General features: G+C 37.1%; 3 protein-coding genes across 11 annotated transcripts; 1 reads left to right on the top strand and 2 right to left on the bottom strand.

The window, feature by feature from the left end:
* Positions 1 to 8113: 8113 nt before the first annotated feature.
* On the top strand, positions 8114 to 66589 carry STAU1 (staufen double-stranded RNA binding protein 1). Of its 8 annotated transcripts, none has more exons than XM_027851279.1 (16): positions 8114 to 8221; positions 21760 to 21830; positions 28956 to 29238; positions 30921 to 31045; positions 33828 to 34032; positions 36574 to 36712; positions 38058 to 38223; positions 49091 to 49189; positions 51901 to 52131; positions 57376 to 57519; positions 58553 to 58699; positions 60610 to 60685; positions 61563 to 61882; positions 63355 to 63477; positions 64498 to 64583; positions 64893 to 66589. In XM_027851279.1, exons 3-16 carry the CDS (start codon positions 29040 to 29042, stop codon positions 64906 to 64908), a joined length of 2076 nt encoding a protein of 691 aa, XP_027707080.1. In that variant the 5' UTR covers positions 8114 to 8221; positions 21760 to 21830; positions 28956 to 29039; the 3' UTR covers positions 64909 to 66589. The 8 variants fall into 8 exon arrangements, with proteins under 8 accessions (XP_027707080.1, XP_027707087.1, XP_027707093.1 ...); XM_027851286.1 differs by having other exon boundaries at positions 51919 to 52131; XM_027851292.1 differs by having other exon boundaries at positions 33828 to 33984.
* A 10118-nt stretch (positions 66590 to 76707) lies between these two features.
* Positions 76708 to 139329, bottom strand: CSE1L (chromosome segregation 1 like). The gene is made up of 25 exons (XM_027851335.1): positions 139216 to 139329; positions 118883 to 118978; positions 116270 to 116412; positions 110318 to 110419; positions 110082 to 110227; positions 106718 to 106808; positions 106035 to 106142; positions 104923 to 105015; positions 102514 to 102681; positions 102284 to 102413; positions 100876 to 100941; positions 96893 to 97095; positions 95909 to 95993; positions 93937 to 93998; positions 92797 to 92933; positions 92272 to 92375; positions 90300 to 90397; positions 87969 to 88119; positions 87609 to 87817; positions 85881 to 85978; positions 85689 to 85774; positions 83526 to 83607; positions 80752 to 80898; positions 79749 to 79977; positions 76708 to 78407 (listed from the first exon to the last, which is right to left on the bottom strand). Exons 2-25 carry the CDS (start codon positions 118965 to 118967, stop codon positions 78318 to 78320), a joined length of 2913 nt encoding a protein of 970 aa, XP_027707136.1. The 5' UTR covers positions 118968 to 118978; positions 139216 to 139329; the 3' UTR covers positions 76708 to 78317.
* A 36225-nt stretch (positions 139330 to 175554) lies between these two features.
* ARFGEF2 (ADP ribosylation factor guanine nucleotide exchange factor 2) lies at positions 175555 to 284489 on the bottom strand. Of its 2 annotated transcripts, none has more exons than XM_027851359.1 (39): positions 284307 to 284489; positions 258696 to 258726; positions 257927 to 258050; positions 252695 to 252841; positions 250527 to 250706; positions 249047 to 249281; positions 239094 to 239174; positions 238340 to 238485; positions 235574 to 235704; positions 234787 to 235021; positions 234479 to 234578; positions 229561 to 229700; positions 227313 to 227421; positions 226815 to 227013; positions 224551 to 224662; positions 223811 to 224016; positions 222427 to 222511; positions 222162 to 222333; positions 220785 to 220936; positions 212551 to 212679; positions 211067 to 211225; positions 208948 to 209095; positions 207424 to 207523; positions 205162 to 205202; positions 204897 to 205066; positions 198087 to 198238; positions 196757 to 196929; positions 193712 to 193872; positions 190601 to 190731; positions 190356 to 190485; positions 189095 to 189230; positions 187335 to 187473; positions 187179 to 187233; positions 185875 to 185989; positions 184835 to 184965; positions 183385 to 183553; positions 182228 to 182366; positions 179884 to 180001; positions 175555 to 179402 (listed from the first exon to the last, which is right to left on the bottom strand). In XM_027851359.1, the coding sequence occupies exons 1-39, from the start codon at positions 284425 to 284427 to the stop codon at positions 179232 to 179234; spliced, it is 5373 nt and encodes a 1790-aa protein (XP_027707160.1). In that variant the 5' UTR covers positions 284428 to 284489; the 3' UTR covers positions 175555 to 179231. The 2 variants fall into 2 exon arrangements, with proteins under 2 accessions (XP_027707160.1, XP_027707149.1); XM_027851348.1 differs by having other exon boundaries at positions 238340 to 238488.
* Between the last annotated feature and the right edge of the window lie 3869 nt (positions 284490 to 288358).

Genomic DNA, 288358 nt, shown 5'->3' on the forward strand with positions numbered 1-288358 from the left:
TATATATATATATATATACACATAGATACATGTAATTTTTTCCCTCCAACTACCCTAATACTGACAAAGGTCTCATGAGTTACAGATATCATCTTTCCATGCAGGAATGTAAACGTTTCAACCTTAATAAGTCTCTTATGATTTCTCTTTCCTGTTTACCTCTTCATGTTCCACTTGAGTCTTATATTTGAAAGTCAATTTTCTATTCAGCTCTGGTCTTTTCATCAAGAATGCTTGAAAGTCCTCTATTTCATTGAATGACCATTTTTTACCCTGAAGGATTATACTCAGTTTTGCTGGGTAGGTGATTCTTGGTTGTAATCCTATCTCCTTTGCCTTCTGGAATATTATATTCCATGCCCTGCGATCCTTTAATGTAGAAGCTGCTAAATATTGTGTTATCCTGATTGTGTTTCCACAATACTTGAATTGTTTTTTTCTGGCTGCCTGCAATATTTTCTCCTTGACCTGGGAACTCTGGAATTTGGCTACAATATTCCTAGGAGTTTTCCTTGGAGATCTCTTTCAGGAGGAGACCGGTGGATTCTTTCAATTTCTATTTTGCCCTCTGGTTCTAAAATATCAGGACAGTTTTCCTTGATCATTTCTTGAAAGATAATGTCTAGGCTCTTTTTTTGATCATGGCTTTCAGATAGTTGAATAATTTTTAAATTCTCTCTCCTGGACCTATTTTCCAGGTTAGTTGTTTTTCCAATGAGATATTTCACATTGTTTTCTAATTTTTCATTCTTTGGGATTTCCTTTGTAGTGTCTTAATTTCCCATAAAGTCACTAGCTTCCAATTGCTCTATTCTAATTTTTAAGGAAGTATTTTCTTCAGTAAGCTTTTGGACTTCCTTTTCCATTTGACCAATTTTGCTTATTAGGACATTCTTCTCCTCATTGGCTTTTTGGACCTCTTTTGCCATTTGGGTTAGGCTATTTTTTAAGGTGTTATTTTCTTCAGTATTTTTTGGGGTCTCCTTTAGCATCACTCTCAGTTTTTCCTCTACTTCTCTTACTTGCTTCTCAAAATCCTTTTGGAGCTCTTCCATGGCCTGGGACAAATTCATATTTTTCTTGGAGGCTTTGGATGTAGGAGCTTTGGCTTCATTGTCTTCTTCTTGTATGTTTTGATCTTCTTTGTCACCAAAGTAAGATAATATAGTCTGACTCCTTTTGCGCTGCTTACTCATGATCCCAGCCAATTACTTGAGTTATAAACTCTTTGTTAAGGTAGGGGTCTGTTTCCAATGTGGAGAATGTACTGTCCCAAGCTTCAGGGGTTTTGTATAGCTGTTTTCAGAGATACTTCTAGGGACCTGTAAATTTTCAGTTGTTCCAAGGTGCAATGATCAAGTGCGAGATGTTTACTCCTTTCCTGGCCTGTGCTGTGGTCTATGAGTGACCACAAGCACTCTTTTCTGTCTTGGAACCATGAGGAGGATTTACTCTCCACTGCCACTAGAAGCTCCACCACACCAGCACTCCTCCTCGCCCTAGGACCACCACCTAGAACTGTGACCCAGATCCAAGCATGGGCAAAGCAAGAGAATCTTGCACCAGCAGAGAGACACCTGCAATCCCCCTCTGATCAGCCACTCAATTCCCCCTCAGTCTGTGGGCCAGAAGCTCAGGAGGCAGTAGCTCCCCGGGGCTGAGCTTGGGGAGTGGCGCTGGGACCGAGCTCCTCTCTCACGGCAGGCACAGACTTTTGCCACTGACCTTTTAAGTTGCATTTGGCGTTTGTGGGTTGAGAAGTTTGGAAACTGCCACAGCTGCCCCTCAATTCAGTCCTCTGAGGCCTGCTCCAGGTTCACTGAAGCCTGCGCGCCCACGCTGAACTGTGCTCCTCTCCCAGGCCCGCACAATATACCTTTCTGATCAACCATCCAGGTTATCTTGGGCTGGAAATTTGTTTCACTCTTTTTGTGGGTTCGGCTGCTTTAGAATTTGTTTAGAGCCATTTTTTACAGGTATTTGGAGGGGTTTGGGGGAGAGCTCAAGCAAGTCACTGCTTTTACTCCGCCTCCTAAACTTTCTTAAAATTTTTAGCTTTGTTGAAAAACTGAAAAAATTAATCCCAGTACTAATGAATTTGAATAAAATGTTGTTTTAATAATTTAGAGGGTGATGATACAGGCATGTGTGACATGTGACTACAAGACAGATTTATTTTTAATTATATTAAAACATTTACCTGGAATTGAGTATTGTCCTATTGAGTAATCACCATGAGAATCAGCACTTTTACTTCAATAATTTTGCCACTGTACAAAAACTTTTAGAATTCATCTTTGGGATTTTCCTTCAAATTTTACATTCTTTTAAATATCTTCAAAGGTAATCACCTTTAAAAAACCTTTTATTTTAAATTGTTAACTTAGTAACTCCAAACAAAAACAGATATTCAAATAGAATGTTCTATTCTCCTATCTGTCTGATCATTCTGTCTCCTTTGTTAGATCTTCATCCATGTCCTGCCCTGTTCTGTTAGTACACCCCAGGCCTCTGTCCTGGACCCTCTTCTTTTCTTTCTCTCTGTTAGTGATCTAATCAACCCCCCTGGGTTCAGTTATCATTTCTGCAGATGACTTGTAAATCTACATATCCAACTGTCATCTTTCTCCTTAGCCGCATTTCCACATTACCAACAATCTGTTGGACATCTCCGCCTGGCTATCTCAGAGCCATTTCAACTTTACATGTCTAAAACAGAACTTACTGTCTTCCCCCCAAAACCCTTTTCCTAACTTCCCTATTTCTGTTGAGGGCAATCCTCCTTCCTGTCACCCAGGTTCATAACTTCCTAATCATCTTCAATTCTGCCCTCTAACTTACCTCTATAAACAATCAAATTACCAAGTCTTGTCAATTCTACTTCCACTCACATATTCTCTCCACTCACATGACCACCAATCTAGTTTCCAGCACTAAACATCTCTCTGCTTCTAACTGTTCTCCCTGCCTCCAGTCTAGTCTCTCTCTAGTGTCTCCTCCTTATAGTTGCCAAAATAATGTTTCCAAAGCATAGGTCTTACTAGGTCACTTTTCCTTGAGCAGAAAGTTTCATGGGTTCCCTAATGCCTCTGGGATAAAATGCAAATTCTTTTGTTTGGCATTTAAAACCTTTCACAATCTGGCTTCAATCTTTCTAGACATCCCTATTACTTTCCTCTCCTCATTTTCCACCAGCTACATTGTTTTTAGACTTATTTGGACTTCATCATGCAGTAAAGCCCCAGGAATCTCATACATAATTGGGAAATCTCATTATCTTGCAAAATCAAATTAGCCTTGGTATTCACATCTCATCAGTGCCCTCTGTCCCTCTGATTGGACCCTCTGATTGGAGGATGGAGCTATAAACTCCAAAAACATACTTTTAAAGGAGGACTCAGGTATAAATATTTTTGTACATGTGGGTCCTTTTCCCATTTTTATGATCTCTTCAGGATACAGACCTAGAAATGGTATTGTTGAGTCAAAGGGTATGCACAGTTTTATAGCCCTTTGGGCATAGTTCCAAATTGCTCTCCAGAATGGTTGGATCAGTTCGCAACTCCACCAACGATGCATTAGTGTTCCAATTTTCCCACATCTTCTCCAACATTTATTACTGTCCTGTTTTGTCATGTTAGCCAATCTGATAGGTGTGATGTGGTACCTCAGAGTTGTTTTAATTTTCATTTCTCTAATCAAGAGTGATTTAGATTTTCATATGACTAAAGATAGCTTTCATTTCTTCATCTGAAAACTGCCTGTTTGTATTCTTTGACCATTTATCAATTGGGGAATGACTTATATTCTTATCAATTTGACTCTTCTCTATGTATTCTAGAAATGAGGTCTTTATCAGAGACATTGGCTGTAAAAATTGTTTCTCAGCTTTCTGCTTCCTTTCTAATCTGGTTGCATTGGCTTTGTTTGTGCAAAAAATTTTCAATTTAATGTAATCAAAATTATCCATTTTGCATTTCATAATGTTCTCTATCTCATTTGGTCACAAATTCTTCCCTTCTTCATAGATCTGACAGGTAAACTATTCCTTATACTCCTAGTTTGCTTATAGTATCAGCCTTCATATCTAAATCATGTACCCATTTTGACTTTATCTTGGTATAGGGTAAAAGATGTTGGCCTATGCCTAGTTTCTGCCATACTATTTTCCAGTTTTCCCAGCAGTTTTTGTTAAATAGTGATGTCTTATTGCAGAAGCTGGAGATTTTGGATTTATCATACAGTAGATTATTATAGTCATTGACTATTGTGGTTTGCATACCTCTTCCACTGATCCACCACTCTATTTCTTAGCCAGTACCAAGTAGCTTTGATGAACTGTGCTTTATAATACAATTTAAGATTTAGTATGGCTAGGCTACCTTCCCATGCATTTCTTTTCATTAATTCCCTTGATATTCTGGACCTTTCGTTCTTCCAGATGAATTTTGTTATTATTCTTTCTAGCTCTATAAAATAATTTTTGGTAGTTTGATTGGTATGGCACTGAATAAGTAAATTAATTTAGGTAGAATTGTTACTCTTATTATATTAGCTTGGCTTACCCATGAACAACTGATATTTTTCCAATTATTTAGATCTGACTTTATTTGTGTAAATACATCATTAGATTATCCCATTTTCTTTTTTGAATTGTTGATATCTTGTTTTTATGTCACCTTCATTTTCAAATATATCCCTCACCTCTGCCATCTCCAAAGAGCTATCCCTTCTAACAAAGAATAAGACAGAAAAAAAAAAGCATTGCAACAAAACTAAACAACACATTGTCCAAGAGTTGCCAAAGTGATTTTCCTAAAATGTAAGTCTGACCATGTTACTCTTTCTTGTTTGGTTGTGTTGACTTTTTGTGATCCCATTTGGGATTTTCTTGACAAATACACTGGAGTGGTTTGCCATTTCCTGCTCCAACTCATTTTACACATAAGGAACTGAGATTAAAAATGGTTAAGTGACTTGCCCAGGGTCACACATCTAGCAAGTGTCTGAGTTTAGATTTGAACTCAGATCTTCTTTATTCCAGGTGTAGCACTCTATTTTTGCCACCTAACTGCCCAACCATGTTACTCTACTTCTTCGTAAAAGTCCAGTGGCTTCCTATTGCTTCTAAGATGAAATAGAATACTTTCGCATTTAAAGCACTTCACAATCTGGCCCCTATTATTTTTCAGGCTTATTATACATTTACTCCATTTCATAAACTCTATGGTCCAACTAAACTGGCCTTCTTACTACTCCCTACACACAAAACTTCAACACTAGTCTGTCTCATTGTACCTGCTCTCCCCATGCTCAGAAAGCTCACTTTCCTCACACCTTACAATCTTTCCCTGCATCTTAGAATTCTTAAAATCCTTTAAGACACAGGATCTCTCCAGCTTTTGGTGTCTTCTCCCTCTCCCCACAATTACCTTTATCTATTTATATATTTACTTCTTGTCTTTCCTCCCCTCTCCCAGACAAGGTTTTTGAGGGCAAGGACTGCTTCACTTTTTCTTTTGTATTCTGACCACATGATACCTAGAATACAATGTTTATTGATTGACTCACAATATATGAATTGTTCCATATCCATAATTCCCCACCTCTGCAAAGAAGTGAAAGAAGTGCATTTTTTCATCTTTTCTTCTGGCCTAGGCTTGGTCATTATGTTTAGTTTTAAATTTTGGGATTTTTTTTTTGTTCTTTCTATTTACATTATTGTAGTCATTGTATACATGATTTTCCTGGTACTATTTACTTCATTTTGCATCAGTTCATATATGTCTTTTCATGCTTATCTATTATTATTAAATATTAATAAATATATATTAGTAATATAATACAATTAATAATTAATGACATATTAATTGCTTGTGTTAAATCATCATAATATTTATGTTACATAATATTCTATTACATTCAGTTTCCCAAACGATAAGCATCTACTTTGCTTCCAATTCTTAGCTATTGCAAAAAAGTGTTGCCATGGATATTTTGATGTATATAGGACCTTTCTTTCTATATTTAATTTCTTTGGGGTATATGCCTAGCAGTGGAATCTCTAACATTTTAGACATGTTCATTGCAGAATTCCAAATTATGCTTTAATAGCAATATACAAAACAAAATATAGTTTAAGTCCTACAAATCACCACATAGCTTATGTACCAAATGTTTCTTTTTATACATAAAAGGTTTTTTATGGGGTGGGAGACAAGGGAAAGACTGTGTGTTTTTGACACAACTGAAGTTTGAAAACCCTGAAATCAAATAAACAAAACATGAACAGAAAATTGTGTCATTCCTGAGGCACCAGAAATTACCCTGGGTTCTCAATGAAACATCAAAGTAGAACTTTTATTAATCTGAGCGTCAGCCAGGTCAGCTAATTCCAAGTAGGATCTACATCATTGAATCTGAACATTACTTGACTGTTTCCTGTTGACATCCAATTTAAATGTAATTAACATGAATTTACTGAGGACCTACCATAGCAGTGCCACCTTCTGTGTGAGGCCTTTCCTGGTCCCCCAGATGCTTTCCCCTCAAGATTACCTTGAATCTGTTTTGTATGTTTTATACACATAAAATGTACAGTTTAGTATACATGTTCATATTGTCTCCAGGTTAAAATGTAAGCTCCTTGAGGGAAGAGATTTGTTTGTTTGTTTGTTTTTTTTTCTGGTGAGGGCAACTGGGGCTAAGTGACCTGCCCAGAGCCACACAGCTAATGAGTGTTATGTGTCTGAGGTCAATTCTGAACTCAGGTCCTCCTAACTCCAGAGCCAGTGCTCTATCCACTGCGCCACCTAGCTGTCCCGAAGAGACTTGTTTTGATGTTTTTGTATCCCTAGCACCTAGTATACTGCCTAGTACATAATAGGTACTTAATAAACACTTGTTGATTGATTGCTGTGATGATAAATGATAAATCATATTCTTTACACTAAAAAATGGATTTTAATGAATACGATTCTTAGCACATGAAAATGAGGTAGGCTAGTCATGTATTTAGAGTGAGGGAATAACCCAAGTGTTGCACTAGAGTTATGAAATATAAAAATCATGTACAGAAGAAACGTCTATAGTACAATGGATAGATTCTTTAGAGAGAAATTATGGGAAGACCTGCCTAAGAATCACGTGGAAGAATACGAATGCAGATAATGTATTTTATCTTTCTTTAAAAAATTACAAATGAGAGTATATGAAAAAAGATAAGTGTAAATAGAAAGGTGATGTTATGGAGCTTAGAAATACCAAGGTTGGAGAATAATAATTTCAAGGGGGTGCTCCTAGAAAACCTTGGTTAAAAACAGTGTAAGTTAAGGTTGGAATAAACCACAGAGCATATTTATTTATAGCTTGCCTTTTCTTGGCGACCTGGAGGATTCTGGATATAAAGCTATCTATGTTAACTCCTGCTTCTCTATTTGGAGATAAAAGGAAGGAGGAAGGGAGGGAAGAAAGAAGGAAGAGAGGAAGAGAAGGAAGGAGGGAAAGAATGCAGGTGAGGAAACAAAGACAATGTAAATAGGCCCTTTGGGGTTCTAAAGGCTACCAGGGTTACCTTGGGCGGGGGGTGAGAGTGTGTGCCACTGAAGCCCATGAGAAGGATGGTGCGTGTTTTCTGAAGTCTAAATGAATAATACAAACCTGTTCCAGGACAGCCTACCAGAAGTAAACCCAGCCTATGCTTTTAAAAGGGTGCTACTTCCTGCCCGCTGTCCCTGAATTTGGGCCTAAGCCTCATATGGGAACTACAACTCCCATCAGTCTAGCGCAAAAAGGGATAGGCTGGGATAGCCCCCAGCAAAGAGCCACACCTCAGCTTGCAAGCGAAAGACAATTTTGATTCCCAACGTGGAGGGTAATGGGGAGAGTTTCATGCAGTGCCTGCCGGGAATTGTAGTCTCCGTAGCTGGAGCTGCGCTGAACCTGCCGGGAATTGTAGTTTCTGAGATGGGGGGAGGGGACTTGGGAAGGAGGGGGTCGGGCCCTGTCCCTCCTCCCGTCACTTCCTGCCTGGCTGCGGGAGCCCGAGCGGCTCATTCTCTCTAGTGTTTGCCCTGTGGCCGCAGCGTCTGGCTCGGCTCCCCCCTCCCTCCCTCCCCGATCCCCGGCGCCCGCCCCCCCACAGGCCATTCCGCCTCCCCTCCCCTCCTCACAACCACCGCCTAACCGATCCTTCGGCGGGGGACGAGTCCCGGGAACCCAGGTGAGGCGCTTCGGCCCAGCCCGTTGCAGCTTGGGGGAAGGGCCTGGGATGGCGGGTGGGTGAGGGAGAGGCGGAGGGGACGGGAGACCGCTCCCCTGAGCCACCCCGGCCTAGCTGGCCTGAGGAGGCGAGGCACCTCGCCGCTCCCAGCGTGCCTCGGCGGACAGGGCTGGGGACACTAGGCCGCTGAGCGAGTCAGCCTCCCTCCCTGGCCTGAGTGGGGAGGGGCTGCAGCCACCCCCTCCCCCAAGACAGGCCTCAGTCCCTCCGCCCTCCCCGGGGCGGGGATCAGGCCTATTCTGGGAGAAGAGCCCTCAGCCTTTTCCTCCCGTCCCAGCCCCTCGCCTCCCCTCTCGGGGCACGGGGTCTCGGGAGGCGCAGGTTCCTCCGCCTCCCCTTCTCCATCCTTGGTCTGTTTCTGCCTGGTGCCCCTCCCCACCTTTTCCTCAGAGGAATGGGGTTTGCTGCAGCCCCCACCTTGCTGGGGACCGGTGTCTTCTCCTCCCAGCAGTCCCCTTCCTCTCCCTGCACCTTCTCGGCCTGAGGGACGCGCAACAGCCTTTTTAACCTGTTCTTTGCCACGGAGGGGAAGATCAGGCCCTTTAAGGCAGGAGCCAAGAGTAAGCTCCTCTCTTCACGATTTTGCACACACACCCCCAAACCCAGTTCGTTTTTTGTTTTTTTTTTAGCCCAGTTCTAAGGCTGGAGTATTTATCTCTGAACTCAGATGCCTAAAGGAATTTATTCTGACTCTTTTCTCTACTCCCTCTGTCTGCCAGATTGTCCATGGAATGTTCGTTGAATTAAATTGTTGAAGCTCCAGCAGTTTTTTATTGTTCGATGTCCCGATATTCATTATCCTAAGGGAGAAGATAGACTTTTGTTTTTGTTTTTGTTTTTGTTTTTTTTAATCCCCCGAGCTTTTCTATACCAAATATGCCTTTCGTATTAGGGATGAAGTTATGTATGGTTCTGGTTTTTTGGAAGGAAAGAAACAATAGTGATATCAAAGTTCCTTAGCTGCAGCCCTCATACACCTGTGCATTTGGAGGGGAAATACATTTTTCTGCAGGCAGTTGTATTGAGGAAAAGAGTATTTCAGTTGATACTGATCCATAACAGCTGATACAGATGTGAGAGATTCATCATCCTTTCGGTGTGAAGTATGTGGAACTAGCTGATTCATTTATCATTTGGGGTTACAACTGTGTGAGAGAAAGGTAGTATTGCCATCTCATATTTAGTAAATAGGTGTATTCAGTAGTTTATTTCTGCCCTTGTCCTTACTGCAAATTTAGACGTTTTCTACTATAATATAGTTCAAACTTCCATTATCATACCTTTTTGCCAGCTCTTCTGCCCCCATTTACTGATCCCTATTATAAATCTGTGCACTTACCCATGTTGCAATATTAGTCGTGTATGTAAGAGAATCTCTTCTATAAGGCCAAATGTGTATGGCAGCCTAGTCATCTATGGTTTTTTTTGGCAGTGGGAAAAGTTTTAAGGTCTCAGGGACTTCTTTGTTCTTTTCCCTTATGCTGTCAAATTGTCTTAGTTGTGAGTATGCAGGGAAAAGCTAATTTTAAGTTGCTTGGGTTATCTTTAGGTAATCAAAATGAGATAAATTATATTAAGAGTTATTGATGTAAAAGTTAAAGTAGTTGATTACAGAGAGTAATTTTAATGGTGACAGGTGAGATTTTAGTGTGGCAGGTTGGTTTGTGCATGCTAAGTTTATTTTTAATTCAGAAGTTAGATATACTGGTATATCTTGTACTAAGCAAACTGGGTTATGAAAACCCTGATTTGCAAAAAAAGATTAGGAGATACTTGTTTGTTCTATAAAAAAGATTCTTTTATATTGTTTTAAATTATTTAAATAGTTTCCCTTAATTAGAAATATTTGATTTACACATGGTCTTCTACATCTTTTGCTTAATTTTATGAAGTACACACATTGGACACTTGCCTATTATAGTTTGATACACTTATAAGTTCTTATTGTCCACTTTAGTGTATTTTAAAGTAGCTGTAAGTTTCCTAAATGTTTAAACTATGAATCAAACAGATTACCTGTTGCCTTTTGTAAAGTGCAGTGCCACTACAAACTACAGTATTTTAAAATTGATTTAGAATTTAGCTAATTTTTCCCAAGCTGTTATTCTCTCTCAAATTACTTATTTTTCTAATGAATATATTAAGTTATCTTTCACTTAGCAATTTACAAATGGTAACTATTTTATTATGTGGAGTAGAAATTATTGTAATATACATTTTTATGGCTAAAATGGAGGTTTTGGTGAATTAGATGTGGAGCAGTATTAGATCAGTTTTTTCTTAGATTGTAAGCTATATTATTTGTATATTATTTGCATATGAAACAGCAGTTTTTCTCTCTGTAATACTAATTTTTAAAAATATCAAATTGTTGGATTTTCTTCCTGGTCTAATGGACATTTGTTAAAACATCTTTAATGGAAAATAACTTTTTGTGTCAAAGTTAAGCTATGGTTAATAAGTTATGTGATGAAAACTTTGAAAGGTTCTTTACGGTGGTTGTGCAAATATGCTGATGTAATTTTAGGTTAAGAATTAAGTAAAGAATATTCTGATTAGAAACTTTAAATTCTATTGTGGAGGATTTTTTTTTTAAAAGCCTTATCACCCACTATACTTTTTAATAGTAAATTTAGTAATTTTGAAACCTTACTTTTAGTAGACATGTAACAGGCAAATACTGTCCTCTGTAATTTTATTTTTGTTGTTGTTGTTGTTGTTGTTTTTGTTTGTTTTTAGGCAATTGGGGTTAAGTGAGTTGCCCAGGGTCACACAGCTACTAAGTGACAAGTGTTTGGTCTGAGGTCAGATTTGAACTCAGGTCCTCCTGACTTCAGGGCTGGTGCTCTATCCACTGTGCTACCTACCTGCCCCTAAATCAACTTTTCTTTTCTTTTTTTTTTCTTTAGGCAATTGGGGTTAAGTGAGTTGCCCAGGGTCACACAGCTAATAAGTGTCAAGTGTTTGGTCTGAGGCCGGATTTGAACTCAGGTCTTCCTGACTTCAGGGCCGGTGCTCTATCCACTGCGCCACCTAGCTGCCCCTGTCCTCTGTAATTTTAAAAGATATTTCTGTCATTTAGGGAAGTTGTTAACAAGAATATTTAATTTATGTCAGTTACTAGAATTATTAAATGTACAGCTGTAAACATTGCTTTCAAAATTTTTCTGTTGTATATATGTAGTGTTAGTATTCCAGTTGTCTGTCCTTAGAGGCAGTGGAAATTTTGTTTTGTTTTAGTTACCAATACATGGCAAATGAGAAAGACTGTAGTTTTTGAACTCCCACTTAGTACTCTAGAAAAGGAATAGGTTATATTTTATTTTGAAAAAATGCTTCAAGCTTTCTGGTATTTTTCAGTATTTATCAGTATCAGTATTTTATTATTTATTGTTGCTGTCATAAACATATTCCCTTCTGAATCAATTTTGGCCCCTTTCAGGACAGAGCCAGAAAAAGCACATTTGTATATAGATGTCAAGTTATGGAACGAACAAAAACTTGTAGTACTGTTTTGGAGGCAGGATTCCACTTCTAAAGTGTCATGCAACCAGTAATGGAAAATTAAAAGATGAGCCTCTGCAACCAGGACATAGTCACAGTAGGCCAAAAATACTTAATAGATTGAAGCACAAAGTAAGTGGAACTAGTAGATTTTTGCCCATTTCCTCTTCTCCTATATTCTTTGATATGATCAAGAATATTTCCTTATGTGGAACCAAACCCAGTAGCACTAATTCAACTTTTTTTTTTTTTTTTTTTTTTGGCAATTGGGGTAAGTGACTTGCTCAGGGTCATACAGCTAGTAAGTGTCAAGTGTTTGGTCTGAGGCCGGATTTGAACTCAGGTCCTCCTGACTTCAGGGCTGGTGCTCTATCCACTGTGCCACCTAGCTGCCCCTAATTCAACTTTTGAATTTTGCAAAGAATTACTGCTTTTACTAAGTATGCAGTGTGACTTAATGGATATTTCAACAACAAATCTGACAGGAGTCAATGCCAATGTTCTTGTGTGAATCCCTAAACTGGATCATGTTATATAGTATTTGATGTCATGCTTAGAATCTAGTAGAATGATAAAGTATTGCTTAATCTAGACATTATAAATCCTTCTGTCACATTAAATATAGGAATTACTTTAACTGGTTAAGATATCTAAATGAGTTTGGGTGGTGACTGTAATGTTGGTCACTGAAATTGCTATAATATTTTACTGTAATTTTTGGTTTATACCAGACCTACCAGAGGTTGTTTTAGAGATTTCTCACCTCCCCCTCCCCCAGTAGAATGTAAACATTGAGGGGCCCAGACTTTTTTTTTTTGTCAGTCTGTTTATATCACCTAGCATGGTGCTATTATTACAAATAATAGTCAACTTTTAAAAAAAATTATAGAATAGATATTTAATATATTTCTTGAGTTGAGTTTCTTGGTGACAGGAGCCTTTGAAAATAGTTTTCTATTCTTAATTTTCTCCTGACCTCTTTAAGTAAATCTTTTATTATGGTTCAGGTCATAGCACTGGGGCAGTTCTAAAAAACATGAAATTGCAAACTAAAATTTCAACTCTCTAAGAAGATGTGCTAGTTACTAAAATTAATTTTCAACTAAGATGGATTTATATGGTCTTAGGGATATGTTGAGAGACAAGTTTGATTAGTTATAGAAATAGAAGAATAAGAATGAAGTGTTTTTTTATACCAAGATTAATATTGACTGTTACTTTTGACAAATTGCTTAATGAACATCTATAAATATCTGTTGAATTGAATCCCATCTAATCAAGCTACCTTTAAGAAAGGATATTAAAGAAGCTTGGTTAGTTAGTACTGACCATATCCTTTGTACTCGTAATCATAATAGCATGTGAGACAGGGTAGAGTGGCCATTTTTTATCCTTATTTTACAGATGAGGAATTTGAAATTGAGACTCAGAGAGGTTAAGCTGAGGGTGCTTCTCGTGCTAGTGACTGAGCCAGGGATTGAACCTAGGTTTCCTGAGGCTAACACATTAGTTCTAGCTTTCTCTTGTACTCTGTTGCCAGTGAAATGTGTAGTTGAATAATAAGTTTATTCTAAAGATACAATTTAGACCAGCAAACCATATTTTCAAGAAAACATTGTATGTAAGATTATTTGTTAATGTTATTGTGTACCAGAGGTTGCAAAGATGTCTCATATGGTCAATTTTATTGAATGCTGTGAGCCAAAAACCCCACCACTACCAAAGCAAAACTTACTGCAAGTAGTTTAATTCACTTTGTATATATTAAAGTTCCAACACAACTTAGTAAGATTGGTGATATCCCATCTTTGATTGTATAGATAATATAACTGTAGATCTACAAAATCCCTGGAGACTATATCTACTCTTATTATGAACCAGTACAGTTAGTTTTTTTGTTTCTTTAATGGTTTTGTTCAGAATGCTTGTACAAGATTTAATTCCTAAAAACTGGGATAAATAGAGGAAAGTATTTATTTTTAATTAGTCTTAATTGTCACTTTGTAACTCAAATGTAATGCAAAATTTGTTTAATCAAGTCACTAATTTTATAGATGCAGTAAGTGTGAATTTGTAGGTTTCTTAATAATACAAATTAAACCATGTTGTTTTAACCCTGTATCACTTATCCAAGGGGTTTTAATTCACTGAGCCAGATTATAGAGATTTAAAAATTTATTAGACTAATACAGTTTGTATTTGTTTTTAACACATGATTGGAGATTACTGATGAACTTAGGTCTCTTTCTAGGATCTCTGGCTACAGGTATAGGAGTGATGTCAATTGTGTACTCTGGTTGAGGGCATCATACTTTCCTTGTTTGCATGTTTTTCTATTGTACTTTAATGTAGACTGATATATGGGTCTTTAAAAAATAAATAAAAATATTAAGGTTCAATAAATTTTCATTTTGCTTTAAAATTATTTCATGAGGATCATTTGATAAAGAAAAGAAGATAGCACTGACTTTTTAATTAGGGAGCCTGAGTTAGTATTAGTGTCTTCGTCTGTGTCATGTTGTAGTGTATAGAGAACTGACCGTAAAGCCAGGAAGACTTAGTTCAAGTCCCATCTCTGATACATACCTATTTTATGATTGGGCAAGGTTAGTCTCAGTGTTCTAGGCAATTTTTTCAACACCTCAGAGGTATTGAAAGTGCATTGGTAGAGGATATTTCTTCACCTTGGAGTGCCCAGTGAATTTACAAGTTCAGTCCCTGTTCCAACTCCTTTATCTGTACAGTTAGAGAGTCGAGGACCCTTCCAACTCAAAGACTTTAAAATAGGATTTTTTAAGGTCAAACCACATCATTACCTAAATATGGTTCTCCACTTCTGTAGAATCATAGAATCTTATTGTTGGAAGGTCCTTCAGAAATCATCAGGTAGTCCAAGTCATCTCTGAACAAGAACACCTCTACAACAGAAGTGTCAAATTCCCAGGGCATGTAATGGCCAGCAAAACTCCTGAATGTTGCCTGAACCGTAACAAAATAAATAAACATGGAATACAATGTGGATAATGTCAATTTGTGGTTTTCTAAGTCAACATATAGCCTGCAGAGATCCCAGGGATCTCTTTCTGTTTGAGTTTAACACCACTACTCTGCTGTCCCTAACAAGTGGCTATCCCACTCTCTACTTGAGGAAGCCCATTCACCTTTGGAATAGCTTTAAGTGCTAGAAAATTTTTCTTTAGATAATACTTGTCCTACTGTAATCACTACCCATGAGGAAGTCCTTGCTCTGTCTTCTGGAGTGAAGGAGAACAAGTACAATCCCTCTTCAACCAGAAAGCTAAGCAAATACTGTTTCCCATTTCCCCTCATGTTTTCTCTTAGTTGTCTGTATTCTGCTAGTCTAGTATGGTACCAAGAATTAAATACAATACTCTAGCTGTGGTCTGAGCAAGGCAGAATGCAGTGGGACTATTATAACCTCTTTCATTCTGGGCATTTTGCCTCTATTCATACAGCCTAAGATGTCATTAGGTTTTTTTTGGTTGCCATGTCATAAAGTTGACTTGTTGACCTTGCAGTAAATTTAAACCTCCAGGTCTTTTCCAGCATAAATTGTCTAGCCATGTCTCCCATTCTGTACTTGATATTTTGAACCTGAATGTAAGGCTTTACATTTAACTATATTATATATCAATGGTTCTTTCCATTGTTCTATCTTGTTGGGATCTTTTTATGCTCAAAAACATCTGACATGTTAGTTCTCCTTCCTAGCTTCATGTCAACTACTGTAGATTAAATAAGTTTGCTATCAGTGCTTTCATGGTTGATTTTCCTTGTTTTTTTTTTCTTTTCTCAGCAGAATTTATTTTTAATGAGACAGGAGGCATTTTGTTTATCTTTTCATTGATTGATTCAAATATTTTAGAATGTGCTGATAAATATTATCACCCTGTTTGTGTGTGTGTGTGTGTGTGTGTGTGTGTGTGTGTGTGTGTGTGTTTTGTTTGTTTGTTTTTTTAATTTTTATTTTTGGAGGAAATTGGAGTTAAGTGATTTCCTCAAGGTCACATAGCTAGTAAATGTCTGAGCCTGGATTTGAACTTAGGTCCTCCTGACCCCAGGGCGGTTGCTCTATTCACTGCACAACTTAGCTGCCCCCCTCTGGATTTTTTTTTAATATATAATATCTCCCCGCAATTACATGTTAAAACAATTTCTTAACATTTTAAGTTTTGAGTTCCTAATTCTATCCCTCTTTCCCTTCCACCCTTTTGTGAGATGGTAAGCAATTAGATATAGGTTATACATGTGCAATCATGAAAACATTTTCATGTTAGTAATTTTATACAGGAAGACTCCTTAAAAAAAAAGAGAGAGAATGAAAGAAAGTGAAAAATAGCATGCTTCAGTCTGTATTCGACAATCACTTCTTTATCTGGAGTTGGATAGTATTCTTCATCATTTACTCTTTTGGGATTGTCTTGGAGCATTGTGTCGCTGAGAATAACTAAGCCATTCACAGTTCTTCATTGTACAATTTGCTATTACTGTGTACAATGTTTTCCTGGTTCTGCTCTTTTCACTTTGCATCAGTTCATGTAAGTCTTTCCAGGTTTGTCTGAGAGCATCCTGCTTCTTTCTTATAGGCACATATGGGTATTCCATCACAATCATATACCACAATTTATTTAGCTATTCTCCAATTGATTGGCGTCCCTTCGATTTCCAGTTCTTAGCCACTGCAAAAAAAGAGCTGCTATAAATATTTTTGTACATGCAGGTCCTTTTTTTTTTCTTTTTTTTGTTTTTTGGATTTCTTTGTGATCGAGACTTGGTAGTAGAATTGCTGGGTCAGAAGGTAATGCACAGTTTTATAGCCCTTTTGACATAATTCCAAATTGCTCTCCATAATGGTTGGATCAGTTCATAACTCCAAGAACAGTGCATTAGTGTCCCAGTTTTTCCATATCCCCTCCAATATTTGTCATTTTCCTTTGATGTCATATTAGACTGATGGATGTGAGGTGGTACCTTGGAGTTGTTTTAATTTTTATTTCTCTATAATCAATAGTGATTTAGAACATTTTTTCTTATGACTATAGATAGCTTTGATTTCTTCACCTAAAAACTGCTTATTCATATCCTTTAACTGTTTATCAGTTGGGGAATGAATTGTATTCTATTAAATTTAACTCAGTTCTCTATATATTTGAGATTCTCTATATATCAGAGAAACTTGCTGTTAAATTTTTTTCCCCAGTTTTCTGCTTTCGTTCTAATCTTGGCTGCATTGGTTTTATTTGTGCAAACCCTTTTTAATTTAATGTAATCAAAAATTAATCCATTTTACATCCTGTAATGCTTTCTGTCTCTTGTTTGGTCATAAATTCTTCCCTTATCCTTATATCTGACAGGTAAACTATTCCATGCTTCTCTAATTTCCCTATGTTTTAAACTTTCTCCTCTTTAAGATTTGTAAGACATATAAAAGGGGAGAAATTAATATGTTAATAGTACTTTTGTTTGTGGTAGTATTTATTATTTCAGCTCAAATGCCATCTCTTCCCAGAAGCATAGCTTTATGCTCTCTCCTAACTTTCTTAACACTTTGTGTCTCTTTTAATCCACTTCCACATTGCACCTTGAGTTATAATTAATTTATGTGCCTTCCATTTCTCACCTACTAGACTGTAAGCCTCATAAAGGCAAGAACCATGTTCTTGTCCTATTTGGGTCCTTACAGTAGAGTCATAGAGTCATGCTTAGAATAGATGCTTAGTGTTTTAATGACTTAACTTTTGTTAGTAAGTCCCATTAAAGTGAACTTACAAACTACATTTTTTAAAATATATTTTTTTCATTGAACAAAAACCTATTTTTCTCCCTCATCTTTTCCTCTTTGAAAAAGAAAAGAAAAACAAAATTCTTGTAACAAATATACACAGTCAACCAAAATAAATTTCTTCATTGGCTGTGTCCAATAAGAAATATGTCTTAATCTGCACCCTGAGCCTTTCATCTCTGTTGGGAGATAAATAGTATTAAACTGTAATTCTGTGTTCCTTCTAAGAAAAAGTAAAATTTCTAGTTCCAGGTCTTGGCTCATAATTAGCTGTACAGTGTTTGATAATAATTGCCCTTTATCCTTCCTATTCATTCTTTTATGTTCTCTAATTTTTTTTCCCTTTTATCTTTATGGTACTTTGTGCCATTCCTTTATGGTCTGATGAAATGAGATATTGATAGGATATTTTGGTTGAGTATTTAGGTGCCTCTGAATCAGTCCTTTCTAATTTGATATGAAAGTATTCAAGAAAGAGGCTTACTCCAAATGAGTAGTCAGTTTATAATAATATTTGACCAAATGGATTAAACATATTTAGATTTTTAGTTTCAGTGAGATTGCATATGCATATGAGAGTTCATGCTGTCTGTACTTCTGGGGTAACCTGTATGGTCTATAATGCCATAAGTATAGCTCATTAATATCAGAAAGGATGTTGAAAGTTTTAGTTTTCTAAATGGAATAGATTAATGCTGTTTAGGTTGTCTCTATGTTTTCTCCCCATCATGGAGTTAGCGTTATGATTTAACAGGTTTTATCTGTCCTTATGCTTATAAATTAAAATCACCTATCCTGTGAATTTTCTATCTTATATATACAGTATAGTCATATGCCATTGCTATTATGATTCTATTTGGAATGGCTTTTCACTCTAAAAAATTACTTGTGTGTATGATAAAATCTTATTATCTGCTGGCTTATGCTGTGTACTCTACTCTACAGTTGAGGTAACTTGCTCTGATTCCATCTTTGAACTTCTATGACCTTTTCCTATATGTCATTTGCATGCCGTTGGGCAAATAAGTTACCTTTCAATTAGTACCTCAGGCCTCTGGTGCCCTCAGGGATGAATTCACCTTTCTAAAATAGTTGAGTTTCCTGCATAGTTGAGAATCAGCACTTTTAAGGGCCCACATTTCTTTTTAAAATGTTACATGTATTTCAAAGAAATTCTTCAAAAATCTGTTATTTTTAGATCCTTTCTTCCCCAAAGGGCACATCAACCCTAACTTAGTATCTTTTTTAATGACACAGTCATCATTTTGAAATTCAATTATTGTGATACCTTCTAGGCTTATTGAGTTGTTTAGGGCTAGTTGCTCCTATATTAAATAAAATGGTCTCTGAATTCTTCTGTCTGCCCTTTGTAGTTTTTCTTAACCCTCGTTATCCACTATCTTTTCTCATTGGTCATCATGCCTATCTTTAGCACTGATCTGCTGTTTCTGCTCAGCGGTTTTTGGAATACAAATAACTAAACTAGCTAGAACTGTGTATAAAATAAAGCTAGACCCTGAGTCAGGGCTTGAGGGACCGTTTTCTGAGTAAAATTTATGAATTTGTGATAGCAGTGTTGGCTGTTCAGAGGTTTGTTTTGTTTCCTTCCTGGTTTTCAGCTGATTTCCTAGCAGTAAGATGTAACAGTACTCTGTCAAAGAACAGTATAGTTGGAAAACCTTCATTAAAAATATTCATCCCTGAGTTACCCTGGGAAAATCTGGGGAGTTGTCTGATCAATCTGATGAATTTATAGGGAGGTGAAACTTAATTGTATTTTCCTGTGGAGGATATGGATTTGCCCCATGGCACCTCCTGGAGAACATCTCAGTGATTGATAACTAATTGGTTGGCTCACATTCCTCTAGGTTAGACATTGTGGACTTCATTTGTGCTGGTTTATAAAAGGAGTCCTTATGCTAGGAGCAGGATTAGACCAGGATCCTGAGGGATTTCTGTACCACTGTTTCCTATCCATTAATGGCTGCCTTGAGACAAGACCCATGGGAGCCATGTGGTCAGTTGCCCCAGAGATGATTCCCTCTTAGCCCGACAGACAGCAGCAGTTGGGCAATGGTTGAGTGTTGAGTGTGAGCCTTGGAGAGTTAGTTGCAGAGGAACCTATGCTGTCAACTATGTAGCAGCTATGGAAAGAGGAACCGTATAGTTGAAGTAATCGGAGTTCCTCACCCCAGTTTATGGGGGAGTGTTGAGAGTCCATGCTAAGAAGTCATTTTTTTTTTTGCAAGGCAATTGGGGTTAAGTGACTTGCCCAGGGTCACATAGGTAGTAAGTGTCAAGTATCTGATCTGACATCAGATTTGAACTCAGGTCCTCCTGACTCCAGGGCCAGTGCTCTATTCATTGCGCCATGTAGCTGCCCCAAGAAGTAATTTTTTTAACAGCCTCAAGTTTGAGAGTTCCTGAATCCAGCCTTGTATCAGAGAATGGAAGTTTCTAAGGGTTCCTAGACACTACCCAGTCAATACCAGACTCTAACCTTCTAACAAAAGGATAATTTCCTAAGCAGCTCTTGCCTTAGGGATTGCCTTACCAACTAACCCACTTTCAAGAGTCTTAAAGTCTGACCTATCAAGAAAAGGGGATTTTGTGGGCAAAGGTACTCTTTTGAAGAGAGAAAGCCCCCAAAGCTAGAAGAGCAGCGAAGGGCTAAATACCTTAATTTGAGAGAGCAAGGAACCTGGACTTTGCGCTTTTTTATTGCCATGAAATATTCAGATGGTATTTGGTTGATTTGACGGGGAGAGATTGCTACCTGTCTACTAGCCAGCCCCAAACTTACTTCCCTTCTGGAGGAATCTAGGTCCCCACAGCAGTGCTGTAAGATTTTATCCTTAAGTACATATCTCTGTAGAGTTAAATTGGGACTTATAGAATGTCTTTCTAGCATCTCCAATTTTGTTTCCCTTTCTAAATGTTGTAAGAAAATTTTGATTTTATTGGGAATATTTTTCCTATAGCATAATGAAGTCCAAATCTCTGGGCAGAGCTTTGAGTTAGAAAGACTTTAGGAATCTATGGAAAGTAGGAGTGTGTTGATTATGAACTATGTGCTCTGACCCTTTTATGTATTTTACTGTATTGTTTATAGGCTATTGAGTCTTTTTTAAAAATTTCTTTTATGGTGGAATAAAGGATGTCTGGGATCAGAATAGGCTTATGTATCCAAAACTGAAGGGAGACCCAGATATGAGCTTAGTCAGAGATTTACCCAGAGTAGACTTTGAGTGGGGACACAATCCCAAATGTTATTATGTTATTATGGAGAAGGAGGACTCTCAAGATTGAACCCAGTCTTTGTAAAGAGTCTGAGGCACTGAACCATTGGTTATACTAAAATCAATAAATTGGATAGATACTTCATTTTCTCTACTATCAGGACAAGAGAGAAATAAAAATATTAGGAATTATATTAATAGAAGTTATAAATAATATAATAATGGTCTCACTGTAAGAAATTCTTTTAGATGTTAAGTACACTCATTTAAGGTGAATGGGGAGACTACCTACATAGAAATCCATATCTGAAAATTTGAGAATTCATATTCTATGATGTCATCTCATCTGAGATACTGGCTTAGATTCACTTTTGGTAATCTGTTATATTTAATCCCCTCCCCCCCCCAAAAAAAAACCTTTGAGGGCATTTTATAGAACATTTACACAAGTAGTTTGGGGTACATTTTTATCTAATAATTACATTTGCATTTAGACAAGTAGAAAGTACTTTTGTAAAATGAAAACATTTGTATATATTTTTTAAAATTATCTATGTTTGAAAATTAGGATTTTATGGTTGTGTGGTATATGATGTCTAGTTGTTTTTTTTTTTATAAATGTGTTTTTCATTTAGAATTAATTCTCAGTTTTCCTAAACACCTTTTGTTGGAAAGAGTTGAGAATTAAAAAGTTAGGTTATCTCCTAATATCTGTAGAATTTGCATTTCCTTTCAGAGAATACTACACAAAATTTCCAGGTAATTGGGCCTTTTGGAGAGCCTTTTTGCAGAGTTCTGCACTGAGAAATATATTTTCAGAAAATTTCCCTATTTGTTTTTTGCCTCTACTTTTGGGTCTAGCAGTATTTTCCTGCTCTTAATGGGGGAAAACATACTCAAGAAAATTATTCATGTTATGTCTTTCTTGCCAGGCATCTCTAACTCATAACATCACCGAACTGAAATCAAAACTACATTGGCCCTGGAGCGCCCTCTTTTCAAGGTACCAGAAATTTACATTCACTCTGTAATCCTATTCTTCATTGAAGGGATCACTCATTTTTCTGGTGTGTGGTAAGCAGATATCTTAATTCTAGTGGTGTTTTGTAATATTATAAAAGTGGAACGAATCATATGCAGTTATTTTTGTCTGAGTTAATGTCTTAAAATTTAATTAAAAATTAATTGCAGGAAAAATTGATGACTAGAATATAAGAACCTTTAGCTAGTAGTTCCACATACTTTTAACATAAAGACATGAAAATTTGACCACAGATATTGCAATTAAACACAGCTTGTTTAGCATATCTATTGGTCAAATTTGATTTAAGGATTTGGGGAGTTTTTCTACTTGAGACTCTGATTTCACCCGTGAAGCTTGTTTTTCAAAACTTTAGAACAGTGTTGAATTTGTCTTGAGATATGATTGTAAATCAACTCTCATTTATCACTGGTAGCTTCTGATCATCCAAGCAAAAAAGAAAAAAGAAAAGAATTTTGCAAGAATTTGCATGACTTTTAAAAATACTTCATTTATATCATATCTCTTTTCTGTGGACCCTAAAGCTCTTTACATGCTTTGATTAACAGGAATGCTTTGTAAAAGCTTTTTTTTTTTAAGCACTTTCCTTCCAAGTGCTAAAAGTTCTTTCTCTTTTGCCTAACTAAATTTCACAATTTAGTTTCCCTGTGACGTAAGTAGGGGACAAATACCCTCCTTGAGGATGAGGAAATACTAATAGTTCACATTACTATAGAACTCCATAGATTTCAAAGTGCTTTTCTCACAAGTGATTTGAGTAGTACTCATGTTTTACTCATTTTACAAAAGAAGAGATAGAGGATCCAAGAGGTAAAGTGACTTGCTCAGGGTCACATGCCTAATAAGTAACAGAGTTGAGACTCAGATTTGGGTCTTCTAATGATTAGGTCCAGGTCTCTTTCAACTACATCATGCTGCCTTTCCCAGAAAACTGAGACAGATTGGTTAGGGAAGTTGCACAGAGCTCCAAGAAAATGGATTGGGTGGAGGGAGGGAGTGAATTATATATGTAAAATTTATGCTTTGGATTTGTCTAATACCTTTCTTCAAAGAATTTAGAGTGCTTTTACATTATCATAGCCTGCTACTCATATTTTAATTTACTAGGCTGCAGTAAACAATTCAAGCCCTTTGAAACTCTTATCATAATATTATTTGTGGCTATTTGGCAGCTGAAGGGAAACTGAGGCACAGAAAAGTTAATTGCCAAGAGTTATTGAAGTAGAGCTGACAGAAAGATCCACATTCCTGAAGATTAGTCTTGTTTTTCTGATTCAGCTTTGATTGGTAACTACTTTGCACTAGGACTGGTTTCTTATAAACAGGATCCCAGTACTTGCCCATGTTGAAGAATATTGTGGCTAAGGCAATAATGTTTCTGAGTAGGTGTCCTATGTCCTGAAGTTTCTTTTCTGTGGGGGCAAAATGGCTAACAAGTGTTACATTGATACAGTCTCTTCTTAGGCAGTAATATACTATGTATGCAGTGTGCTACTTTAGTGTCTCAAGCAAATCATGAATATTGTGTAGTGAAAGCGTATACATCACTTGGTTAAAACATTTGTTGCAGGATGGACAATTTCTTTAAGTGTTACTTTCTAAAGAGTTGAATTGGAAAAAGGTGAAAAGGAGAAACCTGAAAAAAAATTATTAGAAAATAAAGTATTCAGACTTTTAGGCAAAAGAGGTATGTTTTCTTTAAATTTAGTGCAAAGTATGATATAGGTTGTTTTATAGATTGGCCCAAGTAAAATAAATCATGCTTTAAAGTGGTGATGGACTTATGTTGTTGTTAATAGATTACCCAATGATAACTAATCTAGAAAAGATAAAATTCTATATCAAATACTTGCCATTAAATTAGTTTTACATGAGAGCACATTTAGTCTGTTGGGCCTGATATAAAAGTCTTAAACAGTGTGGATGACTTCCAATCGTTATTTTTGTTAATGTTTTCCTGTAAGTGATTACTTCTTTAGTGCTCTGCTTTTTCTGTGTGTTTCATCATATGTTTGAATTACTAAGTATGTGCTGGTGTTTGTAGCAAGCATCTCCCAGATAATGCAACTTTATCTTTAAGGGGAACAAATTTCTGGTTGAAGAGTGTTTAAGTAGGTATACTTTGTTTTTCAACTTTGGTATGTAACCCTGCTGCTAGACATTCTTTCCTTGACACTACAACTTTCATAGCAGATGCCTCAGGAAGTCACTATATAAGGTGGATCATGGTGGAATTGTTTTTGTTTTTTTTTCCATTGCTGCTGTTCTATCCATAAAGGCTAGGCTAATGTTTGGGGCTTATCATTGTTTCCATGTCTGGTAAATATAGAAATGGAAGATACTACTGATTTCCAGTAATCTGGAAAAGGGTTTCTCATAAAATACCCAAATCTTTATTACACCTAGAAAGAAATCCCAGAATGTGGACAGAATAGAGTAGTTAGGAAGTTAAGTTTCCCTTTTATAAATTGCCACAGAATTTATTGAAGCTGTTTTGAATCTATTCAACCAGTATTGACCATGGACATAACTATGAGTTCAATACTCTTGGGTACTGTGAAGGCTACATTTTAAGGGAAATGTAACAAAATCTGTTGGGAGTGTTTTGGATGGAAAGGGGAACCTTTAAGGTTTGTAACACTATAAAAATCTCATTTGAGCTGAACAGTAGCCCTTGGAGGTAGATGCTATTATTATCTCCATTTTATAGATGAGGAAATTGAGGCTGAGAGGTTAAGTACCTTGTCCAGGGTCACACAGCTATTAAGTATCTGAGGTCACATTTGAACTCAGGTCTTCCTGACTCCAAGTACAGTGTTCTATCCACTGAGCCACCCACCTGGTAGAATGAAAATGGGAAATACAGGATAGGGTTCTTTCTATATGCTGGGGAAGATTTTAACTTAATTTTTTTTATTGTTGTCAGAGGTAGTTTTGAGTGAATGGAATCTCCCAAAACCTAGGGAGAAAAAAAATGTATGCATCTGAGCAATCACTACTGTAATAGACTTTGTGGGATGGAAGAAACAGAAGTCATCTATTCTAACCACCCTGTGCAGGAGTCAGTCTCTGCTGTATTTATGACAGGTGGTTGTCCAGATTCTTTTTGAAAGTTGCTAGCGATAGCTAAAAAACAGCTTCTCAACAGTCCGTTCCATTTTTATACATATCAAATTATTACCAAGTTTGTGCTTATATTGAGCCAAAATGTGCCTTTCAAAAACTTCCAACTGTTCATAGGATATTGCTCTCTTCTTCAGACTAATAGGTAATGTTTATTTAGTGTTTAAGGCTTTAGTTGTTCCATATGTAACCTGTGTAACTTGTCTTTAAAAGTAAGGTACTTATTCTGAGTAATGTTTACACCATATCGATTCTTCCAAAGTAAAGCAAGAACAATATGTGTTTCTTGTAGGTCACAAGATGGATAACATTGTTAGTGTTCTACAGTGGAAATGATCTTTGATGCTTTTTATCTTTGTGTGTCTAATATGTTCCTGGGTTAGATTTTTTTCTTCTTCACACTTGGCTTCCCCATGCATACCACTATCTCCATAAAATGGCAGAGCATTTAAGAAGAGTAGAACTTGCTAAATTGTTGTGGCTGAGTCAGAAGGGTAGCTTGACATAAGTTGTGATTGCTTTTCTTTTGAAGCGGAGTCTGGAAAAATATCAGTTATTTTGTAAAGGACACTACGGTGGTATTGTTGATGAGTCACAATTAACCATTTTTACAAGTGACTTTGTGTTAGTCTTTTATGTCGATATAATTTTAAAAATTAGATATTTTGCCCATGTCTGTAGACATATTCCTTTACTACAAAGATCGAAACTGCTTTGACACTTGAAGGTGAATGAAGCATTGTATTTGTGTGGACATGGCTAAAGATACTTCTACAATCTCTTGAGAAAAGTCTGCCTAACTTCTGTGTTCACAGTTATTCAGTACATGTTGTTCATAATGTCAGCAAAATACGTTTGGTTCTTAATTGATGTAGTGTTCTTTAGGCATCTAGCATATCTCTATTCAGAAGTACATTCTATTTTTTGTTCTAAAATAAAGTTTTTGTGAACTCCTGAACTTTGACTTTTTCTCCTTTCAACTAAAAACACTTGTAAAATTGAAGAAGCCAACCATTGTGATTTTTTTTTTAAGAAAATTCTGTGAAACTGAATTTAATGTTAGTTGGGAAACCTTGACTTACAAGCATTTTCAGGGAGAAGTACATCCCCTTTTATCAGTACAAAGATTGTACGTAACATATAGAACTTTGAAATAACATTAGTCTTCTTTTCCTCAGCCATTGGATGACTAAAGGTGTCCAAATAGGAAGAAATCAAAAGGATATTGTAGTATTATAGGTTTGATAAGTTTTTTTTAAATTTTTAATTAGAATGAAGTGTTCAGAGCATGTTAAAGGTTTTTACATTTATATGTTTACGTAAAAAGTTTAGAATCTTGCGGTTGCCAACTCTTCATTTTACTCTAGTCTCTCTAGGACTTGTTAAACTGTCAGAAAATCTTAGGCTATGTATGCATGTCTGTTGAGTCATTTTGATGGTTGAAAAATCATATGTTGTGAGGTAGCATGAGTCTTAAAAACTGATAGGGGCGAAAATCTAAAGTTTGCATGAGAAGTTTTAAGTTTCAGAACTATATAAATTTATGCTTGAATAATAAATTTAAAATTTCATAATACATCTGGAGTCTACTTATTAGCAAATTTGCATGGAATCAAAGAGCAATAGTAGATACCCTTTATTTGTTCTTCATTTGAAGATGTTGCTAAGTGTGTATGTCAGGGGAAGGTTTCCACTCAAATCCATGAAAATTTTCATGGATCTGATTGTGTTTTAGACTATTTGGTAGCCTTTTATGGATGAGAAGGAAATACTCTTTTCTGGAATTTATCAATTAAATTACTATGAGTTTCCTTATGAGGAGTAGTACTTTTATGTTTGAAACTAGTTAGGGTAGGAATGAATCCTATTGAGAGAGTGAGGAAAAGCTTTTGGGTTTCATTTTCAGACTTTGAAAGACCTAGATATATTAAATTGCTAACAAATAAAGTTAAACTCAGCAGGTTTTGTATCTTTCATTTTAGTCCTGTTGAGGATTTCAGATTTTCCAAGGTTACCTTCTATTATGAAGTTCCCACTTTGGAAAGAACAACTTAGCTTCAGAGCAGTTTAGGTTTAAAAATTCTAGTCAACTATTAAAATGTTCGTTGTCCTTCCCCAACCCTTAGTGGGGTTTTCATATGTATGGAAGTGCTTTGTTAGTGGTAGGTTGGCTTTGATCAACATTAGCTAAAATGGTTATCTTCAGTCCAAGTTAATTCAGAGATTCAGTCTTTGGGCCACTGACAGTGGTAGTTCAATTGTTAATAACATGCAGGTAGATTCTGGAGCAGATAACTTTGCCTTCATTTTATTTTAAGCATGTGTTCTGCATGTGGTGCTAAGGACTCATTCCATCTATGAAGTTCATTTTTATTTCCAAAGAAAAATACTCTTAACAGGTTTTCTTGAGAAAATGAAAGTTTTGTTTTGGCAGGTAAAGAGAAAAAACATCTTTAGAACTCAAGGCCAACGTTTGAAACCATTACGACGACAGTCTTTAACAGAGATTGTTGTTCATATCTGTGACCTAAGGGGCTGTGTTATGATTTCATGTGTGTCTATAAGTAAACAAGATCCTTCTTATTAGAACGTTCAGTAAGGTCATGTTTACACTTTTTATTGTAATTCATTTCAACAGAGATATCCTTAATTTTTCAGTCTTGGATGACTGTAAGATACAATGAGTTGGAAATACACAGGTGTTTGTGAATTGCATAGTATTTGTCTTGCTACTTGCTTCCTGTCTTTAATCAAGGAAACAGAATAAAGATTCTTGACATTTTTATAAAGTTAGTACATAATTTTATTCCTCACTGTAGAACTATTCAATTAATTTGCTAATAGCAATTTTCTATTTAAGTTCCATACCCCAGATGTCCAGATTTGTTCCTTAGCAATCTATGAGCTGAACTGTCTGAACTGTTTGCCATATCTTTAGGAGTGTGTGTGTGTGTGTGTGTGTGTGTGTGTATGACTGCTAGTTATTGTAAGGCCTTTTGAGTGTTTAGAATATTTTCATTATTTAGCTGAAAGGCCACAAAAAATGAGCAGCATTGCCCGTGTATTTTTTTTTAATGAATGAATTCTAATTTGATCAGAAGTAACATAACATTTTCAAAGTACTCTTTCCTCATCAGATGAAGATCTCTTCAATTCTAAACCACCCAAATAACAGCCAAACTCCAAAACCTTATATCTATTCCTATTCTTCTCTTCTCCAGCACCACTTCTGCTTTTGATAACATTCCTTTTGAATAATCTGTTCCAGTCTATTTCTCATGTTATTCATTGAAATGTGCATAACACACTTTGCTTGCAGTAAATAAAGCAAACTAATCTTAAGAGAACATGCTTATGAGCTCAGATTGTTGAGACTTGTTCTGGCATCATCAAGGAAAAGAAACAACTTAAGCTTAGACTTGCTATGTGTCCTCTGTCAACTTACAGTGGTGAAGGGTTCATATCTGAGCACAAGATTCTTAGAATTGAAAGTGTTGATACCCCTGTTAATAGCTGTGACAACTCAATTTGCTCTCAGCTTCTTACAAATCTTAAGAATAGTAATTTCAGTAATTAAAATTTGCATTGTGAGGGTTTAGGAGGTATGTGGACAGTTTACAATTCTCAAATATGCACCAATGCAAATTACTGTACTCCACTGAGTCTAATAGTAAAATGAGCAAAGATGAAATCTGTCATTGAGGAACATGTGGGCATTGAAAATCTTTTATTTTTCAACTGTGAGAAGGCTGCAAATACAGGCAGCTTACTGTATATCAAGTAGGAACAAAACATCAGCCAATTAAAATGTTTAAACACTTTTTTAATGAAGTAGCCCAGTCACAGGCTAAAATTGGGCTATTTTCCTTGTTGGGTAGGTAACACCAATTTTATCTGGATATCGGCAATTACATATCTCCTCTATAATTTATCTTTTTATTTTCTTTTCCTTACAACTTTTAGGTAGAACTTTAGACTTCATAGCACTGAATTAACCTGCACTGAAAGCTGTTTACCTGCAGTTGTTCACTTTTGTTGAAAGTGAACATGTCTCAAGTTCAAGTTCAGAACCCATCAGCTGCTCTCTCAGGGAGCCAAATACTGAACAAGAACCAGTCTACTATCTCACAGCCTTTGATGAGTATTCCTTCTACTACTAGCTCTCTGCCCTCTGAAAATGCAGGTAGACCTATTCAAAACTCTGCTTTACCCTCTGCATCTATTACATCCACCAGTGCAGCTGCAGGTAAGCATATGAATCCAAGTGTCTTCTATTTCAACTGTTTTCTTAGTCTGTTTTATGACCTGATAAGTAGTTTGAAGATATAGAGAGCAGTAGCAAAAGTTACTTCAAGAAGCCACCTCCTGTCTTTTATTCTTGAAGTAAAATACTGGCCAGACATTAGGTTGTCAGACCCTTTTTAAAAGGAAAGATTTCAAAATTGTTTAAAAAAAAAAAAAAGGAACCAATGTCACCAGAAACTGTCCATTATAAAAGGTTGGTTACCCAGAAGTATTTGACAGTAGAGTTTTAGAGATTCATTATTGGATAGAAAATCTTGTCTGCTTTAACAAACAAAAAACCAAAAAACCAAAATTTTTCCTGGAATTGACAGTTCTTTTGTGTGAGCAGAACCCTTTTATGTTTTTGGGAGAAATTATCCCAGACTAAGGGGTCTGTGGCACTTTATGGAAAAAATAAGAGACATCTCACAGCATTTGTGCATTTTGATTATAGACAAGCAAGTTTAAGTGCAGAGGGTAGGTACTGAGATAGGCATTTCAGAGATGAGAGTGCAGAGCCAGCAGAATGTGAGGAAAGTGGCCAAGAAAAAAATTTAAAAAGAATTCCCAGAGCCCTCAACTCTGTGTTCTAGGAAAGCAAAAAATCTGCTGAAGATTCCCATGTAATGGTAAGGTAACACTTGAAATATTAAAACTTAAAAAAACCCCCAACACTACAGTTAGATATTTGGGCAACAAATCTAACAAACTAGGTATCTCTAGGTAGCGCTATACCAGAGCCAGTTTACCATGACAGAAGCCCCTTGAAATACGTCTCTTAGATCCTGCATCTCTCCTCACATTTCCTCCTTCCTCTCTCTATTCCTTTACTTTATCAGTCTATTCTCTGAGTGTTCCCTTAATTTCCTTCTCCCTCTCTCATCTGCATGGCTTCTTCCGTGTTAGCTCTAGCCTTCCTTGAGCTAGCTCACCAGATATTATTATTCTTGACTTTGTCACATTCCCCAAATGATTCAGTTCCCACCAAATTTTGCCATGTAAGAGGGTCTTAAAAAGAAAAGACAAAGGATTTCATGCCTTTGGCATCTTTTGCTTTCTCTTCTGACATATTCTTGTGCCTGAATCTTGTTAACTTCATAAACTCCTCAAGCCCTGGCTGTGTCACTTAATATAATTATCAGCATTAGTTACTAAATCTGTTAGTAGCAGCCTCTAGGGGAAGAAACCAGGAGGTGCCCCTAGAATGATAACTTTCCGGAAAATGGCAAGCACAGTGCCAATTTAGGGATGGCACTGGCATGTTGCTTATGATGAAACAGAGAATAGGTGATGCACTAAACCGTGAGTCTTTGCTAAAAAGACTTCCTTATTCTTCCATTGTTTGGTTACAACAGCTGATCCTATGTCTTGCTTGCTGCGTGCTTTAGTTATTCTACTAAAACTCCTATTCTCTCTCCTTTGAAGATACATCTTCTAGATTAACTATCTTTAACTGGTTCAGAAAAGACAACAGAGGTCTCTTCAGTAGCCACATATCTCCTACTGTAGGGCTTTTGGTTTTACATTGCTTCATCTGTAAATACTCAGAACTTCAATTTGCTTTCCCTTGATTTTCATATCCCTGGGAAAGCATCATTCTTACATACCAGCAGTTGACTTCAATGCTCTTACATTATTTTTCAGTTCCTTCTAACATGGCAAACCCCAAAGAGAAAACCCCAATGTGTCTTGTGAATGAGTTAGCCCGTTTCAACAAGATTCAGCCTGAGTATAAGCTTTTGAGTGAGCAAGGTCCAGCTCACTCTAAGGTAAATATTGTCCATACTGCTTGTGCATTTATAACCACCAGGAATGTTTAATCTTACTGTTGTAAGTGGTGCAAGAGTATTTTCAAGCTGTTAAGAGGGTGTCAGTGACACTGAAGTAATAAAGCAGTTTCTTAGATGGGTTTTTGACAAGTTTCTTTCTTTTTCATCCTTGCAGAGTTGGGCCAAAGGAATTGTATACTTGATTTAGGGATTGGAACCATTTGGCTTTTCGAAAGTTTCAATTAATAAACTTTTTGTGGTTAGAATTCTGAGAACCCATAATTCTTTTTTGTCTAAGGGCAATCAATGTTTCCAGTGTGGATTATCCAGGCCCTTGGTCTCTCCTCCTCTTGCTACTACTGTGCCTGCCTTTTGGTCATGTCATTTCTCATTAGCACTTGTACCATAGGCAGGGAAGGGAGAGGAGGTGATGAAGAAAACAGTTTTGTTTAACAGGTGACACCTCTCATAAAAGGTTTGAAGAAGAATGGTGAAACTAGTTGGCAAAATCAGTATTTTCGATTATCTGTGGATTTTAGGTATCCATGTCATCCCTATTTCCACAAATAATGGAGAGTTGACTATCTTTTGGAATTTTAATCATTTGTTATAACTGTCTACCAGTATTTTAATCTTTTAAACTTGGCTCAAAATTTGTATAAATTGTGTGGGCTTGAGACTTATGCACGTCTAGGTATTTCCCCGTTTCTGTGGCCTTAGCATTTTAACATTTGGAGAGAATGAACAAGAGGATAAAGAATTGAGACACTGGTTTTCTGCTATTAGTTTTTTCAACAAAGTTGAAATAATTTAGGGCAAGTTATTTAACCTCTCTGTGCCTCATTTCCTTGACATATAGAACCTCAAATAAAGCATTATATTATTGAAATTCGGCGTTTTTCTTGGTATTTGTCAACAACAGGTCTAAGGAATTTCACATTTAAGCAAAATGGAAATTTACACTTCCTACAAAGTCAGTTACAACACTACATTTGGGCATGATTTTATTTTTTTAATCTTCATATTTGAAAGGCAGCTAGCTTATATAACTAATGTCTCTCCTACAGGATTTTTCTTTGCAGACTTTAACTTTGGGATTCCCTTTATTAACTACTTTGCTTATTTTGGGCAGGGTGGTGGGGAGGAGAGATACTATGTATGTTGTCAAAAGACAGGGGTCCATTGTTAATGGGCAGAAATTTTTTGGGACATTTTTGGTTCAGAGATATAAGACACATGATTCTTTGCACACCCAGTTTTTCAGGTCTGCTCTAACAGTTTGGTGTTTTGCCTTTGCCCTTAATAGGGCCAATGAGTTTTAGGTACTTTTAACTCTATCAAAAGCGAGATTTAAACTTCAGTTCACTACCAGCACTAGCTATGAAATACCACAAGGATGAGACTATCTCTATAATAACACAACAGAATCCAACAGAATGGAAGCAGCGCTGGATGGGGAAGTCCTGGAGAGAGATGATTGTTAATGAAATTAACTTTTCTTTTTAGTCCTTACCCCTTCAATGCCTTTCCATGCAAGGATCACCAAAATGACCCTGGAATTTCATAGCTGTTGCAGATTGCTGCTATTTGCCTTTCCAGGCCAGCCTGGATTATGAGTATATGCTGTTGGCACTTAAATGATTATTAACCTCAGGAACTGCAGCAAATATATAGGAGACACCTGATGTTTCAAGGGGGGTGAAGGATTCTTTAATTTTTTTCCCCTGGTAGTGGAAGCTCTGCACTGAGGGAATCCTGAAGTTAAGACCTGCAAGAAAAATCAACAATGAAGGCAAGTTGCCCCCACCCCCTTAGGCCTACCAGTTTTTATGTTTTCAACACAATAGAACTGGCATTGCCCCTTAAAGTTAGTTTTAGGCAAGAGGGTTTGTTGTTTTGTTTTGTTTTGTTTTTCTGTAGTTGTGGGATGAAAAAAATCAGGAAATATTTTTCATTGTTGTTGCTAAATTCTAAAGTATATATGAAGAGTTTTTGAACATGATGTAAAATTTAGTGATGAGATTAATAACATCATCTTATTTGAAAGAGTAGGTATGCATGATGGGGTCAGTTTTGCGCTTAAAAAAGTAGGAAGGAAGCTTGCTACCATCATGGCATGCAGAGGATACGATGAGCTGTTTCAGCACCTACTCTTGATTAAAGTTGTCATAGTCTTAAGAGAGAACTTTGCTCATGGTGCATCTGATTTTTGTGAAAATCCAAACTACAGTTTTGCTGTTTTTTATTTTTTAATTTTTTGTTTTTGTTTTTGTTTTATGCTGAGTCTTTAAGGAAAGTGTTAGGCAAAATTTATAATTTGTTCCCAGATTGGCTCAAAACCTGGTCCTGATGGGATTTTATTTTCAGGCCAACATCAGCAGGCATTAGAGCATCAAAACAAACATTTTCTTATTTGTTTGAGACAACTGTGTCTAAATAAAATTAAGAAATTCTGTGCTGTGACAGGTGCTTAGAAGAACTTATTCATAAGATTGATGTCTTCTAAATTATCAGAGTCTAGGATTTAAACCCATGAGAGACTATTTTAAAAATTTTCCCCCACCCTTTACTTTCATTCAGCTTTCAAGAGCATAGTTCTTTTTCCATGGCATGTTGTACTCTTTTAGCCACTGATTTTTTTTTCCTATAAAATAAATGGGTTGGGGGAGAAGGATACATGGAAAAATTTATGGTTCTTTTGGCCATGGCAGTAAAGTCCAGGTGATATATTCAAAATTATATCAGACATCAAGGATTGAGAACTCACCATTTTCATGTGTAGGTGTTTACGGTGCAGCTGACACTTGGAGACCAGCACTGGGAAGCTGAAGGAACTAGTATTAAAAAAGCCCAACACTCAGCTGCTGCCAAAGCTTTGGAAGGAACAAAATTTCCTAAACCAACAGCCCGTCCTATTCGTAGCGAAGGAAGGAATCCAGGTATTATGCGTGGGCCAAGACAGGTTCCTTTCAAAAGTGTGTCTAGAGGTACCCATTTAGTATGTATATGAATATTGCTTAACTAATGATCTTGAAAGCACAGATTATGCCCTATCAATGGCAAACTTCTCATTTAGGAAACCTTCATCTTAATCTAGAGACCTCTTATACAGTACATGAGTATACTAGCATAAGTAGTAGTAGTAATGCATAAAACCTTGAGTTCATCAAATAAATTTTCTCTTTGCATATAGAAACAAATTCAAGGAAGCTTGTCAGTGTTACTTTTTACTTTGAATCCTGCACTCTTAATACTAATTGGTTCTTTATATCACAGTATGTTCTAATGGGTTTGATATAACTAAAATTACCTAGTTTTTTTCCTACAAGCAAGACTTGCATGAACCAGAAAATAATTAATTGGGACCTCAGAAAAGGGAGGAGAGGGTGGTAGTTGAATTTAAAATTTAGTATAAAATTTGGATTTGTGTTTGAAATTGGCATGACCTCTTGCAGTCAGCAGTCCCATGATTTTCATTCTTATTCTCAGAATATTTGATGAAGGTGCATTTTGGATTTGAATCTTTTTCTTTTTAAAAAAATGAATGTTTGTCATTGATGGTGTTTTTCTGTGGCTGATGTAAAATAGCTATTCTTAAATGTGATTTAGACACTCATTTTTTTAATGTCTAAAGTTTATTTTCTTTGACAACTACTCAGAAGTTTATAAACTTGGAAAATGAAAAAAATTCTTTTTGAATTTTAATATTTTTAAACAATTACATGTAAAAACAATTTTAACCTTTGTTTTTTATAATTTTACAAATTTTACAATTTTTTACAATTTTTAGTTTCAAATTCTCTCCCACTGTTCCTCCCTTCTTCTCCTGTCATTGAGAAGGCAAGCAATTTGATAAAGGTTATACCTGTGTAGTTATGCAAAACATTTTCATATTAGTCATGTAAAAGAAAACACAGACCAAAAAAACAAGAAAAATAAAGAAAGCAAAATAACAGTACTCTTCTATCTGCATGCAGATTCCATCGGTTCTTTCTCTGGAGGTGGATAGCATTTTTCTTCATAGGTCAGAATTGTCTTGGATCTTTGTACAGCTGGGATTAGCTAAATCATTCACAGTTGGTCATTGTACAATATTGCTGTTCCTGTGTACAGTGTTCTCCTGGTTTTGTTCACTTTACTTTGCATCAGTTCATGTGAGTCTTTCCAGGTTTTTCAGAAAGCATCCTATTTGTATTTCTTATAGCACAATAGTATTCCATTACAATCATATACCACAACTTGTTCAGCGATTCCCCAGTTGATGGGCATCCTTTCAATTTCCAATTCTTTGCCACCACAAAAAAGGCTTCTATAAATATTTTTGTATATATAGGTTCTTTTCCTTTTTTTTTCTAATCTCTTTTGGATACAGACCTAGTAGTGGTGTTTCTTGGTCAAAGCATATATGCACATTTTTATAGCCCTTTGAGCATAGTTCCAAATTACTCTTCAGAATCATTGGATCAGTTTACAACTCCACCAACAGTGTATTAGTTTCCCAGTTTTCCCACATCCCCTCCAATATTTGTCATTTGGAAAAGGAAATATTTTTGGAAAAAGAATAGTGTATATTTCTAAAGATAATAATTCTTATGTTGACTAAAATTATACTTCTGTGGTATAAAAAAAGTGGTTAGAACTTCTTTCTCTGAAAAGTAATACTGTAAGTCAAATACCATTATAAATAGCACAAGATGAAAATCTCTATATAACAAACATGCTTCCAAGGCCCAGATGACTCCATTAATTCAAATAATATCAGCTACAATAGAATTCTTAAAACAATTTAGACAGAGTTTGGTAGTTATAAAAATGAATTTAATCTTAGGCTTCGCTAATAAACGTCTGGTATCAGAACAAGAGCAGTGAAAGTCTTACTGTACTAAGTGCTACTCAGACCCACATCTTGAATAACGTGTTCTTTTTTAGATGCAACATTTTAAGAGGAATCTGGACAAACTGGAATGTGTTCAGGGGAGGGTGACCAGGATGGTGAGGGGGCCTTGAAACTGCTCTGTGAAGACTGATTTAAGATACATGTGTGTGATGTTTAGCATTAAGGCAAGAGAATTTGAAAGAATCTAATGACTCTCCTAAAATCTTTGATTTGAAAGACTAAACTTATGTTGCTTGGTTCCAGAGGGAAGAATGATGAATAGAAATAGAGATTTTAGGTTATTATGAGGAAAAATCCTAAGATACTGTGATACTTTGATAATGTGATTTGACTTGCAGTAGAACTTAAGCTTCCAATATCTAGCCCTGTATATCTGTCATTAATTTGTGAAATTGGTAAGCAATGTACATTAAATTGCTAACATACTAATAAAGTTTTCTGACAATTAACTCCCTATGTGTGGAGAAATCACAGTATAATTATTCTGTTTCCTGACTTGGGTGACCATGGTAGAAGTACTTGTACCTTATATCAGGAATCTAATTAGCCTATAGCATGCCATTCTTGATGACTTAATAAACTGAAGTTTTCTAATGTTGAGAAAAATAATTCTTGGTGTTTTGTATTACAGACAGTGTAACCCCAACAGTGGAACTAAATGCACTTTGCATGAAACTTGGGAAAAAACCAATGTACAAGCCTGTTGATCCCTACACAAGAATGCAGTCCACCTATAACTATAATATGAGAGGAGGTGCCTATCCCCCACGGTATGTTTCTTTAGATAAGGCATTTTTGCTGTATCTTTGAAAATAAAAATAAACCTTTAGATAAGACAGTATTGCTTTGGCCCTTCCCAGGCTTGCCCTATGTTGAAATTCATTTTCTGCATGTTTTTGAAACTGTTGTCTTGACATTCTTACAAAAGCTGGCTTTGGAAAGAGCATGTGTGCCTTAAGTAGTGTGTGTAGAGCTCACCTCCATTGTGTCTGACTTTCATGACCATAAGTCACATTTGAAGACTGTTTCAATGAACACCAAAAGCTCTTTAGCATTTACTAAATCCTTAATTGTTGCTTATTACTCACATTCTGATTTCTAAATGGTATGCTCAGGGTGCAGGGAGTAAATCTAAGTGTTAATTCAACATGAAAATGATTGATTTTAAAAACTTCCAATTGTCAATGAAAAGCAGTATTATTTTCTACTTGACTGGGTCAGCACCATTAAGTTTAAGCAGCAGCCAATAACTCATTCACCCTTCAGGCTAGGCCAGTTTAGAAGATGATTCCTAGAACTAAGTCATCTAGTAATGAATCGAGAATTACGGAGACCAGACTACCCTTTTAAAAACTGTGTTCCAAAAAAATTACGACTTATACTTACCATTTCCAAAGCATTTCACATTAATTCTCACAGCATCATACTAGGTAGGTATAATTACTCTTAGCCCCATTTTTTAATTATACCATATGGCTTCAAAGCATAGCCTTATACAGTGGTTCTGGAGTCAGAAGATTTGGTTCAAATCCAGTTTCTGGTGCTTACTACCTGTATGACCTTGGCAAGTGACATTTATCTCCCTGGGCCTCAGTTTCCTCCATCTGTTTACAAAACAAAAACAGAGAAGGAGGGAGTTGGACTACATAGCCTCTGCGATCCGTTCTATCTCCAGCTCTGTGATCCTATGATCCTGAGAATAAAGACAGATGTAGGACCTGTAAGGGCCAGGTCAGTGGGAGAGATCAAGGGAGCGTGTATCTTTGGTTTTTGTCTCAGGTAACCAGATCCTAAAACATTGAGGAGTGGTCAACAGAAATCAGCCTGTTAAATTGTTTTAGAATAAATAATTAGCTAAATTCCGAAACACTTTAGACTTGAGTTCCTTACTGTTCATACTGCCTAGTGGTTCTGCCTCACCTTAAACTTCTAAGAGTCTTTTATTATATCCATGTAAGATCCTTACTAGTAATTTAACTGGTTGGTGACCCTCGAGAAACTATGAAGAATGAAGTATTTTGAATTTCATTTTCTTAGAAATGGGTCAAAGAAATCTCAGCAATGTAACTCTCCTTCCCCCCTCTTCCCATATTTCCTGATTGTTTTTTTCTTTAGGTACTTTTACCCATTTCCTGTCCCACCTTTACTTTATCAAGTTGAACTTTCCATTGGAGGACAACAGTTTAATGGGAAGGGACGAACAAGACAGGCAGCAAAACATGATGCAGCTGCAAAGGCACTGAAAATCTTGCAGAATGAGCCCCTGCCTGAGAAACCAGAGGTAAGGATCTCATTATCATTTTTTCTGTTTATCTTTCCTCATCTGCTTCCCTGTTATGCATTTGCCTTCTGAAAAATGCTAGTGGTTTCCTAGTACTGATGGAAAACTTTGAAATTCTGGCCCCTTGCTTCCTTCATACCATTTCTAGTATTTTTATGGAAGATCTCTAACCTTAAGGCATAATCTTTGCTGTGTGTCACAGTAGAGTTGTGAATGGCTCTTAGGTAGTAAAGGTTGTTTTTACCTTTTAGATCCTCTTGTGAATTCGTGCTATTACATTTATTTAAAGTAAAAACAAAACAAAAATATTTTTAGATGTTTCTTTCTTTGGGGGGGGGTGAGGCAACTGGGGTTAAGTGACTTGCCCAGGGTCACACAGCTAGTAAGTGTCAAGTGTCTGAGGTCACATTTGAACTCGGATCCTCCTGACTCCAAGGCCAGTGCTCTATCCACTATACCACCTAGCTGCCCCTTTTTTAGATGTTTCTAAGGCTGACATTTAGTCTAAGAAAAAATTTTCTCTGTTTTTACTGCTTTTGTTCTCTCTGTGTGTTTTGTTTCTTACTACATGAGAGTATAACACTTATGAAATAAACATCTCTGTGCTGTCGTGGGCTCAGGTTCAATGGGGCTGCTGCTGATGTATTTTGGCACATGCAACTTAGGAGGCAGTTTACCTCAGTCAGTAGGATAACAGGGTTAAGGTGTCAATGAGACCAAAGTATGCTTTTAATGTAAAATATCTGAGCAATTCTGGCATTCTGCCTAAAGAAGTAGGAGAAGAAAGACATTATTCCTCAGAGTTCATGGTACTAAAGTAGGCAGTAGGCTCACATCACACTTAAAAAGACCATACCCAGATTTTTATTGTACACAATAACAGCCACATTGTGTGATGACTAATATTGATAAACATAACCCTTCCCAGCAATACAAGGATCTAAGACATCTCCAGAGGCCTCATGGTGGAAAATGCCATCCACATCCAAACAAAGAACTATGGAAGTTGAATTGCCATTTTTTTTCTCTTCTGTTGAGTTTTGTTTCCTGTTTCTGATGGCTCCTCCTATTGGTTTTAATTTTTACTTACAACATCACTAATGTGAAAATATGTTTAATAGGAATGTAAATGTATAGCCTATATCAAATTGTGCACCGTCTTGGGGAGGGTGGTGGGGAGGAAGGGGGAGAAAAATTTTAAACTCAAAAGCATATGGAAGTGATTATTGATAAATTAAAATAAATTAATAAAAAAAAGAAAATGTAAAAAAAAATAAAATAAAAAAAGAAATAGACATTTTTTAGCCTGTTTTGAATAGTGTTAGGAAGTGATTTAAGTAAAATTCAGCAATGTAAAATACAATCAGTATTTTGGGGCAGGTGTGTTAGGGCTTCTTGTGGTATCTGTCATAGTGTTGTTGAAAAAGGAGCAAAAACATTTTAGTACATTTGTATCACTTAAATCTGATGAAATAACCTTGATGAAAGTAAGCCCATCGAACTAAAACATCTTAAAGATTAATGTGCAAATACTTCTCTTAGTTACAATTTTATTGGCTGATTTATAGCTTATGAAATATACACCATGAGTGTATTTTAAACTGATTTATGCCCTTAAGAGCTTTATGGATTGAATCATAATGGCATAAAGGCTTATGCTTGTACAGTTAGTAGGTATGACTTTTCATGAAGGGAGCATTTTTAATGGAGTGTTAATGAAAATAATTGTTCCAGAGTGTACCCAAGGTTCTCTATAGGGTTATATTAAGCAGTTGAATAAAGTTAAAGAAAAGGTCCCTTCAGAAAGGGATAAATTCCACTTGTATATATTATTGCTACATAGACTTTCAAAGTTAGGCTATTTTACATGATAAAAACTTGACATAATACAGTTAGTTTGTAAGGGGCAAGTGGATATACTATTACCAACATCAGCATTATAAAGAACTTTTACAACATTTAATTTTTTTTTTGTTTTATTGGTGTTTTTGTTTTTACATCATAATCCTTTCCAAATATATCCTCTACCTTTCCTTGTAACAAAGATAACATCAACTGGAAAACAGTTTTGTGGGAATTAAATTTAGACCAACATCTTTTATCACATGCCACAGTATTTTCAAAATGGATATGTGACCAGAATATAAAAGGTAATGTCATCTAAAAAATTAGAAGAGAAAAAGATAAGATAACTTTTCATAGCTATGACTAAGAAGAGTTCTTGACTAAACAAGGGTTAGGATCCATTACAAAAGATAAAATATATAATTTCTATACCATGAAATTAAAAATTTTTACATGAAGAAAACCAGTGGAAGTAGAATAAAGAGGGAATCTATTGATGAGGGGAAAAAATCTTTGCATCTTATGATGTCTGAAAAGGATCTACTATTCAAGATAAATGCACATATATGAAGAACAAGAGTCATTCTTCAATGGATAGGAACAAACTATAATGAATTTGACCCCACAGAAGAGATAGGAGGAGGCACTTCCACTCTTCTTTGCAGAAGCAGGGGACTATAGGTGTGGAACACTGCATATATCAAACTTTTTCAATATGTTAGTTTTGCTGAACTGTTTTTTTTTTCCCTTTTTTATTTTTTGTTATAAGGAAGGGCTCTCAGGGTAAAGTAGGGGAGGAGGAAATTAGGAAATGTAATGATGTAAAAACAATTTATTAATAATTTTTTTAAAAAATAAATGTCCATACCCTTTGACCCAGAGAACTCATAACTCAGAGGTTAAAGATAGAACAAAAGCCCTGTATGAACCAAAATATAAATACAACATGGCAGCTAGGTGTTTAAGTGGATAAAGCACTTAGCTGGGAGTCAGGAAGACCTGTGTTCAAATCTGGCCTCAGATCCTTTACCAACTGTGTGACCTTGGATAAGTCACTTAACCGCTGTAAGTCAGAGTTTCCTCATCAGTAAAATGGTGATAATAATACTGTCTACCTTCCAGAGTTGTGGTTAGGATAAAATAATATAATATTTGTAAAGTGCTTAGCACAGTGCCTAGCACATAGTAAGTTTTATATAAATGCTTATCATCCTCATCACCATATTTGTGGTACCACTTATTGTGTTAGTAAAAAAAAAAAAATGGAAACCAAGTAGATGTTCATTAAATGGTTAAACAGATTGTGGTATACAATTACGGTGGAGTGTTACTGTACCCTAAAGAAACAATGAATATGAAGACTACAGACAAAAGAGAAGACTTCTAGAATTGATGCCAAATGAAGTAAGCAAAATTGAGAAAACAACATATGCAATGATTACAACAGTGTAAATAGAGAGAACAAATAAAACCTCTCTCTAAAAAGTGCAATTATAATGACCAATTTTGACCTCAAAGAAGAGATTAAAAAATCTTATCTCCTCCTCTTTTCAGAGACTATAGGAGAAGAACATTGTGTATACTGGCAGTCTTCTTTTTTTAAACACTCAATTTTTATTTTTTTCTTACATATAAACACAGATTTTAAACATTTGTTTATTAAAATTTTGTGTTCCAAATTCTCTCCTTGCCTGCCTCTCTCTTCCCTAAGAAGACAAGCAGTTTGATATGTATTACACATGTGCAGTCATATAAAACATTTACATATTACCTACATTGCAAAAGAAAATGCAGACAAAAAAAAACAAAAACAGGAATAAAGACAGTAAAAAAAAGTGTGCTTCAATCTGCATTCAGACTTCATCAATTCTTTCCCTGAAGATAGATAACATTTTTCATCATAAGTCCTTCAGAATTGTTTTGGATCATTGTATTGCTGAAAATAGCTGTCATTCACAATTGATCATCTTACAAGATTGCCATTACTGTGTACAGTGTTCTCCTGGTTCTGCTCATTTCACTTTGCATCAATTTGTATAAGGCTTCCTAGGTTTTTCTGAAAGCATCCTGCTCATCATTTCTTACAGCATAATCAAGTATTCCATCATAATCATGCCACCACTTGTTCAGCCATTCCCTAGTTGATGGGCATCCCCTCAATTTCCAATTACTTGCCACCACAAAAAGAGCTTCTATAAAAATTTTTGTACATGTAGGTTGTTTTCCCTTTTTTTTTTTAATCTCTTTGGGATATAGACCTAGTTTAGTGGTATTGCTGGGTATATATGCACATTTTTATAGCCTTTTGGGCATAGTTCCAAATTGTTCTCCAGAATGGTTGGAACAGTTCACAACTCTGCCAACAGCGCATTCATTAGTGTCCCAGTTTTTCCACATCCCCTCCAACATTTGTCATTTTCCATTTCTGTCATATTAGCCAATCTGATAGGTGTGAGGTGGTAATCAAAGTTGTTTTAATTGCATTTCTCTAATCAATAGTGATTTAGAACATTTTTATATGACTCTAGTTACCTTTGATTTCTTCATCTGAAAACTCCCTGTTTACATATCCTTTGACCATTTATCAATTGGGGAATGACCCATTCTTATAAATTTAGCTCAGTTCTCTATATTTTGAGAAATGAAGCCTTTGTCAGAAAAATTTGCTGTAAACATTTTCCCCCATTTTCCTGTTTCCCTTCTAATCTGGGCTGCATTGGTTTTGTTTGTGCAAAAAATTTATTAATTTGATGTAATCAAAATTATCCATTTTATATCTTGTTATGAACCTCTTGTCTGGTCATGAATTCTTCCCTTATCCATAAATCTAACAGATAAAATATTTCTTGCTCCTTGATTTGCTTATGATACTCACCTTTTATGTCTAAATAATGTACCTTTTTGACCTTATCTTGGTATATGGTTTGAGATGTTGATCTGTACCTAGTTTCTGCCAAATCGTTCACAAATACTGACAATCTTAGTTGACATGTTGATTAGTTTTGCTAAACTAGACTTGGGGGAAGGGATGTATTTGAAGATGAAGAAACATAAAAATAAAAAAATATCAATAAGAAATTTTTTTAAACAGTTCAGCAAAACCAAATGTCATGTCAGCTGTTGCAAAGCCAACATTCTTTCACTTATTGTCCCCTCACTTCTCCAAGTGATGAAGTTAAGGTATACATTCTCAATCCTTCCTGGGTTAGGCTTGATCATTTTAATATATTCTGTTTTCACCTGACTGTCCTCTACATTTATATTGTTGTAGATATGATTGTAGTTTTCTTGGTTATGATTATTTCACTTTGTATTAGTTAACAAATCTTCCCATGTTTCTCTGAATTCTTCACATTTGTCATTTCTCATGGCACATTAATATCCCATGATATTCATATACAACATCTTGTTTAGCTATTCCTCAATCAGTGGTATCCAGTATTTTGCCAGTTCTTTACTACCACAAAAAACACTCTTAATGGATATTTTGTTATATGTGGGAATTTTCTTTATGTTTTTTATTTCTTTGTGATATATGTCTAGCTGTAGGATCTCTGAGTCAAAGTATATTGACATTTTCAGTCACTTTTTTTTTTGTTTTGACATAATTCCAAATAGCTTTCTACAATGAACAAGGATCATTGCTCCATACTATATTAGCATGCTGGTTTTCCAAAGCTCCTCCAGTATAAACTGTTTATAGCTATTGCTATCCTTGCCAGTTTTCTAAGTGTAAGGTGAAACCTGAGAGTTGTTTTATTTTTCACTTTTATTAGTGACTTGAAGGAATATTATATATGGTTTGTAATTTGTATGGTTTCATGTATCTTTTAATTTGTTAAGTCTCAAATTTATGTTATGTCACTGATATCCAGTTTTATTAAGTCAACTGATCCATTCATTCAGAGAAACAAGAAACAGAGCTTTTTTTTATATGTTATTAATTTTTTTTTTTTTAGGTGGGGGGAGGTCCAGGTTTGTATTTTCATTGATATAGATGAAAGTAGCTCCTGGTGAGGGAACTCCTTTAACCAATACAGATCAGCCACTTCTGTGAATTCCACAAGTGCTAGAGAGTTGCTTAGGACACTGAGAAATTAAGTGACATGCCCCGGGCCACACGAACCAGTTTGTGTCAGAGGCAGGACTTGAATCCAGATTATCCTGACTCTGAGACCAGCTCTAAGTCCACTGCCTTACTGCCTCTTAGTAATTATGGAAGTTAACACTTTTCTTCTCTGTTCACTTTACAAACTTAATCTGTATCAAGGGATCACTTTAACTACCACTGTGACACATCCATTCACCTATATGGAGGAATGACTCAGCTATTTAACAGCCCTAGGGAACACTGACAAATGGTTTAGAACAGAAAGTGGAGCTAAATCCTGAGAACTTAGGTAGGTAGACTGTAGTTGACTTTTGGTCAAGGCCAAGAGTATTCACTTCCCGTTGTTTTCATATATTGTCAATAGAATTGTAATAATTGCCAGTGGCTATAGGCTTGGCTTTTCTTCTGTTAGTCAGACAACCTACTGTTGAATCATTATCCTTGCCTAAGATAGATTTTTTTTTTTTGACTAGGCAGTGGGGTTAAGTGACTTGCCCAGGGTCACACAGCTAGTAAGTGTTATGTGTCTGAGGCCGGATTTGAACTCAGGTCCTCCTGAATCCAGGGCCAGTGCTGTACCCACTGCGCCACCTGGCTGCCCCCTCTAAGATAAATTTTTGATGTGGGAAGATGATGTAATCAGGTATAAAAGCATAAAACAGAAAACTTTAGCCATGAATCAGTCTTTAATGGGGTCGTGGAGCATAGGATCATATATTTAGAGCTTGAAAGGGTCTTAGAAATCATTTAGTTCAGCCCCCTGAATTTATAGATGAAGAAACAGAATAACCGATTAAATGCAGGTTATATAGATGCTAAGTAGTAGAACTGGGATCTAAGCCCATTTTCTCTTTTCTCTAAATCCAGCATTTTTTCTACTTTACTACGCTGAATCCCCTTAGGGATTCTGGAGTCCAACAGCATTATTTTGGAGTTGCAGGAAGTAAGGTTCAGAAATTAAGTGATTTGCCAGGGCCACACAGGTAATTCAAGGCATAGGACTAACCATGGGCTTCCTGACTATATTATGTCATAGGGTGGGATGTGCAGCACGCTTAACACTTCACCATGCTGTTTCTCATGTCTTCTACCCCAGTGCTTTCTCCACTATTCCCATATTTCCGCAGAATCCTTGGCTTTAGTTGAAGCATGATTACTTCTTTTTTCAAAAAATACATTTTATTGATGCCTTTTGTCTTTATATTATAGTCATTTCCCATCCAAACTGAGCTCTCCCTTTTGACAAAGAAAACAATTAAGATAAAACATCCAACATGCATGTTGTGTCTGACAGTATATGAAATATTGGGTCCTAATATTCCCACCTCCTCTCTGCCATAAAGGAGAAGGTATAATTCATTATTTCTTCTCCAGGACCTTCATTTTTTTTTCCCATTACTCACAGTTCATCTTTTAATGATCTTTTCCTTCACATTATAATATTTGATGTTCTTTTGCTTCTGCTTACTTTGCACTGCATCATTTTGTGTGAATCACTTCCCACATTTCTCATATTTGTCATTTCTTACTGCATAAAATGTTGCATTTTATTCATTTTTCAGCCATTCTTCAATAGAAAGATATTGCTACCACCAAGAGTGCTGCCATGAATAATTTGCTATATAGTAGATCTTGTTTCCATCTCCAACTTCCTTGAAGTATATGTCCAGTAGTAGGATTCTAGCTAGACCAAGTGGAATGGACAGTTTAGTTACTTTTCTTGAAATACAGTGTAGTTGGACCACCTTATAACTTAATCAGCAGTACATCATTGTGCCTAAGACAGGATTGCATCTTCAAAATGATAATTGCCATCGTGTTCTTAGAGGGCTGTTATCCTGAGATTGTTAATGTGCTATCCTTAGCTAGTCAGCACTCTTCCTTGAAGAGGGGAATAGTCTACGCTAAAGGTCAACACTGCTGACATAAGTAACTCTTTCAGATGCCCATGATATACCATCTTCTTGCTGAAGTGGGCCAGTCAGAATAGTATTTAGTTATAGATGAACTATGATGAGACTAAAGTTTCATTAGATAAGTGTTAAAGACTGATCCTAACATTCAAAGCTATCTATAATCTGCTTCTGTTCCACCTTTTCAGCCTTTTCTCATGCTAATTTCCATCACTTAGCCCCACCTTCCAGCTAAACTGGATTATTCTCTGCCCCCTATTTTCATCCTTTCCTCTTTAATTCTCTTATCTTTGTTCACTCTAACTTCCATTCCTAGAAACACAGCTACTACCACCTCCCTTAAAAGGCCAGGATTCTACATCCTTCATGAAATCTTCCCTGACCTCTCTCTATCCTATCACCCCAGATAAAAAACAGTCTCTCCTTAAAATTTCTTATTATACTTTATCAGCCTTTCTTTTGTAGCCTTTCATACTCTTTCTCTCATCATAGTTGTTTCTCTGTGTATGTGTGTATATCAGAGCTAAGCACAGTGCCTGGCCCCTAAGAGGTGCTTAGCAAATGCTAGTTAACTTGACTTCCACACCTAAGATTATGAACTCTTTTGAGTGCAGGGTTTCTGTCGTGTCTGTATTTTTAAGTTCCCATAACCTAGCACTGATTCTTCCAAGTAGTAGATAATAATGTTGAGTTGAATTGAGTTAATTTGTTGAATTAAGGATAAAACTAGGAATTCATTAGGCCTTTCTCATCTATCTGAATCATTTGGTGTGTCTAGAGCTGGAATGGAGCTCAGAAGTCATCTAGTACAGGGCTTCTTAAACTTTTTCCACTTGTGACCCCTTCATCACTTCTTAAACTGTGGGTCACGACCCCAAATGGGGGACCCACAGTTTAAGAAGTGCTAGTACAACTACCTCATTGTATAGATGAAGAAACTGAGGCCCAGAGAAGCTAAATGGCTTATGTAAGGTCACATGGCAAGTTATGTTGGTGCAGGGAGCAGAGATTCAAACGAAGGTCCTTTGACTCCAAATCCAATTCTTTTTTAATTCGGATTGACTTTTTAAAGAGTACTATGCAGTGTAACTTCATTATGGTTTCTCTAAAGCCCAGGTAAGAATTAAAAAATTATTTCTTCTAGATATTAAAATAATCTTGCTACTAATGCTCCCCCCCTCCCCCCCAGCTCCTTTAGGAAGCTTTGACTCTAGTTCATCTTCCTCTGATTTAAAAAAAAAAAAGTTCACCCTGTACAGATTCTTTCTCCTAAGAGTTTACAGTAACAACAAAAATAGAAGTATGTGTTTAAGTTAATACACTACCAGAAATACCATACGATATAATTTTGACTAGGCCAAAAGTACAATGAAATCAGATGTGAATGAGAATGCTAGGAGCAAAGAGAGGGAAATTAGTTGGTTAATAACATTTATATGTCCACTCAGAACATAATTAGAGGCATGATTATTGTCTCAGCAACATTAAGGTGAGGTTTTTCACTTAGAATTTCATTTTTTTCATTTAGCTGTAGCCTTACAATTGCTGCTTTTGTCTTTTTCAGGGTAAGATAGACCTTATCCACTTGAATTCTAATCCTAGTTCTGCTACTAGTTTGTTTGCTGTTGGCAATGTGTTTAACTTCTCTGGCCTTTAATTGTCTCATTGTCCACCTGATGGACACAATGAAATGTATAGTATATATACAGTATTGAGCAGCCTGTGCCAGACTTCCATGTGATCCTATGGTCCTGTCCACATTTAAAGATCTGTGATCTTAGGTTCTAGTCCAGTACTGCCCTGCTTTGAGAAACATTTCAAGAGAAGGAAAATGGACTTATAAAATATTTTAAATTCTCCTGCCATTAAACAATACACAATGATCAAAAGTATCAGTTTAGAGAAGTCAGGAAGGATGAAGACTGATAAAAGGCCATTAGGCTTGGCAATTAAGATAAAAACTAAATAACCATTTTATAGCCAAGTTTCTATTCTTACATTTCTGGTCCCCAAAAGTCCCAAACATTTTCCAAATCTTTTGCTGAATCACTTCACTGGGTAAAGGAAACCATACCCTTATACTCTGATGGTAAACTTTTCCAAGATCATTGCTCTCTTGAACTCTTTTCCAGTTGGACTAAATCTTCCATTTTCTTATGTCATCATTAAACTTTTAAAATACATTGTTATTGGGAGCTGCTAGGTGCCACAGTGGGTATAGTACTCGCCCTACAGTCAGGAGGACCTGAGTTCAAATCTAGCCTCAGACACTTGACCCTTACTAGCTGTGTGATCCTGGGCAAGTCACTTAAATTGCCTATCACCCCCCAAAAAAATACATTGTTATTGATTAGTTCTGTTTAACTAGAGGCTTGTGAAATATGTGTAGAATTTAAAAGATTAGCATTAGTTTGCATCCCAAAGTTAACTGGTAGAACATTAGTAAAAGAAGTCTTGTCAGCATCACATCACAACTTCTTCTTTGTCCACTGTACTCTCCATGCCCTCTTTTCAAAAAAGTATAAGATTACTTCAAATTCATAAAAACCTCCAAAACCCTAACATTCTGTGTGTTGAAAGGCTTATATTTGAACACATGTTGACCAGTCAGTCTTTTAGTAGATTATGGACCTTCCGAAATAAGATTTGGTTTACTGATGCCCATTAAAGATTTAATGGTCAAGCCATCCGTAGCCTCATCAGGAGTGGCACATGTTTGCAATGGAATTTAGCTCCAAGAATATCCAAAGAGATTTACTTATACTTTTACCTTAGCTGGGTAGATTGCTGGTGGTGGATTTGAGACATAATACAATTTAATTTTAATAGGCTGTGACTTATTTTATAATACAATAGTAAACTGTGTATGCTTTATTTTGGCCACTTTAATAATGATACCCATAAGGCAAAGTTTGAAGGCTTTTGGTTTTGTGGTCTCATCAAACAAGTTACCTAACAGCTTTAATATGTGATCATTTTTAAATGACTAATCTTCTAGGTGAATGGAAGAGAACCAGATGATGAAAATCTCAATAAATCTGAAATAAGCCAAGTGTTTGAGATTGCACTTAAACGGAACTTGCCTGTGAATTTTGAGGTAAGCTCATTAATAAGCAAGAATGAAGTTCATACTAAGAAATACTCAAGTATTAGTAAAATACTCAATATATTTTGGAGAAAGTGAGGATAATAAACTATCCAGTTTTCTTTAGTTTGAGAACCTTGATTTAACCTTGGAGTTTAGATATTTCTCTAGGATCTCTTGTGAAGTCTTTGAGAGGTTTCCCAAGATCCTTTTGAGAAATTATCTTTTAAAAGCTACTTATATACTGCTTTTAAGAATTATACCCTACCTTTCCAACTACATATGCTTAAAGCAAATCTCCCTGTAAAAAATCCAAAATAGAAAGCAAATACATTCAATATTGTACTTGTACCTAAAAAGACTAAATCCAATTAGTTTAGGAAGGTAAAGAGAAAACGACTTTTATTTATTTTAATTATTTGCAAATTCTTATTTGGTTGTGATTTGCACATCTGAATGTGCAAAGTATACTTTCTCTTTTTCCAGATTTATCTGCTAGTCTCAAAAACAAAGTTTCGGAGCTTCATTTTTTAGAAATTATAGCTGGATACCTCCACATTTTCACCTTTAAGACTGAAAACAGCTAATGTAGACTTTGAAAGGAGTTCTTAACTCTGATCACATACTGTAATACTGGGCCAAAAAAAAAAAATGCTTGTTATTTCAATGATAAGGAAAGGTATGGTTTCTGAATGTATTTTTCCCCCTTAAACAGGTTGGCTATAATTCACTCTCTTGTAAAATACTTAGGTCTTAACTATTAAACTGTAGCATTTTTATAGGCAGACTGGATTTGGTATTTTACCTGTGAATGTAGCCCTAACCCTAATCCTACTTCTAACTCTAACCCTAGCCTTACTTTATTTTTATATTTGTGAAATTGTAGGAGCTCCCTCTGGTGGTTAATACATCTTTTAAATAAACTTTTTTTTTTTTTTAACTCAAAACTGTACTGTTTCGAGTGTTTCTGTGTAATTATTTAAAAGCTTACATTTCCATTATACTCTATAATATTTCTTTCTGGTAACGACTTTCACGGTTTTTTCCTGACAATTTTTGATGCAAATGTGGACTGAATTAGAAAACTAAGCTAAATAAAATATTTTGGTAGGAAAGAGTAGAGACAGTTACATATCTGGTGCTTCAGCAAAACTTTTTTACAGAGTTTAAATGTTCATAATACATTTGCAAATGTAGTTAGAATTGTGATACTGTTGTGTGGTGGGATCACTAGTGGGCATTAGTACAGTGTCATGTGTTCATACCAGTCAGCAGTAGAGATTTTTAAAAAGTAAAAGTTCAAAATGATGCAACTGCATCTGATGTTTGAGTAGAAAGTTGCTTATATATAAAACATCACTGGAAAATATTCCTGAGATGTACAAATGGAGTCATGAAATTACAGTAGCAGAATTGTGGAGCCAGAATGGGACATTGGAGATTGAACCCACCACCCCTTCGTGTTATAGAGATGAAAATGGAGGTCCTGAGAGAGGAATGAATTTTCCCAAGCTCATATAACTGCTACATGACAGAGCTGGAATACAAACCCAAGTCTTTTGATTCTGAAGGCACTATTTGTCTTATTATGCCGCTCAGTTTTTATCATTTGGGGGTAACATGATAAGTTTTAGATAGAGTTTGTGGGAAATACTTAATATACCTAGAAATAGATAGGATGAAGAGGAAATACAAAAACACATGCAGAAATGTATCAGAAATTCATAGAAGTTAATGATGAATTGCTTCCTCAAACCATGTGTTGTAATATTCAAACATTATTTTCATTACAAGTAATTGTGTTAGTTAATAAAGTTGTATACATTATATTGTGTCTTTCTATATATGTGCCACATTTGCATAACCATACTAGGAAGGAATTAAATGTCCAGTGTCCTCTCCAGCCACAGCTGCTTTGGCCCTCAGCCTTGTTGTGAAGTCATTTGTTTGTCTTCAGCGCCCTCAGTCTCTCTCCTCTGGCTATCAAAACCTACTTTTGAGAAGAGATAATATTACATATTTGCCCCTCATTGTGTTTTGGGTCAGTTGATGTGTTCCCTCTAAGACCAGGGTGTAGTTATATTATAAAATGTGGTAGAGTGGGAAGTTTAATGCTTGGATTTTAGTCCTGTCTCTGCTGGGAACCTGCTGTGTGATTTTGGAATTACTAAGAATGTTATTATCTTTTTGTACTGTAGTCTCGTTCATAGAATCTTAGAGGAGCTAGAAGGGACCTTAGAGGCCTTCATGTCCAACCCCCTCATTATACAAATGAAGACACTATGGTTTTGAAATGTTAAAGCGACTAGCCCAAGGGAGTGACCAATGCTGGATTTGAACTCAGGTTTTCTGGCTACATATCCAGTGTTGTTTCTGTTCTGCTATGATGCTGCTCCATTGTGTGACTTTGGGCAAATTATCTCACTTCTTGGTTTCAGTTGTTTTATCTGCAAAATGAGGAAAATTTCCCTGCTATCGCATGCCAACCTGTAGAGTGAGACTGAGTTCTCTTGAGAGCTTTTAAAGATGCAAGTGTGAAGGGTCACAAAAAAGAAAAAGATCAAAGAGAAAAATGTTCCTTTACATACATTTCCTTGAGATGTCATATATCTCATTTAGAAGTTCTGTCCTTTAACCCCCATTCTGTATTTCATGTTAATGAACTTTGCTATAACCAGTGTCCCCTACCATTTTTAATAAGTGTTTATCACGCTTTCACTCAGTTTTTCCCTCTGAAACAGGTCACCAGGGAGAGTGGCCCACCTCACATGAAGAGTTTTGTGACAAAGGTATCAGTTGGCGAATTCATGGGTGAAGGTGAAGGAAAAAGCAAGAAGATTTCAAAGAAAAATGCTGCTATAGCTGTCCTTGAGGAACTAAAGAAATTACCCCCCCTTCCAACAGTTGAAAAAATGAAGCCACGAATAAAAAAGAAAACAAAATCAATAGTTAAGGTCAGAACACTTTCTTTTTTTGTCACTTGTGGTTTTATTGATATATTTTGTTTTTACATTACATACATATACAGATTACTCCCACAGACCGCCTGTGAGAGCTCTCTTGTGATGAAATTAAACAGTTCAATTAAACTATAATAATACAATGACCTCATCTGAAAGTGCATGCAATTTCACATTTGTAGTACCCCCCTTTAAAAAAAAATTAACAAATCTGTTATTATCTCTCCCTCTTACCCTTAACTCCATTAAAAAAATTCTTTCAACAAATATCCATAGTAAAGCAAAGCAATTTTCCCCAGTGGCTATATTAAAAAATATATTTATCATATTCTGTGCCCCAAATTTATTGTCTCTCTCTTTCTCTGTCATGAAGACCATGTTTCATCATAAGTACTTTGGCCTCATGAATGGCCATTGTTATTGATGATGGTTCTTACAGCTTTCAAAGTTGCTTGTTTTTACAGTGTTGTTGTTAGTGTATAAATTTTGCTCCTGGTTCTGTTTATTTCACTCTTTATCAGTTTACAAAATTCTTCAGAATTATTCATTTTTACAGTATTGAAGTTAGAGCTTAAATTCTTCTTTTGGTTCTGCTCACTTCATTCTGCATTAGTTCATATACCACAACTTATTCAAAATGCTTTCCAATGAAGAAGACTTTTAGTTACTGCTTGATTTTAATTTTTTAAATGTCATTTTAAAATTTTTAATTTAATTAATTTAATTTTTTAAAATTTTTCACATCACATTCATATCCCTTCCAACTCTTATGTAGCAAGCATTTTTAACAAAGCATAAAAAGAGCAGTAAGAAGCAGATAAATGAAACTAACCAACACATTAATTATGCCTATTGCAGTATATGCGGTATCTCACACCAATAGTCTCCCACCTCTTTGATGAAAGGAGGAAGGTACATTTTCTCAACTCTTTTGGGGCCAAGCTTGGTTGTTATAATATACAGCATTCAGTTTGAGTCTGTTCATTCATTCCATTTACATTGTTGTAATCATTGTGGATTTTTTTCTCAGTTATGCTTACTGAAGTCTTCACTTCATATAAGTCTACTCATGCTTCTCTGAATTCTTCATGTTTGTTGTTTCCTAGAGCACATTAATTTTCCATTACATCCATATACTACTCTTTCTTTAGGCATTCCCTAAAAGGACCTACTTTGTTTCAAATTCTTTGCTACTGTAAAAAAAAGATGTTGTAAATAATATTTGCAGTATATAGGACCTTTCTGTTTTTAACCATCTTGTACCCATTGACTTTTTTTTTTTTTCTGTTTTTGTTTTTGCTTTTTGGTGAGGCAGTTGGGGTTAAGCGAGTCACCCAGGGTCACACAGCTAGTAAGTGTCAAGTGTCTGAAGCCAGATTTGGATTCAGGTCCTTCTGACTCCAAGGCTAGAGTTCTATCCACTGTGTCACCTAACTGCTTCCACCACTGACTTTTTAAAAAAAGTTTTTTATTGCTATCGTTTTATTACATCACCTGCATTTTTAATTATATCCCTACTCCATCCCTCTCTCAGAAAGCTATCCCATCTAATGAAACATTTAAAAGAGGAGGGAAAAAACCTCAATTCAGCAAATTAGCCAACACTTCAGAAAAAAAGCTAACATTATATGCAGTCAGAATTCCATGCCCATAATCTCATACCTGCCTTTTTACATTATCGTAGTCTATATATATTTACATATATATGTATAGGTATATATATTTATGTATATATGTAAAATTTTTCTTAGTTCTGCTTTGCATCATAAGATCATACATGTAGATATAGAAAGGGATATTAATTGTCTCTGTTCCAATCTTTTCATTTTACAGATGAGGAAACAGAGGCCAAGGGGTTGTGACTTCCCCACAGTCACACAGGTAGCAAGTGGCAGTGCCAGAAATCAAACCTGGGTCATGTGACTTCAGTTTTACCACTTCATTCAGTTGTACCATACTCACTCCTACCATTTCATACAAATCTTCACATACTTCTCTGTTGTTACTATATTCGACATTTCTTGCAACGTATATTCCGTTACGTTCATTTGCCATAACATGTTTAGCCATTCCTTCATAAACAAGATTGGTTGATTTACTAAATTTTAGGGCTAGAGGAAACTTCTGAGATAATGTAGTTCAATCTCTGTCAGAAGTCTGAATCCCCTCTAACATTTTCAGGGTCCAAAAAATTTCAGAAGAATAATTAACCCAGCCTCCCTGGACCTCTGTTTTGTGAATTATAAAATGAAGTGGCATTGGATGCAAGGATTGCTAAGGCCTATTCCAGCTCTAAATCTGTGATTCTATGATTTCGAACAGTCCACAAACATTCAGTAAGCATCTGCTGCATGCAAGGCACTGGAATTACAAAGACAAAAATAAAACAGTCCCTGCTTTTAAGGAGCTTCCATCCTGTCAGGGATGCATACACACACACACACACACACGATATACATAAATAAAAAGTAATGGGCAGAGACAGTAGCGGCAGAAAGAATCAGCAAAGACACTGTGTAGAAGGTGGTGTTTGACTTAAGCTTTGGAGGAAATTAGGGAGTCTTAGAGCAGAGATGAGGAGAAAGAATATACCAAAAATGGGGCATGACCATTATTAAGGCACAGCTGCAGAAGAGGAAGAAAGACCAGTTCAGGGGACTATGGAATGTGAGAAAGGAAGAAATATTTAATATACAAGGTGTCCCATTAATGTCTTAAAATTGCCATAAGACTTTTGGGTCATCTTGTATACTAAGCCTGGAAAGGTAGGTTATGAAAAGTTTTAAGTGACAGGGGTTTGTATTTTATCCTAAAAGTAACAAAGTCACTGGAGTTCATTGAGTTTAGAAATGCTAGTCAGTTGTGTGCTTTAGTATAATCACTTTGGCACATGTGCAGTGGGTAGGTTGGAGAGGATAGCTAATGGTTATCTAGTCTCTACTGAAGCCCTTCAGTGACAGGGCACCTGTTTTTTGATTGCTCTAAGTAATAACAGATTCTTTCTTAAATTTGAGCTGAAAACTGTTTTCTTGCACTTTTGGCCATTTGTTCTGCCCTCTGACACTAAGCAAATGCTAAATAGGGACCGCCTCATTATATACTTTAATAATGTTTTCATTTCAGCAGTTTGCCCTTCCCATCTCTTTTCTCTCCTCCTACCTTCACAAAAAGAAAACAGAAAATAACCCACCACCGAATAAATACTCCTTTTCTTCTAGCAAGAATGGTGCATACCCTCCATCTCTACCTTCCTGAGCTCTTAATGACTATTGATTAAACCCCTTGCAGTTCTTCCTTCTGAACTGTCTCTTTCAAAGATCATCAGTGATTTTTTAAAAATCTTATTGATGATGTCTTATATTTTTATGTCACTTTAATTTTCTAACTTGTTGCTCTCTTTTCCCAACAAAAAATAAGAAAGATTACTTAAAAAAAAGTTCAGCAACACTAGCAAACATGTCAAGCCAGTTTGACGTTATGTACATATGCAGTGTTCTATACTCATATCCCCGCACCTCTGCAGACAAAGAGGTATGCATTGTCTTACCTTTCCTTCAAGTCTCTTTTAATTTTTTTAAGGGCATTATTCTAATGCCCTTTTCTCAGTTCTCATCCTCTTTGGCCTTTCTGTAATATTGAGGTATTTTGTTTTTTTTTTAACTATCTCTTCCACCTGATTTCTCTCTTCAATAGTTTCCATGTCATTGTTTCCCTGGTTTTCCTCTTACGTATATGACTGTTCTTTCCCAGTCTTTTCCAATTCATTATAATCTTCCTCTTGCACCCTAAGCAGGAGTGCTCCCAAAAGCTCTATCTTAAGTCCTCTAGTCTCTTCCTTTGGTGAATTCATCTGCTGTCATGGGTTCAATGATCACCTCTGCAGAAATCACCCCTGATGTATATAGTTCTGATTCCTTAACAGAGGCTGTCTGCCTCTAAATTTGTATATTTCTGATTCTTAATCTCTCTGAACTTCAGGGCCACACTAGGCGGCTAGGTGGCATATCGTGTGTGCTGCCTTGCCTCATTTGTAAAATGGGGATGATAATAATAACACCTATTTCACAGGGTTATTTTGAGGCTCAAATTAGATAATATGTGTAAAATATTTTGCCAACTTTAAAGCACTGTATAAATGTTAGATATTATCCCCTTTTGCTTCCTTAGACATCTCCATTTGGATCTCTGGCCAACACCTCAAACTCGATGTATCTAACTCATCATGCTATTCTCCTCCCTACAAACAGACAGCTAGCCCCTCTTACTGTGTACTCTGTTTCTGTCAGTGGTGCCACCATCCTTCAAGTCAGCCAAGCTCAAAAGCCTTTGAGTTATCTTCAGCTTTTCCTTCTCCCTCATCTTCCCAAGTCTTGTCAATTCTGCCTCCCTACCATTTCTTGCCCCAGTTCTTTTGTTTCCACTCACACAATCCACCACCCTAGTTTAGGCCCTCTATCCTGGACTATTACAGTAACTTCTCATTTGGCTCTCTGCTTCAAGTCTCTCTCCTATCCTGTTAATCTTCCACATATTTATCAAAGTGCTAGTCTCAAAATAAAGAACTGATCATGTCAGTTGATTAGATTACAATTTGTACTTACCTGCCAATAATAAAGAAATTCATCTGTGCAAAAGGTCCATTTTATAAAGCCTGAAGTTTTGGGTTTGATATTGATAAGATGCTCTGTATATGTCTCCCACCTCTGTGTTCCTTGTACTCTGGCTTATTAAAATTCATTTTTACATTATAATAACAATTCACATTTTAGAGTACTTTATTAAATACTTACCTCATTGTTCCCTTGTGAACTAGGCAGGACAAGTATTATGCTACAGATAAAGGATTTGAGGCACAGAGAATCTAAGTGATATATCCCTATCCGTGTGGCTGGTGTCAAAGCTAAAATTTAAACCTAGGGCTCTTGTCTTTTGGTCTAAATGTTCCTCCTCTGAAAACATACTTCCTTTTGGTGAAAGGTGGTGAGTAAGGGCATTCAATGAAATCTTTTGATTAAGCTTTCCTATGATGATTGGTTATCTGTTTCGAAGTAGTAATGTTATTTTGTGAGGAGCAAATTTTTAATCCGTGTTTTCAAAGCCATAATATTCACAAACTTTTTAAAATTTTTTTAAATTTTAAACCAGTTTATTAAGTTGAAATCAGTATTCACTCTGAGCCTGAAATCATTTCCACCAATAATGTGACAGCCAATTTCCCCAACGTTATTTCCTCTTTAGCTACAGACAAGCCCAGAATACGGTCAGGGAATGAATCCTATTAGCCGACTCGCCCAGATCCAGCAGGCCAAAAAAGATAAGGAGCCTGAATACATGCTTCTCACTGAGCGAGGCCTTCCACGGCGAAGGGAATTTGTTATGCAGGTAGGTGAAGGGAAGGGTTGGGCTTGGCTACCCTAAGGATACCAATTTTAATACATGAAAAAGTTGTTAATAAAGAGGTAGGTTTCTTTATTCTTCTTCCTGGTGCCTTTCTTCTGTCTTTCATAAAGTATTTAACATATAGATGACAACTTGGATCTGTATCTTCTTGTCTCTTGTAGGTTTGCTGCCATTGCCACACGGCCCTTAAAAAGGACCACTCTTACATTTTCCTTAGTCTTCGTCTAGAGTTTATTGCTTAGGAGTTTATTGCTTCCCTGCACGTCTAGTCCTGTTCCTGAAATTGATGGTATATAGGAGGGTTTCACTGGGCTTAGTGAAATTCTGTCATGTGGGCAGCCTAATGTTACCTTGTGTTTGGAGACTAGACACTCTTTGGGAGAAAACATTCTTTGAAACGTTTACTCACTTTTGAAACGCCTTACTCTAATGTTATGTTGTCTCCTTGAAAGTCCCATTATTGGGATACCTCTTGAAACTCGATTTAGTTGACAGTTCTAAACACTCTTTACCGTTTGCTCAGCAGGTTTTTGCCCCCAAACCATCTTGAGCCTTTTGTTCATACATGGTTTCAGATTGGGTGAAATTGTTGTGTCATTTCTTACGTGACCACAGCAGCAAGTCATTCGGGCTGTTTTTATACCAAGGCATTTGGTAGACTCTAAATCTGTTTTTTATACCCCCTGTTTTTATACCCAGAACAACTTGGAGGTAGGGCTAATAGACCATGAGATGAAATAAATCATTCCTAAAAGGCCAAATCATTCTTCAGCACAGAAAAATGTGAAAGTTAGAACTAGAAAGGACCTTAAAGTTTTTTACACCACTTCTTTCATTCTTTCTATATTTGATGTAGTCTAGAGTTTGTGACTTCATAAAATGGAGAACAGCTTAGAGAAAAATATAAACCTGCTCAACTTTCTCTGGTTATTTGATTCGTTCTCTAACAAACCAACCATGGTTTGATTTTTGCACTAAACAGTTAACTGCAGTTATGTTACTTGACTTTGTGCAGGTCAAAGTTGGTGGCCACACTGCCGAAGGAATGGGCACAAATAAGAAGGTGGCAAAGCGCAATGCAGCTGAAAATATGTTAGAAATCCTAGGTTTCAAAGTTCCCCAAGCCCAGCCCCCCAAGCCAGCACTAAAGACGGAAGAAAAGGTAACCATCTGTATGTTGATTTCTCTTTCTGTCATCCACAGACAGATATAATCTCCATCTCTAAGGAGACCTATCAGTAGGGACCAACATCAAATAAAGTCTTTGAGAAAGTCATAAAAAAATCAGAAACATGGTCGAGCGATTGTTTTAACATCTCAGGCATGAGAATATAGTCAAAAGTAGGATGATATCTTTCAAGTATCTACAAACTGACTGTGAAAAATTGTTTATGAATTCTTATCCTTGTTTAGTATCTTAAAGGCACCAAGCAGTTGTTTAAAAGAGATTCTTCTCCTCTGCTTGTAAAATGGTGGATAATTGTGCTTGAAATTTGTGTGCGATTTAGCCTCTTCTTAACATGTAGAGGCAGAATGCCAAAGTGGATAAAGAACTGGCCTCAGAGCCAGAAAGACTTAGGTTCAAGTCCTACCTCACATTCTAGCTTTTTGACCCTAGTTGAATCACTTAACCTCGAATGGTACTAGGAAATTCTCTAAGATAAATTGCAGAGAAGGTTGTGTCCTGCATTGACAAGGGAGGTTCTCTCTATCGATGAAGTCACAGGTCCAGTACCAATCCCTATCCCTTAAAGTAAAGTGTGCTGAGGAGACTGGTTAACGTGAGGCCTAAATTAGTGAATGAGCTAGACTTGATTTTCCAGAACACAAATACAGTGTGACGTTAGATTTGGAAAAGAAGGCACAGATTTCTAGTGTTTTGATGTGGAATTTTTTCCCCCTAATGCAGGTTGCCTGGTAATCAGAAATATCAGGTGAAAATAAAGTCATGCTGGAAATTTTCAGTTGTTCACAGGAATGGGCAAGCTGCACTTCCTAGTGAAAACCTCTATACTTTTCTCCTTTAAAATGTTTGAATGGTTTTGTCAGGATAACCCTGAAAACACCGTGATTGTTTGTTTCACTTGTGCTCTGCACAGCTCTGAGAACAGTCATCACCTGCTGCTTTACAACAACAGAGGCCCCAAACTGCTTTACTGTAATATACCCTATCTAAATGTTGGCTTTGCTTTTAAGAATTTCCTGCCAAAACTTGTAAGGATTGATTTGTCATTAATTACCAAGAAGGTGGGAGCCCTTCCATTTTGACTGCATTTCAATCTGTATCTTGATGACAGTTAAGTCATAGAACACAAGCTGTCAGAGCTGGAAGGGTCTCTAAAGATCATCTAGTACAATCACCTCATTTTGCAGATGAGGAAGCTGAGGCCCCTGTAAGGGAAATGACCTGTCCAGTCACGTAGAAAATTACTGATAGCTGGAACTCGAACCCTGATATCTAGCCTTCCCCTCCAGTGCTTTTTCCACTACACCACACTGCTTTTGTTCTGTTTGAAACAGTATCTTACTTTCATCTCAGTTGGGATGGTGATGTTAGTCCCAGAGTGTTCTTTGATTTATAAATTAAGGATCAACCTAAAGTTTTCCTTTCCATTAGTGTGACTTCACATTATTTGATCATCTTTTGGCTCCTTTAGATTAAGTTGTCCATTTCTTACTGCTCTTTCTTTGAATACCATTGTTTAGCATTTCAGGGTTAAGAGAAAACTACTTTATATATAGCTCTGATGTCTGAGGACATGTAAGAAAATGTGATTGTAATGGCTTTCTGTATTTGTATGAGAAATGCAGTATATCTTAAGGGATGTGTGGTCTTTACATTCTGTGGGGAGTGAGGTGACTTGTAATGGGTTTTACTGCATATGGTAGTGGCGACCCTAAGCTCTTGCATATCTCTGGGTGGTGACAGAGAGCTGTGTGGAACTCTAAATATGAACCCAATGGACATTGTTAACTTTGACATGTAAATACCAAAAGCTAATTTTTCCTCTGTACAGTCGAATTCTATAGAGAAATGCTATTGGTTTGTGTTTCTGACTTTGTTTTTTTAAGACCCCAGTAAAGAAACCAGGTGATGGAAGAAAAGTTACCTTTTTTGAACCCAACTCTGGTGATGAAAATGTGACCAGTAAGTGTGACCTCATTGGAATTTTGAAATGGATTGGCTTGATTATGTGAATATTGTATTTTGTGGAGGGGGAAAAGGAAACATAAGTTAGAATTACTTAATGATTTATACTTAAGTTTATTCCCTCCCCTTCCCCCCAAGATTCTCACCACCTTGTGCTTGCCTTTGTCATTGGGACCTTTTGCTTCATTGATTATATTTTAGTTAAGCATCAGTTTCATTGGTCTCCTTTGCCTCTTTCTTTGTCTTTATCCTCATTTTCTTTTACATGCTATGCCATAAAGAACAGTTTCAATACCTGTTGTTTCTTCTTGTCTTCTTTCTTTTCACCTTTTTCCCCTCGCACTAGGAATCTGAAGACCTGAGGTCTAGTCCTGGCTCTCCTATTAACTGGCCTGTGACCTTGGGCAGGTCACTTCCCTTTTCAAATGTCATTTTCCATAAAATGAAGTGATTAGATGAATGAATCTTTTCCCCAGCTATGCTATTATAAGTTCTGTGTTCTAAGGTCTCATCCAACTCTGACATGCTGTAACACATGCGCATATATACATACATGCATATCTCAGAGGTGAATAATAAGTGATTTTTCAGGGACTTGTTGCCTTCTCTTTCTCGAGTTCATTCCCACCATTCCTTTGTTTCTATTACATCTCTCTTTGAGATTGTGAGCCAATTTGGCAAGCAAGTAGCATTGCTGATCCTTGGGTTTCTATAACAATCTTAGATATTTTTTGGTGCCCAGTCTATATATAACAACACAGAACCCTTTTATTCTGTATGATTTTATGTGCATGTTGCCACTTTGATGTTTCTGTGTATCTGTCATGCATTCAAGTTCAGTGGATGTTTTGAACTTATGTACGTATCTTCCTAGGTAATAAGGAAGATGAATTTAGGATGCCTTATCTCAGTCATCAGCAACTTCCAGCAGGGATTCTTCCCATGGTGCCTGAAGTGGCACAGGCGGTAGGAGTCAATCAAGGACATCATACCAAAGAGTTTACCAGAGTAGCTCCGAATCCCGCCAAGGCGACAGTCACAGCCATGATTGCTAGAGAGCTATTGTATGGGGGGACCTCCCCCACAGCGGAGACCATTTTAAAGAATAACATCTCCTCAGGCCATGTCCCCCACGGGCCACTCACCAGACCCTCTGAGCAACTGGATTACCTTTCCAATGTTCAAGGAATCCAGGTAATTATTTTTGAACCACACCCCATGTAATTGTCTTGTCCCATCTTCCCAGCTTGTTGGGGAAGAGGAACTTTTTAAAGTTTATGGAGCTGTTTTGGGAAATTTACCATATACCACAAAGACTAATTATAAAGATTCCTTTCTTCAGGGGAAAGGCTGAGCTAACTTTAACTTCTGCCTTGGCCTAGACTCTTAAGAATTTTTGCTCAGCTTTTAGAGGAGGTACTTTGGATCTGAGAAAGAAAGAATTGGAAAAAATGTCACATCACTTGGTTACTAAGAGGGAGTCTAGTGCCTTTGAAAAAATAGACAGGTCTTCCGGAGAAACTCAGCCTTTGATTTATTGGACTTCTTACAACTTAGCCTTTGCAAGGAGCAGTTTTGATGATGTTGACATTCTTTGCATGTGACATTTCATTCACTGAAGTGAAGAAATGATTCCTTCTTTCAGACCTGGAGAAGTTAGTAGATATTAGGGTCCCTGAGAGGTATTTCTTGGCCCAGGATTGATTGTGTCTTTGAGGAAATCACTTTCTCGGGAGGAGAGTATAGCCAGAGCAGGGGTAATGGCCTGGCTAAGTAGGGAGGAAGTGCAGAGGGATTGCAGGTCTCATTGAGGACCAAGAGTGTGTCTGGAAGGGGTTAAGCATAGGGAGAGATGAAGTGATTGAACTGAAAGTGAGTTTATGGAACAAGCAACAAAGCTATGCTGTTCTCAGTGAAGGTCCTGCCATAATGGAAAACTTAAAGGTAGTTAAAACTGCTCAAATTCTTGAAAATATCCAAGAGTAGGGGCAGCTAGGTGGCGCAGTGGATAGAGCACCGACCCTGGAGTCAGGAGGACCTGAGTTCAAATCCGGCTTCAGACACATGATCCTCACTAGCTGTGTGACTCTGGGCAAGTCACTTAACCCCAATTGCCTCAGCAAAAAAAAAGAAAGAAAGGAAGGAAGAAAAAATACCCAGTAGCTGTTAAATATTGTATAAAAGTGTTAAGTCCTAAAATGATAGATTTGAACATTCATGTAAGAATGTAGAGATTTCCTATTCTAGGAAATACCTCATCAGAAGAATGGGAAATCCATTAATTTCTTTTGAACTAAGGAATCATGTGGTAGGAGAGGTGTGTAGTATGAGAAAAACAATAAAGAGAAGAGGAAATCACTTTCTCCTCAGCAATAGTAAAAGTAGCCTATAGGGAATGCTTTGGTGCTAATGAGGGTTGCAATAGTGTGTATGATGGTGTATAAAAATATTTGTCTCTAGTTATTGACTCCTCCTTCCTGACCCAGTCAGGCTTAGTGACAGGTGTGGAAGATGTAGCCAGAGTAATGCAGTTGTGATCCCTCTGGCCCAAAGCGCTTGTCTCATCTTGCTTAGTCTCTTTTATGTGGGACAAGCTAAGACCTGCACAGGTAATTTCCTAGTTGTCCTTAGGAATGATAGTAATTTTTTGTTGTTGGCCTTCTTAGGTGGAGTACAAAGACTTCCCCAAAAACAACAAGAATGAATTTGTCTCTCTTATAAATTGCTCCTCTCAGCCACCTCTGATCAGCCACGGAATTGGAAAGGATGTGGAATCCTGCCATGATATGGTATGTTAAATACTTAACACGGCTTTGTCTGTTCTCCAGATGGCCCTTTTGATTGAAAATTAAATAAGTGTAGAGCTGTGAATTAAAAAGGCCAGGTGCTATCCCACTTACTTCAGCTAGTAATTGACCTCACATTTACTTTGAAAACTTGGTTCTCTTTATAATTGCATCTCTTTGCAGATTCCTTGTTTATGCAGAACATTACCCCAAGGACACTGTACATCCTGAGTTGGTTGTTCAGATTTCTGATTCTGTTTCCCACACAGAATTAATCTACTTTTGACCTGGCTAAAATGCAAACATTTCTTAGGGGAGAGTTGTTCCTCTTGGTACAAGCCTCACACCTGGATGAGAACTATTTTTTTTGCTATTTCCTCCTTATATCTCTTTTTCTTTTCTTTCCACACACTGCTTCTCCTATCATTGATGACTTTGGGATCAGTTGTCTTGAGTCATAATGGTCCTAGACCAGTGTCTAGCCCTTTGTTAGCCCTTAGGAACCTCTTAACTCTTACCAGAATGAAGTTCTTCAGTTCCTAGTCGTGGCATCAGCTGGAACACCTGGTGCTGCCAGTGAAATCCCTCTTGTATTTAATATTTGCCTAAAGAATCTGTGGTTTCCTCGGTGTGAGTGTCCTTCCTGCCATACTTTGGTAGACAGCTTTCATAAGTTGACACGTCTGCCAAAAAAAGTGACAAAATGAAAAAATCCCAGTGATAAAATCCCTGAACTTCGAGCTGGTCAGGTCTACACCCCAAAGAGAAAGACCCACCAGAGCTCCTGGCCCATCTTGAACAGCCTCAGGCCACCTCCTTGCCACCATGAAGATCATAGTAGAACAACCTTTAGATTGGAAAACGGCAAGTGATCAAGGTTCTTCCTTAAACTGATCTTAAGTGTTTGCCGCCCAACCTGACCAATCACAGTTTGAAGTGATTCCCATTCCCCACTTGAAGGTTATTAAGCCCTATAGTTAATGAAAAATGTCCTTCCTCTCCCTTCTCTCTTCTGTTCCGCAGGCTGCACTGAACATTTTAAAGTTGCTGTCTGAGTTGGACCAACAAAGTACAGAGATGCCAAGAACAGGAAATGGACCAATGTCTGTGTGAGTGAGTTGTTACTACAGGAAACAGCCTTTGCTCCCCTCACACTAAGTCCAATAGCTCCTTGGGCTTAACAGATCATCTGCTGGGGAGTGATCTTTCTCCCTTTTCCTGGAGAGTACTTTTCCTTCTTAAGTAGAAAGTGATATAATTGGCCTTTGCCATAAGCCCAGGCCTAACTGCTGGACTTCCTGTATGTTTTTTGTTTGTTGTGCTGTGTTGTTTTGTTTTTTTGGTCAGGGACTAAATGAATCACATTTCATTACTGGTGCCTCATTTCTTCTTTTGTTTTGTTTTGTTTTTCTTTTAAGGTGTGGGAGGTGCTGAACCTTTTCTGGCCACAAACCACTTTAAAAGTTCAACATATATACTGAATATACTGAAACTGCTTTGCAATTTTGGAATTTCTGATGCCTCCAATGGGCGGAGAGATGTGGTGAATGATGAAATGGAGAAGGCAATAGTGATGAGGATGGAGACAAACAGGAGGAGGCTGTGACTGTGAACTCTCATGGTTTCTTCTGGTGGGGCCAGACAGGAGGTGGCAGTGGGGGAGTTCTGACAAGAGCGAAAATCATGCACAAGCTCATGCTTGGATATGTTCGTGGGGAAGGAGGGTCAAGTGAGGGGAGATCAACTCTCTGTTCTCCTGCACTGAGTCCTCCTGTCTCAACTAGGAAGTAATTGTTCATCATCCTGGAGTCACATGGTCTTCTTCAGTGCTTTGTCTTGTGTTTTTATAGATGTGTGAAATCAGAAAAGGAAAGCAATCCCCTTCTCAAACTGGCTAACTCAAACCTTTAGGGACAGACACTGGACAGCAGTGCCTGACAGGCGTTAGACTTGACCCAAGTCTGAAAGCACCAGAGAAAATCAAATGCTTCCTATTCAGTGTAACCTGTTATAGAGTGAGTGCTGCAGCCCTCCCATCTTCCTTGTAGTTACTGAAACCATAACCATTGCTTTATCCTAAGACAGTGATACATTCTTAGTTTCCTTTTTTTTGTTGTTTTGATTGAAACGACACTATACGTTTTTTTCATTTGAAAGTTTCTCAATTGTATCTAGTTATATAGCACAGTTTAGAAACTTGTCTGAGACTGACGTTCTCTGTAAACTAACCTGCAAAGATCATATCCATGTATGTGGCTATACATTTTGTTTCTATTGGAATAGCTAGCACCATTCCGATGATGCCAATTGTGTGCCATCCAGTTTAATGTCCCAGATATCTATAGAGATATATATATGTACACATATCCATATATATCTCTGTATATATCTCTCTATATAGAACCTTGATGAAGTTGCCCAATGGTTATGTAAATTGGACATTTTAGGAATTTTAAGCTTCACATGATCATTTGGTTCATTTACTGTTTCCTTTTTTTTTTTTTGTTAAACACAACAGAACTTAAATGAATTTTGATTTTTCTTTTTAAAGATTATTAAAAAAAAATAAATGTATGTATATATTGCTCTCTGTGGCACACAGCTTTCACAACACTACAGGATATGATCTCAGTGTAGTACATATAAAAACTGCAGATTGATTTTCCTTGAGTGCTTTATACTGTTGAATTACATCTCCATGTAGGGCTGAAAAAAATTAACGATGTTTATATATAAAACTGTGTTGCTTTTGATGTTGTGTTATTGTGCACAGAAATGTGTGCAGTAAGTTTTTGCATATGGTCCAGGTAAAAAAGCACGGTCGCCTTGCAAGTTAAGTACTGCTTCAGTTCATTGTTCACGCTGGAAATTTTTTCTCCCCATGGAATGTAAGTAAAACTGAGTGTTTGTCACCAATAAATGGTCATACTAAATTTTTTTGGTTAATTTATTCTTGTATACTATTGTTGCTGGATTGCCTTCCCCTTCCTTTCCCTCCTTAGGGGAGTGGAGGGAAGGATTTGTAATGCTAATGTGATTCAGTCTGGCCAGTAATCAGAAGGTCTGAAATAACTTTATATAAAAACCATTGATCAATAAAATTGCAACTAATGAATCCTGGTAATCTTGAGCAGTCACTAAAGAAAGGGAATGCAAAAACTTGTTTCTGGATCACAAACCTCATGGGTTATTGGACTGTGATGTTAATGGATGTGCAGTTGTAAATAGGGCAGCACAAACTTGGGCTAACTTCCTCCCTAGGCTCTTACTTCTGAAGTCCTATTACTTCCCTTCCCCTGAGGCCACACCAACACTGGCAGACTTATTTTCCCTTCCATGCATCCTTCTGGGGTTTGGGAGGCCTCAGGTGTATCACAGAGGCATGTAACCAGTTCTTAGGGGAGGAGAGTAAGCTGTGCCTTACCTGGCACAATGTCACCAAAATGGGGCAGCCCCACTCTTTGTCCCTGGCCTTACTGAATTTGTCCTGGACACCACAATTGTTAGTTACAAATCTGTGAATGTGATTGGGAAACACTGCTGAAGATTTGCAATTTCAAAATGGAATGTGGGTTAACTTGGAAGAACAGATTAGCCACTTGAGGGAGCTGTGATGGCTGCCATACTTCTCCCCTAAGTTACCATCTTACCTTCAGAGGTACTGAACTACACTAGAAACTCACTACCTGGAGAAATAAATTCACCTTTGACTCCATAAGCCGTAAGCTTACATTTGTATAGTGTTATCAGTTATGAAGCAGGTAGAAGATAGCTCACCATTTGATTCCCGTTCAAGGTGTTGGATTTATTTTAAACAGGAAGTAAGCAGAAGGACCTTGTTAATACTTTCCACCTACAAAGAGTTAAAGTGAATAATTAACCCAGGAACTTGGTTTAGATCCTCTAAGACAGATCGATGGTAAACATGAGTGCAGAGAGTCTGTGAGAGAAAGGACTTGCCCACCCCAAGGAAATGCTGGATCATTTAAAGTATCTGAACTCCAAATCAAACTCCAAATCATTCTGTACTCACAGGTTCTTAGTGAGAGCACATGTTGACACCCATAGCCTATGCCAGCATGTCAGTAGTCTTGCGCCCCTCAGCCAGGACTCTACTAACTCTTTAACGTCTAACACTAGACTATACCTTTGAGAAACCATGAGCGTATCTTTTCTCTATTTTCTTGGTTATTTAAACACTTATTTTGGTACTTAATTGCAGAAATCATTGGAATGTACTAAATGTTTTCTAAACTATATTAAATTGATTTTGAGCATTGTATGCAAAATGTATGGTTGAAGGGTTTTATTTAAAAAAATTTTTTTTTAACAAAACCAGAATTCTGTAAAACAAGTTTAGTGTGGTATTTTTCCAAGATGACAGATTTTTTTACAACTGACTTGTAACCTCTGGCTAATTGCTATGATATAGAAAGGACAAGCTTCAAGGAGGGAGAGAAAGCCAAGTTTCATGTATTTTTCTTAACTTTACTTAATAACAGCTCATATCACTGTAGTATTTTTGAGTTTACAAAGAGCCGTCATCTCCAGATGTGGGTAGTACAAGTATTAGTCCCATTTTCAGATGAGACTGAAAGCTCAGTGAGGGGAATTAATTTGTTCAAGATCACACAATGATAAAGGAAAGCTAGGATTTGAACCAAATCTCCTGACTTCTTTTTTTATTAGGGAAGGTAGGTGAGAGGGGCAGCTAGGTGGCACAGTCGATAGAGCACAGGCCTTGGAGTAAGGAGGACCTGAGTTCAAATCCAGCCTCAGACACTTGACACTTACTAGCTGTGTGACCCAGGGCAAGTCACTTAACCCCAATTGCCCCCCCCCCACACACACACACACAAAGGAATGGTAGGTGGAACTGAATCTCTAGCTCTTGGTTTTAATTTTTATTGATAGTTTTTTTTTTTTAAAACATCACCTTCATTTTTAAATATATACCTTCTTCCCCTACTCAATTTGGCTCTTTTTAAATTCCTAGTAAGTCCCTGGGTAACCTCAAATGTAAATTATATTGCATATTTTGCCTCTGAAGAAGGCCATTTCTTAGTCAAAGTGCAGGGCTATGGCGATATTTGAGGCTTGGTTATAATGCTGTCCCAGTCTTGCAGAATCTGCATTTGAGAACTCTCTGAAAACTGTATATTCTGCCATCAATCATTAGTCCAACTATGATATTATCTCTGTTACAGGTGTATAAACTCAGGGCATCTCCTACCTGAAATGCTGAGTACTTCTGGTCGACTCAAGAAACATACAACAGAAGGTCAAGAGAAGGGCATCTGTGAGGGTCAAGGGCAGTGGTGACAGAAGGGGCTGCTCCATGAGAACAAAATGAAACCATTAGGGTTCTTCTAGGTGTTATTTTGAAGCTGGAAGTCATCTAAAGTAACCCCAGCAAGGACATACTTAGAGCTTATAATCCTGTTATAGTAGAATTAGATGTCTTTAGAACTTGAAAGACAAGTTTATGACAAAAAAGATTGTTTTTTTACATTGGGCAATAAAGTTATTGAATATAGAATGCTAGAATCTCAAGCTTAGAAGGAGTTACAGAGGTACTGTACATTATCAGCAACATCCTAAATGTGGTTTACCTAGATTCTAGCAGAACACCTGACAATTTTATTTCATGTGATTGGAAACATGAGAGAGATATGTGGCCTAAAGTACAGGTAAAGTGAATTTGGAATTGGTCTGATGTATCCAGTGAATGATCTCTAACAATTCATGATCTCTGTCGAGCCCTATGCTATTAGACAATTCTATCAGTGCCTTTTATCAAGGCAGAGTTGGCATGTTCATTGAATTTCCTGGGCACCAGCTTTTTGTATGACAAGATTAAAAAAGATCTCGAATACTGAACTGAATTGAATATGCTAAAAGTTAATGGGGATAAATATTTAAAATATAAGATGGGGAAGGTGTGGTTAGAAAGCAGTTCAACTAAAAAAGGTCAGTGGAAAACAAGCTTACAAATGAGGAAGCAGGGATTGAGATGGCAGCCAGAAAAGCTATTTCTGGTAAGAGGCATAATTTTCAGGAATAAGTGTGGGTGTGGTTTGCCTTGGTCACACATCTGGAATTTAGGGTGCCACACTTCACAGAAAGGGCTTTGAGAAGCTGGAGAATCTCCAGAGCAGAATAACTAGGATCATGGAGGACCTCAAGATCTTGCAAAATAAAAGATTAATTAAGGGGACTGGGGATAATTTTGTTGTCGTTAAGTTGTTTTAGTCATGTCTGACTCGCAAAGACACAGGAGTGGCTTGCCATTTTCTTCTCCAGCTAATTTTATACATGAGGAACTTGGGCAAACAGGGTTAAGTGACTTGCCCAGGTGTCTGAGGCCAGATTTGAACTCAAGGAGATGAGTTTTTCTAACACCAAGGTCAGTGCTCTATCCTTTGTGCCACTTAACGAGGGCAGAAAACTTCTAGGGGATAGCAAAGCAGTTTTCAGACAGTTAAATGACAATATTTTAATACCTAAAAAACAGAAAAGCAATGAATAAAAGTTGCAGGAAGAGGTTTAAGGTTGCTCTTATGAAAAACTTCCTATAAATTAGAGCTATCACAAAGTGAAATGAAGGCTGCAAAGATAGTGGATTTCCTTTCAGTAGAGATCTTTAAGCAATGATTGAGTGATCACTTTTCAGGTCTGAGTTAAGAGTGGCTGGCTTTTGGGACAACCAGAATACTGACTTTATTTCCATATCAACCATTAGATATACTTAATGATAGCTATTGTGTCTCCTCTAAATCTTTCCAGGCTAAGTATCTCTATGACCCAGAATACTGAGATTGGTGGCCCATGGAACTAATAATGTGAAGCATTTATAGCATTCTTTGTTTTGCACCATCCAATTCATCTTCCTACGGGGGACTTCTAATGTACCTTATACTATTTAAGGACATACATGAACTGAAGGCCTGTTGACTACAGCCTTGGAATGTTTTTTCTATTCCTTTTAAAGCTTTTCCAGTACCCTATCTACAGTCTTCCTACGCTTAATTGTGCTAGCCAGGGATGAATCCAGAATGGTGAGGGCTTGGATTCATGATCCCGAAGGCCCCTTCAAGTGATGTGGACTATTCAGAGGGATGGACCTAAGCTCTAGCGTACTGTAGTAAATGAGGAACAGAATGAAAATGGTACAGTTCTAAAGCCTTATCATTGTGGTTTGCTGACCATTTGGTGAACTTAAAAGAGAATCTAAGCCCCAGGTTCCCTTTTTACACATGTGAAAACTTCAAATGCATATGATATTTTAAGGTTCAGGTTGATGGTCTCCAAAGGTGCCCTTGAATAAACACAAAACCAGTTTGGATGTCATATTGAATTGGACTTTACCATTTACCTTTGCAGTATGTCAGCTTGCTAAGTGACTTCATAGGTAGTATGTACCAAAGGGCAGGAAATGTAAAACATGCTTCAGATCACTTGAGCACAAATGCACACTTTGCCCTATCTACCTCACAGGGCTGTTATAAAGAATATCATACCAATTTGTTACCTTCTCTAGACAAAATGGGGCTGTTTTAATTTTGTTGTCAGTAGCATTCAGCTCACTCCCAGAGAACCATCCTATACATATATAGTTATAGTGATACGAATTATTAAATGTAAAGAGGCCAAGAGGGTGGTGGGCTTTGGAATTTGAGTGGCAGATCATAAGTTTTTTTGTTTTTAAACAAGGAATTGTATGTGAAATTGTATACTTGTTATGTAGTTTAGTTTGTGTTCAATTTAACATAGTAGCCAAAGCATTTGTAGCCAAAAACTGCCCTGCTTGTCTATGCCCCCTTCTGAATTTCCTTAAGCCCTTTTATGTGTATTGGGGGGGGGGGTGAGGCAACTGGAGTTAAGTGACTTGCCCAGCATTACACAGCTAAGTGTCAGAAGTCTGAGGTCAAATTAGAACTCAGGTCTGCCTGACTGACTCCCAAGGTCAGTGCTCTATCCACTTTTTCTGTGTATTTTTAAACACAGTTCATTGGTTCTCTTTCTGAATTATAATTGTTCATCATCTGGTTGGCCTCAGTGTTGCTAGGAGAACATGGGGAAAGGAAATCATGTAACCCTGCTTTCTTCTGAGGCAGCTGCAAACACCAGCACCCTTGTGGAGTGGAGCCAAATTGCTGATAACACTTACAGCTGGCCTCATTGTACATTTCTGGTATCAATAAGTATTTCCAACCCCTGAGTTTGGTGGATGGGGGAACATATTAAAAACAGAATCCTCACTGAAGGCATTCTGTCTTTAATGAAAGTAGGGGGCGGTGGTGTCTCAGTTTAATGTATACTTATTCATCCCTCAGAACTGGACATTCACTGTACCTGGGGAAACATTGCAGAAGATACACTTTCTGCCATATGATCAACAGATTTCTACTCCCAGCAATAGATAATTGTACCATGATTGGTCAGATGTGCTTAAGTCGTGAGTTTATAATCCCATATTTGGTAAAATAAGAATTATATCATCCCCCTTTCACAGAATAGGAAACTGAGGTTCAGAAGTAAAGTGACTTACTCATGGACTAAGTGAGAGCAAAAAATACCAAGTGATGAAACTGTAAGAGGAATTGAGGTTAACATGGTTTATATGAGGCATCAAACCCAAGGCATGTGGCTCACAGCATTCCCAAGCGTTGCCAGAACCAGATTAAAATGTAATTGGGAAATGTTTAACAAAACAAAAATACCATAAAACTTCAATGATGTTAATTTGTAAGCAATATGTATTTCCGTTTGAATTTAACACAACTGGTCTAGATCAGTACTTAAACCCAACGTAGGGTTGTAAAAAATTTACCAACAGTAAAGGGTTTGTGAAGAGAGAATCGCCAAAGATTAATAAAAAATCAAACCAAAGACTCCGAGTTGTTTCTGGCAGCAACTTCACTGCAACCTTGGTTCTGAGTATAAAATACTGCACGTGCCCTCAGGCCACACAAGAAGCCATGGTTTAGATGTATGATCCATAGTAGACTAGAAGGCAGATGTGGCTTCCAACTAGCTTTAGGCCTAGAAAGACTTCACAGGCTCAAGATCAGATAAGACAATGGAGGAGAAAGTATTAAGTAAATGGAAATGTCATATTCTCAACTGAACAAATTTATTTTTGGCTCCTCATTTATTTCCCCACTACTCTAAATTTGAGGGCAAGGCATGTTTATTTGTGTTTTCTTTCCCAATACCTGCCACAGGTATTAGCTACCTACTGGTAACTAATGTTTACTGAATAAAGTGAAAACTACTCTCTCCTAAGCTACCACTTCCCAGTTCTGTGAATGTGTGCATTAACAGTTATCCATAGTGCAAAACAAGGGAGAGTCTAAAGATGAGAATTTCAGTCTGTTATTTAAAAATTTGAAAAGTGCTTTTGAAATAGTTTTTCACATTCTGTGTTTGTGTACCTTGATTTTTCCCTGGAATATACCTTCTTTAACCCATTTGGTCGAAAAAAGTGTGCATTATCTCAGCTGGGATGTAAGAAATAGGAGGATGTTTTATACTTAAAAGAGCCATCAGAGGTATGGAGTGACTGGACCAAGTAACATGGTTTTCCCTCAATGGATCTATCTATCCTAGGCCATTAAATAAGGATAGAGCGAACCTACTCTCTGCATATAGCCTACAGAAAATAACACATATTTTTTAAAAGGCCTAAAAATGGACAGCTATGTTTGCAATAAATACATTGCACATTTTAGAATATAAAGGGAGATATTTGGTGTCTTATACCTTGGGAAGCTGGGGATAACTGGGGATTAACTCTTGAATAAGGTCAGCTAGGTGGCACAGTGGACTTAGTGCACTAAGTGCAGGGGCTTAGAGTCAGGAAATCTAACCTCAGACACTTAATAGCTGTGTGACCTTGAGCAAGTCATATAACTGCCTCAGTTTTCTCATCTGTAAAATGTAATTGGAGAAGGAACCACTCCAGCATCTTTGCCAAGAAAACCCCAAATGGGTCACGAAGAGTTGGACACGACTGAAAAATAACTGAACAAGGAGTTCCAGAAACCTTGTTAACAATGCTTAGGTTGTGCTTGTCCATGAATAGAACAGCTCCAAAATATGACCACCACATATATCAGTTGGCATAAATGTCTAAGCGTGAGGTAACAAAGGGCTAGAACTTTCTCAAGTCCATTTTACAGATAAGGAAAGTAAGGCCCAGTAAAGTTAAAAGAACTTTGCCAGGAGATGAGACCAGGATTCAAACTAGGGTACTCTAACACGGATACTCCAAAAAAATAAAAAGATAGACCTAGATATACTAGTGCAAGTCTTTAAACTAGGTGGCACAGTGCCTAGAAGGCTGAGCCTGGAGTCAGGAAGACCTAAGTTCAAATGTAATGTCAGGATACTACCTGTGACCCTGAGCAAGTCACTGAATCCTGTTTGCCTCAGTTTCCTCAACTGTAAAATGAGCTGGAGAAGAAAATGGCAAACCACTCCAGCATCTTTGCCAAGAAAATCCCGAATGGGTTACAAAGAGTCAGACTACTGAAAATGACTGAGGATTTTAGACTTGATTAGGCATTCATATCGGGACTTTTACTTCTTTGGGTTCAGTCAATTAGACCAGTAACTACCTTCTGTAACATCAAACTCATTGGCCTAGTTTTTAACTTTCCGTTGCCTCAGGTAAGTAATCACCTTACTTATATAATCACATTCAGCTAAAGGACTTAAATCTGGGCTTGCCTCTGATGAAGATAAATTTTGTATTGGTATCTCTGGGCAATTAGGAGGGCATCAGGCTGGCTGTTTCTCCTCCCTGTAAAAACATCCTCTGAAGGACTAAGGTGCTGACATCTTCTGATCACATAGGGAGAATGAGAGGAAACAACTGCACAGCTCAAATGTTTGACTGATACAAAATTTCATTGTATTAGGTAGATTCTCTTTGGAAGATTTAAGAGAAGTGCATAAGAAGGCAGCGAAGGGTTGTGATGGCAGTTTTCATGTGGATAAGATCATGGCTTCATTTAAGTAATCAAGTAAATAACAAGTTACTTTGTAGTGAGGTTCATTATATTTCCTTCTTTACCTGAGGTCAGCCATATTCATTTTTACTTTTGCAATAAAACACAAGGAATTTATATGATGTCTGAATGAAGGAAAACATGAGACCTATTGTAGTTTCTTAAAACAGTGACACGGATGTCTTCTGAAGAACCCTGAGAAAAGAGTTAAGCAAGAGAGTGGGCAGCCTGGGCTGGAGCATAATTTAAGGGCCTGACAAATATTTGTCAAGCCATGTTTGTTCACAAGAGAAAAGCAACAGTGGGGGCCATAAGTGAAGATTCCTTTTCCATTTGGCCAGTTCTGCTTCTTAAGGCCTTCTCCTCATTGGCGTTTTAGACCTCTTTTGCCATTCGGGTTAGGCTATTTTTTAAGGTGTTATTTTCTTCAGGATTTTTTGGGTCTCCTTTAGCAAGCTGTTGACTTATTTTTCATGATTTTCTTGCATCACTCTCATTTCTCTTCTCAGTTTTTCCTCTACTTCTCTAAAAATCCTTTTTGAGCTCTTCCATGGCCTGGGACTGTTTCATATTTTTCTTGGAGGCTTTGGATGTAGGAACTTTGACTTTGTTGCCTTCTTCTGGTTGTATGTTTTGATCTTCTTTGTCACCAAAGAAAGGTTCTATGGTCTGACTTTTTTTTTGCGCAGTTTGCTCATGTTCCCAGCCAATTACTTGAGTTTGTTATGGTAGGGGTCTGCTTCCAGTGTGGAGAATGTACTGTCCCAAGCTTTGGGGACTTTGTGCAGCTGTTTTCAGAGGTATTTCTAGGGATCTGTAAATTTTTAGTTCTTCCAAAGTGCTATGATCAAGGGTGAAGTGTTGACTCCTTTCCTGGCCTGGGGTCTGGTCTGTGAGTGACCACAAGCACTCTTTTTTGCCTTGGAACTGAGGATGTTTCCCTCTCTACCACCATGACAGCACTCCCCGCCCCAGGATCGCCACCTAGATCCAAGCATGGGCAAAGCAAGAGAATCCTGCCTCAGCACCAGCAAAGAGATCCCTGCAATCCCCCTGTGATCAGCCACTCGATTCCCCCCGTTTCCCCACCATCTGTGGGCAGAGAGCTCCAGAAGCAGCCACCACCCCAGATTTTTAAAACATTTTAAAGTGTCTAAGTTATTATTTTTCTTACAAATGTATACATGAAAAGTTTTTTGTAATTAACTCTATGAGAGGGAACCTGAGAATGGAGAGTTGGCCTCAGAGTCAGAAAGCTCTACCTTCAAGTTCCTTCCCTAATACTGTGTAATCCTGGGCCCAATTAAGTGCCCAAGGAAATGCTCTAACATAACTGCTGAATAATTTGTATTGGTAGAAATTCTCTATGCTCTCCCTGCTGTTCCCCCCCCCAAAAAACCCCACACAAACACTTCTATTTCCCCCTCTTCTACTATAATGATTTTAATGCCCTAATAAAACAAAAAATAGAAAACAAAAAAATGAAACTTTGAGACGTGGTTAATAAAATTAGTAAAAAGGAAAAGAGGTAAATTAACTGCTTATCTTAATTCTCCCCACAAAATGGATTTTTAAAAGCCCCACTCTTTCGCACCAATAATATGAAACAAGCATATCAATTTGTTAGAAAGAAAATTCCAAGTTTCAGATATTCAGAGAACTTCAAGTATGTTACCAAATATGCTGTATACTGTGCCTGTTTATTTAATAGCTGACTACAGCCTGGCCAAACAGAGTTTAGGGTTTTCTTTATCGCTATATTATGTATAAAACAGCCACTACCATATTCCTGCTTTCCACACTAAGCCAGCAAATGCTCTGCATTTTTAGACAAATTATTTCTGTACAATATTAAAAAAAATTATATAGCTTGACAAAAACTTAAAATCATACAAATGAATCCTAAGTACCTCCTTACACCTCAATAGTGATAGGGTCTCAGCTGTTAGACTTTATCTGATCCAGTGCTTCATTTTACAGAAGAGACTCCAAAATATTTAAGTAACCCTGATTATAGTGCTTGTCAGTAGTAAAATCAGACTAGCGGGGCCTCTTCACTTCCAATCCTAAGCTTTTTTACACCAAGGTGCCAGTTCTATATGGTTTTTATGTTCTAGTTAAACACTGCATCACAAAAAATCTTTTTACTTGGCGTCCTGTTTTCCTTTACTCAGAATGTTTTAACAAAGTAGTAATACAGCTTCTGCCAGACATTTTAGAAGGATGAGGTACTTGTTTAATCAATGGAAAGTGACAAAGTCAGAAGCAGTCTTTTCAGACCTGCTGCAAACACACTTAGGCTGCTTTAAATGTCTTATCCAAAACTATAAAAAACAATTAGCATTCAGAGCAGTAGTAAGCATTTATAAGTCAGGTGTTTGAGGTTTTATGAAGGTGAAAATGTATCCTTGAATAATTTTCATTAAAAACTCAGCATTAGGGTTAGATTTAATGGATCGGACCCTGAATATATAGTTTTGCATAAAGTAGATTACAAACATAATTCAGTTAAAAGGACCATAGGGCAAGTGTTGAAACTCTTAAGTTTTGTTCCCTTAATGGAAGCCACAGGACACTTTTATGGTCAAGCTCAGAGAGGTTTAACTCTTGCTCATTTTAAACACTTGTCAATATTATCTCTTATTAAGATGAAGCTAAGCTCATTCCTTTTTGGGCATACTCAAAAATCCTGAGGCAAACTTTGGGATAGGTATAAAGGACAATTGCCAAAGTGGGGACAGAAAGGAGAGGTACAGATTAATTTCTAATATATCAACTCCAGAAAATTCTATTGGGGTAAACACTAAGTCCTTAACAATCAAGTTACATGCCACTGACTGAAAACACAAGGCAGAAAAAGACTACAATCCCAAACTGACTTCAATTCCTAAAAATGAATATAAAGGGAAAAAAACCACCTAGTAACACATAGGGTATCGAAGGAGTCAAAAGCATTTAACAGAGAAATTCTCACACTATTCTTGTAAGGTTGGGACAGGAAAGTATTCCCAATTTGCAAATAGGGAAACTGAGGAAAATAACTTAATCACCCAGCCCAAATTAACATATCCTATTCTTCAGTGTTATTATGGCAAAGGTACAAGAACTGTTTGAAATAGCTCCACTGTTTTTCACAATGTTTAAACAGTCAATTCTTTAGAAATGGAGAGGAGGGGATGAGACAGTTAAGTGATCAGATGATGAATGCCTCAAGGTGATTTTTTCCCCCCAACGGACCATTGTTATAAAACCCCCAAAGACCATTAGTAAACCTATCCTTCAGCTATTCTGTAATACAGAGTTTAGAGTTTTCTTTATTGCTGACTACACAAACCATTCATTTTTGCACTGCCTGGCTATTTACACAAGCAATTCTGTATTTATCCACATTTTAAATAAAAGAAAAAGCTAGAGGAAAGACACACAGAAAGAAAATACAAAATGACAAAAGCATCAAAAAGGAAAAGGCATTTAGTGACAGAATATGAGTCTCTACAGCAATGCTCTCCACAAAAGTTAAAAGGTTATCCAAACACAGCAAATGTGGATCTCAAAATCAATCCCAAATAATGAACTGCTGCTAATATTCCCTTTGAAAGCTGCAAACTGGGAATGGAAAAACTCACCCACCTTCATTACCTATGATCACATAAACCACCTAATTTGCTCAAGTTCTGCTTTAAGTAACATTTAATATCTTTTACAAGATGGATTCTGTGATAATTTCCAAAAGGAGACACTTGCATCGGTTTATCGAAGCTCTGCTTACAAGTCAATATCCTTTTACAGGAAACCACTATTGAATTGTTGCCCATCAAATAAAGAAGTTCAGAGCAGTGTTACACTTGCGGCTTGGAGATATCCCTGGAGATACTGTAATGCTTCCGCATTCAGACTAGTGCTCACCATTGAAGGAACCTTTAAAAACGAGAAAAACAGGAGAATTTCATTGCAGACTACAGGACTCTAATACCACAAAATTAATGTCATTAATGAACAATATCAAGAAACCTTGTAAAATTACTCTTTTGGCTACCAAAAGAAATGTAAAATGGGAGGTCAGCTGATTAGCTAGTAATTGAATGACACAAGCATCAATTCCCCAGAGGGTTATATATCATCTCTGATGGCAAGGTTCTGCCTACTACCAACCACACAACATAGCTTCCTGTTTGTACATAAATATCATTCCAATGGTACTAGCTGACCCCAATACTATCATCATTCTTCCTAATGTTGTGTTCTGTAGGACATGCATATATTAGGGTCTTGAGGTAATCCAAGGATGTATTAATAGTCAGAGATCTGACAACAACCTATCCTTTACAAATACACATCTACAACATTGTATCCTGGAGAAAAGCAACATGCTGTGTTATGGAATGAAATAAATTCAGTCATGAATAAAATTGAGGTTATTGCAACCATAACTTTGTTATTAACGAATCACAGATTTTCAGAACAAGGAGAAACTACTTTTTACAGAAGAACTGAGCTGAGACTTGGCCTCATTTCTTTCTACACTACCTCCCTTATCAGAGAGAGAGAGAGAGAGAGAGAGAGAGAGAGAGAGAGAGAGAGAGAGAGAGAGAGTGTGTGTGCGTGTGTAAACATCCAGATGTTCATCCTGAGAATTTCAGTAGGATGCGCTACTACTGTGCAAAGCCTTAACCGCTTCCCAATACTTATTTCTCCTTAGCATGTAAGAGAGTCCCATCAGGGTATAAAGCCAAAAAAAAAAATCAGTTTAAGGAAACTGCAACTAAAGACCACTGAAATGGAATGAATTATACTTAAAAAACTGAAGGCATTTCTGTCTGGTCCATAAATTTGGTGCTGAATATGTGAGTTGACAAAATGTCTATATTTCAGAAAGAATAGGTAGAGCCTTTCTATTTCCAGATTAACAACTTCAGTTTGTGCCAGGAGTAAATATATAAAAATCAAATAATTCAGGCGTTTATCCTTACCACTCTTTCCCAAAATATTTCCTTTATAAAATCATTCAGAATAACATCATCAATCAGATCTATGGGGGGAAAAAATTTCTGTTCCCTTCTAATTCAACAAAAATAAATTTGGTGAATTGCAATGTAAGTAGACAAAACCAAGATTACTTGGCATTAAAAAAATAAAATTTTAATTGGATTCTATTGCAGTGGTCAATAAAATAGGAAACTGAATAAATTTCTCTATCAGCCACCCAAAAAAGCCAGTTTCACCTATATTTTTCTCTTTTCACAAAAAAGTGATACCTACCCTTCCTGGACATGCAGTAGACAATTTATGAAGAGATTGTGCCAGGTGGATTTTGGGATTATTCACCAGACCTACAGGATCATGCTCTTTTTTGCCAGCAAAGGCAAGCTGAGAGAAAGCAGTCTGGTATCCTGGTGTATCTTCAATATCAATAAAATGTTCTTCATCAGGGATTGTGTCATCTTCAGGTAATTCAAAAAGGCCAATCAGAGACTGTAACAAAGGTGTCCTGGAGGAAAAATCGGAAGAAAGTAAAGAAAGGATCACCAAATGAAAGGCAGACTTAATTTATTATTTTCCAATTTTTTGATTAACACTTGACTATTAGCAACTCCTCTGAAAATCAGAATAAACTATGAGACCTGGAAAGGACATAAAATATACTCCTAGGGAAGATCCATGTAAGAAGGGATTACGTTTTATTGCTATGCATGGCTACACATGGGCACCTAGGTGGTACAGTTTATAGAGTACTGAGCCTGGAATCAGAAGACTCATCTTCCTCAGTTCAAACCTGGCCTCAGATACTTCCTAGTTGTGTGACCTTTGGCAAGTCATTTAACCCTGTCTGCCTCAGTTTCCTCATCTGTAAAATGAGCTGGAAAAAGGGAAATAACAAACCACTCCAGTAACTTTGCCAAGAAAACCCCAAATGGGGTCAAAAACAGTCAGACACTACTGAATACAATTGAACATGACTGTATTATCTCCTCAATATCTCATCAGAACAGTGCATAAAAGGCAATTCAGAAATCATTGTTGAATTTGAGTCACATAATTTGATACCTGCATTTTATAGATGAGGAAACTAAGGCACTGAGAAAAATGACTTTCTCAAGATCACAGAGGAAACTAGTGGCAGAATAGGGATATAGAAACCAAGGTCTCATGAACTGCAATTTGGAGTTCTTTCCAAAACTTTTAGCTAAGCAATTTTATGATCATAAAGATGCATAGATCCCTATGCATGAAAATGAAAATACATTTAGATCTCTGTACTTACCAAAGCTTTGTGTACTCAGTATCCATCATTGGAGGACATTCTGTTAATAATTTAGTTATGCCAACAGCACAGATCTTCTTTTCTACTTGTCCAGAAACTTTCTGTATTTCAGGAATAATAATTTTCTCCAAAACCATTCCAAACATTCTGTTAAAATAAAGATTCACTCTGCATCAGTATTAAAGTAGAAAACAATGATAAAAAAATAAAGCAAAATGCTTGCAAATGTTGAAAGAGAAACAAGTCCAAAGATTATTCTTTCTACTAGCAAGAATAGAGGTTTTTACCTCCTGGGATTTGAGCCATAAATAAAAGACCAAAAGGTCATCTTTGGCCAGTCAAGACCAATATTTGAAAATAAATAATGATCAGCATTAATCAGGCCTCTCCGACAAAGTAATTTTCTAAAGAAAGTATTAATATGATTTTAATAACAGTCCAACTCACTCTCTGACATAAACTGCATCATTGGCTATGTAGGGGGATTTAATTAGGGATAAGCATGAAGTTCTAACACCTGAATAAAATGAGATGAAGAAATAACTGAGGCACCAGAAGAATTTCTTATAGAGACTATCTTCCTTCTAACACATCTCCAAAAACACTGTGGAAATCAAATTATGGCAGCCAAGATGTCAACCTGGTGAGCAAGTTCCAGGACACAAAAGTCATACAAAATATATCTGCTATCGTAAGAGAAACTGTAAAGGCTAGTCTCTTATTCTCCTGCTAACTCTTGCGTGGATGTAATGACAACAATCTAAGAACTGAAGTAATATGAAAGCTCAGGTAAAGTAGAAAAGGCAGAAGGATAAAGATGATAAGAATCATGGCTACAGCTAAGAGATACAAGAAGTTAAAATCCAAAAAGAAGGTGGAATGGAGTGTGAGGGAGGATGGATGTCTAAGTGCAAAACCTATCATGAATAACATGAAGGCTTAACATGAGTATTTATGGTGGTGCCTTGCCCTCACTCCCCAACTCCACCTATATGAGCAAGTGGCTTTAAGAAAAATGGTATTTATTATAAGGAGAGCTGGCGCAAGGAGGAGATAATGCATGTACACACCACAGAAAAGGAAAATACAAGAAGCCTTGTGTCAGTCAACAAGCGGTTACTAAATGCCTACTATGTTCCAGGAATTGTGTCAAGTGCTGGAGTTACAAATGAAGACCCTCAGGATATGGTCCCTACCCCTAGGAAGCTCACATTCTACTAGGGAAGATAATATGTAATAACCTAGCTCCACATGCTATATACAGAACAGATCGTAATTTCAGAGGAGGAAGCCCCAGCAGCAGGAGAATTGCGAAAGTTTTCTTGCAGAAGGTGGGATTTGAGCTGAGTCTTGAATGAATCAAGTGAAAATAAGAGGCAAGAATGAGGAAACAAAGCATTCTAGGCACAGGGGAACAGCCAGGAGATGCAGTGGATGGATAAGAAACAGCACATATAGCTAGATCATACAGAATGAGTGGAAGGGAGTACAATTCAAGACAGAATAGGGCAAGAATGGACCAGATTATAAAGAGTATAAACATCAGAGGCTTTCATGGTTGATCCAGGATAATGGGGACCTACTGGAGTTTACTCCTGAATTGGGAGTGGAGAGGGCCAGTGAGGAAACCTAATCAGATCCACAGATCTTTAGAAAAATTACTTTGTTAGTTGAGCAGAAGATGGATTGGAGTGCAAAGAAATTGGCAAGGAGGCCAATCAGAAGGCCACTGCAACTGTCCAAGTGAAAAGGTAATGTGAATCTGATCTGTAGTGGTGGCTGCGTTGGGGGGAGAGAAGGGGATACATATGAGAAGGCTGTGAAAAAAAAAATAAGACTTGGAAGCAGATTGGAAATGTGGATGAATAATGAGAAGGAGACAACAGAGGGTGAAAGCCATGATGATTGGGAGAAGGTGGTACCCTAGACAACAGTATAGCTCTGAAGAGGGGAAAATTTTAAGGGAAAAGATACTGAATTCTGTTTTGGACATGTTGAATTTGAGACACCTACAAGACACCTACAGTTCAAGATATCTAACAGGCAGCTGGTGAGACATGACTAGCTCAGCAGAAAGACTAGGCCTGTTTTTAACTTCTATTGTTTCCTCAGTGCTTAGTACAGTTCCCAGAATGTTGTAAGTTCTTAATAAATGCTTGTTGACTCACTAACTGCAGAGATTACAACTGAATCCATGGGATCTGATGAAATGACCAAGAGCTATAGTATAGAGCAGAAAGAAAAGGATGGGCCCCCAGGCCAGATCCTTGGGGATACACCTGGGTAGTGAGTGTGATATGAAAAACCAGTTAAGGGAGACCAAGAAGGGGTGATCAAAAAGATAGCAGAACAAGGAGAGAGGACTGTCATGAAAAACTAGAAAGAAGAAAGTCACTGACAAAGTCAAATGTTACACAGGTCAAAAAGGATGATGAGCCAACAACTAAAGACGTTTGGCACTCTACTTTCTCATGATTAACGCTAGTCAATTGAGGCAATAATCTTTACAGTGATAAGGCTGTGATTTAACTGAAATTAGATGGGATCTTTCAAAGTCTTAATTTCTGTTATTCTTTGATACTGGCTCTCAATGGGAGGCAGTAGAAAGTGGTCACAGGTTTGAGGGTTAACAAATCACATTTCATCCCTTTTTTAGATATTTAAAAAAAAATTGATAAAATGCAAAAACCCAAAGAACAAAATGGTTAGAAACTTTTGAAGATAAAATTTTAATTACACTGAATGCCAAATAAATGCAAGACAATTATACTTACTTTGGCTGTATGCTGTCAAAGATCTCTTGAAGTGCTAGGGCCCCATATTTTATGCAGTATAAATTAATAAAGACTAAGAAACCTGTTGAAAAAAAATGTTTAACGGTAATGATTTTAGATTTGTTCATAGTGAGGAGAGAGAGGGAAATGTAGAATACATGAGTCTAGAAATACACAAAAGTCATCTGAAACTTCAGTGACACCTTGACTAAAGTATAGTAGCATTAATTGTTCACCTAATAATGGAATTTCATGCTGCAGATGTGGTTATCTCAAATTCAAAACCTATTACATATGGGTCATTCCCAATTTCCAAATTTGACCTGGGTAATTCGCAGGGTCATAGGTCAAATTCCTTCATTTTACACATCAAGAAACTGAACCCCGAAAGGTTAAATGACTTTCTCTTGATCATGGAAGACTCATACCTACATGCAACAGTTCTCATCCCTCTTGAGGTAAACATCCTTTGTCACTTTATCAAAATTTTTAGGGAGTGAGGGATCAAGAGAGGTTGTCTTCTACTGTGCAACCACAACCTTAAAGTGATTATATATGTCAGTCATTAGTGCTTCCAACCTGTCTCCTAAGATTTTTAAAGAATTTGGAGCTAGAAAACACCTTATGCAATCAACTAATACAAGTCCCCTCATTTTTTAAAATGAGGAAACTAAGGCCCAGAATGGTTAAGTCCCCTAGGTAACAGAGAGTAGTGGCAGGATCTGAATCCAGGGCCTCAGCTTACAAAGCACCTCCCACTAAAGCCACCATCACGGTCACATGTATTCAAGTATGCAGAGTCCACACTAGATCGTTATTCTTTCATGGAAACAAATGTTACAAATGGAGGTCAGATACCATTGAAATAATATTGCTACTTCAGGTCTGTTACACTATAAAGAGCTCTGTGGCTGGCAGTAACCTAACACTGGGTTTAATACTATTTCTATGGGAAAATCCATTCTGAGTTCCAAGTAACTACTAAAAAACATACATAATTGCCAGCCCCCAAACTATCACAGATTCAGAACAACACACTTTTGAAACATGGCCAATATGCAAATCAGTTTTGCTTGGTTATATTTATTTGTTATAAGGAAGGGTTTTTATAAGGGGGAGGTTGAGTAGTGATTTTGGTGAGAAAAAAAGAAAAATTAAGAAAAGACATCAATGAAACATAAAAAATACAGAGAAGAAAGAAGTTCAGAAACAGACAACTCTGGCAGTGCTGATACTACAGTGTTGGATATACATGCTTAAAAAGGCAAAATGTATGTAACAGGGACAATTTCAAACTCTACCTTCTTTTTTTCTTCTTTGTATAGTGAAATGTCCATGTTTGTTATTGTTAATTTTACAAAAAAAATTTTTTTAATTTTTAAATTGTGTGAAAAGTCTCTTTTTTTAAAAAAACTACAATCTGTTCCTAAGCTGGAATTCCCTTGCCAATGTAAATGATAGAAGACAAAATATTTTTAAAATCTCTGCTATAAGCCTTCATTTCCCTAATTCATTTGTCCATGGAACATTCTTGGCCTTAGCTACAATAGCCTCCTATTTATACAACCCTCTAAGGTTTGTAAAATACTTTCCTCCAAATACAAACAGTTAAGTGATACAAGAACATTTTTAATCTGAGGGAAACTGAGATTTAGAAAGGTGGGGGGATTTGCTCACTGAAATCCCAAAGTAGGCCTTCTGATGCCAAAACCAATGCTATTCCCCTCATAAGACATCAACGAATCCATTAAAAACTGGGATAGGAAAAAAGGTAGGCAGAAAAAAAAGAAATTAAACAAATTTTTTATATACTTAAATATGAATCCTGTAAAAGTTTGTGATTTTGTAAATAATCCTCTTTTTCCGTCCTGTGTTGATAATATTTGTCAAGTACAGAAAAACAAAAAAAAAATTTTTAATGAGAAAATTTTTTATTTAAAAAAAGTAAGGGGCAGCTAGGTGGTTACAAATCATAACCTATCCAACACGAAAAGATTTTTAATGATTATCTACGAATTCACATCACATGAAGCACAGAGTTCATGTGTATGTGTTCAGTAAGTAAGATTATTTATGATCAAGATTTCTAGTAATTTTTCCACTTCTTTTTTTAAACAAAAATTTCTGTACATCACCAAAATTCCTAGTGCTCTCTTCACTTACTCTTGATAAACTTGGTGGTTTTGGAATTCTGAAGTCTTTGGAACAGTAGAATGAAGATTTGTTTTCTGTACTGGTCAAGTGACTCCCTAGGGAATAGAATGAAAGTATGACATTATTGAAACAGCTTTATTATCTTCCTTAACATGAAGTGAAGAAGTGATCAAACACAAACAGAACTGCTCTCATACTCACGGAGGCATGTGCTCGATAATGCTGTTGAGAAGAAAGAAGCCTTGGTGATCATTTGCTTTAGAAGCAATGAGCTTCTGGAAAACACCTAGTAATCCAGGCTGTAAGGGAAAAAAAATGGTCATAATTAAATAAAACAGCTCAGAGTAAAAAAAAACAAATACTTCTTTCTTCTGCATATACCAGTTAAACACTTCATCAACATGTTAAAAAGATCAAAGATTTAAAAAACAAAAAACAAAAAACAAAACCCAGGTTCTTTCAAATGCAATGAAAATACGTTGTTGAACATAATTAACTATGTTTCTGATGTCATTAAAAAAAAAACTCATATGACATCACATTTTATAATTGGAATCTGTCACACCTCCCATCACGACGCCAGAAATCCAGTTATCAGCATTATTAAATAAAACAGGAAGCTCCCAGTAGCCCTCTTCCTCGAAGGGACAGATCAGGCTTCCAATGAATAAGCTTACGGTATCGCAGGGTTTCTGCCCCTTCCCTTGGAGGAGGGTACACTCCATCCTCCAACTCAGATACCCTTTTGTACAGCTTCCGCTAGGAATGCTTTGTGGTGCTTGTCCCAGATGTAAAAATTCCTTAGTAATGGTTCTGCCTCCAGTGATACATGAACATCAGCATGTATCACTGACTAAAATATAAATGATACCGGTATTCCAGAACTGTGCCAATAGCTAGAATACAGACTCAACACCAGAAGTATTCAACCTCCCAATAAGCAATTCTTTGTCATATGGCTTCCAATCTGTTTATCAGAAGGTCCACCTTTGGTCTATGAATGTCACATTATAGAATGGCATATCCCACTGGGAAAATCAGCTAAACTCAAAGACCTTCCTGATGCTTACTAATTCTTCTTAGTAACTCTTCATAGTTACCTACTGTCTCACTAATTAACAAAGTATTTACTAAATTTGCAATGATCCTGCAGATACTACAAGTACTTTTACCCCCATTTCGCCAACGTGAAAACCAGTCAGAGAGGTTAAGTGACTTGCCGACCATCACATTGCTAGTGACTCTAACCTAGGTTTTCTAGCTTCATGTATGGCGTTCTTTCCACTACAAGTCACTATATGGTACCATTTCCATTCCTAAAGAGCATGGATAAGGAAGAAAAAAGGCTGTGAAACTTTAAGCCCTTTATGCCAATAGGTAATAATTTCATTTACTAAAAAAAAAAAGGTTTGGTGGGTAAGGTCAAAACTATTATTTTTATGATTTTTCTCATGGGATTACAGATGGGACTTTAAAGGTCACCTGTGTAGTGATAAACCTGAAGCTCAAAGACATTAAGTCATTCTTTCAAGGTCAGTAAGTACTTAACAAAGCCAGGATTCAAAACTTGGCTCCTCTGACTGCAAATGCAGCTGCTAAGGTAATTTTTTTTTAATGACTCCATTTCCCAAAGTGGAGATCTCATAGTACTAACTTTCCAGGTGTCATGAATGGGCATATTCTAATAATCTAGATAAAAATAACTCAAATATCTAGTGTTCAAAATATTACAAAGCATTTTCCTCACAAGATCCTTGAAGGAGATAATGTAAGTATACTGAACTAATTTTATAGAGGAAGAAACAAGAACCTACATTAATATTATCTATTGATTCAATGTCACATCTTAAAAAAATAAACACACTTTAATCATCTTCATAAAGCTAGCTTTGAAAATTATAATTGGGAGTCAAAGTTAATCCAACTTACAATTTTATCTGCTGCAGCACTTGCTATTGTATTTGAACCTTTTTCCAAAAATGCCTGGAGAAGTCTCACCAGAGGAGGAATGTTTCCTGCTCTTTCCCACAGCACTGGCTGGAGGAGGTGAGGAAACAGGGCCATGTAGGAAGATGGAATGCCATTTTTGTGTGTTTCCAGAAGCAAAGACATCACTTGAAACACATATGGAATAAACTCTATTTGATGCCAAAAAAAAAAAAAATTCACTTTAGAATCAATGTAACTAACAACCACATCACACAGATGTACACCCCTTAAGCCTGTTACAATTTACAACCATCATTCCTACTCCCTTGTTCAGCAACAGAGGACCTTCCACTAGCTTACCTTGTACATCATTCTGCAGAATTTCTGTAAATACCATAAACAAAGCCTCCTCAAAGTTTACAACAGCAGCAGGGTTGGCTTTGCAAGTTATCCTTATAGATAAACATATTGCCTCAAACATGTAATGATTAAAGTGAGGTTTGCTTGGGTTCTGAAACAGAAAATAAAACCAGTGCAAATTACTTTATAGTTAGTACTTAGGTAGTTATGTTAAACTGCTAATAAAGCTTTGGGATAAAATGCCCTTATTTTACTTTATAATAATGGCCCAAATTATATGGTGTTTTATAGCTTACAAAGCCTTTTATGGGCAACAGTATTTTCAAGTATAACTTGAAAACTGAGGTTTAAAGGGAGGCAACATTGCACAGGAGAGCCAGAATTTAGAATCAGTGTGGGAGGTGGATGTGCCAAAGGTACATCCCTGATAACTGGGTATCCAACTTCCACATGAAAACCTCTAGTAAAGGAGAATTCACCACCTCCCAAAGTAATTCTAATTGTTAGGAAGTTATTATTTACACTGAAATGAAATCTACTTCCCTGAAACTTCCCACAGTGTTTCTAGTTCTTCCTTCTGGATCCAAGCAAAACAAGTATAATCCCCTTTCCACGTGGCAACCCTCAAAGTCGTATTATTCCCAGACTCCACACTATGCTAGCACACCTCCTCTGGATACACTCCAGCTTGTCAAGGTCTTCCTTAAAATGTGGCTCCCAGAACTGAACTCTAGGGGTGATGATTTAGGTAAGGAAGAGGATACTGGAACTACAGAATATAAGCATGGCTCTTTCTACTTTGCCATACTTTCCTATTTGTATTAATTATTTCATAAGTAAAGAGAGACCCTAAAAAGCAACTTTTCAAATTTAAGTTTTATATAAGTAAAATTCATTTAAACTAGGAATTCTTATGCGTTTTTTACTCTACTACAAAACCAAAATGTTTGTAATAGCAAACGAGGATGAAAGCAAAGCCACCTCTTCACCCTTCAAGAAAGGATTTAAAGTATTATCCTAGCCTGAAGCCTTTAGATTAATCTGGAAGAGAAACCTTTTTCAGTCTTGCTTTAGATATCAAATCAGAAATCATGACTAGCTCCCCCCTGTAAATCAGCCACAGGAACTCTTTGCTCAGCTATTAGAGCCAGGGACCTTGACTGATCTACTCAAGAGGATTAGAGTATAAACTAAAAAGAAGAAAGGAAGGCTCTTGATTATTTCAATTACCAGTTAGGAGAAATTCTTAAGAAGAATGGTCAAAGTCAGACCCAGTGATTTTAAAAAACTGACTTTCCACGGGTGTGCCAAAAAGATCAAGGGACTACCTTTCCTATTAGACAGTAACCCTAAATTATGTAATAATGTTTTTTCATACTATGGTATTTTCCTTGTTCAAAGTTTCTATGTTACTTTAAAATGTCTTGTGTTGAGAGATGTCTGAGGACATGAGGGATGACTATGGACATTTCTTTCTTCAAGCCAAACATCTGGATTAGAATAATGAAAATTTTTTTTATAAATTATTCCTGGGAGACTTCTCTGTGTCTAAAATGCAGAGTACAGTATTCATATTCTACACAAAAAATTTTTCGGGATATATAGGAAAGTAATTATATAATCAATGAGTTTTAGAGCAGGAAAAGACATTAGAGATTATTAAGTGACTAACTGTTATATCACCCAGTAAAAATTAAACAGCTGAAATACTAAACCACATCTTTTCATGCAGTAGCTAGAAATGGATACAAAAAAACGCAAACGGTCAACTGTGAAACAACAACCGGTTTTTAATCTAATAAGTTATCCCAAGTATTTAAATATAAATCTAGCAACTGCTTACAAAATGCTTGAGAACTGCTTCTAAAAAGAAGGAAGGAGTAGGACATAGGAGTGAAGGAAGAAAACAGGGAAGAGAAGATAGACTCAGTGAAAAATTTTCTTGACAAAACTAAGGTCCTGAAGATAGGACCAAAGCCTAAAACACAAGTTTTACTGGGAGCTTTTTGCTATAGATTTTTTTTTCTAGCTACAACTTTAAATGACAAAGTTCCTAAACAAAAATTTGATTACAAAAAGAATTATAGTTTCTAAGCAGTTATTATTCACTAAAATGTCTATTACACATGGAGTCAAATTTTCCCCAGAGTCCAATGTCACTCCCTAAAAATAACATCAAATTTTGGAAATCTTGTTGGCCAAATAGGGTGCCATTTAGCAAAATGATAGTCTGAAAGAACTAACAGCCCTCCTCTCAACGTCTAATTTATTACAAAGGAATATGCAGAGAACCAACATGTGATTTATATTTCAGAACTGTCTCCTCTTTACCTTACTAACAGCTAACAGCTTCTGTGTAAGCTGTGTGATGAGAGTGGGGATGTATGGAATTATGGCTTCTTGCAGGAGAGAAAAGCTTCTCATGATAGCTGTAAAAGAAAAAGAAAAAAGAAATCAAGCTTAGTCAAAATTCCAGAACACAACAATAAAAGCTTAAGGAAAAAAAGCCTCTGATTCCATTGTGAAATGGACTATTAGGTAGCACAGTGACTACAGCACTGGGCCTGGAACAAGAGCTGCGTTCAAATTCGACCTAAGACACTTATTACCCAAGTTATTTCACTTATATGCCTTCTATTCCTCATCTGTAAAAAGGGGATAATAACAGCAACCACATCTCAGGGTTGTTGTAAGCATCAAATAAAATATGGAGCACAGATGTCTGCAAACCTTAAAGTGTGATATAAATGATGGCTATTATTATATTCACAAAATTTCAAATACCTATTTTGCATCAGACAAAACTTTACAATTATCCCTCAACATTCATGGGGGTTAAGGGCATAAGACACCTATGAATATGAAAAACCACAACTAACTCTAGGCCCCACCCCAACCTTTTATTTTTAATAATTTTGATCATATTTAACACACAAAACAAGTAAAACAACACACCACACCCATAAAAATGTTAGTTTCTATGTGAGACAGATTAATATCTCACACACTAAGCTAAGTCTTCTCAGCTGCCTGTGCAGCAACTGCTTCACAGATTGATTTCCTTCTACAAAAAGTGCAAGATACCAAGGTCACTTCGAGAAAATCAGGACAGCATTCCCAAAGAGAGTACATAGCCAGTATTTCTTTAGCACACTGAAACTTTTAACAAAAATTTAACTGTTTATTATAATTTTATGTAGGTATATTTATGATAGTAAATGTTAAGATTCACAACATACAATACGTATTTGTGACTTACTAAAATTTTTCAAAGTTTTCTTTACATACACACCTCGAGTAATTTTCCACAGTAAATCTCTAAAAATCTCCATTTAATTATGGATAATCAACTCCCGAATAACCAAAACTGTGAATGTGAAACCTGAGAATGTCAAGGGATGACTGGAATTCTCTATCTCTTACCCTACATAATGAGCCCTCAACAATTTTAGCTGACAAAAGTCTGAACTAGTCAGTCCCCCTGGGCTCTTTTAGCATAGCTAAGGCAAAGATTAGAAGAAAAGGAAAGAGAAAACAGCAGAGAAAGCTATAAATTTGGGAGCAGCAGCAGAAGTTCCACCACTACTACAAGGTGAGTACACCTTGCCTAAAAGATATGGGAGCCCCCAGTTGGAGCACAGAGAGAACCCAAAGAAACGCCAACAATCTGAGGAAAAAAAGGAAAAGATGAGGAAACCTACCCAAGCCACATAAAACTACATTTAGATCTTGAAGTATCAAACAGTCCACCACTACCAAATTGGTCAGAACCAGATTAAAATGTAATTGGAAAATATTTAACAAAATAAAAATAGATAACAATACATTTTTAAATTAAGTCAACAAGAATCCTGCCTACAGGGACCCTTATGCAAGTATTACTGTGTGTCCCCCACCTTCTATTTCAGTTTGATATCACTGCTCTAGGCAAATGTTATGCAAACACTTTGCATCTACGTAGAAAACACTAACACAACCAAAGAATGAAGACAACCATTTTTGCCAAGGCACAGGAGATACTGAAACTACTTTGTAATAAAACAAGACAAAAAGTTAGCCATTTCTTCAGGAAAAGGGTACCATTTCTGAAACTTATTTTTCTTACAATAATATTAATTTATAATTAAAATGCTATTTTCCTCTTACATTTCCTAAACATCTTGGAAATTTTTTTAAACATGGTTTTGGCATACACATACAGTTTTTTAAGTACATAACTAGGAACAATTCTGAATAATTACTGCTTGGAATTTGAAATTAGATATTTAGTTATGGTCTCAAGGTATGCTAGAGAAATGCTTACCTTTCATTATATACTCATTTTCCGAAGAGCCAGGAAGTGTGAGTGCTTTGAAAAGGTTTGTTAGCAGAATCTCTACAAAGGGTGCAATTTCTGCAGCTGTAATACTATAGATAAACACAATTTCCAATTAATACTCATCTTTACTATGGATTACACTAAAGCAAAAATTTTAATCCTAAACTAATTTCTACCACTCTGCAAGCCAAAAGGCTATTTCCCATCAGATGACTGTTCAGAAAATAATGATGGGACAAACCAAAGCCAAACTTAATTAGAAAGGCAACTTTTTTCCAGAGGTAGGAGTATAGGACATACATACTCAAACCAAAAAGCCCCAAAACCACAAAGAATGTTTTTTAGCACTTTTTTTCCTCTATCTACTACTACATGGAAAGCACGAATGGAGTAAGAGAAATGGTTCCAGGGAGGCACAATTCACGACCTTCACTAAGTATGTCCAGCAAAGCTTCCCCATGTACAACTTCAAACTATAAATGTCACAAGTTCTGGTGTCAGAAAACTTACAGTACAGTGTTGTTGGATCCTTTCATGGTAAACAGCCTTTCAAGAGCATGAGCTGCATATGTATGAACCACAATACTTTCTGCTTGAAGATGATTGATCAGAAGAGGAATGGAAGCCAAAAGTTGCTCTTTAGGTACCTGAATGATTCAATAATATGCTTTTCATGCATAATAAAAATATGTACATCTACATAATAAGATATAAATCAAAGAAAACTGGTTTTTATTTACATCTGGGAGTTTATTTTAAAAGTTTAAAAGCCATTTTAAAAAACAGACTGAACATGTGATTTCACCAGCAAAGAGAGTTTCTCACCCCAAACACTCGGGTCCAGAACGCTAAAAAGAAAAAAAAAAGCTGACTCCTACAACTGCCTGGGGGCAAGTCACTTGCCCAAGGCTGTCCCAAAGCCAGTACTTCAAAGCCAGGATCCAATCCCAGGCTCTCTGACTCTCTGAAGCATTACTACTTTTCAATATGCCAAGCTGTCCAATGATCTGCTACACTAATTTTTTAAAAGACCAACTAGGAATCTGCAGTGGAACAAATCACTTTAAAGTCAATACAGAATAATAACCATCTATAACTGGCAAGAATCTTGCAGGTACACGGGCAAATTGTAAAGTGCCAAAATCTGGAAAAAGATTGTTATAGTAATAAAAGGAAATTATGAAAAACCAAAGTTTTAAAAAATCTGATACCAAAGAACTACCAAAAATATATATTCAGTAAGTCTGTTCAGAAATGATAGACAAATAACACTATTACTTCTCATTGTATACTAAATACTCTAGTTTAAAGACTATTCCCTGCTAAAAAAAAAATCAGAAAAATATTCTAAAGGGGTTACAGCTTGTTAAAGTATGTGAATCAGAGGGGAAACAATCTGTTAACGTTAAAAGATTCACCATTACATTGTTGAAAAAATTAAAACTGCTTTCCAAATAACTTGAGAAAAAAAAGTAAATAATTAAGGAAAGAGAAAACCTACATCAAATGTTAGCAAAATTTGTCTTGTAAAACTTATTATTAAAGGAAAATAGATGATAATATTCTACGTAAAAAGGCAGGAAATCTGATATATAAAGCATTAAGAGGTTTAGGAGGTAAACAATGATCAAAAAAGAAAAAACAACTTACCTGGTTTCTGAAAATCATGATATATTTGATACCATCAGCTTTAAGTACAGGAAATTCATTCACTATTAAAGAAAAACAAAACATCATGGTAACTCAAGTCATAAGCACTAAATCACTGAACAGCAAACCGTAAGTAAATCATTCCAAAACTTAAGACATCTGGAGGTAAAAATTGGTTTTACTTATGTTTTAATTCCTTTTCAAATCCTTTAGGAAAAGTCAGTTCTTAATAGCTAATTAAGAACTATTACAAAAAGATTTTATGTTGATACATGCAGTTCTACTATAACAATTGTTCTGAAAACATGAATTTGTTCCACAGCAACTGATATTAAGGAAAATTTTAAGCATAATGTGAATTTCAGGCTTTGCTTACACACAACTTCTTCTAAGAGAAACATCAAGAATGCAGAAAACTGGGGCAGCTAGGTGGCCAGTAGATAGAGCACCGGCCCTGGAGTCAGGAGGACCTGAGTTCAACTCTGCCCTCAGACACACTTAGCTGTATGACTCCGGGTAAGTCACTTAACCCCACTGCCTAGCAAAATAAATAAACAAAATAAAATAAGATGGGTGTGATGATATTTGTTTAAAAAAAAAAAAAGAATGCAGAAAACTGCATAACTTCACAATAACTCACTAGCTGTAATCCTTCTGACACCCACTTCCACATGCAAACTTTAGATCTTTGTCAAGGTAAAGGGCCTTATTTTTTGTACATCTTCTGGTGCAGTAGGAGCTGTGAGCAGAAGAAGGTTGGTCTGCTGTTCCCCTTACGTACTTGCAGATAGGAGGAATACGGAGTGGGGCTAGAACTCTGACCTGACTAACCTGCCTGAGACTATGCCAGGCCAGATCAGAAGCAGAACTGAGCAGCAAACTAAGGCAAAGGACTATGCCACTTTTTATTGTAGTATCTATGTATTTAACATGTATAAAATTGTGCTACCATTTTTACTATGTTCGTAACTTTTTTTTTAATACATCAATGATGAAGTTTTTGAGCATTATGTTTCTAATCCTAGTCTTCCCATAAGCCATATGTTTTTTGGTTTTTTTTTTATTGTGCAATTAGGCATGGCATGTTGCCTTTGGGGGAAAGCTTATATCTCATTAGAGCAGACCTAAGAATTCTAAATACTTCCCTTGAGGTAGGGTCCTTAGCCTGGCCACACAATAAGGAAAGCCAACATACGTAAATAGTCCAAATAAATTTACTTTGGGTTACCCAAAAATCTATTACAAAGGAGCCATAGTAAAGCTCTTATCCACAGCTAACCCCCAAACCCAAGAGTATAAATGCACCCCCAGTTCTCCAATGCCATGGAAATAACTAATTGAAAGGACTACTATACAAAGGAAGAGTAAATACCTTTAATTTAAAAATTCCTAATGGAAAAATGCCACACCAATAGTGGATGTTATGCAGGTAGGTGGTCTAGTAGATAAAAGTATTGAACCAGGACACTAAAGACCCGAATTCAAATCTGACCTCAGACATTCAGTAAGTACATGACCCTGATGAAGTCACCTACTTCTGCTTTAGTTCTCTTCATCTGTAAAATGCGTATAATAATAGCACTACTTGCCAAGGTTGTTTTAAGAATCAAATAATATTTGTAAAGCCCTTTGCAAACTTAAAGCACTGTATAAATGTTTACTGTTATTGCTGTTATGTGATATTAGAGTCCAGACAATTACAAGAATTATATCCTGAATATATAAATGTGAAAAGTATGTTTCTTTTTTTAAGTATAAATGTACTCTATGAAGAAAAAAACAAACAAAAAGAGGCATCTTTCAAAAATCTTTAAAAAATCAAAAGATCATTAAACTCTATGGGACCTCCACATTGATAAAAATTATGGGGTTATTGCTCTTAAATGATATCTTTTCCATAATCAGATTTAATCTATAGAAATAGAGCCCATAACAAAATGTGGGGGGAGAAAGTTAACAAAGCTCAACTTACCACTGGCTGATTTCAAATCAGGCTGAATGTGATTCACAAAGAACTCAGTAAGATTTACAAGTTCATTTGCTTGTGTAATTCCATGCTGAAAATAAATTTAAATCCAAATGGAATTAAAATCCTATAGAGTCTAACCTGCCACAGTAGAAATATAGGGGGCTTAACAAATGCGTATTTTAAAATAAAGAGTAGGACTTCAAAACATAAACAAAACATCCCATACAAAGAAGTATCAAGCAGGGCTTGAGAATTACAGCAGAACAGTAAATAAAGAACAACATGACTGCCTCATAAATCAGTGGAATATGCCACTGAGCAAACATCTGTGATATATTTTAGAAACCAAGAAACTGAGCTCAGGTAACAAATACAACATTTAGTAATTATTTTCACCCTCAACAGATATTAGGCCACCTTGTACCACCAGAATCATTCTCTGTGAGAGGTTAAGCAGAGAATTATGGCTGTGTAATAACAGAAAGAGTACTGGAATTAGAGTCAGAAGACCTGAATTCAAGTTCCAGCTCTGCTTGTACTACCTTGGTTATTTGTGAGAAAGGTGTTTGGAAACCTTAGAACACCAAAGAAATGAGTGGTTAAGTACTTTCTACACTGGAGATACCAATAACTAGCCTCCAAGAGTTACAAATATCCTCAATAGTGAGGGAGGCAAATAAAGCCAATCTACAATCACTGATACTACTATTTCTTGCCTAGAAATCACAGCACACCAGCACTGTAATGTATAATATAGGTGATCTAGTCCCTTTTTAAAGATGGAAAAAAATGAAGCCAAGAGAAGATCAACAGTTTTATCTCATGTCACATTGTAAGACAGAGCAGAAGCAGTACTAGAACCGAGGTCTCCTAATTTTCTACCCAGGGTTCCCCTTCATCGCACTATTTCCCTCTATCCAAACAAGAATGAGGCCAACAAGACTTACAATAATTCCTTAAAATAAAACCATAAATGAAAGGCATTACTCTTTGTGTCTGAGCTTTCGAAGCTAATGATGTTACTAGATAAATTGCTGCATCTTTGTGTTTCCAGTTGACAGATGGGTTCTTGGCATATTCCTGAAGCATGGAATTGACATAACCAGAGAAGATTCCTGTCACAGGTCCTTCAAAAAACTTGCATAGACCTCGTACTAGATCACAAGCAGCCCTGCGTCTGGTATCAATATCTATAAAATCAAAAAGGGGAAAATGATCACAGGAAAGAGAAAAAAGTTAGACAGTAAGTAGATAAAGACATAAACTACTATACACCAAACAGACAAAAAGAACCCAAGAAAAAGGAAGATGATTTGTGATGGCAAAACAAATAAAAATTAACTATGAGATATAATCTAAGAAGATAATAAAACTTTTGTAATATCACAAATGAGGCCTATAAAATTATAAAGTATGTGAGTTTTTATGTTTCTGGTGATGTACTGTATGAAGGAATTTCAGGTTAAAAGCATAAATTACGAACGAGCTCACATTTAGAGAACACTTTATAATTTACTAAGTACTTTCCTCAAGATAATCTAGTAAAGCAGGATGGTACGAACCCAAAATGAGGTTCAGGAAGATTAAGTAAAATGTATACAATCACACAGCTAGTAAGTGTGAGTGCCAGCCAGGACTGAACCCACGAACTCCCTCACTATGAGGCTGTGAACAAGCTGTTGAAGATACCATCACACTCCTAGTCACCTGGGCTCACAACCTAGGTGTCCTCCTCCACTCTTTACTCTCTTTCAACCCCTATATCCAATCTGTTGCCAAGTCCTCTCATTTCTACCTCCCTAACATCCCCCCCTATATATTCTTTTCTCTCCTCTAACACTGCTACCAGTATGGTGGAGGATCTCATCAGTTCATGCCTGAACTACTACAACAGTGCTGGTTTGTCTCCCTACTTTGTCTCTCCCTTCTCTAGGCCATCTACCACTTAGCTGTCAAAAATTATTTTCCTGGAACCCAAGTCTGATTGTGTCACCCCATGTCCCCTACAATCAATCCAGTGTCAACGTATTACCTCCAAGATCATCTATAAAATGCTGTTTGACATTCAAAGACCTTCACAACTGGCTTCCTCTTATTCTTTCCAGTGCCTAGAAAATCTTCCAAACCTCATCTCCATCTCCAGCTCTCCCTGGTGTCTTTCAAGTCCCAGCTAAAATTCTACCTTGTTCAGGAAGGTTTTTGTTCCCACAATTACCCTTATTGCTACTGCCTTTCCTCTGTTATCAACTCTAATTTATCCTGTATATATTTCACTTGTTCATAATTGTTTGCATGTTGTTTCTATTAGACTCTAAGTTCCTTGAGAGCAAGATACATCTTTTGGGTTTTTTTGGATCCCCAGCACTTAGCAGAGCACATAGCTGGTGCTTTAATAAATGCTTTTTTGGGTAACTATCCATTATAAATCTGATTTAATGCCTTTTTTAAATTAAGAAGATATTTTCATCTCTTTTTCCCCCAATTAATATGGAAGAACATAAATTCAACAACCTTTAAGATCAGTTCAGTAAGAATTTAAGGGTTATATTACTCTCATCATAACAGGCTCAGACGGGGAATAACATACACATGCAATTGGGTATAGAAACACAGAAATCTATCTTACCCTATAGGAAAGTAGGAAGGGAAGGGGATAAGAGAAGGAAGGGGAGGTAAGAGAAGAAGGGAGAGGTAATATAAGGGAGGGCAGACTGGGGGAGGAGAGTCAGAAGCAAAACACTTTTGAGGAGGCACAGGGTGAAAGGAGAGAGACAACAGAATAAATGGGGGGGGGTGCTGAATAGGATGGAAGGAAATACAGTTCTCTGGGTTTTTCCCTTTTGTTCTGATTCTTCCTTCACAATATCACTAATGGGGAAATGTCTAATAGGACTACACATGTATAGCCTATGTCAGATGCATGTCATCTTGGGGAGGAAGGAGGCGAGGAAGGGAGAGAGAAAAAAATCTGGAACTCAAAATTTTATAAAAGTGAATGCTGAAATGTTGAAAACTATCTTTACATTTAAATGGAAAAAAAATACTATTGAGAGGGAAGAATTTAGAGGTTAAAAGATATATTAACAAGAACTTAAAACTCAATGTTATATACTTATAATAGCCAAGTTTAGCCACAGAAGAGTTGAAAAAACTCATTACCCTCTCTTCAGTATACAGGCAGCTAAATATGGGTATGAAATGTTGTATCTGCTGTCAGATGTAATCAATGTGCAGGTTGTTTTTACTGAACTATTTTTCCCTCTTTTAAAACTTTGTTATAAAGAAAGATTCACATCAAAATAATCTGGTACTGAATAAGAAACAGAATGGGTTGATCAGTGGAACAGATTACATATATAACATATGTAAGGAAACAACCATAGTAATCTAGTGTTTGATAAACCCAAAGATCCAACCATTATGAGCAGGAACTCACTAGTCAACAAAAACTGCTGGGAAAACTGGAAAGTAGTTTGGCAGAAACTAGGCATAGATCAACCTCTCACACCATATGTCAAGTCAAAATGCACACATGCTTTAGATGTAAAGGGTGACATAGGCAAATCAAGGGAGTATGGAAAAAAATTACGTCATATTTATAGATAAGGGAAGATTTTATGACCAAACAAGAGACAGAGAAGATCACAGGAGGTAAAACGGATGGTTTTTATTACATGAAATTTAAAAGTTTTTGCAAAAATAAAACCAATGCAGCCAAAATTGGAAAAAGGAAACTGAAGGAAGTTTTTTACAGCAAACTTCTCTGATAAAAGCCTCATTTCTCAAATGTATAGGGAACTGAGCCAAATTTATAAAAATAAGAGCCACTCCCTAATTGATGAAAAGTCAAAAGATATAAACAAGCAGTTCTCATAAGAGGAAATCAAAACTATCAATAATCATGTGAAAAAATACTCTAAATCACTAATAATTAGAGAAATGCAAATTAAAACAACTGTGAGGCACCACTTCACACCTATCAGAAATGACAAATGTTGGAGAGGATAAGGGAAAAATAGATATATTTAGTGAACCATTGGTAGAGTTGTGAACTGGTCTGGAGAACAATTTGGAACTATGCCGGCATAACCTGTGGCCCACCGAAAATGCAGCGGGAAACTTCCTCTACATGCTCATTTTTCATGGGCTGCCTGAAATTCTTTGGTGTGCCTGTGGGCCACAGTTTGTGCAAGCCTATCTCAAGGGCTATAAGACTTTACACATTTTGACTCAGCAATATCACTACTAGGTCTGTATATTCCAAAGAGATCAAAAGAAAAAGCAAATGACCTATATGTACAAAAATATTTATAGCAGCTCTTTATGTGGGTTGGAAAGAAATGGAAATTGAGGGGATGCCCATCAGTAGGGGAATGGCTGAACAGGTTGTAGTATACAATTGTGATAGAATACTTTTGTGCTAAAAGAAATGAAGAGGTGGATAGTTTCAGAAAAACCTAGGAAGACTTTTATGAACTGATGGCAAAATGAAGTGAGAACATTATGCACAGTAACAATAATATTATAATGACAATCAACTGTGAAAGACTCAGCTACCCTGATCAGTACAATGATCCAAGACAATTCCAAAATACTCATGATGAAAAATGCTATCCACCTCCAGAGAGATAACTCATGAAGTGAGTACAGATTGAAGCATAAGTTTTTTTTTTATTTTTCCCTGCCTTTCATTTATTTATTTTGCAGCATGGCTAATATGGAAATATGTTTTGCATGACTTCACATATATAATGGGTATCATATTGCTTGTTTTCTCAATGGGTGGAGGAAGGACTGGTTGGGGGAGAAAATTTGGAGCTCAAAATAAAAAAATGAATGCTAAAAAATAAATTTGAACAAATACTCAAAGAGTTGCTGAGAAGGTGGGGGAGAGGTATATTCCTAAATAAATGCAATTCATATACAGAAGGCATCAATCTAAAATAGGATAAACAAAGATAAAAGATTACCAGATCCTTCCAAATCCCTCCTTATGTACTCTTCAGAATTATCTTCAAAGGCCTCCTCATCAGCAGCTGCAAGTAACAGTTGATATGTGATACATGCAAAATTGAAACAATTTTACAAGTCATCATACTTTGTTGCTAAGTCCTTTAACTTCAGTTTTATTTCACAGAAACACCAAATTTGCCTCAACTGAGTAGATGGCAATTTTTGTTCACAACCGAACTGCTGGTATCATCTAAAATGTCGCTAGTATCAAGCTGATTGAGATAACAGTTAAACATTGCAGGATCCAGATGACCCAAAGCATGTTTTAGAGGACACTTGCTCCCTCCTACTTTCACAAATTTGCTAACTTACTTAACCTACTATACTATATATTAAGCTCCAAGACCAAAGGATACCTCCTTGGTAAGAGTCTGCACAGTAAAAAGCATAACTCAGGCACTCATAATTAAAATCAATATGAAGCAGAAACCAAGTAAGGTTGCAATTCTATATTCTGAAAGTATTTGCTCATTTTACTTCACAGAAGATGCAAACAATCCCCATGACACCAGCAAACCAAATCAAATCGTATAGCACTCTACCTAAGTTGACAGGTTAAACAAGGCCTGCACAACATGTGGCCCACCAAAGAGGCTGCCCACAAAAAATGTAGAGGATGTAAAAGAAAGTAAAGATGTAAAGAGTGCGTTGTTCATGCCCCACTTAACCCAGCTGCCACTAGTCACTATTGTGCACATCATATAACTTGGCAGGCGGGTTGCCACTGCACACTCTCTCCTGTTTGTCGCGTGACCTGTGACAATAAACTGTCTCTATTCTGAGAGAAGTGATTTCATGATAAATAAAAAATTTAAGTAATAAGGGTAATTAATTGTTATTAATTGAAATTTTCCTTTTTAAAAAATATGGTTTATTTGCAAAATAGTTTTATCATTAATTATACCTTTATTTGGAAAATGAGATGCTAAAAACCTATCTGCAGCCCAAAGAAGTTTAGCCTATTTTAATTTTGGCCCCTACCTACTGCCAAGTTGTACAGGTCTGGATTAAACTATTCTTATCTTCCCTTAAATCTAACAGCATTATAGAAAAGAATCTTTTTTATCAAGAATTCTAAGGAAAGGTTTCCAGAGAGCTTTAAAAGTTTGAAAACATCAGGACCCATTGTGAAAAACTGCTTTTATCTGAAGGGTCTGAGCCTAGGTTCAATAAAGATCAAGGAAGGAAATAACTGAAAAATCATCACTTTTATTCTCAAACCTAAAAATGTGGACTGAATAAATAAGAGGTACATAAAAAAATTTTAAAAAGCACTGATGACTTCATATGAACCCGTAATCTGGTTATTTTAAAACTAAGACCCCATTCATCCAATAAGCTTGTTGCACAAATGACAATAGTTACCTCTAAATTCCATGTTAGGAACAATAACCTTTTCGCAGATACTTGTGAGTGTATTCTGATCTTCAAAGAGATTCTTATAATGAGGTCTCTCACAAACTGAAGCCAGAAATTGAATTGCATTACTTACCAACTAGAACAAAACATAAAAAGAGAACACTTAAAAAACATAACTGACCATTGTATTTCTTGAAAAATGAAGTTCTTAACATCTGTTCTGACCATCTACTTACCAAATCATATTTGACTTCTTGGCCTGTTGTTACTAATAAATTCCAGATTGCCGTGACAAATCGGGGCAGGTATGGCTGGAATTCTTCATCATATTTTTGGGCATAGAGTGCAGCATTATCACAAATTTGGGATTTTAACAACTCCAATAAGCCCGCTTCCTCTTCATCCTCACATAAAAGAAAACTGAAAACTCAAATATACTACCATGAATTTAGAAAACAAAACCAAAGACTATAGGATCAAGTTCTCTAAATTGCACTATCCAAAGAATTGGTGTAAAATATGAAGATTCATTTGCTCAATCAACCACCTAGGGCAGTAAGTGATGAAATATTTTCAATTTTACATTTATCTAAAATTACATTGAAGGGATATTGCTGAATTATGCTCTCAGAAGACTCTCTGCCTTAAAGTTTCAAATAGAAAATATCTGCAGATTAAAATGAGATAAAATAAGACATTTTACAGAGAACTTGGAAGCTACTGATTCAGCTTTATCAAGTAGCAAGTTGTATTTCTTATTTTTTTTTCTTTTTCTTTTTTGCTGAGGCAACTGGGGTTAAGTGACTTGCCCAGGGTCACACAGCAAATTATATTTCTTTAAAATTGGTAATAGGTTGTTAGTTAAATCACATGGCTTGAATGATTTTCTTTAATGAAATACCTGACTGAATTTGATAAAGAAGTTTCTTCATGCTAATGTGAGAACAGCAGTGAAGTAAAAGCCAAGTATTTGTCAGGATAGTACGTGATTGGGGAATTCTTTTCTGAACCAAAACCTTCCAACAGCTGGTTCAGTAAGTCCTGTGGAGCTGCCTGAGAACACAGAGGTGAAATGACTTGTCCAGGGTCAAACAGCTAGTTAAGTGTCAATGGGAAGATTTAAAGCCAGATCTTCCTGACTCCAGGTACAAACCTCTAAGCACATAACAAGTTGCGTCTATTATAAAACTATCACATAATAACCTCCACCATAAATCAATTAACAAATATTGAGAATCTATTGTACATATTAGTGCACTGTGCAAAGTCCCTATGGGGACAGTAAAATTTATAACCCCTTAAACAGCTTACAGTATAATGGGGAGATAATGCATCAACACGAAATGAGAAACTATACTACAGTTAAATAACAGAGGATAACAATACGAGACAGCATAGAAGGCAGAATATGATTACCAAATGGGTAATATAGATAATACTGAGGTTCTAGAAGGAGAAAACAAAACAAAAAGTTTTTAAAACTCCATAAGTTGTTTGTTTGTTTTTTCCAAATTACAGATCAGAAAATTTAACTTTCAGATCAGACACTTCTTACGTATGATATTTTTCTTCTTTCCCAATTTGAAAATAAAATGGTTACTATACTACCAAATATATCAGTTTTTCAAATCAGTTATTTTGTATATTTTAGAATTTCCACAGTGTGACCAATCAGGGTCACAGGATTTAGAGCCACGAGTGACTTTAGAAATCATCTAAAATCAAAACCCTTTATTTTATCAATAAGGAAACAAAGTCTCTGAGTAGTAAAACGATTTGTCCAATATCACATCAGTAGTAACACAGTCAAGATTTGAATTCCAGGCCTGACTACATCTCATGAACTTTCTTTAGGCTGTTAAATCAGAGACGTGATGTTCTTGCCAGTGACAGAAGATCCAATCTATCAACCAACAAGTAGCTATTTATAAAGTACCTACTATGAGTCAAGCTCTGGGGATACAATGAAAAAAACACTCCCTGCCCTCAAGGTTTGTAACATTCTGCTGGGAGACACAACATGTACATCTATAAATATATACAGCATAAATACAAAGTAAATTTTTCTTAGTGAGGAGGGATTTGTAAATTTGTGGACTGAAATCAACTAAGATGATGAAAATAAAAGATAAAATTTAAGGTAGAATCAACTGAAACACATTTATATCTGAATTGTCTGAATACTGTCTTATATTGTCTCATTTACACATGAGTATAAAAGTATATTTATGGGAAAGTGAACTCCAGATATACTCCATCACCTTTTAAAGCATTTTCAAGTGTTTTATATCAAGCCAGTCTCTTAGAAGAATATCAATAAACAATCATTGAGGAAGGTAAAATAAAAGACAATTAGTATGCTTTAGGCAGCTAGGTGGTAGAGGATAGAGTGCTGGGTCTGAAGTCAGGAAGACTTATCTTCCAGAGTTCAAATCTGACCTCAGATAATTACTAGCTGTGTGAACCTGGGCAAGTCACTTCACCCTGTCTGCCTCAGTTTCCTCATCTGTAAAATGAGCTGGATTAGGAAATGGAAAACCACTCTGGTATCTTTGCCAAGAAAACCCTAAATGGGGTCACGAAGAGTCAGACACGACTGAAATGACTGAACAATAACAAGAGTCAGACTTATATATAATACTTACATCAGTTTGCAGCAGCTTATTATCCAAAGTTAAGAGGTTATGGAAATTATTCATCCATGTTTCCATATTATCTTCAAAAAATTCTGGTAGGTCCTAAAAAGTTAATAGATGGTGGCTGAAGAAATTTCATTAAAGCAAAGCACTGTGCTATTTTTAAGTCCTCTAATTTTTATGTTCCTTAGTTCATACTTAATATATTGAGTCCAAACTCCTTAGTCTGGCATTCAAGGATCCCTAAGATCTAGTTCTTCCAATCTATTTTTTCTCACACCAAACCCCTGTGAATACTCTATAATCAGGAAACTCGAGTGTTTACAATTCGCCTTGCCTTTCTAGTGCCATTTTCCACATCTTCTCTGAACCCTCTGGCACCCGAACAAAATTAAACATATTCTGCAGTCTAAGGTCCTGTAGCACTCCTTACCTATCCATTTATCATTTGTATTAGAGGATTTTGTGTAAACAGCACTCATACAAATTAGAGAGCTACCACTATGTTTTTTTTCTTTTATCATTTTCAACATCAAGTATCTTTAATATAAAGTACTTTTCACATGTCGAACATTAATAACAAATGCTGAAATATCTCGAATTAGTGAATTTAACCTGATCTTCTCAAATACATATTTCAAAAGAGGAAAAGGTACAGTGTCTCATTTTGTACATCAGGGGAAAAAGAGTTGTAGTCTTCCTCTGATGTCTCATTGTGACATGGAGAGAAATATTGAGCGCTTAGTTCTTGAAGGCTATGCTCTGGCAGGTCCTACCAAAATGGAAAATAGATCCAAGGACAGACTGTCTAACGACGGCAGATGAGACTAATCACTTAAAAGTTAGCTACGGAGTAATAAATATTTTGGTCAGAGCAATTAATTAGGCTATCTACTAAAGCAATCTGACTAGGTGAAAGAAGCTTTCAGAGATAAAAATTATAAATTTTTGGCATACAGAAACAGTCTTTCTTATACAGAATTCTGTGACTACCGAAATAACTAAATGGAAACGGTAAGGAGATGCTAAACTTCCTTAATAAAATAAGATCCAAGTATTTTTATAATATAAAACACCATCTGACAATACAGAAAAGTAGTAAGAATTAAGATTATCCTTACCTGAAAGTTTAAACTGTAGAACAGTTTTGCAATCAAAATTAAAGAGGAAAAAAGAACTTTCAGAGCAGATGCATCATTTGCATGGGTGCTGCAGAGTTCAATAGTAGCCTTACAACAGGAAGAAATTTGGTATGTAATCAGTAAAGAACACACATTCACAGTCACAGATTCACTGCTCCTCAATATAAATAAAAACCTAATTTGTATAATGCAGCCAATTGCCAGACTGGATCCGTTCATAGTTCTTAAACTAGCCAAAAACCAATGTAAAAGTGAATGATCTTCTTATAATACATTGGTTTTTTTTTTATGAATTAACATCTCTTTTCTATAACTATCTTGTAATCAAACAAAAATTAAATTATACCACGAAAATGTTTTTAAATTAAAAAAAAAAAAAAGCCATGGGGCAGCTAGGTGGTACAGTCGATAGAGCACAAGCCCTGAAGTGAGGAGGACCCGAGTTCAAATCTGGCCTCACACTTGACACTTACTAGCTGTGTGACCCTGGGTAAGTCACTTAACCCTACTGCCTAGCAAAAAAAAAAAGAAAGAAAGAAAAAAGAAAAAACAAACAAAAAACCCCCAAATACTTTTAGTCAAAACAAGCTTTCAAGAAAATTCCATAAATTTTATTTTTTAAATTTGAACAAACTAATTTAACTTAAAATTCTCACCCATACCTTGAAAAGGTTTGTCAAAGGTAATGCAAAGGCATCCAAAACAAGTTTAATTTCAGTCCATAATTCGTTTGATTTAAATTCATGGCGATATCTAGGAAATAAACAAGTGGCCATTTTACTTAAACTGTTTTTATTAAAGAGCTTAAATTCTTTTTTTTAAAATTAATTTATTTTCAGTTTTCAACAATTATTTCCATATGCTTTTGAGTTTTAAATTTTCTCCCCCTCCCTCCCCACGACAGCACGCAATCCGATATAGGTTGTACATATACATTCCTATTAAATATGTTTTCAAATTAGTGATGTTGTAAGGAAGAATTAGGACCAATAGGAGGAACCTTAAGAAAGAGGAAACAAAACAAAACAGAAGAAAAACAGCAAACAGTATGCGTCTATCTGCATTCAAACTCCATAGTTCATTCCTTGGTTGTGAACAGCATTTTCCACATGAGACTTTTGGAAATGTCTTAGATCCTTGCATTGCTGAGAAGAGCTAAGTCTATCAAAGTTAGTCACTGCACAACATGGCTGTTACTATGTACAACATTCTCCTGGGTCTGCTCACTTCACTCAGCATCAGTCCATACAAGTCTTTCCAGGTTTTTCTGAAGTCCTCCTGCTTGCTCATCATTTCTTACAGCACAATAGTATTCCATTACATCCAGATACTACAACTTGTTTAGCCATTCCCCAATTGATGGGAACCCCCTCAATTTCCAATTCTTTGTCACCACAGAAAGAAGTGCTATGGATATTTTTGTACATGTGGGTCCTTTTCCCATTTTTCTGATCTCTTTGGAACATAGGCCTAGAAGTAAAGAGCTTAAATTCTTATATATTCACACTGTGATCTTTTTTACTTTTTTTATTAATTTATTTTGATTTATCAACAATCACTTCCATATGCTTTTGAGTTTAAAATGTTTCTCCCTCTTCCTCCCCACCACCCTCCCCAAGACAGCACACAATCTGATATAGGCTATACATACACATTCCTATTAAACATATTTTCACATTGTGATCTTTATAGCACTTGACATTAGTGATCAACCCTTCTCCACATTCTCTCAGATATGGATTTCATGACATAATTCCTTCCTACCTATATGACTGTCTCCTTCACTAGTTCTTTTTCCTAATGCTGTCTTAGGCTATTATTTTTTTCCTTCCCTTTTTTTGGTTTTGCTTTGCTATTATTTTCCACACACAAATATGGCCTGTTGTACAATAATTACATTACAGGTAATTTAAATACAGGAGACATGGGCAACCCACTTTAACCTCTTTGAGATTGTTTCCTCATCTGTAAACTAAGGTTGTTGTGAGATTAAACTGAGTTAATGAATATAAAATGTTTTGTATACTTTAAAATACTATATAAAATTAGTTACTATTACAAAATATATTAGTAAACACAAGTTATTGTACAGTATCACAAATTTGTACATGTATCATTTTAGATTGTAAGCTCCATGAGGGGACAGGTCCTATCCTAATTTCTGTCATTTCCTCAGCACTAATATCTTTTTTTGCTTTTGCTTTTTTAAAATTTCATGTTTTCATCATCTCTACTTAGGCATCTGCTAATTTAAGAAGTTATATGCTATGTTTCTATAAATATGATGAGAGACAAATTCTTCTCATTCTTCATAAGTCTGACCAGGGTCATTTATGTTAGGATATCACAAAACAAATAATATTTAATTTAGAATGGAACTCGTCGAAGAGTGTCTTGCATTTAGTAGGTACTTCAAAAATGGTTTCTAAATGAATCATTCTGAAAATGTTAGCTTGTAAAATGTGGGAGAGATTTTATGTATTTATAAGAAAACATAAATGATACAGGAGAATTTAGGGAAGGAAATATGTATTCATGGTATGTTAAAACTGAGAAACAGATATATAAACACATGATAAAAAAACTTTGCTTGCCATAGTAGCTTAGTGTTTGATAAACCCAAAGATTCAAGCTATTAGGACAAGAAACTCACTGTTTGACAAAAATTGTTAGGAAAACTGGAAAGCAGTCTAGTAAAAACTAGGTATACATAAAACATTTCCACTACATATATCAAGAAAAGTTCCAAATGGGTACATGATTTAGAAATAAAGGGTGACATCATAAACAAATTAGAAAAGCATGGAAAAAATTACCGAATAAAATATAAAACTTTTCGCATGAGCAAAATCAATATAGCTAAAATTAGAAGAGAAGCAGGACACTGGGAGGGAAAGTATTTGCAGCAGGTTTCTTTGATAAGAGCCACTCCCCAATTAACAAATGATCAAAAGATATTCCATATCAGATTTCAGATTTCAGAGGAAAAAATTCAAGGTATCAATAGTGATATGCAAAAATGTTCCAAATCACTACTGATTAGATAAATAACAAAACAAATCTAACATACCACCTCATAATCATCGGAGTTGATAAAAAAGAAAAATGGCAAATGCTGGTGGGGTGGTGAAAAACAGGTGCAATAATGCACTGCTGGTGGAACTGAGAACTGGTCTAATCATTATGGAAAGCAATCTGGAACTACGCCTAAAAACTACTAAACTGTTTACACCTTTTGACCCAGAAATAACACTAGTTGGTCTATACCCCAAAGAGAAAAAGAGAAAAGGACTATCTACAAAAATATTTATGGCAGCAAATAACTGAAAACTGAGGGGATGCCCATCAATTGGGAGAAAGGCTGAACAAGTTATGGTATATAGATATGACAGAACGCTACTGTACTATAAGAAATGATGAAAGGGATGATTTAAGAGAAATCTGGGAAGACTTGCACAAATTGATGCAAAGTGAAGTGAACAGAATCAGGAAAACAATTTAGACAATAACAACAATATTTTAAAAGTCAAAAGACTTTGAAAGGTTTAAGAATTGTAAAAACACAATGATCAACCATAATTCCAGAGGACTCACGATGAAACAACCTATCTCCAGAGAGATAAGACTCCAGAGTGCAGACTGGAGGATATGTTTTTGTACACAACCAAAAAGGGAATCTGTTGTGCTTGACTGTTTATGTTTGTAACGGGTTGCTTTTCTCACCTTCTCAAGAGGAAAAGTGAGTAAGAGAATGGGAGGAAGAGAATTGGACCTGAAAATAAAACTGAATTTAAAACAATTTGCTTGTTTTATTAAAGAGTCGGTAATCATGTTTTAGATATGCCAGTAATCACAAAAATAAAACTGCATTTCAATAAACATTTCCTGTGTACCTATCATGCACAAGTACAATAAAGATGTAAGTCTATTTGAAAAGCAAAACTAAATAAGCATCTGGATCCTTTAAAATATTTCAATTCATGCTTTCTGTATATATACACACACACACACACACAAATCCCATACCTTTTAAATAATGAATGTGCTGTGCGAAGAACCCCATTGATAACGTGGAAGTCTCCACTCTGGAAACGATTGACCATTTCTGTCAGTAAGTCAGGCCATTTTTGAGGAAAATCCTCTCGGCCAATGATACTGATTGCATCACTTAGCTGGAAACAAAAAAGAAATAGTTCAGTTGGGTGAAAGCTTGATAAAACAAGTCTGCAAAGACAATAAAACATTATATGGCCCTCTATTACCTGTTTCTGAATCTGTTCAGGACTGCTAAGCATCAAGTGCACTATATTAGCTTTAATGGCTATTCGATCTGCTTCACAGATTTTGTTTGGTTCATCTTCAATCTAAAAGTAAAGAATGGATAATTAACATTAAATGATCATGTTCTCTTCTAAGTCCTTGGACAAACTATAATTAAATTTTCTCTTCAGGGTGAAGAAGTTTGAATACTCCTTCCTATCCATTACCACTCCGGGGTTTACCCTCCACCAGCATCATTCAGTAACCACTCTTCCTTTGAGATCCATACAATCCACACCCACCACCTAATCAGAAACCTGGTGGCTGGTGTGACTGACCTCCAGGACATTCTGCTTTCTTCAAGTTCCATACCTGGCTCACACTCTTTCCTCTCTCTTCCAACTCCAGCCCTCATAACAGGGGACTTCCACATACATAAAGAGACTCTCTCAAACATGCTCACACCTCTCACAGTTCATCAACTTACTCACTTCAAATCTCCTCCTCCATCCTATCTTAGCCACACATAAAGATGCTTATACTCTTGATCTTGCCATCAACCACAAATGTATCATTTCAATGTTCATGAACTCTGAAATTCCCTTTTCTGATGACAATCTGTTGTCATTCTACCCCTTTCTGCCTTGTAACCCGAAACCCTGTTCTTCATCTTCACCATAACCTCCAATCCCTGAATCCCTCAGTTCTTTCCCATGCCAACACCTTTCCATTCATTAGCTATACTCTCCTTCCTTCCTCATCCTGATTCCTTGGTAAACAAGTTTAATTCCATACTGCCACTTTCTTGAGTCCCTGATCTCCTTATCATATTGTCATTCTTGCCCCATCAATCTTCACCCTGGGATCAGATCACTCCCACTATCTGCTGCCTTTGCTCCTACACATTTATGGGTAAATGAAGCTACAAAACCATGCAGATTGGATCCACTACAATTTATGTTACATAACCTCAACAGGGCGCTTATTACAGCAAGGTATTTCTTTTATACTTCCCTAAGTAACTCACAATCCCATTTATCAAATTTTTTCATCCCTTCCAAGGCTGTCCCTCGCCCCATTGTCTCGGCTAAGAACCTTGCCTCATATTTTAATGGAAAAAAAATTTGAAGACATTTGCCTGAGCTCACTCTTCTCCCCTCCTCCTCATATCTCTTTTACCCCTCTCTCACAGAATCAAGCAGCCTTTTTACTTGCTCTACAAGCACAAGTTATCTCATTCCTTCCCATCTCTTGTTCTGCAGATTGCCCCCTCCATTATCTCCAACCCCTCACTTGTCTTCAATGTCTCCTTGTCTACTGCTGCTTCCCTATGGCCTACAAAAACACCCATGTGTCCCCTAACTTGATTCATTACCTCTCCTCCCTATTATGGTTAAATACCTCACTTGAGAAGGCCATCTACAACAGGTATCTCTACTTCCTCTCCCTCCTCAACTCTCTAGTCTGGCTTCTGACCTCACCATTCAACTGAAGCTGTGCTCTCCAAAGTTATGACTCATCTTTTAATTGCAAAATCTAATGGCCTTTTCTCAATCCTCATCCTTCCTGGCATTTCTGCAGCTTTTGGTACTATCAATCACCCTTATCTCACTGATAATCTACTTCAAGGTTTTGGTGACACTAATCTCTACTGGTTTTCCTACCTGTCTGACTCCCTTTCAGTTTCCTTTGCTAGATATTCATCCAGGCCATGCCCACTAAAGGTGGGTGCCCCACAAGGCTCTGTTCTGTCCTTCTCCCTCTAAACTATTTTACTTGGTGATCTCACTGTGCTCATGGTTCTCAGATCCACTTATCTTAGCAACAAACTCATTCCTGACATTTCATATTTCCATTCATCTCAAAATGAATGTCCTATAGTCATCTTAAATTCAACATGTACAAAAGTGAACTTGTGGTTTTCTTCCACAAGTCTTCTCCACTCTGAACTTCCCTATTACTGTTCAGGGCACCATCGCTCTCCCAGTCACTTGGACTCACAACCTAGATGTTTCTTCTCCACTCTTTATTCTCTTTCAACCCCTATATCCAAATCTGTTGCCAAGTTCTCTCATTTCTACCTTCATAACATCTCTCCTATATAATCTCTTCTCCCCTCTGACACTGTTACCACCCTGTTGGAGGATCTTATCAGCTCATGCCTAGACTATTATAATAGAGTAATTGTTGGTCTCTCTACCATGTCTCACCTCAATGCATTTTATCCTCCACTTGGCTGTAAAATATTCCTAAAGCATACTTTTAACCATTTCACTCAATTCAATAAACTCTGGTGGCTCCCTATCACCTCCAGGATCAATTATAACATCCTTTATTGGACACTCAAAAGACTTTCACCTGCCCCTTTCATACCTTCAGTTTTCTTATACTTTACTTACTCCTACATACTCTGTGATCTAGTGACTGGTCATTTCCACCTGCTGTTCCTCATACATAGAATACTGTCCCTCCTCATCACCACCTCGAGGCTGTCCTGGCTTGCTTCAATGCCATCTAAAATCCTATCTTATCCAAGAAACTTTTCTTGATCCCTCTTAATTCGAGTACTATTCCTCTATTGATTAACTCCAATTTATGCTATATGTACCTTGTCTATAAAGAATTATTTTCATGCTGTATCCCCTCATTAGATCGTAAGCTCCTTAAGAGTAGGACTTGACTTTTCCCTTAACATAGTTACTGGCACTTAATAAACGCTTACTGACTGACTTTTAAATTGCTAATTTTCTGAGCTATACATCCTAGAAGGGCACATTAGCAATAAATACTACCGTGAAAACATAATGTTAAGAAAGATGTCACAGTCAGTGTTAGTGCTACAGGAGTAAGATGTTGCTACATATGTTGGAACCCACACAACATGACAACGGGAAGCAAACAGTCAAAGAAAACAACTCCACTGGTACTCAAATAGTAGTTGTAAAACTTTCAATTTCAGTCTTTGTCATTAATCTGATGTAAGTTACAAGGGGGTTTCTTTGGCATTACACTGGACCTCTAACATAAAGTATTAATAGATTTATCATAAAAATATACTGGTCAAGATATTAAAAAGTACAGTATGCTCTCCTGCACATTTATTTGCTTATAAGGTCTGTATCTTTCCTACTTCACCTCACATGTGTGCAATAGTAAAATGAAGACAAAAGTTTAAAAATGTGGAAGAAGTTTCTTTATTTCAAACAAAAATCCAAATCCAAACCAAATTAATGTTTCACTCTCTTCCTGATCTAAGGCATCAGACTTTTTTATATGAGAAGTTCTTGGAATTCCAGACTCAGATAGAGATGGATGACTGGAATGCTATGTAGTGCTAAACACTCTAACAGGGTGAAAAGAAGCAAAGTATCTCTTTAGAACTATAATGTCTCTAAAGGGTATTGAGTAAAGAAAAACAGAGGTTCTGGGGGTAGATTAGTTCTGTTCAGAGAATTTGAAAAAAAGGAAAGAGATGGGAGGGAAAAAGGAATTCACTAGTGCAGAAAGATGACAGAGAGGGCAGAACTTGATATTCTTCATACCTGGGGTGCATGAGAAGAGTATGGACAAAGGGGTAGAGAACAGTGGGCAGATGAACTTTATTCTTATACGAAAAGGACAAAGAAGAATTGAAAACATAATTTGGTAGAGAAATACATCAAATTCAAGAGAAAAACAAGTAGGGGATTCGAAGTGAGAATGGGGGGAGAGTAATACCAGGAAGGGAATAGTGGGAAGCAAAATAAACTTCCTTTTCTTAAAGTGTCCAAAAAGGTCAAAAAAAAAATTTTTTTTAAAGAACCAGAGTATACTGTTTACCTTGATTTCTTCCAACAGTTAAATGAAGATAATGATTGCACCTACTTCCCAGGGTTGTAATGAGGATCAAATGAATTAACATTTATAAAACGCTTAATACAGCCCCTGACACATAGTAGGTACCATATAAGTGCTAGTTATTACTGTTATTATTATTATTATTTTCTTCATTGGATGGTAAACCCCATGAGGGCAAGGAATATGTCATCTTTCACGTTATCATCACTCTTGACATTTTGATTGCCACTGGACTCTGGTGACTCTGGAGGAGAGAGTGAGGCTGATGACTTTTCGAAGCTCTGCCTTACTTAAAACCAATTCACTGGAAAGTCAAGACGTCACTCTCTTGATGTCATTGGTCCTCTTTGAGAATTGAAGGAGAATAACAAACAAACAAAAAAAACTTGACACCCAGCCTAACATATAGTAGCCCTTAATAAAAACAAATCCAAATAATAAAATATAGAAAGAACCAGAGTATAAAGAATTACCTTAGATTGCTCTCACAGACAAATGGCTGAACAAATTGTGATATATGACTGTAACAATTATTACTGAACCACATGAGAAATGACAAAAAAAGACAATTTCAGAAAACCCTAAGTAGTATGAATTGAAATAGGGTATAGTGAACAGAATAAGCACAGAAATTAATACATGGACAGCAATATTATGAAGAAAAAAACTTTGACTTTAAGAGATTTAATCAATGCAGTGGTCACAGCCAAACTAATCATGTCCCCAGAGAATCTGTGTATCATGAAGCATATTACTACTCCCTGATAGAGAGCTGATGGACATAAGAAACACAAAGAGAAATACGTTTTAGACATGTACATTGTGACATTTCTTTTCCTTGACTATTGTTCACAAAGGCATTTTTTCTTTCTTTTTTTAATGTGCTTAAGCCTACACACACACACACACACACACACGCACGCACACGCACACGCACGCCGCACAGATGCATGTGGCTAATAAGGTAACATCTTCTACCTTATTTACTACCTGGAAAATAAGCAGCTTGACAAATACATTCTCTAAACTAAGTCTGAAGAACTCTTATGTATGGAATAAATCCATTTCTAACATCCAATTAATCTTATCTGCAATATCACTGCTACTATCACTACAAAGAACCTGCTCGTTCTTTCTTTACCCCTGACAAGAGTGAAAAAATGAAATAAACTTGTTTCATAATTTAAGATTCTGGGGTAGTTTTAAAATTTGTAGTCAGCAACTACTAAATATACCTTGAAATTATAAGTATGTTTACATTCTAAAATATATAGGCCGGCTGCCATTATAAAGAACTCCTACGAATAAAGAAAATTATTTTGCCATTATATAAAAAGCTTTTTCTCCGTGACGGGATTTATTCTTTGCTTGGTTAGTTTTATCCCATTTATGCATAATCTCATAATTTTAGTCTGACACACAAAAATAACTCTTATTGTATGTTCAGGCTATTTTTCCCTGACAAGGCATCTTTATCACACAATTAAATTTATAAAATATAATAAGCAACACCTCTGAAAAGAAAAAGGATCATCAAAACATTTTTTAAAATGAACAGAACACAAGTTTAAGGGGAGAAGAAAAAGAAGGCTTGGAAGATAATGTGGAGAATTCATTATCTAAAAAACAAATAGGATAAACAAAAATATTTATTGTTTTGGTTTTTTTTTTTTTTGGTTGGGCAATAAGGGTTAAGTGACTTCCCCAAGGTCACCACAGCTAGTAAGTGTTATGTGTCTGAGGCTGGATCTGAACTCAGGTCCTCCTGAATCCAGGGCTAGTGCTCTATCCACTGCACCACCTAACTACCGCCCCCCAACAAAAATATTTTTAAAAAGCAACATCACTTAATTCAAAGGAGCTAACAGAGTTGAAATTAATAAAAACGGAGATGAAATCAATAAAATTATAAAATTTTAGCCATTTCCAAGGAAGGCAAATTTATGAAAACTGTTAAAGTAACCAATGAGAAAAAAAGGGCTTTGAAACAGAGCCTTATTCCAAAAAGTTCCTATTCAATTTGTGTCAACCAGTATTCTGCAAATATTGCTTGCAAAGGTCCTATAAAGTTACAGGAGAGATAAAAGTTTTAAAATTCTATTTACTAAAATACCTACAATTCTCCAGTTCCTCTTGATATAGTTCTTGAATGTTACTGAGGCACACACTTTGATGACATTATCTTGAGACTTCTCCAGCAATGTTAAAAGCAGTAATGGGTAATTTTGATTTCCTTCAACAGACTCGAGAAATTTCTCAGCTGTAAAATAATATCATTTTTAGGGAACACCAAATAATCTTATTAAATATCAAAATCCTTTCATTTTAAGTGTACGAGAAACATGGAAATGTAAAGACTTCAACTTCAAAGTTAAGAATGGACAAATCTAATTAAACCCACCCAGGTCAGATGTTCTTAACATAACCACAGTACCCCAAAACCTCTAATGTTAAGAGCATCACCCCAAGCATTCTAGTTTTCCTTTGGAACTCAAGATAAATCTATTAGGCCCCATTTTTCCTCATGCATAAAATGAAGGGAATGGACCACATGATACAACTACTTGATGTGCGTACGATGATTTGCTGTTCTAAATGTACTCTAATATGTATCACCTCGGGGCAGCTAAGTGGCGCGGTGGATAGGCCCTGGAGTCAGGAGGACCTGAATTCAAATCCAGCCTCAGACACGTAACACTCACTAGCTGTGTGACTCTGGGCAAGTCACAACCCCAATTGCCTCACCAAAACAAAAAAAAATTGCATCACCTCATTTCATCCTTAAAACAACACAACAGGGTAGGTATTTTCATCCCAGTTTTACAGATGAAAAAAATAAGGCACAGCAAAGTAAAGTGAATTTTGGTAAAAATCATAAGCAAGTAAGTTGAAGAGCTGGAACTTGAACATTTGTTGAGTTGTTTCAGCTGTCTCCAACCTTTTGGGGTTTTCTTGGCAAAGATACTGGAGTGGTTTACCATTTCCTTCTCCAGCTCATTTTACAGATGAGGAAACTGGGGCAAACAAAAATGACTTTTCCAGGGTCACACAGCTAATAAATGTCTGTGGCCAGATTTGAACTCAAGAAGATTATTCTTCCTGACTCCAGGCCTGGCACTCTATCCACTGAGCCATCTGGCTGTCCTAGAACACCTAGTTATATTCTAGTCACCTACCAGAGACTAGAATACAGGTCATGACTTTTAGTCCCACATTCTTGCTGCTACCCCATGTTGGCAACCTATGATCTTTAACAAGCTTTTCGGATATACGCATTTATGATCCATGAATTTACCTAAACCCTTTTTGAATCTGTATCTTTTCACTCCAACTGAAGTAAAGAGTTGCTTAATTTTTTTCTGTCATTCTATAAAGCAATAAATAATTTTTCCTCTCTTGCAAATTTTTGGGTTTTCTCTTGTTATAATATTCCAAGATTTGCTTTGAAAAACCCTTATCTAAAACATTCATGATCTTTTAGAATTGAACCATACATCTACGCATTCCTTTTTCTAGATTTATGGGTCTCAATCCTTTCAGTGTTTATACATACAGCAACCTTTCTACTATCTTTACATTCCTCCCTCTCTGCTCATTTAAATATACTATATTTTTCTTCAGGTATGATGACCAGAAATAGGAAGAATCTATCAGGTCAGATCATCCCACTAAGTGCTGGACTTCGAGTCATGCCAGTTTTTGACTCCTATAATTACAATTTCAATTATTTCTTTCGGTATACATTACACATGCCCACAAAGAAATGACACTTTTTTTTACCCCTTTATACAACCACCAAAAGAGTCAGGACATACATCTCTGTCAGCTTAACATTTTTATCATTCAAGAACTGTTTAGGAACATTTGAAAATTTGGAAGTGTCGCTATGTATTTTCTCCTCCAAACCACTTACAAAGATGTTTAGTAAGTTCAGTCCCTGGGAAATATTCTGGATAAGCACCACTTGACTCATAGTCTTTATTTTCTATAAGACAATTCCCTAACTAGGACAAAATATTTCCTAACCAAAGTAACTAATCTGAAGGACTACATATTGGTTAGAGATTTTCTGAAAGTCTTAGTATATTGCAGTCATATAAATATTAAACACTTTAAAAAACTACATTTGTCAGGCATGTTCCTCCTTTAAAAAACTACAGACTTAACTGTTCAGTGATCTTCTATTTTATTATACATACCAACTAGCCAGTCTGCACTTCAAGAATTCCCTTATGAAAACTTCAAAAGCAAGTTGAAAGCAAGTTATGTTATTAGATCATATTATATATAAAGGCTTATACTATTTGGACTTTTAACATTTCTAATAGACATTAGATAAATTTAGTAGGAAATATTCAATCACTATTTTTAAAAATTTTGAGCCTTAGGTTAATAGAAATTAATTCTGTGCCTTAGTTTCTCTCTCCCCAAAATGGAGAAATTTCAACCTAGGAATTAAAAAAAAAACCAAGAATGGATTAAAACACTATTTATAAAGACAGTTTTAGATTTAAGCTAATATCTTTTCACTCTGAAGAGCCTACAAGCAAAAATTAACTAATGAAAATGAAAATAAAAGTTAAAGGCAATAAGCAGACAGGTAGGCTTCACTCAACATGACTGAAAAGAAAAGTCAATATTGGGCTGACATTTGTAAGTGAAGCGGATTAAATTAAGTACTTCTTCAATTGTTCTTTAGGGGAAAAAATTCAGTATATATAACACTTTACCTGGACGTCTGACAGCAGGATCGGGATCAAGGGTCTTCTTTAAATACTCTGTTAGAGTTTGCAAATTTGCATCACTTAGTTCCATTGTAGCAGAACCTAAAATAGAGAAGAAGTTTGAGTAATTAACCAAGTGATTGTGCTATAATTTCACTCATGGGATAGCATATTCAGAACTAGAAGGAATCTTAAAAGTCAAGTCCAAACCCTTCATTTTACAAACTGGGCCCAAAAAGATTAAGTGACTTAAGTTACAAAGGGAGAAGTGGCAGATCCATGTTCAAAACCCAATCCTCTGACAAATCTCCTACACCAGGGTACCTCAACATGACATATCCCTTCTCATATATATTAACCTGTTACATGTGGGGTATAAATTAATTAAAAAAGGCTTCCAGGAGTTGGACTTTAAGGTGAGAATGATTACCTTGACAGATGAAAACAAAAGTATATCAGAATAAGGAAAGGGGGGGGGGGGGAGCAAGAGTAGAGGAAAGAAAAAGAGACCAAAAAGAAATTTTACTTAAATCCCAAAATACAGAGATAGGCAGAATAGAATGACAGCATGACTATGTTAGTTTTCTCAAACACCATGGAGAACAATCAGTAAGGAAATATCATGTGGTAAATAAGCATCAAATGAAAATTTTTCATGTTGGGGGTCAATAACAACAAGACCAAACAATTTTCAGGTTTTTCCTAAAAATAACCAGGATATAAAATAAACTCATATAAATCATCACCATTTCAGCATATTTATCAACAAAACTCAGAAGATAATGAAAAAGTAATTCCATGTAAAATATTTGCAGAATGAATACAATGTAAAAGCTATATGAATACAACTACAAAATATTGCTTATGGAAATAAAGACATACCTAAATAATTGGAGAAATGTTAACTGCTCCTGAGTAGGCTGAGTCAATACAATGAAAATTACAACATTAACTAAATTAATTTGCCTATTTAGTGCGTACCAATCAAACTACAAAAGGATTACTTTGTAGCGTTAGGAAAAAAAAATCATAAAGAAATTCATCTGAAGGAACAAAAGGTCAAGAATTTCAAAGGAAATAAAGAAAACAAGGTGGAAGAAAGGGAGCCTAGTTATACCAGATCTCAAACTATACTACAAAGCAGTAATCAACAAAACAATTTGGTACTGTTTAAAAAATAAGTCGATAACTAAAACATATTAGGTATAAAAAAGCCAAGGTTTCCCACTACATCCAGGGCCATCTTCAGTCATACTGATCTATATCTTGCCACTGGACATAAATGGCTCCAGAGGATAAAGTGAGACTGGTAACTAGTCTGTACAGCTCTCCCTCATTTAACTCCAATTTACTTGTATGTCATAGCATGTGTCTGATGTCATAGTCCTCTTCCAGAAGGAAGGACAAACAATAACAACAACATTATATGTAGAAGCAAAGTAACATAGTAGTACAGTGTTTGATAAACCTGAAGACCCAAACTACTGGGTAATTATTCACTATTTGACAAAAACTGCTGAGAAAACTCAAACGCAGTTGAACAGAAACATCTCAAGTCTCACACTACGATAAGCTCCAAATGAATACACACCTTAGACATAAAAGGTGACATCATAAAGGAATTAGATGAACAAGGAAGAAATTACCTTTCAGATCTATGGATAGATCTTCAATAGCAAGTTTCCCTGAGAATAGTCTTATTTGCAAAATTGAATTCAAATTTATAAGAATTGCCATTCCTCAAATGAAAAATGATTTTAAAATGTGAACCAAAGCTTTTTTTAAAAAAGAAATCCAAGTTATCAATAGCCATAGGAAAGACATGCTCAAATTATTTATAATTAAAGAAACTCTGAGGTTCTATCTCACAACCACGAGGTTTACAAAGTTAAGAAAAAAGGAAAATGACAAATGTTGGAGGGGATATAGGAAAACAGGTAGACAAATGTACTGCTAGTGGAGCTGTGAATTGATAATAGTCATTCTGGAAACCAATCTGCAACTATGCTCCCAAAATCACTAGGATAGGCATATACCCTTTGACCCAACAATAGCTCAAAGAGATCAAAGAAAGAAGAAAAGGACTGATTTTTTTTTTAAATATTTAGAGCAGTTCTTTTTGTAGTGGCAAAGTACACATCAATTGGTGAATGGTTGCACAAATTTTAGTATATCACTGCAACTGAATACTACTTTATTCAATGTAGTGCAGAAATTATGAAAGGGATGAGTTCAGAAAACCTGGGAAAACTTGTATGAATTGAGCCAAGTAAAGTCTCTGTAGACAAAATACTCTGAAAGACTTAAAAAAAACTCTGATCAAGCAATGATCAACCATGATTCCAGAAGACTAATAATGAACTGTGCTATCAACCTCCTCACAGAGAAATGATGGATTCAAGATGCAAAATAAGATGAAATTTTGGGACATAAAAAATGTGGGAATCTGTTTTGTTTACTATGCATATTTGTTACAAGGGTTTTTTCCCCCTTCTTTTAATGCTTGTGATATGAAAAATAAAATGGAAAAAAAACATTTACAAAAGCTAAACTTTAATGGAAGAGCAGTGGCAAAAAGGGTAGCGAGGTGGTATGGTGGATAAAGTGCCAGGCCTCAAGGCAGGAAGACTCATCTTCCTGAGTTCAAATCTGACCTCAGACATTTCCTAGTTGTGTAACCCTGGGAAAGTCACTTAACCCTGTTTGCCTCAGTTTCCTCATCTGTGAAATGAACTGGAGAAGGAAATGGCAAACCACTCCAGTATCTTTTCCAAAAAAACCCCAAATGGGGTCACAGTCAGACATGAGTGAAAAGACTCAACAACAACAACAATAAAGCGGCAAAAAAGGTGAACATAGAGATCTTTGAATGACAAGAAATATGACTAAAAAATTTTTTTTTTAGAAAAGTTAATCTGTTATGACATAGCGGCCACAGAGTTAGCCTTGGAGGAGGAAAAGCCTGGGTTCAAGTCCTACCTCCGAGAAATAATGACTACACAAAATGGCTATGTGATTCTAAGCAAATCACTTAAACTCTCTAAGTCGCAATTCTCAAAAACAGCACGTCATAGAGAAGATAATGAATGATTTGAGTTGCTAGATAGTTTGCTCATCTTTAATTCTCTACACCAACAAAATCACAGGTTCATTCCCTTATCACTAATATAATGGTGGTATTTATGATAGACTGGTTAGTTTGTTTGTCCTTCTTTCTTGAAGAGGACCATGACGTCAGGGAGGTGATATCATGACTCTCAAGTGAACTGGATTTAAGTGAGGGAGGGCTGTACAAAGTTACCAGTCTCACTTTCTCCTCCAGAGCCACCTGGGGTCCAGTGAAAAATATAGATCAGGACAACCAGAAATGGCCCTGGATGCAGCTGGAGACCTTGGCCTTTTTTATATGACAGACTAAAGGGGGAAAGAAGACGTGGAGAATCAATTAGAATGCTAATAATCCACAAAAAAGTACATAAACTAGGGATGTACTAAAAAAGGATGTAAAAGTAAATAAGAAACAAAGTTCCCCGGAAAACAATCTAGAATTATCCTAAAAAATGTAAGTAAACCATATGTACCTTTTAACCCAGGAACAGGAATATTTATAGCAGAATTTTTTTTGTGGTAGCTAAGAATTGGAAGTAATGAGGGTACTCACTGATAGGGAAATGACTGAACTAATTATTGTATGTAAATCTACTGGTCAGTCAATCAACAAGCATTTATTACTATGTGCCAGGCATGGTGTTAAAGTACTAAAGTTATAAAGAAAGGCAAAAACAATCCTTCCCCATAGGGATCTAGTAGCATTCTAATGGGGGAGACATGTAAATAATTAGGTACATACAATAAATATAGAGTAGGTGTAAGATAATATCAAATACAAAGGCATTAATAACTAGAGGGACACAGAAAGGCCTTCAGCAGAAAATGAGACTTGAAGAAAGGCTGGGACACAAAGAGGTAGAGGTAAGGGACAGAATATTCCAGGTATGGAAGATGGCAAGTACAAAGGAACAATGATGGCAGATGGGTGGGCAGTTTGAAGAAGTGTAAGTTTGGCCAGTGTAGCTGAACTGCAGAGAGCATGGAGCAGAATCAAGTATATTAAGGCTCAAATGAACTGGTACAGAGTAGCAACAAGATAACTATGTATACACTAAACTAAGCATCATAAAGAAAAACAACTTTGAAAGATTTAAGAACTCTTATCCATACAAAGACCTTGATTTCTAGAGAAGAGACGGATTGTATGTCCAGGATGAGACATAAAATTTCAGGCACAACTAATACAAGACAAATTTATTTTGTTTTGACTATTCTTGTTTGTTACATGATGGCTTTCACTTGGGAAAGCCATTTCAGGGGGAGCATGAGGGGTCATAATGATGCAAAAAAAAAGAATCAATGAAATATTTTCACAGAACAGAAGAACACAAAACAGAAGGCCCAAAATGGGGCAATGCTGGCACTACCTCATTAAATTTAACATTCAAAAAGAACAGACACAGAAAGACACAAAAAGAAATCAATGAAAGGACAAATCAATGCTTCTCCAAAGCAGCCCTTCCCAATTCAAGGTACAAAATCTTCCAGGAGTCACCTTAGTTAAATGTTACCCTTAATATTAGCCATTTATAGGGGCAGCTAGGTGGCACAGTGGATAGAGCACCAGCCCTGAAGTCAGGAGGACCTGAGTTCAAAATTGGTGTCTGACCAAACACTTGACACTTAGTAGCTGTGTGACCCTGGGCAAGTCACTTAACCCCAATTGCCTTTTAAAAAAAAAAACTGCCATTTATGGTGCTTCTAAAAAAAAAAACCTCTAGTTTCAATACGGAAATAATATTTTCACTGTATTAGGCTGATTTCATAGATTCTACTTTAGTCATTTTGACTTAAGATATATTCAATCTTTTTTCTTCTTTTATATACATAATAAAGAGCTTTGGAATCCTTAATGTATTCATAGGAAAGACATAGAGTATTCTTTTCTTTCTGATTTCTATTTTCTCATCACATTTTCCATGCTGAATTTTTAGTGAAATAGCTTTAAAGTTTCCACATTATTAAGTATTTTGTTTTCTGTCCTTGCTGTTCCTTGGGTAGGTCATTTCATCTCCCATCTCAGTGCCTTTGCACAAGAGTCCCCCTTCCTGGAATGTACTTACTCCTCACCTCCAGTTCTTAGAATCCTTAATTTCCTTTTCAAATTTCAGCCCTCCTACATGAGGTTTTTCCTGACTCTCCCCAAACCCAGATGTTAGTGCCTCTTAACAAAAACAAACCCCTACCCCCCAAAAAAATATTCCTGTCACTTCTGCTATAAGACTTGTTTTGAAAACAGAAATCTGGGGAACTTGAACATTACTCAAATTTCACTCTTGCTTATATACAATTTTGTTCATGAGGGGTAAAGTGCCCTATTTATTGTATATCTTCTGGTGCAGAAGGAACTGTGAACAGTCTGAACTCATACATTTCACTTCCACTGCCACCTTCTGCTATAAACACCCCAGGTCCCAGCACTCTGCCCCTACCCCTTCATTTGAGAAAGTTTTTTGAATGCTGTGCCCCTAACCTCACTGTTCCCATAAGCCCAGTGGTTTTTACTGTGTAATTTTTAGAAATGTATATGTTAAGTTATAGATGAAGTGCCTGTACCTTGTTTTTATTTTGTATATACTTAATATGTATACATGTTGTCTCCCCTATAGAATATAAGCTTGTAAGAGCAAGGGACTTTGCTTTTTGTCTTTGTATCTCTACCTCCTAACACAGAATAAGTTCTTAATAAATATTTTTTGATTTTCAAAAGTAAAAATGTTCTAACTTCTGAGCTACAAGCCACAGATGTGCTTTTCTCATTGAAATATCTTGGTTCCTTTATTCTTATTTCAGATTTTAATTTCTGAATTCTACTATCATTTTCATAGCAATAACAGAAGGCTGCCTCAACCATCAAATCCAAAGTCAGAAAACAGGCTGGAAGAATAAGCAAACAGAAAAAGAATTCCATCATAAAAAGTTATTACGGTGACAAGGATGTTCAAGACATAAACCCAGAAGAAGAGAAGGGCTTCAAAAAATCTACAAGTAAAGCCTCAAAGAAAAACAAAGAATGGGCACAAATTCAACTTAAAAATCTTAAAACGAAGCAGGAACTTTGGTTTTTGTTTTACTTTGTTTTGTTTTAAATAGTAAAAATGGTTTTTATAAATGAGACAGGAGCACTAAAGGAAAAAATGTGAAAAGAATGAGAGCTATGGAAGATAAAATCAGAGATTTAAAAACTAACTTTGCCCCAAGCAACCAATCCCCTTGAAAACTAGAATGGACCAAAAAGAAGTTAATGACTTCATTAGAGATAATTAAAAATATTAAAGCAAAAAAAATGAAAAAAAAAGAGAGTGAAAGGTATCTCATATCAAAAACAATGCACCTAGAAAACAGACTGAGGAGAGAAAAAAATTAATAATCATTGGACTACCTGAAAGCCAAGACATGAAAAAGGGTCTAGACGTTATATTTGCAGAAATCATAAAAGAAAACTGCCCAGAGCTCTTAGAATCAGAGGACAAAGTGCAAAAAGGAAGAGTCCACTGGTCACCTCCTGAAACACCAAAATAAAAACTCCCAGAAATATTATAGCCAAAATCTAGAGCTTAAGGGAGGAATTAGTTCTAAATAAAACCAACACTAACAATGTACAAAAACATTAACTCTTTTCTGGTAGCACCATCCTCTTCAATCCTCACCTCCCATGTATTCCTTATCCTCTCCATTTTCCAGTCTTCTTTTTAAAAGATCAAGACTAGGGGCAGCTAGGTGGTAGGTGCAGTGGATACAGCACGGGCCCTGAATTCAGGAGGACCTGAGTTCATATCTGGCCTCAGACACATAACACTTACTAGCTGTGTAACCCTGGGCAAGTCACTTAACCCCACTGCCTAGCCAAAAAAAAAAAAATACTTAACAGAATCACTCCCAGGCGTTTGTCCAGTTAGAGTCCTTCTATGACTAGTAACGATAATAGAGTTCAGAGGAGACCACATACATCATTTCCCCCAAATCAGTTCATAAGATCTTAGCTTTCTCAGATACATTTATATAGTGCCTACTACATACTTGACACTTTGCTAATTAATTTACAAATATTATCTCAATTGATCCTCACAAGAACACTTAGGAGGTAGGTGTTATTATTAGGAAAAATCATCTCACATAATCACTGTGCACAATAAGTCTATACACATAAGAAGTAGAGGTGAATGGAAGGGTCACTACCTGAACCTCACTCTCATCTGAAGTGATCAAAGGAGAAAAGAATAAACATAAACATAAACACACACACACACACACACACACACACACACACACACACACATTCTCTCTCTCTCTCTCAGGGTTGGGTACACAATTACATTTCACTCAACAGAGAAATAAGAGGGAAAGGAGAGAAAGGAAAAGGGGGAATTAAAACGCTAGACCAGGCCTGCAAAACATTTGGCCTTCAGCGCCGCTTACGGCCAGCCAAAAGAAAAATGTCGAGGATGTTCAACAGGCCTCCTGATTCCAAGGCCGGAGTTCTATCCACTGCACCACCTATCTGCCCCTCAAGTTCTTTTTAGTAATCAATGACTAGTAAAAACTGATGAAGATCTTTTTAGTGATCAATGACTGTAAAATAAGTTTTCATAAGCTCTAAAGCACATGGCCATTTATCTTCCAGAAACTATACTTCTTTAACATTCATGTTCATGTCATACATTTTTAGAGCTGAAACAAACCTGAGAAATCAGCCAATCCAGCACCTTCACTTCACAAATGAGGGCTATGAAGTACAGAGGAAGAAATAGGACTTAGCTAACATCACAAAGCCAATACTAGAAAAGATAAAACTAAAACCTAAGTCTACTTCCAGTCCAGGATTCTTTCTAACACTGCCCTATCAGCAATCTCTCTACATATTTGTGCTTCTATTTGTGTGTGTGTGTGTGTATATATATACATATATATATTATATTTGTGTATATATATGTATTATAAATGTGCTTATATTTGATTAAAAACTAGTGTCTCATCAAAAATTCTACAGAATTTTTTGGCAGTGACAAACTAAAACAGATAGGAACCTGAATTCTATAGAGGTTCTTTGCCCTGCCAAAGTGGTTCGAGGCCCGAAAAAGCTTGAGAATCTCTCTTCTGGACCGAGTGAAAAAGTGTTATTTCTGTAGAATATTTAAATTAAGCCACCAATTAATAAGTATTTAAGTGCTAAAGATACCAAGGCAAAAAATAAAGTTCTTGTCCTCAAGGGGCTTACTTTCTATAAGAGACAACATGTACATATATAAATATAAACAAAATAAATACCAGGTAAGTGGAGAGATACATGGAACTAGCAATTCGGAAAATCTGGAAAGCTTCCTCATAGAATGTGGTACTTGAGCAAAGCCTTGAAGGTAACCAAACCAAGATGTGGAAGTAAAAGTGCATTCCAGGCATGGAAGACCACTAGTACAATGGTATGTAGATAGGAGATGGAATGTTAGGTGTGAGGAACACAAAGGAATTCAGTTTAATTGGATCTCGGAATGACAGGAACAGAAAGGTAAGTTGGGGCCTGTTTGTGAAGGGCTTTAAATGCCAGAGGAATTTGTATTTGATCCTGGAAGCAATAGGCAGTCATTGGAGTTTATTAAGTGGGAAAGTAACAAGGTCAGATCTATGCTTTAGGAATTTCCCTTCAGTGGCTGTATGGAGAATGGACAGGAAGAGACCTGAGGCAGGGAAAACAATTAGAAGGTTATCATCATAGTCTAGGAAAGAGAGATTAGGATCAAAACTATTCAAAGGGTGATAGAGTGAGTGAGGGTGATAAAAGTATAGAAGCAAGAGATGTGGAGGTAGAAATGAAGAAAACTGGTAAATAATTATCTATGTGGGGTGAAAGAAAATGGGAAGTCCAAGATAATACTGAGGTTGTGACTGTGGGAGACTGTAAGAATGGTGCTATGTCTACACCACTGCCAAGAAACTTCCTGTGCCTCAGGCTGACAATTTTAAAGTTTTTAGCAATCTAATTTCATGGACCATGCAGCATCAAATCAGTGTTGGAGGAACTGCCTAAGACTGTGGAAGGAAAAAACAAAGGCTCTAGGCAATGTTATATGAAACTAACCATACAGAATTTCACAGGAGGGAGCCTGATGGATTTCTGGGAGGTGAAACTTCCTGGCTTTATGATGTTTAAATTTGAGAGAAAGGGGGTAGAGAATCATCTCCAGTTACCCTCTCATCTGGTCCTATGAGTGGACCCTTAAAAGGACCACTGTGAGAAGACAGGGCTAGATCGTGGTGTGCTAAAAAACTGTTCTTGGATCTGCTCTTATGTTTCACACATCTAACTACTATACACCTATGGTTCCAGTCTCATCATGTCTGTCTCTGAATTCAGAGGAGCATGGGAAGACTTATATGAACTGATGCAGAGGGGATTAAGCAGAACCAGGAAAACAATATACATAATAGCTACAAAAATGGAAAAAAGAACAGAAACAAACTGAACACCATAATTATAATCTGTCTATAAAAATGAGATGAAAAAATATATCTCCCTCTCTTTGCAGTGGTAAGGGAATATGGGTATAGAATACTGTCTATACTGTTAGATTTGGTTCACATATTAGTTTTGCTGAAATGCTTTTTTTCTCCTCTTTTTGTTATAAGTGATAGCTCACTGGGTAGGGAAAGGGGAGATATATATGAAAATGAAAGCAATGTATAATCAATAGGTATCAAGAAAAATTGAACATTTTAAAGAAAAAGAATTCCCAAAAATGCTCTAGGACTATCTTTATAAGGAGCAATAAAATGGGCTTTAATTTCTTTCTTTTTTTTTTTTTGGCAATTGGGGCTAAGTGACTTGCCCAGGGTCACACAACTGGTACGTGTCAAGTGTTTGGTCTGAGGTCGGATTTGAACTCAGGTCCTCCTGATTTCAGGGCCGGTGCTCTATCCACTGTGCCACCTAGCTGACCCCTAATTTCTATTTTTAAAATAATTCTTATTTGGGGCAGCTAGGTGGCACAGTGGATACAGCACTGGACCCAAGTTCAAATCCAGCCTCAGACCAAACACTTGACACTTACTTAGCTGTGTGACCCTGGGCAAGTCACTTAACCCCAATTGCCACATAAATAAATAAATGAATGAATGAATGCATGCATGAATGAATGAATGAATAAACAAATAACAATAATTCTTATTTGACACTACAAGCTATACCTAATACACTTGAGATATCTCACCACAAGAAAGACTGCCCTCTAGACAGTTTAATCTAAACATGATTAAATGGGATAACCTATGTAAAGGTAGTTGGAAAACTCTAAGGCACTATACAAACATAATGAATGTTTATGACACTTCAAATCAGAAACATTCTAATCTCCTATCAATCTTAGGTTTAAAGCAAGAGTAGAACCAGAAAAACAGAATAACAAAATTCATCAGGAAGAATAAAAGTTTCAGAATTTCAAGGTAAATAATGAAATCAATAAATAATCAATAAATATTTATGAATCATCTACTGAGTATTGGGCACTGTGTTAAGTCTAGAAAAAAGTAGAATGAAAGAAAGCCTAATACCAGATCTCAATAACACTTCAAAGCAGTGATAACAGAAGCAATTTGGTACTGATTAAAGAATAGAGAAGTCTACAGTGGAACAGTTTAGTTACACAAGAAATAAGACGCAAACAAACATAGTGGTATACTGTTTGATAAACCCAAAGACTCCAACTACTGGGGCAAGAACTTACAATTGAACAAAAACTGCTGGTAAAACTGTAAAGTAATCGGACAGAAAAGACTTTTAGACTAATATCTTACATTATATAAACCAAGGTTAACTTCCAAATGCATATATGACTTAGATATAAAAAAATTAAATCATAAACAATTAAAGGAACAAGGAGGAAACATTTATCATATTTACAGATAGAGTTCACGACCAAACAAGAATCATAGAAAATAAAATGGCCAATTTTAATTACCTAAAATTGAAAAGATCTTGCATGAACAAAATTAATAGTTAGAATTAGAAAAGAAGCCATTAAATGAGAAAAATTTTTACCATAAGTTTATCCGTCAGTCAACAAGAATTTATTAAGCATTTACTGTGTGCCAGGCACTGTACTAAATGTTGGGAACACAAATATAAGCAAAAAGAAAGGCAGTTCCTATCCTCAAGGAGCTTACATTCTAACAGGGAATGCTGAAAGGAAGACAAAGGCATAAAAAGGAAGCTGAAAGGAGGTGGGGGAGACCTAGTATCTAAGATATGAGTCAAAGATATAAGAATAATTATCATTACCCAACAAAGGCCAGGAACCAACATTCTCAAAAGAATAAATTAAGCTATCAACAGTCATATAAAAAAAAATGATTCAAATCACTGATAATTAGAGAAATGAAAATTAAAATAACTCTGAGGTTCCAGCTTCCAACCATCAGATTGGCAAAAAAAACAAAAACAAAAAAAAACCACACACAAAAAAGAAAAATGACGATTTTTGAAGAGGCTGAGAAAAAAATAAACACAATAATCCAAAGTTGACAAACTGAATTGATCCAGCCACTCTGGAAAGTAATTTGGAACTATACATCAAAACTCATTGAACTATGCCCCCTTGACCCAACAACAACACTACTGAGCATAACGCCTCAAAGAGATTAGAGAAAGAGGAGAAGGTCCACTTACACAAAAATGCTTATAAGTTCTTTTTGTAGTGGCAAAGAAATCTAAAGAAATGAACATCAACAGGGGAACAGATGAACAAATTATGGTATATGAATGTAATGGAATATTACTGCTCCATAAGAAATGATGAAAGTGACAATTTCAGACAAACCTGGAAAGACTTGTATAAACAGATGCAGAGTGGCCATGAGCAGAAAAAGGAAAACAATTTATACAGTAACAAAAACATTATAAAGAAAAATAACTAAGAAAAAATTAATAACTCTGATCAATGCAATGACTAACTTCAGTTTCAGAGGATTTTTGATGAAATATGCTACCCACCCTCTGACAGTGACAGGATGAATTCCCAATAAAGAATGAAACATGTTTTTGGACGTGGCTAATGTGGGGATTTGTTTTATTTAACAATGCATATTTGATTTTTAAAAAAGAAGGGGTTTTCTTTCCTTCAATGGGGCGTGGGAAGGGTAGGAGGGAGTGAGAGGAAGGAAAGGTGGATTAGATTATCAATACCCAAAATGGGAAATAAAAAAGAAAGAAAAAGAGGTCATGAAGTTTTTTTAAATGAATAAAAAAGAATAAATGGAAGATGGTAGTAAACATAGACAAGCAGGACAGTTTTGAAAATAACATGTTGGGCCGTCTTCACTTGAAGAAATCAAAGCTATAGTTATATGAAGAAATGCTCTAAATCGCTACTGATTAGAGAGATGCAAATTAAAACAACTCTGGGGCAGCTAGGTGGCACAGTGGATAGAGCACCAGCCCTGAAGTCAGGAGGACCTGAGTTCAAATCTGACCTCAGATCAAACACCTGACACTTACTAGCTGTGTGACCCTGGGCAAGTCACTTAACCCCAATTGTCTTTAAAAAAAAAAAATTTAAAACAACTCTGAAGTACCACCTCACACCTATCGGATTAGCTAATATGACAGAAAAGGAAAATCATAAATGTTGGAGAAGACATAGGAAAATTAGGACACTAATACATTGTTGGTGGAGTTGTGAACTTATCCAGCAATTTGGAACTGTGCCCAAAGAGCAATCAAACTGTGCATACCCTTTGATCCAGCAATACTACTACCAGGTCTGTATTCCAAAGAGATTATAAAAAAAGGGAAAAGGACCTATATGTACAAAATTTTATAGCAGTTCTTATTATGATGGCAAATGGAAAATGAGGGACTATCCATCAATTGGGGAATGGCTGAACAAGTTGTGGTATATGAATATAATGGAATACGATTATGCTATAAGAAATGATGAGCAGGCAGATTTCAGAAAAACTTGGAAAAATTTACATAAACTGATGCTGAATGAAGTGAGCAGAACCAGGAGAACACTGGATACAGCACCACCATGCAATGATCAATTAAAATTGACTTAACTCTTCTCAGCAATACAATGATCCAAGCCAATTCCAAAAGACTCATTATGGAAAACACTATCCACATCCACAGAAATAACTGATGGAGTCTGAATGCAGATTGCAGCATACTATTTTCACTTTATTTGTTTGCTGTTTTTTCCTTTTGTTCTGTTTCTCCTTTTACAACATGACTAGCACAGAAATATGTTTTACATGAGTACACATATATAACCTATAACAAATTGGTTACTGTCTTAGGGAGCAGGTAGGGAAAATAAAGAGGAAGAAAAATTTGGAACTGAAAATCTTATAAAAAATCAATGTCAAAAATTGTCTTTACATGTAATTGGAAAAAATAAAATGCTATTTAAAAATAACACGTTGAATTTGCTGTATCATACTTAAAGGGAGAAGAATGGGTATATGGTGCTGATTCTCAGTTTTATGGTTTTTTTTCCTTTTTTATTGCTTTGTATGTGGAAATATATATCTTATTTTGCATTTGATAAACTGAGGATAAAATAAAGAGAAACAACAACAAAACAGTAAAACCTAATTGTGGAGAAATTCTAATTATAATGACCTCAAAGAAAAATTTGACAAGGCACCTCACCCTACTTCTCCTTGCAGAAGCAAAGGGACACAGTATGGAACACTGTATGTGTCACACCTTTTCAAAACTTTGTTAGTTTTGCTAAACAGTCATCCCCCCCTTTTTTATTGTAAAAGATGGCTCTCTCTACAGGGAGAGAAGGGTTACAGAGAGAAATATGTGATTTAAAACCAAAATATATCAATAAAAAATTTATTTTTTTAAAAAGTCAGTCATAAAATACCCATACTTTGACCTAAAGATCTCAATGACCAAGAATGTCAAAGATAGGAAGATCCCATATATACCAAAATATTCACAGCAGCACTTTTTGTAGTGGCAAAAAAACAGAAACAAAAGAAATGCCCACAGATTGGGGAAATGGATAAACAAATTATAATACATTTTTAAACATAAAAGAATATGAAAATACAGAGGTATGAGAATTTATGTGAAATGATGCAAAGTTAAATAAGCACAACTGCATATAACTGCAACAATGTAAATGAAAAGAAAAAAATTAAAATGAAAGCTGTCTAATTATAATGTCCAACCCAGGTCCCAGAAAAATGAGAGTATTTCCCTCCCTTCACTGGAAAGATAGTTGGTGGTTTTTTTCCCCTATTCTTTTTTGTTCTTTGTTACCAGGGATATTTTTCTTAGAAGGATAGGGGGAAGGCATATTTGGAGATAAGAGTAAAATTATCAATAAAACTGTATTAAAAAGATAAAAAAGACTTAGTATCACCATGCTTTCCCCACACATTGAACTTCTCAGGAAAGTACTGAAGTCAGGTCAAATCCATGAATGACTCATTTGATTTTGAGCCTCTAAGCACCAAGGGTATTAGATTTCCTAAAGTTTCCAGAAGTGAGAGATCAGAAGTATTTGCTCCAAGTGCAGTATCTTATAGGCATGCCCAATCCCCACCATCTTAGGATGAAGCTACAAGTACTGAATATGTGTTCAGCTCTCAATACGAGGCATTCATTGATCCAGATACCTGGAAAGGTATCTGGGTATCTGTTCATTCCATTCACCTGCCAACTACAATCTCCAGCTTTCCACTGTTTTGAGCAATAAAGGCATGGAGTCAACTCCCTAACTCCAGGACAACACTGTGTTCAGCCAACATAAGTTCTTCCCTAGTCTACATATGGAAAACTTCCATTTCAGGCTGCCCTTACCCTATTTGAGTTGATGGCTTCCAATATAAAAATCCTTTGTCTCTGCTACATCCATATCCATCCCAGTCCTACCCCTTTTCCTTGTCCTTCTGTTCCACATTGCCTTTTATCATTAACAAACTCCATCACAGACCTCTTCATCTCACACTCGATCTTACAGTGACCACAGAAACTTGGCTCCTTCCAAAAGATAATATATCCCTGGCTATACTCAGTACTTAATATTCCTCTTATGCCCCACAACACAAAAGAGGAATACAGGCATACCTCCTTCTTCTCACGGCCTTTTCTATGCCTTTTCTTTCCCATCAAAAACTTGTTTTCCTTTGACTTTCACCCCATCCATCTATATTATCTAGTTCAGGTCCCTGTACAGTCTCAAGTTCAGTTCCAAGCTCAAAGTCCTCCTCTCCATCCCAGTCCTTATCCAAATACTCTGGGACTTCAATATACAAATTGTCCCCTCAAACATCCTGGCTACCTAGTAAATGAATGCCCCCAAATCTTATGACCTCTAACTTAACTCTACTTCAGTCATCAAAAGAGATGATCACATCTTAGATTTACCTATCACACATAACTATACCACATTTAGTATCTCAAACTCTGAAATTCCTTTCTGTTCATTACTGCCTAGCTTCCATCTGTCTCTACATCACTCCACTCAAACATATTTCTTATCCTTATTATAGTATAGTGGCTTTAGTCCCTCTCTATCTCCTTGTTTTCCCAATATATCACCCCTGCACTAGCCTCACTTTCCTTCTTTCTCAGTCAGATTTGACCCTATCATTGACCAATTCAAATTGACACTAGCCTCCTCTTAATGACACTTTTGTGCCTTGCCAAAGCCCAACTCTTCATTGTATTCCGAAAGCTCAATTTCTTTGTACCTATTCAAGAACACTATTATATAATCATTCCAACTAAGTCCATTACATATTAAAAGTTCTCTAATCTCAACTGAGCCCACACTGCTGCATGGCAGTCTTTTTATTCTTCCCTAACTCTCTATTACACCACCTGAAATGGTGTTCCCTATGTTCCTCCCCTTCAAAAGAAGAGCTCTCATTCTACTTTACTGAAAAAAATAGAAACTATCCTTTCTCCTCTGCATTGCATCTTAAAATATGACTGCAGAAAGTTCTATTCTTATTTCTTCTGCTCTGTCTTTGAGGAAAATATAGCCATTCTCATTGCCAAGGCCCAACCTTCTACTTTTTCCTTGGGATGTCACTCTTCTGGTGTCTGGTTCCTTGAATAGTACCCTTAACCATTTTTGTTACTATTTTTTCATCTTCCATCATCTTCCAGTCTTCTGAATCCAATTCAGTACCTGCTTCTCAAAAACAGCAAACAGAATGTTTCACTCTTATCTTTGTATCCACGGCATATAAGCTTTTGAAATTAAATGCTGAATTAAATGACAGTCTCCATCTTTGAAAAAACTTTGACTCTGCCACTTCTTAAATTGTCCTGTATCCCTCCTCCCTTTCACAGCTAAACTTGTAGAAAAAGTCACCTACATTTACTTTCTCCCATTTCCTCACCTCTTTTCAATGCCTTCCAACCTGGCTTTTGATTTAGCAACTTTACTGAAATCCCTATCTCAAAGGGTCTTCAAGAATCACTAACTGATGAATCCAATAGCTATTTCTCAGTCTCCATCCTATTGGACCTCTCAGCAGCCACAGATACTGCCAATCATTCCTTTTCCTATATATAGTCCTCTGTTGGTTTCTGTGATACTACTCTCCATTGGTTTTCATCCTACCAATATGACTGCTCTTAGGGTCCTTGACTAGATCATTATAAACTCTTCCTCAACTAAGCATGAACATCCCATGTCCTGAGACCTCTTCTCTACATTCTCTCAGGTGATTCAACAGCTCCCATGGGTTCAGTTATCTCTATGCACATGACTCTCAAATCTTTATCTCCACCCTTCTTTACATCTCTAGATATCTCACATTGTTAATCAATTGCTAGACTTCTCCAACTACAAGGCCCATCAGAATCTCAAAATCAACCTGAACTCTGTTGAGTGTAGCAACATTCATCTTCCCAGACACCCAGGATGGAAACCTCAAAATTACCCCTTTTTTCTCTGTCCCTTAACCCCCCCATACCCAATCAGTTGCCAAGTTTTGTGGATTCTGCCTCCTCAACAAATATCTTTCCTATCCCTTCCATTCTCTCCACTTACTTATTCTCTCTAATTACCCTAGCTCAGGCTCTCAACAGCTTTCCTTTGGACTTTTACAAAAGTCTAACTGGTTTCCACAGTTCATCTCACCCCTCTCCAATCCATTCTCCACAGAGTTAACACATCAACATTTCTAAGACACAAGTCTGATCAAATACCTTCAGTTCCTCCCCTATTTATTGCCTTTAGGATAAAAAAATTCAACTAGCTTTCAAACTTCTGCATAATTTAGTTCCTATCTATTATTGCAGACTTAACTATTATTTATATATATTCCAGCCAATATGGTCTACTTAGTTGTTTCCCAAACTCAAAATTCTATGATCCATGCTGAGAACATACTCACTCTTTTACCTCCACATCTTAGAACTCGCCTTCTCTCAAGACTCAGCTTAGAGATAGAGTATAGAAAGCACTCAGGTGAGTTTTCTTAATATTTCCCTCCATTAAAATCCATTCCCTCCTTTAAATCATGTTTCAAATCAAATTCTGGAGTGGCAGAACCAACAAAAGGTCAGTGACACATTCTTCTAGCCCAAAACAACATAGGAGGTAGGAAGAGAGATCTGTGACATAAGTTAGGATAATGAAGAAAAAAAAAAAGGCTACGTGAGAATGAGGGATACCCTGGGAAAAGAGGGAGGGAACAATGAGGGAAATTATCTCACTTAAAAGCAAGTAAGGAAGTGGACAATGCTTTAACCTCACTCACATCTAAATTGGTTCAAAGAGGGAAAATATATATACATACTCAATTGGTAATAGAAATCTATCTTACCCAACATGCAAGTAGTATGAGAAGGGGATCAGAAGCAAAACAGACTTAAGAGGAGGGACAAGACAAAAAAGAGAGAGAGAAGAATAAATAGAAGAAAACAGGATAGCAGGAAATCAGTTAGTAATCATTACTGTGAATGCGAATGGGATGAACTCACCCATAAAACAGAGGCAGATAGAATGGATTAGAAACCAGAATCCAACATTATGTTGCTTACAAGAAACACACTTAAAACTGAGACACACACACAGCTAAAATAATGGGCTAGAACAGAACTTATTATACTTCAGCTGAAGTAAAAAAGGCAGGGATAGCAATCATGATCCCAGACAAAGAAAAAGTAAAAATAGATCTAATTAAAAAGGATAAAAAGGGAAACTACACTAAAAAGGAACCATACATTTCAATACTCAACATAAATCAACCAAATGGCATAGCATCCAAATTCTTAAAGGAAAAGTTAAATAAATCACAGGAAAAAACAGTAAAACTGTAATAGCTCGGGACCTCAACTTTCTCCTCTCAGAGCTACATAAACTAAATTTTAAAAAGTCAAGGAAATGAATAGAATCTTAGAAAAGTTAGACGTGATAGATCTCTGTAGAAAACTGAATGGGAATAAAAAGGACATACCTTTTTTTCAGCTGTACATGGCATCTTCACAACAACTGACTGTGTATTAGGGCATAAAAACGTCACAACCAAATACAGAAAAATAAATATTAAATGTACCCATTTCAGGCCACGATGCAATAAAAAACTGTATTTAATTAAAAAAAACACTCAGCTCACATGCCAACTCCTCTATGAAACTTTCTCAATTTTTCCATACACAACTGGTAGTGCCCTCTCCCACCTCATACTATCTATATGTATTTATCTATGGACATTTGGTATCTTTACAAAGTAAGCTCCTTGGAAGCAAAGGGGTTTTTTTGGTATTCCTAACACAGTTCCCTGCACATTGTGCTTAAATACGTGTTGAATTGAAACTCCCAACAACACACATTAGGGCTAGTAAATTAAATCTTCTCCCCTCCATCCAAGGAAATTCCAATATTTTCCTGTTGGATTATTGTTTGGAACCTCTAAACCCCCAAATTAAAAAAAAATTTTAGATTAAAAATATATTTTTTGGAACCAGTAAATCATAAAGCAGAAGGAAAAGAGAAATTTAATATTGAGATTGTTGAAACAAATGGTGTATTGTCTACATCTTTTCCCCCGTAAATTTACACTTCAATAGATAATTCCAATTTCAGATTCTTGAAATATGAAAAAGGATCCCCCAAAATAAAGGCTTATGATAAGGACAACGGTTAATCTTCTCCATGTAACCACTACTTTTAGCAGTTTACCACTACCAAAGCCTTAAAGACTTTAGGTGCTCGGATAGCCAAACAGGCCACTCTAACTTGCAAAGAAGAGATTTCCCCATGAGATAAGGATTCCCCATTAGTCGATTTACCTATATATCATTCTATCCGCAAAGAATGCTGATGGAACAATAACTTGGAAAGAAGATAAGTGGTATTCCCCTGGATTGGGGGTGGGGGTAGGAGAAGGAAAAGGAGAAAAAGATAGAAGGTAATATGGAAAAATTTACGAGTGAGGACGGTGTAAAAGGGCCCTGGTCATTAGGAAGGTAGCCTACAACAGTAACCCCCCCAAAAAAATAAAAAGAAAAATAAGTCCAGTCCCTTCCTCCCCATCCACTGTATTTATAGCATAGAGGAAAACAGATGCCAAGGTAAAAGAGAAATATCTTTGTGCCTCCTGGGGGCGATAGGGTAGTCATGCCTCACCCCAAAGTCCCCACCAAATTTAAAGATGAGAATTCCCGGAAACAGCTAAAAGATAACAATCTCATCGTAGAGGGAGAAAAAAAAAAAGAGGTACCCGCGGCCAAGCCCCAGATGGAGAAGAGAAAACCCAGCCAACATTACTGGGGAAAGGCGAGTCCCTCATTCTGAGGGATTCCCTCTCCACCTTAACCTGCTGGAGTGAGATAGACGTGAGCTGAGAGCCAATCAGCAACCGGCTATCCTTGCAGCAAAGAACCGCCTCAGCCAATGAACGAGGCGACGGGGGAGAGGGGCGGGCGTCCCGTCGCGATCACGCTAGGCCGAGTCTCAGCTTTCCCTGAGGCCCCCACAGGCCCAGCGTCCAGCCCGTCTTGGCCTAAGGGCGCGGGCGCCCCGGGCGCCGCGGGAACAGGGGCAGCAGCTCCCGCGGAAGTGGACGAGGGGAGGGAGAGGAGATCACGGAGGGAGGAAGCTGTCAGCAGGACGACCCCACCATCCGCCTTCACCTCACCACAGCGCGGCGCGGCCCCCAGTTCCCGGCGGCCAGAGCCGGGCCCCCAAGGGGAATGACGGGAACCTGGGAGGGCCAGCTAGCCGGACCCAACCCAGCCCCGCTCCGCTCCTTACCTCTTAGTAATACGGGAAAGGAGAAGAGGATGCCCGGCTTTATACAGTACCCAGGTATGCCGCTCCAGCTGCGGCACCGCCTCACATTCAAACCCCGGCAAAATGGCGCGGTGGCGCGGCGGAGACCAGTGCGCAGGCGCTGGGGAGTCCAGAAAGGGGGCGGGCTCCAGAACGACACTGATGCTGCCCACGAACGGTTCAGCCAATCGGCTGCCCGAAGCCTGGCCCTGGCTCCTCCCACTCACCCAGTGTTCGGAGCTTCCATTCCCTCTCTCGGTGTCCTCTGGAATTAGAGAATTTTACGGTATAAAATAGCTAGAATGCTTTTGAGTAGGTAGACCATTGGGGTTTAGAGGTCATTTAGTCCAAGTACCTCTTTCTTACGGTTGAAGGAAATTAAGCCAGTGTCAGTGGCCGAGGCAGGATTAAAACCCAGATCTTCTCATTCCAAATGCAGCGTTTTTTACGTTACGCCACGCTGTGTCCCCATTGTTGTATGAAAAACACTTTGTAGGTCCTAAAGCGCTTGGAAATCTTGCTTGCAATTATAGAATCACAGATAAAGAGCCCAAGGGACTGGGAAGGCCCACTACCCCGACTCTCATTTACAAATGATACAAATAAGGCCTAGGGAGCCTGGGAATCGCCCAAGGTCACCCAAGTAGCAAAGGTCAGAAATAGTAGTTGAACCTAGGTTCTCAGACTCCGGAGCCAGGTACTATTTCTATTGCTCTGTGATACCTTCAAAAAAAAAGTTTTACTTTGTCGCTTCATTATGAAATAAAAACAACCCTAGGTTTTGTCTGTGCTAATAGAATATAACCTCTCACAGGTCCTCCATCACCATGGAAAAGTCTTGGCAATGAATCTGCCTAATTAAGTGCAAATAAGCTCATTACTGGAAGGCTGGCGATGAGGGGATGAAGTTTTCAGCCACAGCCACTAAAATTGTCTACTCAGTGGTGAAGGACTCTATCAGAATCATGCTAATGGAATCACAGATCCTTGAAATATTATAATTATTAGAATCAGTGGGTCATTTTTATCTTTGCATCCATATGACCTTGGCACATAGTAGGAGCTTATTAAATACTTGTTTAGCTGAAGAACCATTCATTCAACAGAAGTTTATTGTTCAATGTCTGAAAGGTATATTTGCAAAGTAACCAGGAGGATGCAAAGATACCTAATTCATAGTACTGTGCCCCTCAGAGTTTAAACTTAGTTCAGTTGGAGAAAGAACTTTTCTTTGAACCATGAAAGTTCTGAAGTTTCATTAATAAGCTCACAACACCTCCATGTCATTTTAAAAATTATTTTGAAGTTTTACCAATTTTTTTTACATTACAAACATTTGTAGGTTGCTCTCACTTTATGAGTTCTGTTGTAACAAAGTAGAACAGCTAAGAAAAACTAATAATAGTGTCCTTGTATGAAAGGTCATGTAATATCTCACATCTGTAGCATAGTATCCCCCCTCTCTTTTTATTAATTAACAAATCTATTTTTCTCTGACTTCCCAACCAACCTATTTTTTAAGTTTTTTTAAGGGAATTTCTTGTAATAAATATGCATAATCAAGTAAAACAAATTCCCCCAAAAAATATGTGCATCTCATTCCAGACCCTAAATCTATTACCTCTTTGTAAAAGATGGCAAAAGGCAGCTAGGTGGTGCAGTGGACTGGGCCGAAAGCTAGGAAGTCTAATCTTCCTTAATTCAAATCTGATCTCAGACACTTACTAGCTATGTGACTCTAAGCAATTCACTTAACCCTGTTTGCCTCAGTTTCTTCATCTGTAAAAGGAGCTGGAGAAGGAAATGGCAAAATGGGCCAAGAAAACCTCAAGTGGGGTCACAAAGAGTCAGACACGACTGAACAATAATGGATAGTATGTTTTATTATCTGTCTTGTGAAATTATGAATGGTCATTGTATTGATAACAGTTCTTACATCTTCCAAGGTTATTTTTATACTGTTCTGTAAATTTGTTGCCTGATTATGCTCATTACATTCTTCATTGGTTTATAAAAGTCTTCAAAATTGTTCATTTTTTAATATTGATGTTACAATATAAATTGTTCTGTTTCTGCTTATTTCATTCTACATCAATTCATACAAGTCTTTGTTAGAGTCCTTAAAGTTAACATATTCAAAACTAAACTCATTCTTTCCCTCTAAAACCTCTCTCCATATTACTGTCCTCCACTCCTCACTATCTCTCAGTCCCCATCTCCATATCCAATATGTTGCTAAGGTCTGAAGATTTCACCTTTGCAACATCTCTCCTTCTCTTCTCTAATACTGCTACCACCCTCATGAAGTCTCTCAGCATCCCGTGCCTTGACTATTACAGTAACCTGAAGGTTGGTCATACTGCCTCATGCCTCTCCCCACTCCAGTCCATCCTCCATTCAGTCACTTAAGGAATTTTCCTAAAGCAATGATCAGATCATGTCACCCCTATACTCAGTAAACTTCAATGGCTTCCTATAACCTCCAGGATCATATACAAAATCATCTGTATGGCATTAAAAACCCTTTGTAACCAAGCTCTTCCCCACACCTTTTTATCCTTCTTATGCCATACAACTCAGTCTCCCCACCCCACCTCAATTGATTCTTTGATCCAGTGATACTGGCCTTCTTGTTCCACTAACAAGACACTAAGACGCTACTCTCAGTTCTGGGCATTTTCACCAACTGTCTCCCATGTCTAGAATCCTCTTCTTCCTCATCTCCACCTCCTAAATTGCTTGACTTCCTTCAAGTCCCACCTTCCACAGGAAGGTGAGATTTCCCAATCCCTCTTGATTCTAGTGGCTTCTTTCCATTAATTATTTTCTATTCATTGTATATATAGCTTGTTCATACATATTTGTTTGCATATTGTCTCCCCAATCAGATTTTGAGCTACCTGAGGAAAGGAACTGGATTTTGCCTTTTTTTGTATCTCCAGCACTTAGCACAGAGCTTGGTACATAGTAGATGCTTACTAAATGCCTACTGACTGATTTCAATGTTTCTTTGAAATTATCTCTTTTTTCATTACTTATATCACAAGAGTATTCTATCATATTAATATATCACAACCTATCCAGTTATTCTCAGTTATTGAACATACTCTTAGTTTCTAGTTTTTGCTACTACAAAAAGTTTTGCTACCACAAAAAGAAAGAGATGTTAAATTTTTTGTGTTTATAGAACTTTTTCCTCTTTCTTTAATCTCTTTTGAATTTAGGCCTAGCAGTGCTATATCTAGGTCAATGGGAATATACTATTTACTAATTTTTGTGTATAATTCAAATTGCTTTTTTTTAATTTAATTCTATTTTATTTTCATTTCCAAATTTTCTCTCCCTTCTCACCTCCCCCAACTATTGAGAAGGCAAGAAAAACAATATAGTCATGGAAAACAAACTCACTTATTAACCATGTCCAAAAAAAAAGAAAAGAAAGAGGAAAAAATATGCTTTAATCTGCATTCTGACTTCATCAGCTCTTTATCTTGAAATGAATAGGATGTTTCATTATTAGTTCTCTGGAATTGTGGTTAGTCATTGTATTGATCAGAGTTAACTGAGTCTTTCAAAGTTGTTTGTTTTTACAATATTATTGTTGCTATATAAATTATTCTCCTGGTTCTACTCCACTTTGCATCAGTTGATACAAGTCATCCCAGGTGTTTGTGAAATGACATCCTTCATCATTTCTTACAGTCTTACAGCACAATAATATTTCATCATATTCATATACTATATTCAACCATTCCCTAATTGATGAGCATTCCCTCATTTCAATTCTTTGCCACTACAAAAAAATACTGCTATAAATCTTTTTTATACACATGGGTCCTGTCTCTCTTTCCTTGATCCCTTTGGAATATAGATCTGATAGAGTCATTGTGGGGTCAAAGGTTAACGGCTTTTTGGGCATGATTCCAAATTGCTTTTTAGAATGGTTAGATTCGTTTACAATTCCACCAACAGTCCATTAGTGTACCTACTTTCACACAATCCCTCCAGGATTTGTCATTTTCCTTTTTTGTTATCTTAGTCAATCTGATGGATGTGAGATGGCACCTTGGGCTGTTTTAATTTGCATGTCTCTAATTATTAGTGATTTAGAACATTTTTTTTCATGTAACTATTGGTAGCTTGGATTTCTTCCTCTTAAATACTGCTTATTCATATCTCTTGGCCATTTATCAATTCAGAAATCGCTCTTTTTCTTGTACATTTGACTCAGTTCCCTAGATATTTTAGAAATGAGACCTTTATCAGAGAAATTTGCTGCAAAGATTTCCCCTCTTGTTTCCTGCTTTTCTCCCAACTTTAGCTGCATTGATTTTGTTTGTACAAAACCTTTTTCATTTTGTGAAATAAAAATTATCTATCTTGCTTCTCATTCTCTTGTTTGGTCATTGAATTCTTCCACAATCCATAAATCCATGGTAATTTCTTCTATGCTTCACTAATTTAGTTATGATATGACCCTTTATGTCTAAATCATGTACCCAATTTTGAGCTTATCTTGGAATATGGTGTGAGATTTTGGTTTATATCTAGTTTCTGCCAGACTACTTTCCAGTTTTCCCAATAGTTTTTGTCAAATAGTGAGTTCCAATAGTTAAGATCTTTGGGTTTATCAAACACTAGATGTTCTTTTGCTTCTGTGTATTGTGTACCTAATCTGTTCTACTGATCAACCTCTCTATTTCTTGCCCAGTATCAAATTGGTTTCATTATTACAGCTTTGTTGTATCATTTGAGATCTGGTACCACTAATCCCCCACCCCTTTAATTCTGCTTTTTTTTTCATTGATTTTCTTGATATTCTTGATCTTTTGTTCCTCCAGAATAATTTTGTTACAATTTTTTTCAAGCTCTATAAAATGATTTTTAGTTTTTTGATTGGTGTGGTATTGAATACGTAAATTAATTTAGGTAAGGTTGTACATTTATTATATTGGCTTTGTCTCCACATGAGCAATTAATGTTTCTCAATTATTTTGATCTATATTTATGTGAAGACTTTTTTATAATAGTATTCATATAATTTCTAGATATGTCCTGGCAGATAGACTCACAAGTATTCCTACTTATTTTAATGGAATTTCTCTTTCTATCTCTTGCTTCTGGGCTTAATTGGTAAGATACAGAAGTGCAAATGATTTATGTGGGTTTATTTTATACCCTACAACTCTGCTAAGATTTTTAATTGTTTCATTTAATTCTTTAATTGATTCTCTAGGGTTCTCTAACTAAACTCTCATTTGTCGTTCTTTAGTCATGTTTGATTCTTTGTGACCGCATTTGAAGTTTTCTTGGCAAAGATACTGGAATAGTTTGCCATTTTTTTCTTCCAGTTCATTCCACAGATGAGGAAACTGAGGCAAATGGATTAAGTGACTTGCCTAGAGTCACACAGCTAGTAAATATGTGATTTTAACTCAGAAAAATGAGTCTTCCTGACTTCAAGTTCTATACTGAATCCACTGCGCCACCTAGCTGCCCATTATATCATCTGCAAAACGTGATAGTTTTATATCCTCTTTGCCTTGTTCCTTCAATTTTTTTCTTGTCTTGTTGCTATAGTTAGCATTTCTAGTACAATATTGAATAGTAAATGTGATAATAGGCACCCTTACTTCACCCCTGATCTTATTGGAAAGGTTTTTAGCTTATCCCTGTTACAGATAATACTTGCTCTGAGCTTTAGATATATACTACTTATCATTTTTAAAAAGGATCTATTTATTACTACGCTTTCTAGTGGGGTTTGTTTTTTTTAATAGGAATGCTGTATTTTGTCAAAAGTTTTTTTTTCCCCATCTGTTGAAATAATCATATTATTTTGTTGTTTATGGTCAATTATACTTAGTTGAATATTAGCTTTCCTAATATTGAACCAATCCAGAATTCCTGATATAAACCCAGCCTGGCTGTAGTATATATTCTTTGTGATATGTTGCTGTAAATCTCCTTCTAGTATTTTATTTAAAATTTTTGCATAAATATTCATTAGAGAGATTGGCCGATAGTTTTCTTTCTCTGTTTTGACTCTCTCCAGTTTATGTATCAAGACTATATTTGTGTGATAGAAGGAATTTGGTAGGACTCCTTCTTTATCTATTTTTTCAAACAGTTTATGTAACAGTGGAGTTAATTTGTTGTTGATCCATTCTCTCTTTTTTTGGTGTAAGCATCCAGACATATAAATTTTCCACTGAGCACTACTTTGGCTACATCCCACAAATTTTTGTATGTTGTTTTATTGTCGTCGTTATCTTTGATGAAATTATTTGTTATTTAACTCATTCATTCTTTAGGATTGTTATTTAATTTCCTATTAATTTTAATCTATGTTTCAAAGACCCTTTATTGAAGGTAATATTTATTGCATTATGGTCAGGAAAAGATGTATTTAATATTTGTTTTTTTCCATTTGTTTGTGAGGTTCTACTGCTATTAGATCAGTAGAGCATGATCAATTTTTGTGAAATTGCATGCACAGGTGAGATAAAGGTGTACGCCTTTGTATTCTCATTCAATATTCTCTAGAGCAGCACTTTTTAAACTGTGGATGGGATCAGGTAATTGAATGTGTGGAGTTGCAAAAATTTTGGCAACAATAAAACGTTCCTGAATGCACAATGACCAAAAATTATTTCAAAATCAAATGCATAATGAATCCAAGGTGTTTCTGTCAGTGCTTGCCTGTGTTGCAACTTCACCGCAGCCTTGATTCCAAACACACAGCATGAGTACTTTGCACTGCACGTGCTCTCATGCCACACAATTCCAACAAATGCTGCCAGAAACACCTCAGCTCAGATTTGAGACTATTATATGTTATGAATTGCAGTGTTTTTACAATACATACAAAATCGTTAAATGAATTTTGGTTTGGGATTAGGACAGAATTTCCCACAACTTCTGAAATGGCCCCAAAACATACTTCTGCCATTTTGTGCTATGTATTTGTTTGAAGTGGCATTCTCAGCATTGATGATTATAAAATCAAAATATCAACCAGTTCTGAAAAATGTTGAACATGCTCTGTGTCCTGCAGTATTAAATATTCTGCTGAGGTGTAATTATTTATGTAAAAATAAACAAGCACATCCATCTAATTAGGATGCAAATTTGCTCTCATCTTTAATAAATGGTAAAATTATATGCATGCCAAAGAATTGTTTTAAAATAAATTTCTTCATGATTTATTATCAGTAAATGTTTGATTTGTATGCTGCTCATATACCTATATGCCCAGCATCACTAAAAAATTTCTCAAGTAATAAGGGAACACAAGTAGAAAAAGTTTAAGCAGCTCTACTTAAGAGGTCTATCATATTTAATTTTTCAAAAATTCTGTTCATTTCTTTAACTTCTTTCTTGTTTATTTTCTTGTTATATTTATCTGGGTCTGGGAGGGGTAAAATGAGGGCCCCTCATAATTGTACTTTTACTATCTATTTCCTCCTGTAACTCATTTAACTTTTCCTTTAAGAATTTAGATACTATGCCATTTGGTTCAGACATGTTAAGTATTGATATTAATGAACTATCCGTGTTGAATACTACCTTTTTTTTTTTTTGCGAGGCAATTGGGGTTAAGTGACTTGCTCAGGGTCACACAGCTAGTAAGTATCAAGCATCTGGTCTGAAACTGGGTTTGAACTCAGGTCCTCCTGACTCCAGGGCCAGTGCTCTATCCACTGTACCATCTAGCTGACCCAAATACTAATTCCCCTGTTTATCTCTTTTAATTTCATCTATTTTTGCTTTTGCTTTGCCTGAGATCATGATTGCTACCCCTGCCTCTTTTACTTCAGCTGATCCCTATAGATTCTTCTCCAGCCTCTTATTTTAAATATGTTTATTTTTCTGCTTCAAGTCTGTTTCTCATAAACAACATATTGTTGGGTTCTGATTTTTAATCCATTATGCTATACTTTACTTTCATAGGTGAATTCATCCCATTCACATTCAAAATTATGATTACTGTATATTTCCCTCTATCCTATTCTCTTATGTTTTTCCTTCTCTTTTCCCCCTTTCTACTCTTTAACAGTCCATTTTTCTTCTAACTGCTGCCTCCCTTAATTTGCCTTCCTTCCTTTCCTTTCCCCTTTCTCTTAACTTCTGTCCTTCCTATTTCCCTGCTGGGTGAGATGAATTCTGTACCCAGTTGTATGTATATGTGTATCCTTCCCTCCTTTCATCAGGTCAGATGAGAGTGAGGTTCAAGTGTCACTTGCTCCCTGCCCCATTTCACTGCCTCTTCTGTTATATAAACTTTTCCTTGTACATCCCATTTATGTAAGAAAATTTTTCTTATTCTTTCTCTCTCTTCCCCACCCTTCTAGTGCATTCCTCTTCTCCATTCTTCTTTTGAAAACATCCAAAAATAATAGAATCACATCCAGGTTTTCCATGTAATTAGACTCCCTCTAAGACCCCTGGTGAAGATGGAGCTCTGAGGCATTACATATATCATCGCCCTATAAAAGAACATAAACATTTTGACCTTATTTAGACCTTTAAACTTGAAATATAATTTCTTATTCATGTTTACCTTCATATACTTCTCTTGAATCCTGTATTTGAATGTCAAATTTTCTACCCAGTTTTGACATTTCCATCAGGAAAGTTTAAAAGTCCTCTAACTAGCAATTAGAACTTTGTCAAATCTATAAGAATACAAGTCATTCCCCAGTGGATAAACGGTCAAAGAATATGAACAAGCAGTTTTCCAATGAAGAAATCTAAACATATATCTAAACATAAAAAATTCTCTAATTCATTATAGATGAGAGAAATGTAGATTAAATCAGCCTTTAGATATCATTTTATACCTACCAGATTGGCTAAAATGATAGAAGGGGAAAGTGATAAATGTTGGAGACAACGTGGAAAGATTGGGACACTAATTCGTTATTGGTGGAATTATAAAATGATCCAGCCACTTTAGAGAGCAATCTGGAATTATGCCCAAAGAGTTATTAAACTACCTATACCCTTTGACTCAGCAATACCGCTACTTGGTCTATTTCCAAAAATGATTAGAGAAAAAGGAAAATAACCTATATGTTCTAAAATGTTTGTAGCAATTCTTTTTGTGGTGGAAAGAACTGGAAATTTCAGGGATGCTATTAATTGGAGAATGGCTGAACAAGCTGTCATATATGATTTTGATGGAATACTACTGTGCTATAAGAAATGATGAGCTCAATGATTTTAGAAAAACATGGAGATATTTCCATGAAATAATGAAGAGCAAATTGAGCAGAACCAAGAGAACATTGTACACAGTAACAGGAATATTGTTTTAAGAATGACTTTGAGCAAATAGTTATTTTGTCTATTATAAGTACCCAAATTAACTATAAAGGTCATATGAAGAAAGATACTATCTGTATCCAGAGAAAGAACTGATAAATAAAAGTATGTGTAGAATAATTTTACATATATATACCTATTTGTGTCAAATGGTAGCCATCTCTAGGGCAGAGTGGGAGGGAGGGAAGAAATAAAAGGAAAAAATTACATGAAAATTTTGTTGTATACTTAAAAGGAATAGCAAACTGTGTACAGTAGATTTACAATTTCACATATGATCATCTTCTTTATTGTATATGTTATGAAAATGCTTGTTTTATTCCACAAATCAAAAATAAAATAAAAAAAGAAAGTTCTCTATTTCATTAAAGATGCAGGATTATACACACTTTTGCTAGGTAGGTTATTCTTGGTTGGAATCCTAGACCCGTTTCTTTCTGGAATATTTTATTCCAAGCTCTCCACTTCTTTAAAGTGGTGGCTGCTAAATCTTGTGTGATCCTGACTATGGCTTCACAATAGTTGAATTCTTTTTTCCTGGATGCTTGCAGTATTTTCTTCTTGACTTGAGAGCTCTAGATTTTGGTTATAACATTCCTGATCAGTTGTTTTTCTCTTGAGATATGTCACATTTTCTTCTATTTGTTTTTCAGTCTTTGGAGATTCAGTCTATTATGGAATTACTAACTTCCATTTGACCAGTTCTAATTTTGAAGGAGCTGTTTTCTTCAGTAGGGTTTTGTACCTCTTTTACCAAGCTATTAACTCTATTTTCATATCTTTCTTGCATAGCTCTCATTTATTTTCCCATTTTTTCCTCTATTACTCTTATTTGATTTTAAAGAACTTTTTTTTTGCCAATTTTAAATTAGGAACTTAGGGACTCCTTATAACTCTTTCCTAGAAATTTAGGAACACTTTCTTCTAGAAATTTTTGTTGGGCTTGTGTCCAATTTGCATTTTTCTTTGAGGCTTTGCTTGTAGATAACTTCAAATAATTGTTTTCTTCTGTGTTTCCAACTTGAGTTTTCTTGTTATCATAGTAGCTCTTTATGGTTGAGTTCTTTTTTTGTTGCTCATTCCTCCAGTCTGCTTCTTAACTTTGCATTTTATGTTATTGCTGTGTTCTATGCACAATTTGGGGTCACTGTCTGACCTGAGCTTTTGTCCTTTTATGTCCTTCAATTGATTTCACAGCTCAGTCTGGGGGCCTGCAAGTTTTCAGTGCTCCCAAATAGGTGTGATCTGGGGAGAGGCCTGTTCACTATCCCTTGTCTGATCTCCGGAAGTTCCTGATCTGTTGGCTTGTGCATGCCTGGGTTTTAGTAGACTGATAGTAGACTCAGTCACTGATAGACTCTGCAGTTTCCGAGTAACTGAACTGCTGCTAGTTCTGCTTTGGTCTACGATTCCTACTCTAATTATTCCACTATAGGTTTATGTGCTAGGCTGAAGGCTAAAACTGAGTCATCACTCTGGTCCCAGGCTCAAAACCAAATAGCTACATTTGAAACTTGTTCCTTGCTCAATACTAAGATAAGGCCCTGTTCACAATCTTTCCTCTTTGCCCTGGATCTGTGACCCAGAACTGAGTAATGGGCTACAAAGATGCCAGTTGGTACCCATTCTTGAACCTAGTACTAGTTCAGGGATCCCGATCCCTTTCTATTCTGATGCTTCCTGTCCTGGTGCTCTGTCTCAGCCTAGTTTTAGTCCCTGGGCACTGGAAAGCTCCCCATCCACGTCTCCATCCTTTGTGTACTCCTGGCCAGTTTCTGTGTTCTGTCTCTGCAGACCTCTTTGTCTGTCTCCCTGAGCTGCCCTGGACTGGAAAAATGACTCACTGTAGCTTCTTCTTTGCTTTAGTGATCAGAATTCTGTCTGGTGAGCTTTCTAGTTTGTTGCAGAGGAGATATAGTTGGGTAAACTAGGCAAAAATGCTTCCTCTCCCTCCATCATCTTGACTACCCAAATTGCTTTCCAGAATGATTGTACGTCTTCATAGTGGGTCCACCAACAGTGCATCTAATGTGTCTGTTTTCCCATAGCCCTTCCAACATTTATCATTTTCCTTTTTGGTCATCTTTGCACTCTGTGGAGGTGAGATGGAATCTCAAAATTGCTTTCATTTGAATTTCTCTAATTAGTTGTGTTTTTGAGCATTTGTTCACATGACTATAAATAACTCAGAGATTTCTTCCCTTGAAAACTATCTTCTATGCCATCTTATCTGTTTTGTGAGCTGTTGTGTTGTCAAAAAAAAAAAAATCACCCCTGATACCCATCAACTGCTGAGTCCCTATGCGCAAAACCATGCCAGCTTGGGAGGAGGACTTGTTACCACTAGTGGTCAAGACACAGCCATAACTTTGAAATATACCCACCTCTATGTCACAAGGAGGCACTGGGAAAGAATTTGAAGCAGAGAGATACATATACAAATAACTACCATACTAAGTAGTATGTGGTCAGTACCAAATAAGTGGTGTGATAATCAGAAGTATAGAATCATTAATTTTGTGCTGGAAGGGGCCTTGAAGACCATCAAATTCAATCTCCTTATTTTAAAGATGAGAAAACTTAGGGCTCAAAAACATTATGTGATTTGCCCAGGGTCACTTAGCTAGTACATGCATGTCTTAGGCAGGATTTGAACTCAGACCTTCCTGACTAGGACTAGCCACTATGAAAAAGTTTAGAAGATGGAGAGATCACTGTGAGGAAATCAACTAGAATGCAAACTTCATTAGGTCAGAGAGTGTATATTATTAGTTAATATGGTAAAGTTCATAGAATTTAAAAATTTCCTCATTATACTCAACTTCCTCATTATACTTAGGAGAAAACTGAAGACCAGACAGGATAAATTACTTGACAAAGTGTATAGTGAATCTTGACTGGCACCTAGGTATTCTGGGCTCCTGAAGTGTTCTTTCCCTATAGCCTCAAAAATTGTTGTTTCACTTCTTGTTTTTGTTTTTCCCACAGAACTGAACCTGGGCAGGTGGGGGGGCAGGGAGAGTAGGGGAAGTGAAGCCACTAGAGAATGTTGAGGTTTAAGGGTGCTGGGACCCTGAAATAGTGATACATGGGTCCTGCCCAAATGAATTTGACCCAAACCTTCTTTCAGCCAAGGACAAGGTTTATTAAAGATTCGCCATATTGGCCAGACTCTTAAGGAATCTGAACATTTGTGAAACTTATATTGATAAGTGGGCTAGAGTGAATCTCAACACCTTAATGGTGACCAAGATGGATCTTATATACAGAAAGACTATAGGAGGGATCTAGGAGTGGCCAAGTAGTTTGAGGTGATTGGAGGAGGGGTCTAGAAAGGATCTTGATGGGAGTGGCCAGTAGGCTGGGGTAACTGGAGGTCGCTAGATAGGATCTAGGGTGGGAAGTTGCCAGGTGTCTTCTGGAGGTAATAGACAATGGAGGGCTGGGCTAGGTTAAGGGTAACTGAGAATTGGGAGATTGGGTGTAGGTGATAATGAAAGGCCAGTTGATAGAATTATAGCCTCAAGGGAATGCTAGAGACTTCCTTGATCCAGTGGGAAAGTTCAAGGAGAGTCCAAGGTGGGGTTTTCTAGGGCCCATAGACAAATGGGACCCAAATTCTTTTTGGGGTAAGGGGCAAAGGTCTGGCTTGGGCCCGTACCCCATCAGGAAGACACTATCTCCTTCAAGACCTAGAAGAGTGCTTGGCAGATATAGGTGTGTTTGCTGGTATGTATTATATGTTGCCTATGTAGATTATGTATATCCACAGGGGTCTGTCTAAATGTGGATCAAAGGAAGTCTAGAATAACCATCTCTAGAGTCTCTTTTCCCAATTTGTCTCCAAAGGAGACTTTCATTTCTCCCAGGAAGGGAAGCTAGAGGTTGGGGCCACTCTGCACTCCTGAGACAGAGAGAGTAGCTAGTGATAACTATCTCTATCTGCTCCCTTAAATACTGTACATTTAGGGGAAATGCTTTTTAGATTCAAACTAAGCTCTCTGTCTCTATCTCTTAATGGAGGAGTGCCCCAAGCTATATATACCAGGCTTGACTCCCTTCCCACCAAATGCCAGTTGCACAATGAAAACATGTAGCATGTAATGAATAAATTCATTTATCCAAGTCAATAACAAAAAAGAAATCAGAGAAAATCAACATATGACAGTGTACCAAACAATACACAACAGTAAATGAACTCTCCCACTGGGAAGGAGATAATTCAGCTCAACCAAGATAGAGAACCTAAATTTTACCCAAGAGGAAATTTTCAGAAGTCTTGAGTGTAGAAAGCTGGAGATAGAAAGGGACATGAGGGAGCAACTCTTCTACATATCAGCCTCTTCTCCAGACTCTTTCTTTTTAGGGACCTGAAGAGAGTCTGAAAACATGTATTTTCTCTCTCAAAGCTGAAAGTCAGTAAACCAGGATCTCTCTTCCCTCAAGCTCTCACCATGTCTGTTCCTCATGCAGGCATTGAATAATCAGTTGCCACCAATGAAAAAAGTCAGTCACATAAATAGTAATTAATTCATAAATATCTATTGAATCGATATAATTTGGTGGGGGCAAGTGGGGCTTCCGGAGAAAGGTAGGATTTAAGCTATTTTGAATGATGGGTAGATATTTGTTAGGTAGATACGAGGGTTGAGGAGAGCCACCAACATGGATACTTTTTTGCTCCCTTATTTTGATCATATGTCCAGACTATCTCCACATGCCCTCTTTCCAAAGTCTCTACTTCCAAGTCAACAAACATTTAAACTATTAAAGCCAATCTGACTCAGTCTTTGGCAAGATAAAAAATACGTAGGTGATTCTCCCTTTTTTAAAGAACAAGTACCTTGAACCCATCTAGTGAAGATCAAATAATAAAATGCAGACAAAGAAGACTGTAAACTTAAAGTGATATATAAATGTAGGCTATTGTGATTATTTGCTAGATACATGGTGCTTCTGGTAACTACTGAACTTTTTTGTTCCCAGCAGCTCTTTGCTTTGAAGGAGGTAGAGAAAAGATGCCCATTGCCTCTTTGATAAAATGCAAACTCCTTTAGCTTGGCATTAAACGCCCTTCACAGTCTAGCACCAGCCTGTCTTTCCCATTACTGCCTTTTGTACATGTATTGAAGACTGCCTCCCCCACCCCCCCACCTTACATGTAGCATGGAAGGTGTTTTTGTTTGAAGGGAGGTAGATTAGGCATCTCCGGGATCTAGTCTAAGCAGAGAGTAGAAGGCAGAGGTTTGGCCACTTTGTTCTACTCAGAGAAAGCTAGTACTAGGCAAGAATTCTATCTGCACTCTTAAATGGTTTTCAGGTTCAGGCTAAACTTCTGATCATTATTTATTAATGGAGAAAGCTTTACATCCAAGGCTTGACTCCCTTCTCACCAAATACCAGTTCTACAACGAACACACATAGCAATTAGCAAAGAAGCCCATTTAACCAAGTTGATAGTGTTAACTTCACAGAGTTTGGTCTAAGAAAGACAAACGAATAGGTTGTGTCCATCCATGTTTTTATTTCTCTCAAGTTGGCAATATGCAAGCATTGCATGGGAGCTGCAGTCCAGGCCTGGGCACCCCTAAGGGAGCCAGTCTAGAAGTGGATTCGATTTGGGATTTGGGGTAAATAGTGTATATATCCTTTGAAGAGTAGGTGTTCCCAAGGGGTGCCAATCAACTCTGATTGGTTAACACACTGGGAGGTGGGTTATATTAAAATGAGGGTCTTGGGGTACATGACTTAGGTCACCTAAATCTTGGTCAAAGAGACATCAATTTCCATATCACCTGTCTTGACAATAAGGAGAATCAACATTTTCCCAGACCTGTCTGGGCAACACAATAAGCAGGAATACACCAAATTAGCCCAGGTTAAGGAGAATCTGGAAGAAGGGAGTTGGGGGAAGCTCTGAGTCTCCAAGATAATGATTACTAAGAAAAATCATTTTTCATAGTAAAACAGAAATCAGAGAAAGACTGTATAGGGGAATATATACCAGACAATACAGCGTGAAGGAGCTAGGTAACAACTCAATCTAGAGAGTGCCAGATCTCACCCAAGGAGAAATTCCCTGAAGTGTCTAGTGTAGCAAGCTGGGGAGAGGGACATGATGGAGACTGCCCACTCCTTTCATGTCAGATTCTCCCCAGAGTTTAATTTTCCCTTCAGCAACCTGAAGTGAGGTTGGCATCATCCATCTTCTCTCTCAACGCTGGAAAGCAGAAGTGCCCAAAGTGACTGCAGAGTCCAAAGAGACTGAATAGATTCTTGAAAAGACTGGAACTTTAAGAGACTAACCTTCTCTTCTCTCCAGATCTTGCCAACTCCACTCCACGCCTTAGGCAGGCACAGGGTGTTGATTTCCACCAATGAGGAGAGAGTTCCACACCAATGGGATTTGGGACTTGGGGTTTGGGAGCTAGATTTTAAAAAAATTTCTGATTTCCTTATTTTAGCACTTTTTTTTTCCCAAAAACTGGGACAATTAACTCTTTGTCTTGTGCAGTTTTCATTTCTTTCTAGAAATACAGCCCAGGAAAAGCAAACAAACAAACAGGCTTCGATAAAGCCAGTAGTGATTCAAATGGAGCTACCTTAAAACCCAAAGCACTCAGGCTTTCATTGAATGGCCAATAATAGGTCACAGCAAAAGCCCATTGCTCATTGTTTGGGTTTTGATGGTTCAGAGTGAGTGTAAATAAGAATTGTTTTCTGTTCTGGCCAGGAACTCTGGAGGAAGCAGTGAGGCTGATGATTTTGCCTCACTTAAATCCAATTCAAGGGCAAGTCAAGACATCACCCTCATGATGTCATTGGTCCTCTTCAAGAACTAAGGAAGAAGAACAACAACAAAAATATATTCCATCATATTCCAGGAAAATCAGCCTCCTTGCTGCCTGCCCCCCCCCCCCCCCAGCTTGGCATTCTACTTTCTGCCTTTGCATACATAGCTTGTTCCCCATGCTTGGTGGTCTCACACCCACCTTTTAGAATCTCAAGCTTCCTTCACATCTCAGGCCTCTTAGTAGGTTGTGGACTCCTCCCTCCCCCAAGCAAAGGCCCCTTTGCCTCCACACATCTTCTCAGCTATGATCTCTCTTTGTTGCCAAGAGAACTCCTAGGACTACCCTTCAGGGTAATTGCACTTAATTCAGATGTCATTGCCTTTTGTAAGACTTCTGATGCTCTTTCCACTTCTCCTTTAGGAAGAAGAGGGTTCCCTATGTGAGAGACGATCTCTGAGAATCTCTCAGGAATGAAGCCTCCTCAGGGAGTTAATCGTTTCTCGTTCTGTTGAAACACCCGCAGCCGGCTGACCTTGTAAAGAAACATGCTTTTCAACACATCTTGTACTTTATCAGACCTCCTCCTCCCTTTCTAAAACTGTTTACTCTAAAAAGAAAAAGAAAAACCTCCCCGCCTTTCCTTGTCTCCAGGCAAGTTGTGAAAGTGTCTTTGTTCTTTGTTACTGGAGTAGATTGTACCCTCAGAGCTTGCATTGATGAGCCCTGAGGAGGGGGCTGGGGAGGGGATTGCGGCTAGGACCTATATAACTTCTTGATCTGAACACACCTCTGCTCTCTTGGGTGGGCACCATTTTTTTTTTTTTTGGTGCTCTGGGGGAGCCCTTTCTCAAGAAAGCCAATAAATGAATTATTCTTTTTGCTAATATCTCTGAGTCTCCGATTCATTGATAAGGGTTTCTGTACCCCACACACCTAGTTTCAAATAAATAACAAAAATGTGGCAGCCAAAACCGAATACAAAATTTTACCTATGGTCTGATCAGAGAGAATAGTAGAAATAAGAAAAATATTAAATGATTTAATTTTAGGAAATTTAACATATAGTACAGACCCCTTCCACCTGAAGGTTAGGTATATTACATTTCATTCTTCCCCCAGGGTTCCCTGGTACCCTTTGCTCAATTAGGAGTGTCTGGGTTCTCTGCAAATTGCTAGAGCCCCTACTGATATTGTTCCCTCAATTATAAGGGGTGGTCCCCTGCAACTCAGTTCCATTTATTCATTAACCTTTTACTAAGAGTTATAACCATATTCATTAACCTTTTACTAAGGAGTATTTACTTCAAAAATATAACATGCTCCTCTAAAACGTGGAAGACATAATCCTCCTCCCCACTTTGTAAATCCAAAAACTTGTGCAATGTGCAATGTGCAATACTTGTGGCTCTTCCACCTCCATGAAGGTGGTAGATTGGGAGAATCCTTTCATTTTTCTTCAATTGAGTCCTGCTTGATTTTTATAATTTTGTTACATTCACTTCTGAATTTTTAGGGTGTAGTTGTCTTTTCCACATTGTTGTAGTTATCGTGTATATTGTTTTCTTGGCTGTGCTTACTTCACTCTGCATCAGTTCACAGAGATCTTTTCATGCTCCTCTGTGTTTATCACATACATCATTTCTTTTTTTTTTTTTGGCAATTGGGGTTAAGTGACTTGCATATGGTCACACAGCTAGTAAGTGTCAAGTGTTTGGTCTGAGGCTGGATTTGAACTCAGGTCCTCCTGACCCCAAGGCCAGTACTCTATCCACTGCACCACCTAGCTGCCCCCACATACATCATTTCTTACAGCACATTCCATTACATTCATTACTATAATTTGTGTTGCCATCCCCCAGTTGATGGGCATTTACTTTGTTTCCAATTCTTTGCTATCAGAAAAAATGCTACTGTAAATATTTTAGTGTATATAGGGACTTTCTTCTTATTGATAATTTCCTTGGGGTATAAGTGCCTATGGTTCCAAAGGTCTGGACATTTTAGTCACCTTTTTTTTTTTTTTGCATAATTCCAAATTGCTTTTGTCAAAACCCCAATAAATTGCAGAGTTTGTTTGTTTTGTTTTGTTGGGTTTTTTTTGTTTTGGTGAGGCAATTGGGGTTAAGTGACTTGCCCAGAATCACGCAGCTAGTGAGTGTTATGTGTCTAAGGTTGGATTTGAACTCAAGTCCTCCTGAATCCAGGGCCAGTACACTATCCACTACGCTACCTACTTGCCCCTAGAGTTTGTTATAAGAAAGAGACAAATGAAATTAGGGTGACATGCATTGCATGGGAGTTCAGTCCAAAATTGGGCCCCCTTAAGGGAGCCAGTTCACTAGTTCACTGGCTTGATTTGGGATTTGGGGTACAGGATTATATGCCCTTTGAAGAGTAGATATTCCCAAGGGGTGCCAATCAATCCTGATTGGTCAAAACACTGAGAGGTAGGTTATATTAAAGTGAGGTCTTGTGACTTAGGTCACTTAATCCTGACCTGCTCTATCAGACCACCCCCAGTCTTTGGGATATCTGGGCAGAAAAACCTGTCTCCATCCAAACCTGAGTAGGATAAAATCAACTCAAACCTGGGTTGGAGTTTGACCAGGATAAGAAGATTCAATTGCAATTTCATTATCAGTAATATCCTTGTGAAGAACTTTGGACAGAAGGCTGGGGGACTGGGAGCTCTGAGTCTCCAAGACACAGACTACCAAGAAAATCATTTTCACACTGCAAAATGGTTATACCGTTTCACTACTCCATCAACAATACATTAATGTGCCTATCATTTCACAACTCCTTCAACATTGATTATTGCCATTTTTGCCAATTTTCAGGGTATGTGGTAAAACTTCAGGGTTGTTTTGATTTGCATTTCTCTTATTATTAGTGATTTGGTGCCTTCTTTCATGTGATTGTGAGTACTTTGCAATTCTTCTTTTGAAAACTTTTTTTTTCATATCCTTTGACCGCTTATCTATTGGTGAATGGCCATTAATCTTATATAGAGTCATTAAATGATGACTCCTTATCAGAGAAATTTGATACAAAGATTCTTTCCCATTCAACCACTTCTCTTATCCTAGATGCATTAATATTGTCTGTGTAAAAGTTTCTAATTTCATGTATTCAAATTTATCTATTTTATCTTTTGTCATTGCCTTTATCTTTTGTTTTCTGATTAAAAATACATTTCCTCCCCATAGCTGTGAGATGGATATGATGTATTTTTCTTGTAAAATTTCTTATAATATTGATGAGTTCGTGGGGTGCCACCAGAAATGAAGGAGAATAGACAGGTGGGTTCTAGTGTCCTGAAGAATTCACTTGGATAGTCTCCAACTTAAAGAAAGGCATTTATAGGATAATGCACCCAACGGGCCTGCTACCATAGGAGGCAGAGCAATTGGCCAGGTTAGCTATTTGGTCTTAAATACAGTTTGACAGGAGAAGGGGAAGAGGGACAAGCACCGCTCTAGAAGGTCTTAGATTTCAGGTAGTCCAGAAGTGTACAAATAAGCCAGAACAGGAAAGGAGGAAGAGGATCGTTACTCTAGAGTCCATACAGGTAAGCAAAGGGAAAAGGAAAGGGGAAGGGACAGTTGTTCTAGAATGTCAGGTAATTGGGGGTGCTTTGTGAAAGCACAGAGTAAAGTCCCCGGTGGGGGACTTCAATGCATAGTCTTCTTTGATCACTTTTCTGGCTGGTCACATCCTGTATCTTATCTCATATCTCACATCCTGAATCTTGTTTGCTCATCTGCCTCAGGCACTCTTTTCTATTTCATCATTATGGTCTTTAATATTAAGGTTGTATATGCATTAGAAGTTAGGCAGCTAGGTAATGCAGTGGATAAAGCATTGGGCTTAGAATCAGGAAGATTCAAGTTCATGAGTTCAAATTTGGCCCCAGACTCACTTAACCCTGTTTGCCTGAGTTTCCTCATCTGTAAAATGAGCTGGAGAAGGAAATGGCAAACCACTCCAGTATCTTTGACAAGAAAACCCCAAATGGGGTCACAGAGAGTTGGACATGACTGAAAAACAACTAGACAATCCATTTAGAATCTGTTGTGGAATATAGCATAAGGTGTTGATATAAACCTAATATCTGCCAGGCTGTTTTCCAATTTTCCCAGCACTTTTTAATCAAAGAGTTTTTCCTTAGGCAATTTATGTTTTCTGTGTTATCAAACATTGAATTATTGAGTTCTGTTATTTCTGATTCTCCCTTGTCTAGTTGGTTCCATTGATCTACCTCTCTATTTTTTTAATCAATACTAGATGATTTTGATGACTGTTGCTTTACAATGTAGTTTGAGATATGGAAATAGTATTCCTCCCTTTGTCCCTACATCCTTTCATCATTTCCCTTGATACGCTAGATCTTGTGTTTTTCCAAATGAATTTATTATTTTATCAAATTTTATAAAGTATCCTTGTGGTAATTTGACTGCTACAACATTAAAAGTGTAAATTGGGGCAGCTGAGTGGCACAGAGAATAGAGCACTGTTAGGAGGACCTGAATTCAAATCAGGTCTCACACCAGACACTTGACACTTATTAGCTGTGTGACCCTGGGCAAGTCACTTAATCCCAATTGCCTCACCAAAAACAAACAAAAAAGTGTAAATTGACTTTGGTAGTATTGTCATAATTGTTTCAATTGTTGGTAATTGTTTCAATTAGTATCTTTGCTGACTTCCTAGGATTAATAGCTGACATTTATAGAAAGCTTGATGTCATCCTTTCTGTTTATTTATGCATTTATTTATTTTTGATTTTCAACATTCACTTTTATAAGATTTTGAGTCCCAAATTTTTGCCTCTCCCCTCCCCTTCCCCAAGATGGCATGCAATCTGATATAGGTTATACATGTACAATCATATTAAATATATTTCCACATTAGTCATGTTGTAAAAGAAGAATCAGAACAAAAGGGAAAAACCATAAGAAAGAGATGTCATCCTTCTCGAGGGTAGGAATTCAGAAACTATTTTGCTTTTGTATGAAATCCCTAACACCTAGCTGAGTGCCTGTCACATAGTAGGTCCTTAATACATGTTTTTTGATTAATTAAATGTTGTTTGAGTGATGCCTATCACCAACTTGGAGTCACCTCCACCCCATGATAGAATATTTTTAGTCAGAGGTATGCCAGTGTTTACTGGCTTTTTAAGGAAAAAATGTACACACAACACAGTTGTAAGTTTAATCCTCATTAACATTTTTTCTATCACTTTTAAGTTTAAACAATGAACACAACAATAAATCAAGCCCTGACTTATAGTTTTGCTGATTTCTGAGGTATATGTACTCAAGCTAAAAATTAATAATTGACTCTCAAGCTGGCATTATATAAAAGTGAATTACTATTAAGTTCTAGGCTAAAGAAAGTATAAAGTATAGAAAGAAGATATGGAGGGAAACATTTTCAGTGTGATATCTGAAGCTGATTTTTAGTCAAACTCAAAAGGATGTATATAAAGGGAAACATCTAGGGACAAAAGGAATTTTCCATCCATTGACTTTACCTAGGTTTCACTGTTCAGTCAAGTGAGACACATCAAATTGACAGAGGTTTTAGATATTGAGACAAGGATTTACTAGCAGGTTGCAAATCATTTTCAAGTATCTAGGCAGTAGGGGAATATAAGGAAGTAAAAGACGTGCCGAGTTGGGACTAGGGATAGGAAAGATAGACACAGACACCCAGGGTGCCATATGCGGAAAGGTTTGTTGTTCGGTCGTTTTTCAGTTGTGTCCAACTCTTCACGAACCCTTTTGAGGTTTTATTGGAAAAGATACCAGAGTGGTTTGCCATTTCCTTCTCCAGTTCGTTTTACAGATGAGGAAACAGAGGCAGACAAGGATAAATGACTTGCCCAGGGTCACACAACCAGGAAGTGTCTGAGGCCAGATTTGAACTCAGGAAGATGAGTCTTCCTGACTCCAGGCCCAGCACTCTATCCATTGCACCACCTAGCTGCCCTATGTGGCAGAAGTGAAATGTAAAATATTTGTTCATATTGCTTGAGGTTTTAAAAATAAAATTTATTGGCATATTTAAATATGCATAAATATATTTATAAATATAGTAGTTTATGTATATTAGTTATATATAAGTAATATAATAATTATTTGTAAATGTCATGTATTTATAAATATTTATTTAAAATAATTTTATTGGCATATTTGATTTTTATATTACCTAAACCTCTTCTTGTATTTCTTTTCCTCTCAGAGAGCAATTGCATATAACAAAGAATATGTGTTTTTTTAAAAAAAGGAAAAAAGTAACAATATGTTATAAATTTCAGGTAACTTGTAAAGATACCTGAAAAAAAATAACCATATTCCTCTTTGAGGAATGGGCTGGAATAAATGGCTACTGAGGTCCCTGGCAACCTTGACATTTTTTGTTCTGTAAAAACAGAAACAAGGAGAGTAGGAAATCCAAAATTTAGCTTCAAATATATGACACTTAGCTGAAACTTCCCCCTCCAAACGAGAATATAAGCATTCCTCAATTTATGAATAAGTTTTGTTCCAAAACTTTGATCTGACAGTTGCTTGGAATTCAAAAAAATCTTTTTTCCTTCAGAAAGAGTATTACAAACAGTGGGTGGATTTCCTTGCTATTTCAGGAAAAGCTACTGAACCTATTTATGCATTTGTCAAACTTGAATAATATTAATAATAATGTAAGTTTACAGTTCCTGGAAGAGGCAAAATGGTTTAGATTAAAGAGGCCTGGATTTGAAGTAAGAGAGTATTTTGGTAACTTCTTTTCTGGCCATACCTATTCAGTAAATACACATAAAAGCAAATTGATATCAACTAGCTGCTTGTTATGGGAAGGGACACACTAGATGGGGGCTCACAAGAAATAGCATTAGTACCCACAATCCCTTAATGTTACCTCTGCAATCTTGAGGAGAGAATTTGTCAGCCACTTTCTGGTGACCCAAAACATCAGTGTGAGTGGGCATTGGGAGAATAAATACAGAAAGGATGATACATGCAGGGATTTCTTTTAAGCCTTTTTTTTTTTTTTAAGCCCTTTGCATTTGGAAAGTCCAACTTGAGAGAGACAAAGAGACAGAGACAGAGCCAGAGAGATTCTCCTTCTAGCACTCTCCTTATTGGACACCCTCATTTTTGGAATTCACTAAGTAAATATTGTCATCTACGTATGGAATATTCTCCTTCCTCAATTCTACTTTTGGCTTCCTTGCTTCCCTGGCTTCCTTGAGAAGCCCACTTTCTAGAAAAGGTTTTCCCCAGTTCTTCCCTCCATCCCCGTTCTAGAACCTTCTTTGAGATTACCTTCCGCTTATACTGTATATACCCATGTATAGGTACTTGTCTCCCCATAGAATGTGAGTGAGCTTCTTGAAGCCAAGAAGGAGGTTTTTTCTTTCTTCTTCTTTTTTTTTTGTATTCCCAAAGCTTGGCACAGTGCCTCGCACATAGTAAGTACTTAACAAATGCTTTTGACTAGCTTGTCAGTAAATGCTTTTGAAAAAAAAAATGCTTTTGACTGACTTGTTAGCATGTTTCCCTCTTTTTTTTTCTTTCTTTTTTAAAATTGGGATTTTAATCTGGAGTCAGTGGATCCCCAAGGGATCTATAAATAAATTTCAGGGGTCCATGAATTTGGAAGGGAAAAATTTATTATTATTATTATTTTTATCAATGTTTGGTTTTCATTGTATTACAATATATTTTATTTTCTGTATTTCAAAATATCACTCTGAAAAAGAGTTCATAGGCTTTACCAGAATGCCAAAGGGGAGCACTCAAAAAAAAAAATCAAGAGTTCCTGTTTTAGATTGTAATTGTACAGTCAATTTTCCAGTCAGGCTATTTTCTTTGTGATAACCTTTGCCTTTTTGAATACTTAAGTGCTAATATCTGTTGCATTACTGCTCTCTGATGAGTATAGAATCTATGAACTCTTTGAATTCTTGTATCCCTAAAATATTGGTGCCTAACATTTCATCTAGATTATACCATGATAGCTTATACATGTTTTTTTCTTTATTACTTTTTTTTTTTTTAAAGGCAGTTGGGGTTGAGTGACTTGCCCAGGATCACACAGCTAGTAAGTGTCAAGTGTTTGGTCTGAGGCCAGATTTGAACTCAGGTCCTCCTGACTTTAAGGCTGGTGCTCTATCCACCGTACCACCTAGCTGTTTACTTTTAAATAATAATAATAATAACTAACATTTATTACATGTCACTATGTGCCAGGTACTATGGTAAGTGCTTTAGAATTATTAACTCATTTGATCCTTGAAACAACCCTTTGATGTTGGTGCTATTATTACCCCCATTTTATAGATGAGGAAACTGAGACAGAGGTTAAGTAACTTGTCCAAGGTAACATAGCTAGTAAGTATCTGAGGCCAAGTTTGAATGCAGGTCTTCCTGACTCCAGAACAGCACTCTATCCATTGTATTTCTGCACCCACTTGTCTTATTGTGAGATCTTTATGGACTATAGGTCCATAGGATCAGGGTTACCTTCTGGCCTAGAGACCTCAGGTGTTCACTTTAAGTGTTTAATCCCTTTTAGGAGTCCCACACACTTCTGAGGCTTACCTGATTCTTCTGTCTCTCTTCTCTAATGCAGCCTATTGTCCTAGTATGGGGTGAGTTTGGAATTTCATTTGAATTACCCTTGTAATGACAGGGATATTTGTTAGGGAAATTCAGGTGCTCATATGTATAGGGACCCAGAGGAAATTCACCTAGACCTTAAAGGGTATCATCCATATGTGGGACAGGGATCCCTAGGGAAAGAGGGACAGTTAGAGATTTTGTCCAGACCCTAAGTTAGATGGCTTTATATACTGAGGGAATTATGGAAAAGATTTCACCCGGGACAGTTTGATTTCTGCAGGTGAAAGGGTGCCAGTCAATTCCAGGTCTTAAGTCCCTTCTGGGAGAGCACTACAAGTTTTAGAAAGCTCTGTAGAGAGCAGGTTTCCTTCTGAGATAGGAAGCTTGGTTTAATTTTATTCTTATTTTCTTTTTCTAAAATTAATTAATTAATTTTTATTTTTCAACATTCACTTCCATAAGATTTTGAGTTCCAAATTTTCTCCCCATATCTCCCCTCTCCCCACCCAAGATGGTGTGCAATTTGATATGGGCTCTACATTCATATTGAACCTATTTTCACATTAGTCATGTTGTAAAAGAAGAATTAGAACCAATGGGAGAAACCAGGAGAAAGAAGGAACAAACAAACAAAAAAAAAAAGAGAGAGAGAAATTAGTATACTTTGATCTACATTCAGACTCCGTGGTTCTTTCCCTGGATGTAGACACCACTTTCCATCATTAATCTTTTGGTGTTGTCTTGGATCCTTGCATTGCTAAGAAGAGATGAGTCTATCAAAGTTAGTTATCGCACAATGTGGCTATTACTGTGTACAATGTTCTCCTGGTTCTGCTCACTTCACTTAGCATCAGTTCATACAAGTCTTTCCAGGTTCTTCTGAAGTCTGCCTGCTCATCATTCTTATTTTCTTTATTACATTTCAGTTGAAAAAGGCCATTTCATGCACCAAGACAGGCCCTTTTAAAGTATTAACTTAGCAGTAACTTTTATAAACATGACAAAATGTTCTTTTGAATTTGCTTGTGGCTAAACTATTTTTTTCCTTAACAGTAATTTAATTGTCTTCCAATTACAGGTAAAGATAGTTTTCAACATTCATTTTTGTAAAATTTTGAGTTCCAAATTTTTCTCCCTCCCCCCTCAAGACAGCAAGCAATCTGCTGTAGGGTACACATGTACAATCATGTTAAATGTATTTTGTGGCTAAACTTTTTTTTTGATTAATTAATTAATTTTTAGTTTTCAACATTCACTTCCACAAGATTTTGAGTTCCAAATTTTCTCCCCATTTTGTCCCTCCCCCCACTCCAAAATGGCATGCATTCTGAATACCCCTTCCCCTAATCTTCCCTCCTTTCTATCTCTTCCCCTCCTTCTCTTATCCCCTTCCCCTTCAATTTTCCTGTAGGGCAGGATAGATTTCTCTATACCCCATTTCCTGTACATCTTATTTCCCAGTTGCATGTGAAAATAATTTTTTTTATAACTTTTGCTTTTAAAACTTTGGGTTCCAAATTTTCTCCCTTCCTCTCTCCCCACCCACCCTCAATGAGAAAGCAAGCAACCCGATACAGGTTATACATGTGTAGTCATGCAAAATACTTCCACAGTAGTCATGTTGTGAAAAACTAAGTATATATCCCTTAATCCTATCTTGCCCCCTCCATTTATTCTATTCTCTCTTTCGACCCTGTCCCTCCTCAGAAGTGTTTGCTTCTGATTACCCCCTCCCCCAATCTGCCCTCCCCTCTATCATCCTCCTGCTTTTTTGTCCCCTTCCCCCTTATTTTCCTATAGGGTAAGATAGATTTCCATACCCAATTGAGTGTGTATGTTATTCCCTCCTTAAGCCAAATCCAATGAGAATAAGATTCACTCATTCCCTCTCACCTTTCCCCATTTCCTCTCCACTGTAATAGCTTTTTCTTGTCTGTTTTATGTGAGATAATTTACCCCATTCTACCTCTCCCTTTCTCCTCCCAGTATAATCCTCTCTCACTGCTTAATTTTATTCTCCAGATATCACCCCTTCATCTTCAACTCACCCTGTGCCCTCTATCTATCTATCTATCTATCTATACATACATATAATTTTTTCCCTCCAACTACTGTAATACTGATAAAGGACTGAGTTACAAATATCATCTTTCCATGCAGAATGTAAACAGTTAAATCTTAATAAGTCTCTTGTGATTTCTCTTTCCTTTTTACCTCTTCATGTTTCACTTGAGTCTTATATCTGAAAGTCAAATTTTCTATTCAGCTCTGGTCTTTTCATCAAGAATGCTTGAAAGTCCTCTATTTCACTGAATGTCCATTTTTTTCCCCTGAAGGATTATGCTCAGTTTTGCTGGGTAGGTGATTCTTGGTTGTAATCCTATCTCCTTTGCTCTCCTTAGAATATTCTATTCCAAGCCCTACCCTCCAGTAGTGCAGAAGCTGCTAAATCTTGTGTTATCCTGATTGTGTTTCCACAATCCTTGAATTGTTTCTTTCTGGCTGCTTGCAATATTTTCTCCTTGACCTGGGAACTCTGGAATTTGGCTACAATATTCCTAGGAGTTTTCCTTTGGGGATCTCTTTCAGGAGGTGATTGGTGGATTCTTTCAACTTCTATTTTGCCCTCTGGTTCCAAAATATCAGGGCAGTTTTCCTTGATAATTTCTTGAAAGATGAAGTCTAGGCTCTTTTTTTTTATCATGACTTTCAGATAGTCCAATACTTTTTTTGTTTTGTTTTGTTTTTTGTTTTTTTTTTTGGCTTCCAATAATTTTAAAATTATCTCTCCTGGATCTATTTTCCAGGTCAGTTGTTTTTCCAATGAGATATTTCACATTGTTTTCTATTTTCATTTTTTTCATTTTTTTTTTTTTAAAGGCAATTGGGGTTAAGTGACTTGCCTGGGATCACACAGCTAGTAAGTGTCAAGTGTTTGGTCTGAGGTCAGATTTGAACTCAGGTCCTCCTGACTTCAGGGCTGGTGCTCTATCCACTGTGCCACCTAGCTGCCCCTATTTTTTCAATCTTTTGGATTTGTTTTACAGTGTCTTGATTTCTCATAAAGTCACTAGCTTCCAGTTGCTCCATTTTAATTTTTAAGTAAGTATTTTCTTCAGTAAGCTTTTGGACTTCCTTTTCCATTTGGTCAATTTTGCTTTTTAAGGCATTCTTCTCCTCATTGGCTTTTTGGACCCCTTTTGCCATTTGGGTTAGGCTATTTTTTAAGGTGTTTTTTTCTTCAGTATTTTTTTGAGTCTCCTTTAGCAAGATCTTGACTTGTTTTTCATGATTTCCTTGCATCACTCTCATTTCTCTTCCCAGTTTTTCCTCTGCTTCTCTTACTTGCTTCTCAAAAACCTTTTTGAGCTCTTCCATAGCCTGGGATCAATCCACATTTTTCTTGGAGGCTTTGGATGTAGTAGCTTTGACTTTGTTGTCTTCTAATTGTATGTTTTGATCTTCTTTGTCATCAAAGTAAGATTCTGTGGTCTGACTCTTTTTGTGCTACTTGTTCATGATCCCAGACAATTACTTGAGTTTCAAACTCTTTGTTAGTGTAAGGGTCTGCTTCCAGTGTGGAGAATGTACTGTCCAAGCTTCAGGGGTTTTGTGCAGCTGTTTCAGAGATACTTCTAGGGACCTGTAACTTTTCAGTTCTTCCAAGGTGGTATAATCAAGGGCAAGGTGTTTTTTCCTTTCCTGACCTATGTTCTGGTCTAAGAGTGACCACAAGCACTCTTTTCTGTCTTGGAACTGTGAGGACTCTCCACCACCATTACAAGTTCCACCATGCCAGCGCTTCTCCTTGCCCCAGGACTGCTATCTAGAACTGTGACCCAGATCTAAGCATGGGCAAAGCAAGAGAATCCTGCACCAGCAGAGATCCCTGTAATCCCCCTCTGATCAGCTATTTAATTCCCCCTCAGTCAGTGGGCCTGAAGCTCTGAAAGCAGCCGCTGCCCCTCGGGGACTGGGGCTGGGACCAAGCTTCTCTCTCACCGCAGAAACAGACTTTTCCTACTGACCTTCTAAGTTGTCTTTGGCGTTCGTGGGTTGAGAAGCTGTGGGTTGCCACAGCTGCCCGTGATTCAGTCCTCTGAGGCCTGCTCCAGGTTTGCTAAGGCCTGGTTTGCCTGTGCGCCCACTCCAAACTGTGTTCCTCTCCCCGCCCGCGCAATGTACCTTTCTGATTAACCATCTAGGTTGTCTTGGGCTGGAAATTTGTTTCACTCTTTTTGTGGTTCTGCTGCTCTAGAATTTGTTTAGAGCCATTTTTATGGGTATTTGGAGGAGTTTGGGAGAGAGCTCAAGCAAGTCACTGCTTTTACTCTGCCATCTTGGCTCCACCGCCAAACTTCTTGATAAGGCCATTTACAATAGGTGCCTCCACTTCCTTTACTCTCATGGTCTTAACACTCTACAGTCTGGCTTCTGACCTCATCATTCAAACTGAAATAGTTCTCTCTAAAGTTACTCATGATCTCTTAAATGCCAAATCTAATGCCCATTCTTAATCTTCATCCTTCTCATTCTCTGCAGGCTTCAATACTATCATTAATCTTCTTCAAGAAATTCTCCTCTCTCTAGGTTTTCTTGACACTACTCTCTCCTGGTTCTCCTCCTACCTGTCTGACCCCTCCTTCTCAATGTCTTTTGCTTGATCTTCATCCAGGCAATGCCCATTGTGGGTATCCCACAGGTGTCTGTCCTGGGCCTTGTCTTCTCCCTCTGTATTATTTCACTTGGTGATTCATCAGCTTCCATGTTTTAAATTTTCATCTCTATGCTAATGATTCTCAAATCTACTCATGCAACCCTAATCTCACTCTTGACCTCTCATGTCTCCATTTTCCATCTGCCTTTTGGCATCTCAAACTTGATGTTTTATAGACATCTTAAAACTCAGCAGCTCCAGAACTGAATTCATCTTCTTTTCCCCAAAAGCCTCCCCTTTTCCTAACTTCCCAATTACTGTTGAGGGTACCACCACCCTCTCAATCACTCAGGCTTGTAGTCTAAGTGTCATCTTCTATTCCTTACTCTATCTCACCAACCATATCCAATCTGCTGCCAAGACCTGTTGATTTTGCATTTGTAACATCTCTTGAATGTCCCCTTTTCTCCTCTGATACTGTTACTACTCTGGTTCAGGCCCTCATCACCTCTCGTCTGGACTACTGCTATTGGTTGGTCTGTGGCTGCCACAAGTCTCTACCAACTCCAATCCCTCCTCCTCTCGGCCATCAAAGTGATCTTTCTGAAAGGGCAGGTCTCACCACATCATCCCCCACTCAACTTCCAGTGGTTCTCTGTTACCCCCAGGATAAAAAAAGAAAATCCTCCAGTGTTAAAAGCCCTTCATAACCTCCTTAGTCTTTTACACCTTACTCCCTGCCATGTACTCATTAATCCAGTGATTCCACAAACAAGACACTCCATCTCTCAACTCAAGGCATTTTCACTAGCTGTCACTCATGAATGTCCTTCTCTCTTCTCATCTCATCATTTGGTTACCAGGCTTCCTTCTAGTCAAAATCTCATCTTCTATGGGAAGCCTTAACTGTAGATTCTAGTGTTTCCTCTCTGTTGATTATCTCCAATTTATCACGTATACAGCTTGTTGGAATATAGCTGTTTGCATGTTGTTTCCCCGTTGAGACTGTAAGCTCATTGAGAACAGGAACTGTCTTTTGCCTTTCTTGGCATCCTCAGCACACTGTCTCCCATGTAGTCGGCACTTCACAAATACTGATTGAGGGACTGACAATTGTGACTTCCCTCTTTAAGTGTGGCACTATATGAAATCTGGGCCACATCAACTATTTTGAGACTCTTTCCTAAGTAGAATTGGGGAAGCAAGTGAAAGGGCTATGCTGATGCCTCCACAGGACCCCATGAAACATTTCTGGATTGGACATATGGACAATGAGTTCAAAATTGCATCTCAGCTGATTTATAGTAGACATCAGATTTTTAACAAGCGTGTAATGGGGCATTGGCTGAAGGCCCAGTCCTCAGAATGTACATGGATTTGCCCTTCCTTGTGGGTTTAGTGTATTCCCTGCTTGGTTTTAATCCAACATATTGAAACTTGAGCTATCTTCCATCCATAAGTGTTCTCAGAACACATATCTTATCCTTTTAATTGGCCAAGCAGCTAAAGCACAGTTGGTTCAATTGGATACTCCCTTCTTATCTACCCTGGTGGCTTTCATATGAGAAAGACTGCTGTGACAAAGAACAAGGTGCCCTATCTTCCACCAAGCCACCACATCCACGAATGCATAGCACCACTGTCACTTTTTTCTCTTTTGTGTTCTTTCTTGATCTTAGTAGAATAAGCATCCAGAAATGGAATTGACCACACAACAACTGTATGAACTTTATAATGTCAGGACCATCAGAGGTCCCCCTTCACAATCAGTCAGTTGCTACTGGAGTGTGTACCAGCAGTCTTTAAGTAAGGGAAGGAGCTATCCTTGAGAGACAACCCGCTTAATCCAACTCAGCATTGTGTTGATCCAGCTAGGAGAAGTGAACTCATCTGAGCAAGGGAGCAACTTGTCCACCAGCACTATCCTAAGCAATCTTTTTTTTTTTTTTTTTAAATAGGCAGTTGGGGTTAAGTGACTTGCCCAGGGTCACACAGTTAGTAAGTGTCAAGTGTTTGGTCTGAGGCCGGATTTGAACTCAGGTCCTCCTGATTTTAGGGTCAGTGCTCTATCCACTGTGCCACCTGGTTGCCCCTATCCTAAGTAATCTTAATGGAGACTTCCCAAAGAGAGAAGAGAACTCTTGGAATCAAGACTCACAGGGTACTCCTTGGCCTCATGTGCTCCTCATGTGCCTCAATACCTGTATGCAGCAAGTTTAACCATTCTTCCCAGAGTTCCTGTGTTTGTGAAGGAGACAAAGTGCATTCTCAAGTTGGAAGGATGTTTTGTACCAGCTTCTTTAAGCTTAAGCCCACTGTACCAATGAGATTATGCAGACAGGAGAATACATCCCTAGTCCGATGGGTGTTTTGAAATGGCTACTTTTGCATTATCCTCTCAGTAAAATCTTTGTAAAAGTTAATTGATATCAACTGATAAATTAACATTGAGAACATATCAGTGGGGGGCTTGTGAACAACAGTACTCTAAACCTAGAACTTAACAGAGTAGGCTAGGTTTTTTCCCCCCTTAAAAGGCCTTAGAACTGTTCTTAAGCTCTATTAGCTACCTACACTTACTTTCAGATGAGGCCAAGGTACTAGCTGCTCTGAGGAGAAAAGGATTCCTTCGAAAGTCTTCCATAGGGGCAGCTAGGTGGCTCAGTGGATAGAGCACCAGTCTTGAAGGCAGGAGGACAGTTCAAAGTTGGCCTCAGACACTAATTAGCTGTGTGATAGTGGGCAAGTCACTTAACTCTGATTGCCTTTGGGGGTGGGGAGAGAAAGCTCTTCCATGATGTAGGACTTCAACATTCTTCACCAGAAGTAGTTTAAACTTTGAACTACTGAAAATAGTTTTTCCCCTCTAGGGGATTAGTCACTACGTGACAACATATCTATCTGTACAGGACACATTTTAATGGGAACTACAATGGTTTGTTTGCCATTTTATAAAGCAGTGCTAAAGGACTGCCATTTCACAGGTGGTGAATTCAATCACAGACCATGAGCACAAGATATGGGAATGTTCCTCATACGTAATACAGCTCGGACTCATGCTATTTTGTAGTTACAGAATTAATACAATATAAAAGGAAAGGATTCCTGAAAAGCAAATGCCGATGATACAACCTAACAATTAAACCTCGGCAGTTTTGCCAGCCTAACTAATTTAGAACATTGTTCCTAACTGTAGCGTTCCATTGTCCAGTGTGTAGACCCAATTAATGACAGATCCATTTATATATACACATACAGTATATACAAGCTCTAAAAATGTCCTTTCATTTGCTTAAGAAGCAGCATAGCATGGAGAACTGAACTCGGAGTTAGTAGAAACCTGGGTTTGAATACCATCTCGACACTGGGTATGAGTATAAGCAAAGTTCCTAAATTTGTCTATACTCAGTTTCTTCGTCTGTGAAACAGGATCATATCTCACAAAATTAAATGAATTAACATATCTATTGCTGGATTCTGGCCAAGAAGGCAACTTGAACAGAAATGGGCAGCCCAGTTACCACTCTTCCAGCAAAACTCAATGAGAAACCAGAGTTAAAATGACCTCATCCATCCCAGAACTGCAGAGTCAGTTGAAAAAGGTCATAGGCCATAGGATAGGCACCTGCCAGCAAACAAGCACTGTATAGACAAACAATCCATCAGCATCCCACTACCTGAAGACAACCCCCGCCCCTGCCAAGCCTGCAAAGCTCTGTATTCAGAGGCAGCAAGATAAAGGGCTCATATGACAAAGCCCCAAGAATGGTAAGAAGCCCCCAGTGGTCCCCTTGGGAGTGACGAGTATAGCAAAGCAGTGCTCAGGCTGGAACATTCCAGGCCTAGGGGTTTGAGATCTCTAGCACTGTGTCCTGAGAGGCCACAAAGGGCCCTGAAGAGCAAGAGCTCTGTAGAGGAGCCTAATCCTGAGAGGCAGAGGTCAGCCTAAGAACACAGGTGACCCAGACCAAAATCAGGCAAGACTGAGAATGCTACCAAAAAGCAGAAGGGGCAGCGTCTGGCTCTAGCACAAAGCCCCAACTCAACAAGGGTGCAAAGAGGAGTAAATGAAAGAAGGGGCTAACTATACTAAAAAGGATTATGATAGATCCTAGAATATCCCCAAATCCAATAAATAAATGAATGAAGAATAAAGACTATGAATAAAGACTAACTTCACAACTGTAAGCAGAAACTAAAATATAAAAAATAGATTTTCTACAAGGAGTATATGAATACTTGGAAGAAATGAAGCAAGAGATAAAGAATGAAAATAAAGGATCTGGTAAAAAGAATTGGAAGAAGAATCAATAGCTTAGAAAAGAAAGTGGTAAATCTTATTGGACTCCCTGAAAATCAAAATAGACCAAATAGAAATAAATGACTTTATGAAGCAAGAAATATTAAAACAAAATTAAAAGACTGAAAAATAGAAGAAAATATAAGACATTTGCTATAAAAAAAACTGAGTTGTAGAAGAAGTAGAGATAATTGAAGAATCATTACACTCAGCTGAGTGTGGTGGTACATACATTTAGTTGTGGCTGCTGGGAAGGCAGAGGTTCACAGATCGTGGCTTAAACTTGGGTGTGCTGAATTTCAGTAGCACTAAAAGCTAACTGAGTGCTTGCACTAAGTCTGTATCATAGGGTGATCCCTCACCAGTCTACCTGAGTGAGTGAGACAACCTAGATCTGAAATGGTGCCGTTGAAACTTTTGTGCCAATTAACAGTGGGACTGGCCCACTGAGTGTCTGGTTCACCTCTAGCATGGGCAAGATAGGGAGATGGAGTCTTAAAAAAAGAGAATCACCAGACTCCATGATTTAAAAAAAAAAATTGCCTTGACACAGTATTTCAAAAAATCATAAATGAAAACTACCCAGATCATTTAAAACAAGAAGATAAACTGTTCTCTGTGAGAACAGAGAAGAATCCACCAATTTTCTTTTGAAAAAATAAATGAAAAAAAAATGAAAAAGACCCAGGAATTTCAAAGCCAAAATCCAAAGTTCTTATGTTGGAAAAAATGATTAAAAATAAGCTTCAAGCAGGCAGATAGCAGTTCAAACACCATGGAACCAGTCAGGATCACACAAGATCTGTGAACTTCTACTAAAACAGAGAGATCATAGAATACAATATTCCAAAAGGCAAAAGAGGCTTACAATCAAAAATGACTTACCTTGAAAAGCTGATTAACATTTTATAAAGGGGAAAAATAGACCTTTAATGGAATAGGGGATTTTGATGCATTTCTAATGAAAAGACCAGAGCCAAGTAAAAATTTTAAAGTGCAAACACAAGAGTTCAGAGAAACCTAGAAGGATAAATTTATCGAGCAATAGAATGAGGAAGAACATAACAGGAGGATCCGAAAGAATTAAATAAGATAGAGGACCTGGGGATTAATTGGTTCTGTTCTGGTCTATAGGGAGGAACAAAATTGGAAGATAAAAGTTTTACTGTAGAAGGAAGAAAAAGGGTATAGAATTATTATTTCTCAAAATTGGGGTAAGAAAAGTATATAAACACAGAAGAAGGTGAGGGAGGGAGCAGTCATCATGCATTCCTTTTTTTTTTAGCTAGGCAATGGGGTTAAGTGACTTGCCCAGGGTCACAACAGCTAGTAAGTGTCAAGTGTCTGAGACTGCATTTGAACTCAGGTCCTAGTGACTCTGGGGCCGGTGGTCTCTCCACTGCACCACCTAGCTGCCCCAAAATGAACATTCTTATCGGAACAAGACAGAGAAAGGGAAACGGAGAGAGACAGAGAGAATGCCATTGAGGGAACAGCTGCAAGCAAAACAACCTTCTCCTTTGGAGAATAGATTCCAAACAAGGGATTGGGGGGGGAGAGAGAAAAGAAGTGAAAATTAAAGGTTTGCCTATCAATTGAGGAAGGAACCACAAATTGTGGTATGGTAGCAGGACATGGTTGCATTGTGAGATTTATGAGAAATGTTTTCAGAGAAATTTGGACTGTTATGAATGGGTACAGAATCAAATTATCAAATAAGCATGACTAGGACAATTTATTCAATAACAACATGATAAAGAAAAGCTACTTTGAAAGAATTAACTCTGATCATAGCAGTGGTAAACCATGACCCTAGACTAGAAGTACTATGTCCATCTCCTGAAAGGTGATGGACTCAAGGTGCAAATGAAGGAGAAGGAGGAGCAGGAGGCTATTGCAGTATTTTTTTTTAAAATGCACAAAGGAAAACAGAAGTTCAGAAGGAAGCTCTGAAAGTAATATGTTAAAATCATTATATAGATTTTTAAAAAGCGAATTATATGAAATAGATATTTGTAGTTTCATGTACAATCCCTTTTATGTTCTACTTTGTACATGGAAATGCTCATTTTAAGTTCAGAGTAAGATTGAAACATAGTGTAAGGTGCTATGTTAGCTACTTTATTATTCATATCCAACAGTTAAACGGTATGACTTCAATCACTAGGTTATATGATTATTAATAACACAGTGTTATGAGTTTTTGTTTTCTCAGTAACATAAATTAATTGCAGCAGTTTCAAGAGAAATGTTAAACTGTTTTGGGGCCAGTTTTCCTTTGTTCTTTCAAGGAAAATAAAAATTGATACCCACAATTTATGATTACTACCAATAAAAACAAATTCTCTCAATGACAAGGTATTTAGTAACTTAAAACTTTTATTATTATTTTTTAAAGAGCTAAGAGGAACCTGAGATCAACTAGCCCAGCCTCCTTATCTTAGAGGAGAAACTTATACCTTGATACCTCTACCACTATAGGGAGGGAAAGTGACTGTGCATGGTAACCAGTGGCAGAAGTGGCACGAGCCTCAGCATGGGTTAAGAAGAGTTGTCTCCCAAACATGAAACAATAGCTTGACAGGCTTTAATTACTACATTAAAAACAACTTCATTTTTAAAACTTTATTGATTTGCCACCTGATTAAAGCATGGAATATTTTAACAATATTATACATAATATTTTTACATAGAAAACTTTACATAGCATTTCATATTATATAATTCTGCTCATTCTTTCAAAAATGTATACATCCATTGGGTAAGGAATGCTTTTCATTAAATTACCAATATTAAATGCACTTAATTATAGCATGTAGATTAAACCAAAGTAGCTATTTAACTAATTTTAGGCATTTTAAGTAGGTAAAACATACATTTTTGCACATGAAATATATTTGATGCAATATGCAGAGAAGTCTTTTTAAAAATCAGAACATTGAGAAAACAACACCTTTGATCAGTATTGAATTTTTCTGACCAAAGATTGCTAGCCATAGTCATTCTTTAAAATGATCAGTTTTTATTTTTAAACTTCAAAGTTTCTGATGGAAAAAACAGATTTGAATTTAAACAATATCTATCTTAAAACATTAATGAAAAAATACATATTTAGGATCCACCTTAAATCTAAAACATATCCACCTGTATCATAACAACAAACACTAGAAATGAATGAGATATGGACACTCTTGGGTTGAACTTGGTCAGAAAACTTTTAGCATTTTTTTCAGATTATTTTTGAGGGCTGTAGCCATCATCAAAAGGTATTTTTTTTAAATGTTTAGATTATTTTCATTGTGCAAAAGTTAACCTTTTACCTAAATATTTTGACCCTTTTTCAACACTAGAATATAATATTCATAATGCATATTCTTTGGTTATGTTGGTATACAAGGATGGGAAAGGGAGCAGTAGGATATTTTATCAGAAAAAAATTCTGTCTAGAAATGTCCAATTTCCCTTCCTGTTCATCATCATGATGCCCATGGCTGTATAGTTCCCCATTTCACAATGAAGAAAAAACAGAACTGGTGTACGATACACTGACATTTTAAAGAATATCGTTGTCTAGAGACACAATCAACATTCAAAGCATTGTGAAAAAGAAGGTGGTGAGCCCTTCACCCCTACTCTACTGCTTTACTGAATGGCAATCTTCACCCAAACCAGACACCCAAATATCAATTTCATTAATTTTTGAACAACAGAGATTATAATGTCAACTCTTAAGGAAGTAATCTAAGGAGAAGAATAAATTTATTCAAGAATCAGGCTGTGCTTAATAGCTTACTACCAGAGGCTAAGTGCTCTTGATAGCACTTTTCCAACCCAGCATCATGGAAACTGCTCTAGATGATTTTATATCAAGCTTTTTAAAAGGAGTATTACCAGCAAAACTAAAATGTTACGTTCAAAAAAAGATTTTTCCTTAGAATGATTTAAAAAAATAAATCCAAGCTTGAATGTTCAAAGGGATAGCCTTGCAAAGCTGCCCCAGACTTCTGAGAAGGGAAATCTCATGATTATTCACATGCAGGTGTTTAAAGAGTAACACAGGCATAGCTTACAGAACGATGCCTTGGCCAATATCATCTGACAACAGCAATAGTAATACATTATAACCAAACCCCATCTAACATCAGGAAATTCTGGTTACTGACTGAAGGCAATGGAAGCATGTGGCTAATATGACTGAAAATTCATACGGTTCACATTTGGTGAAACAATGGCACACTAAACACACACACAAAGGTATCTCCATGAAAAAGGGGCAGCCATTATGGGGACTAGAATGCACATGGATAAAGATGCTCGATTTTTCTGGCTATACTAAGAATAAACAAATATCAACAGAAACTGCTGACATATATATAACAAATGACAGCACCAGGGAATGAGTCTTTGTACTAAGTTGGATGTTGCTAGGTAAAGAAGCAATGACTTCAAACATAAATATGTTAGAGGCTACATTTAAAAAATATTTGAATTATGGTAAAATATACTTATTTATTCCTTTCTACTGAATTCAACTTTCTTATATGCATTTAGTAACTTAAAGGCCCCAAATTCCTATTATTTCTTTGGTAATAAAATTAAACTCTCTTGGGGGATAGGGAGAAAAAACCCGATATAGAATTCTGCTGGCCAAAGCCTGCTGGTCAAGGCTGTAAAAAAAAAAAGCATTAGTAAGAACTTTTATTAACAAAAGCACCAGGAATCTTACTCAAAAAAGAAGCCTAAATTCATCAGATCTACAAACTGGTTTCCCAAGATATCAACCTCTAAGGCCCCAGAAATTTATATTAATTAAAATTCAACTAAAAGGATCAGAGGGCATAGTTAGAAACAAATATATTTTAGTAATTGTGAATAATACTTTTTATAATTCTCAGTGGTGCTAGATGCAGCTGATGAAAGGGCTCAGATTGCACAGAGTAAGGATTTTATTTTCCTTGCCTATTACACATTAAGTTTGTAACCTTCCCATGATGCAGTATATAGATTATGGGCTTTGGACCACATTTTTGCAAACAGAAAATTGTTTTCAGACCACTGCATCTATAGTTCAGGTATACTGAAGTTAGATTATTGCACTGTCAGCAGTCTGATAAGAATTCTAGAGCCTATTCCAAAGTGTGTCACCAGGGTGATTAACTGCAGTGCATGATCCTGTTTTCTGGCTGTCCTAACATTTTGACGTGCTCACTTCAGTTTAAGCACACTGACTTTGGACAGTAGAAATCAGTGTGATGCCTGAGGGCTCTTCTCCCCCAAAGTCACTACTAACAGGTCCTGCAAAGCTGTGATATTAACAGTGGGGCACACTTTAGGTTCTGTAATAAAAATAAAAATGCCCTGAAATATTTATTGTTCAAATATAAATTAACTCTGGCTAAATAGACATCTTCACTATTACTTAATATACTATATTTAAGAGGGAATAGATTGGACAACAAATTCTGGAAATGTTTTTTAACTTTCCATATACATTCTTACTTCAGTTTGAGCAATTTCCCTCAGATGTTTGCCTTCTTTGATGGCTGAGTTCTAAGGTACTCAATACATAGGGAGGTAGGAGGCATTCACTACAGTCACTGTTACCACCCAATCTTAACTGTAGCACATTTAAACTTTTGAAAAAAGCTGTTCATAAAATACTTTTAAAAACTCTCAGACAGCAAGAGGTAAACCTCCTTTCCCCCTACTTTTTACAAACTGGGCTAACAATAGCTGATTCAAAGCTAACACATACCCAACCTGATCTAGTTTAGTGTACACTCAAAGAACAACAAAAAAAATCCAGCCTAGTTTTTAGGTGGCAGTGAGCCATTACAATATATTTTATTAACGTACTCCCTAAACAGCACAAACCTATACAACTATATTCAGTATTTTCAAAGATAGAAATTCTCTCGATAAATCATTTACAACCAATTACATGAATTAGATAGAAAATGACAGCATCTTTCAATGACAGATTTGACAGACCTGAATCAGCAAACAGGAACAGAATGACAGGGGTGAAACAAACAGACTTCAATTTGACTATTAACTCAGTATGCAACAATTTAAATCAAATATTACCAACCCTTAGTTAAGCTACTTTTATGAGATGCTCCTTGTTGGCCAGAGTAGGATGGACACTTTCCCAAACCACAGTTTGAAATGCAAAATGCTGCTTCCTTGATTTTCACAGTAAAGCACCAATGAGCATTTCTCCTCTTGTGAACGGAGGCGTTACCAAAGCTTGGCAGAAGGTCAGCAATGACCAATCTTGCTTGGAGCTACCAGGCTGGCAGCTGTGTTAGCTGTAATGGCTCTTTTGGAATCCATATTTTGTACACGGCACCTATACGGAGGAAAAACTTCCGCAGAACAGCTCGAAGCTCAGGGATCAGGTCAAACTGCATAATTTCACATAGATAGGGGTAATACATGGAAGCATGTGCTTTAAACTGGAAAGAGAAAAAAAAACAACACTTGTAATCACATAAAATTAGATGAGGAGCTCATCATTTACAGAATTACAGATACAGATCTGTCTTTTCCTAACATTCACTGATAACATTTTCAGTAAGTATTTGATAATAATCATTCACTAGCATCTCTGCATTCAGCTTTAGAACCAATTCCTCACAAATATATCAGAAAACTTTACCTTCACTGGGAAACTGTATTATTGGTATTTTTACCTGTCATTTTAACTGGTAACAAAAAAACAACATAAAGGTATTTAAACATTTCCTGGACTATAATACTCAGTACCACAATAACTTGAGTCTTGGACTCTGGTGTCCTTTCATAGCAGAGTGTAATAAATTTTTAAATTCTAAACCAATTTCATAGCTTATACTTTTTCTAAGCCAATGTGTGTTGTTTGAGTTGTAATTAAAACCCAACGCTAAACAACAAAATACAATAAATTACAATATTTACCTTTTCATCACTTATTTTGAGCGTTTTGGTTAGAAGTAACAGTAACAGGTTCGTCCAGGCCTCTCGATGGCTTTCTGAATTTACAGTAATAAAATAACCAAGAGCTTCACTACAAACACTACGGGGAAATTCACAGAGGAAGATACTTACATAAATTCATTCATTCAATAATCATTAATCAAATATTTACCATGAGCAATCTATTGTTCTACTTTCCAAAACACATCCCTCACTTTCCTACCTGGCTTGCGCATTATTCCCTATGCTCAGAATGCCTTCTTCCTGTATTCCCACCTGCTGACCTATCTCCTTCGAGACCCAATTCAAATATTCTTTTTCCTATAAAGCCTTTCCAGATCTTCCTAGATAGGAGCACTCTATGGTGTACCTGTCTCTCAGAACTCTGTACCCTTCTTACACACTTGTCAGATGTGATTTGGATTAGAGACTGGTATACATGTGTTATTTATCTCTAGCCCCTAACAGACCCAGGATAACATATAATACTGATAGTCTGTAGGTGCTTAATAAAAACTTATTGAAAGAATAATAGGACCTATGGAAATATAAAGATAAATACAATGCTGTGCATGCCCTCAAGAAGCCTTTGATCCAACAAGGGACATAAGACATAAATGTAGATAAATGATATGTAAAACAGAATATACATAGTATTTTAAGGTTTACAAAGCACTTTCCTTACAACTACCTTGAGTCACTATGTTAGAAAGTTTCAGATGACATCTGCCCCCCAATTTCACATAAAAATCTAAATGTTATGAGAAAAATGAAGTGGATTATTGCTCATGTATGGTCACACACTGTTTATTCATGTGACAAGCATTTAATGATTATTTCTAGCACTGTGGAAGGAAATATGGCAGCAAAAAAGCCTAACACACAACGGTCCCTGGAAAGACAAACTCTCTACATATAAAATAAGGAGGGGACAACTAACTCCAAGTCAACACACACATGCACAATGTACTTAGTTGTTGTTTTCTTTTTTTAGGTAGTTGGGGTTAAATGACTTGCGCAGGGTCACACAGCTAGTAAGTGTCAATTGTTTGGTTTGAGGTCAGATTTGAACTCAGGTCATCCTGACTTTAAGGCCCACAATGTACTTGGTACATATAACAAATACCACATAAACCAAGCACACAGAGAAGATGGAATAAAGATTATATAGAAAACCCAATTTTCTTGTGGTTTTATTATCCACACTTTCTCCCACCACATATATTGCTTCATCTTTCAGCCTTACACTTCTCATTTTGTTTTCTGTCACAGAAAAGGTTTTAACATCTCTTTAAGAGAGGCTATGAAATCTCCTTCTCTGGAGATTTATAAACATACACAGAAATACCTTTGGAGCACATCTTAAGCACAAGTCTGGTATTTTAAGATCCTTTTTTGCCACTAAGTCTAATAAAGAAGCTTTATAAAGACCAAACAAGATTTGTGAATATTTCATCAGAAAATTAATTGTAAAAAACCACTGGACATGTATCAGAAAACCTAGTAGTTGAAGTACTGGTCCTGACCTTTACTTGTTGTATGACCCTGAGAAAGACACAATCTCTGAACCTTTGTTTCCCTGTTCTGTAAAATGGGGATAATCATGCTTGTTACCCTGCTTTACAGGATTGTTTCAAAGAAATGTCTCTGTGAATCTTAAAATGCTATAGAAATATAATTATCATTGTGTCAGATATTGCTAAAGTATGTGTAATTTTACATTTGTAGAGTGCCTTTTGAAAACACTTAAGTTTTCAAATTACATTATTCCTTTTTCTTCTGTTCTAACATGGAACTTTCTTGCAGTTGGACAGTGTCCTAGGTTTAATGGGCTTAACTCCGTGAAATGAGGGGCTCACAAAGGTCTATACCCAAGGTCATAGAGTTAAATACTAAGTTGTGGAGCTGACACTGAAACCTAGACCTTCTGATTCCAGGCCCAACTTTTTTTTTTTTTCCAGCATGTGATGCTGTGTCTCTACTTGACAACCATTAGCATCTCCATTTTACTGATAAATAAATAGCCTCAAACAAAAGTTCAGAGACCTAGGCAAGGTCAAACAGCAAGCTAGTAACAGACACATATTGATTCTAGAAAGACTCGAGCATTTCCCACTATATTTGATTTTCTTTCAACTATAATTCCATTTTGTACTATACAACATTTATATATGTGTTTTATGCATATGTATACAATACATAAATAAAAAAATATCCTTTTAATAAATACTCTTTCCTTTTCCCAACCCCATTAAATAAGGGATGTCCACCCTATCCCCCACTCACCCCCACCCTTTTTTGAAAAACAAAAAACAGGCCATCATACGTTAGGAGTCTATGCTGTATCTCTTCCCAGGAATCTTTTCGGTTTTCATCAATGTACATTCGGAAGAGGATTCTTAAACAACATGCCAGACTGCTGGTCTCTTGTTTTAAAAGATTGGGTTTAGATTTGCCTTTAAATCCTAAAAGCGATTAATACAAAATAAATACTTTTGGAATAATTCTTAAAAAACAATTCAGAAGGAACATGAGAACTTTAAGCACAACAGTTACTTCCGGAAGTGATGGAAAAAAAGGCCTATACATTTTTATACATTCGTGTTCATGGCACACTTGAGATAATTACACCTAATAACAAAATGAATAAGAATGTCTCATAGCATCAGAGTAATCACATTTATTTTCTCCTTAAATACAAAACTCTTTATTATCCAATTGCACATTTCTGTTTCAGGGGGTTTTCTGGTTTCTATCTGTGATTTCATTGGTGTCAGGAACTTTTTCTACTAATGCAGATCAGTAACTCTCAGTCTTGGAGAACTGCCCAGGGTCCTGAGAGAAGTGACTTGCCCAGGGTCATATAGCCAGTGTGTGTCTGAAGCAGGGCTTGAGTTCAGGTCATCCTGACACTCTGGCTACTCTATTGCAATGACCCTCACTCAGTCTTACGTTATAAGTGATGTTAAGTTACATCATTACCTTTAGTGATGTATTACTATATATGAAAAGAAGAATGAAATTTGGGGGAATTTTTAAAAATAGGGTGCGGTGTTTGTTTTGGACAAAATGGAAATATAGGAGAAAACTTCAATATATGATACTTTTTAAAGGCATACTTTATAGAAATGAAGTCACTCTGTTAGTTTGACAGAGAGAAAGACTGAGAAAAAGCAGAAAATTCAGGTATCTCCTACTACATAGACACACACTTTTGCAATTTGGGAGGAGAAAACTCAACAACTTTGAATTTTTCCTTGGCTCTTTATATATCCACATATAATCCTTTATCACAGCACAATTTTAAAGTGAGATTAATTATTTGAATTTGACCTTCATCCTCTAAAGCATTTCCCCTCTAAACGACTCAAGTAAAATAATAGTTTCTGGCTATGGTACAAAACGTGAAACACTTTCTTTTTAATATCTTAGGTTAATGCTCAGCTTATCTCATCTTACTTAGTAAAATTAAATTTTACTTACCTGCTCTCCACAAGACTGTTCGTTGTTCATAATTTGAGTTAAAGGCCTTTGAGAATGAATGAGACTCTTGCAAACAGTCCAGTAATTTAAAAAGATGCTGTGAAGACATGTATTTATACATTCCTTGATCCTCTGTGTCTATGTGAATATCAGCATCCAGTGTGTCTCTCTAGGAAGTGAGAGTGGGAATAACTGAGGGGCATCGTATGATTTACAACCGGAAAATAATTTAGATGAAGTAGTCTTTGCATATTAGTAAGTAAAGAGGCTAAGGTTTGATATTAGACAGGAACACACCTGGCAGTAAGGAAAATACTGCCTTTTGATGGGGAGGACACTGGGTCCCCACTGACATATTTGCAATCATCTGCTTCTAGTTTAAACACAGTGAATAATAATAGTTATCCCTTCCACATCACGGTGTAGAGAGGCATGGTACCCCTGCAATCTAGAAAATCCACGCCCTCCCTTCATACCAGAGAAGAAGTCTGAATTTATTCTTTTTCTTTTATGGGGTGTTCACAGAACCTTATTGTAAAATTTGGGCTAAGTATTTGGTCACAGGCTCTGTGCTGTCTGCTGGCCTTTGCATGCCATCTATGGCTTCCACAAAACTCCCAAAAAATTCCCATTTAATTTTTTATGTTGACCTGTGATATACTGAAACCATGATGGGAAAAATCATGATGTGGAAAGGATAATTACAGTTGGTACTGCACTTAATGGTTTACAGAGTGCTTCAGAAGACATCATTTTATTTGATTTTTCACAGGTCATGAGGTATCTATTGTATGGATTACCCCTATTTTATATGTGAGAAAACTTGGATTCAAAAAAGCAAAGTATTTTACTCAAGAACACAGAGTCAGAACCTGAATCCAGGTTTTCTGACAGTGTTTGTGCCACTATACCAGCTAGTCTCTATTTCCCATTTGATGAACATTTCCTCTGTTTCAAGGCCTCAGATGGGGGTGTTGCTTAGTGATTTCCTCATAGGGGCCACTCTTCCTTTCCATCCTTATTTCCTATTAGTCTTCTCCAAGTGTACTGCAATCTAATGCCTTTCCTCTGGCATTCTTCAGAATTTCTGAGTCTCCCTTTATTCACATGCTCAATACCTACCCATCACCTCTCCAAGTCCAATTCAGAGGCCACCTCCTCTAGGAAAAACTTGTTAGCTCAAATTGGTAATGACTTTCCCCTTCAGTCCTTATGTAGTCCTCTATACTGCTTTAATGAATTGAGGTAACATAGTAGCCTGTGTTGGACTCTTATTCTCTCACTTGAACGAGTTCCCTGCAGGTATGGTTAATTTCTTATATAAACTCTGTATTGCCTCCAATGATGGGCAAAGTACTCTGTACCTGACAGATACTTACCAAATGTTGCATCACCAACAAAAATAAAAGGGAATTTGGGTGGACAAGATGTGATGCCCCAAACAGCTTACCTGAGCTGCCACCATGTGCTCAGCATCCTCCTTTTTGCTGGTTGCTGGATAGAATACTATGTTGTCAATGGTCTGTATCAATTCCAGCTGAACCACACACTTGATCAGGAGGCCGGCAAACAGCTTCTGGTCTATGTGAACAAGGCAAATTAAAAGCCAAAAATAAACCCTGGTAGTTCTAGCAGTAATTAAGACCATGAAACTTTAACTGAATTTGGACACAACACATAACTAGAAAGAGACAATGAAACTACTGAGTCAGTTTGGGCTAAAGATGTGTGAATTTCAAAAACTGGCTAAAAAATGACTGATCTCTCTCCAGATGAAGCTAGTCAGTATGGAACCAGGTAGCTCACTTGTGAGAAATTAGAAGCCAAGGAAACTGGTAGAAAGCAGCTCGCAATCATGGTTTCAATCATCTAATTACACTACGTTTAAGGGCTCCAAGACTGTCATGAAGTACTCCAGCTACAAGTAAACTGCCTGTCACCCTGCTTGCACTCACTCTGAAGGCTCTTGGAAGAGCCACCTGTTCAGGAGCCATCTCATCTACTGAAGACTTCCTGATCTCTTCGCCAGTTAGAAGTGATTTCTCCACCCCGAGTCTCTCCTCCCCCTCTGTTTAACTTCTTTGTACCTGCCACAGTCTAAATGCCTCACTCCCTGAGAAATCCCACACCAGAGCTTTCCTGAAACAGACATGTTCTCCTACCAGGTCTCTTCCACCGTCCCACTTCTCAAGTTCAAATGTGAAGTCTTTCCTGAAACTGATTCCTCCTTCATCTGATCACCTACTAGTCTTGTCTTCCTCCTACGCAAGTATCATATTCTTGTTTATCTTAGATCTATCTCATTTTTCTGCTCCCAAAATCTTATCACTGTATCTTCTTTCCCAGTATTTAGTAAAGTGCTACGCATGCAGTATACACTTAAATATTTTAAAATTAATGAAAAATAGGAATATCAACCCTAAAAGGTTTGAGGATAATTTTTTGACGAAGATGATAATGATGACAATGATAATAAAAATCGAGTCTTACTTGTATATGGTCTACCTTTCCAGCTGTCATCAGTTGGGTTAGAAATCTGGCTCTGACCTCTTTCGGAGGGATTTTTATCTATACTGCTTAAAGACTGGCGGTCCAGATCCAAATCCTGTAAGTTTATCAGAAAAGAAGAGTATTTACTAAGCATTTTATTTTTCAAGCAAGATTCCATTTCTACAATATATTAAGGTTTTTCATACCATTTATCTCTTCGGCACTGCTTGCATTTAACCTTCCCACTTGTCTCAAAGTAAAATCAACCCTGACTGCTCACTGCAGTGCCTTTAAAAGGCATTTTTTTGGGGGGGGTGAGGCAATCAGGGTTAAGTGACTTGCTCAGGGTCTCACAGCTAGTAAGTGCCAAGTGTTTGAGGCTGGATTTGAACTGAGGTCCTCCTGACTCCAAGGCCAGAGCGCTATCCACTGCACCACCCAGCTGCCCCAAAAGACATTATGTTTGAGAGGTGAAGAGTTTGAATTATTTTTTCTTCTATGAAAATTGTTTTTAAAAAGATATTTAATTTAATTTTAATTTAATTAAAAAGATATCTATGGATATCTTATTTTAATCATAAATACTTAACATCCACTCTTTGGGAATAAAAAACATATTTAATTGATACATTTTATTTTTTACATTAGCCATTTCTTGAAACACTCCCCATTCCTAGCACTGAATCCCTTACAACAAATAAGAACAGTTAAAAAAACTAAGCTATAGAGTGATTTGGCTGGTCAATTCATGCAGTACATCACACTTCATTACTGATAGGAAAGATACTTTTTGTTATCTATTCCATAGGGCCAAAATTGGTTACCAAGAGCTCAGCCTTTCTTTTAACACTCTTTTCATTTATATTACTATGGTCCTTGTCCATATTATGTTCATTGAGCTTACTTCACCATTCATCACCTCCCATAAGTCTTTCCACGTTTCTATGCAGACTTCTGATTTGTCATTTCTTAATGCATGATTTTATTCAATAAAATCCATATGCCACAATCTATTTAGCCATTCTGTCAATCTGTGGGCAGGCATGCCCTGAGAAGGGATCCACGGCTGATCCATTCATCCATTGAGATGGAATTTGAACCTAGGCTCTCTGTATCCAAATCTTATACTTTATCCACCAAATCATTCTTCCCTTTACTTACAGCTTTTTGAAACAGAAATTCTATAGTTTATAACCTACGTGTGTCCCACAGATTACAGAACCATGAACTCTTTGGGCAGACAACTTTTAAAAATATATAGAACCAAAAGAAAAAAAAAGAAAGCAAAAACTAAACAACTCTACCAAGTGTTTCTCTGATGCATCATCCTCCATTCCAGCAGGCCTCCATGTTAGCAAACTAAAGCAAGGGAAGAGGAAATGGGAGAGAAAATTGTTTAATGGAAAAAGCAAAACTGAACGCAGGGTAAACTGCACGTTAGCCACTGCATCAAAACTTACATGTGTGGAATGGTTGTTTTGAAAATGTCCAGCATACAATTACAAGTTTCATTCCAAACATCAGGGCTGAATTTCTCACCATTTGATATTACTAAGTTTTCTAAACAATTCGTTCCAGATCGGGCCAGCTGCTCATTATCTATAAAATAAGATAACATCTGTCAACAAACTTTTGCTCCTTTTTCTATGCCAGCTGTGTCGTCCTCATGCCACAACGTGGGAGGGAGAATATGCCACTGGTGGTTGTGCTCCTTGAAAACCTTCTTTTAAAGCAGTGGTGTCATACAGGTCCTCTAAGTGAAGAGCTAAGAGCTAGTTCCCTGTATCACTGGTACTCTGCCAACTCCATACATTCTACATCCTCCATGGACCAAATCCCCTCCATGAAATTTTCCCTGATCTAGTTAGATGAAAATAATGTTTTCTCATAGGATTTCATACTCTTTCTGCACTTACTGTTTTAATTTACATAATGCTAACAGTAGAATGAATCTGACACTTCACCCTTATTCACCATTTGGTATCCAAGGAATAAACTGCACACAGAAGATAGATATTGAGGAAAATTCAGGCAATGTTTTAATATTATATAAAATTATTACAATTGCATTTTAGTCATTTAAAATACTTGAGATACAAACTTATGGTGGAATTTGTATTATTATTTAATTCCAGATATAATAATCATTTTGGCTATTTCTTGCTTCCTGAATTTTTATCATGATAGCTCTCTGCAAAATTTTTGGTTACTAGTAAGTCCTCAATGCACATTATCAAGCCTTGTGTAATATTACAAGTTATTACACGTGGAGGTGAGTACATGGAACACATCAACACGTGTCAGACACCATTGTGGGATTGAATGAAAAGGGTAAGTATCAATGTTTTTCAATGATGGTGTCAAAGGTTCTAATATGCAAATATGTTTTGTATGACTGCACATGTATAACTTTTATTGAGTTGTTTGCCTTCTCAATGAGAGGGGAGAGAAGGAAGAGTGGGACAGAATTTGGAACTCAAACCTATAAAAAACATTGGAAAAAATTAAATATTAAAATAAAAAAAGAACAATAGTGTAAAAAAAGGAAAACACCTTAATGTATATTTTCCAGAAACTGAGAGCTGCCTGGTGTGAAACTGATAATGAAATAGTTAGAGAGAAGTCAAGGTCACTTATAAGAACAGCTCACATAGACATAAATTTAGGACGCTTTTCCATGGTGACCCCACACTGCTCAAGCAAAGGGTCATTTACATGAACCTGACAGGGTTAGAAGCACAAAGGCACAGCACCTATGAATAGTATGGAAGAGACTTCACAGATCACCTATGACCTCTCCCATCTGGAGTGTGAATCTTCTCTTTATAATGCCTCTAAGGAGGAGTGGTTAGCCAGTCCTGACTGAAACACTTTCAAGACTAAAAAATACACTTCTAATGGGACTTGTGTCACTGTCAGTGAGCTCTAATTGCATGTAAGCGTCTCCCGTTTGGGACCCAACAGAATAAGCCTAACCCCTCTTCCATGTGACTTCCCTTCAGCAGTGACTGTCTTGATACAATTATTAAGTCCTTGTAACAAAAGACAAATAAATACGTTTTTGGGGAGGAGAGGGATTCTGTTTTTATGGTCCACACAATTAAATTACACATTGTGCAGGCCATTAGGGTCTTAAAAAATTATACTGAGGCATTCTTAGCATCTACTTATCATCTAGTGATATACCCAGAAAAACAATGATTACAAATTTGAAGAGTACCTTGTTTTACACACCAATGTAACTGTGCAAACACATCAGAAAGCAGAACTTCATTTAAAGCTTCGTAAAACTGTGTGAACACATCACAAATAGCATAAAGTGCATGATTGCAAGTTGTGGTCATCCATTCTGATTTCTGGAAGAAACAAAGAAATATTAAAAGGCTTCCTAATCACTTCCATTTAAAAAATCTTCAGCAACAAAACAACTGAGGCCCAATGAACATAAAGCAGGCATTAAAAGCTCCCTTTTAAAACACAGCTCAAAATGTAATAAAGCTATTTACTCTTGGGGATAGTATATAAAAACATTTTTAGATGCCAGCTCAGTAACAGAGAAACTAGCAGAATATATCAACAATTACTGCAAAAGAGTTAATATGGTGTAGTAGAAAAGGTATGAAATTTGGTATCAGGAAACCTAAATTTGTCCTAAGTCCTGAAACTATCCCTTATTACACACTTGTATGAACATGGGCATATTGTTAATAACTATGGGTCTAGGTGGCGCAGTGGATAGAGCACCGGCCCTGAAGTCAAGAGGACCTGAGTTCAAATCCGGCCTCAGAAACATAACACTTACTGGCTGTGTGACCCTGGGCAAGTCACTTAACCCCATTGCCTAGCCAAAAAAACCCCCAAAACAAACAAAAAAATAACAATGGGTCTTAGTATCCCCCTCTCTATAAGAGTAGAACCCCTGCACTGTCCTTCTTAGAGAGACGACACCAAGATCAAAAAAGATAACCTAAGTAGAATGGTTTGAAAACCATGAAGCGCTACTAGATTTTGTGTTCCATATGGTGGATATGGAATGGGATTGTGGTTTAACTAAACCCTCTCTTCCTAAGAACAGTGCTCTGTGTTCAGCTGAAGTGTAATCAATGTTTCTGTTAAGTGAATGTCAGTTATCATCTGACTATCTCTCTCTGTGAACATACTTATACACAATGGTCATAATGACCAGCATCTTTTCCAAAATTAACTGTGTTTTTGATGAGGATCCGAATAAGCAAGGTGATTTTAATTTTCTCTCTAGTCGAAAAAAACAGGGAGATCGTCTAGATTCTGACTAGCTTATGCAAGTTAGAAGACTAACAGAAACATTTTAAACCTTAAAGTACTATGTAAATGTGACTTATTACTGAACAGTACTTTCCATCACCTCAAAGTAATATTAAAGTAGCTCAAGTCTTAAGATAGGAGATGAAGCATCAAGTAGACAAAATTCAAAGAAAAAGTTCTTAAAGTATTCAACTTACCTCTGACTGCTGCTCAGGGAGTTTCATATTGTCAAAAATTCTAAACACAATTCTGAATAGATCCTGCCACCAATGCTTTTCAAAAGTGTGACCGTAGCTCTTCATTATTTCAAACATCACTGTGAGTCCTCTACAGAGAGCAAAGGCAGTGTGAAAAAGAGAAGATCTATCAGCTTCAGCAATTGACAACAATATAATTTCAATAAACAGAATGAAGCAATGGAATACACCTTTCATATAATTACCTTGTCCGAACATCTAACTTGCATCTATTAATAATGCAAGAGAGTTCAAACAGGATAGGGAACCAGCCTCGAACCCAGACTCTGTCTCCAGGAGCTACATTCATATCATCACTTGTGTATTCTTGAAGCACCTATAATAAAAATCAAACCTAAGACATCAAGACCTACTATATAACAAAATGCATGTCAGAAAAGAGGTAGTATCAGTATACATATTTCTCTCTTCAAATACCTAGTGATTGAGTTTGCCTTCTGGCCCAGGGGCCCTCTTCTCACATAGAGCAAACATTATGGACAACTACCCACCCACCATTTAGAGCTGTTAATGTTACACCAGTCATTTCCTATGGGCTAATTTTTAAAATGCAGTGGGAAACTTGGGAATGGGGGAAGATCACAAAAGCCCTTTGGGGGCTCAAAGTTGGAAAATCAGGCATTTTCATATATTTAGAAATGCTGTAGAGGTCAAAGCATCTTGGAATACTTGACTGGACAGTTCCAGTGCTCATGCCTTTCAAAAATGCAGCTCTATCAAACAAGAGCCTTTTTTCTCCAACCACTTCAGTTATATGCAGTTGTGGCCATCTTCACACCTCACTATGTCCTCACATTGCACCACTTCCAAGAGTCTCCACTGATAAATTGTAATCTCTCACCTTAACTTATACACTCGTCCTCTGCTCTCACTCACGTTAACCCTATTCCTTGCCCTCATCTTGACCACTGATCCTTCAATCTCCTCCAGTTCATCTCCCTCACTCAGGCATCATTTACCTCTTCTCTATCTGTGCCCTTCATAACAAACCTTCTGGTCTTGTCCAGAAGTCAGTTTCTCTCCTCTCTCTAGTGGAAAATTTAATTTCTCCACCACTACCATCTTCTTCCTATATGATTACAAATAAGATCAAGTTTCCATAACACTAAACAAGTCTTTCACTACTCTACTGCTTCTACTACCTCTTTATTTCCATCTCTCTTTCTTCCCTTTCAAGGCCTAACTTGAAAAAAGTCTTTATCTAATGCCTATTTTCCTCATCACTCAATCTTTCCCCAAGCCTTTGCAATCTTTCATTCTCATCACCTTACTGAAGTTATTCTCTTAAAAGTCCTTGCTAACCCCCTAATAAATTCAATGGTCTTTTTTCATCCTTTATTTTTCTTGACACTCTCCAGTATTTGACAGTTATTGGGTATTCACTCCTTGTGAATATCCTCTCTTCCCTTGGCATCAGATATATGAATCTAAACCAACAAGTATTTATTAAGTGCCAACTATGTAAGAGGAATTGTGAGGACATAAAGACAAAATGAAGAATAGCATAAACTCTAGGAGCTTATATTATATTGGGGGGGAGGGAAGAGAATGCAATATGTAAATACCTAAGTATATATGAAATAATTTGAGGCAGAGGGAGAAAGCTTTAATAATTAAGGAAATCAGGAAAGGCTTCCTGTAGGAAAGGGCCTATGAGCTTAACTTTAATAAAAATGTGGGATCCTTTTACTTTTAATAACTTCTTTCCTTCACTATCTTCTCATCTTCTTACCTCTAAAGATGAGTGTTCTTCAATGTTCTGCTGTCAGCCCTTTTCTCATTCTACCCCTCGGATATTGCATTCATTACCATGAGGAACCATGGCATAATGGAGAGTGCTGTACTTAGAGTCACAAAGATCTGAGTCTAATCCTGCCTCACACATTTATTAGCTGTGTGACTATAGTCAAATTAACTTAACCTTTCTTGACTTTAGTTCCTTGCCCCTAAAATGAGGGAGTTAGATTTAATAATCTCCAAGGTATTTTTCTGTTCCAAATCTATGTATAATTCTTTGAATAAAACTATCACCTCTACCCAAATGACTTCCAATTTTTAAACTGGTATAATGGCATCATTGATTTGTTTCTATTTAAGATCACAGATTCCTTACTACTTTGCAAAAATGTGTGGGAGGGCTTTCCAAGGGTACATAACATCATTTTTTTTTGATGTATTGATTATTTTTGCTGAATTTTTTCCCCCTCTGCTTAAAATTCTTTGTTATAAGAGATGGCTCTTTGGAGGATGCAGGGAAGAAAAAGGAAGTATACATGGGGAAATTTAAGTGATGTAAAACCAAAAGATAATAAAACTTTAAAAAGTTTTTTTTAATCTTTTTAAAAAGATAAAATAAAATACTAACAGATTCATATATTGTTAGAGCTGGGAAGGATCTATAAAAACAATCTAATTCAAATGCCTCATTTTATAGGTGAAGAAACTGAAGCCCACAGAAGTTGACTTGACAAAAGAATGGCTCCCAAATCAACCTCTTCCCCATGCTCCATGCTCCGTATCTCCAACTGTCCCACCTGCTGACATCCGTCCCTTTCTTCAAGGCTCAATTCAGATGGCCCTTTACTCCACGAAGTAGTCTATATTTCCCTAGTTCTGAAAGTAATCTCTTCCTTAAAGATTTTTTTTAACACTTTATTTGGATTGCCTCCTTGTACTTTACCGCATTTAGTCTTTTATTAAAGTTATTGGCTTACATGTCTTATTACCCACTACACTGTGTTAGTTCCTTCAGGGCAAAGATATTGTCATTTTCCTTTTCTCCAGTGTCTAGGCTGGTAGAGCTTAATACATATTTTTAATTGAATTTGCACATTACTGTATAAAATGAGTAAGACTTTTCTTCCTTCTGATACAAGGTGGTCACGTGTTCCTGTACAAGTCATACTTCCCCTTGACTTAGGCAACTCTCTAAGACTCTAAGCTTCAGAGAAGGGGTTGACCTGCAGAGGGAGCATTCTACAATTTGTAATTTGCAATCTAATTAGAGAAGAAATCTTTAATGTTAATAAGAAGTAGGTATTTTTAGAGTTAGTGGCGCTATGATTTAACTTAGTTTTTCTTCTATCCACAGTTAGTGTGCCATGTAATTTCCTGAAAGTTTCCTAAACTTCCTAAAAATTTCTACATGAAGTGAAAGAGCTAATACCTGCAGTGTTTATTTCAAAACAAACAGCTAGTACAAAGTAAAAGCAGATCCAAAATATAACATGGACAGCAGTTGATGATAATAATTTTTCCTCCCCAATCCCTAGTCAACTAAGGGAAAGTGAACCTACCCTGGGCCTTTCAGAAACATATTTCCCACAGTAGCGGATCAGTCGAATTGCTTCCATGCTGGTGTCAGGAAAAGAAGCGTTGCAAGCGAACTCAGATAAGCACTTCACAGCATCTTGAAAGGAATCTATTGCAGCAGGGAAATGGTGCTGAAAGATAGTTGCTGGGGAAACATAAATTGTGTCATTTAACAGTGTTTGTTAGGTGGATAAGACAGTAAAAGTACGACTAAATCTAAGAGAAATGTGTCAATGATTTTCTCTAGGACAAAAGCTTTTAAAAAGTTATTCCTAAATAATATAATAAATATACCTCAGTCTAAATTGGTTCAAATTACTTCAAAAAATATCATGAAGGCACACATAGTTGAGGATCATAACAACACCAATTGGACATACTAAGTTAAGCTGGTTTAGAATATAGGAAGTTGATGAACTATACAATTAGAGAATTGAGTATCTAAATTATATTATTTCACAGCATAGTTTAGTGGAAAGTAACCATGGCTTCTATTTAGAATTGAACTGGAGTCCTAGGTAAGTTACTTATAACATTTAGAATCTAATCCTCTTCACCTTACAGAATAAGAAACTGGGGCCTAAGGAAAGGAAGTAATCTGCCCAAGATCATGCAGGTATTAAGTGAAAGAGTTAGGATTCGTACCCAGGTCTTTTGACACCAAATCAAGTGCCCTTGCCACTACACCACAGCATACCACTAGCACATCCATACTCACTAGTTGTGTGAGCATGGGTAAGACCCTTTACTTCTCATCATTAGCTTGCTGAAAGCTCATCTGTAAAATGGGGATAATACCTATAAAACCGACCTCACAGGTTTGTTGTGAGGTTCAAATGAGATAATATATTTAAGTGTAATGCAAACTTTAAAATGCTATATAAATTTCACTTACTATAATTATAAATAATTTGCTTTCTCTGAGTCTCAGTTTCCTTATCTGTAAACTGGACATAATATGCCTAACTCTCTACCTTCATTTTAGAAGATTGTAAAGTGACTGGTAGGTAGTGTATTACTTTTTCAAGCAAAGGTTTAAACACCCACTTTACAGTAATAAGCTAGGCAGCTGGGACACAAATACAAAAGTGAGACTATCCTTACCCTCAAAAAGCTTCCATTCTTACTAGGGAGACACAATATGTTCAAAGATACTTAAATCCAGAATATATATAAAATAAATACAAAGTGATTTGCCAAGGCACCAAAAAGTGGGCGGATCAAGGGACTTCTGAAAGGATGTGACACCAACTGAACTCTGAAGACAGCTGGGGTCTCCATGAGATGAGAAGGAAGAGCATTTTGGGCTTTGGAACAGCTTGTGCAAGAGCAAAGAGCTGGAAGATGCAACACCAAGTGGAAGCCATGAATGGAGAACAACAGCAAGTAGGAGACTTTATGGAATCAGTGGAAAGACAGGCTGTGGCCAGACTGTAAAGAACTTTTAAATGAGAGCTTGTATTTTTTCTATGGACAATGAGGAAAAATACGAAATCTTATAAACGTAGTCTTGCTGCTCTACCTGGTTTAAACTCCACCGAAGAAGTTACTCCCTGGCTCCCCTGTTCCCTTTCCTCACCCCTGCTTTCCTCCTCCTTTTGTGTGTTGCCTCCCCCATTAGATTGTTAAGCTCCTAGATGGCAAGGACTAGCTTTCTCTTTATTAATTGTATTCCCAGCATTCAGCACAGTGCCTGACACATTGCAGGCACATAATAAAATGTTTATTAGATTGGATTGAAAGGGATGACTTTTTTGTTAAGTAATGATGTAAAAATGTCTACTTTTCCCATCTGTAGAAACAAGAGTCCCAAATTTGCTATGTCAAAGGAGGACAAAGATAAATCTTCCAACTAGCACATGTTCTAAGAGAAATCTCTTAAAGTCAAGATGGCTGACACTTTCATAAGGTCAGGTACAATTTTGGGCCATCCAATAACTCAGGCAAGGAGGTTAAAAATGCAATGAGAGTTGTGAATGATAGAATAATAGAAAAAAAAGATAGGAAAAAGTTAGAATGTAATGACAAGAAATTAAAAGAGTTCAACTTCTAGTTAAATAGGATACAAAACACCTCTCTGCACCCTTAAAGGACCAGCCCAGTGTATGTTTTCTGGAGCCACCAGCCAGCATGGTGGACTCTGGGCTGGGCTGCTGAAGAAGGGGAAGGGAGACCAAATGAGCAAGGGAGAAAGTGAAAAGAGGAAGAGGAAAAGAAAGAGGAGGAAGGGCATGGACATGATTCTGTTTTCAGTGGCACCACAGCACAGCAAACTGGCCTGTGTCCAAACTGGCCCTCAGTGTCCTATTCTCTTCCCTGACTTGCTGGTACAAACAATGGCTCCTAATATTCATTAAACCTCACTGAACTATGCTGTTGTGGGAAAAGTGCCTGAATAGGAGTCAGGGTGGTTAACTCTTTATGTGACTTCGAGTACATCAACTGCTCATTTGGCCTCATTTTTTTCATCTGTAAAACTTATTCATTAGACTTATTCAAAACTTATTCAAATATAATAAATAAATACTCCTTAAAATCCAGCAATAAAAGTCTGGAAAGGCAGAAGGCCAACTTCTACTTATCTCAAAAAATTACACTTTTATAGAACTTTTGGGTTTACAAAGTGTTTTCCTCACAACTACTCCATAAGGTATTAATTATTAAGGTGTACTAAGTATTATTACCCCATTTTACAGATGAAGAAATTGAGACACAGAGAGGTTTAACAATAAAGTCACTCAGGCAATAAATATGAGAGTCAGGATTTGAAAACAGGTCCCCTGATTTCTCCTGATGAGTTGTCTTTCCACTTTTCCTCGAAAACAAAAACAAAAACCAGTCCCAACTTTTGAGTTAAAATCATCTAAAGAATAAGTACACCTTAAGAATTGAAATCATCTCTGTAACTTTATTCTAACTTCCTCAGACTGATTTCTATGGGCAGAAATTTTATATAGCGAAGGGGTTTTGTGAAAACATTACATAAAATGTAAGATGTTTTATCTCTGTGAAATTTAATTACTACTTACTGACTATATGGCCTGTTGTTTGGAATGCCAGTTCCACAATATTCCCATCATGATCAGAAGCTGCCTGGTGGAATACGGCAAAGATATTCTTCCAACCTGAGCGAATGTTAGCCGCTTGGGAGTTTACCATCTGAGTTATGCAGCGGATGACCATGTCTCGAATGGTGGGTGATCTTAAGAAAAAGGGATAGCCATATCATCTGTTCTTCAGTATACAGGAAAGAGAGTTTAACATAGCTACTAAATTAGAATTAATATTTTTTACAGTTACCTTCAAGTCATCAAGGCGCAATAAACATGTTACCTTTATTTCTCTCCATGTACTTCACTATGAAGCCCCATCAGACCACTCTTTATTCCTATCACTCCCTTAAATATGAACTGTCTTCCTTCTCTGTTCTCTATGCCTAGAACGTCTTTCCATCTTCACCTGTTGAATTTGCCATCTGTCTTTTAAACCCCAATTCTAATGTTATCTTATCAATTTATGTCCATTTCCCTCCTAGACTGTAACCTTCATGAAAGCAAGGGCCATATCTTAGCTAAACTTTTTATCTTCTTTAGGAGCTACAAGTGGCATTTTAAAAATTTACATTTAAATTTGAAATATCTACAAATAAGGCATTTAGAAAATTTCTGGAAACTAATTACATTAAAGCTTCAAAAAAAATCACCCCAGGTCTACCCCAAATCAGGTGACCTTAAGCCCCAAAGCATGTGTGCTGATATCCATTTATAGTCAACTGGACTACTGACCCTAATGGGGTTTATGTTACTCTTTAAAGAACCTGCTTTGATAAGCCAGCCTTTGAACACATCACAGTACTCATCAGGAGTCAATCTTCCTGTTTTACTTATGGTTCACCTTTATAGCAACTAAGAAGGGGCTGGGGGGATGCAGGGGTTGTCCCGCAGGATAGGAGGTTACCAGATGCTGTCCTAGATTCACAATGACCTAGGTATTTTCACTGATAATCAATGATTAATAGAAAATGCATATTTGTCTATGGTATTTCCTTGCTACTGGAATAAAATCAATTTGTGGGTAGGGACTCTATCTAAACTTAACTTGCTTAGGGTCAAAATGCATTCCATGGCAGGGGAGGGATCAGTTTAGGAGCAGGGTGGCATAGTGTATTCAATAGATCTGGCAGTCCCAGCTATCATATGAAATAATCTTCTGTAAGTCATGTCCCATCTCTGGGCCTCAGTTTTCTTTTCTGTGAAATGAGGGGAATGGACAAGATAGTCTTTTATATTTCATCCCACTCTAACAATCAAAATATTGCGGTTTGGTTGTAGTGGTTTGTGGTGGGAAGGAATCACACACCTGTTTTTCTTCATAATATGCTCAAATGGTCTTAGAAAATCCTTCTGGAATCGGAAATTGGCTAACTCTCCCTTCTCAAGAAACTTCATGGACAGCTGCCTCAGTGAATCGACAGCAAAAATGGCCACATCTTCATTAGGATTACAGCCAACCTAATAATGAAGAGAAGGTGTGGGAAAATATATAAAAGCTTACAAGAGTGAAAATATCACCTAACATTTCTATGAAACCCCTCTAAGATTCTTTCTAGCTCTGGAAGTCTAAGAATCTTTAGGTCTAAATCTAAGAATCAAGCAGTCCTTTGGGCTCAAAGAGGGCTCTAAGATTTAAAGATTTTTTTCAAATATGCCCACATGGCAGGCACAATACCTAAATGAACACCAGAAACACAAAGAAATATAATACATACAACATATCTTACTTTTTATACTGTTAAGACATTTACTTTGACCATAGCTCATTTTATTTTTGGGTTTGAGCTCCCCGGCCAGTTACATTTTTCCAGATTATATTAAAGCAAGAAAATGTGTGCTACAGCAATTGAACAGTAGTGAAACGCAAGACAATGTATATAATGATAACAATAATGATAATAACTAGTATTTATATAGTAATTTAAATCCACAAATGATCTCATTTGATCTTCACAACAACCTTATGGTAGGTATTATTATCCCTACTTTACAGATGACAAAATTGAGACTGAGAGAAATTAGTGACATGGTCACACAGTAAGTGTCTGAGGTAGGATTCAAACTCAGGTCTTCCTGAATCTATGCCGAACATTCTATCTGCTGTACCACCTAGCTACCTCTAATAATGCAAATTTGGTGCTAAAATATCCAGGAAAACATGGATTATTACTGCAAATGGGTCTTAAAAAGGTAGAAACAGGCAAAAATATCTAATGTCATTAACTGGTTCACCAAAAATACTGAGTATAACAATGTTACAGTGTTACAATGTTATAGTTAATTCTATAAAAACAATCTTATAAACACCATAGATGGGCAATAATATGGTAGGTGAAGTTACAGCAGAACTTATGTGACATTAGGCAAGGTCTGACCTGTTGTCATTTACAAAGTGCAGAAAGTGGTATCTACAAACTTACAGGAGAAATAAAGGCAGCAGCCAAGCTTTCCATAGCATTTTGTTTAATAGCATTGATTAGGTGGAAGTGGGAGTTCAAAATTAATAAGACAGGCATAAAGAGTCTAATTACTCTATTCTGCTTTGTCTTTCAAGCTTGCTGTTAAGGACCACACAGATGAATATAGACTAGAATGACTATCTACATGTAAAGCAGCTGAAGAAACTGAGTTAAACTCAAAGAAAACGCAACAGAGACAACAAAGACCTAAACTAGACAAATATGAGAATATACTTTGTGAAAAGAACCTCTGAGAAAAGAAAAAAAAATGAATGATTTATGGTTTCACAATTGCCAGTACCAAGAAATTGTAGATAAAATCTTTTTAAAATACATTTTTATGGCTAGTGCTTGTCCATACCACCCTCCCACAAAGTTATTCTTTATAACAAAGAATAAAACAGACAAGTTTGGCAAAACTCCTCGACATGGCAGAGGAGTCTGCTATCACATGGAGTGTACCACAGCCACAGGGCCCCTCTCCATAAAGGGAAGCAGTTGTGTTCTGATAGCTCCTCTATGGGGCCAAGGTTGACAAGTGTAACTTGACAACATTCAGGGTTTTTGCCTGTTCTTTCCATACACATGCAGAGCCATTATGAATATTGTTTTCTTGGTTACGTCAGCTTTTTTTTTTTATCTTGCCACTGCTTAGCACAGTGCCTATTACGTAGTAAGTGCTTAATAAATGCCTGTTGATTAACTGATTTCCTTTAGGTTAGTTCGTGTCATTCTATGCTTCTCTGTATTCATCACATTTGTTTCTTATAGAACAGTAATAATCCGTTATGTTCATGTACTACAACTTGGTTAGCCATCTCTTAATCAGTAAGCATGGACTTTGTTTCTAGGTCTCTGCTATGACAAAAAGTGCTGCTATAGATATTTTGGGATACGTGAAGCTGTTCGTTTTTACCACCAATTTCCTTGATGTATATGCACAGCAGTGGAATCTCGGGGTCAAAGGATACAGACACTTTTTAGTAACTTCTTCCCCATAATTCCAAATTTCTTTCCAACATGGCTAAACTGGTTCTCAGTTATACCAACACATTAGTGTTGTCTGCTTTTCCAACATTAATTCCACTTTTTGGGGCATCTCTATGGATATGAGGGAGAACCTCAGAGTTGTTCTTTGACTTGCATTATCTTATTATTAGTGGTCTGGAGAACTTTTTCCTTAATTTGCAATTCATTTTTTGAGAACTGTTTGCTCACATCCTTTATACAATGAGATAAACTTTTAAGGAAAGAAGTGGTGAGGTAGTTTCAAAGACTCTTCAAAGCACCAACTTTGTTGTTCCATAAAGAAAGAAGGTTGCCATTGAAAATGAACATATGGACAGTTCAATACATTCTTTTCTGTAGATCACATGTGGCATGTATTTTCAGCCATTGCAGAGAACCAGCAAAGATTAGTCAAAATCAGTCAACTGAAATACTGCTTTGTTACTGATAAGGAATGAATCAACTGGTCCCAATAATGTCTGATAATCAGGTAACTCTATCTTAGCAGACTGTAAAATAATTATTGCTTGTGCTCTTCGATGGTTTTCAATTAATAATTAATACCTTCAATTAATAATAAGTAGCAATGACACAGCATTTTAAATATTACAAAGCGTTTAAGAGATGTAATCTCATCTGAAACTCACAACAACACAGGCAGGGAGGTGCTATAATCATCCCCATTTTTACAGATGAGGAAACTCATCTGAGAAAGGCAAAGCGATTTGTCCACTTAGCTACTAAGTATCTGAGGCAGGAAATGAATTCACTTCTTGACTCCCAGTCTAACACTCTATTCACTTTGCCCCCTTAGGTGTCTATTTTTGGGAGCATGTTATTTGAATAACTGGTCTTTATTCCAATTAAGTTTACCCACACTTCAAATATGAATTCCAGCCTGAAAAATCAGTTTTCAGATATTTCCCCCCCAAAATCCCTCACCCTCCATGTCTGTGTTGAATCCACAGCTATTAGAGAAAAGAAGAAAATACAGGATGGTTGCAATTATACTTTAAAAATAAAAGAAATGTTTTTTAAAAGTATATATGGTTTATCTCCATATACTTATACAGAAAACCATTTCAAATGCCCAAATGGAAAGGTTGGTTTCAACAAAAGATTTAAAACTATCAATTTATTTTCAGGCCAATAAGCAGAGACAATCAAATGTTCTCATTTAGGTGAGGGTGCACATCAAGAAAAACTGACCAGCTTATGGATATTCTCTTTCTCACTGAAGCACTTAAAATACATACATGTATAAATTTAATGATTTTTTTAAGACAAAGAATGGCCTTTGTGTTCCTAAATAAAAGAACCACTTCTTTCCAATCCGGAACACTGAACAAAAAAAAAAATCTACAGTTTAAATGTCTTTTTGTTGGCTCCTGCCCCCTTCCCAATCTCTTAAAACATTTCGTTTTCAGCTGCAACTACTATGTATAGAGTAATCCTACAGTATAATCTCACCTATCATATATGAGCTTAAAAGGTTTATAAAGCTAGTATAAAGGGAAAACACTTTTCAAAAGTAAGCCCTCACCATAACTGCTTTTATTTCCTGCATTGTATTTCTTTTATGAAGCCAGCTCTGCTTCAAGCTGTGTCATACATCTCTGGGCCACTTGTCTTTCAAGCTCTTGATTCTACTCAACAAGCATGCAACTCTTCACTATTAACTTTTGGCCTATTTGGTTCTCAAGCAGACACTTTTCCAGGTATTGAGTTCATCTGGGGCTTCTTCCAGGCTGCCTTTAATCTGTTCCAGTTTACCCACCATTGTTGGACTCTGTTGGGCAACTCGGGGCTGTCAGACCTGCTTGAGGTACGGGACTTGAGCAGTAACCACCTGCATTTCCTGTTCCTCGGATGCCAGCTTCACTTCAGGAATGTTTTCTCTTCGTGTGGGAGCTTGTTGTTGATGTGTTAGCTCTTTTTCAGACTGTCAGGCCAGTTGCCTTCATTAGTGTTTAAATCTGTCTTCTTGCCCTCTAAAGCTTACACACATGCTTCGTGCTACTTCCACTTTAAGATTAATTCATCTCTTCCAAAATTTTGAAATGTGATTCACTCAGTTGAACCTTTTTGGGGAAAGGTCATTTCATCCATTATTTTGCTGTTTCTAGACCAAGGCCACTGCTGCCATCAGTTTGTTACACAGACTGAAATGCTGATTCCCCTCAAGGATTGACTGACACACCATTTGGAATCTGAGTCTGGGTGACCTCACTGATCTCAACCACTGGGACTCCAGGCCCTGCTATCGCTCCTCCCCCCACTACAGAGAAACGCTTTCCCTTTTATATGCAGTTCTCACTGCTACAAAATGATTCTGGAGGAAGAAATTCTCTTAGATGTTTTTTAAGAACATTTTTTTTTAGTGCCAAAGCAGTGTGGTATAATGGAAAAAGTACTAGCTTTAGAGTCAAAGAACATGTGTTCAAATCTCAACTGTGATGACTACTACTACCCGTGTGACCTGGGCTTCAGGTTCCTTATCTATAAAATGATGGAAATGGGCTCTGGGGTCTCTTCTAGCTCTAGGACTATGCTACTCTAAGACCTGGACATTACGATTACGGGATAGGATCAGAAAGTCTGAAGTGACAAGTACTGTTAATAATAAACATAGTAACATGATAGAGACAATGAATTGAATTTCAAGTCCCAAATCCCAGATATAGAAATGGCAATAGCTATCTTCAATAAAAGTTTACTTACAGTGATCCCAACATGCATGTTTGGTTCATTAAAAACCCCAATACTTGTTTCACAGGAATTAATTCCAGTCATATCTCCCCCATCCTATAGCTGAGAAGAGACTTTTTAAAAATCTAAATGTAAGACTTTGCATTTATTCCTATTAAATTTTATCTCTGAAGAATTAAAAATGATTATTACTCAAAGGACACCTGAGAGGCACATGGTAGATAAGAGCAGACTGTAACACATAACAAAGACCTAGAAAAAAGAAGGGATGACTGATGGACAGCCTGTGTGACATGCCCATGTGACATACTGGCATCCTTGCAATGTTAAGAGAAAACAAGAAAGTCCTCTATGCCCCCCATTATACCAGGTGATCCTACTGCATTAAACTTACGGGAATGCGGACAAGACTGGCCCAGGAGAGGCAAGTATGGATGAAATGTGATCTGTAGCCTTAGACAGAACATCTACAATAGTTGGATTACAGATGCATCTGAGTCAATACAATATTGTGTTGGCCTACTTATCTAGGCAATTGAGACAATTTTGAATCCTTTTTGATTCTACATGTTAACTATTTCTTCCATAGCTGCCTTAATGTGGATCCCTGGGAAACTCCACTCTACACATTTCCCATACAGACATATGGCGCCCATCCTTATTGCTTCCTCATCTCAGAGCCAGGGTCTCTTCCACCTGCCTCTCCAGCAGTGGTTCCAAAGATCTGGGTAGGACAATGGAAGAAGTCCTGGATCTAGAGTTATAACATCTAAATATTTTATACATCCTCATATGTGTACATGGTGTTCTCTATTAAAATGTGAGCTCTTTAATGGCAGACTTTCACTTTTCACTTGTATCCCCAGTGCTTAGTATACCACCTCATACACAGCCAGCACTGAATAAATGCTTGCTAATTGACTAATTAATTGCGTAGTGCCAGGGGCAAAACTAGAAGCAACAGAGGGAAGCCAAAGAGAGGAAGATTAAAGGTAGATATAAGGAAACCATTCTCAACAATGAAAGTTGTCCAAAAATAGACTGCACTGTTTTTGTGGGTGGTGAGTTTCCCAATGATTCTATGAGATCACTTAGTCTAACAAATGAAACAAAACAGAGGTTTTTAAAGGGGAATTCCAACAAATTAGACTGGTGACAGATAAATACAGGATGGCCCGGAGGCTGGAAGACCAGATATCTTTACCTGAGAAATGAAGAGCTTAGAAGACAGTGGGAGTAGTGCATATATTTAACAAAGGAAGAAGTGATGGGACTTAATGACTAGATGAAAACATCAAGGGATATCAAGGAGAATCAAAGATGTTTATGGTTTCAAAATCAGGGTGACTAGGGAAAACTAGTAGTACTACAGGCTCAGTCACTATTATAAACATAAATATATAATATAAACTAAAAGAGAAGTAGCATAGCATTGTAAAAAGAAGGCCAGTCTTAGAGGAAGATCTGGTTCCAATCTTATTCTTACCACAAACTGGCTGTATAGCCATGGGTGGATAATCTAACCTCTCAGGGCCTCAGGTAACTTTCTAAGACTAAATCTGCTCAGAGGAAGCAGTTTCTATGCAAGAATTCCCTATACATAAAATGGCAGCTCTGGATCTGTTGTCCTTCTCCCAAAATTAATACATCAAACATACACATACAAATACACATATTCATATCAAAACATTGGTTATGTGAGCTTTCTGATTGTTTGGATTCCAGATAAAGAAGAGTTTCTCATAATATTTTTGATACAATTAGAGCTTCAATTCACTTGAGACAAAATTGTTGAATCAAATGGGTTGTTAGTACTAGAAACCTGTTAGATAATAACTAAACAAAAGCATGGAATCAATGTACCTAAAAGATAAGCCTGGTGCTAAAAATTTTTTAAATGGTATTCAAAACACAGGGTTATTTTCATTTTGAATACTTACCTTATTAAAATGGTCTCCAATCACTTGCCATATCCGTGACCACTGCAATCTAATTCTATTCATATTATAGTACGAAATTTCCACAATTTTCTGCAAGCTGAACATGCGTGGATGATGAGGTGAAGCCAGCTCATCCATGGAGACAGCACATAGCCAGCGGACAAAGTCAACTATAGGCAAAGAAACAAATAATCAAATTAGCACCTTTCAGCTGCTTTCAAACTAGAAGCACTTGTAAGTTTTCTAGGAAGTTAAATATACATACCTATTGCATTTCCATCCAGTCTAGTAGATCCAGTAAATATTCTGTGGAGCCAATTAAACATAAAATAAAATTGTACTTATTTACTTATTTATTTTTTACAACTTAAGCAGATATTAAAATTAGAATATGAAGGAATGGACTTAGAATAGCTCAATTTGGTAACTACCATAACAATAAATCATAATGCAGACCCCACAGATATAAAACAGAAAGATGATTAAAATCAGTTGGCTGAAGGTATGCTTATAAGTGAAAAATAGCTAATCACTTATGAAAAGGGGAGAAAGGTGGCTAAAGCGTGAAAGAATAGCTTTCCAATCTCCCTTGCCTATAATTGAAAGGGGAAAATGGAAACTTTAGAAGATGGAACAAGAACTGATAATGTTGAGCATGATGATGTGTTAAAAATAAACAGAATAAATTAAAATACAATAGAAGGGAAGAAGAGTTTCAAAAGGGACCTTGTAATTAATATTAATTAGCCTTTGGCATTCAATATAGAATAGTGGATAAGGGCCATGAACTAGATAATCAAAGAAAAAATCAATGAAAGCCAATATGGAATCTACATGTACAAACTGGGAAATTTACCAAATGACTATACAGTGTTTCAGATTTATTTGTCTGCTCCATACGAATTCTTGAGGATAGTGGAAAGAAAGCTGGATTTGGAGTCAGAGGGCCTGGGTTCAAATCCTAGCTCTGTCACTTATTACCTGTAAGAACCTGGGCAAGTCACGTACCCATTACTGGTCTGTTTACATATTTTTAAAATAATGAGGTTAGACTACATAATCTCTAAAGATCTAAAGAACTAGAGCTCTAAATTCTATGATCTTGTAAGTCAAATTATCAGAATTATCAGGTCATAGATTTAGCTATGAGAAGGGACCTGAGAGTTCATTTAATTCAGGGGCTCTTAATCCGTTTTTGTGTTATAGATCCCTTTTGGCAATATGGATCCCTTCTCAGAATAATATTTTAAATGCATAAAATACATATAGGATTCCAAAAGAAAACAAAGGTTAATGAAAGTAAAGATGTAGTTTTTTTCCTCATCCAAGTTCATAGATTCACTGAAATCTATCCCCAGATTAAAAATCTTTTGATCTAATCAAAAACCCTTATTTTACAGATGAGGCAATTAAGGGTGTATAACCTATACCTTGGGTAATGTCACACAGATAGTAACAGAGCCATGTATTGTTCAGTGTACACCTTAAAATAATGGCAGGTCAAACAAGTTTGCAAAGAGATACAATCATTTCTGATTTGTCAATGATTTCAGGGTGAAATCTGCTAAGCTGGTAAAGGTGACCAAAATAAAGGATTGAGCTGAGGGATAACTATAGTTTGCAATATAAATATTTAAAATTTGGGAGAAAGAATAAGAAACTACTATTTTTGACACTGTCATCTCCTGATTATCCAGTTAAGACTTAGGTGCCTCTCTTTATCAAGTCTGAAGAGATTGCCTGGGTGCTCTGTGAGGCAGGATCTTTATGAGGCTGGACTGGACGACTTCTAAGTGGCTCTCTTGGTGATGACACCGTAAGCTCAGGATGGCACAGCAGAAAAAACACTGGTTTTGGGAGTCAAAAGACCTGGGCACAAGTCTGAGCTGTGACCCTAGCTAGTTCTGGGACCACAAGGCAAATCATTTCACCTGCCTGAGCTTCAATTTTCTCATGTGCAAAACAGAGGTACTGGGAGGGAATGCTTTGTAAACTGAAAAGGGGCACAGGAATGAATTGTTAGTATGTGTTTATGCTAAGGGAATGTGAACTAGTTTTAATAGCAGCCTATGAAATAGAATTTAGCAGAGGCAATGTGGGATAGTGGAAAGAGTGCTGGACTTGGAGACTGGACAGAACTGAGTTTGAATCACGCCTGTGACACTTTGTGATAATGGGCAAGTCACTAAGTCTCTCAGATTAGATTCCTCATCTGTAAGATGGGGGCAATATACCTGTGGCATCTAGTTTACAAAGTTGTCACGAAGATCAAATGAAATATTATACAGGAAGCACTCTATAAATGGCAGATGTTATTACTATTAAATCAACTTTTAAAAAGTCAATACATTTCAAGGGCAAATAAAGAATTTGGGGATCATCCATTAGATTATATAATTACAGCTTCCTGATCAGCAGTTGCTACTTGGAACTCTTTCCCAAAAGCGCCTCTGGGACATCTTCCCATGGAGGATGCACACAGAAATAATCCCAAACTCTCTTTTTCATCAAAAGACAAAACCATTACCTGTCCACAGCCACGACCACACTCTGAGAGCTTGTCTCACCAACTGATTCCTGAATGCTGGCCATCTGCCTTCTATCCACGCCACCACCAACTAAGTTACCTGAAACATGAAATATACATTTACATATATATATAAAAATTCTATGTGAGATAAATTAGTATCTTCATGATTCTGTGCTAAGGGAATATAAACTTATTTGAATATCAACCAGAGAAAAACATCATTTGATTAGCTAAAAAAATGCAATCCCCCCAAATCAATGTATTTCAAAAGCATTTCAAAAGCAATAAAGAGAATTTTAAAATTAAATTATTGTTTTAATTCAAGAATGAATTAATTTAAGAGGCAGCATAGAATAGATGATAAAGAGATGGTCTCAGAGCCCAGAAATTCTGGGTTTAAGTTCTACCTCTGACACATACTGGCTCTGTAACCCAGGGCAGGTCACTTAGTCACTCAGTGTTCCAGACAACTCCCCAAAACTAGAAATTTCAGAGAAGGTGCCAACCTGCCTTGGTAGAGGGCGTTTTCATACCAGGGAGTTTCTTTTTAACCAATGATAGTCTAGATCCAGTCCTTATCCCTTTACTTCAAAATACATAAACCTTTAGAATAGAGTACCCCTGTTGCCCCAAACACAAAGAGACTAGTAAAATATATGCTAACATTAACTTGGGGCTCATCACCAGTGATAGGTTCTCCTGAACACTGTCCTTCCACCTCTTTTCATGCTATTTGATTCCAGTTTACTCCATTTGATGATTGTGATACCTCCAGAGGGTCCCTCAGGTTATGCTGCAGGTCATCTCATTAAGGATTAAGAGATGGCAGTGCAGCACACAGTTTATCTATGATGCTTCACTCTCACTACATGACTAGCCCACCTCCTCTGGTCACACATGTCTCTGATTATGTCTGATTCATGAAGAAGTAGAGGGAATTTGTAATAATTAAACTGAATAACTTAGCATTTAGGCCCTCATATCTTCCCATTCTAAGAAGAAGTACCTCTACTTTACAAAGAAAAGCCAACCTCCTTCCTCTCTACTCTTAATTTCAGTAGTACTAAATGCCAATCATTAAAAAGATAACTGGACTTAACCAATACAAACCTACAAATTACCAAAGCAGAAAGACAAATGACAGTTAAGAATCCCCCAAATCAAACTACCAATAAACATGAACCATTATCATAAAACCTGCCACATATGGCCCTCCTGAAGTAAAAATTAAAAATGTTTCTAACACTCAATGGCACCCATTTTGGGCATGATGAAAATATAGCTTTTTCCAATTTAGCAAATAGAATAAAATAATTCAGCCTGCTGATCTGTAAAAGATAAGCATTTGCTCAACAATCAATCACAATCAAGGAAGCTGAAGTAGCACTTTCTTTTCTATCAAACAAAGAGGTAGGTATCACACGAGGAACAAATCATGACAGCAATGGCAGCATGATAAATGTTTTGTCTCGATTCAGTTGCAAACGTACACCCACAAGTTGTCAGGCTCATTTGTGTTACCTAATCCCAGGCCCATGAACTCTTCTCCAGCAGATGTATAGCCCTTCAGGCTACTTTCTCTTTCACGCCCAGATCCAGACAAGTATCGAGTCTTCACCCCAGTTCCTATCAGCTGAGCAAGCTCCAGTTGGCTAATACATTTCAAAATCTACCCAAAACAAGGATACATAGGAGAGTAAGAATCATAATGTTAGAAGTTTGAAATAAAGCACTTTTATTCTTCATTAAAATCTTTAATATAATTTCCCTTTTAGGACAAAAATAAACCTAGTTTCTTAGGATCGTTCACCTAAAGAACAGAATGACTTTGAAGATGGTTATCAAAATAATGGTATAAGAATGGTGAGGCCACAATGGGGTGGGATTAAGAGGGCTGTCTCCAGCACTTAACTGGCTATGTAGCTGTGGGCAAATTGCAAGTTCTCTGTGCTTCAGTTTCTTGCTCTAAAAATACAAATAACAGTTACACTAATCCTAAAAGCACTGTGTAACAAATGTTTACTTTATGCCCATTTTGTGCCAAGCCCTATATCCTCCTGACATGGAGGATACACCATAAAACATATAGTCCCTTCAATTCTGGAGGACAGCATGGCAGGAGCTATTATTATTATTATTATTATTTTTTAAGGCAATTGGGTGGGTTAAGTGACTTTCCCAGAGCCACACAGCTAGTACATGTCAAGTGTTTGGTCTGAGGCCAGATTTGAATTCAGGTCCTCCTGACTTCAGGGCCGATGCTCTATCCACTGCGCCACCTAGCTGCCCCCTGGCAGGAGCTATTATTAACAGCAGCAACAATAGCTGACATTTACATAGCATCATTTAGTTATAAGGCAATGAAATAGATCACATCAGGTGAACTCAAAAACAATCTTGAGAGAGGTAGCACAAATTTTCATTATCACTACTTTACAGATGACGGAACTAAAGCCCAGGAAAGTTCAGAGACAATTTCCTAGAGCTAGTAAGTGACTGGCCCTCAAGCCTGGGCAGCTTGACTCCTAGGGCTCTTCCGACTCTCTCACCCAAATGCTAACTTAGGTATCATGTAATTACAATTAGCACAGAGAAGGAAATCTCCCTTAGTTCCTATGCCAGTGGAGCTTTGGAACAGGCTTTGCCATTCCCACACAATAGAGAGCCATCAGGGAGTTCACATAAAGGACAATTTTCAAAGTAGTTAGCCCATGCTAGGTGGTGCAGTGGATAGAGTGCTGGGCCTGGAGTCAGAAAGACTCATCTTCCTGAGTTCACATCCGGCCTCAGACACTTCCTAGCTGTATGACCCTGGGCAAGTCACTTCACCCTGTTTGCCTCAGTTTCTTCATCTGTAAAATGAGCTGAAAAAGGAAACGGCAGACCACTCCGGTATATTTGCCCAAAAAAACCCCAAAATAGGGTCCCAAAGAGTGAGACATGACTGAAATGATTAAACAACAAGTCCATGCAGTAAGTTAGTGATTTGCAACGACTCTCCATATGAGAAATATCAGACACCCTCCACACCAGTACCCTCAAGGTCACATGCCTATGACTCTGAAAGATCAGCATGTAGGTTTCCAGGTCACTCCCTAAAGGAAGAGTCTGAGTTGGGCACTCACACTCAAGCCACCCAGGACTTCACAAAAGACTTCTACCTTTTGCAGTCTTTGGCCATTGCAAATGAAAAATAAACTCTAGAAAGAATTTTTACAGCAGCATTTCCCAAAAGTGCTCTACCTGATGTGAATATGGGTTCCATGAGAAAATTTATACTAGTATTATTTATCCCCCTAAAACATTAAATATTAAATATGTATTAAAATGCTTATTTGTTGATTTTTCAAGTAAGAAAACAGACTCAATTTCCTCTCTTCTGTGCCAAAATTTCTCCAATACTGTATTCCCAGGTCACCTGCACTAGCATTTTCTGGTTTCTGCTAATATATTTTGAGCTTGTGAGTGTCCTGTGACTAAATTAGTTTGGGAAATGCTACTTTTTAAAAATATAGGCATGAAGGCAGACAGACAGTATTCTTAAGAAAACAGAATAGACCAAAAACAGTTTTAGGCTATTTAAATACAGGGAAATGTCAGGAGGTGTCCTGTAATACCAAAAGTATTTGGAGAGACCTACCTCATGCCAGGAGTTTCCAAGGTAGTTGCCATCAGTATGAGCCACTGTGATAAGTGTCTTTATGGTATCAATGTTTTTCTGTTTCATCTCTGTAATACTGGAGCTAGCAGTCAACAGGGAGAAACGAGCAAGAGCTTGTACATAGGCATCTCGTTCCAGCTAAAATGGAAGAAAGAGAGAAGACAGCTAATCAACCCTCAGTTATTCAGCAAATCAATGAGTATTTAAGCACAGACTACATGCCAAGTACTAAATTCTGGGGATCCAAGAATAACAGCGAAGACAACTGTTCAGTCATTTTCAGTTATGTCTGACCCTCTGTGACCCCATTTGGGGTTTTCTTTTTTTCTTTTTCCAGCCAAAATTAAAGATCCACCATACTGGCCAGAATCTTAAGGAATTTGAACATTTGTGAGCTATTGGCTAGATTATAAGAATCTGAGCATCTTAATGGAGACAAGATAGACCTTACATAAAGAAAGACTGTGGGAGGGATCTAGGGAGGATGTTAATGGGGGTGGCCAGTAGGTTGGGGTGACTGAAGGAAGGGTCTAGGATAGATCTTTTTTTTCTTTTTGGTGAGGCAATCGGGGTTAAGTGACTTGCCCAAGGTCACACAGCTACTACGTGTCAAGTGTTTGGTCTGAGGCCGGATTTGAACTCAGGTCTCCTGACTTCAGGGCCGGTGCTCTATCCACTGTTGCCCCCTAGGATAAATCTTGATGGGAGTGACTGGGAGGTTGAGAATGGGGTCTAGATAGGGTCAAGAGTGGGAAGTGGCCAGGGCATTTGGGGTTTTCTTGGCAAAGATACTGGAGTAGTTTGCCATTTCCTTCTCTAGCTCATTTTACAGATGAGGAAACTGAGGCAAACAGGGTTTATTCTCCCTGGACTTTGTATTCTAATAGGGGATTTTTAGAGTTAAAATGTTTTAATCCCTAAAGCATAAGCCTGTAACAGTCAAATTTTAGCCACTGTGGCAAGTTAGCAGAGGAAATATTTTGGGGTAGGGAATATTTTTCAAATTGAACCTAGGCTGGTATTAAGCCAAATTCTGCTACCTCCACTAGAGTAAAGGTTCTTAACCTGAGGTCCACATGAATTTTTTTAAAATTTTGATAACTATCACTTAATATTATCGGTTTTCTTTGTAATCCTTCGTAGTTTACTTGATGCATTTAAAAATCTTATGCTGAGAAGGGTCCCTAGGCTTTACAAAGACTGTGAGAGGGGTCCATGACAGAAGCAAGGAAAAGAGTCACTGCACGAGACTGTGGTTAGCCGAGAAATTACTGTAGGACTACATATGACCTAATCACAAACATAAACACATAAAAACAGGCTGGTCTATGACTTTCGGGGCACTGCTGAGACCGCTAAGGTAATGAAATCATTACAAATATTATTTTATAAATTTTCTGTGATTGCAAGTCCCTAAATGTGAAGTCCAGAGCCCCCCAGACCTCAGAGACAGACTTACACACCTGCATTCCAAAGATACAAGCTATCCGGATTGCACATCTTATGCCTTCTAAGCACAGAGAGGCCACTTCAGTCTCATCACAATTTTGAAGCCCAATGCTATATGCAGCCAACAGAGGGGTCCACACCAGCTGGTACAAAGAAAAAGGTTATCTTTTAAAGTCATTTCGATCATGTAACAACAGCCTTTCTAGAATGAGAAACTAGAAATAACCCACTCCTGACCCTCCTTTACTATGAAGGAAAACAATTCAGCAGAAACATCTGAAACCAAGACTGTTCTAATGATGAATAAAATATACTGCCTTAGTAGATTCCTGTCCCTCTGCTGTAAGGAGGGAGATTATATTTCAATATGTGTTCAGGTCCGTTAATAGTTTTTCAATTACTCAAAGTTTTGCTTCCTTTCAGTGATTTTTTCCCCCCACTTACATTGTTTATGGTCATTAGGTATACTGTTATTTTGGTTCTGGGAACCTCTTCTTTTTTCTCTCTAGACACTATTATATTCAGTGATCTCATCAACTCCCATGGATTCAATTAATCAATTATTTTCAATTCAATTATCAATTATTCAGTTATTATGCTGATGATTCTCAGATCTATTTGTCCAGCCCTAATCTCTCTCCCAGGTCAGGAGAGAGATCTTGTCTAATCAAGTGCTGCATCTCAAGCTACTAGTCATCTCAAAGTTTGTTATCCCACAGTCTCAATTATGTCCAAAACTTAAGTGAATATCTCTGGCCCCCCCCCCATCACCTGTCCCAAATCCTTCCCTCTTCCTTATTTTCTTATTACTATAAAAGAACCCATCACCTTCCCAGTCACTTGGGCTGGAAACCTAGGAGTCACACAGATATTCCTTTCTCTCCTCTGACAATGGTACCACCCTGCTCTCATCACCTCATTCCTGGACTACTGCAAGAGCTATCTGGTTTGGATCAGTGCATCAGTTTTTTCTCCACTTTCAGTCAGCTGTCAAATTCATCCTCCTCAAGCACAGGTCTGATCATGTCATGTTCCTATTTAATAAACTACAGTGGCTTCTATTATTTTTATTTTTTAAAAAATTGTTTTTCATTTTCAGTTCCAAATTCTCTTGGTTCCCCACCCCTAACCATTGGGAAGATGAGGAAAACAAAACCCATCACAAATATGTAGAGTCATGCAAAGTAAATTCTCGCTTGAGCCATGTTGTTTGGTTTTTTTTTAAGGCAAGATAAAGAAAAAGAAAAAAATATGTTTCCATCTGTACCCTGAGTTCTTTGAAACTGTGGTCGATTATATTGTTGATCAAAGTTTTACTAAGTATTTCAAGGTTGATTATTTTTACAATATTGGCATTAGCCTGTGTAAACTGTTTTCCTGGGTCTGTTCCCTTTACATGAGATCACTTATGCCTTCCCAGGTTTCTTTGAAACCATCCCCTTCATCATTTCTTGGATAGCACAACAGTACTCTATCACATTTATATACCATAATTTGTTCAGTCATTCCCCAACTGACAGACATTCCCTCAGTTTCCAATTCCTTGACACAACAAAAAGAACTGCTATAAATACTTTGGTACATATGGGTCCTTTTCCTTTTATCTTTTTCGAGTACAGGCCTAATTGCTGGATCAAATGGTATGCACAGCTTTTTGGGCATAGTTTCAATAGTATATTAGCCTACCTATTTTCCCACATGATTTTCCTTTTCTGTTATTTTAGCCAATCTGATGGGTATGAAGTAGTGTCAGAGTTGTTTTACTTTGCATTTCTCTAATTATTAGTGATTTTGAGCATTTTTTATTTTTACTATTGATAGCTTAGATTTCTTTAGTTACTCTGAAATCTGTTCATATCCCCTAACCATTTATCAGTTAGGGATTACCTCTTATTTTTATAAATTTGGCTCAGTTCACTATATATTTAGATATGAGATCTTTATCAGAGAAACCAGCATCAAAGATCCGCCCCCCATCTCCACTTTCCTTCTTTTCTTCTAATTTTGGCTGCATTGGCTTTGTCTGTACAAAAACCTTTTTAATTTTAAGTAATCAAAATTACCTCTCCTAACTCCCGTGAACCTCTCTATCTCTCATTTCGTCATGAACTCTTTCCCTAGCTATATATCTGACAGGCAATTCCTTCTATGCTCCATCAACTAGCTTATGATACCATCCTTGAGGTCTAAATCATATACTCCATTTTGAGCTTATATTGGAACACAGTGAACACAGCTAATCTTTATATCTAGTGTCTGCCATATGCCTAAGCTTATACTTTCAATTTCTTTTTTGTTTTTAACCTTATTACTATATTAGCATTTCTATACAATACTGAATAATAATGGTGATAATGGGCACCCTTGTTTCACTTCTGATCTTACTGGAAAGTATTCTAGCTTGTCCCCATTACAGATAATGCTTGCTTTTGTTTGTAGATATTGCTTATCATTTTAAGAAAAGATCCATTTATTCCTGCATTTTCTAGTATTTTTAATATGAGTGGGTGTTGCATTTTGTCAAGTTTTTTTCTCCATCTACTGAAATAATCATATGATTTTATTTTTGTTATGATCAATTTTTGTTAATAATTTGTAATGATTAATTTTGCTTGTGGTTTTCCTAATATTGAATCAGCTCTCCATGCTTGGTATAAATCCAGCCTGGTTATAGAGTATGATTTTTATGATATATTGTAATTTCTTTGCTAGTATTTTAAAAATTTGCATTAATATTTATTAGGGAAAATGGGCTATAGTTTTCTTTCTCTGTTTTGACTCTCAATGGTTTAAGTATCAAGACTTTATTTGTGTATGAAAGGAACTCCTTTGCATATTTTTTCAAACATCTGTGTAGTATTGGGATTAACTGTTCTTCAAATGTTGGTAGAATTCACTTGGAAATCCATCTGGTCCTGGGTACATCCTTTGGAAGTACATGTATGGTTTATTCAATTTCTCTTTGAAGATAGGATTATTTAAGTATTCTATCTCCTGTTCTATTAATCTGAGCAATTTATATTTTTGTAAAATTTCATGTTTCATTTAGATCAGTAGTATCAAACTCAAACAGAAACAAGTGCCATATATTTACTCAGAAAACCACAAAAGAACATTATCTATGTTGCATTCTATTTTTTAAAAAAATTTTTTCCCAATTACATTTTAATCTGGTTCAGGCTGAGTTTGATATTTCTGATTTAGGTCATATGTTTTTTAATGGAATACAGCTGGGCAAAATTAATGCCTAATAATCACTTTTATTTCTTTTTCATTTATTGCAAATTCCCCTTTTCCATTTTTTGATACTGACAATTTGCTGTTTTGGTTTTTTTGGGGGGTTTTTTTTGGAGGGGTGAGGCAATCGGGGTTAAGTGACTTGCCCAGGGTCACACAGCTAGTAAGTGTCAAGTGTCTCAGGCCAGATTTGAACTCAGGTCCTCCTGACTCCAAGGCCGGAGCTCTATCTACTGTATCACCAAGCTGCCCAAAATACAGGAGTTTGTTTTCCAGCTCATCTTATAGATGAGGAAACTAAGGAAAACAGGGGTAAGTGACTTGCCCAGGGTCACACAGCTAGTAAGTGTCAAGTGTCTCAGGCAAGATTTGAACTCAGATCCTCCTGACTCCAAGGCCAGAGCTCTATCCACTGCATCACCTAGCTGTCCAAAATACAGGAGTTTGTTTTCCAGCTCATCTTATAGATGAGGGAAACTAAGGAAAACAGGAGTAAGTGACTTGCCCAGGGTCACACAGTTAATTAGTAAGTGTCTGAGGTCAAATTTGAACCCAAGTCTTCCTGACTCCAAGCCCAACCATCTGTCCACTACTCCACCTTGCTGCTCATTGTTTCATTTTTTTTAAAAGACAAATTAGCCAATGGCATCTATTTTACTGATTTTTACAGCTCCTAGTTTTATTAGTTCAATGGTTTACTTTCAGTTTTGTTAATCCCTCCTTTGATTATTGATATTTATATTTTGGCGTTTAGTTGGGGTTTTTTAATTTGCTGGTTTTCCAGGGTTTTTTAGTCACACACCCAATTCATAGAACTGCTCTTTCTTTTACTGATATACATGTTTAAAGATAAAGTTTTCCCCTAACTAATGCTTTGGTTACATCTCACAAATTTTGTTATGTTGTCTCATTGCTGTCATTATCTTTAATAAAATTACTGTTTTTTATGATTTGTTCGTTGACCCACTAATTCTTTAGGATTGTCATTTCATTTCCAATTAATTTTTCATCTATGCTTCAAAAGCCCTTTGTTGAATTTGCTTAGCACAGCACCTTGCACGTATTAGGGACTTAATAAGTATCTACTGATTGAATGTAATTTTTATTGCAACATGGTCAGAGACGCATTTAATATTTCTACTTTTCTGCATTTGTTTGTGAGGTTTTTTGACCTAATATATAATCAGTTTTTGTGAAGATGCCACACCAGCTAAAAAACAGGTATACACCCTTCTGATCTCATTTAATATTCTGCAGGAGTCTATTAGACCTACTTTTGTAAAATTCTAATCTCAGAGTTCCATTTCCAGAACTTGTTTCTGTACTAAAAACTCAGCTATACCCTCTGTTTGCTTGTAACCACTCCTGTCTACTCTGGAACTATAACCTGGAACTGGGTAACATGCAACAGAGCTCTCAGATGGCACCCAATTCTGCTCCCAACACTTGCTCAGGGATTCCCTGGGATCTTGTCCTGATGTTCTGTCTCAGTGCCCGTTCTGTCCCTGATACTACCACACTAAGTTACTGGCCATTCCCCTACCTCAGTGTCTGCGAACATCTTTATCTGTATTCCTAAGCTACCCTGGGCTGAAAAAATGATTCCCTGTGACTTTTTCTTTGCTTTCCTGATCAGAATTTGGTCTAGTACCTATTTAGGTTTTTGTGAAGGAGGTGTAATAGGTAAGGTAGGCGAAATTGCTTCCTCTCACTCTGCCATCTTGACGCTACCCCTCCTTCCTATTACTTTCAGGATTAAATTTAAAAAAATTGTGGCTTTTGAAGTCTTTTATCATCTGGTTCCTTCCTAATTTTTCAATCTTACACTTTACTCCCCTCTATGTATTCTATAATCCACAGATATGGGTCTCCTTGCTATTTCTCAAATGAGACACTCCCTCTTGAATTCTCAGTATTTTCACTGGCTGGCCTCCGCACTTTCTTATTTTTGGGTCCTGAATAAATTGGTTTCCTTCAAGTTTCAGTTAAAGTGCCATTTTCTGCAAGAAGCCTTTCCCAGTGCTCCTTAATCATTGTGCCTTCCCCTCTGAGATTATTTCCAATTTATCCTATAAATATCTTGTTTGCATGTTGTCTCTCCAATTAGACTGTGACCTCCTTAAGAGCAGGGAATGTTGTTTAAAAAAAAAATTTTTTTTTAATTCCCAGCGCCTAGCAGGCACTTGCTAAACATCTGACTAATAAATGTTGACTGATTTAACTGTTTATTGAACTCTCTATGAGTTCATACAAATTTTCTCATGTTTCTCTGAATTCTTTAGGTTCATTTCTTATTGTATAAAATCGGTATTGTTTTCCCCCAGTCAGAAGTAATCTTTCCCTCTTGTGAACTCAAAGCATTTTATATTTATTATGAATTTCCACATTCTTTTTGGCATATTTATTTGGTATACGTCTCATTTTCCCATACTAGCTGTTAAGGGGTAGGGGACTATTTGTTAATTTCTTTAATGACTCTCAGTACCCAGCATAGGGTCATCCATCTAAAAGACGGTTAATAAGTACTTGTAAATAAACTCAGCTGTGATAAGGTGTAAATATTCCATCATTTTTTCATCATTAAAAAGCAGTCTATCTTCACTTTACAATGCTTGCTTCTCAGTGCTCTATGTCTCAACCAAACACCTACCCCCAATCACATCATGCTCTCTTTAATTTCTATGCATTCATATAAGCCATTCCCCATGCTTGGAAAAGATGGTCTGTCCAGCTCTTGATCCCTTGCTTGGCTCAGGTCCAAGATACCTTCCTTGGTCCTCCCAGTTAAAGGTGATCCATATCATCCTTATGCCTCTCTGTCTGACCTCTTCTGTACATTTCATTATTTTCTAGAGTCACACATATTTGTACTGTTATGTATTTCAAGGGTTGCAATGAACAAAAAAATTTCAGTCTTCTGATGCTAAGCTCTCTTTATTCAGCTAAGCTAGTTCCTCAGACAGCAGACACATAGTCACTGCGCCTATTCTCAAAATCTTTACAACTTTCTTGAACCTGTGAAAGCATGTGCTCTACTATCATAGTTTTTGAGAAACTAAGGTCACTTTCATATCAGAATAAAGCATCATATCAGAATGACAGCATTCTGTCAGTGGAGGAAGTAGCTATAACAAAGAATCCCCAGATCAAGAGTATTATAATTATTTGCAAATATAACTCATTTTTGTCCTTCACCCTCCTCCCATTAAATACTAATCCCCTTGAAAGTACCGTATTTCATCTTTGGATCCCCACCATCTGATACAATAACTTGCACAAGGCAGATGCTTAATATATGTTGAATAGATTCAATAAGAATTTAATAAGCACTTACTATGTGTCAGGCACTATACTAGGCAGCAGGGACACAAATACAAAGAGTAAGATTATCCCTACTCTCAAGGAGCTTTCATTCTATTTAGAGAGAAAAATATGTATATGTAAATATAGAGAATATATGCAAATAAATGTGAAGTAGGGAAGGAACACTTGGAAGGGGGAAAGTCAGGAACAAGTTCATAGAGGGCAATCCTGGAGTTGTGGGGTCTAGTGGGGAGGACATTCCAAGCCTAGGGGACAAACCATGCAAAAGTATGGAGATAAATGGAGTGCTGACTATGAAAAGTGGAAAGAAGCTAGCTTGGCCTAATTACAGAGCACAGGAGAGGAAGTTATACACGATGAAGTTAGAAAAGATAGGCTGGGGCCAGGCTGTGAAGGACTTTAAAAGCAAAACAGAGGAAGCATTTCTACTCGACCCTAGAGACAATACACAATACAGAGCCCCTGGAGTTTGGATGGTGACGTTTCCAAGCTGTGCCTGAGGGAAATCATTTTGGGAACAGTGTTTACGATGGATTGGACTAAGGAGAAACCTGAGGAAAGGAGGCCAATTAAGAAGCTATTATAATAATATAGGCGAGAGGTTATGACGGCCTGAACTAAGGGGAAGGAGTCAAATGTGAGAGATGTTGCAGAGGTCAAAATGAGCAAGGTTTAACAACTGACTGGATGTGTAGAGAGAGGACAGTGAGGAGTCGAGGACAACAGGGAGACTGGAATGGCGGTCCCTTTGAGAGGGAAGTTCAGGGGAAGGAAAGGGCTTTTGAGGGGAAAGATGATGAATTCTGTTTTGGATATGATGAATGTAAGGTGTCTCCAGGACATCCAGTGTGTCCAACAGGGAGTTAATGATAGGGAACTGAACTCAGGAGAGAGAAGGCTACCTGGCTACACACACCCATGTACATATACAAATGTGTACATATACATGTGTGTCTGATTCATCTATATAGAGATGATATTTAAATGATGGGAGCTGATGACATCATTAAGAGAGAGTGAAGAAGAGGAGAAGAGAGCTCAGTACAGAATTCTGGGGGTGTTATGAAAAGAAGCTGGGAACAGTCAGACAAGTAAGAGGGGAACTAGAAAAGCACAGGATCATGAAAACCCAAAGGTGACAGCAAATCTAGGAGGAGGGCAAGGCTAACAATATTAAATGCCTAGACAGATGGAGAAGGATGAAGACTGAGAAAAGGCCCCTGTATCTGGCAATTAAGAGGCCAGTAGTAACTGTGGAAAGAGAAGTTTCAGCTGTGTGATGAAGAAAGCCAAACTGCAAAAGACTGAGGAGTGAGAGGAGAGAAAGTAGAAACAATGAATACAGATAGCTTTTTTTTCTTTTCTTTTCTGAGAAAGAGGAGAAATATAGGATTAGGGACTGAGGTGATGGCAGATTCTAGTGAATGCTTTTTAAGAATGGGGCAGTGGGCATGTTTGTAGCAGTAGGGAAAGAAACAGTCAACAAGGAAAGGTTGAAGACTACAGAACTGAATTAAATTAAATCAAATCATTCCAGCTCCTGTACAGAAAAGATTATAAAGCCTTAGTCTTCCTTTTTAGGGGATTACCATCTTCTCCTAATTTTTTGCCTGCCTGATCATAGCCTTGCTTCTCAATTCCTAAGTGATGCACACTCCTTCCTCGCTTAGCTTCTCAAGGGACTTACCTTGAACATGGGCCTGACATGGTCCAGGTGCGTGGCACTTGTGAAAGGTGCTTTGGCATGACTCACAGCTTCCATCAGAGCTTTAGCAGTTTTAGCCATCTGTTCCATTTCCAAATTGTAAAGTAATCTCCTCTGCTTTTCACTGGCTACATCTGTGAAGATACACAGCAATATGAGATTAATATGTTCCCCAATTGATAAATGATCTAAGAATATAAACAGGCAGTTTTCAAAGGAAGAAATCAAAGCTATCAACAGCTATATGAAAAAAAAATGCTCCAAATCATTAGCAATTAGAGTAAAGCAGCTCTGAGGTTCTATCTCAAACCCACAAGACTGGCAAAGACGACAAAAATTGAAAATGACACAGTGAAGGGACTTTGAGAAAACAGGTACATTAATGCATTGTTAGTGGAGCCAGCCACGGATCTGGGAACTATAGAAAGTAATTTGCAAATATACCCAGGTGGTCACCAAACGCTATATCCTTTAACCCAGTAAAATTACTACTAGGCAGATACCCCAGAGAGATCAAAGAAAAACAGGACCCATATGTAAAAAAATATTTGTAGTAGCTCTTTTTGAAGTGGTAAAGAAGGTTCATCAATTAAGGAATGACCAAACAAATTATGGTATATGAATGTAATGTAATTTTATTGTACTCTAAGAAATGATGAGACAATTTCAGAGAATCCTGGGTAGTATGAACTGATGTTCAGTGAATGAACAGAACCAGGAGAGCAAATGAAGACCAACAACTCTGAGAGATTTAAGAATGAACAGGGCAATGACCAAGGACAATTCCAGAGGATACATGAAGAACCATGTTCCCTGACTCAAAATGTAGACTGTAACATCCATTTTTAGTGAAGACCAATGTGGGAATTTGTTTTGTTTGATTTGGATTGTTTATTTTAAAAGTTTTTCTTTTTCTTTTTTCAATTTGGGAATAGGAGGTGAGGAGAGAAAATAAATACTTGTCATTTGCGGGGGAAAAAAAGATGAGATCAATGTGTTGTGTGCAATGTGTCCAATGACTGGATTCTGGACCTTCCAAGAGGTAGAGTCATCTGAAATTTGAGGGAAAGTTTTGAGTAAGAAACTAGGATTCTTTCTTTTCCTGTTTGGACTCCATTCAATAGTGTAATTTAATCCATAAACTTAGAACTGCTTTAAATTACTTCTGGTTGCTAATATCAAATCTACCCTCAAAATACTATTATGAAAGAATTAGTATAATAAGAGTAAATTATTTTAACATCAGATTTTCTATGGAAATACATGGATATGGAAAATCACATCTATAAACAGGCATTTGTTTTTGAATTCTGGGAAAAATCAACGTTGCATGTGACAAAAATTTGCTCTTAGGCTTACTCTGCTTATTAGATTTAGTAGCAATTGTGTGCTCTTTTGTCTCTTTCATTGCGATTTTCTTTCCTTCTATCTCTTCATAAATGGTGGAGATATATTCCTCTGGCAGATCTTTACTGTCATTGATACCTCGATTCATTTTAATATATTGTTCTTTTGTCATTTTATTCTTTACCTGAAAAGAAAAGTTTTTAAAATTACTTTAAAAATCTGATAGTCCAATAAAAATTATACTCTACAAGATGAAAAGCATTAGCAAGTACTTTACCTGAGGACTGTGTAAATCTGTTGTGAGCATAATAATTGAATAAGCCAAGACATAAGCAGTGTCAGCACTAGCAAACATAGTTTGCCTGGAAGAAAAGATTAGAGACTTTAAGAACATCATTCATACTTGAGAAAAATCAGGCCTACTGCTCCATCTAACAGCGAATTAGTCAGAAATTTCACTATCTTTCCATCATTACTGAACATTTATTAAAGATGGTACACAGCATATAAGGTATTGATTAAGCATAAGTATCAAACTCTGGAATATTTTTTCTGAATAAAGCAGCTTACAATTAAACTGCTTAGACTTTCTAATTCATTCAACAGTTACACAATCCACTGCACTATTCAACAATAAGAATGCAAGGGTAAAATTGAGTTTATCTGAATACAAAGTGAGAACAAAATTCAACTTTCTTACTTAGTTTCAGCAAGTTCTTTGGAAATACTTAGCAAATATTTTAGATCGAAGCAAAGCAATAGAGAATATATGATTTGAAAGAGTTAAGAAAATCTTTGGTTATTAAAATACTGAGTCTTACTAAGTACAAAATTAATTAGTAAAAGGCTCTATTGTATAATTTTAATTTTGACTGGGCCACAAATTTGCTGATTAAGGCAGAGGCAGGGTCTTACTACCCACATGGGATATGTACTAAGAATGCAGACACATGAAATCTTTGAGGCAAATCAAGATTTCCACTAGGTTCAAATGACCTGACTGCTGACTTTGCTGACTAGCCATTTCACAAGAATCGTTTTTCCAAATATTCAGCAGGTAATGGTAGCTTAAAATAAAAACTGTGTATCTGGTATCACGATGGAAAGTCGCTATCAAAATGTTTCCACTGCATGTTTTCCACAGAGTTTTCATACATTTAGACATTCTCAAGAATTTAATACATGCCACATATTTATTCCTCAAAAAAATCTGTGGTGAGAAAGAAAGTCTAGTCTACCTTGCCCTATGCATGAATCCTGACTGGAACATCATGAGAAATGATCATCTGGTATCTGCTTGAATAGCTTTGTTGATGATGAGATCGCTACCTCATAAGACAGCCCCCTTTTCCATTTCTGGAAGGCACTACTTGTTACAAAGTTATGTTGAGCCAAAATTGTTTTACATTAATTGCCAATCAGTACATAAAAAGAAAGAAAAATAAAAGTCCAAATAGCTTCCCAGATATTAATCAGGGAGCTAAAAATTTCCCTATTCTAGATATAATAAAAAATGCCCATTTCTCCTACCCATGGCTCTTAAGCATCGTCATTCAGCACAGATCTAGAAATACTAAGTCTATCCCCCTGCCCAAGAGGAAAATGATACAGAGACAAAGCCAAACAGAAAACTGCTTTAGAAAGTAGGTAATGGCTGTTACCCTTGGTTGCATTCAAGATATCTTGCAGCAAACTTCTCCATTAACCTATCAATCTTCTGAGCTTCACCAGGTAAGCGGAAACCTTCAAGAAATATTCGTAAAGCTGAGACAAAATCTTTCCCACAGAAATCAAGTTGGTCCACGTAGGCATACATCACCTCCTTGTTGAGTCTGGTGCTCTCTCCCAGGAAGTCTCCTACTTGGGTCTGAAAGAAACATCCCACCAATGGACTCAGGAGTGAAATTTCCTTAATTCAGAGGAGACGCTAAGTAAAAGGTGTGCAGCACAGTCATCAAGTTAGTGATGACCCCTTCACAACTACTATTCATGCCCAATATTTGCAGGTCTGGTGTGGTATGTGAGGGATTAAGGACAGAATGGACATATACAGCAGACAGAGAAAGAGGAGACACAACAAAAAAGGAACATTCATCCTAGAAGGTCCAGAATGAGGAATGGCTAAGAGTTGCCCAAACCTTTGCAGCACAGACTAATTCTAGTCTCTCACAACATGCTCTGATTTAACAACTTTTCTTATCTTTGACTCTCTCCCTAGAATGGTGCTCTCAACAACTGCTCCCATCAGAAAGCTCGTGCTACAAAAGGCACGTATGTATATCATTGCGTTTTAATCGTGTATGTGGACAAACAGTCAAGTCACCCTTTGCTGGGCCATTAATAATCTCTGACCTTTCAGGAATCTCTTGTTTGAGTCTACAAAAAGGAAATGTGATCTTACAGAATCGAGGCGTTCTTCTTGGTGCAGAAACTGTGCAATATCTTCTACTGGAGTTCCAAGCATGCCCTGCTCCTGCAGATACTGGATGCCCCGCTTTGGCTTTTTGTTGAACCTAATCATAGAATAAGATAGCATCAGATGAATTCTGTGTAGGTTTTTTGTGAAATCCTCCTGCTCATCATTTTTTATAGCACAGCAGTATTTCATTACATTTTTCTTTTCTTTCTTTTTTTTTTTTTTGGTGAGGCAACTGAGGTTGAGTGACTTGCCCAGAGTTACAAAGCTCGTAAGTGTTATGTGTCTGAGGTCAGATTTGATCTCAGGTCTTCCTGACTCCAGGGCCATTGCTTTATACACCGCGCCACCCTAGCTGCCCCTATTTCATTACATTTTTATATACAACAACTTGTTTAGCCATTTCCCACTTGATGGGCATGCCTTCAATTGCCAATTCTAGGCCACCACAAAAAGAGCTGCTATAAATATTTTTTATACATGTAAGTCCTTTTCTCATTTTTATGATCTCATTTGGATATAGACCTAGTAGTGGTATTGCTGGATCAAAGGGTATACACAGCTTGATTGCCCTTTGGGTATAATTCCAAATTGCTCTCCAGAATGGTTAGATCAGTTCATAATTTCACCAACAATGCATTAGTGTCCTCATTTTCCTATATCCTCTCCAATATTTATCATTTTTCTTTTCTGCTACATAAGGTACAGCAAATGAATTCTTGAACAGGTTGCTTATTTCTGAAATGTCTGAAGGACTGAAAAGGTGATGCCCACTTAGTAGTAGCAAATTATGAAGAACACATGAAGGAACACTCAAACAAGAGATCCCTGAAAGCTCACAGAGCTGCCACAAATTGGCTAATTCAGGCTACGGATAAAAGTCACAGACTCCATTGTGCTTTTTTTCTGGGCTTATGCTTTTGCCTCTCTTACTATCCCCCTTTTAATCGTACTAAAAGCACTTTTTCTTCTATGAACCTGACTTTTCAGGTTTACTGTGACCTGCCATGCCTCCTTTTATTTTGGTATTTATCAATCTTCCTGGAGGTGTAACATCCAATCCTTCCTTGTCTGATCTTGCAAAATATCCTTCTCATCTGACTGTTGTCAAGGGTGTAGTCTTTGTCAGAGAACAAATCATATCACTTATTCTAGCAATAATCCTGTTTAAGCCACAAAAAAGAGATTATGTCTTGTTCAGCAGACCAACACTTTCCAAAGCAAGCAAAAACTGTGGTGGTTGGGTCATTCTGATGGCCTATCTCAATAAGAGTAAAGCACAGGTATCTAAAAAGCACAATAACATACATGCAAGGCAGAAGAAAAGAATGTGGAGGAAGGGGAAAGTGGTACAATACTGTCTCAGTAATAGCCAGTTTGTGGACTGACTGCTATGTGGTATCCAATAATCAAGAGCCACAATGATTATAATTCTCTTGGTTTCTTGGGTAGTTAGGATAAATTGAAAGGCCATACTGAGTAAAGGTTTTGCCCAGTTAAGTCTAATGAGAGTGAAAAGAATTTAGTCTAAACAAGGTAATTTGAGTGTCATGGTAGCCTTAAGAAACACACACACACACACACACACACACACACACACACACACACACACACGCTCTCTCTCTCTCACACACACATACACACACACACACTCTCTCTCTCTCTTCTTGATCTAATCTGTCCAGAATAAATTTCTCCCATTTCCATCTATCAGGATCTTGCTCATTCTTCAGTACCCAGCTCAAATATCATTTCCTGAATGAATCCTTCCCTGGACCCCTGCTAGAAGACAATCTCATACTCCCCCTAAAGCTACAGATTTTGTTTCTCCTTTACTACTCTGCCTTATATCAAGCTATTTTATGCACAGTTGAGGTTTTCCTATTAGAACATAAGCTCTCTTCAGGCAGGGATTATGTCTATAATTATTTTTGTGTCCTCTTCACCACAAAAAATGCTTAGAACAGTGCTATGCACACAATGGGAACACAAACCAAAAAATGCTGAATAGATGAGCCATGTGAATTCAGTTTAGAAAAACAAAAATAGGGAAAATGTGTGTTCCAAATTTAGTTCCAAACCATAGCATGAAGAATTATTTAATTTGGAGGAAAAAAAAAGGATTTTGCCTTAACTCTCTGTATTATTTACTTCAAGTGTACAGCAACACCCATTGACCAATGTTACACTTTTAGACAACAGTAGCAACCTGATGAGCCCAAAGGAAGCATGTCAGGGGCCATACTCACAGTTCTATTCCATGTTCAATGATTTCCTTTTGTTGCTTGATAACCTCAAACTGCTCGGGGTCATCTGGGACAGAGGTCTGGGTGCCAACACTTCCAATCCCTGAGGACACAGTGGAGTCCAGGGAGCTTACACTGCTCCTCCTCCTGATGTCAAGACCTTTGGGTTCGCCCAGGTCTTGATCTGTTGGTCTCTCCTGGCCTGCAATTGAACAAAAGAGCATAATTAATGCAAAGAATTAAAAGGACACAAAACAACAATGAAACTAAGACTGTAGATTCCAATGTTCTTTTCACTCATCTCCTCCATTTTTTGCCACATACATATGGCCAAGTTTCACTTATCTTTGAAGCAAAATCTTTTTTAAAATGGCAGAGAGGAGCTAGAAACTAAGATTTCTAGTGTAATTCTATAGCCCACATCACAAAAAAAAAAAAGTTTCTGGTTCATCTTAAACATTTCTAAAGAGTAGTAGAAAGAAACAAAAACAAGGCTCTCACCAAGACTTGTTTGATGGTTGGGGTTCACATACAGGTCTTTACTCCACTCCACCATGCATTTCAGTATAGATACTAAACATTCAAGACCTTTCTTCCTCAGACTTAATTCCTAAGTGAGAAAAGAGATATAGGATTCATACCCAGGATAAAAGTGAGTCACAAAACTTTATAGAGATATAAGGGAACACAGAGGTCATCTAGTTCAAATGCCTCAATTTATAGAGCAAGAAATGGAGCTCTAGGAAAGATAAATGAAGCTGAGGCCGACACTGTTTGGAAAACTTGAGATGATACTGGATATGAATACTTCTATATTCCAAAAAAGACAAAAACAAAGGAAATGTTAACTAATGATATATTATGGATTTTTTAAGGAGGAAACTGTTAGAATTCTTATAAAGTACATATTACAAACATCTTAGCACCAGGATCCTAGAAAGAACATTTACCTAAAGTCAAGAACTTTAGAAGTTGAATTAATCACCTTGAGAGTTAAAAAGTTTCTTGTCACATACTCCACATGTTGGCCTAGTAGGTTATACTCTTATGTTTTAAAAATCCATAAATATAGTTGAATAGATCCCGCATCATTCTACATTTTTTAAAAAAAGAACCAGGGACATTTCCTACAGAAATTAATATTGACTATAGGGAATTTGTAAGCACTGGAAAATTAAATATGCTTTTGACACCTACAGAAAGTAATTATGACTTCCTGTAGCTGATAGAATCATAGCTGATAGAATATGAGAACCTTGTTTAGTAAATGAAAGTGAGGGATGATAGACTGATACCCACAAAAATGTTAAAATACCCAAGAGAACCCCTCCTTTCCCCCATCCCCAACCACCAGGCACCAGGTAGATCATTTATAGAGGGATCATATAAAGACATGGACAAGAACTGCACATGATAAAAAGGCAAGGATAGGTTATGATCTGTGAGTGGGGGAAATGACTACAGCAATGAGATCATGAAAATCTTGAAATCTGACTAAGTATTCTCAAAGTAGTCATACTCAATGATAAAAGGATGGTGTGCATTTCTATCACATTCTGCATTTACAAATAAAGCATTAAACTGGTTTGTAGCAGTAAACCACTAGACATAGTCTTTGAGGGCCCTATCTTCACTAGTATCTAGCAAGGTAAACTGTATATGGTAGGTTCTGAATGTGTGTTTACTGAGTAAATTACAGAAGGCATATCCTGACTCTTAAGTTCAAATGGAAAACACTGTGAGGGCCTAAATCAAGTGCAGAAAAGAAACAGAATGAAGGCACCTTCATTGGAAGTCTAAAATTTTGACTACTTTGAGAAATCCATGTTCATTTTAGCATCTGATCATAATACTCTGGACTCAAAAGTTAATGAAAAATCAAAGTTTGCTAGAGAATGCACAAGGACAGCCACTAGTGAAAAGTAGCAGCAAAGAATTTTTTAATGAACTGAGAATCTTCAGTATTGGAAAAAAAAAAAAAGCCTAATAGACACTGGCAGTTTTTCAAAAGTAGAGTAATCAAGGTTCTGATCACAGTTCTTCTATTTTGTGAGTAAAACTCACTTTCTTGCCTTTTTAACTCTTAAAAGTGGTAGTATGGCAGCAGACAAAGACAGTCACTAAAGCGTCATTAAAAAAATCAGTCGGGGCAGCTAGGTGGCACAGTGGATAGAGCACCGGTCCTGAAGTCAGGAGGACCTGAGTTCAAATCCGGCCTCAGACCAAACACTTGCCACTTACTAGCTGTGTGACCCTGGGCAAGTCACTTAACCCCAACTGCCTAAGCAAAAAAAAAATCAGTCCAGGGGCACCCTTGTATATGTGTTATAATGTGCTAGGTCCTGATCTTGCTAAAGATTTTGCCACATGTTCAATTTGTATTCACTGGAAGCAATTGAATACTTAGCAAAACACTAATAAATAATGACATTAAGTTATTTATTAAAATAATAAAGACTGGCTTCTTTACTTAAAAATAAATTTTTTCTCTTTTGTTTTTACTTGGCCTAAATTTTCATTTGTATCCTTCTGACATCTCCAAGTATCAGAAAAATCCCCCCAAAGAGAAGAGACTGACTTCTAATCTAACCTCTTAAACTATCATGTATGTGGTATGTATTTTAATAATTGTGTAAATCTGTACTCTGTCTATACTGGAAACTGGGGTTTAGAGTTTTGTACCACATACTAGACCATGTGACTCAAAATAGAGACACCAGGGCTAGTTCTTCTCTTCTTCGTGTTTTACCTGCAGAGGTGTCATTCCCAATTCATGTCCACTTCTTCCCTGAGCAATTTTCGACAAATCATTTACAAGGCGCTCAAAAATATTAGCAGCATTCAAATCACAGTCATAGTTGACATAAATATCCACCACACACTGGGCATCTTAAAGGACAAGACATAAAGATTAGGGTTTTTTCTAAAAAAGGACAAAGGTGAAAATCCACAACTTTAACAATGAACTTATTTTAATTTCTTGGAGTAAATCTGAATCTGAAACTGGCTCTTTGAGTACAATTCCTTAGATGACAAAAAAAAAAAAGAGAGTGGTTCAAAACAAAGTTAGTTCACTCATTTTCCAGTCATGTATGACTCTTCATGACCCCATTTAGGGATTTCTTGGCAAAGATGCTGGAGTGGTTTTGCATTTCCTTCTCCAACTCATTTTACAGATGAGAAATTGAGGCAAACAGGATTAAGTGACTTGCTCAGGGTAACATAGCTAGCAAGTGTCTGAGGTCAGATGTGAACTCTCCTAACTCTAGGCCCAGCACTCTCTCCACCGTGCCACCTATCCAAAGCTAGTGGAGTACGCACTAAACTATCAGTCAAGAGACAGAAATTCTCATTTCAATCAATCACAAGTTTTCTTTTTCTTTTCAAATTTATTATTTTTAGCATTCTTTTCTTTTTAAATTTTGAATTTCAAATTCTCTCCCACCCCCCCAACTCTGAGAAGGCAAGTGATATATCAGTTATACATGTGAAATCATATATAACATATTTCCATTGTAGCCATATTTCAAAAAAAAAAGAAGAAAAATAAAAGAAAGTGAGCAAATTATCCTTCAATTTACACTCTAAGTTCATCACTTCTCTCTCTGGGGATTAATAGCATTTTTTCCTCAAGAGTCTTTTGGAACTGTCTTGGATCACTGTATTGATCAGTCCTTCAGTTGATCCTCATTTCAATATTGCTGTTATTGTGCACAATGATCTCCCAGTTCTTCCCACTTTACCTCAGTTCATGTAAGTCTTGCTATGTTTTTCTGCAATCACTACTCCCATCATTTCTTATAGCACAATAGTAATTCATCACAATCATATGCCACAAGTTCTTCAGCCTCTGATGCCAACTGATAAGCATCCCCTTGATTTCTAATTCTTTGCCACCACAAAAAGAGCTGTTATAAATATTCTTGTACATATAGGTATTTTCTTTTGATACTAAGCTAGTAGGGTTATGCTGGGTCAAAGGGTATGCATGGTCTGATAGTAGTACAATGGGCATAATTCCAAACTGTTTTCCAGAGAGTCTGGCCCAAGTCACAATTCCATCAACAATTCATCAGTGTACCTATTTTTTCCCTCATCCCCTCCAGCATTTGAAAGGTATGAGGTGGTTCCTCAGAGCTGTTTTAATTTGCATTTCTCTAATCAATAGTGATTAGCGATTTAGTTTTTTCCATAAGACAAAGGACAGCTTTGATTTCTTCTTCTGAAAACTACCTGTTCATATCCTTTGGCCATTTATCATCTGGGAAGTGGCTCTTATTTTTATAAATTTGACTCAGTTCTATACTCAGTATATATTTGAGAAATAAATTCTTCACTAGAGAAATTTGCTGTAAAAAATTTTTGATATTACTTCATTGGCTAAGGTACTTTTTAGCAAACTGTAGTTTTTCTGCTCATCTTTTTTAATTGGGTCTATTTTTGCTTTATCTGAGATGATTGCTATCCCTGCCTTTTCTACTTCAGCTGAAGAGTAATAGATTCTGCTTCAGCTCTTTACTTTTAACTCTGTGTGTGTCTTTCTGTTTCAGATGTGTCTCTTGTAAACAACATATTATTGAATTCTGGTTTCTAATTCATCTGCTTCCATTTTCCGTGTAAGCACATCTCATTCACATTCACAGTTAAGATTATTAACTGTGTATTTCCCTCTGTCCCATTATTTTCTATTTCTTTCTCTTTTTATCCTGTCCCTCCTCAAAACCCTATTTTGCTTCTAACCATTACCTCCCTTAATCTACCCTTCCCTTTGTCATCTCTCCTTTACCACCCCCCCCCCCACCCCCTACCTTTTCTCTTATCCCCCTCCCCTCCTATTTCCCCATTGGGTAAGTTACATTTCTACACACAACTGAGTGTGTATATATAGTCTTCCTTCTTTGCATTAATTCCAATAAGTAAAGTTCAAAAATTGCCTGCCACCCATTTTCCCTTTTGTAAAAGCTCTTTCTGGAGTGCACCTCTTTCATGTGATACATTTCCCCATTTTAGCTCTCTTCCCACTTTTCCCAGTGCATCTCTCTTTCTCCCCCCTCCCCACCTTCATTATTTTTTAAGATAATTCCAACATAATCAACTCACACCCATGCCCTCTATGTATACTCCTTTTAAGTGCCCTAATAATAATAAAATTCTTAGGAATTACACGTATCATCTTTTCATATAGGGATGTAAATAGTTTAACTTTATTGAGTCCCTTCTTGAGTCCTTATTTCACATTTAGCTCTGAGTCTTGAGTCTTCTGTTTAAATGTCAAATTTTCTATTCAGCTTTGGTCTTTTCATCAAGAATGGTTGAAATTCCTCTATTTCATTAAATATCCATTTTTTCCCTTGAAGGATTATATTCAATTTTGCTGGGTAGGTTAATCTTGGTTGCAATCCTAGCTCCTTTGCCTTCCATTATTCTTTTAATGTGGAAACTGCTAAATCTTGTGTGATCCTGACTGTGTCTCCACAATATTTGAATTGTTTCTGGCTGCCTGAAGTATTTGACCTGAGAGCTCTGGAACTTGGCTACACTATTTTTGAGAGATTTCATTGTAGGATCTCTTTCAGGAAGTGATTGGTGGATTCTTTTAATTTCTATTTTTCCCTCTGGATCTAAATTACCAAGGCAGTTTTTCTTGATTATTTCCTTGATAATTTCTTGAAATATTGATGTCTAGACTTTTTCTTTGATAATGGCTTTTAGTTAGTCCAATAATTCTTAAATTATATTTCCTCCATCTATTTTCCAGGTCAGTTATTTTTCCAATGAGACGGTTCATATTTTCTTTTATTTTTTTCATTCTTTTGACTTTGTTTTATTGTTTTTTGATGTCTCATGGCGTCATTAGCTTCTACTTGCCCAATGCTAATTTTTAAGGAATTATTTTCTTTAGTAAGATTTTTGCACCTCTTTTTCCATCTGGCCAATTCTGCTTTTTTTTTTTCATTATACTTTTTTACCTAAAAATAGGCTTTGCCCAGTGCCAGCAAAAGGTCCCCTGTAATCTCTTTCTGAGCAGTTGTGTGAACCCTACACTGTCTCTGGGCTAAGAGCTCCTAAAGCTGCTGCTGCTACTGCAGCCACTCTTGCCGGAGCTGCACGTGGGCTCTGAATACATCTCCACCCATTGTTACTTCTTCTGCCTTCCTCTTCAGTTTTCTTAGGCTGGAAAAATATCTCACCCCAACTTTTTATTCCTCTAATATGCTAGGCAGGGAACTTGGCACTTGGAATACAAAGACAAAAGCAAAACAAATCCCTATTCTCAAGGAGCTAACATTCTATAAGCAAGACAACAAGCACAAGAAGACATGAAACACATACAAAAACAGTCAAGAGGTGACCCTAGAGAAGAAGACACTAGTTGCAGTGAGGCCTTATATATTTGAGCTATATTTTTTTGTTTGTTTTTCTGTTTTATAGTGAGGCCATTGAGTTAATTGTGACTTGCCCAGGTCACACAGCTAGTAAGTGTCAAGTGTGGAGGCCAAATCTGAACTCAGGTCCTCCTGACTCCAAGGCCAGAGCTCTATCCACTGCACTGCCCCCATTTGAGATAATTCTTGGAAAAAATAGGGATTTCAAGAGGTGGAGGGAAGAGAGAATGAATCACAGAGACAGGGGACAGTCAGTGTAAAAACACATATATACATGGAAAAACATAAGTCAGAAATACCAAGAAGGCCAGTATGGCTAGAGGGAAGAATTGTGTAAAGAAGAGTAATGTAAAGGAAGGTTGGAAAAAGCAGGTTACGAGGGAAAGCTTGTGAGGAGCATCAAATGTCAAAACAGGGGCATTTAAACTGAACACCTGTAGTACTAGGGAGTTACTCCCATTTACTAAGTAGGCAAGTGACACATTAAAGACTTGCAAACTTCAGGAAAAATTGCTTTTGGCAGATTATAGTGAGAATAGATTTGAGGCAGGAAAATCAATTAAGAGACTACTGTAATAGCCTAGGGGAAAGGTGATAATGGGTTGAACTAGGATGGTGGTTGTGTGAATAGAGTGAAGGGGATGTATGAGACACATTATAGATATCAAAACACAAAAAGATTTGGTAATTGAATGGCTATGTGGGGTGAGTGAGAGTGAGGAGTCAAGTGTGGCTCTGAGGTTGTGCATCTGAGTGATTAGAACAATGGTGTTCAACTTGATGAAAATATGGGAGTGATACCATCTGTAACTGGATGATTTCAGGCAACTCCTTTAACCTACGTAAGCCCCAATTTCCTCATTCATAAAATGTATAAGAGAAACTTCTGTTTTATCTACTTCAAAAAGCAGTGGTTTGAATGAGGTATCGTTTGTGAGTGTTTTGCTAATCCAAGGTGAGATTCTTCCTTAATATATAATGAAATAACATAAATCTAATATAGTACAACTCAAAGCTATTTACACACTCAATAAAACAAGTTCACCTAAAAGGAAACACTTCCTCCAGGTCTCTGTACCTCACAAAAGCCATCCCACTCTTTTGATCTACAGTAGCTGTACAGCAGTGTTAGAGACATGTCATATTTTGCCTTTGCCAAACTGTGATCTCCATAAAGGGAGAGGCAGCTTTACTGATTAGTGTAGTTACCCCAGTACCTAGCACAGAACTCATGGTATTACCCATAGCAGATGTTTGATAAATGACAGCTGAATGAAATACCTGCACAAATCCTAGTCAGAGTCTGAATAACCATCCATTTGTGCTCAAAAGAACTTGTTGATGTTTCTAAGATGTTCAAGAAAATCTCTTTGAAAAATACCTGTATGAATGAAAACCAAAAGAAAAGCATTTAATAACAAGTAATAATTCAACATTCTGTGTAATTCTACCCCCAAAAGAATCTATCTTCTTCTGGAAATGCAAAGCTCCTTCCAAATAGTCCTGGTTTTTAAAGCCCTAGTTTCTAATTGTGACATGAGCAGTTCAAATGCTATCAACTAATTAAACACAAAATTCAATGACTATACCTCAATCTGCATTTTCAAATGTGTCTTAAAGTTTGAAAGAAGCGTGAGAAAAATGGCAAGAGACAGCTCAAAAACATCAGGCACTGAAGAAACTCCATTTTTGGATAATGCCACACAGAGGTATTGCTTGATTGCGTTGATGAACATTTCATGGGTCCTGAAGACAGGGCCAGCATTTTGCAACACTGAGAGAAGCAACTGAAGGGAAACCACCTTTGAACGTAGCTCATGAGATCTGAAGAGAAAAAACAAAATGTAGTCTTTAAAATATTGGTGCTCCTTAACTCCTTTTAACAAAAATATTTATTTGCCTTTTATGTCACTGAGGGTGTCTTTTCTGTAGCAGTCAGGAAGTTATGAGTTGGGCTTGATCCCAGATTTACTGTGCAAACTTGAGGCACAGTGAGGTAAAGCAGATCTAGTCTTGAGTATAGCTGCTTTCCCACCTACCAGCTAGAAAAATCTAAATGAAAAGCCTCCTTCATCAACATGATCAGCTCTGCTCTTCACTAGAGGAATCAAAGGAGTTTTCTTTAAAAACTTCTGAGAAAGTTTAGCTTCACTAGCTGCAGAAAAGGATAAGCCTAAAGGCTCAAATATGAACCCATAAGGAAATACTAAAATAATTATAAAACGGTTCATAAACTGAAGACTTGGCGCTGAAATTTCTTGCAGTGCATGAAGCATCAAAATAGGACAACTGCTGCTTAATTACTTTCAATGTAGAAAACCCATATATTGCTTCTGGAATGTGGTGGAGAAGGTACATTCTGATAAACTTTCTTACTTGGGATCTGGGGGTCCTTCACCTAGTGGCTTCATGGAGAGCTTGCAGAGGGACCTGAACACTAGAAAGGCGTCTTTCTGCAGAATGTGAGAAAATTTAGCAGCCACTTGAGGTCCATGTGCATCTGATTCCTAATGTTAAAGTAAAAGAAAAACAAAAAACAGTGAGAATGATGGCTTTGAAAAAATTATAAAATTAGCAAACAAATTTACTTATTCAAAAGAGTTGAATATATCAAGGAACTTAATTATGCCCTTGAACTTGGACTTAAAGGGTGGGAGGAGTTACAGGAAGACTGAAAATAAAAACTGTGTTTGGTTCAAAAGTTTGCATCAACAGACTTACTAGCTAAATGACCCTGGGCAAGTCACTTAACCCCAACTATCTCCCCACCCCCATCCCCCCCCCAAAAAAGTTTGTACCAACAGGACTAAGTTTATTTTATAAACATAAACACAATCAATTCAGAAACTAGGCAAGGCAAAGCAACACTCCAATAATCTCAGATGTTAAAGCCCCTGGTTGTTTTTCTTAGGCCTTCTTCCTCTCTAACTTTTAACACCACTGACCTTCTCCCCTCATCCTGGATATTTTGTCCTCCCTTGCCTTGTGAGACATTGCTCTTTACTCTTATGTAGCTCCTTTCATTGGGTTATCATTCATCTCCCAGGAACAAGCGAGAAGAGTTCCCAAGGGACTTTTTCCATCTCAACATTTTCTCCTCTGGTGGTCTCATTGATTTCCATACATAAATTACCCTCTCTATGCAGTTAATTTCCAAATCTATACATCCAGCTCTAGTTTCTTTCCAGATACCCAATCCCACATCACCTGCCTGGTTGGCCATCCTCACCTGGATAACACACGAATATCTCAAATTCAAAAAAGAGAATTATATTTCCTTTAAAATAGTTCCTCCTTTAAATCTATTTCTATTGAGAACACACCCATCCTTCTGGCTACCCAAGTTCACAATCTGAGTCACCTTTGAATTTTCCTCCTTCCTCACTTTCCACATCCTATCAGTTGTCTAGTCTTACTGATATATTGCCATAATCCCTCTCAAATTCACAGGTCTGGTCCTTATCACTTCTCTCTCATGTGTACTGCTGCAAGAAACTATCTGCTTCTTGTCTCCAGCATTGCCAGTTCATTCTCTCCAGAAATGCCAAAGTTCACTCCTTTACTCAAAAATATTCAATGGCTCCCTGTTGGCTCTAGAATAAAGTACAAAAACTATTTACAGCAGCTCTTTTTGTGGTTGCAAAGAATTGGAAATTGAGGGAATGCCTGAGGGAACAAGTTGTGGTATGTGATTGTAACGGAATACTATTGTGCTACAAGAAATCATGAGCAGGCAGACTTCAGAAAAACCTGGAAAGACCAACAAGAACTGATGCTGAGTGAAGTAAGCAGAACCAGGAGAACATTGTACACAGTAATAGCAATATTGTAAGATGATCAACTATGAATGACTTAGCTATTCTCAGCAGCACAATAATTTAACATAATTCCAAAGGACTCATGATGAAAAATGGTATCCACATCCACAGAAAGAAGTGATGGAGTCTGAATGCAAATCAAATCATACTATTTTTTACTTTATTTTTTTTGTGTTTTTCCCCCCTTTTGGTCTTCTTTCTTAACATGATTAATATGGACATGTTTTATATGATTGCACATATATTACCTATATAAAATTGATTACCATCTTGGGGGGGAGGTGAGGGATGGAGAAAATCTGGAGCTCAAAATTAAAAAAAAATGAATGTTAAAAATTGTCTTTATATGTAATTGGGAAAAAATTAAAATACTAATAAAAACAGAATAAAATACCAACTCCTCATGAGTTAAAGGCATTAACAATCTGGCTCCAACCTATCTTTCTAAATGTATTTAAAATTTTTGCTTTCATATACTCTATTACCAAAAAAAAAAAAAAAATTGGTCTTGGTTCAGGAGTTCCCTGAACTTGGCATTCTACCTCTATACCTTTACATAGGCTGTCTGAAATGAGCTCCCTCATCTGCAACTCTTAGAAATCATAACTACTGGGAGGGTGTGCCTCCTAAATGAAGCCTTCCCTAAATTTCCCAGCTGTTATTGTTGTTTCCCTCCTCTATTTACCTGGTCTTTACTAACTGCTGCACTTGTGGTATATTTCAGTAGCATGTAACGTCCCTGTACAGAAACTGTTTTCTTTTTTTGTATCTTGGACACTTAGCACAATGCCTTGTACACAGTGGAGACTTTCTAGGGGTTTAGAAAATGGAATCTAAACTACTAAACCTTGTAATTATTATTTGGCTGAAATTCAACTGGAGCTTGATGTTTACTAGTTTGTTTTAATTTCAATTTTATTTTGCATAAAAAAAGCTCACTTCAACTTAAAGGATTTGTGTATCCGATAAAGGTACTCCCTTCACCAACCCAGGGTATAAGCCCTCCCAGTCTTAAAAAGCAGCTGTTGTGAGCGTCTGGGACTAAAAAAATATTTATCACCTGGTGGTCAAGCAGCTCAATTGGTCTTTAGATTAGAGATATATAGCCTACACCCAGACCTGTCCTCAAAGTCTTTTCAACTTGATAGAGGCTGTTAAAGTTAATGCCTGCATCAATGGGACCTTCAAGACCCCAAGATCACCTCTGCTCTTGCAACGTCATGTCATGTGAGAACTACTTTAGAGGAAGTTTCATTAAAAAAGGAACACAAAAAAATTAAACTTGGCTATACAAAATAGTTATCACCACATCAAAATCTCATACCAGATTATCAGCTGATGATAATGACTGCCTATCATCTGCAATTCCATTGGTTTGGGAGTTTTCATCAATTCCACTAGAAGTGAGGTCCTTGGTATCCAATTCTCCCAGAACTCTCTCAGTTTCCAATATACCATGTTTTCCGGTAGCTTCTTAAAACGAGAACACATAACACCACAAAATCAATATTTGCAATTGAAAAAAAACCTTTATCTAAAAGAGGTGACTACACAGAATCATTTTAAAGTTAAAAGGAATAAAAAAATCTTCAAGAGTAGCCTTCCCAATTTGCTGGGGTAAGGAAACTGAAGTTTAGAGTGAATGAGTGACTTATTTCAGGGTACACAGTGGATTCAGTAGTCAAACGGGTACTAAAGGACTCCTTGTTACATAATCTATTGACTGTATCCCTTTCTCCACACCTATCATTATCAGTGACTGGCACCAGAAAACAGGAAAAACTCTGCAAGTGTTGCTATTAGAGGCACTTTACTGTCACAAATGGAAAGCCTTCTAATACCCAATGACATCTTCTGACACTGTTAAAACAGGTGATGGCTAGATGCGTTATCATACAGGTGGTCCTGTCTCAAATGTTAGTGAGATCAAAGTTACTGAAAAACAAGTTTATAATTTTTGGGTTCCAAGGGAAAGGTTTTGCAACTTAACTGAAAAAGAAAAAAGAAAAGAAAAGAAGAAAGCCCATCCACACTAACATATATGTAAGACATTCATTTACCTTTTTTTTCTCATTTACCTTTAACAGCAGATGTTACTACATCTTCTAAGATGCCCTTCACCACTTCATGAGCTCCTTCAACAGGGGTTTCCTCAGAACCTACATAGCCAAAGATTTCCAGGAAAGATACAAGGGGGCAAAAAGGTAAAGGACATTATTGTTCCTTTTAAAGAAACTCCTTAGGAGATAAAATGGATCAAATGCTACAGAGAATATCACTTAAAGCATATACCCACAAAATTCTATAATATCATTTGAATATACTGCCTCTGAAACCTAAACATCACTAAATCATATCTATTCATATTCTATTGAATTGCCCCCTTTCTGTGATGTATGTGGATGTCTGTATTTAAATCTCCACCCATCCATCCATCCATCCATCCATCCATCCATCCATCCATCCATCCATCCATCCATGGGGGTATCCACATAGACACACACTTTAAATTCTGGTATTGTGGAAAATGGGGGAGGTATTTCACGACTATAGACAAGTTCTATTTTTCAAAAAGGAGAAGATGAATTCTTCAAATAGCCTCATGAGTTTGACTTTCATTCCCAGCAAAATTCTAGAAATGTACTAAATATGTTCTAGAAAATAAATACTTTTTCATTCATTCAACATATGATTGAGAATGATTTGTGAGTACTTAAAGGAAAACTGATCATTATAAGACATAAGTGCAATTAATCAAGCAGTAAGCATTTATTAATCACCTTCTGTAAACCAGACACTATACTAGATTCGAGGGGCACAATGACAAAAGGGAAAAGTCCCTGGCCTCAAAGAGCTTACATTTTAAAACAGGAGAGACAGCATATACATATATAGGTTTATACAAAACATACACAATACAGATATAAGGTAAACTTTAAGGAGTTAAAGGTTAAAACCACTAGCAGACAGAAGGGACCAGGAAAAGTCTCATGGAAAAAGAGGACCTTAAACTATCTTGAAGAAAATTAGCTTTAAGAAAATCACCTGAGTTCAAATCCGGTCTCAGACCAGACACTTGACACTTACTAGTTGTGAGACCCTGAGCAAGTCACTTAACCCCAATTGCCTTGCAAAAAGAAAAAAAAAGAAAATCTCTGTTGGACATGGGAGAATCAAGTAAGCTAAATTTCGGTTTCAGCTCTGTCACTAATTAGAAGTAAAATCTTGAACAATTTCCTTCATTTCTCCAAACCTCAGTTACCTTACGAGTGAACTCTAACATGCTATTACTTAGGGACTATAAGATACTAATTGGGCAGGAAAAGGAAGCACAGTCACTCCTCAACATTCCTGAGTTTGATTTTCAAAACTTCAAGCATTTGCATGATTTTATTAGCAACTTCATTTTCACTTTCGAGTTGACAAGTGCACACATTCACGGCTATGAACAATAGAGGGGAAAAAAATGAGAAGTGTGATGCAGGCAAGGTTGTGGAGCAGCTGGTATCCTAGGCACTTCACTGGTCTTGTTCACCCTATAGTTGCAAAGTGTAGTGTTAAGTCCTCTGGACTCTAAGGCCAAGCATGCAAAGTCAGTAATGCAGCTTAGTGAAAAAAATAAGGGTATTAGATAAACTTTGTGCCAAAATGTCTGCATCGATTGTTGACCTCAAGTTTGGTGTAAACAAATTAGTGAATTGTTATATCTGCAAAATGGAGGAAAGTATTCGTAAAAGTGTTTATGAATCCACTCCAGAAAGGGTATATTATCAGAATTCATTGTTTTGTTATACAGAACTATGTGCAAAAAAATGTATTTTCAGCAATCTTTAGCGAAAGATTACAATTTTTCAGAGTTTGCAGGAACCTAAACCTCTCTTTCCCATAAGCTGAATGTATCAACATTCACATTTTTGACATTCACATCATTTTCTAGGTACTTTACCTGGTGCAAAAGTTGAAAATTGACTAGTTTCACAGAGACAAAAAAGAAGATTCTTTAAAAGTCTCAATTTTAGGTCCAAATTTCACACAAGTGAGTCACAAAGAAAAACAAAATTTCAAACTACCTAATTTTATGTTAATTTAATCCAAAACCATACATATCTACTTTTTATCCACTTCAAAATATTTATTATCTGGTATGGAATGTTCTTTAAATTGGGCAAAAAGAAATTAAGAATCCATGAATAAAGAAGTTGTCCCATTCAAAAGCCAGAGTAATAGTTGACAAGAAGAGTGACCTTATTAGCTCCCATTAATTTAATTACCATCTTCATGAACATGACTCCCAGATGTATATATTTTTTAGCCCTCATTTCTTTCCTGAGCTCCAGTCCCACAACAATAACTGCCTACTGAACATTTTGAACCGAATGTCCCATAGGCATCTCAAACTCAAAATGTCCAACAAAGAATTCGGGTCTCTCCTCCAAAAATTCACTCCTATATTTTGAGAACTTCTCTATTACTGTCAAGGGCATTTAGCAGTTAGCACAGTGCCTGGCACATTGTAGGTACCTTATAAATGTATTCTGATTGACTGACTGTCAGGTACCACTATCCTTCCATTAACACAGGTTTGCACTCTTAGGTGTCATACTACACTCCCCACCTTCCCTCAATCCACATATTCATTCAGTTGCCAAATCTTGTCATCTTTACCTCCACGACATGTCTCACATACATCTCTTTCTATTCATACACACTGCTACGTTCAAGGAACCTTACCTGGTCTCTCAGCCTTAACTCTCTCTCCACTCCAATCCATCATCACTGCCATCAAAATGATTTTCCTAAAGCACAGGTCTAATGGTATCACTCCCCATCCCCACTCAAAAAACTTCAGTGGCCCTCCATTACCTCTTGCATCAAATATAAACTCCTCTGTTTGCCATTTAATGGAAAGCTTGATCCATCCTACCTTTCCAGTCTATTACAGATCAAATGTCACACATTCTAAAGTATAAACAAATCGATCTTCTTGTTTTTACTCATATATGATGCCCTATCTCTTATCTCCATGCCTTTGCATTGGCTGTCCTTCATTCCTGGAATGGATTCCTCTTTTCACTTCTGCCTCCTGGAATTTCCGGCTTTCTTCATTATAGACATGGAACCTTTCCCAGTTCTCCTAGAGGTTAGGGCTTTCCTCCAAAAAATAACCAAATCTGTGTGTTTGTATGTGTGTGTGCGTGCGCACACGCGCACGCATACACCCATATATATACACGTTATCTCCCACCAACAGAACATAAACTTCATGAGGTCAGAGACAGTTTTGCTTTTGTAATCCCAATATCTAACACAGTGCTAGTATTTCCTCAATAAATGCTTTTGATTAAATGAAAAGAGAAAGGAGCCAAGAAGCATTCCAAGCACAGCTGGTGACAACAGCATAGTAACTATATTAACAGTAATAACAGTTAAGATGTATAAATTGAAAAGTGCTTTACATATACTCTGTCCTTTGGGTCTTACAAAAACACTGGCAGGCAGATAGTACAAGTACAGTTATCCCTTCCACATCACGACTTTCTCCATCATGGTTCTGATATATCATGTTGGCATAAGAAATTAAATGGGAATTTTTGGGGAGTTTTGTGGAAGCTACAGACAACACAGAGGCTATGATCAAATACTTGACCCAAATTTTACAATAAGTTACTGTAAATACCCAATACAAGAAAAAGAAAAAAATTCATACTTCTTCTCTGGTGTGAAGGGAGGGACAAAAAATTTTATGTGGCTCTTCCAGATCGTGGGGAATGCTGAGCCCCTAACTCCCATTTTATAGATGAGGAAGCCACTGCTCAGAGGGGGAAGTGACTTGCTTAAGCCCACACACAGTTTATTGGCAGGAGTACTCAGATCTGAGTTCCTTTTTTTTTTTTTTGCTTTTTGGTGAGGCAATTGGGGTTAAGTGACTTGCCCAGGGTCACACAGCTAGTAAGTATCAAGAGTCTGAGGCTGGATTTGAACTCAGGTCCTCCTGACTTCAAGGCCAGAGTTCTATCCACTGCACCACCTAGCTGCCCAATAAAAGGGTCTTTTGATGCCACGTACAATATTCTATATACCATTCTGTCCTTCTGAGTTTTGTTCCCTGAGAAAGACAGGTGATATGATCAAATGAAAAGAGCTGGGGACTTGAACTCAGGAGATAGGGTTCAAGTTTCAGTTCTGTTGTTACCAATATGACAACATACAAATCACTTCCCCTCTTTGGGTCTAACTTTCCTTCTTTGCAAAATAAGATTAAATTTAAAGGTCTCCAATGCTTACCAAATGAAGTGTGAATCCCAAACCTGACATTTCTGGTGTTTTATAATCTGATTTCAACATGTTCTGCTAAACTTATGGAAGTGATATTATTCTAAGAACTGAGTTAGGGGAGAAGGGGAAGACTGGAAGGCAAAAACAAAACTGTCTCTGCCCTTGGAGGGCTTATATCCTGCTGCTGGGGCAGAAGATGTACACAGAGAATATGAGATATGGAAGCAAAAAAAATACCCTAGGAAAGAAGAAAGTTGGGGAATGAAAGAGTACTAAGAACTAAGGGATATGAGGGAAGGAGTCATGGCACTAGATCCAAATTTTGAGGGAAAACTGAGAGACACAGGAAAGCCCAAAAGTGAGGAAGACTTCTTCCACTGACCCTTACTACCATGACCAGGCACAAGATATCATCTCTCTAAGGCTCAGTTTCCTTCCTGAATAATGCCTGTAGTACTGATTTTACCAGGTCTGGAATGAGGCTCAAATGAGGTAAGAGACAAAGTGCTTTGCAAACTTTAAAATACTCTATTACTGTCATTTAGCCTATGGGGACAGTACGTATAATGAAAAGAATGCCAGATCTGGAGGCAGAGTCATATAAGACCACTAAGGTTATGATTCTAGACAGGTGGTGATAAGGAGGGACAAGGGATGGCTTATGCAAATAGAGACGGAGTGCTGATTTCATGGAACAGCTAGCAGCCCAATTTGGCTAGAGTACAAGGAGAATGATTTGAAATGATGCCAGAAAGGTAGGTAAGAATCATTTAAAAAAAAAAAAGGAAGTAACTATAACTATGGCTGGGAGAAAATTCTTTACAAAGTAAATAAAGTGATCAAAAAAGATAAAATAAACACTTTTAATAAAGTTTTAAAACTTTCACATAAGCACAGTCAATGCAGCTAGAATAAAAAGAGAAGCTGCTGACTAGGAAAAAAATCTTTGCAACAAATATATCTGACAAAAGTCTGATATCCAAAATCTATGCCCATGACACATATATGGATGTATCTATTCCTTATATATGAACAAGGGTCATTCAATAGGAACAGGAAGTTGTCAAAAAAGAAATTAAAATTAACCATAACCAATCAATCAACAAGCACTTTATTAAGTGCTTACTATGTTTCTGGCATTGAGCTAAGTGTTGAGGATATTATTAAAAAAAAAAAAAAACCCTGCCCTCAAAGCAAATATAGTCTAATCATAGGGGAAAAAGCTCCAAATCAATAATAAGAGAAATGCAAATTAAAACAACTTTGAGATTTCACATCGTATCACATTAGCAAAGATGACAAAAACAGTAAATATTAGAAGGGCTGGTGGAAGACAACACAGCAATGCTTTGTTGGTATAAGTATGAACTGATCCAACCAAACAATTTGGAATTATACTAGAAAAGTCATACATACTCTCTGATCCAATGATAACACTATAAGGCACATAGGAAAAGGAAGTTTAAGACAGAAGAATCTGGAAATTAAGACAGAGCAATCTGGAAAACAATTTGGAATTATACTAGAAAAGTCATACATAGTCTTTGAGCCAATGATAACACTATTAGCAGGCCTGCAGAACTCGTGGCAGGCACGCCAAAAGATTTTAGGCAGCATGCGAAAAATGTAGAGGAAAACATCCTCTATATATAGAGGAAATCCTTTGACGTGCCACGAGCAGCCTGCTGGCCACAGGTTGTGCAGGCCTACTATTAGGCATATAGGAAAGGGAAGTTTAAGACAGAGGAAAAGGTCTCATATACAGACAGTTTTCACTTTGTATAAATTCACATTACACAAATTTGCCTTTACATAAAAGAATCGTGAAAGAAATCCACATTCCAAAAAATACCTATGATAAATGTACATTACAGTACTGTGCACTCTTGTCCCCCCCTTCCCCGCCCCTTGGCTTGGTGCTCCAAGACTCCCACCCCCCACCAAAACAAACAAACAAAAAGAAAAACCAAATAAACAAACACCTAACAACTTAAAAAAGCATAAGAATGGAGGCACAGAGACACTACCACTGGACTGGGGACTTGGCTTGAGACCTCCCGAACTGAGAGAGGAAATTTTTGCCCCACTCCACCCACCCTCCCATATGTTCAGCCCCAGCACGTTTGTCTTCTGACCTTTCATGCTCAGGTACCAAGTGTCTGTCTCTGGCCCCCAAGTGTCACCTTTCCTCTCTTGCTGTGTCCGTTTCTGGCCCCCATGTCTCTGCCCCACTGTGTGTTCTTCTTCTCACTTCCAGCCAGGCTCCTATGTGGTTGTCCCTGGCCCCCGTTCCTCCTCCTGCTCTCTCTCCTCTGTTTCCCACCCTCATGTGTCCTTGAACCCTATGCTGGACCCCTCCCTTCCTGGGCTGCTGCCTCCTTCCCTCTCTCTCTTCTCCACGTGGGAAAATTCTCAAGCAAGAACTGTCTGTATACAAAGATATTATAACACTTTTTGCGGTAGCAAAGAACTTGAAGGAAAGTAGGTTTCAATCAATTAGGGAATGGCTAAACAAACTGTGGTATGAACATAATAATGTAACATAATATTACATTGATACAACTAATTATTATGACAATATTAAGAAATGGCAAATATGAGGAACTCGGGAAAACTTTGTAAGACTTGTATGATACAGAGTGAAGTAAAGCAAACTCAAGAAAACAGTTTACACAATGACAACAAAAAGATTGAGAAAAACAACATTAAACTACTACAACAAAACTCTGGGCACTGCAATGATCAATTGTGACTTCAAAGCCCTGACAGTAAAGTATGCCTCTGGCCTCTAGGGAGACAGGCAGACTAAAGGTTCAAAATGATGCATATGTTGTCAGATAGAATCAATGTGCCGATCTGTTTCACTTAATTATATTTCTTTGTTACAAAGGAGGCCTCTACAGAGGTTGCTGGGAGCACACTGGATAGGGCCCTGGGCCTAGAGTCAGGAAAACCTGCATTCAAACCCAGTCTCAGACATGAGCCATATGACCTTGGGAAAATTATTCAACCTCTGTTTGCCTAGGTTTTCTCAACTATAAAATAGGGATAATAATATCACCTATTTCCTAGGGTTGTTGCAAATGGGACAATATTGGTAAAGAGCTTAGCTTAGTACCTGGTACACAGAAGGCACTATATAAATGATAACTATTATTGTTTTAGAAAATAAATAGTCATTGGGAAATGAAAACAATGTGAAAAAGTAGAGTTTTTTAAAAATTAAACTTAAATTTTTAAAAATAAGAAAGAAATATAAGTGAGTCAGATTATAGAGGGTCTTAAAATGTCTGGCTGAGGCACTAAGAGATAACAGGGAATCACTGAAGGTTTTTGAGCAGAGTAATGACTCAGTCAGATGTAGACATTAGGAAAATCATTTTGGCATCTCTGCTAAAGATGGACTGGACAGGTTACATGGGGACTAGTTTGGGTGGGGGGTAATAAGAACTTGAAAGAGGAGGTACTTCTGTGGAATGAGAAAAAGGAGGGATTACAAGAAATACCATGGAAGCAAAATCAACAGGAAATGGATTGGATGTAGAAGAAAAGGGAGACTCATGCTTTGGGTAACATAAGGATGATGGTTCCCACAACATAAATAAGGAAACTTAGCAGAAGGGCAGATTTAAGTAGAAAGATGAGGAATTACTTTAGACAAGTTGGGTTTGACATGCCAGTAGGCAATATAAATAAAAATGTTGTGTTGGAGCCTATTTCAGTCCCCATCCCCCTCTAGTTATCTGCTATCCTATCTCATAGAAGCAAGATACTACAGTATATGAAGCACTGAACAAAAACTCCTGAGTGAATGATAATCTGCTCACTGTACTCACAGCATGCTATAGAGTCTAGAGCTAAATCAGAAATTCAGGCCACAAACTATAATTCTGATAGCTTTGTTCTCTGTGAGCTCATGATCACCTACAGTGGGCCCATGGAATATGAGAATGTGTCTCAAGTTCAATCAAAGTCCTTAAGAATCAGCCATATCTTCGAGAACAGACACAAAAGTCAACCACAAGGTAAGTCAAACTCATCTTCCGTCTTCCCTTTCTTCCTCCTTCATACCACATCTACAATTCTCAAAGAATCCAAAGCATAGGCTGGGGAGTGGAACTGAAGGATATTCTTTGTAGCTAACTGAGGATTAAGAAGGGCTGGAGACAGCTAGGGGTTGGAGTGGTGGGAAGCAGACCATGTATGTGTGATTATTTAGTAAAAGAGACTAAGAAGGAATAATCAGACAGGTAAGAGAATTAGGAGAGAACGTCTTGAAAACAAAGGGAACAAAAAACATCAAGAAGGAAGAGGAAGTGGTCAACAGTAACAAGAGCTGCAAAGAAAAGAAGATGAGAGAAAATCTGACACTTAGGGATAAGGACCTGCTTTTCATGTTCTTGGCTTCCCCATGAATCACTGCCCTGAAACCCCCTCAGAAGCTAGGAAAACCAACACACATTAAACATGGGGATCTTTCCTGTACAAAAAAGGGGAAAACTAGGAAGTCATTTATGTGAGCTACTATCCACTCCAACCTCCTAACCCAATCTACTAAGGGCTCTGTTGGCTGTAAGGGATAGAATCTTCAATAAATTTCATTTGGCTGCTAAAGTTTTGTGTATGGGTTCTTTTTTTTCCCTTTCCTAGCATGGATGCTGATGTATCACAGAATCACCCCTCTGGAGAAATGCCTACCACCAAATGTAGGAATTAAAATGGGCAGGAGAACTTGATCAATTATTTTATTCATTTTAAGAAAAAAATCCTATGAACCTGACAAAAAGCACTGCTTCAAACTGGTGCCAAGAGGTATAACTGAGATGCCCAGTAGGCCACCAGAGATTTGGGATTGTAGCTCATGAAAGAAATCAGAGCTATACATACAAATTTCAAAATCATCAATGCAGAGATAATTGAAGCCATGGGAGCCAATGATATGATCCAAAGGAAGGAATCTGGAGAAAAAGAACACTGAAGACCCAGGACTGAGCTGTGGGGGAGATATATACATTTAGGTGGCAGGAGATGGATGATTATCCAGCAAAGAAAACTAAGAAAACACAGGTAGATTGCTAAGAGAACTGTAAGTGAAAAGTATCATGAAAGCCAAGGGAACAAAAAGCATCCAAGAGAAGGAAGTATTCAATAACATCAAGAAAGGCAGAGAGATCAAGGAGGAAAGCTTAGATGTAGCATTTAAGAAATCACTACATATCTTTAAGAACTGAATTTGAGTAGAGAAATTGGAAAGGATGGAGAAATAAGTGCAAGGTCCCAATTCAACCACCCTCTCTATGAAATCACCGATTCTCTCAGCCAAAGCATCACATTCGCCCTCAAACTTTTCATAAGCCTTTTGGACTACATTTATTTCTGTATATGCTTTATATCCTCCCCACTTATCAGATTATAAGATTCCTGACAACAGGGATTGTGTCATTTATCTATGTGTGGCATACTGACTCACACATTATAGGTGCTTTATAAATATTTCCCAAATTGACCATCTAGGATTCTTCTAACATTTTAGGTTCCATGTTTGTGGAACCTAAACACAACCATGTTGTGTTCCCTTATGCCTCTACCTATGAAAAAGGGAAGGATGTTGAGAACAAGGTCCAACAAAGGAAGTTCTATGGTGATATTTACCTGAATTCCAAGGGGTTTCACTCATTACTGTGATATCTCATTTCACACTCAAATACAAGATTTCTTTTCAACACAATCAGAAAGCAGACAACCTGGGACATACCTGACAGAGCAGGGCCTCCCTCTGGTTGAGCTTCTCCATTTTCTAGCCTCTCTTCATAAGAACCCCTCCGCTGGTGTTCACCATTCATTAAGTCACTTTTTTCAGGAGTTGATGTTTTGCTCGGTAGTTGGTTGTGCTTTAGCTGGTTAAACTTTGGGGATCCTGCCACAGTCTGAAGCACAGGAGACTGGGATTTGGGATGAGTTGCTTTTTCTAATTCTCTGGCCTCCTGTATCTAAAAGCCAAATAAGAGCAAGATTCAATCCAGATAATCCCCTCCTTCAAAAACAAGTTTGGGGGCAGCTAGGTAGCGCCGTGGATAGAGCACTGGCCCTGAAGTCAGGAGGACCTGAGTTCAAATCCAGCCTCAGACCAAACACTTTACACTTACTAGCTGTGTGACCCTGGGTAAGTCACTTAACCCCAATTGCCTTTAAAAAAAAAAAAGTTTGGATGTTACGTCATCTTCCATAAAGCCTCTACTGAATGAAGTACACATGTAGCCTGATGTACTTTCTCCTTTAATTATACTTTCTTCCTCAAGTGAATTCAGAATTCTCTGCTCTTCTGCACTCATTCTAATTTGCATTCTATTGACAGCATAGCTCATCCAAAGACAGTAGGTATTTAATGTATTCAAAGAGAAATAAAGATTTCATGCATGAAACAATGAGAAAAAAAGGAAAAGTAGATACTTAAGTTCTCAACAGAAATAACAAAATGTAAGAGAAAAATAAAACTTCCTCAACAATTCACAGACTTGCATTCCTCCAAATAAAACAAGCTTGCATGCAACATTCCAGAGTAACATGACTATGTGCTCCTAAAGAAAATCAGGCAAAGAGCTCTGGACCCAAGTGGAGCCAGAAGACTCCAACCCTTGATTCTACCACCTACTAGTGATATAACCTTCAGCTTGGAACTTCATATCTTGGCCTCAGTAAAATGAGGATAACAGCCTAGACCCCACCATCCTCACTCGGAAATTGCAAAGAGAGCATTTTGGAAATGTGAATTATTACTATGAAGACATTAAGGAAACATATCATAGCCTATCTTAAAGATTCGTGTGACTGATAAAAACCAAAAAAGGTTTTTAAGACAGTACAGAAAGCCAATAAAGAAGATCCTTCCTCCTCCCCCACTTACATCAAGGTAATTTTCCCCTTTCCTCATAAAACCCTTCCACTGATAACAGAGATAAGTGAAACAACTCAACACATTAGCCATGTCTAGAAATGTATGACTAATTTTCCATCTGTGTTCCACCAGCAGAAGCAGAGGTATCTCTATAAGGGAGAAATGATAGTGGTGCAACACGCAAGGCCTAGCTATGCACCAGGTTAAAATCAAACATTTTGGGGTCTATTTACACACACAGACACAGACACAGACAAACAGACACACACACACACACACACAAAGACACAGACAGACATCCTTATCAACCCCCAATTATGCAACTGAAATGACAACCTACCGCTTGGTTCTCCATTCGGGTAAAAATGACATTCAACATCTGAGTGAGAGTGGCCTTGGCAGTTGTCTGATTAATGAGATTTTTACTTGCCAGATAGATGTTGTAACATGTCCTAACTGTCTGAAGTATTGTGCCTTCATGAATTTCAATATGTGGGGAAGTCACTGCAGTAAGAAGTGCCTAAAACAGAAAAAACATACATTTTCCATTGATTTATACTTTGTGCCATGTACTGAGGGTCTCCCAAACCCATTTCCTTACCATTTTTAATATTTTTTTGAGAAAAGCTTAAGAAAAAGATAGGTAAGCAAACTTTAAAAGTACAATACACCAAGAATGAACTGTTTTCAGTGATAGCATTTAGTCTATACTCATTAAATCCATTATGACAAATTCATTTAAAATTATAAATTAAAATTTAACTGAACTTAAAGACAGCTGAATTTCTGAACACAATATTAAGTGTTAAACAAACCCTCCACCTAGAAGATAAAATTCTACACAACTGAGCTAACCTACATCAGTCATAAAATAGGCACATTCCAGAGGAAGTCAGATCCCCACTTTTCTACAACTGTTTCTTTAGTTTCTTGTTTAGGTTTACAACAGTGATTTTTAAACTTTTTGTGTGGCATGGACTCCTTTCATAACCTAGGGAAATTTATGGACTTCTCAGAATAATGTAGAAAATACACAAGATTTCCAAGGAAACTAATTACACTGAAATACATTATCAAAATATTTTTAAAAAAACATGTTCAAACTTTTGAGGAGGGACAGAATAGAAAAAACAGGGGGGTAGGGGTGAGTGGGATAGGATAGAGGGAAACATAGTTGGTCTTTCACAACATGACTATTATGTAAGTGTTTTGCATGACCGCACACATATAACCTATATTGAATTGCTTGCCTTCTCAATGAAGGTGGGTGGGGGAGGGAGGAAGGGAGAGAATTTGGAACTCAAAGTTTTAAAAGTGAATGTTAGGGGGCAGCTAGCTGGCGCAGTGGATAGAGCATGAGCCCTGAAGTCAGGAGGACCTGAGTTCAAATCCGGCCTCAAACCAAACACTTGACACATACTAGCTGTGTGACCTTGACCAAGTCACTTAACCCCGACTGCCTCACTTAAAAAAAAAAAAACTGAATATTAAAAATTGTTTTTACGTGCAACTGGGAAATAAGATATCTGGGCAAAGGGGTATAGAAATATATCCTGCCCTACAGGAAAATAGAAGGAGAAGGCAAGGCAACAGAAAAGAAGACAGATTGGGGGAAGGGGAGAGATGGGTAGAAAATCTGGAACTAAAAATCTTGTAGAAGTGAATGTTAAAAACTAAAAATTAATTAATTAATTAATTTAAAAATCCCAGGTGTGACTCCCCCTCCCCCCAAAAAAAACATGTTCAAGTCCTGTAAGTTGAAAATCCCTGCTTTAGAAAAGCATAACAGTTATCCTAGTACTAGACCTTTCCTTATAAAGCAAAAAATTTGAGCCTTAAGATATGGAACCTTAGCATACCAATCTCTGAATCTATTTGCAATCAACCACAGTTGGTAATGTTGCATAACAAACTATTCTAGCAGTAAAAATGGAGGGTAGGAAAATGGGAAATTACTGATAAGTGCCCCTTGAGAAATGGTAGATTGGAAAGCTTTCTCAAGGGAAAAAGACAAGAGAAGCTGCCACATAATCCTTAATTCATAGGCCAATTTTAACTTGTACTAGTGGGGCTATTAAGTTTTAAAACAAAACAAAAATTCCAGTTCCACTTCTCTCATTCAAATAAATTACCTTCCCTTTTGAACCTTACATAGTACTGTTCTACACCTACATTTATAATTTAATATTGTGTATTAAAATTATGCACATACATCTAGCCTAGTTTATTATTCTGCACACATGCTTAATAAATGTTGTTGAATAACTACATTAAATTAAATTGCACGCTAAGAAATTGTAATGTTTAACAATTTAAATGGGGGCAGTGGTTTAAGTAATACTGAATTCTTCTGTTTCAGTTCAGTAACTAATTTACTTTCTTCTAACTAAGCCAACTACATGGTGAATTAAAAATCCAAACTTCCAAAGAAAACAGCACACTCACTTAAAAACCAGAGAGAAACAAATAGACAATAAATTCAGAAATAAACAAATAAATAAATAATACCTTAATTATTTGTAATTGCACCCCTTCATCAGTCTGAGGGCCCTGGAAGCAATTGCAAACAGTTTCAACTATCCGGTCAATCAGACGCTTTCCTGGGGCTCCACTGTCTGGAGCATTTCCAGTAATGTGCCCATATGCAATGAGTTTCTAAATGCAGAGAGAAGATACATACATATATACATACATATTAGATAAGTTTGTGGTTTTCCAGATGGACACAGCAAAACACAGGACAACCAATATTCAAGCCCTTTAACTGAAATAGACTCCCAAGGAACAAGACTAGAATCATTACCTTATAAAATGTGGCAGCTCTGAGATCAAGTCTGCCCTGTTTATGCCTGAATGACTAAAGTCTATTACCTTGATTACCAAGGTAATATTGCAACACATAAATTCATTACGAAAAATGCTGAAATTTGCATCAGGAAATTATTTGTATAGAAGACGGTCTTTCAGAAACTGACTGCTTCTATCTGTAATACTTGGTCATATAATGGCCTGGAGTTCTCAATGAAGGACTGCAAAAAAAGGTATTCTGCTTACTAATTCATGCTTGTGACACTTTTCCACAGCCAACCCAATGAAGATAAATTTCTAACTCTATACAGTACAACACTGGACTGCAGCACCAAATCCAGATAAATGATAAACTACAAGGTACTGAAATTTCTTCTTAGCCCTTCCCCTTTTAAAGTTGCAAAAATACCACCATTTGAGAAGAAGAAAGGATTATAGATTACTACAGCGAAAACAGTAGAAAGTGATACTGCTGGAACCAGGAGAACGTTGTACACAATAACAGCCACGCTGTGCGATGACTAATATTGATAGACTTAACCTTTCCCAGCAATACAAGGATCTAAGACCTTTCCAAAGGCCTCGTTATGGAAAATGCTATCCACATCCAAAGAAAGAACTATGAATTGCTATTTTTTTTCTCTTCTGTTGAGTTTTGTTTCCTCTTTCTGATGGTTCCTCCTATTGGTTTTAATTTTTACTTACAACAACACTAATGTGAAAATATGTTTAATAGGAATATAAATGTATAGCCTATATCAGATTGTGTGCCGTGGTGGGGAGGAAGGGGGAGAAAAATTTTAAACTCAAAAGCATATGGAAGTGATTATTGATAAGTCAAAATAAATTAATAAAAATTTTTTTAAAAAAAGTGATATTGCTAGAAGAAGCAGTACCTTACCTGAGTAAGAGAAGAGGATCCAAACAACATACTACTCAACTCCAATCCACTGGGATCTCCACTCTCTTGATGTGTATGTGTATGTGTATGTGTGTGTGTGTGTGTGTGTGTGTGTGTGTGTGTGTGTGTGTGTGTGTATGTTAAAGGGAGGAATGACTTTCCAACTCTATCTGGATACTGGACTTCTGTTACTATAGCTTTAAAAAGCTAACTGCACACCTTGGCTTCATTAATAGTGGTTCAGCATCCAGAATAAGGGAGATGATGCCACATCCACCATCCACAGTACTGTCTGGTTCTGGGCCCCTGTACTTTAGCAAGGGCATTTACAAGCTGTAGTTGGTCTAAAAGAAGGCAACTAAGATGTGTCAGAGCCTAGAAGCAATGCTATCCAAGGATGAGTTAAAGGATTTAGGGATGATTAACTTAAAGAAGAGAAAACTTAGAGAAGGACATGACAACTGTCATATACAAAATGATTCATTAAACTTGCTCTGTTGGTTCTAGAAAGCAAACCAGGACCAATGAGCAGAAATTATAAAGAGGCATGAGGATGAAAAACTTCTATTCTAATGAAAAAAATTAAAACCCCAAAATGTAATGAACTGCCATTGGATTGACTCCAAAACATCTCTCACCTACGTCCCCTTCCTTCCATTCACCCTAGTGGTGAGTTGCCCATTGCTGAGAGTTTTTAAGCAGAGGCTTCATTCACAATATGGTGGATGTGATTGCTGTTTTATGGACCTGCCTCAGTATCCCCTCACTGGCTCATCACCCATATCATACTTGTAAGTGATTTGCCCAGGGTCACACAGCTAGTAAGTGTCAAGTGCCTGAGACAGGTCCTCCTGACTCTAGGGCTGGTGCACTATCCATTGGGCCACCTCGCTGCCCTCCTCCATATTACACTCCTTAACTGTGAGTGGTCTCCAAGGCTGCCTTAGAACCTTTCTACTTCTCTATCTTTACTCTCTCAACTTCCTGTTTCTATACCTTCGCATGTGTGGCATGTATTCCCTCCTCACCGTCACCTTTTACAATCCCCAGTTTCCCTTCAAGGCTCAACTGAAATGCCACCTCCTATATGAAGTCTCTCCAACTCCCAGTAGCCAGTGCCCTCCCCTCAAAGTTAAATATCAATTTTGTATCTATCTATAAATGTCTATTATGTTTCCTCTGGTGAGACTATAAGCTCTTTAAAGACTAGGACCTTCTGTGTCTCTATCACTGTATAGTTCCTGGCCTATAGCAGGCACCTAAATCAATGTTTGTTGACTGTCTTAGTATAGGTGTCCCCTTATCCCTGGTCAGCTCTAGGAGTTGTGCATTCTCTTCAGTGTTACAAAATTTGCAAGCTTTGTAAAAAGGCAGTATTTGCTACACAGCTTAACAGAGGTAGCTCTTCACATACACAACAGTGAAATTTGATCTTATGTCAGCTATTACTATTGCATTAAAATTTGTCTCCCTGTAACTTTTACCCATTAGTCCTAAAGTTATGGTGAAGCATCAATTCCTACACTTAATCTTCTGGCCCTTCTCTGCTGACACCAGAGAGCAAGTGGATAAAGGGCTGGCCTCTCAGCAGGTCTGGACATAAGACGATTACAGCCACAAAGAGAAGAATCCAAGTAAATCACCCTAGAAAGGGACTTTCGTACAACAAGCTATGTTAAGGCAAAAGCTGCAATGTCTCTTGTCTTCTAGAATTCCACGCTCTACAATCCCTCGACGTAGTGGCTGCTAAATCTTGTGTCACTCTCATTAAGATACCCAACACTTTAATTCTTTCTAACTGCAGTATTTTCTTTTTACCTGAAAGCTCTAGATTTGAGCTATAGTGGTCCTGAAGGTCTTCATTTTGGGGCTGAAGAGATGACCAGTGGATTCTTTCTATTTTCACTTTGCCCTTTGATTCTAAGAGATCTGGTCAGTTTTCTTGAAATATGATGTGAAGCCTCTTTCACTGGTCATAGCTTTCTGGCAGTCTAACAATTCTTAAGTTATCTCCACTTGATATATTTTCCTTGTTAAGTTATTTTTGAACTGTAATAACTTACATTTTCTTCTATTTATTCAGTCTTTTAACTTTGTTTTAATATTTCCTGATGTCTCATGGAAGCATTCATTTCTTTTTGATTCATTCTAATGTTCAAGAAGCCTGCTGCCTGGGTTAAGTTTTATAACTCTTGTCTTAAGCTGTTAATTCTCTTTTCCAAGTCGTTCCTCCATAAACTTCATGTCTTTTCTGGTTCTTTCCTCGAGCACTCTCATTTCACTTATAAAATAATTTTAAAATTCTTTCCTAAACTCTTGCTTCATTTCTTCTGGGAATTCTAGTTCAGCTAGTGCCTACACTGTGTTTTTCTTTGAGGCTTTGATTAAAGATATTTAGGAGTCATTTCCTTCTTCTGGATTTATGTCTTGGGTGTCCCTGTCACCATAAGAATCTTTATTGTGGGATTCTTTTTGTTGTTGTCGTTAGTATCCCCTCACTGGCTCATCACCCATATCATACCTTCTTTTTTGGTGAGGCAATCAGGATTAAGTGATTTGCCCAGGGTCACACAGCTAGTAAGTGTCAAGTGCCTCAGACAGGTCCTCCTGACTCCAAGGCCGGTGCACTATCCATTGTGCCACCTCGCTGCCCTCCTGCGTATCACACTTCTTAACTGTGGGTGGTCTCTAAGGCTGCCTTAGAACCTTTCTACTTCTCTATCTTTACTCTCATTTTCCTAGTCTTTTTGCATTAGGGTCAGGCTCTGCACAAGTCTGGAGGAAATGTCATGGCCTTGCCTTTCTTGTATATTGAATACTGCTTTCTCTGGGTATTAAGTAGTATGCTCTTCACAAATCTCAGGAACAACTCAAGCTAGGGATCAGCATGCTTTCAGTGCCCCTAAAGTTGTCTGATTCAGTGTGAAATCTAATCACAGCCCTCTTGGTCTCAACTATGTGAGGAGTTCCTGAACCAGAATAAGCAATAAAACTACAGACTTGTCTCTAGCTGGAGTTCTAGTTAATTCCTCCTACACCCCAATCACAGTCAACTAGATTGTAGGGTCACAAGTTCAGCACAACAGAACTCTAAGCTTTCTCTTGGTCTGAGCTCCCTGCCCCAGTTTTTCTGCTGTAGGCTTCAAAATGAGATGGAATCTGGAACTGAGACATTGCTCTGTTAACAGAGTTAGAGCACCACAGCTTCTGATCTCTTTTGTTCTTGCTCTTTGCTCAGTACCCAGCCTTAGGCCTGCAATTGCTCCTTGTCCTACTGTGCCACACCAGGTGCAAGTCCCCTTCTTAGTCTACGCTTGGTTTGAGATACTACTCTAGGGTATGTGTGACAGCTTCTAGCTGGCATCTGATTTTGCTCTGGCAATAATATTAGGCCCTTCTTGTTGACAAAGTGTACAATCCCAGACCTCTATTCAGTCCCTAAACTGGAAAGCTCTGTGTAGTACCCTCCTAGCTAGGCCCAGTGTCCACAAACCTCTTCGTCTATCTCTATATGCCAACCTCATCTGATACAAAATGACTTGCTGTGATTTCTTCCTTTGATTTCTCCATCAGGATTTGGTCTTTGGGCAGCTAGGTGGTGCAGTGGATACAGCACCGGCCCTGGATTCAGGAGGACCTGAATTCACATCCAGCCTCAGACACATAACACTCCCTTAGCTTTGTGACTCTGGGCAAGTCACTTAACCCCAACTGCCTCACCAAAAAAAAAAAAAAAAAAAAAAAAGATTTGGTCTGTTGCATTTCCTAGGGTTCTATGGAATAGTTGTGAAGGAAAGCTGAGCTGTACTCCTTCCTCTTACTTCACCATTCTAGCTGATCTCTCTTCACTTAAAATCTAAAGACTATATCCATACCACCCTCAGCAGGGAGAAAAAACATTTACTTCTCCTTTACTTCCAAAATTATTCTGGGTACTCCTAATATTCTTATGCAATAGCTAATCTCTGTCTCTGAAACTTAAAATTTCTGTCCTTAAAAGTTCATGTTAGAGTCAAGTTTAAATACAATACCTGCAGGCAGTCTAGTGATGTACTGACCACCCGTGGAGATTTTGATTGACAGGCTAGTTCAAATGGAAGGAAATACTTGTCAGCCTCGATGAAGTTCGCTTTTGGTGGTGCAGCAGCCCCAGGTCTGGTTTAACAAAAGGAAGGGTAAAGAGGGAAGAATATAGAGTTGTAAACATATTTAGAACTACCCTTTCTAAAGGCAGTTTTAAAATTAAATATGACTACAAACTACATCTGTGACCCAGACAATTAAAAGTTTAAACAAACCTCTGCATTAGGGAACACAAAAGTACCACAAGCAGCAGGCAAGATTTCTTTTTAGCTAATATAACTATCATTCTGTACTGAATCTTAGCATTAGTCATGGTTATACTGCTAGAAAGAGACTAACTAGCACCATTATTAAGAAAGGATTTCCACATATGTAAGTTTTCTATATGCCTAAGGCAACATAACTCTGAGAATACCAAGTCAGAAAAAGCTAAAACATTAGCATTAAGGTTATCTTGACTGTCCTCCAAGTTCAGTAACCTAATATCCCATTATTTGTATAGTAGTTACTACCCACCAAATATTATGAAAAAAGTGTAAAGACTACTGAAAGCTCGTCACTCTATTTTCCATTTATGTGACAAGCACTGAAGTCCGGGAGGCAGGGAGACATGGGGTTTATTTCCAGCTCTAGGACTAACTTGCTGTGTAACCTTGGACAAGTCACTTCCCCTATATAATTAACAATGGATAACAGCAGCTAAGCCCCATAGCTTACCTTTGCTTTTCTAGCTCTGCTTTAATTTCATCTAGAAAAAGAGGAGGAAAAAAAAAAAGGTAGTTACATTAGATACGTGCAGCAGACAATGTTTGACATTTTTTTAGACTGAACTTAAAATTTTTACAATATGGGTTACAAGGAAGACAAAGTAATGGTTATAGAAAGGGAAATAAGTTGCTATGTAAAAATTTGGATTAAACATATTGATGGTTGGTACTCTGTTTCAAGAAAGAATAAAGCTTAAGAAAACACCAAAATAGCAGGGTTTTTTGTTTTTGTTTTTTTTTCAGTCCACTACCAAGACATATGGGACTTTTTTTCCTTTAGAGAAATTTAATCTTAGATCTTAGGTTCCCTACACTTATTAAAACAGTGAACTGCAGCACATCATAACTGTCATACACAGATATGATGCCTGGTATCTAATCTAAAACAAACAAAAAAACCACTTTTAAGCCATTAGTGTTTTAGATTCATGTGTCAATATTTCTTCACACAGCATCCTGATACTTGGGATTTTGTTGTATTTCGTTATCTTAGAATTTCAGAACATACATCACTGGATACTCAGAATTATTTTGTGTTGGGAAATTGTGTACATGACTCGACCTCAGAACTCTGTAGAAAAACTACAATTACCAGGAAAATGCAAATTGTGAATTTTTTGGTTTGTTCACTTCCAAGCGAACTATCTACAATTCTACACCATCCATAAAATAGCTGAAGAAATATCAGTACATACAACCAACATCAAACATTCTGCTGCTATATATAACTCATTAGGTCTACTGCAAAAGGAGACAGATAATAACTTAAAGTCCTAAACCAAAGCCTCACAGGAACAAAAGTGTATATGTTTTTTATGAGACAAGACTTAGCTTTGCCTCCCTTCTATTTTATCCTGGCAAGTAAAAAGAGACATGAGATTGTAGAAATGATCAATAAGATCTGATACCATGAGAATAGCTAAGCTTTCAGAAATCTATACTCATAATGCCAAGACCCATTTGGATGATGAGATCATGTCACAGAGCAACATTAGTACTCAATCTGGCGAAATTCAAGTGCACTAAGGTTTGCCTTTAGTTTTTGCATTCACTGGTATTAAATAAGATGAGAATTCCTTGACCAGAAAGATGGCAGAATAGGTGCTTTCTGCAAATTACTCCAATTTCAAACCTCAAAGTAAAGGTACTTTGTGATGTGTTCATTATTACTATTTATTCTTTAACCATAAGATACAGAAAAATGAAGGGATTTTTAATTTTTTTTTAACTTAGGGGAGTTTTAGTTGAAGTATCATTATAAATTATTTTCTTAATATATCACATATTTCCTATCATTGGAACTCCTTCACGAAAATAATTAGAGTTGAGTTGGGTTCAGAATCTATAAAGACAGAAAACCAGTACAAGGTAAAAGCTTCATGAAATAACATGAAAAAATTCTAATACAGAGAAACTCCATTCAGTATTTCCACACCCAATCCATATACTTAGCACAGGTTTATAAGCAGAGGTAAATTTACAGATCTTTATCTCAGGGTTAGATATAAGGATCCTGAACCCTGCTTCAACCTAACAGGTGGCAGACATTCATTTCTCAGTCACATAAAAGAAAGGGACAATGGGGGAACAAAGGGGAAGGGAAGGTAGGGAGGAACAGAAGACTCAAACAGATGAAAAATATCAGTGCTGAGTACCACAGGTTAGAGGGAAGTAAGTATCAAGTTTGTGAGAAAGGTGACTGAAACCTGGCTGAGGCTAGTCTTTCTCCACCCCAGACTATTCAAGGCAGAGAACCCAGCCTAGTCCATCAGGATATTCTCCAAAGAAATGAAGCTTAGTACAGCCAGCAGCTCAGCTTTACAGATCTGTGCAGCAACTGAAGGCGGAAGGATCAAAGAATGAAGAGGAATCTCAGATGCAAGTGATGGGAAATATCAGCTAAAACACCAAAAGATCAAGAGAAAAAGCATAAAACAAAAACTCAGCCCAAGCAGATAAACCAACAGGCGGAAAATAAGACATAAGGAAGAATAAGTAAAATCTCAAGAGAAATCATAGCACTTTGAGCAAGTATTATAATACAAAAAAAAAATGCTTCAATACTATCTAACGGAAAGGAATCCTGCCAGCTTCTCAGAAATCACACAACAGCAAGAAATTCCCGAATGGTTCAAAAAAGAGAAACAAAACTCTTAAAACAAGGGATCTTAACTTTTTAAAATTAAATTAAATTTATTTATTTATTTTTGGCTGAGGCATTTGGGGTTAAGTGACTTGCCCAGAATCACACTGCTAGTGAGTGTTATGTGTCTGAGGGCGCATTTGAACTCAGGTCCTCCTGACCCCAGGGCCAGTGCTCTATCCACTTAGCCACCTAGTTGCCCTGGATCTTAACTTTTTTGGTGGGCTGTGGATCTATTTAATGGTCTAATGAAGCCAATGGACCCCTGTCTCAGATGCTTCTAAATGGATAAAATACTTTTAAATGGCTAAAATACACAGTAAACTACTGGTTTACAAAGTAAATCAATAAAAATAACTGTGATGGCAATAATAATTAGCATTCATATAGCACTTCAAGATTTGTAAAGGACTTTACACATTATGTCATATGATCCTTACAATATCTTGCTGATAGGTGCTATTATTATCTCCATTTTACAGATGAGGTAATCCATTATATTGAAATAGTTATTAAAAAAATGTTTTTCTAAAAAGTTCTTGGACCTAGGTTAAGAACTTGTCTTAAAAGAGGAAACCAGTAATGAATTGAAATCAGTGTTGTCAATGAAGAATTTAAAAATATCAGAGCAGGAAAAATTGAATACATGATGCAAAATCTCTCCAAAAAGCTATCAGCTCTGAGACAGAGGGCATAACAGATTTGAGGCACAAAAATACGAAAATGTCAACATTAAAAATAAATAAAGAGATAGATAGATATGCATCTAGGTGGCGCAGTAGATAGAGCACCTGCCCTGAATCAGGAGGACCTGAGTTCAAATCCGACCTCAGACCAAACACGTGACACTTACTAGCTGTGTGACCCTGGGCAAGTCACTTAACCCCAACTGCCTAAAAATAAATTAATATGTATATATATATGTGTGTGTGTGCATGTGTGTGTGTGTGTATGTATGTATATATAAAATTCCTAGACAAGCCAAAGCAATGGACCTCACAGACTGGATACAAAGAGATAATTTAAAGATTATAGATCTCCCAAAAGATGACAAAAAAGCCCAAATACCACAATTCGGGAAATAACATAAAACTGTCCAGAACAAACTCTGAATACAAAGCAATGATCAAGAGAATTCACGTTGCTGCCAGGAAACAAACGAGCAAAAAAAAAGCTCCCTCTTCAAACTTCAAAGCAGAGTGGTTAAATTTCTCAATTTCCAAAGCAAACAATAAATGTAATCAGTCAAGAAAATGCCATTCAAATAAGAAAAGGCAATGTGAATAATACAGGTTTATTCTATATTCATAAGAAATTAGAGGAGAGAACAGAAGAGGATATTTCCTAGTCCACTGGGGATAGGAAGAAAATGGACTGAGCCAATGACTGAGTTATTTGGGCAAAGATGGAAACACAGACTATGGGATCCTCAGTTCTGATGTTCAACGAATATATTCAAATCACAAAGATCAGTGCGAGATTTGGACATGAAGACTAAATAAATTCCATTTGCTTGCTACTTCCTATGTCTAAATTGGTTTTCTGATCTCTAAGGCTATTTGTATTCCTTAAAGTTGTGAGAGATGATCTCTGAGAATCTCTCAGGAATGAAGCCTCCTCAGGGAGTTAATTGCTTCTTGTTCTGTTGAAACACTTGCAGCTGGTTGTCCTTGTAAAGAAACGTGATTTTCAACTTTATCAGATGTCCTCCTCTCTCTCTAAAACTATTTACTCTAAAAAGAAAAAGAAAACCTCCTGTCTCCAGGCATGTTGTAAAAAGTGTCTTGTTCTTTGTTGCTGGGGTAGATTGCCACGAATAGATTGGTACCCTCAGAGCTTGCATTAATGAGTCCTGAGGAAGGGGGGGAAGGGGATTGCGCTAGGACCTATATGACCTGTTGATCTGAACACACCTCTGCTCTCTTCAGTCAGTGCCAATTTTTTGGTGTTCTGAGGGAGCCCTTTCTCAAGAAAGCTAATAAATGAACTTTTCTTTTTGCTAATATCTCTGAGTCTCCGATTCATTGATAAGGGTCTCTGTACCCCACACAAAGTTACTGATGATTAAGTAATTAATTAGAAGTACTTCTTACACACTTAAGTTTGTTTATTTAAAATTCTTTCCCCACCCCCAACATAAGGATGGGGGTGGAGGTGGAGAGTAATGGGAGGAAATAAGCATTTATATAGCACCTATTATGTGCCAGACAACGTATTAAGCAGTTAAGAAATATTTTCTCTTTTGTTCTTTACAATAACCCTGCAAGGTAGGTACTATTATTATACTCATCTTACAGTGAAGAAAACTGAGGCAAACAGAGGTTAAATGACTTAACTGGGATCACACAGCTAGTAAGGATCTGAACCTTGACTTGCACTTGGGCTTTCCTGACCTCAGTAACACCTAATATAGCATCTACTATGTGCCAGACACCATCCTAAGCACTTTATAATTATCATCTCATCTAATCCTCATAACAACTCTGGGAGTTGGTGCTATTATTATCCCCATTTTGCAGGTAAGAAAACTGAGAGAAGAGGTTTAAATGACGTTCCTGAAGTCACACAGCTTGTAAAGTATCTGAGATTTAATTTGAACTCAAGTCTTCCTGACTTGGAGCCCAGTGCTCTATCCATCGTACTACCTACCTGTGAGTAAAATACGTGTAACAAAATAGCTGTCAAATTGTATTTGCTCTGTAACACTGCCAAAGAAAAATTTAAGCAATTTAGGAATTTAATTAATAAACTTGAGTTGCTTATAAAAAATAGTAGTAGCTTTGGAAACTAGGGAATTTTTAAAAATTTTATTGTTACTTGTGGTTTTTATACCAGTCACTTCCTGACATAACCCTGCCACTGAGCCCTCCTTCATAACACAGAAAATGAATGAAGTAAAACAGATACAAAGACCATAATGGTTTATGCTTCCACACCCATAAGCCAAGACCAAGAGGAAGGTCTGTTTCATCATTAAAAAGTATGCATTTTTATGCTGAGTGAAGTAATCAGCATCAGAAGAACAATGACTACAATAACATAAACTAAAACCCTGAAAGGAAGACAAGCTGAGTAATTATAATAACCAGTCTTAGTTCCAGAGAACAGAAAACAGAAAACATACCTCCCTAATTCTGGCAGAGACAAAGGATGATAAGGGCAGGATGCTGCATAAACTGTCAATATACACTGACTGCTTTTGCTTAACTGATTTTCTCTGTCATAAGAAAAGTTCAATCAGGGTGAGGGAAAGAAGTGACATACATCCAGGAATATTGGTCATGGAAAAGCAAAACACATCAATAAATCTTACTATTTTTTTTTTCAAAAAACAATATTGGGGAGAAAAGCATAGGCTGTTTTGAGAATCCAATTATAAACCCTAGACACGAATTAAAATGAGGCTCTCTGGAGGTAGGAGAGGGGGAAGCAATAGCCAAAATTATTGGATATTTTAGAGTACAATCCCCACATAAATACATTCACTGAGTTCAATGAAAGGATGGTGCAAATTAAAGTCAATGAAAGATAAACTAACACTGCACAATGAGAGAAAATGTCATACTTGACTCAGAAAGTACAATGGATGTAAAATTTGCGTTGGTTGTGCTGAAATTCAAGATGGTGTGAAATCAGTTGCCTGGGCTTCTGACACAGATGAGTTATATGATTTGCATGTAAACGTGAAGTTTAACAATCTGTGCTTAGAAGTTAAAAATACCATAATGTGTTATACTTCTCACCATCATTCTTTTTTGTAAACACATAATAAACTGGTTTCCCCAAAAAGTGCAACCTTTTAAAAACTGTGATAATTTGGGAGCAATTATAATTATTTGAAATTTTCATCTATTTTAATTTGTTTACATTTTTTTATTGACTTTAATTTTGAAAGTGAAATAATCCCTTCATGATGGATAAACACATAAGCAATGTTAAAAAAAATCTACAGAAGCAGCTGAAGCTTGTACAAGCAAAGAAAATAAGAGATAGTTCAAAGTGGCAGATACAAAAACAAAGTAAAAAAGCCCCAATCCAAAAAAAGAGAGCCACTATGTTTATTATTTGAATTAACAAGTACTGTTACTGATACAGAAAAAAGGTTTCTGTTTGTTTCATACAAATGCTTTAATTTTAGGTAGCATGAAACCTAATAAATTGAAACACCTTGAAAGTGTACATGTAGAATACGATGGCAAGACCAAAGAATTGTTATGAAGAAAATTAGATGCTTTTACTAAATAAAAACAAACTTTTTCAAAAGCCATGTCTGTGATATCAAAGGGACCGCTTACATCATATGAAGTTGCTTACAGAATGGTTAAGTATAAAAGCCTCAACCAATAAATGGTCAAAGGATATGAACAGGAAGTTCTCAGATGAAGAAATTAAAGTCATCTATAGTCACAAGAAAAAATGCTCTAAAATCACTATTGATTAGAGAAATGCAAATCAAAATAAACTCCGAGGTACCACATCACACCTATCAGAATTGGGCAACATGACAAAACAGAAAAATGATAAATGTTGGAGAAGAAGTGGGGAAATGGGAACACTAATGCATTGTTGGTGGAGTCGTGAAATGATCCAACAGTTTTGGAGAGCAATTTTATAGCCCAAAGGGCTATAAAAATGTGCATACACTTTGACCCAGCAATAGCACTTCCAGGGCTACAGCCCAAAGAGATCACACAAGTGGGAAAAGGACCCACACGTACAAAAATATTTATGGCAGCTCTTTTTGTGGTGGCAAAGACTTGGAAATTGAGGGGATACCCATCAATTGGGGAGTGGCTGAACAAGATGTGGTATATGAATGCAATGGAATACTATTGTGCTATAAGAAATGATGAGCAGGTAGACTTCAGAAAAACCTGGAAAGACTTGTATGGACTGATGTTGAGTGAAGTGAGCAGAACCAGGAAAATACTGTACATAGCAACAGCCATGTTGCGTGATGACTAACGTTGATACACTTAGCCCTTCTCAGCAATGCAAGGATCTAAGACATCTCCAAAGATCTCGTGATGGAAAATGCTATCCACATCCAAAGAAAGGGCTATGGAGTTTGAATGCAGATCGAAGCATACTATTTGCTACTTTTTTTCTTCTGTTTTGTTTTGCTTCCTCTTTCTGATGGTTCCTCCTACTGGTTCTAATTCTTCCTTACAACATCACCAATGTGAAAATGTTTAATAGGAATGTATATGGATAGCCTATATCAGATTGCCAGCTGTCTTGGGGAAAGAGAAAAATTTAAAACCCAAAAGCTTATGGAAGTGATTGCTGATAAATCAAAATAAATTTAAAAAAAAAGCCTCAAACAATAACCAAGCAAATAAGCATCTATTAATCCCTTCTATAGACCACCCACTGTGCCAAGTGCTGAGGATACAAAGAAAAAACAGTCTGCCCTAAAGAAGCTTACATTCTTCTCAGCTATTTCCAAACCATGCTACCCTGTGAGAGCACGTTCCCCATGCCTTCCTCCCTCATAACTCCCCACTCTGTTGCTTTCCCCAATTAGAATGTAAGCTTCTTGAAGCAAGGAGCTGTTGTATCCCCAGAACTTAGTACAGTGCCCAGCACATAATATGCACTTAAATTGAAGAATGAATTCATTCACCTTTTTTTTAAAAAATAGAACCTGTGCAGAGAGCTCTCAGTAAAGAATTTCCCCTACCAATGCACAGGCAGCTTTTTGCAATTTATAGTCTTTTGAGAGTTGACTGGGGCACTGAAAGAATGACTTGCCCAGGGTCACAAAGACCATATAAATCAATCAATCAAGTATTGTATGAACTTAGTGGGTAGCTTGGCAGGATCATGATGCCCTCAACAGCAAAAGGAAAGTTCAAAAGAGGTGAGGGTATGGGGAAGAGTTCTGTTTTGGACATGCATAGTTTGAGATATGCATGCAATATCTAATATCTAAATAATTCAAAATGTCCAACGACGCAAAACCAGAGCTCAGAAAAGACCAGGACTGATACAGAGATAAGTGAATCATCTGCCTAGAGATGATAATTGATAAAAGAAAGACTGATGTTACCTACAGCTAATGATAACAGTCTAAATTATGTCTGGCAAATCACAGGCAAAACATCTTTGAATGTTTCCATTAGCACATAATATAGTGGGCAAGAACTGCTTGAATGTTTGAAGACCCCTACAATCAACCAAAGAGAGAAACTAAAACCTTTCTATTCTGCTTTGCAAGGAGATTAAACAACAAAACGATTAAACAAATGTAAAGATTTGATTACATATGGTCAATAAATTGTTAAAACTGAGTGAAAATTTATTTGTAAACCTAATGGTGGCAATTTCATATCAAGAGATGTTTCCAATACAATAAAAAAAGAGATGTTTTCAATGTAACTAACAGATTTTTAAATGAAGTTTCTATAATATGACAGGAACTGTATGGGACTCTGCACTGATAGAGCTCAATCAATAATTTGATGAAATGCAGGCCCGTTAATTATACAGTTATAGCTGTGGGCCCTTACAATTTGAACAAATTGCATGCTTTAAAGATTATCAGAAATATAAGTGAGTAGATACATATGGTTTTTCAAGTAGTTACAGGAATGAACAATTTTATGTTAGAAAGATCATTAAAAGGAAGGCTCTTTGTACAATTTTAAGACATACACAGGCAGAAAATTAAAATCTTCTATAACAAAACACTTTCTACTCCCAGAATACTTCAGAGGTTTAAGCTAAGAAGAAATTATTATTTGTCTTAATAAGAATGATGAAGCCAAATTATTTTATAACAAAAATTTCTCCTGAAACATGTAGTTGGTAGATGTTTTTTAAAAAACTGAGTACTCCAAATAAATCAACACAAAGTCCACAAATTCATATTCTGATCCAGAAAATCAAGCAAACTGTATTTGTGAAAAATATAGAGCTATGAAAAACAAACTTACAAAGTAATATTTTTATCTGTTCCTCAATTTTAAAAATACCAGACATGCAAATGAAATAGTAGTAAGACGTACTGATCACTTGACAAGGACATAGAAGCAATCTTTGCTTTATATTAAAGATCTAGATATTTCTATATACTGAATGTATAGAGAATATATTTGACATGGATAAATGATACATTTGATCTTACTCATCTGAACCAGAATAGTTAACAGACTGGTCAGTCAGAAAGTCAAACAGCACTTATTAAGAGTTTACTATGTGTCAATATGGAAGCAAGCTCTTGAACCTGAACATTTTATGTTTTGGATGAATATAGAGTTCCTGAGTTTATTTTTAAAAAACAACATAAATTTTACTACTCTTTATAATGTATTGTTTGCATAAAATGAGGGTCTTAGCCATAGCTGTTATAAAGATAAGATACAGATTTGAATATGGGTTAAAAAAAGAATTGTTATTCTAACAACTTTTTATTGATATATTTTCTATTTATACCATCCAGACTTCCTGTTTCTCTCTCCCTCCCAGAGCTATCCCTTATAATAAATTTTTAAAAAGGAAAAGAAAAAATTTCAGTAACACTGACGCATAAGAAAATCTGACATTACATTCAATGACCCTGTACCATGCTTCCTACACCCCATCACACACCCACTCCACACACATACTCTCTCTCATTTCTTTTCCGGGGGGCCAAGCTTATTCTTTACAATTTTCCAACCTTCAGGTTCTGTTGTTGTAGCCATTATATGTATTATTTTCCTGGCTTTGTTTAGCTTCACTTTGCTCCAGTTCATGTTAAGTTTTTCCATGCTACTCAGAAGATATCATTTCTAACAGTAAAATGATATTCCGTTACATTCATGTACCACAATTTGTTTAGTCATTCCACAACTGATAGTTATCTACTTTGTTTCCAATTCTTTGAGATCATAAAAACTGCTGCCATAAATATTCTGGTGTAGATGGAGCTTTTCTTTTTACAAATAATCTCCTTGGAACATATGCCTACTGGTGGAATCAAAGGGTATTGACATTTCAGTTACTTTATCTGCATAATTACAAACTGCTTTCCAGAATAACTGAACCTATTTAGAGCTCCATCAGCAATGCATTGCTGTGCCTGCCTCTCCAAAACTCATCCAACATTGACTATTCCCATCTTTTGTCACTTTTGACAGTTTGTGGATGTTATGTAAATCTGAGTTGTTCTGATTTGCATTTTTCTTATTATTTAATAATTTGGAACATTCTTTCATAGGGTCGTTAATAGTTTGCACTTTTTTGAGAATTGTTTGTTTCTATCCTTTGATCACTTTTTATGGCTTTTGGTCTCATACTTCTGTTGTCTAACAAGATATATTCCGTGATATGAAACTCCTATTAGAGATATGTGATACAAAGATTTGTTTCCCATGCCACTGATTCTCTTAGATGCATTAATTATGATTGTGCAGAAGAAGCTTTTCAATCTCAATATCATAAAATTGGATGAACTATAATTACCAACCTTGGTCCCTAAGAGATACAAGAATTCACCTCCCTCCCTTCCAAATACTACATATAATCATCAGATTCTGTTGATGTGTTGGTTAGTTTTACACAATTGGTCATAGAGAATGTCCTGTTGGATGAGGGAGAAATATATATATATACACATACAAACATAAGAGATACATCTGGAAATAAAGGTGAAATAAAAACAAGCAATATCAAAAAATTTTTCTAATTTAAAAAAGAAAATCAGCCACTGATAAGAGTAAAAATATTAACTGGATTTGAAGGCAGAAGGCCTGGATTTAAATCCCAGCTGACTACTTACTCCCTTCATGAACTTAAACCAGTCCCTTAAACCCTTTGGTTCTCAGTTTCCTCATTTATAAAATGAGAGGGACGAAGAATCTGAGGTTGTATCTCCTTATTATTTCTGTTACCTATCTAACCTCATTCTCTAATTCTGATACACTTAGAAAAACTGAGGACAATGGGGAAGTCAAAGGAGAAGAGCCAGTAATAGACTGAAATCTATTTGCTTCTTTCATAATGTGGGAAGAAGAAATTGGACACCAACACGCACAGTTGCCAAAAGTCAACCACAAAGATCTTAGAAAGTACAATTAAAAAAAAAATGCTGACATTTGGATGTATCAATGATTTCATCAGCGTGGACACTCTCTCTACCATTGCATAGCTAGGCCATACTATACAATTCAACATTCATTAAACCTTTGTGAAAAGAGCTTCAAGAAAGGCACTGTGCCAGAAGTTGGGGAATCAAAGGCAAAAATAAGAGTCCTTGACCTCAAGGAATTCTGATTTGGCTAGCTACAGTGGCACCCGGTAACAGAGAGAGAGACAAAAAGGGTTAGTCTCCACCCTCAGGGAACAAAGTAGGGATATGATAAATATAGCAGATAAGGAAATAATATGAATTTGTTATTATAAAAGAGACTACTAACAACTGGGGGACTCAACCCACAGCTCTAGTCAATGAAATTCCATTCAACAAGCAGTTATTAAGTGCTAGGTAACCTGCTAAGCTATGGGGATACAAAAAGGAAAAAAGAACAAGTCTCTGCCCTCAAGGAGTTTTTAACCTACTGAAGGAAAACTATGTACACAAGTAAATGCAAAAAATATAAACAAAACAAATAAAAAGTAATTTCAAGAAATGAAGGAGCAAGAGTGCTATCAACTGGGACAATCAGGAAAAACTTCTTGTAGGAAGATGAACTAAATCTCAAAGGGAGCTAAAAATTCTAAGAGGCAGAAGTCAGGAGCAAGAACATTTTAAGTAAAAGCAGAGAGGTAGGATGCAAGAGATGAAATGTATATGGGGGACAGTAAGCATGCCCTTTGGCTGGAACAGAGGATGTGTAAAGGGGAGCAATGTGTTGTACAGAGGTCAGAGAAATAGGCTGGAACTGCATTGCAAAGGGCTTTACATGCCAAACCAAGTTGTATTTTATCTTAAAGTCACAGGGAGCCACCAAAGCTTCTTGGGATCAGAGTGACACCGTTAGAACTGTGTAATATCAATTTGGTAGCTGTGTGGAAGAAGGATTGGAGACGGGAGAAACTATATTCCAGAAGACCAATTAGAAAGCTATTGGAATATACCAGGCAAGATGTTCTAAGTGCTTTAATTAGACTAGTGGCTATGTGAATAGAAAAATGGTGAGGGATTGAACAAGGTGGAGTAGAATTTTTAAAACTTGGTAACTGATTAGGTATGGGAGGTGAGTGAGAGTGAAGAGGTAAGAATGACTCCTAAATTGCAAATGAGAGATTGAAGAATGGTGGTACTACAGAAATAGGGAAGTTAAGATCAGGAGCGGGTTGAAGGGAAAAAATAATGAATTCTGTTTTGGACATCCTGTGAATTTGAAATATCTATAGGGTAGCCAGTTGGAGAGTCCAGCAAGCTGACTGAAAAGTGGGATTAAAGTTCAGGAGAAAGACCTAAGCATGTATATATTGGCGGCAAGTAAGGAATCAGTAGAAAAAGAATATGAGATGACTGAGAAAGGTTACTGGGACAATCTCCAAGGATAGATGGGATGAATGGTACGTGATGTTAGCCTTGGCAAGAAGCAGAGCCACATCTTGCTCAAACACTGGACCAACAGAGACTAGGATAGGTGGAGATAATGAGTGTTTGTGGAATGAGGGAACTAAGAAACTTAATGATAGAAGGCCTAAGTAAAGTAGGAATGAAAACTCATGACAGCCTCCATATAGGAGGCAAAGTCATCTGATGAGAAAGAGAGTTAGAGTGCTTGAGGGGAAAGGTTTGGAATAGCCATTTTGGGAAGTATAATAAGGAGGGAAAAATTAAAAGATTACTTGAGCAGCAGTGAGGGCCCAGTTGAGATTAGATAAGGGATTTATAGTAGACCTAGTCATCACAGTTGCATGATTTTTTCCAGGAGCATTTAGCAGCACAGGAGTAGGAGTACAAAAGATATATGGTAGACGCAACACAGGACTGAAGATTAGCAAATCACGAATGGTGGTAAAACAAGAAGGGAAGTGATTAAAAGGTAGAGGGTAGGGGCAGCTAGGTGGTGCAGTGGATAGAGCTGTGGCCTTGGAGTCAGGAGGACCTGAGTTCAAATCCGGCCTCAAACATTTGACACTTACTAGCTGTGTGACCCTGGGCAAGTCACTTAACCCCACTGCCTAGCCAAAAAAAAACAAAACAAAAACAAAAAACAAAAAGGTAGAGGGTAGTATGTAATGGAATTAGTTCACTCTAAGGTCAAGACTATGAGGAAAGAGAGGCCAAAAAAATGACAGATTGGAATAAAAGAGAGGAATAGAGATACTGGAGCTCAAAGTGTAAGATTATGTGTAGGAACAATACAGAAGATACGAAAATATAGATTATGACTAGAAAGGGGCATCTCAGAGTTCAAGTTATGAAGTTCACCTTCACCCAGATTGCCATCCAGTAGCACAAAGCCATCTCTATACAAGGTACCATTTCTTATTTTCATGGCCAACTGAGTAGGTTTATTTCTTCACCAACAGGGACCATTTGTAAATTCTCATTCTTGCTACAAAAATGATCCACCTCCTTTTCTGGTCTCACACGTCCTTAAAGATATCTTTTACAAAATTAATTCCATATGTCATTGGTAATATGCTGCAAGCTATGTAAACCTCCCAGGCAACTTTCCATTTCCTAAGTAGAAGACTGGAGTTGGCGTAAAGAGGACCGGAAGTTACAACTTGTCTCAGACAATAGCTATGTTACTCTGAGCAAGTCACACAACCTCTTTCACCTTAGCTTCTTATCTGTAAAATGGAGAAAAAATAGCACCTATCTCATAGAACTGTTTAAAGGATTAAATAAGGTAATACATGTAAAGCACTGACAAAACTTAAAGCATCATATAAATGTTAGTTTATTATTATTCCTTTTGTATCACCTGCAATTGTTTCCTCTCGTACTGTGATTTCTATGATAGTCAGGTAGCATCACTAAAACACTCTTATGAAAAAAAATGGGCTTTAGCCCTAAGGAGCAATTAGGGATTATTATAACACTGCAATTTCCCAAATTCAACAAAATCTAATTTCTCTCTCCTAGTCATTATTTTCATACTCTCTAGACCCCAGGGTTGTCACACATGAAGTTACTATTACTATGACCCCTCAAGGAAAAAAGAAAAAAAGAGCAAAAGATTATAGAGTAGGAAAATTGAAAGAGAAAGAAGGTAAGAGAAAGAAGAAAAGAGAGGGGGAAAAATGGGGCACATTATGTTTGAGAGACGACAAATTAGGGGTTCAGAGAGACGGGAAGGGTTTGTGAACAGCCGTAGAGCCAAAACAGGAACATCAGAAGACTGGACTCTGACCCGAAAAACAAACGGTGATCCCTGGAGCAGATGATGGATCAGACGCGAAATTCCCTGCTCTTCACAGAGGCAGGTAATCCACGAGAACAGAACACTGCAATACACCATGTTACTCCAAAGAGTGGGAAATAAGTTAAAAAATCACAGATGTAAAAAGCATCGACAAAAACATTTTTAAAAAAGAAAAAGTGCATTATGGTAGCATAAAGTAGAAACCAGCTCTTAAAAAACACTGGTTTCCCTTCTACCAAAAGGGCAGATCTAATGGAAGCAATAAATGAACACAAAGAGAAAGAGTGAGCTGGGCTGGATACAACTGAAAAGTTCTAGTTAGGCTGGTTGGTAAAAAATTTTAAAAAGTTCTTCCACAAAATACCAATTGTGGCTGTGTTTCTAATTTAACCAAGGAAAAGAAAAGACTGCAACCAGATTTGTAACGTTACACAGGTACAATTCAACCTTCTGTTTCCCAGTGCTAAGGAAGTCGCTTTCCCTGTCATTTCTAAGAAAAGCCCTAAGACAACGTCTGAGCTAAGTAACTATTCTGCAGGAGAGTTAAGCCATACACCTTCTGTATCCAAGAGCGAAATAACAAAAATAAAACTATTTTCCAAAACCATGCAGTTCAAAATTGAAAGCAGAGGGGTAGAGCTGTATCACTGAAAGAATACTAGACAAGGACTCTGAAGACTTGAGTTCTAGTTTTACATAGGAACCCTGCAAAAATCTTCCCAACTAAGTACTGCCTTCTGTAGAATGAAAAGATTGAACCAGATGATCTCTAAGATCCCTTCCAGCATTGAATCCTATGACCCAGATCAAAGGAACTATGAATACACTTTATCAGAATCCCTCATTTCCCCCATTAAACTCTACCTTGTATTCTGTATCCCCCAGTAAACCATAAGCTCCTTGAAGTCTAGAACTGTCATTTTTCATCTTTACATCACCACAACTTTTCCTGAGTGCCTTATACATTGTAGAATGCCTCAGTAAATGTTTGTTCAATTGATAATGGGATCAAACGACACAGAAATGCAAGGAACTTTATATACCATCTAATTCAACTCCCTCATTTTATAGATAAGAAAAATAAGACCCAGAAATATTAGATGGCTTTCAGAAGATCACACAGGCAAGAACATGGATCTATATTATATCATCTTTGTGCCAGTTGTGAACAGTTAGAACTAAATACAGTAATGAGCTATTTATTTAGAAGGCTATGTACTTGCAAATTCATTAAAAATCTTTAAAAATCCACTCTTTCACAAAGAATGCTCCTACTGTTTTCACTGACTCTCCTGTGGTTTAGGCACACAGGACACTAGGTCCAAATATATCCAACCATTTGCTTCACTAGTGAAGACATCTACTGAATGTTTCAAATTCTCAACAGACCACAAAAAAACAACCATACATGTGGTAAAAAATGGTAGTCCTTCATCTGCCTCCCCTACAATCCATGCTGGTAATTTTGTTTCTCAGCATTTTAGCAGGGATATATAAATCAATTCTAATAATAATCCAACAAACAATTACAAATAGTTATGCACTAAATAGAACAGCAGTCCAACTACTAGTCAGCAGTTTGGGCTTTTAGTCTGACTTTCCTTAACTGCCTATTTGCTAGAGGACAACCACTGTCCCTTCTGAGTCAGTTTCCTCACCTGTGATTTCCTAAAGTCCCTTCCAATTCTGGCACTCTGTGACTCTATGGTGTACATGTAGTTTTTATTAAATTATTAAAACTTTCAACAAAAAGTAATCTGATTCCCATCAAATGGGAAACGGCTGAACAAGTTGTGGTATATGAATGTGATGGACTATTATTGTTCCATAAGAAATAATGAGCAGGAGGACTTCAGAAAAACCTTGAAAGAATTGTATGAAGTAAAAAAAAAATTAAAAAAGAATCGTATAAACTGGTGCTGAGTAAAGTGAGTAGAACCAGGAGAACACTGCACACAGTTATGGCAACATTGTGCAAGGACTAACTTTGATACTGACTTAGCTCTTCTCAGCAATGCAAGGATCTAAGACAACGCTAAAAACTCATGATGGAAAATGCTATCCACATCCAGAGAAAGAACTATAGAGTTCGAATGCAGACCGAAGCATACTACTTTCTCTCTCTTTTTTTTCTTTCTCGTGGTTTTTCCCTTTTGTTCTGACTCTTCTTTCACAACATGACTAATGTGGAAATGTTTAATATGATTGTACATGTATAGCCTATATCAGATTGCATGTCATCTTCGGGACGGGAGAGGGAGAAAATTCAGAACTCAAAATCTTACAAAAGTGAATGCTGAAAACAAAAAATAAAGTTTCTTAAAAAGCAATACGATTATTTCAATGCATATCTTTAATTCTCAGATTTTTTTTAAAAAGGGTAGTTACTATTAATTTAAAAAAAAAACAACAAAAACATTGGTATCTGCTTAATAATTATGTACCAATACAACCCCTTACATTCTTTAGCAGTACCTAGAAATAGCAGCAGTATTTATCAGACTTCACAAATTGTAGCACCAACAGTGAGTCTTTTTATGAATGACATCAACGTGAAAAAAAGAATGTTGAAAAGAAATACAATTTACCTGATTTTACATTGACATAACCCAACGTATGACCTGGGATAAGTCACTGCATCATTCTGGGCTTCAGGTTGCTCATATGTAAAATGAAGTGCTGGACTCTACCACCTCAAAGTTTCTTCCAGTTCTTAGTCTATCAAGTAGAAGCTTTCATGCGCAAACACTGCTGTCCCACCCCCATCATTAAGAAAAGTTTTAAAGCTCAGAATTGCTTATCAGTCCTTTGGTAAATGCATCAAAAATAACTAACGTGGCAAATCTCAAAATAATTTATTTTTTGCTTCTTAGACTGAAAGACCCAAAACAATTTTATTTCACAAGTCCACAAAGTGAAGACATATTCATTTCGTTAATGGACAATATTCCCCTAAATTAGAAACATTTAACAACTAAAACGGAGTCTTTCTAGTTCAACAAATATTTATTAAGCACTTATTATGTATGCCTCACACTAGGCTATCCAGGGAGGATAACAGACAAATGAAGAAATAATCCCTGCTCTGAAGGAGCTTATTACATTTTACTAAAATGTATGTATGTGGAGCTCCTTACTTTAATTATTTCTTCCTCTCCTCAAATTTTAAAGTTAAGACTGATAAAAATATTTAAAGTAAGAAACAAAGAAGTTATCCAATAGCATTTACAGTCCAACCTGCTTACAGAGAACATCCACTATTTTACAGGTAATCTTTTTATCAGAGGCCCTTCAAGTGACACTGCTCTCTCCTGATTTTCCTACCTGTCTGACCACTCCGCCTCAGGCTCCCACTTGGCAACACGTATACATGTTACATACTCACACCTGTGAGGTAGTTGCCATTATTATCCCCATTTTACAGATAAGAAAACTGAGGCTTACAAGCCTCACCCAGGGTCACACAGTTATAAATGTCATACAGGATTTGAACTCAGGTTTTCCCAACTCCAAATCCAGCATGCCCAGTATCCACTGTGCCTATCCCCAAAACATCTCAAATTCAATATATACAAAACTGAACTCAGTTGTTTCCCCAACAATTCTTTCCTCTTCTGAACTTCCCTATTTCTGTCAAAGGAGTCACCACAATTCTAGTCTCCCAGGTCTATATCTCAACATTATCCTGGACTCCTCACTCTCTGTCACCCCATAGTTGCTATTTCTTGCCAATTCTAACTTTACCACATCTCTATGATCCCTTCTATTTACTTACACAAGCACCTCTCCTCTAGACTATTGGAACAGCCTCTTAATTGGTCACCCTACCTCAAGCCCCACTATTCCAGAATATCCTACAACTGTTGCCAAAGTAGTTTTCCTTAAGTGCAAATCCGACAATGTGACTCCCCTACTCAATCAACTCTGGTGGTTTCTTACAGCCTCTAAAATAAAATAAAACTTCTCTGCTAAAGATATTTTAAAGTCCTACATAACCTGATCCCAACATATCTTTCCAGTTTCACAAGACCCGTCCCTGTCATCTGATATCTATCCAAAATATCCTTCCTCTTTATCATACCAGGTACTCCATCATCTCCTGGCTTTGCTTTTACTTACCTTTGCTTCAGAAAGTCCCACCCTTCCTTTAAGATGCAACTTTAACATCTTCTGCATGAAGCCTTTTCTTGTCCCAACTGCTAACACCTTTCCCCCCAAGTTACTTTTTCTTTATTCACTTTATATATATGATGTATATAGTTATACAAACTTGTTTTCTTGCCATTAAAATATAACAAACTCCTTGGGGTTAGGGACTGTTTCATTCTTTGTATTTCTATCCCAGAGACTAGCATAGAGCCTGGCACATGGTAGGCACAATAAACATTAACTATTTGCTGGCTGTTTGAATATCTATTTGAGTACCTACATCACCCATAATCCAAAAACCCTATAAGAAGGTAATTCAACAAATATTTGTTTGGTGCTTATGAGTACATAAAGCAGAAGTCTCTTAAGAGGTTTCCTTGAAATAATATTGTTTGTTTCAAATACTTTTTACCATATTTCACATCACCACACATGATGACAATGTCATTCAATTTCACGTGAAACAAACCTTTTTTTTTCTATTCTGCCTTTTATACTGTTTCACTGAATATGTGTATTTTGGATAAGTATTATGAAAACACTTCAGTAAAATCCTATTTCAGGTCCTCGTCTCTTCTTAATTCAATTTCAATCCTACAACACTTATTATATGCCTATGTAGTGCTGGGCTTGGGTCAAGACAACCTGTCTTCCTGCGTTCAAATTCAGTCTCACACACTTGCTAGATATGTGATCCTGGGCAAGTCACTTAACCCTGTTTGCCTCAGTCTCCTCATCTGTAAAATGAGCTGGAGAAGGAAATGGCAAACCACTCCAGTATCTTTGCCAAGAAAGTCCCAAATGGGGTTCATGAAGAGTCAGACCCAACTGAAATGACTAAACAACAACACTACTTTGTGCTAGGTGACTGGAATACAAAGCTTGTAAAAATCAGTCATAGGGGCAAAGGAGAACCAGAAGTACTGAGAAATTTAAGGAGGTAAAGATAACTTTCAACCAAGGGAGTGTGCAATCAAGGAAGACTTTGTGAAGGATGTGGTACCTGAGAGAGACTTTGAAAAACTTTCCAGAGACAGAGATGGGGGAGAAGAGAAATCTATTTTAAGCAAGATCTCTTAATATTTTTTGCATCATAAATCCCTTTAGTAGTTTGGTAAAGCCTATAGACTTCTTCTAAGAATAATGTTTAGTTTTGTTGGGTTTTTTAAACTCGTAATTGAAGGAAATGCTAAATATGAGTTGAAATCTAGTTAACGTTAAAGATTTAATTTTTTTCCCATTCAAGTTCACAGACCCCCTGAAATCTATTTATGGACTCCAGCTTAGGAACCCCTGATTGCAAGCATGGGAAGTAGGGTAAACATAAGCATAGAGATGACAGAGAATATGAGAACACAGGAATGAATAACATCCAGACAGTAAGCATCTCTGGGGGCACTAGAATGAATGAATTATGCTAGCCAGAGTTACATTCTGACCCTGCCCATGGAAGCCATTTTGGAGCTCCTAAACTAGTGTTACCAACGGCCTCCAGAAACCTGGGAATTTTTCCATGTTATTCTCCACATTTTCAGGGAAGTACAAATATTTGATGGAGCTGATTCTTTTGCATATCAATATTGTCAACAAAAGTGTGAAATCAGTGAAACTGTAAAAGTGTCCTAACTGGTCTTCCGGTCTTCTCAATCCCCTCCCTAATCCATTCTTCATAAGGCTACCCAAAAAGTATTCTTAAATCACTTCACTGTTCTAATGAAAAACCCTTCAGAGCCTCCCACTGCCCCAGAATAAAGTAAAAATAATCGCCTGATCCTGGAAGCCAACGCCCTGGCTCCAATTAACCTTTTCAGTCTCATCTCTTATTTCTTACAACTCCTCTTCACATACTCTACATTCTAGCTAAACTGAACTACTTGGAATTCCCTAATTTTGACCCATTCTTTATCTCTGGGTTTTGCTTACAATCCCTCATAGAGAATTCCCCTATACTACTAGTTTTAAGTCATTCCTTAAAAGGTCAAGTCAGGTGCTACCTCCTTCATGAAGCTCTGCTGATCATCCTCCTAACTCCTCCCATCTTTTGCAAGTCATGTTTTCTCTTCAAAGCACCACAGTTTCTCAAATGTGATCCTGCACAGCACACAATAGGCATTAAAAAAAAGTTTGTTGAATTGAACAGACAAGCAGTTTCCCATTCAATTTTAATATCAGTCAACTAACATTTATTAAATGCTTATTATATGTCAAGCACTGTGCTAAGCCCTGGGGATTCAAAGGAAGGCAAAAAAACAGTCCCTACTCTCAAAAAGTCTAAAACACTTACATTATCTAGACAGATCTCCCAATGCCATATTTTTAAAAAGAGAAGTGTAAATTTAAAGAGAAGTCATGATTCCACCACTAAGAAGATATCCCCAAGATAAGAAAGTCTTCACATATCTCAAAACATCACGGTGATATTTTTTGCAGTGGCAAAGAACTGTGAACAAAGCAGATGCTCATCAATGGGGAACGGCTAAATAAACTGTGGTGCATGAATGCATGGAGTATTACTCTACCATCAGAAATGATGAATATGATGAATACAAAGAAGCACTGAAAAAATTACATACACTGATACACAATGAAGTAAGCAGTGACAGGAAAATAATATACACCATGACTACAACAATTGAAATGGAAAGAACTACAAAACAACCAAAGGTGAATTCTGCAAAATTACAAAGAACAAGCAGGCGCTAGAAAAGATATGAACAGAGGTAGGAAGGTGGTTCTATAAGTATGGAAAATTGTATATATTTTCATACTTTTTCAATTTGTTCATCAGTTTTGTTAATTTTTTCCTTTTCTTTAAAAAACACAATTTGTTACATAGGACGAAAGTAGGCATTTATTAATTGTGTACTCTGCTAGGCAGTGAAATGCTTTACAATATTATCTCATTTGATTCTCACAATCCTGGGAGGTTACTGCTATTATTATCCCCATTTTACAGGTGAGGAAACTGAAGAAAACAGAGGTTAAGTGACTTGCCCAGGGTCTCAGAGCTAGTAAGTGAGACCCAATTTAAATTCCAGTCTTCCTGATTCCAAGCCCAGTCCTCTATCTACCTAGAAGGCGGGAAGGAGAGGAATACTAGGAGAAATTTAAATGATGCAAATACAAAAGATATTAATATCAAAAAAAAATTTTTTACAAGGGATAATGGTGAAAATGACTCTTGAATAAGACAGTTGCAGGAGTAAGATCTCAATATTATAATTATGTTCTTCAACAGTGTTGAAAGATTGTAAGCACATATCAAAGCCCACTTAACAGAGTAAGGACAAGCAATGTTTCAGGAGTGATAAATACCAGATCTCCAGCTAAAAGAAACCAAGGAATGACTCTCATAAGTAGGTAGTCCCAGCCTGGCCTGAGCAGTTAGTATTCAATCAGGACAAATAACCAAGATTGCTCTAAACCTGGGTGATCCTGTTTTGTCATTCCTTTTACAAGATAAAACCCAGATTTCCCCGTGGTTAAGTAGGTTAATGCCCCAATAAACTGAGACTTCAAGTAATATAATTACATTGTATTTTATGGTATCTATAAACCAAACAGGACAGGAAGACAAATCAAAATATCACCCAACATTAAAAATGCTTCGTTTCTACAGCCTATCTCCTTTGCTGAAATAATTTCAACAAGGTAACACTAACAAGTTGTTTCCTGTAAGTGTGCTCTACTACCAAGAATTCCAACTTTGCACAGTAATGTTGTGAGCGTAATATGTATGTTAAAAGTCTCTCATTCTCCAGATCTGGAAATTCACTCCAAAGCAAGCAGCAGCTTTAAAAGAAAACTTATATATTCCCCTCCTTGTTATCTAATTTTACCCATGTTCCTCTACTATGTTGTGGTGGGGGAATAGCAGCCAGGTGAGTCTGGTGACTTGGAATAACCTTAGGGGAAACAGCCACAAAATCAAGATTTCCAAACTGAGATATCTGCCATACTCCAATACCTGTCACACCCAACTTCATCTCAACTATCTGCCCTTTATTTTCCACTTCCTCTACTTAGGCAGTGCTCCCTGTATCCACCTTAAAGCTGGCACTGTGGACCTGAAGACCAACATTCAGGCTGTTTCAAAGTTTTTTGGGGGGTTTTGTTTTTGACAGCAACATCTCAAGAGTTCACTACCAGAAAAAACTGGCCAGAATGAAATACTAAAAAGAAACACCTGTTCAGTATAAGGCACCAGGCACCTTGAGAAGTCCGGGCAGATTTAACCCACGTATGTTAGCATTCTTCCCTATTGCTAATTGAAAAATGGATATCTCTTCTGCTCAGTAAGCACCTAGGATTTTGTAAAAAAAAAAAAAAAAAAAAGTGTTATTTATAACAACGTATAGGGATTCAATCACTGTTAGGGCAGCTCCAAGAACTAAGGTACCATGATAGTAGATACCATGTTATTCAATTAGGTTAATGTTTCCCAATAAACTCATATGGCTTATATAGATAATCAAATTTATCTTTACAGTGCCCATAACTGCTAGTGTCAGGAGAACTAAAGTATAAGATAGCTCCAGGATAAAGGAGAAAGGGAGTAATCAGAGTATTCTGGAGCAATATAGGGGATATTAAGCCAGTTCTCCTAACCCCAAATTTATACACACACACATATTTGTGTGCACATACACACACATATGCTATACACAAAGCTTATGCACACATGTATATATTATGTGTAGACATGAAATTGCATGTGCGTACATATTCTGTATTTCATGTCTCTACAATATAAACATAAGCATAAGTTTGGTACAATGGAAAGACTTCTATATTTGCAATCAAGAGAATCTACGTTTCAATTCTAGTTCAACTTAATATCTGTGTGACCTTGGGCAACTTACAACCTCAGTGGGCCTCAGTTTCCTCATCTATAAAATGAGTAGGTAGAGTGAGATGACCTCTAAAGTCCCTTCCAGCTCTAAATTGATCAACCTATTCTATACTGCTTATTCCTGCTTTAAACTGATGAACTTCTAAACCATCTATCATTGTAAAGAAAATAATGAAAGAAAATATTGGTAGCATCACGGAATTCCTATTTACATCCAGGAACACCACAGCTGCACAGGAAAAATGTTTCAGCAAACAGTTAAGCTATGGTGAACCTATTACATGTCTAGATCACATCTTACAACTCACTCCCAGACCATTATGAAATACACTATCATGTAATCAACCAATATATTCCACAAAATCTCACAATCTAGATAACATTATCAGAAAAATATCAGAAAGTGCAGAGTTGGAATCCAAATTAATACCAGGAGAATTATATAAATAATACTTAACAACAATTCTATACAAACATTTGCACTAAATATCCTCTACTAAAAAACCATTTTCTGAAACTCCTCTCAAAGCATTATTAATATAATGGAACTGTATGAAATTTCAAATAACTATTTACTATTCTTAATTGAAGCACCTTGGTTACTTAACATTACCTAGTTTTATTGGGTCTACACAAGTAAGCATATAATGATCCATTACTTGCTTGGTTATCAGAATTATAAATCTTTAAAGATCTTTGAAAATTACAAATGAAGCTCAACAAAGTTTCCTTCACTAAACCTGCACTTTTTACTCAAGCAGGTAACTAGTTGAAGACTATAATTTTCCCCTACTCAGGCAACATCAGTCTCTATACCCTAGAAGAAGAAAATGTGGTGATGACAGCTTCAAATTGTGGCAAAACCAAAATGTTTTCCAACTTGCTTGGTCAATTAACAGAAAAATGGACATTTCCTAGGGGTTCTAAAATCTTTTTAAAGAAATTAAGCTATGAGTGGCAAATTAAATTATGAGTGGGAGGCAAGAACATTGATCTATCATCTTCCAAAACACTTAACCAGCAAGAAGTTGAAGTGGTTGGTGATTCGTCTCCTATTCTCCATTCTGTACACCTGGAATAAATACTCTTCACTTTACAACCTCTGCTCTGATTTCCTACATGCCTCCATTGATGAAAGGATGTAGAGAATATCCAGAAGGAAAACATTCCACATCCAGGCACTTCCTGGGTGAGCCCTAGCTCCACTCCAAGAACATAGCATAATAACTTCTGCATCTTGTCTATCCCGCTCAGCTAAGGGAAACACATCTGGCAGAGAGGATCCAGGGAGCTTGATGGAAGGAGAAACCAGCAAATAAAAAAGGGAGATTTAAAGTCGCTTCACTCTTAAATCTCTTTTTCTCATTTAAATAAAAAAAAAAGGAGAGGAGGTGCACTGGGTGATCTCTAAGGTCATTTCCTGCTCTAATTCTATGATCCTAAGTCACTTCCAGTACCCAGGCCTCAGTCTGGACTAGATGCCCTCTAAAGTCAGAGTCTTGAATTCTATGATTCCATTAATAATCAAAGGCCAAAGGGCACCTAGCAATGAGGAGGATAAGGGAGGAGGAATAGGAAGGGAGGGGGGCGGGGCAGAAATGCTGACACTGGGACGAAAAGGAAAAAGTGAAGAGAGTCGAGGTGAACCGTTCAGTTTAGTGAGGGAAGAACAGCGAAGTGTCTGAGACTTTATATAGAAAGAATGATATAGTAAGGGGACTGACAAAAAGGAGCGTATAGGATATTGAAGGATATCGGCCCGAAGGGCTGGGGAGTGAGGGACGGGGTGAAGGAGAGGGGACCGGACCGAGAAGGAAGGGACAGACCCGGAGGGTCCTGAAGAGAAGCAGCTGGGGGGAGGGGAGCAGGTCGAGGTCCTGGAAAGGAGCGGGGGGGGGGGGGGGGAAGGGGAGGGTGGGCGCTGGGGGGGGGGCGGTGCTGTGGCGCCGAGGGCGGCGGAGCCCAGGGAGGGGGATCCCGAAGCAAGTGGCCGGGAGAGGGAGTGAAATGAGGGCGCGGGTCCCAGGAGGAGGAAGAGGGTGAAGAGGAGGGGGCTCTGCCTCGAAGAACAGCGGGGCGGGCGGGCGGGCAGCGGCTCACCGAGCGCCACCTGGCAGGCTCTGCGCAGCTGGGAGTGCTGGGGCCGCTTCACCTCCTTGTCGGCCAGGATCTTCTCCAGAGCCCGGGACACGAACATGCTCTTGGTCTGGCTCTCCTGCATGGCCGGGGTCGGGGAGGGGCTCCACCGGCTGAGGAGCGCAGCAGGAAGGGGATCCCGGGGCTCCGGGGCGGGCACAGGCTGCCGCCGCCGCCGCCCCCCGTCAGGAAGCGACACCGCGGCCCCACGGCGCCGCCATGTTGGATCCCATCACGTGACGAAGACGCAGCCTCCGCCCCCTCCCCTCGCCCCGCTCCCTCCGCCTCGTGGACACCCCCAGCCCCGCCTCCTGCCGTGAGGGGAGTAGGGAAGAGGGTCACGGAGGACTCTTAAACATCTTTTAGTCCAGCTCTTCTGCAGCCTGGGGAAGACTTTAGAGGCTCACTGGTCCAACCCGTTCGTCTTTTTACGGATGAGAGATTAAGTGACGTGTCCAAGGTCATAGAGGTCATAGGTTCATAAAAGGAACCTTCGAAGCCCATATGGTCAGGTCAAGTATACAAACATTTATTAAAAGCTTACTGTGTGCCAGTAAGGCACACCTAAGGGCTGGAAATACAAATAGAAGGCAAAAGGGAGACAGCCCCAGCTTTCAAGGAGCTCACCTCCTAACCACGTGCAAAGAAGTTCAAAAGGGAGGGAAGAGGATGGCAGAGGTACCTGAATTGGCACATTTGCCGATTTTATTTAGATTGTCAGTTCTATTGACATATAATTGGGCAAAATGAAACACAACCAGAATGGTTAGGTGATTTGCCCATGGTCACAAAAAGCATAGGATCACACATTTAGAACTGAAAGGGATCTTATAGGCCATCTAATCCAATTTCCATCTATTACAGATGAGGAAACTGAAGCTCAAAGATTAATTGACTTGTCCAGGGTCACACAGCTATTGTCTAAGGAAGGATAAGAACCCAGGTTTTTGACTCAGAGTAGGAGGATAGAGCCAGGATTCAAGTCCAAGTCCTCTGATTCCAAATTCAGGGCCCTGGTAGCTGCTGATAGTGTTCAATCAATCAGCCCTGTGTTCTTCATGTCCGCATTTGAGGTCTTCTTGACAAAGATACTGGAGTGGTTTGCCATTTCCTTTTCCAGCTCGTTTTACAAATGAGGAAACTGAGGCAAACAGGGTTCAGTGACTTGCCCAGAGTCACACAGCTAGTCTGAGGCCAGTATTTAAACTTAAGTCTGCTGACTCCAGAGCCAGCGCCCTATCCACTGTGCCACCTAGCTGTCCCCCCACCAACTTTCCGCTACGTTGATCAATAATCATCAATTATTTATGTGCCTCTGCACTTGGAACTGTGCCCTTCAAAGATACAGAGAAAAGACATGGAATGTCATACGTGAAGGACAGTAAATAGGCCAACTTGGCTAGACCCTAGAGAGCCTGAAAGGATAATAATTATGTACCAACTCTGGGAACAGTAGGCTACCACTGTGCCTCTCACAATTGCCTTTCTTCATTTTCCCCACAGTCCTGTGAGGTGGGTGAAATAGGTATTATTAAACCCTTTTGTATAGCTGAGGAAACTGAGGCCCAGACAACGAAAGGGACTTTGCCACAAATTGAATGAATGATAGAACCAGATTGGTATACAGATCTCCTGATTCTCTAGTCACTGCTCTCTCTCCTGTACTATACTATCTGACTAAAGAAAAAAAATAAAAAAATTTCTTTTCCCCTTTTTTTCCACTTCTGCCCTATATATACAGTGGTGTGCTAGAGCCAGCTCATACCTTCTAAGAGTCAATTGTTAAATTTTCAATATGAGCATTTATACTTCAGAGAGTCATAAACCGTATGAATCAGGGCTTGATTTATTGTTTTGTTGATTGTTTAGACTTAAGAAAGTGATGGGGAAGAAGTTAATAATGCAGATTAAATTTAAAAATGTGTTGTACACACATTTTGGGGTTGTTAAACATTTGGTTGTTAAACATTTGCCATCACACCCCAACATACATATATACACATTCATATAAGCACTGTGATGTCTAGTCCACAAATGACACATCATCATGTGATACTATACAAGCTTTGATGATTCTCCCTCATCCTCCTGACCCTCTAGGACAAGCACATCCTCTGCTAGATTAAGTCATTTCAGGAAACAATGATATATAAGAATGGTCAGAAGATGACATTATGGCCCTGGAAAGGATGTGATATTCTGGGTTAACTTACCAGTTAATTAATGGCATGTATTATTAATATATCAGTGCAACGAGAGAAACATAAAAGAACAATGAATTTATATAGTGTTTGTACATTGATCATCTCATTTGATTCTCATTAGCACTATGTAAGGTAGACAGGGCAAGGATTTTTTTGCATATGTTTCATGCAGACATCTATTTAGCTATCTCCCCTGACAGAATAAAAGCCCTTGAGGATAGGGACTGTTTTATTTTTGTTTTGTATCCTCTACACTTAGCACTGTGCTTACCGATGAGCTATTGATCAGTCCGCTTGTGACAGAGGAGACAAGGTTGGGGGCAGGGGCAGTTGGAAATGATTTGCTAAAGGTCACTGTTCTGGTTAACAGAAGAACCAGGATTAAAAACCAGATTTTCTGACACCTACTCCAATATTCTTTCCAATATACCATAACTGCTGTTGTAAAATGTTGTTGTTTGTCCTTCCTTTTTTAAGAGGACTGCCATCACAGGGCAGTGTCTTGACTTGCCTGTGAATTGGATTTAAGTGAGGCAGGGTTGCTCAGGGTCTTCAGCCTCACTCTCTCTTCCAGAGTCATAGAAGTCCAGTGGCAGGACAAAAGTCAGAACCACTGTTGATGGCTTGGTATGCAGTGAATGACCTTGGTGTCTTGGTGTCTTGGTGTTTGACCCAGCTCTAAGCGCTCCCACAGAGCTTGCTTCAGCTGCCTTTCATGGCTTTTGGAACAAACTGTTTTCATCCCCATTCCACTGGGGGAAGTGTTCACCTGCTTGGGGTAGACACCCCTCTAACTCATGGTAGACACCCCTAAACTCACCAACAGGTTTGAGGCCTATCAGTTTCCCTCAACCTGGTTGAGCCCATTTGCCTAGAAAATTTACCAAGGTATGGCTGCTGCACATGCTACACCTTCTTGGAGCCACAGATGAGAACTGAGTTAAAGGTGGACACTAATGGTGGATGAACAGCTCTGAAAAGGGTTTAGCAAGCCCTCACACCAGAAGTGCTAGTCCTCCTGAACACCCCACATACCCCTATAAAAATATAGGTGGGGAAGGGACAGCCATGATGAAACCCTGCAAGAGTGAATCTTCCCCTAGGACTTTGGTTGTGACTCTCCTCAGGTACTTTCAGGCACTGTGAGCAGCAAGTTCTCTTTCACTCTACCTGAGTGACTTATCACCTCTTTTCCTTGTGATACATGGTCTTGATGCTTCTTTTATATCGTGCATCTTCCCAGTCCATGGATCATCAGCAATAGGGACTCTTTAGAAATTATGGCATTCCAACTCTGAGGTGTTCCATACCTATCAGATTGGCTAACGTGACAGAAAAGGAAATGATAAATGCTGGATCGGGTATGGAAAAATAGACACACTAATGCATTGTTGGTGGAGTTGTGAACAGATCCCACCATTCTAGAGAACAATTTGGAACTACGCCCAAAGGAATATAAAACTCTGCATATTCTTTGACCCAGCAATATTATTACTAGGCTTGTATCCCAGAGAGATCAAAGAAAAAGGGAAAGAATCTATATGTACAAAAATGTTAATAGCATCTCTTTTTGTGGTGACAAAGAATTGGAAATCAAGGGGATGCTCAACAATTGGGGAATAGCTGAACAAGTTGTAGTTTTTTAATTTGATGAAATACTATTGTACTATAAGAAATGACAAGCAGAATGGTTTCAGAAAAACCTAGGAAGAATTATATGCACTGATGCAAAAGGAAATGAGCAGAACCAGGAGATCATTGTACACAATAACAGTAATATTGTAACAATGATCAACTTAGACTTAAAGACTT

Source organism: Vombatus ursinus, unplaced genomic scaffold (genome assembly GCF_900497805.2).
Source record: "Vombatus ursinus unplaced genomic scaffold, bare-nosed wombat genome assembly UNPS02000580.1, whole genome shotgun sequence".
NCBI classification, from domain to species: Eukaryota; Metazoa; Chordata; class Mammalia; order Diprotodontia; family Vombatidae; genus Vombatus; species Vombatus ursinus.

Bases quoted from the DNA above. Each gene is read 5' to 3' on its own strand.
- STAU1 (XM_027851279.1), top strand. From the start codon at position 29,040: ATGTCTCAAGTTCAAGTTCAGAACCCATCAGCTGCTCTCTCAGGGAGC. The intron at 31,046-33,827 runs GTAAATATTGTC...TTTCATGTGTAG, and splicing joins AAGGTCCAGCTCACTCTAAG to GTGTTTACGGTGCAGCTGAC. The intron at 61,883-63,354 runs GTAATTATTTTT...TGGCCTTCTTAG, and splicing joins CCAATGTTCAAGGAATCCAG to GTGGAGTACAAAGACTTCCC.
- CSE1L (XM_027851335.1), bottom strand. From the start codon at position 118,967: ATGGAACTAAGTGATGCAAATTTGCAAACTCTAACAGAGTATTTAAAG. The intron at 102,682-104,922 runs GTAAGTATTATA...CTTTTATGTGAG, and splicing joins ATAAGCTGCTGCAAACTGAT to GATGAAGAGGAAGCGGGCTT. The intron at 97,096-100,875 runs GTAATCTTTTAT...TTGATTTTATAG, and splicing joins GAGGGATTTGGAAGGATCTG to ATATTGATACCAGACGCAGG.
- ARFGEF2 (XM_027851348.1), bottom strand. From the start codon at position 284,427: ATGCAGGAGAGCCAGACCAAGAGCATGTTCGTGTCCCGGGCTCTGGAG. The intron at 224,017-224,550 runs GTAAGATCACAT...TGTTTCTTTCAG, and splicing joins AAGAAGAACGCCTCGATTCT to ACCCAAGTAGGAGACTTCCT. The intron at 205,067-205,161 runs GTATGTATATTT...CTTTGCCTATAG, and splicing joins ACTGGATGGAAATGCAATAG to TTGACTTTGTCCGCTGGCTA.